This window comes from Nilaparvata lugens, chromosome 4, assembly GCF_014356525.2.
Source record: "Nilaparvata lugens isolate BPH chromosome 4, ASM1435652v1, whole genome shotgun sequence".
Lineage (NCBI taxonomy): Eukaryota > Metazoa > Arthropoda > Insecta > Hemiptera > Delphacidae > Nilaparvata > Nilaparvata lugens.
In genome coordinates, this window is record NC_052507.1 from 75,843,408 (window position 1) to 76,115,704 (window position 272,297).

At 34.5% G+C, this 272,297-nt stretch overlaps 9 protein-coding genes, 1 long non-coding RNA gene and 2 other non-coding genes across 15 annotated transcripts; 2 read left to right on the forward strand and 10 right to left on the reverse strand.

The window, feature by feature from the left end:
• Window positions 1-13,615: 13,615 nt before the first annotated feature.
• LOC111047607 (serine/threonine-protein phosphatase 2A 56 kDa regulatory subunit gamma isoform) lies at window positions 13,616-130,339 on the reverse strand. Its single transcript, XM_039426487.1, is given in 14 exon segments — window positions 13,616-14,158; window positions 17,576-17,795; window positions 18,623-18,724; window positions 19,449-19,697; window positions 20,594-20,597; window positions 21,885-22,102; window positions 23,609-23,668; window positions 27,193-27,323; window positions 31,920-31,994; window positions 34,534-34,671; window positions 59,082-59,281; window positions 101,306-101,501; window positions 107,145-107,526; window positions 129,794-130,339. Coding segments are annotated over 13 exon segments (1,818 nt in total). The 5' UTR covers window positions 107,235-107,526; window positions 129,794-130,339; the 3' UTR covers window positions 13,616-14,023.
• Window positions 130,340-130,955: 616 nt separating this feature from the next.
• Window positions 130,956-134,011, reverse strand: LOC111049771 (piggyBac transposable element-derived protein 4-like). 2 transcript variants are annotated; one of them, XM_039426485.1, is made up of 2 exons: window positions 133,638-134,011; window positions 130,956-133,484 (listed from the first exon to the last, which is right to left on the reverse strand). In XM_039426485.1, the coding sequence occupies exon 2, from the start codon at window positions 133,474-133,476 to the stop codon at window positions 131,752-131,754; it is 1,725 nt and encodes a 574-aa protein (XP_039282419.1). In that variant the 5' UTR covers window positions 133,477-133,484; window positions 133,638-134,011; the 3' UTR covers window positions 130,956-131,751. The 2 variants fall into 2 exon arrangements, with proteins under 2 accessions (XP_039282419.1, XP_039282418.1); XM_039426484.1 differs by having other exon boundaries at window positions 130,956-131,482; window positions 131,708-134,011.
• A 26,196-nt stretch (window positions 134,012-160,207) lies between these two features.
• LOC111056753 (dynein light chain 1, axonemal-like) lies at window positions 160,208-169,249 on the forward strand. Its single transcript, XM_039426488.1, has 5 exons — window positions 160,208-160,362; window positions 161,128-161,276; window positions 165,079-165,190; window positions 166,495-166,675; window positions 168,751-169,249. The coding sequence occupies exons 1-5, from the start codon at window positions 160,360-160,362 to the stop codon at window positions 168,864-168,866; spliced, it is 561 nt and encodes a 186-aa protein (XP_039282422.1). The 5' UTR covers window positions 160,208-160,359; the 3' UTR covers window positions 168,867-169,249.
• A 410-nt stretch (window positions 169,250-169,659) lies between these two features.
• Window positions 169,660-205,209, reverse strand: LOC111059609 (28S ribosomal protein S5, mitochondrial). Its single transcript, XM_039426489.1, has 10 exons — window positions 204,919-205,209; window positions 204,143-204,271; window positions 201,091-201,216; window positions 196,609-196,836; window positions 188,321-188,355; window positions 184,871-185,066; window positions 180,915-181,114; window positions 175,507-175,644; window positions 171,053-171,169; window positions 169,660-169,847 (listed from the first exon to the last, which is right to left on the reverse strand). The coding sequence occupies exons 1-10, from the start codon at window positions 204,983-204,985 to the stop codon at window positions 169,737-169,739; spliced, it is 1,347 nt and encodes a 448-aa protein (XP_039282423.1). The 5' UTR covers window positions 204,986-205,209; the 3' UTR covers window positions 169,660-169,736.
• A 271-nt stretch (window positions 205,210-205,480) lies between these two features.
• On the forward strand, window positions 205,481-209,718 carry LOC111059615. The gene is made up of 5 exons (XM_039426490.1): window positions 205,481-205,713; window positions 206,542-206,636; window positions 207,290-207,418; window positions 207,955-208,057; window positions 209,609-209,718. Coding segments are annotated over exons 1-5 (333 nt in total). The 5' UTR covers window positions 205,481-205,712; the 3' UTR covers window positions 209,614-209,718.
• A 719-nt stretch (window positions 209,719-210,437) lies between these two features.
• On the reverse strand, window positions 210,438-219,116 carry LOC111059611 (60S acidic ribosomal protein P2). The gene is made up of 3 exons (XM_022347254.2): window positions 218,889-219,116; window positions 212,698-212,901; window positions 210,438-210,671 (listed from the first exon to the last, which is right to left on the reverse strand). The coding sequence occupies exons 2-3, from the start codon at window positions 212,867-212,869 to the stop codon at window positions 210,499-210,501; spliced, it is 345 nt and encodes a 114-aa protein (XP_022202946.1). The 5' UTR covers window positions 212,870-212,901; window positions 218,889-219,116; the 3' UTR covers window positions 210,438-210,498.
• On the reverse strand, window positions 214,117-214,248 carry LOC120351221. The gene has a single exon (XR_005571247.1). It is a non-coding gene; the product is annotated as a small nucleolar RNA snoR639/H1 (small nucleolar RNA).
• LOC111059610 (DNA polymerase iota) lies at window positions 214,588-218,517 on the reverse strand. Its single transcript, XM_022347253.2, has one exon. The coding sequence runs from the start codon at window positions 217,623-217,625 to the stop codon at window positions 215,922-215,924; it is 1,704 nt and encodes a 567-aa protein (XP_022202945.2). The 5' UTR covers window positions 217,626-218,517; the 3' UTR covers window positions 214,588-215,921.
• Window positions 214,970-215,102, reverse strand: LOC120351220. The gene has a single exon (XR_005571246.1). It is a non-coding gene; the product is annotated as a small nucleolar RNA snoR639/H1 (small nucleolar RNA).
• Window positions 219,117-219,726: 610 nt separating the features above from the next.
• LOC111059613 lies at window positions 219,727-221,850 on the reverse strand. Its single transcript, XR_002606629.2, has 3 exons — window positions 221,561-221,850; window positions 220,813-220,918; window positions 219,727-220,027 (listed from the first exon to the last, which is right to left on the reverse strand). It is a non-coding gene; the product is annotated as an uncharacterized LOC111059613 (long non-coding RNA).
• Window positions 221,851-225,460: 3,610 nt separating this feature from the next.
• On the reverse strand, window positions 225,461-251,983 carry LOC111044039 (zinc finger and BTB domain-containing protein 14). Of its 3 annotated transcripts, none has more exons than XM_039426491.1 (8): window positions 251,882-251,983; window positions 249,966-250,093; window positions 248,442-248,679; window positions 244,965-245,290; window positions 243,483-243,645; window positions 237,628-237,996; window positions 234,818-235,022; window positions 225,461-231,763 (listed from the first exon to the last, which is right to left on the reverse strand). In XM_039426491.1, exons 1-8 carry the CDS (start codon window positions 251,925-251,927, stop codon window positions 231,367-231,369), a joined length of 1,872 nt encoding a protein of 623 aa, XP_039282425.1. In that variant the 5' UTR covers window positions 251,928-251,983; the 3' UTR covers window positions 225,461-231,366. The 3 variants fall into 3 exon arrangements, with proteins under 3 accessions (XP_039282425.1, XP_039282426.1, XP_039282427.1); XM_039426492.1 differs by lacking the exon at window positions 251,882-251,983 and adding an exon at window positions 251,616-251,747; XM_039426493.1 differs by lacking the exon at window positions 251,882-251,983 and adding an exon at window positions 251,514-251,595.
• An 841-nt stretch (window positions 251,984-252,824) lies between these two features.
• On the reverse strand, window positions 252,825-271,730 carry LOC111043918 (DDB1- and CUL4-associated factor 5). The gene is made up of 7 exons (XM_039427105.1): window positions 271,242-271,730; window positions 269,694-269,874; window positions 268,655-268,794; window positions 264,839-264,968; window positions 262,808-263,204; window positions 258,816-258,938; window positions 252,825-255,575 (listed from the first exon to the last, which is right to left on the reverse strand). Exons 1-7 carry the CDS (start codon window positions 271,438-271,440, stop codon window positions 254,661-254,663), a joined length of 2,085 nt encoding a protein of 694 aa, XP_039283039.1. The 5' UTR covers window positions 271,441-271,730; the 3' UTR covers window positions 252,825-254,660.
• Window positions 271,731-272,297: the final 567 nt, after the last annotated feature.

A 272,297-nucleotide genomic window follows, 5' to 3' on the forward strand; every position in this document is an offset into this window, starting at 1 on the left:
GTTTGAATTGTACGGAGCACAGCACCAACAGAATTTTGATGAATGAGAAAGCACGTCTGGATTCAATTTGACATTAGCTGGAAACTAAATAGACTGAGTTACATTTGGATAGCGCGGGTTTTGACTCAAAAAGTAAATAAAATAGCTGGCCTCCATCCAGAGAAACTGAAAGTGAAATGCCTCGAGTTGTCAGCAGGAAATACTGAATTAGTATCCGAGAAAGACATGAGACGTTTTTTCCATCAAAGTCAGAAACTAAGTTGCAATCTTTCTGGAACGCATAGAATGCGTTAGGCTGCGTTTACACCAAAGTTATCAACAAAATGTTAATAACTTAAGACTTATCGATTCTATTACATTGAACGGAAATTGACTAACATGTTCATCATGTGTCATTAACATTTTGTTAATAACTTTGTAGTAAACGAAGCTTTAAATGATGCATTGTGTCGTTCACGGTTTTTGTAAAACTGCAACCAAATATCAACTTACTGTAAATTGAATCAGATGAAGGATTCATGGAAAAATTGGTTCTTGAATACTTATCTTGATTAACAACTTCTATTTTTTTTTGCTGAGGATGATGACCACATGAACTCTAGGCTTGTGCGTGAGTAAGGCTAGCTTCACACGCATTCGGTTTCATTCGGTTCGGTTCGTTACCGAAAACGAATGAAGCTTTCATACGTCAGGTTTTAATTCGTACGGTTCTAATTAGGTATTTTCTTCTCAAACACAGCTGTGTTTGGATTTTCACAGTTCATGCTGGTATTATATATAACAGCTGGTGTTAAATTGTAAGATGTTATTTCTTGAACAACAACATTCTAAAGTTAATTAAAAATTGTGAATTATTTGAATAGTTTCTTTTTGATTATGTTAATTTTGGATGTTGAGAGATTATTTTTTTATATTGAAAATTTGTTCCTTGTTTTGACACATGGTATATAAACTTCATCTCTTCTCTCCATTGATGAAATCAAGTAATATTCGTGGAAAAAAAAAAAATTCTCCCTGAGTTTTAATTTATATCTTTCATATTTTTTTTAGCAAACTATTCATTGAGAAAAAAATGTTCCTATGAACTAACAGAAATGAATTGACCATATGATTTTGACTTGGAAAATTTTGAAACACAATCACGATATCAGGTTAAAATAAAAACAATAAAGGCAAGCGTATGTAAAAGACTTGTTTTTTCCTGTTTCCCTAGCAACGAATTCGAATATGATAAAACCTATTCGTGTCGAGGGGGCGTTCGGTGCTATGCGGTTGCTATTCGGTACCGAATTCAAACCGAATCATCGTTTCACACTTATCGGAATTTGCCGAAAACGAAACGAACCGAAAATGTGTGAAAGTAGCCTCTCGCTAGCAACGAATTGAAACCTGATGGAATTTATTAGAGTCAAGTGGGCGTTTGGTTCTATGCGGTTTCTATTCGGTACCGAATTCAAACCGAATTACCGTTTCACACTTATCGGAATTTGCCGAAAACGAAACGAACCGAATGAGTGTGAAACTAGCCTAATGAGGCGGATGATAATGAGAGATGATAGACCTACAGTTTTTGGTAGGTTCCGAACCACCGGGAAGCGATTTAACAACTCATTAACAATGAACTCAAGTCGAAGGTGTTAGGATAAAGTTCGAATCTAGTTAAAAAATATCATAGTAGAAAATTAATGATAAAATATCATTTACAGAATTGGGCAGATACATTTGCCAATTATTCCTAAGGAGTATTCTCGGACAAAAAACGTGAAGTGTGTGACATTACCTTGCACATATTTCTACTTCACAGTTGAAAATATATATAAAACTTTATAGTTGTGTTATATTATGTAATTACTTTCAACGATAATACTAAGAATAAAAGATTCAATAGATAGTAGTAGGTTATGCTCACCTAATAAAATTTAATAAAACTTCATTACCATTAAAATTTGAAAGAGGAATAGCACAAGCTAAGTTTAGTTTTCCTCTTCCAGATTATGATATCTATTATTATTATAGATCATTTTAATAATTATTGTATTGACAAATAAATGATAGATCGAATGATTTAAAAGCAATTATAAATATTACCACACAGTACAGTATACTAACAAACTAAAAACTGCGATGGATGTAATTTGTAAAACGTGTGGACAAATTTTACTTACAAGTAAAATTTATAAGACAAATTTTTTGAATATGACTGCAACTTTGACCTTCAATTATAATTATTGTTAATTTATTTATAGATTCAATGATACACAATTCAATTAAATAATAAGGGGAGGAACAACAGGCACAGCCCAAAACTGTTTGGTTTAATTAACTGAAAGTTGATGTTAACTGTTACTGTAATAAATAAGTAAAAAATGATAGACCAACAATATATTGTTATAAGTCTAAAGATGGACATTTTTGAATAGTAGCGCTCATCGAATTTTCTTCTAGCTGTTTACCCGGTTGTCAATATTTGCAGCAGCAGAAGTCTTCGGGGTGATTTACAGCATTCAATTTGGATTTTCATTTAATAATAGTTATTAATATTGTTTAAGAGTGATTATTTTTTCTACTTATAGAGGCTATCACTTAAAGTACTCTTATGTTTTGTGGTTCGCTTGCTGATACTTGAAAATCCTTTAGGTGATTTCTTCTAAGTCTATAGAGTATTTTTACTTTCCTTGCCCTATTACCATAGGTAAGGAAAGTATTGCTTTCCGAAAAAATTAAGGTACCCCAATTTCTACAAAAAGTCCGAAAAAGTGGTTTTTGGGTATTGGTCTGTATGTGTGTGTGTATGAGTGTATGTGCGTCTGTGTACACGATATCTCATCTCCCAATTAACGGAATGACTTGATATTTGGAACTTAAGGTCCTTACAATATAAGGATCCGACACGAACAATTTCGATCAAATGCAATTCAAGATGGCGGCTAAGATGGCGAAAATGTTGTCAAAAACAGGGTTTTTCGCAATTTTCTCGAAAACGGCTCCAACGATTTTGATTAAATTCATACCTGGAATAGTCATTAATAAGCTCCATCAATTGCCACAAGTCCCATATCTGTAAAAATTTCAGGAGCTCCGCCCCATCAATGCAAAGTTGGATTTCAGATTCCCAATTATCAGGCTTCAGATAAAATCTACACAAAAAAATTCGAGTGGAGAAGATTGAGCATAAAAATCTCTACAATTATGTTGAGTAACATTTTCACCTAAAATTGAAATTAAGCTCGAAATTCGAGAAAATGTGATTATCGAATTGCAAACTGTTGATTCTATTAAATCATTCACTATGAAGAGATATCAGACTTCGTATGTCTCCAGCGCTATTGTCCTGTCACCATCTGGCTTAGATCTTTGTTTATAAGTAGACTTGTGATGCGCGTGAACACTAGCGTCAAGTGATCAATTCTAATAACGGCAAGGAAAGTTGTGTGAGTGCGCCACACCAGATTTTTTTAATAAATAATACCTCCAGGTGATATGGTTTTCCCATTCAATCATACCTTTACCATAGAGAAACAATAGCGTAAGTAGATATCCCATGGTATAGGGAGTTAATGTCGTAACTTTTGCTGTTATCTCAAGCCGATTACTGTCGATTTTCACTGTTTTGTTGGGGTGAGAGTGTATGAACGGCACAATATGAGAGACTACCAGCGTCACACAGCTACAAGGGAAAGAACTACGTGGACTATCGGCTTGAGATAACAGTAAAAGTTACGACATAAACTCCCTATACCATGGGATATTTACTTACGCTATTGTTTCTCTATGCCTTTACCCCATCCTTGCATACCATACCTACAATTACTTCACGTTTCCTCCATTATAAATATTGTTGCCTCCATTATAAATAAATAAATACATTTGAATAAATAAACAATGAATGGAAGTATTTTATACAGTCTCAAGAATGTAAAGATTTCCTAAAGATCAAACATAATTTAAAATCCTAAAAATCCTCCCATATTTTAGCACACCCCACCACGAAGCCTGTTGCTTTATATTTTGATATTTGTAGCCTACTTTGTTTATATTTTGTTTAGTGTGTTTTTGAATAAATTTGAATTGATGAATTAAATAAGGATGACAAATAACAATCAGTTTGCTAACCTAAATTGGTTTATTCACTTGAATGCCACATAAATAACTGATTACATTACGAGAATAGAACTCTCATTACAGATAAATTATACACTTGTTTGGAGTTAAAATTAAAATTTGTTAATAGTGAACATAGTCAGAGACGACAAATTATATCTAATTCAGTAAGAGCAATGTTTTATTTAACAAGTATTAGAAGAAAACTTTGCATAGCAAATTTTTCTTGTAGAAATAACATAAAAGTAAGAAGTGCATAGACACTCTGTTCTAGTCTAATCGAACGATTATTTGGAACTTAACTTTCCAGCTCTAAAAATAAATGTATTAAGAATTATTAATCTTTTGGAAAATATATATCTGAGACTTGAATATAGAAAATAATTTCGCAACGGGATTTCTATAACATGACTCATCGAGAGGACATAGTGCTTCAACACAAATAAGAAACAAAATTATTATTATAAAGACCATGGCACAGATATTAAGATGAGCGGGGCATGGGAAAATATAGTAATCAACTGATTATCTCGTAAAAATTAATCAACTTTTGATGGAATGTTCTTCCAACAATAAAATTTATGCTCAACAATTTTCCAAAATGTAAAAAAACTTTATCTTTTCGACTACTACCAGCAGTCAACTCTGCAGCCTACATTAATTTCTGAATAATTATTAATATTAATCAACTAATAAATCAATCATACATTTTCCAAGTTAACAAACTAACAACCTGCGATGAATGTAATTTGGCATTACCAAATAACATGAAAACAAATGAAATATAAACACTATACAATAACATACAACATAATAATTAACATTTGAATTAATAATTAATAATAATTATGATATAAGCGGTAGATCTATGCTAGAATTCAGTGCAAAATAAGAGAAAGGAATGCTAAATAATTTAATTCAATATCAAATGAATGTAGATTTGCAATGTAAAAACTAATATTCAACATTTGAATCTGAAATAGTGTCAACTATCAGTGTTACATCATAACTTTCGCTATATTTATTTATGGAATCAATCTTTTTATGAGTTGATTTTGAAGTCAGCAATGACTGAGAATCCCCGTTGTATTTCAATACTCTAATGAATATTGTTCTATTAGAAAGGATAGGTACTTCAAAATACTTGCAATGTAATATACTCGACATTTTTTGTTATAGTGGAGCCTGTATACGGATAAGATCAAAAATAAGCTTTAAAAAATTAAAAAGTGGCTTTGGTTTTGTTATAGTTACCATATATCTTAATTTTCATCTTTTCAGGTCTGTTGGATTGTGAGCTTTTTCCACTTGTTTAAATGTTTTGTACTAAAAACCACGGAAACCTGAGCAAATTCATTTGAACAGTAGCCTATAACTTCAAGAAATGAAATGTAACTAAATTTTTTATGCATTCTAATGAAGATAAACATATTATACAGTCCAGTTATTCTTGTAGTGAAAAGATTTCTGGTCAATTTGATTTATTAGATTTGACAGTTCTGATTGGACGACGAAATCAATAGTTTTTCGAAGAAGCTAATCATATCAAGAAGTGTTTCTTCATAATTTTTGTTAATAAAATAATATTGAAAGAAGTATCACGTTTACTTAATGTTTCGGCCCAAAGAGTAAGCAAAAAACTATTAAAACACTTTACTAGATTTTCAAATCGGATGAAGAAATCCGAGCAAGGAAACGATTAGCTCTATAAATTGGAAACTAGTGGTCTAAATGACCCAACAAAACTATCATTTTGCGAAAGTAGTTCTTCAAATACGGTTATTGTATATTATTGGCTATCAACTCGTAGAATTGGAATGTTAGAGAAATTATATTGTGAACTAAATCAGCTAAGTTACTCTAACAACGTTTCCATCTTACAACCCATCTGTTGATAAGAAACATATATCTTGTAGTGAATTACATACTTATCATACAAACAACTACAGTACATTTTATATATAAAAATAATATCGACACTTTTAATTATGGTTATGTAGCTATTACAATATAATAATGATAATAATAAGTCCTGTTTAACTATCATCAAGTAGTTCACGCTTTGCCTAGGTATCTAATATCTGTTAAATGTATAACTCGTATTATTGTTAGTAACGCTTTTATCATTATCAACTATAAGAGGTTTCATTCATATTGACAGAGTTCTTAGTTAACAATAATATTCTTTAGTATCTGAATTGAGTATAGCAGCATCACATAATACCAGCTAAATAATAACAATGAATGGAGAGTGGAAATGCTTATCCCTGTATTTTTGCACGAAATAAAGCCGACAATAGCTGCACATATGTGTGAAAGACGCACAATTTCAACCCATCAAAACTGAGATTTGATCAACACTTTCAAATTTAATAAACTCTCACCGGTTGTATGAACGTCTGTTAACTTTTAACCAAGATTAAATGCTACAAGAACCAATCTGAGAAGCCTTCTTTTAAAAAAAACCTTCTCTGATTGGTTATCTTAGGATTTAATCATGTTTAAAATTCAGCAGGCTTTTCTACAACCGGAAACAGATTGCATTTTCAACAAACATTTTTAGACTCAATCTAGAATCATACATTTTTACTTCCTATCTTATTGTATACGTTGACAAGCCAAACGGTTACAAACCTCAATCACCTCCCTGAATCAGTGATCAAATGTCGCATTGACGCTGAATAAAAGAAGTTTGAAGAATTAATATTCAAGTTTGGAGAATATTGAAATTGAAATTTTGACAGAGGAAATAAAATGCAGGTTGTAAAGTATCCTGAAGAAAAACGTGCTACGGAATTAAAATTCAAGGAAAAATGATGTGTTTTTTGTATAAGTAAAGAATAGAGGAGCCAAAAAGCTTCAGCAAGGCGGAAGACAATATCGAGATTATCACTACAATTTTCACAACAAATTCCATACAAACATCAATTTATTAATTTCCTTATTCTACTCCAATTTCACTCCATATTCCCTTTCCAACAAAGTTTACTTGAGAGGATTCATTAATTACTTTTTCAAGACTTAAAAATGTGTATGGAACACAAATTTCAATAAGTTAAGAACATATTTTATTCTTCTTCTGGGTATCACATTCTCTAAATGAATGGAAAATATTTGGAATGAATTGCAATCTATATCTATCTAGATAAAATTTGATTTCATACGATGAATTATTCAAGATAACTGTAACTAATATTGCGGTCAAAATAATATAATAAAGCGAATTGATTTACATGTATTATATAAATGTATTATTGTAACATTCTTCAAGAAAAAAATATTATATATGAATTTTGTCCGTACTTTAGATGAGGCAGATTAATGAGATTTATTTATATATTTATTATTATTTTCACCATGCATGTGGTATAAATCACGGAAAACATTCTATTAAAGCTATTTTTGGATACCCTATTGCATATGTACCGTAAGTGTGGTCTCTTTAAATCCCATTGATTGCTTAGAGTGAAGTGCTGCTTTTTAAAAAGTTTAAATTATAAATTCAACAACTTGAGTTATTCTGAAAAAGTTGTAAAAATTAAAAATGTTCCATTTTTTCAAGACTTGTCGAGGTAAACATCCTTGATGAAATACAAAAATCAATAGAATATTACTTCATAGAACAACTTTAGTTATACTGAAAAAGTTGTAGAAATTGAAAAAAATAAATTTTTTCAAGGAAAACATCCCAGATGAAATACAATATTCCTTCATAAAACAACTTGCAATAATAGAGCATTTCTTACAATATTTTTACATCACTGCAATTAACCATAATAATCAATAGCAATAACCGACAATAATAATTTCACTCTTAATTTCTGATTTTTAAACGAAATAAACTCAATGCAGCAACAACATTATAAAAATATAATATTCAGAAATGTAAAAATAGTTATCCTTTGTACAGTTTTAAAAATATGTTCAGAACATTTTTCACTAATCCCAAATTTTATCGATATTTGTATTAGATTTTATATTACAGTCTCTTCAACCCCAACTTCATTATACAACCATCTTCAGAAGAGTGAGCTATATTGAAACACTCTTCTATACATGCTACCGTACTCCACAAAACTTAACATTGGTCAACTGCCTTTAAAAAAGCTGTAGTAGATTTCTTCAGAAAACATTCACGCAAGTAATTTACAATTAAAATTTATTGAGAAATTGCTGGTTTTGCTAAACAAATTTCAAGCAAATGTAATCATATTTCTTTTCTATCTTGTCTATTAAAAATTATACAGAACAGCCATTTCAATATTACATCTCCATTCAAGCAAATAGACTAGGAAACATAGCATTTCCAATCACTAATATTATATTTGATCTAGATTTGTTTCAATATTATTAATTTTCACTCGAGCGATATGAAAATGACTCAATCAAAGCATTTATGGTTAACAGATATAATCAGTACAGAGATTTCACATTAGTACATTTTTCTTTATGAATCAGAACTAAAAATTAATATTAGTTATATTTATGTACAGATTGATCAAAGATATAACTGAAAAAATAGCTCTATAACGTATCGTAAGAGTTATAGAATTTGTTCATCAAATATTAATATTACTAGTCCCATTGGAAGCGCTGCCAATATACAAATATATGTCAAAGTCCTGTCTTTCACTAGTTTTCAATAGTTACAGTACTCATATAAGTAGCAGGCTTCTAGCACAAGGATGGGATTGGAAAACACAATAATTATTGAATGAGCACAACATTCTGTAACCACCAAGCCTATCTGCCAACGCTGATGAAAATACAACTAATTTCAGCCGCACCAAAACATTTCAGCTGCTTTCATTCAAAAGTTTAAGCGTTCAACGAATCTTCAAATATTTTGGTAATACACTTAAAATATTGTATCAAATATTTGAAATCGAAGATATAGAAAATGATTTCTTCAAAACTCTTTCTCACTAGCGCATTAAATTAGCTAAAATCCCTATCAAAAGGTTATTTAATATATCATAAACGAACAAGTGTTACCCGTGCCCCGCACGGGTCTGTTAAAAGCACAAATGGATCGAATTTATTTTTCAGATTGAAAATAGTTCCTTGCTGATATCAAATGTATAACCACAGAATAGGTACAGAATGGAAACTGTCAATCAAACGCCTATCCAACCAATGCTTTTTACATGGCGCAAATACTAGACACGTCACGTGACCTTAGGAAGCTTCAATCCTGGTCTTCTGATTGGCTCGTGGCAGTGAACGAGATCAATTGATCCGGATCATTAAAGTGATCCGAACCTCCCATCAATACTATTACAATGCGGCGCTTCCTAACAAGATGGCGGATTTTTGCGCCAGGGTACTAGCCATACTGTATGTATACTGTGGTATAACAACTGTAATAATTTACAAAAGAAACCCAATTTGATTGGGCTTTTATCGTATGTAAACTTTGTATCAAAAATCGAATAAATTTGTTCCAATATTAATTAAATTATACAAATGAAAATAGGCCTATAACCATCCTCGGTAAATTAAGAATCTTTATGCGAAATTTCAAGTTAATCAGTTCAGTAGTTCAGAAGTGATGATGCGTCAAACACATATCCTGAAAATTTATAAGCCAATTCCTTCCTTCAAATATAGTAATATAGTAGAGATATAGTAGAGTTTGTAAAGCTTTCAAGTTTAGTCCTCTGTTGAAAAGGAAAATTTACCAAGCGGGCTATAAATTTTAACAAGAAAATATACCCATAGGGAGTTGATATATGGTGTTATTATATCCATGGGGTGTTATTAAGGTTGTGCAAAGGCTAAAAATAAACTTTCTACTCGTGATAGTTTTCAAAGTTTTTCAATTTGTATATAATCAAGCTATCAAAATGAAAAATTTTTCTCAGGAAAACATTTTTTCCGATCATTACTTTTTGATATATGAGCGCCTGAAGTTTGAATTTTTGGGAAAGAACATTTCAAATTCGGTAAGATATAAATCCATGAGATTTAGAGGATAGACTCTTCATGGTATTGTTGATCTAGTAAAACAAAAATTTTCTGAAAATATCAATTTTTGAAAAAGTTATTCAATTAACCAAAAATAACTCAACTAAAAGTTATTTTTGATTATTTTTAGTAAATTGAATAACTATTTTAATAATTGATATTGAAAATTTTTGTTTTACTAGATCAACAAAACCATGAAGAAACTATCCTCTAAATCTCATGGATTTATCTCTTACCGAATTTGAAATGTTCTGTCTCAAAAATTTAATCTTCAGGCGCTCATATCTCAAAAAGTAATGATTAGAAAAAACAACTTTTACCTGAGAAAACATTTTTATTTTGATAGATTGATGATATACAAATCGAAAAACTTTGAAAAATATCACGAGTAGAAAGTTTATTTTTAGCCTTTGCACAGCCTTAAATTATGTTGGCATTGTATAAGTTGCCATGAAATCCAAATTACAATTTAGAAAAAGAAAAACTTATAACCACTTGAATAAATAGTTCCAAATAATTATTGGGAGAGTTACCTTTACTTTATAAAACATTACAACCCATGGCATTATTGTTTTTAATGTGGTTACTGTGATTTTTTCAAGTATTTAACGATAAAAGATTTATGAAAAGTATGTATAGAAGCTTGCTTCCCAAGAAGTGTGCTTCTGCTCTAATTTATCAACAGTTATTCCCCTCAAACCATTCATAGTGATTAGACACTGTGTAAAGACTGCAGTGAGACAGACAGACATTAAGCAGACTACTGACAGACTGCAGTGAGACAGACAGACAGTAATCAGACTACTGACAGACTGCAGTGAGACAGACAGACAGTAAGCAGACTACTGACAGATTGCAGTGAGACAGACAGACAGTAATCAGACTACTGACAGACTGCAGTGAGACAGACAGACAGTAATCAGACTACTGACAGACTGCAGTGAGACAGACAGACAGTAAGCAGACTACTGACAGATTGCAGTAAGACAGACAGACAGTAAACAGACTACTGACAGACTGCAGTAAGACAGACAGACAGTAAACAGACTACTGACAGACTGCAGTAAGACAGACAGACAGTAAGCAGACTACTGACAGACTGCAGTGAGACAGACAGACAGTAATCAGACTACTGACAGACTGCAGTAAGACAGACATACAGTAAGCAGACTACTGACAGACTGCAGTGAGACAGACAGACAGACAGACAGTAAGCAGACTACTGACAGACTGCAGTAAGACAGACATACAGTAAGCAGACTACTGACAGACTGCAGTGAGACAGACAGACAGTAATCAGACTACTGACAAACTGCACTTTATTCAAGAGGAAAAGCCTCTTTCTTGATGTAAAAAATTTGAACAAGTTTGGTGTCAACATCATCATCATCATCATCATAATACGGATTAAATTACACTTTTTCATTATATGCATATTAAATATTTTTCTTAAAGAGTACGAGATTTAAAAATATTAATGAATGTTTTAGCAAAGAAGGAATCATTTCGAACCAAAATCGAGAACAATGAGACTTTTCGATGCTCAAATTTTGAAAATTTCAGCATCTCATTTCAAGTAATTGAAATTATATAAGGAAGGAAAATGGCTCTCCAACTGTTATCTCCATAAATAAAATTAGTATTGCGGGAATGAGACTTGGATATACTATAGGAAATTAGTATAACAGGAATGATGCCTGGACATACTATAGGAATCCAGGTCTCGAACTGAAAATACTGGCAACTCTGTCGCCCTATCATTTCAACTGAATTTATAACGTGAACTTTACAATAGTGCTAATGTAAGTATTACAGCATAGCCACCTCTAATACAAGGCCGCGGCCTGCGATATTGCAACGTCGCAGTGCGCAGTGTAGGCCTACAATCTAATACATTATTGGTGAAAAAGATCAGCTGGTATTATTTTAAATCTATTTCACCAATCATGTATTAGATTCTAGGCCTACACTGCGACGTTGCAATATCGTAGGCCGCGGCCTTGTATTAGAGGTGGCTATGATTATAGTCATTACAAACTCACGGGGCTTTATGTTCAATGCTATTTCTTATACGAGAATATGAGTACACTGTTGCCGTTTTTATGCTGCTGTTTCTACCAAAATGACCTAAGCTTTCTTTTTCGCTCTCTCACACAATTGGCTAACAAGCTTCTGTGAAGTTTGGCAGCCCTGTACTTCAATGCTGCAATGAGCAATGCTGCACTCCAAGGTTCGCACTATAGTACCTCTTGAGAAGAAAAATGCAGCTCTATTGTCAACCGCAAGCAAAAAGTCCGATGGAAATTGTAACAGATGAGTGCAACGTTGCCAAATAAGAGTTGATCAACGTTGTCCACAACTGATTACAAATAAGAATTGATTAATATTTTTACAACACACCTGACGAATTGGCAACATCTATGGGTGCGAGAAGTGAGGAGGTTCTCAGCCGTTCCAATTTCCATAGGACTATTTTCGTGCGGTTGACTCAATTAACATTCAGTGTATCGATTCTAAAAATTCAAAAACACGGGGGGAGGGGTGTCAAGGAGACATTGAACATTCAAAATTTACAAACATATAGCACCAAAAAAGTGAGAAAAAAGTTGCATGGTTATAGCGCTTAGCAGCCTAGAAGTAAGTACCCGGTTCAAATCCGGTTACTAACAAAAGGTTTTCCCAGGTAACTCCCCAGTGTTTTCAGGACGTGGGCACGTGAAACTGTCGTTCCCGGCTGAAGTATGCAGAGCTCATTGCCGGCTCAAATTATACAGGGTGACACAGAATAACGGGAACTTTTAAAAACGCCATAAAAAATTAGTGGGAAGGGCAAAGATGTTTATATTCAAACTAATGTAAAGTTCAAGACTTTCCATTTGAGAATTATTAATAACATCTATCACTTTTTTACAATTACTTCTTTAAGATAGCTTCCTTCTGCACGAATACACTCTTGAAATCTGTGTTGACGATACCTCATTGATAGCTGCAACATCTCATCTGGGATATTGCGGATTTCATTTTGAATTCTGTTTTAGTATTTAAAAAAAAAATCAAAATTATTGATGAAATTGTGAGCGAAATCCACGTGGTTTAATCATAACAGACAATTCAAGATTAAATTAACAATATCCCAGCTGAAATGTTGCAGCAATCGTTCAGGAATCTCAACACAGATTTCAAGAATTCGTGCAGGAGGAAGCCATCTTAAAATAGTAATTGTCAAACAGTGATAGATGTTATTGATAATTCTCAAATGTCAAGTCTTGAACTTTACATTAGTTTGAATAAAAACAATTTTTCCCTTCCCACTAATGTTTTATGACGTTTTTAAAAGTTCCCGTTATTCTGTGTCACCGAGTACATATTCAGGCCAGATGGGACCTTCCCGTAGGGAACTCCCCACCAACAAGCGAATTTACTTTTTATTCAAGGTGGGACCTTCCCTTAAGTGACTCCCCAACAACAAACAAATTTACTTTCAATTAAAGGTGGGACCTTCCCGTAGGGAAATCTCCACCAACAAGCGAATTTACTTTTTATTCAAGGTGGGACCTTCCCGTAAGGGACTCCCCAACAACAAACGAATTTACTTTTTATTCAAGGTGGGACCTTCCCGTAGGGAACTCCCCACCAACAAACGAATTTACTTTTTATTCAAGGTGGGACCTTCCCTTAAGTGACTCCCCAACAACAAACAAATTTACTTTTTATTCAAGGTGGGACCTTCCCTTAAGTGACTCCTCAACAACAAATTTACTTTTTATTCAAGGTGGGACCTTCCCGTAAGGGACTCCCCACCAACAAACCAATTGTTTACTTTTAATTATAGTGAGAAAGAGTTTTGCACCTTCTAGTAGCGATGACCGACGTTGGCATTGGCAAAGGCGAGAGTGGATAGAGAGGAGGAGGAGGAAGAGTGGGAGGAGGAATGGGAAGGGGGGTAGAAGGGGGGCTAGCACTTGTTGACATCGGGCGGCGTTGGCAGATACTCGTCGGCTCGCTTGTGGTCGTTGAGAGCCTTCACCGTGTACGTGTCGTAGAGCAACTCCGACTTCCGTCGCAAAAGCGGTTTCTGGATCTTCTTCATCTGCACAAAAAATTTCAAATTCACAAATACAATACTAAGTAATACAAAATAGAAATTATAAAGATAAAACACAAGCTACATTAACTAGATCATGATAATTATTCAAGTATCCAAGTGTGTTGTCCAGGGGCGAGGCGTGACTTTTTGGCTCAGTCATCTCCAGGAACAATTCAGTTGAAAGTTTGAATGAAAGCTGCACCCCCTCTCCTACTTTAAAGATTATGTTTCATTTTGGACGATTATTTATCGAGCAAGATGACATCTAGTATAAGATAAGCTTACTATTCAAAATCCCAGAGTTGAAAAGTCTAGAACTTGGCTAAATCTCAAGCTGGAAACTGGCCCTCAAATTAATTTAAAAAACTGAAATGAAATTCTTTATTCTTTATTGATTCATACAACAAGAGTACATCATCAAAAATGACAGGGAGAGAAATAAATAAGGTAACCTTGTGCTATTCCTCTCCCAAATTTAGATAAGGTTACACACAGTCCGAAATAGGTCAAGTATTGTAGTTGTTCACTTCACTAAATTTTCAGTTCTTGATTATTTTCACAAAGTAGATTTTTAAATTTAAATGCTTCAAAAACAAACATAGAAGAAATAATAATAATTATTATCAATCACAAAATGCAAACAAAATAATAACTATCGTACGGTTTGCAACACTGGCGCAGAACAGTGGAATCGCAGAAAATAGCGATGTCTTTGACCGTTTACTCCACCATCGTTTACGGGGAGAGTGAGAGTGATGATGCAGAAGAGTGGTGGTAACCAATGTTAAATAGCATTACTGAAATCGCATGTTTTTGAGAATTACATTGAACGGATGGATGTGATGATGTAGTAGTCTACTTTATTCAATCTTGGCGCGCTCGCAAAAAAAACGTTTCTCTTTTGGTTTCTTCACCTTTTTTCAATATTTATTTTTAATATTTTCAATTTAATAATATACACATTGCATATAAATTTCTGTCCAGTCATCGGCGAATCCAGAGATGACCGGACGCCTCGCCTCTGGTGTTGTCTAGGTCCCTACTTCCCAATGAACGTCTGCCCTCCTGGACAGAAAGCAAATACAATCGGTTCTTATCCGAGAGTTCGGTGACCGGAACTTTGGGACCATGTATTTTGCTACCAACTAGAAAAAATCGGTGTTTGCCAATAAATCTAGAGTCTCTACACGCGAGGTGATTAGCAAACAATGATCGGTCCTTTCGACAGGTTCACACCATGCTTCTGTCACTGAATAAGAACCATTCATAGATTCATTTTTATAATATATAGTTCTGAGTACTAAGTAGATAATCTATTTTTCCTCCACCTACTTTCTAAAGTACTTACTTTACTCCCTGAAACATAATACTAAAGTGTCACTTTTTCGCTCTCGGTAGTAAAAAACAGAAAAACTCCCTAGGGAGGAAAAGTGACTCCATTTAAATAACATGGGAAGCATCTGTTTTAAAAACTTACATTGTAATAGGTAAGAAGGTCTAAGCTCAAATGAGGAAGCATATAGAGTATAATATAGGAAGCATATAGAGCATATAGAGTCATTGAGCCAACTAAATTCAATACCTCAACCAGATTTGATCAACATATGAAATATATACATTGTAATACATTGTAACTTACATTGTAATAGGTAAGAAGGTCTAAGCTCAAATGAGGAAGCATATAGAGTAGTCATTGAGCCAACTAAATTCAATACCTCAACCAGATTTGATCAACATATGAAATATACGTTTGTATGCTAAAATTATTACAAACTTCATATCACTATACTAAAAAAATGTATAAATACTTTTTTATATTCCATGCTATTCAAAATACCAGCCAACGAATATTCCTTGTTTAACTAATCAAATTTGAAACGGGAACTTTATCATAGCTCTAGTTGTGTTGGACATTGTTGTTACAACTTTTGCCGACAGATAGCGCTGTCGGCAGAGAACTTTGATTGCAAGCCAGCTGTTTCTGTTTACTTCTTAGATTATGTTGTAACACATTGTTTGGTCACGTACGTTTTTAAAAATTTATTTGCAGTTTTTGTAAAAATGTAGGTGGAGGAAAAATGTTGTGTATATCACGAGTGAAAAATGTTTTTTCTCCCTCAGGAAAATTGTTGCCCTCGGCTTCCCCTCGGGCTTCAAACTTATCCCTCAGGGAGAAAAAACAGCACTTTTCACTCTAGATATACAAATAACTATTTATTACACTTGACTTCTCCAGATTTTTCTTGATTGAAGTTGAGGAAATAATAATTTATATTAATATTATTAGATACATTGAATTAATATTCAAAAGAGTAGGCCTGCAACTGAATTGCTTATAATGTGATCAACGCCTTAGTGTTGAAAGAACAATGTCCAATCACCTGTTGTAGACACCTGATTCTACCTGCGAAAACCCGGTCCAGACGATCAAGTTTACCATCAGTGTTTTGCTCAAGCAAAAGACTGATCGTTTGGTTCAAGCAAAAGACGGATGTAAAATTGCGTCCACACGCATCCGTCTTATGTCGTCCATTTTCCTATTTTTGTGCTCACAAGCTCAGTTCTTGATATGGTTCATTGAGTCTGCATTGTATACGGTTGACATATATACGGTAGATGAGTAATAATCATATCCTATTTTTTTCGCTGATTCAACTGGATAATGCTATATTATTAACAACATAATGACAAAATATTACTGTTAATCGCTAAATGGCTTTGTTTACATGTCATATCTCGAGACACAGAAATTGTAGATGAATTGAAATTTTGTAGATAGTATTCTTATCAACAATATATAGTACATCTTAATATATCAAGATAGTAAATCATAATATCAACATCCAATTCTGAGAGTATCATGAGAATCAAGAGAGAAAAAAAAGGGTTAAATGGCGTTATATACAATCGATAAAAAAAACTTGCTTATTTTCCAGTACTCGCGAGGCATTTTATTAATTTGAGGGCGCTGAATCAGAATCTGAAATCACAATTTCTCTATCTCCATTTTTACGCGATTTAGGTTTTGGTGGATAGGCGAAAGACGGACGGTTTGATGGAAAAAGATTCCCGGCCGATACATTTTAAGTTTGACGAATTAAGCTTGAAGACCCATCCGTTTTACCGTTCAGACGCAACGACTTACATGCTCCGACTTTGCTTGAGCAAAAGACTGAAGCTAAACTTGGGCGTCAGGACCGGGCTTTATGCCAGAAACCTTTAGTCCCAAAAAGTATTGGTCCCAAAGTTCCTTGCACCCCAAAAGTTGTTGGTCCCAAAGTTTCGAGTGCTCACATATATTTGCATCACTATGAATCATTATGCAGTGGACTTGGAAACGTATTTCGGGAATACAGCTATTTGGTATCGAATTTATCAACATATTGTTAGCCGAGCTGTAATTTGCAAGAAGTGAAATACCTCTCTGGCCTCAGCCTCGAGCTCCTCATAGTTGATGTCACCGGCGTCCTCATTGTCAGCTGCGGAGGCGGCAGAGGCGGAGGCAGCAGGTGATGCGGAGGCGGCGGAGAGGGGCGGCAGAGGCTGGTTGGCGGGAGGCGGCTGGTAGTTGGGACTTCGCATCGCCAGACCCTCCATGCGGCCCCACAGCTCCTCTCTCTGGCGTTGTCGCTCCTTCTCTCTGTCGTTACAAAACAAAGCAATAGTACAATCAAGTATTGACACTCAAAAACAAGCCACATCAATCGTTTTTGCACGGGAGGCGTATGAGACGGCAGGGAAGGAAGATCTCAAATTATCAGCTGACTAAGTTGGCTTTCGGGAATCAGCTGATAATCAACCAATCGGAGAGCTTTCTGACCTGCCGACTCGTCCGCCGCTAATGCGAAAACTCCTGAAAAAAACACTTCATGTGGATTGGCTCTAAAATAACATCACGTTCATTCATCTATTTGTTGGTAAAGGACAGGCTCAAATTATGAAATGATCGGGAGAAGACCAGATTGTACAAAAGCCTGTTAAATTAAAAATCTTTAAAGGCATTCAACCCTTGACTACAAATTAAACAGATTGTTGTAATGATTAAATTAAAATTGATTGCTTAAAAATTGATAAATTAAAATTGATTAATAAGAATGACAATAGGCCTATAGCCATCCTTGGTGGAGTCAGAATCTTAATGTAAAATTGCAAGTCAATCAGTTCATAGATGAAGCGTCAACCGTGTATATTCTACCCCGTACAAGACAATTAATTTTTCATTAATAAGATTGTTGAGTGAATAAAAATAGATGACAATTTGACTTTATCAGAAATTTGGAAATAAAATAAACAAACTTGAGCCGGGCTCCCTATTTCAATTATCATTTCTTTTTGTCCTAATTTATTCCTCGAGAGTAGAGTTATAGGTAATTTTATTTTCAACCTTATTAATTTTTCTGTGAGAGAAATATACTTTCAAAATACATTCTGGAGAAACAAAAAACAATTATAGAGAAAAGTACATACCTTTGCCTTTCTTGCCTGTAATGCTGCGTACACTCATCGAAAAGTTTCTGGTTCATTTCCATGAACAGTTTCAAAGCATTATAAATCAAACCGTGTATTGTCCTGGAAACACAACAAATATGCATAATTATACAAAGATTTTAATGAACTTAGAATTTCAATTTTCCATTTCAAAAACGTAGGTTTTTTTCAAAACACGTTACATTTGAAAACATTTAAAACAAGTTGAAAGCAAATTTGACCTTGGAGATCATGGATCACTCCACCAACTAAATTATAAAACAGGAAATCAAAGCACAAGGAAGAATTCGATCATTAAAAAGGACTTATTCCTAAACTATCTCTAAGATTATTATTTTATGTTGGTTCTCCTCGAGGACCAGTAGTACATAAGAAAAAAATGTCTTAGCTTTGTTTATCAATTCCTCTATTCATTACTAGAGTTGTCAGTGTTGGAGAATATTATGTATGAAAAAAATGAATTTGACACTGAACTTGAAAAATTAAATTTTGAACCGTATTTAAAGACGATTCTCAAGCTTGGTTGCTGTGCTAGTTGGTTATACTAGAAGAATTATTATACAAATTATTGGTTGCAACTTGCAAGTCAAACTCAGCCAAGATTTGAAATTGAAATTGTTCAACGAAACATTCATAAATAAATATTTCATTTATTTTCAAGTTCTATCACTTGGATTTATTTTCAACACTTAAAAGTTTTGATGGGAACGCGCCAACCAAGATCCCCGTCAGTTCCTTTTAAAACCACTTTCGAGGGGATTGGTTGACGGCGTCTAATTTTATAACGTCTGAAGATATGACTCACTTGTTCCAATGAGTTTTCGAGTTGCGATACAACGATGGGAACATAATTGGTAGAATGACTGGAGCATTATCACTCATCAGAGACATAATATACTCATTATTCCAATAGTACAATGCTCTTTCTGCAACCTGAAAATCGAAAAAAATTGATAAAATTTGAATTATAGCATAAGTAAAACTGCTTTCAACTTCATGACTGGGTTGAAAACCGTTTCAAATGAGTTACATTGCAATTTCGACAACAGATAAGCTTCGAATAATCGAACTACGATGATCCTTAGTACAAATTCAACATTTTTTGAACAATGAGAAAATTTTCCTATTTAAACGTCCAAAGAAAACTGTAGTGCGATAGTTGAAAGCAATCGAAGCGTTGCATAGCAATAGGTCATTCAATAGTTATTTGTGCAACTAGTGCGCAAAGTGACAGTTTGCTGCCCCGAAAGAAACTTACGCACGAGCCATAGGCGAGGGCGGAATGGTTTCTTGATTGCAGCAGAGGAACTTAGCGCACGTATTTCACATTAAATTTTTCCTACAGTTACCATTGAATATGAGAAGTGGTTGATTATGGATAAAATGATGGCTGAAATCCATCAAATGTTTTTCTGTATAATTTTGTTATTAATAACAACTTTACTATTTTACACTTGATAATCCAATTGAAAATTAATAATCGATAATTTATTCAAATTAAAAATTAAATTAATCTAATTAATTTGAAAATTTGAATAATTTTGAGTAAATCTTAATTTCTAAATAATTTTTCAACCAATCAATTTACGAATGAAAAAAATATTATTTCAAATAATGAATAATGATTAATAATCAAAATGTATAATTTAATGAGTTCTCATTTTTATTTATTTGAAAATCAGAAAAAATATAGATAGAACAAATTCGCATCCAAAATACACGCCAACAATGTCAACAGCTGATTGGGAAGGTTGCAAGATAATACGCAAAGTATTAAGAGTACGCAAGTAATACTTTGCGCACTAGAGCGGAAAAGTGATTCTTTGTGTGTTGTAATCAGTGCAGGAATAGTTACTTTTCAAGGTAACTGTAGGAAAATGTATTTTAATGAGAAAATTTCTTGTCGTAGTTTTACATCTTGAAAGTGTACAATTTGTATTTTACAGAGACAATACTAACTCATAAATTCATCTACTCAAGAATCATTTCCATTGATATCAGTCAAGAAGAATGTCTTGATATGAGTCAAGGAGGAAGAACGAAGGAGAATTTTATTTGCAATCAAGGTTTCAAACTCTACAATTTTTATTGAAAAAAAATTACATTACACAATCCATCAGTTCTACTAACAGAACTTGCTTCCAATATGCGAACGAGAAGAAATATATAAAATGTATGCACATCTTAATAAACTATTAATAATTATAAGTTGATTATATTGCCCTCATTATGGCGATCTTATTATTATTATTATGATATCCTCCTCCTCCTCCTGGGTATCAGTCAAAAGTACAAAACATTCTTAATACCATTTTAATGCTAAAAATGAAAAAATATCTGAAGAAAGTCTCTTTATATTATCTTTGAAATGCAAAATTTCCAAAAAACATTGCATATAAGACGACGCGAAATTAAAAAAGGAACATACCTTTCAAATGTCATTAAAATCTATTGCTGCGTTTCGACGTAAATGCGGAACATAAATATACACATTCGAACATTTAAACATTAAGAGAAATGCAAAACCGTCGACTTGAATCTTAGACCTCACTTCACTCGGTCAAAAACATAAAAATTTTAACATTCATTGACCTAGCGAAGTGAGATCTAAGATTCAAGTCGACGGTTTGGCATTTCTCTTAATGTTTAAATGTTTGAATGTTTGAATGTTTGAATGTTTGAATGTTTAAATGTTTGAATGTTTAAATGTTTATATGTTGCGCATTTACGGCGAAACGCGGTAATAGATTTTCATGAAATTTGACAGGTATGTTCCTTTTTTAATTGCGCGTCGACGTATATACGAGGTTTTTGGAAATTTTGCATTTCAAGGACAATATAAAAGGAAAAAGTAGCCTTCTTCATACGCCAATATTAGAGTAAAAATCAGACTATATAATTATTCATCATAAATCAGCTGACAAGTGATTACACAGATGTGTGGAGAAGCCAGTCTATTGCTGTATTACCATAAGGTCTATAGTTCCAATCAGGTACTTGTGGATGAGAATACTGCGTGAGGTCTACTGTTCACAGAACTACTAGTATATTGAATTGAATTAGTATGTGATCGGGAGAAGACAACAGACTGAACCCAGAACTGTCTCTCTCCAAATTTTGATGGATAAAAAGTTGCCAAATTCAATTTACTCTCGAACAAAAAACTATGTTTACTGATAGCACTGACTTCTTTCGGCGGATGCGTTTTGGGCCTTTGATATCAATAGTTGTGTGTGTTTACTGACCTCTTTGGGCGAATGCGTCTTGGGCCAGAACTTGAGCAGGCACTTGATGACGGGCTCGGTGAGCGAGGGGTCCTTCTCGAGGAATTGCACGACGCAATAGGCCAGCTGCGGGTGGTAGACCGACAGTGACTTGGCCTTGTGCAGTGGCAGCAGCACCTTCAGCAGAAACACCTTGTGCTCCTCCTTCAGCGGCAGTGCGAACCCGTTTATAATACTGCAAAACAACGTAAACATCAAAATCATTAGACAAATATCACACGCAAGGAGATATAGTCACATTATTATTATTAGCGTATGGCTTTCAATGATGGGGAGACCCAAGGGTAGTTCCACCTCGCCGTATATAGTCCAAAGTTCCCTAATGGGAAACCGGACACTAAGGTTATAGTCAGCACAATACATTAAATTCACACTTTTCACTTCGAAATAGAGTTCATTTTGATTTTGAGAAGTCCAAACATATTCAAAACCGAAACAAAACACAAAACCACTAAGCGAAATTTAGAAAATATTAAATTTAGAGCCGAAAATTTATAGCACGTTACAATTTTGCCATGGCAACCACTAATAATAAAAATATTAGTCACAATAATAATATTAGTTATAACAGGTTGTGCCAAGTGGTGGATATTGAAAAGATTTATATGTTATAAAAATACATCAGTTAATAATTGGGAATACACAACATATTATTATTATAGTGGTTATTAGTCACATAATACATACAATATCGGGGACCAAGCTTCGCTCTGGAGTACAAAAGCATAAAACATTTATTACGAAAGAAGAAATTATAATAACATTCATACAGAAATGTTCTATCTAATCACAGTAAATTGAGATTAATTCCCAGAGGAATACAAAAATTTCCCTCACGAAGGACCAGTTGCACAAAAGCCGGTTAAATTTTAATCCTGATTAACTTCACGTGAACCAAATCAAAAGACCACTTCAAAAAGATGGATCTACTGGAATTAATCAGGATTGAAAATAGCCCGGCTTTTTTGCAACCGGCACTAAGTACCTGATTGAATGATTACATTTCAACAGCTGAGTCATAATTTTGACACAGTCCCACACACATGAACTCGCTCACTCACTTCCATCACAAACAGACGACGAAATAATTATTATCAGCTGTTTTTCCAAGGATGAATAATAATTATCCTTCTAATGTCCTTCAGCAAGTTTTTCCAGGGATGAGACCTAGTGCAATCGAATCTTTATATTATGAACCTACTTACTATGTTCTGAATTTCTTAAGAAATCGTGACTGTACTTCGGTGCGATCAGCAACTATTTTGAAAAGTCCTGAAGTTAGGTTAGGTTATCAACTATCTTTATGTTTACCTCCTTACTACCCTAAACAGAACTGCGGTGTCAGAAATTGTCTTTCAAACTTTTCCTTCTATTGACTGGAAAATTTGGTTTGTCCCATTTCGTAAAATAGAAGGCAGTGGCTAAGCAGAGAATCGGCAACACTGTTCCCCTATCTTTCTCCACTACCATTATAACGTGAAGCTCACTGTAGTCTACCAGTTGGAAAGTACCACCTGCATATCATAAATAAACAGTAGTCCTATTCCCAAATAATTCCGGCTCAACAAATCACAAACAAAAAATTGGATTTCGAATGAAAACGGCTTGATATTGTCAAAACCACTAGTCTAGATAAACAACTTTAACAAACAATTACATATTCATAGAAAAACTGACTCACCTTCCTAATATTTCTAGAAGTTCAGCAATTCCATTGTGGTGTTCGGTTTCATAGATAAAGCTGAAACAATAAAAAAGTTTATTGACAGGCACATACAGTTTAATAATAAACTATTAAACTTCTGATACATATATACATTTCAATACAATACAGTTCAATCCTCTCATAACATACTGTACTAGAATTTTGTTTAAAGAATCTGAGCTCGTACCCTAGATGACCATGGATGTAAATTTAGTGTGATTAACTTCTCCCCAGCCTACCAAAAAAGTGGCTGTTCATACACTCTCTATAGTAATTGAAATACCTTTCTCATGCACTGTTTCAATTCCAGTACCGGTACATCAATTAAATTTATAGCATTGATGTGCGGGAATTTTTTATACATAATATACAACTTGTAGTGAATTACACACACAACTCAAGCTGGATTCACACACTACAGTGACAGTGAACAGTGAAAATTTAATACTCACGAGCTCTAATTGGACTTTTCCCACTCAGCCCGGCCGAGTAAGTATGAATAATACCATTAGAACTTATGGGAATCATATTTTCACTGTCACTGTTGTGTGCGAATTCAGCTCAAGTTGTGTGTGTAATTCACAAGTTGTATATTAAGTATTAAAATTTCCCGCACTTCAATACTAAAAATCGCACTCACAAAACTTTTCTTGCCGTTATGAAAATTGGATCACCTGACGCTAGTGTTCCCGCGCATCTACTATTCAAAGATCTGAGCCAGCTGGTGACAGGACAATAACGCTGGAGACACATTATGTCTGCTATCTCTTCATAGTGAATGATTTAATAAAATCAACAGTTTGCAATTGGATAATCATATTTTCTCGAATTTTGAGCTTATTTTCAGTTTTAGGTGAAAATGTTACTGAACATTAATTGTAGAGATTTTCATGCTCAATATTTTTTTTGTTTAAATTGTATCTGAAGCCTGATAATTGGGAATCTACAATCAAACTTTGCATAAATGGGGCGGAGCTCCTGAAATGTTAACAGATATGGGACTTGTGACAGTTGATAGAGCTTTTCAATTACTATTTTAGGTATAAATTTTATCAAAATCGTTGGAGCCGTTTTCGAGAAAATCGCGAAAAACCATGTTTTTGACAACATTTTCGCCATCTTGAATTGCATTTGATAGAAATTGTTCGTGTCGGATCCTCATAGTGTAAGGACCTTAAGTTCCAAATTTCAAGTCATTCCGTTAATTGGGAGATATCGTGTACACAGACGCACCTACACTCATACACACACACACACACACGCACACAGACCAATACCCAAAAACCACTTTTTTGGACTCAGGGGACCTTGAAACGTATAGAAATTTGGAAATTAGGGTACCTTATTTTTTTCGGAAAGCAATACTTTCCTTACCTATGTTAATAAGGGCAAGGAAAGTAAATGAAACAGTGCATGAGAAAGGTATTTCAAATATCAAGTGTATGAACAGGCGCTTTTTTGGTAGACTGGGAAGAAGTTAATCACACCAACTTTACACAAAGTGATGGATGAAGTTTTAAACTGATAAATAATTCTTATCTATCATAGAAAAAACGGTTTCGTGTATGTCTTCTGGTAGATGTACATGAAAATCAATCATTATTGACCCTGTTTTTGTGACAGATGACAATAAAAATTATCTTGAGAAAAATGAAATGGATCTATCCGCGAACCACACGTTAACGTCACACCTCCAAGTTTTTATTTTTATTTATTCGTATGGCTTTTATTGGCAGAGAGATCCTTTTGGATGTTCTGCCTTGCCGTATTACCTATCAGTGTCATTTCCTATCAACACTCAAGTTATAGGTTATATATTGGGTTATTCATGTTTTCTCACTAAAAATTTGCTCTTTGACTTCCTGCGTTTCTAATTTATAAAGTTTAAAATCAAAGAAGCTATTTTCAAACACAAAATCAAATTTAAAAAGCAAACAAATATACAAATTTTGATGATAATATTGGACTGAAAATTTCACATTATGTGATTTTTACATTTAAAATTTCACATTATTTCACACCTCCAAATTGGCACTTGCTATCCCGTGAGGTGTGATACGCGAACTACTACCCAATAATTAATTAATAAGTATATATAGAGTAGTGCAGAGGAAACGCATGTTTTTCGAACCGCTAGTACCCAGCGACAGGAGGGGGTATTTCCCTGGAACGAATGTTGGCAGACGGCCCCCCATACAATGCCATTTCAGTTGATATGAACGTTGGAACGTACAACATCGTGTGTTTGCTGTCGAACAGTTTTTTTAGAAACAATGAATCTGTAGTCACAGTGTAACGCTTTCCCGTCAATATTTTAGAGTTGGGCGTCGAGGTGTAATTCCCGATTGAAATGTTGTACTCCGATGGGTTGCAGTGTTTAGGAATACTAGTTCTGTGATGAAAAAGAAACCACCTGGTCTTCCCCGTTCAGTTCGTACGCCTAAAAATGTAGACCAAGTCAGTATCGTCTAGTCCTGAGACCATGTCGTCGAGTCGACCGTCTAGGACTAGTAACAACAGCTGTTCTGACTCGGTCTATATTTTCCGGAGTACGAACTGAATAGGGAAGACCAGGTGGTTTCTTTTTCATCACATAACTAGTACTCCTAAACGCTGCAACCCATCGGAGTACAGTATTTCAATTGGACATTGCACCTCGACGCCCAACTTCTAAAATATTGAAGGGAAAGCGTTGCACTGTGACTACAGATTCAATGTTTTTAAAACACTGCTCGACTGCGAACACACGATGTTGTACGTTCCAACTCTCATAGCAACTATATTCATTCATTCATTCATTTATTGTATAAAATACTATAATCAAAATACAATTATGACATTGGAGGAAAAACTAGGCTAAGCCTGTACTATTTCTCTCCAAAAACTTTGATAAAATGTTAATGTTGTCCAAAAGATAAGGTTATGTAATCACACACTGCTTCGTCACTTGATTTTCGGTCCAGGAATAATCATTTGAATATTTTGAATTTTGAAGGTTGAATTTATTCCTTAAATGAATCACAAAATACATCACAATAAATTAAAAACTCAAGAAATAGTGCACTTATTTGGAAAATTTGAATACAAAAACGTACTCACTATTAGTTAATTACTATCGAAATGGCATAAAATGGCTAATGGTTAATGGTTATCGAATTAACTGAAATGGCATAGTATGGGCCGTCTGCTAACATTGGTTTCAGGGCAATACCCCCTCCCATCGACGAGTACTAACGGTTCGAAAAACATGCGTTTCCTCTGCACCGTCCAGTATAAGTCAGTAAGCGAGAATCATAGAGGAGTTTAGCCTGTCTGCATTGAGTGGAACCACCACTATACAGTTCCGGCGGTACGTGGGCCTGGCAAAGCCCGAACATATCCTCTAACTCGTCTACGGACCAGGAAAATACTCGTGGCGCCCAATTGTATACGCCTCCACGGCGGGCGCTTGCACGTCCACCACACAGGCGCCCAAAAGGGAACGCGAGCGTCTCGGAAAGAAGGACCAGTGAGATGATTTATTTTTTATATGGTAGTATAAACAATTATAGATATCTTACCTATAAAAAATATTATTGATTTGTTTCCTTATATACGCCCGGAGTCCAAGAAACTTGCCATAAATCCTATGCAATGTAGTTTTCAACAGGTCTCGCTCCCTCGGGTCTTCGGAGTCGAATAACTCAAGCAGCTGAAAACATTTACAACATATTAATAACACGCAGACAATAATCCGTTACAGGATTATTCTACATTCCACTTCTACGTATAAACATATTCAATACTTTAATTGTAATTTTTTATTGCTAATTGTATTTTCATTGTTACAATACATCACTTTGGGGTGCTGTATTTGTAAAGGAGACACATGGGGGTAACCTGTTGTTTTTATAAATAAATTAATGAAACTACATTGTGCAGCATCAAGAACAGAAGTCAAAATAGAGTTAATGAATACGAGTGGTATTGGTTTTGCATAAATCCATAACGACACGTTAATTAATTAGTAATTAATTGATAAATAAATCCTGGAATTATTTAGAACCTACATTTAACACACTAAATTTTAATGCAAAGTTAAATACTTTATAATTTTTTTGTTCGCAACTGGAAGTTATTATTAGTTAACAAAAATATGCCTTTAATAATGATAACTATAATAATTTATGAAAAAATAATGAATTATTAAAAATTATTTGTTATAACTATCATAGACAATTAAAATAATAAAAACAACCCTTTATTAGAAGCTTTAAAATAATAAAAAAAAATTTACATTTTTTATATAGTTTTTATTAATTTGAACAAAAGTAACCCATATAAGTGAAGTGATTTTATTTATAGTTGAAATAGTATTTATAACATTTTTTATATAGTTTTTATTAATTTGAACAAAAGTAACCCATATAAGTGAAGTGATTTTATTTATAGTTGAAATAGTATCAAAAAGTTTTCTACAGAGAATAATGCGTCTGGGGAAACAGGATCCAGATAAAATTCTTCTAGATTCTATCAATATTCTTCATTGTTCTGGAAATCTAAGAATAATGATTATTCTTCTTAGAAGAAAGAATTGGGTCAAGACCATATTAAGCGTTTTCAGAGTCAGCAAGGCAGAAAGCTCTGGCTTGGCTGATTGGGTTGGCGCCTGTAAAAAAACGCCTAATATGGTCTCGCCCTTACATTGATCTACATGGAAGTTGAATTACTAGGAATGGAATATGGTAATTATTAATATTGAGAACATATCCCACTTATCAATATGTAATATAATTGAGTAAGCTATTTAAAAAAAATCATAACTATTAATTTACACTTATTCATTCATTTAAATAAATTCATACTTATTATTGATTTTTCAATTTCTTTATCTATTTACTACTACCATGGACGAATAATGTTTGAATAATCTTTTCAAGATTATTCCTTCTTATCTTTCTAATTTATAGTTTATAATTTTTAATAGTTTATAATCTGATTCATAGTTTCAGATTGAAGATTTGGTGTTGAAATTGAAGTGAACATAACCTACATAATATTTGGACGATTTGTGACAAAATCAGGAAATTGAAGAAGTTTTGGGCAATAGCCTGTTTTTTCTTTTCCGACTATTGTATTGTTCGCTCTATCTAATAAATAAATAAATAAATAATATTTTTAAGTTTATTCTTTCTTATCTTTTTAAGATTATCCTTTCTTATCTTTCTAATCTTTTTAAGATTATTCTTTCTAATCTTTTTAAGATTAACGGTATCTTTTTCCTCAATGCTACTACGTAGTAACGTAGAAAACAAATTGTTTTTATCTCAAATTTTAAAATATATCAACACATCTTGATCATGAAAGGAACAGACAATACGAGGTGAAGATAGGAATCTGGCAATGTTGCAATAGTTGGTACATGCACTAAATGAGCGATAATGCTGGCATTGACTTGCTAAGCTGGGTCGAATCTAGATGGCATGCAGCCAAAAGTTCCGGCATTGTTGGAAACTGCAATAGTGCATTTTTGGCATTGAAGTTGCTTTTGATAAATCGTTAATAAATTAATATTATCAACAGAGGGATCGTTATTTACTAGAATTTATCTCAATGTTAAGGCTAGTACCGCATTCTGAACGATGCACTACAAATATTATCTATATTGATTGATTGATTTGTTCATTTTTTAATATCGGGGCACCGAACTTCACTCGTTATTTTTATTTATTGATAAACAGAACACAATTCTCTAAAATGATCGTGTTTATATTTTACAGCTGACTATACGTCAGCTTATGAATTTCGGGGATGCAATATTTTGATTTTCCACAGAATCACTCGCTTACTTTTTAATATCCACAGACGACGAAAGTCTCAGCTGTTTCAGCCAAGGATGAATTATCCTTTTAATGTCATCCAGAGAGTTTTCCCAAGGATGACCTAGTACAATCGAATTTTTATATCATAAACCTACTATGTTTCAAATTTCGTGAAAATCGTTAGAGCAGTTTTCGATATCCGTTGAACATAAATAACCAGATATCCTATTATATTAAAGCGAGCAATTTCTGTATTATCTATATATCTGGTTATTTTTATATCTGGCTATTTTTATATCTGGTTATTTTTATATCTGGCTATTTATGTTTTACGGATCTCGAAAACGGCTCTAACGATTTTCACGAAATTTGGAACATAGTAGGGTTTTATGATATAAAGATTCGATTGCATTCTTTGGAAAACTCGCTGAACGACATCAAAAGGATAATTCATCCTTGGAAAACAAATGATAATTTCGTCGTCTCTCGATAACAGGAGATGCATGTGCCTGTGTGGGAGAGAGACAGAATTATTTCCAGTTGTGTAATCATAATCAATCAGCGAGAAATTTTATCTAGCTACAATTTAATCGATTTGATCAACATAATCTGATTTGTTGACATGACATGAAAATCCTCCTAAACTGGAGTATATCATAATTTTCAAAGTTGATCATTATTTGACAATTTCAAGTGATTAGTGAGTGTTATTTTGTTATTTTATTTGGTTTGTATATAATCTAAATTATAATTTTTTTGTTTTCAAATGTTTGAACCTACTTTCTGGACTATTTATAGTGTATAAATCAAAATTCGGGAAAGAAACAGTTTTGGGCTGTGCCTGTTAGTACTTCCCAAATTATTTTAAAGAATAGTGTTCGGTTTATCAATAAATAAAGTCAATAAATAATCAATAATAAATATAGTCAATCAAGTCAATAAATAAATAAAGAGCGAAGCTCGGTGCCCCGATATTAAAAATATAAACAGATATATAGAATTAATTGCTCGCTTAAAATGTTAGGATTATCTTTGATTCAAAGTTGGATCTGACACTTGGACTTTTTTTAAATCAGTTTAAAACGAATTCAATTACAATTCTACATTATTTTATATTATTTCATTCCACAATCACAATATCAAATTGATAATTATTATCCACACAGTAGTGTATTGAAATCCTTGAAATATTAAAAAGTGATTATTATAAAACGAAATTCCAATTAAATACTGCAAATCACCCTGAAGACTTGTGGTACTGCAAATTTTGACAACAGGGTTAACAACTAGGTGGAAATTTGATGAGCATTACTATACAAAAATTATTTGTCAGCCCGGGAATTATTTAGTAGCGCTTATCAAATTTCCACCTAGCTAAACCTGTTGTCAAAATTTGCAGTACCACAAGTCTTCAGGTTGATTCGCAGTATTTAATTGGAATTTCGTTTTATAATAATTATTTATCAATTAGCATTTGAACAAATGCAACTTCCAATTTATTTCCATCTATTAGAGAGGGTGTGCAATTCAGTGACTTTCCGGAACATCCCAATAATATGATTGTGAGATACTATATATACATATAAATATAAATATAAATATATATATATATATATAATATATATATATATATATATAATATATATATATATATGACTAGCCGTCAGGCTCGCTTCGCTCGCCATATCCGTCTAGCCAGGGGGCTCCGACCCCTGGTCCCCCGACTAGATCGTCCAAAAATGTGATAAGCAGGCTCACTTCGCTCGCCTGCATTTTTCATTTGAGCATTTTTATCATATGTTAGGACGATCCAGTCGGGGGTCCAGACTAAACGTCTGGCTAAACGGATATGGCGAGCGAAGCGAGCCTGACGGCTAGTAATATAATATTCCCAGGAATAGCTCTGATTGAAGTACGGTAGCAGTGCCCAATCAATTTTTCCGCGATAAATGCATTTCGATCTTCAACTTGGTGCCAACCTAACAAAGTCAACTCAACTTAATGCGAAACTGACAAAATTATTAATTTAGTTACCAGTTAACAACTGTTTCCAAGAGGTACTCTCTCTAGATTATAGTTCTATATTGACATATGGTATGGACATTTTTCAATTATAATTAAGAGAATCAGAAGAATATACATGCTAAAAGACGAATTTTAAACCCTTAAAAACCACCCTTAGAGTTAAAATATTGCCAAAAGATTTCTTAGTGCGCCTCTAAAGGGCCAACTGAACATACCTACCAAATTTGAACGTTTTTGGCCCGGTAGATTTTTAGTTATGCGAGTGAGTGAGTGAGTCAGTCAGTCAGTGAGTGAGTGCAATTTCGCTTTTATATAGATAGATATATGGACTGATGATGTAAAAAAGCATTCAACTTCAATACCTACACTGATATATTTCATCTATCTCAAATTACAAATAAAATGTAAATCATTCTATGATATTAGAAGAATATTTCAGAGACATTTTCAACTGCACTAACCTGTAACACAAACTTCTGATCAATAAATCGTTTAGCTATATTCGGCTGGAAATCAGGCGAGTTCGGAAACCGGCCCTAAATTGTCATTCATAAGAAGGTTATGAATATTTTATTATAATTTGTTGACATGTGATGTTTTTAATGCAGGATTGGCATATTATTATCAAGGTTTGGAATGCAGCATAAATTCAGCACAATAGCAAAAACCACAATTGATATGAAAATTGAATAACATACACATGGAAAAAAGGTTATCATTGAATCTAATGAACGTTTTTGCATTATTTCAAGTAAAATTCTAAAACTCTTTTATAACTAGTACTCTTCGATTATTATGAATAGTTAAGAATAAATGTCACAACTTACACAATACATTTGAACACCACCAAAACATACATTTTGATAGGATAAAATAATATTGCTATTTAGTTTTCAGACTGGTCAGTACATTTTTCTGAACTATAAATATTAACTGCTATTTTTTCACTGGAAACAAGAAACTTCGGCTAAAGTGTACGTCCAGTGCCAAAATACCGTTCATGAAATTTTTGGTTGGGATCGATTTAGTATGTTATTTTCAGCACAAAATCACTAAAATTAAACGGCGGTCACTATTGTTTTTAAAATAAACTAAGTTCAAAGTAGCACAATTTTACATACATACTTATAGGTTAATAAGTAGCAGCCATTTTGATTATCGACATCAACAAATTATGATATTCCTAATCTAAGTTTTCCTAACCTAACTAAGCTTTCCTAACCAAAACTTTTCTAACCTAAAGCTTTTCCAAACCTTAGCTACTATAGGTTAGATAACTAAAGGTTAAATGCATGTGAAATCGTGCTACTTTGAACTTAGTTTATTTTAAAAACAATACTAAATCGATCCCAACCAAAAATTTGATAACAGGTATTTTGGCACTGGACGTAGACTTTAGCCGAAACTTCTAATACCAATCACCAGTCTTCGGGTAATAATTCATACTTTTCATCATATAGTTTATAAAAACTATGATTATCTTGATCTAGTGACGGTGATGTTGCGATAGGTATTCATATCTGGATCAAAATTTTGCAAAATTACTCAAAAATTTCTAATTTATAGAGATTTTTTTGTTTTTAATTATTTTTTGAATATCAAAGTTTAAAATTTTTAGTTTGATCATTAGTTTTGAAGTGGAAATTGGACTTTTTGAGGTGAAAAGTGAAATCTTAACCACATTCTTTTTTGAAACTTTTATTTATAAAATTTGGGAGAAGACAGTTTTGGGCTGTGCCTGTTGGCTTCTCCAAATCATATTATATATTGTAATTATGATTTGTGATTGTCAATGAAATAAGTAAATAATAATGATAATAAATATAGGCTATAATATCGAATAAAAACTAAGCATTTATGAAGACTAAGCAACTCTTTTTAGATACTATGTTGTGTTGTTACATCAATATCATAGAGTTTACTCAATGTGACTTCAACATTAAAAATGGTGCAACTCTGACTAGTTTCCCAAAAATTAAAATATTTTTGAATTGGTGGTTGCGACAATTTCAAGTCAATTGTCCCTTATAATTGAATCATAAACAGACACGAGTACAAATCAGAGAAGGCTTCTCTGATTGGTTCTCGTGGCATTTATCCGTCAATCACCTTTAAAATTCAACAGATTCTTGTGCAAACCGGGCAATAATGTGTGCTGTGTTTGGTAATGCTGTAGAGAAAATATAGCATAAGAAGAAATACCATGGTATACGTCGTTTATGTTCCAAATTTCAAGCCGATTTTTGTTAACTCGAGCAGTTTAATATCGACAACTGACTGTTATTACTATTTTGGGCGGGTAAGAGTGTTGAGGTGCGTACAGATATACGCGCCGCGAACATGAGCTATTCACTTTTAATCAGCTGACTATATCTGTATTTTTACAGAAACGGTAAGATACAGATATAAAAAGCTTGGCATCAGCTGATTAAAAGTGAATTGCTCATGTTCGCGGCGCGTAAATCTGTACGCACCTTAAGAGCCTGTTCACATGACAGCGATTTACGTTCGGTTGTCGCGCGGTTGACAAACCGAGCGATTGCCAGGTATAGGGAAACACATGGTGCCGTACACATGCATCGCTCGGTTTTAGTAGTCGCCGGCGAATCGCGGCTCGGTTGCCGGGCGGCTCGATATACTAGAGCAGGCATGAGAGCGTACACATGTCTTCAGTCAACCGAGCGGTTTCGATAAGAGCAGTAAAGTTTTAAATATATGTTAAAGAGTAATATAGTGATTAAGTACATAGACTAAGATATTAAGATTGAGTACATAGATGTTGTACCTAGTAATTATTTATCATAACCGAGCGCAAACCGCTCATGAATCGCTGTCATGTGTACGAGGCTGGCAAACCGAGCGATTTGCCAATTAAATCGAGTGACAATCGAGCATAAATCGCTGTCATGTGAACAAGCTCTAAGAACGGCACAGTGTGAGAGACTACCAGCGTCACATAGCTTTACCAAGAACAACTACTTGGACTATCAGCTTGAGTTAACAGTGAAATATGGAACATAAACTCACTATATCATGGGATATCTTCTTATGCTACCTTTCTCTGTAGTAATATACTGACCTGAGAAAGAACTCGTAAACTAATTGCAAGTGGGGCCAGGCAGCTTCCAAAGTAGGCTCGTCCTCTTCCGGGTCGAACTCGGCCCCGTTCGGATTGCTCGACGGCGGAAGTGTTCGGAACAGGTTCACGGCGAACTGCAATCAAAATAAGCAATCATCAATTTTCAAATTTCCACAAAAACTTTCAATAATTTAGTATGCATTTAGGAAAATAATGTTGTTGAGAAGTTTCATACGAGGTGCAGTACACATTGTAGAATGTAAATTAAAAGCCATATTCATGAATGATTATCAAGAAGTCCTTAGCCAAGCACGTTTTGTGAACCATTCAGAATCGTTGAAATAGGTACTAGCATCCTTCTTTCCTGTTATTTTGCAAGATTTTTCTATTGATGACTAAAATAACTTTTTTGTCATAGTCATTCAATCTCAGCTGTTTTCCATGCATGAAATCAATCCGGTAAACAGCTGTTTTCAGAACAAATAACTCATAACAGCATACTCTACTGTAATGAAATCATATGTTTTCTTTACAGTCGAGTATGTTTAATAGTTCCGAAAAAGAACAGCAAAACTGTTGCAAAAACCCGCCATTTAGCGCTCCAGGTGGAAATTTTGTCAACTTCCACAAAATTCCTGATTCGGAATTTGTAAACCAGGTTATGTTTATAGAATACATGTAGTAACTTCAGCACAAGCAGGTAATGTTTTCTATTTTTCTATTATTCTTTTTTAGATTGTTATGACAAAAAATAGTGTACGTTACTTGGACGTGAATGTCTTTTGCAGTGCTTGAATGAGATTCTAGTCTCGGCTAACACCTCGACTAGAAACATCATTCTCGCCTGCAAAAGGCCCCTTCCCGTCCATGTGACTTGAGATACTATAATAACAGGAGGAAAGTAAACAATCATGCTTGGCTGAAGAACTTCTCGAAAATCATTTATAAATATAACTGATTGGCTGTGCAAAGGCTAAAAATAAACTTTCAACTCGTGATATTTTTCAAAGTTTTTCGATTTGTATATCATCAAGCTATCAAAATGAAAAAGTTTTCTCAGGAAAACATTTTTTTCCGATCATTACTTTTTGAGATATGATCGACTGAAGTTTGAATTTTTGGGACAGAACATTTCAAATTCGGTACGATATAAATCAATGAGATCTTCATGGTATTGTTGATCTAGCAAAACAAAAATTTTCTGAAAATATCGATTTTTGAAAAAGTTATTCAATTTATCAAAAATAACTCACTAAAGTTATTTTTAGTAAGTTGAATAACTATCTTAAAAATTGATATTTTCAGAATATTTTTGTTTTACTAGATCAACAATACCATGAAGGATCTATCCTCTAAATCTCATGGATTTATCTCTTACCGAATTTGAAATGTTCTGTCCCGAAAATTTAAACTTTAGGCGCTCATATCTCAAAAAGTAATGATCAGAAAAAATGTTTCCCCTGAGAAAACTTTTTAATTTTGATAGCTTGATGATATACAAATCAAAAACTTTGAAAAATATCACGAGTAAAAAGTTTTATTTTTAGCCTTTGCACAGCCTCAAGGTAGCCACTAACGACAGAACAAGTGTGTTGCATATGTGTGAACACACACATGTTCATCATACGCTACGTAGGGTACAGACTTATGCTAAGATTATGCTTGACTAATTACTAATTTAGGACTAATTACTACTTTTAGAATAATTTACAACATGACCTATGCCCTGAATAAACATTGAAATATGGATAATTCTAGTGATAACGCCAAAATCTATTTATCTTTACACCTGGCCAAACGCACATCCCACCCCAAGTTTGATAATTACATCTCATCACTCACCTACAAACAAAACTTCAAGTGGCATTATCTAGCGAAAAATATACACTTAAAATGATACAGAGAACTGCAACTATTTGCGAAAGGGAAACATTAAGGGTCGGTTTCCGAGCTCGGCATTTGGCTAAGTTCTAGACTTTGAACAGCTGGAGTCAGAAAATTGGCTTTCCAAAACGGGACGTAGTCGCAGTTATTGTCATAGTCATGTTTGAATTAAATATAAAAAAAACTAGAAAATTAAACACTAATTAAATTAAATAGTTTCAGCTACTTTGAATTATTTAGAAATGTTTTATTTCGTCAAGGAAAAACGTTTCCAATAATATTATAGAAATGAGAAAATAAAAAGTACGACTACTGTTATAAAAACTGCGACTACGCCCCGTTTTGGAAAGCGAATTTTCTGACTCCAGCTGTTTAAAGTCTAGAACTTAGCTGAATCCGGCTGAAGCTCGGAAACCGGCCCTAAATTACACCCTCGAGGAGAATAACTTTTTCCTCCACCTACTGTCTAAAGTACTTACTTTACTCCCTGAAACATAAATACTAAAGTGTCACTTTTTCGCTCTCGGTAGTAAAAAACAGAAAAACTCCCTAGGGAGGAAAAGTGACTCCATTTAAATAACATGGGAGGGATCTCTATTTTAAAACTTATATTGTAATAGGTTAGAAGGTCTAAGCTCAGATGAGAAAGCATAATAGAGGTGTCTGTCATTGAGTCAACTGAATTCAATACCACAACCAGAAATTTGATCAACTCATGAAATATATGTTTGTATGATAATTATTATATTCTTAATATTAGTAGACGATAAAAATTTATACAATTTTAAAAATATTTTATTCTATTCAAAATACCAGCCAACAAATATTTTTGATCTGCATTTCTAATCTGAACCGCGTGATCTGGAGTCAGCCATTTTTGGTAGCTGCTCAGCTGATATAATTGTTACATTTTTTGCCGATAGATAGCGCAATCGGCAGTGCCAATCAGACGACCGGTTTTTAGGTTTCAGATTTTAGGTTATGTTGTTAGGAAACATTGTCACCAATACGTAAGTTATTAAAATGATATTATTTGCAGTTTCTATAAAAAAATGTAGATGGAGGAAAAATGTTGTGTACATCACGAGCGGAAAATACGTTTTCTCCCTCGGGAAAATTGTTGCCCTCGGCTTCGCCTCGGGGCTTCATACTTTTTCCCACAGGGAGAAAAAGTCGCACTTTTCACTCTAGATATACAAATAACTATTTCATAACACTCCCACAAATCATCAATAATTGTCCCCCTATAAAATATGTCTGACTGAATAATTATACGTTTCACATTACTGATTAATTCTCATATCCGTTCCACATGAGGAACACGACCAAACAATAGAATGGATGCAACGAGATATAGGAGGAAATAATATCGAACACTATAATAAACACTGTTATTTCCATTATTGACAAGCAGCTCAATCAAACACTGCTGGGGTTGGTGGTTATTGAAAAATGAATACTCCCAGAGGTAAATAATATTATTATAGTATTTGAGGCACGCGGTGATTGACAGGTGTGCAAAACCAACACTACGAACAAAGGAGAAGGGAAGGGTTGAAAGAGCGGACAGAGGGATGGAGAGAGAGAGAGTGAGGGAGTGAGAGAGAACAGGTAGAGACACAGTATTACTAATGATTACGATTGTCAAACTGTCACGTGACACGTAACGGAATGGCGGGAATGTTGTAGGCGCCGGAAAATGGAATGAAAGCTTCGGTGGTGTTTGACATTTTTCATTACGTGTAATCGATAATCCGATAACGGGGGCAGAGGCAACATGAAATGCCAGAAAGGTGTGAGGAAGAGGAAGAGGGGAAAAGGAAAAAAACAAAAGGTTAAGTTGTGGAGTGAAGGGTGGTGTGGACTTACATACGGTGGACTTTGATCTGAACCCATTAAGGATGGACTTTACTACGAGGCAACATTCAATCGTGGACTTTACTACGAACACATTTAATACATTTATACTGTTACTAGCCGTCAGGCTCGCTTCGCTCGCCGTATCCGTCTAGCCAGGGGGCTCCGACCCCTGGACCCCCGACTGGATCGTCCAGAAATGAGAACAGCGGGCTCGCTTCGCTCGCCTGCATGTTTCATTTGAGCTTGCTTCATTCCATCACAAATTCAAAATACTGAGAAAACGCAGAAAAGCTGAGAAAAACGCTGATTTTGGGCCTATCTTTGATGAAATATTAAAGTCACCTCATCACAACATTTTTAGACCCTACCTAAACCTCTGTCCAAAATTTGGACATTTTCTGTTTATTACTTGATGAAAGAACTGAGAAAACGCAAAAAACGCTAATTTTGGGCGTATCTTTGGCGTTATTTCAAATTCCTTCTAACACAACTTTATTACACCCTAGCTTAGCTTCTGTACTAAATTTGAACAATTTCTGTTTATTTGTTCTCGATAAATCTGATAAAAAGCCGCTAATTTTGGGCGTATCTTTGACGTTATTGCAAATTCCTTCTAACACAACATTATTACACCCTAGCTGAGCTTCTGTACTAAATTTGAACATTTTCTGTTCATTTGTTCTCGATAAAGCTGAGAAAGCGCTAAAAAACGCTAGAAAATGCAGATTTTGGGCGTATCTTTCGAGATTTTTCCAAATCCGTTCTTAGTGCGCCTCTAAAGGGCCAACTGAACATACCTACCAAATTTGAACGTTTTCGGTCCCGTAGACAGTCAGTCAGTGAGTGCCATTTCACTTTTATATAATTATATAGATATCTGTCCAGTAAACGTTTACTGTTATTTGCATGGAGCAGATTAGTGGACTTTTGTGTAGTGACACTTCTTACAGGTAACTAAGGGGGCATAATTTTTACAAACAATACATCAAGTACTTTTCTGTTATCTTCATGTCCAGCAGTAGCCTGTAATAATTGAAAATTGAAGAATATTTTTCCAGCACTCTACAGTAGAGTGGACAGTCTTCACAGAATTCTTTGTACGGTTGTAAATTTTATTGAAAAATATTATTTTTGAAAAAACCCTATTGCAATATTGATAGTGCGTTGATGGGTCTACAAGTTTTCATCTCGACTGAATGTGTTTTTTGTCTCTAAAGCAAAACGCCTCAATTGAAATAGTTTTCATATAATGCAGATTGTCTATTTGACCAAGCGAAGTGAGGTCTAAGATTCAATTCGATGGTTTGGCATTTCTCTTAATGTTTAAATGTTTATATGTTGCGCATTTACGGTGAAACGCGGTAATAGACTACATTTTCATGAAATTTGACAGGTATGTTCCTTTTTTAATTGCACGTCGACGTACATACAAGGTTTTTGGAAATTTTGCATTTCAAGGATAATATAAAAGGAAAAAGGAGCCTCCTTCATACGCCAATATTAGAGTAAAAATCAGACTATAGAATTATTCATCAGAAATAAGCTGACAAGTGATTACACAGATGTGTGGAGAAGCCAGTCTATTGCTGTACTTCCATAAGGTCTATAGTTCCAATCAGGTAATTGTGGATGAGAATACTGCGTGAGGTCTACTGTTCACAGAGCTACTAGTTTTTGAAAAATACGTATTGCAATATTGACAGTGCGTTAATGGGTCTACAAGTTTTCATCTCGACTAAATGTGTTTTTTGTCTCTAAAACAAAACGCCTCAATTGAAATAGTTTTCATAAAATCATAGATAAACAATAGCATAAGTAGATATCCCATGGTATAGGGGCGTTTATGTCGCAACTTTTACTGTTATCTCAAGCCGATAGTCCACGTAGTTCTTTCCCGTGAAGGTTTATGACGCAGGTAGTCTCTCATATTTTTTGGTAGAGAGTTAGTGGGAAGAATACTTCGAATATTCTTTCCGAAGAATGGGCATTTATATGTCCAAAGCTCCGCTAATTTATGTAGATGCATAACAATATTATCTATTTTATCTATAGTTATTACAAATTGTTTTTTTTTTCATATTATATACAGCTCAATGATTAGTTTCTTAATTTATATTTTGTAAATTCATCCATGATTTTGCTGTAGCCTATTGTAAGCTATTGTATATAAGTGTATAAGCCAGTATATTTTGTAATCTACATAAATAAAGTACTCAATCAATCAGTATTGTGCCGTTCATACACTCTTACCCGGTCAAAACAGTAAAAATCGACAGTAATCGGCTTGGGATAACAGTAAAAGTTGCGACTTAACGCCCTATACCATGGGATATCTACTTACGCTATTGTTACTCTACTTACGCTATTGTTACTCTATGATATAATGCAGATTGTCTATTATTTTTCAAAGTATAGATGCAAAATTGAAGCAGAAAATAACATCTTTAAGCTAGGCACACACCAGTTAGTCAAGACAAAACAAGACAAGACATGATCAGTCACAATACTTCACATAGTTGCTTGTGATGACATGTCTAATTGCAATGACTAATCAGTGTGAGTTGCATCATAAGCAACAATGTGAAGTATTGTGACTAAACGTGTCTTGTCTTGACTATCTCGTATGCACCTAGCCTTTCAGATGCAATATTAGACAAAAACAGTAACATATATACAAGTTAGACAATACAGGTTGCAGTGTAGGAAAGTCCACGGTTGAATTTTGTTCCTAGGGGAGTCCAAGCTAAATGGGTTAGTATTAAAGTTCACAGTATGAAAGTCCACGGAGCCGAATGAAGAAGGGTTGTGGAGGATGGTGAAGACAGGAGAGAGAGAGAGAGAGAGAAAGAGTGAGAAAGAAAGAAGAGAGACTGGTCATGTCAGCGCATGGTCATCATTTCTCCCCGTTTACATTATGCATGTAGTAAGGAATATTTTATTAGTTCTAATAGTGCTGTGTTACTGCTAGTGATGGGGGAATTGGAGGGTTGAGGAAGACTCCTGACCTCTCACTTTCTCACCCTCACTCACTCACAACCTCTCAATCTCTCTCTCTCTCTCTTGCTGCTATTGAACAGTTGTCCAGCATTTAGCACACAGTTTAACGGGGGCATTCAGCAGGGCTAAAGCGCACTAAACCGTTGACATTGGGAGACTACAACAATAATTGATCAGCCCACTGAAGTGATCAGTCGAGGAAAGGGTTGATGGCTCTTCTATGTCTGCACTTACATTATTTGACATCAGCAATTTCAATACGAATACAACCATTCCAACCTATTATCCATTTCATCCTAATATCAGAGTCCCAATGTATGTATCCGTATCCTGATTGTATCGAGGAGAATCAAAAAGATAGAAAAATTTTAATATGAAAATAATGTGAGTTAAAATCAATAGGCCACAGTTCTACCACAGAGTAAAAATGAGTTGATATCCCTTAGTATAGGTTATTTATGTTCCAAATTTTAAGCCGATTTTTTGTTACGGTACCTTAAAGATGTCGACTACTGTTTTGTTGGAGTGAGAGAGTAAGAACTGCACATTATCAAGGTCTATAAATACAGGTCATGACACAATCCCGTGATGCATTGCAAAATCGCCATTTTATGGGGTCCTAGTTCACCAATTTTCAAATTTATCAGCTGCTATCATTATAGATTGAACAACATGATAATTATGTTATTTTGTAATATTGTTCAAGTGATATTGCTTGGCTTTGAATTGTAAAATAAATTGTTACGACAAATTAATAATATTTAGATTCCAACTAGGAACTGAATAATTGTTGATTTTTAGATTTAATTGATCGGGAACTTGAAACTCTTTTTGAAATTGGCCTCGCATATTTCTGTCTAGTACCAATGCCTTTTGAATCATAATCCTTGAGTTACAAGAATAAGAAAAATTTTTAATGATAAATAAATGGATAATTGAAGCATTTATTATTGAAAATTCATTATTAAAAAATTGAAAACCTGAATACATAATATATTATCTGAACTAGATATTGTTTTTAAAATGCATAATTTTGTTACGAGCAAATTGAATTAGATTTGATTTTCAAAAGTACCGCCATAAAGACCCCATAAAATGGCCGCTCCATAAGGAACATGAGTGTATCTTACCTGTATTTATAGACCTTGCACAGTATGAGAGACTACCAGCGTCACATAGATTTACAAAAATGAACTACTAGGAGTATAGGTTTGAGTTAACAGTGAAATTTGGAACATAAACGCCCTATAACATGGCATAATATCTTCTTATAATATCTTTCTCCTATGGTTCTAAGGGAGTTTATCTAGGTCAGTGTCGTGAGGCAGATAGTAGATTTTTCTCAACCTCAAGTTTTATGAGAGAGAACCTATCTGTTCGCCATCATCAATATTCAAAGATTTCTCTTTGTCAATGAAAGTCTTGTTTCAGAAAATCATGAAATCATTCTCTCAAAGTATCCCTCAGATTGGAGGAGTAAATTCCATTTCTACAACTTGATTGTGTAGTCTTTTCAGTTACAGTAATTGAATTTGGGGATTCTTTCCGTGAAAGAGATTATATTCATTTATCCATCATTTACAATCAACTCAAGGACAAAGAAACAGACTACAGTTCAAAACTTCTTTTCATCCCAATTTCATAAAATAAATTGTCCAAATAAAGGTTATGTGCGACTTTTCAATTCTTCACTAACTTCCACATTGAAACAAAACACAACACTTGAAACAATTAATTTTGAATTTAGAAAGATTAAGATCCGAATTGATAACAAATTTTTTTCTACTCAGCACTCAAAACTGTAAAATGTTTATAGTTCAAGAGTCCAGATTAATCCAATATTTCAGATTATAGTTCTATCGTATACTAGAAATACAAGTGTTATACATAGCAAGCCATACCATAGAGAACAGATACAATTGCATTATTCATCTCTGGTTATACTAGGGGGCATCTCCAAAGGGTTGACATCTTTTCCAGTATTCCAGCACTTCCAAAATCTTATAAAATAGATTCCAGAACCTAACAACCTTTCAGACGATTCATGCAGTAGATTACAGTAGATTACCAATCATTATTGGATTAGTTCAGATAATATACAAATTGATCTCATACTTATGATATTTTTATCACAACTTCATGGCCCAAATCAATATTATCAATATTTTTCCCGTTCTTTAAAACAGGGACAGTTCTAACACGATTTTCTGTATGGTAATCGAGAGCTTATGGTTTTCCTACTTCAAAAAAATCTTTTCAACCGTTTACCATTATACTTGAATGGGAGATTCAAGTAATCAATAAAAAATACAGAACACATTATTCAGCTGTAATTGATCGGCTGTCGGCAGAGCCATTTGTTTCAAATGAGAATTGAATGACTGGGGGTTGGTTTAGTGAGGGGGGGGGTTCAGACGTTGTCCCAAATCGACGCTCCATTCATTCTTCCCCCCCCAACTTGGCTAGCTTTTTAAGCTGTGTTTAGCGTCGTCGAAAGTTGGGGGAGTCACCCCAACTCAAACTCAATTCCCCCAAAGAATGCTGCAACGTTGTCGAGAATAGAGCAAAGCACACTGCACACTCCTCTTCGTTCTCCCTTAACGACGACAATCGTAATTAGTGAGTCGGTTCTTTTCTAGGCTACTAAGCCCTCCACGACAGAAAGCCTTCGAGGATAAGACCGTCTCCTTCTTTTAGGGAGCTTTGCAATTTTTAGACTCTTGAAGCCTGTGGACCGCTTCACTCCCCTTGGGTATCGTTTCAATGCGGGATCAAGTGCAGTCAACTCCACTTTCTCCTTCACTTTTTCCTTAGGTAAAGCCATACAAAGCGTTTTTTAAGGCGTTTTCAGACGAGTCGGCAGGCTAGGAGGCTCTCCGTTTGACTGATTCCCGAACCATACCGCTAGCTACAGACATATCGATTTTTGTTCGAACGATATTTTGCCGTTCTTTTAAATTCTATTGGATTAAACAGATGATGTTTGTCAAGTTTAGTTTTAACTGATAGAATTCATGAGGACGGCAAAATATCGTACGAACAAAAATCGATGTGTGTGTGCAGGGCTTAACAGTTATTCTATATTTATATCTAATTATAAATATCGGGGCACCGAGCTTCGCTCGTTATTTATTTATTGATAAACAGAACACAATTCTTCAAAATGATTGGGGAAGGACTAACAGACACAGCCCAAAACTGTTTCTTCCCCGAATTTTGATTTATACACTATAAATATTCCAAAAAGTAGGTTATGAATATATATTGAATTCAGGTCCAATTTTTCAGTCCAAATATTTGAAAACATAAAAGTTTTAATTTAAATTTTTTACAAACCAAATTGAATAACAAAATAACAATCACTAATCGCTTAGAACTGTAAAATAATTATTAACTTTGAATAATATTAGACCATGTCATGTTAACAAATTAGATTATTTTGATCGAGTCTATAAAAATGTTTAGATGTCTCGCAAGATACGGTAAGCTGATTGATTACACAGCTGATCTCCTACACAGGCACATGAATCTTCTGTTATCGACAGACGATGAAATAATCATCTGCTTTTCCAAGGATGAATTATCCTTTTCATGTCCTTCAGCGAGTTTTCCCAGGGATGAGACCTAGTGCAATCGGATTTTTATATCATAAACCTACTATGTTCCAAAAATACAGAAATTGCTCGCTTAATATAATAGGTTTCAATGACTTCAAATGTTTCTATCATTGAACAGCTGTTTAGTGGCATCAATCTTCACCTGCACCGCGACTTACTCGTTCTGTTCTTTTTAGGCTCAACTCACACTGACGCGACTCAAGTCGAGAAGAGACTGCGACTCTAGTCTCTTCTCGACGCAGCATGTGTTTCCAAATGGTGACACTCAGACCAGTCGATTCTTGTCTCCGCGACGTCACCATTTGAAAACACATGCTGCATCGAAAAGAGACTAGAGTCGCAGTCTTTAGCTCAAGATCAGGCTCAAGATCCAAGGCTCAACTCACATTTACGCGACTCAGGTCGAGAAGAGACTAGAGTCACAGTCTTTAGCTCAAGATCAGGCTCAACTCACATTTACGCGACTCAGGTCGAGAAGAGACTAGAGTCGCAGTCTCTTCTCGACCTGAGTGGCTTAAGTGTGAGTTGAGCCTTAGACAATTCTACTGCTTGTAGTCAAGTGTTCCAATATGTATTATTGTTAACAGTACCATAAAATTTTACTACAGTAAAAAATAGTTTTGGAAAAGGAATAGATCAGAGCCAATGAAAATCCACAATTCACTAACACTGATCACTCAAGTGAACGAGAGAGGAAGAATTGAGGGAAAAATAGTTGAGAATCAGGTTGCACCATTCTAAAGCTTGGCAATAGAATGAATAAAATAAAATAAAATAAAATGGTTTTGAACGACCATCGATACTCCGCAATAGCATTTGTGATGTATTTACTACTGGAAGTCACGCAAGAGGAAACAGATATTTTATTATAGGAACATCGCAGAACTGTTTTCAATTCAACGCCAACAACTGATACCATATCGATCTTGAGCTGAAGTGATGTCCACGTTATAATGGCAGCATTTGATAAACATTGATGTTGCTATCCTTGTTTATCATTCGACAAAGAAAATATCTCCAACTTTTGATTGATTTTTTTATATAAAACAAATGTTTGCTACGACTAGATACCCGTAAAATGACGTGACCTCTTCAACTGACTAAGAAGAACGACATAATAGAGTTGCTAATACAAACATTAGATTTATTAACAACCACATTACAGTGTTCAACATTTCATACTCAAAAAAAGAAAAAAAACATGGATTCAAAAGTAGAGTCCCACAGAAAAAATTGTAACAAAGTTTGAATGAGTCGCTCAAAATAGTTTCAAAAACGAGAAACCTATGAGAAGAAATATTATGGTAATACCAGCCAGAGGCATAAAGGAATAATATTTGTGAAAAGGCATAAGACGAAGAAAGTTCTGTTTAGCTAAAAAGATAGTACTACTTTGAGCTTTAAGGCTGTGCAAGGGCTAAAAATAAACTTTCTACTGGTGATATTTTTTCAAAGTTTTTCGATTTGTATATCATCAAGCTATCAAAATGAAAAAGGTTTCTCAGGAAAACATTTTTTTCCGATCATTGCTTTTTGATATATGAGCGCCTAAAGTTTAAATTTTTGGTTCAGAACATTTCAAATACCGGTACGGTAAGAGATAAATTCATAAGATTTACAGGATAAATTCTTCATGGTTGATTGAATAAAACAAAAATTATCTGAAAATATCAATTTCTGAGAAAGTTATTCAATTTACCAAAAATTACAAAAAATAACTCAACCAAAGCTATTTTTGGTCATTTTTACAGGTCATAAGATTTACAGGATAAATTCTTCATGGTATTGTTGATTGAATAAAACAAAAATTATCTGAAAATATCAATTTTTGAGAAAGTTATTCAATTTACTAAAAATGACCAAAAATAACTTTTGGTTGAGTTACTTTTGGTAAATTGAATAACTTTCTCAAAAATTGATATTTTCAGATCATTTTTGTTTTCTTCAATCAACAATACCATGAAGATATCCTGTAAATCTTATGAACTTACCGTATTTGAAATGTTCTGACCCAAAAATTTAAACTTTTGGCGCTCATAAATCAAAAAGTAATGATTAGAAAAATATGTTTTCCCGAGAAAACGTTTTCATTTTGATAGCTTGATGATATACAAATCGAAAAACTGAAAAAAATCACCAGTGGAAAGTTTATTTTCAGCCTTTGCACAGCCTTCAAGTATTTAGTACTTCAAAGTGAAAATATCCTCTTCCTTTAGAGAGAATAATACTATAAATAAAACCAGATTACAAATTGAGCGAGCAAAGTATCTAAGGGACTGGAAACTGCATGCTATAATGAAGGTGCAGCAAGACCAATGATAGAAGAAAGTTTCAAAAAAAGTTTAGATCCGTCAGCGTGGGAAAGGTTATTTTCAAGGGAAAGGGCGGTAGGGTATGGGGATGATACCATAATGAATCCTGATTATAATTTAAACACACAGTATTACAATAGAGAAACAATAGCGTAAGTAGATATCCCATGGTATAGGGAATTCATGTCGCAACTTTTACTGTTATCTCAAGCCGATTACTGTCGATTATTGTCAATTTTTACTATTTCTTGGGGTGAGAGTGTATGAACGGCACAATTTGAGAGACTACCAGCGTCACACTGCTGCATAGGAAAGAAGTACGTGAACTATCGGCTTGAGATAACAGTAAAAGTTGCGACATAAACGCCCAATACCATGGGATATCTACTTACGCTATTGTTTCTCTATGGTATTACATAGACTAGAAAACGGAATGGATGTAGTAGACTTTTGATCGAGATTGCATGAGAGTAGTACATACATGTATGTGTGAGGAGTATAGGGGTAGAAACAGCGTTTCCATTTCAGTACAGAGCTAGAGAAACCAATAAAGTTGATTGAAACATCATAGAGTGTGAGTCTAGGCCAAAAGTACAGAACAGAGTAGTGAGGTGCACGTTATAATGGCAGTGGAGAAAGATAGAAGAACCGCGTTGCTGACCCTCTGCCTTGCCACTGCCTTCTATAGAGGATAGCTGATACCGGTATATCTGATGTAATATTAACTGTTCATTCTTTCAAATAATCAATTAAATCTGATTCCTCTGAATCTAGAAAATCTATATTTTTCAATAATTGAATTATAAATTTTCATAATTGAGATTTTATATTTGTTGATCAATTATACTTCTACATTGTTAAACAAGATCCGGAAACGTCGCAGAGCTAGAAATGGAATGCGCTATCTGCTTTGTGGAATGTGAAGACAAGGATAGCAACACCAATGTCAATCAAACACTGCCATTATAACGTGGACCTCACTATAGAGCAGTAGCTAATATTTGTGGAGAATCGATGTGGGTTGTCGTAGGATAGGGGAGGGGATATAGGGGTTGGTAGGGGGAATGTAGAGGTTGTTAGAGGGGGATTTGCCGACCGGGTATATTTCAGCCACCTGTTGAGCATCTATGGCCGACAAAGAGACCTGCCCGATTAATATGATGCAGCGGTGGAAAAGGAATTGAGGGTGGTAGAGGGGGATTGAATGGTGGATGGAGAGGAGAATGAAGGAGGGGGAATTAAGAGTGGATGGAGGGGGAATTAAGAGTGGATGGAGGGGGAATGAAGGGTGGATGGAGGGGGAATGAAGGGTGGATGGAGGGGGAATGAAGAGTGGATGGAGGGGGAATGAAGGGTGGATGGAGGGGGAATGAAGTGTGGATGGAGGGGGAATGAAGGGTGGATGGAGGGGGAATGAAGTGTGGATGGAGGGGTGAATGAAGGATTGATGGAGAGGGAATGAAGGGAGAATGGAGGGGGAATGAAGTGTGGATGGAATGGAATGAAGAGTGGTTGGAGGGGGAATGAAGGGTGAATGGAGGGGGATTGAATAGTGTGTGGAGTGAAAAAAGTATGATGGAGGATGAAGGGGAATGGATGAAGGGGTGAAGTGGAAATAGATGAAGTGGGTTGTATGAGAGGAGAGGAGGGGTTTGTTGGTGGTGACTCACGACTGAAAGCTTTTCCAACAAAACCAGGTAAGCTCTGTGTGTGGACCTCACCGGCTCAGTGTGACAGCTGTTTTACCAGCATGAAGAGAGAGAGAGAGAGAGAGTTGCCTCTCTATCGCTGCAAATTCGAAACTCGCTTCCGAAAGTCGACGAAAAAATTGCTGCCGGGAACATGAGTGGGGGGTGAGGTTTGTGTATTTTTCAACCATTGATCGTTCATCCCCCTTCAACCCCTCTTTTACATCCTGAAATACACTTGACAGCTGCTCACTCCCACCTTTTTTTCTCTCTCACACACACACACGAACATGAACACACTCAATAAACTCCAGACCTCACGTTTTCAATCAAACAGCTCACAATTCGCCAAACAAAATTTGAAATTGCGCGCCAACAGAGGGCGAGTTCAATGTAGACATCGATCACTCCTCTCACCCACTCTCTCTCTCTCTCTCTCTCTCTCTCTCTCTCTAAAATCTAATAACTCTCTCTTCATTTCTCTTGAGGGTTGTATGGCAGAGAGGACCTAGAGTCCTAACTCCGCCCCTACTAAAGGCAATTATACAATTCAATCTCTATTTTTGTCTCTCTCTCTCTCTCTCTCTCTCTCTCTCTCTCTCTCTCTCTCTCTCTCTCTCTCTCGCTAACCCTTTCAACCAATACTCCCCATCTTTCAAACCAACTCATCTTCATCCTTTTACTTTCTCCTTTCATCTTGTTCAAACACTCATACCATTCTGCTTCAGAAAAATCTCATCCCAATCGAATACTCTAGTACATGGCTTTCGTTTTCTATATCCAACAGCCTGAAGATCCTTCAGCTGTCTTCTCCGTGTGAGCCTATCGTGAACTCAAGCAACGCTTTCGTGATGCAGTCAAGTGCAGAGAGAGAGAGAGAGCACGTGATTGTTCAACCAAAGTCCTTCATGAGTCGTTTGCAATTTTGTTCAAGTGTAGTATGCCAACACTAATTTCAAGGGTATTTCGAGTCTCTTCATTAGAACGATGTTTACTTCGTTATTTTCAAACTTTTCATTTCATGTAATAAACGATCGAATAACTTGAGTCACGATATCAACTTGTAAAACGAAATCCTCCTGTAATTATTTTGAGATTCAGAGCAGTTAAATAATCTGAAAACAATGACAAGCTAGGAATGAATACATGGGTTTGGAATACAGAGATTTTTGGTTGACAGTTTGCTATATTATTGAGAATCAGAGACATCGTAAACCAAAGCCAGATAGCCAAGTCTACTAAGGGGTTGCACTCTTCGTCTATCAGAAACTGAATGACACAAAGTTGAAAGGAGTTGCAGAAAAATATACCAGAGGTCAAGAAATATTTGCCTCTATTTTACTAGTAGTTCTGTGAACAGTAGACCTCACGCAGTATTCTCATCCTCAAGTACCTGATTGAAACTATAGACCTTATGGAAATACAGCAATAGACTGGCTTCTCCACACATTTGTGTAATCACTTGTCAGCTGATTTATGATGAATAATTCTATAGTCTGATTTTTACTCTAATATTGGCGTATGAAGGAGGCTCCTTTTTCCTTTTATATTATCCTTAAAATGCAAAATTTCCAAAAACCTTGTATACGCGAAGACGCGCAATTAAAAAAGGAGCATACCTGTCAAATTTCATGAAAATCTATTACCGCGTTTCACCGTTAATGCGCAACATATAAACATTTAAACATTAAGAGAAATGCCAAACCGTCGACTTGAATCTTAGACCTCACTTCGCTCGGTCAAAAAGTATCTTAGAAATCACGCAGCTATCAACGAATCATTCAAATTCCAAGAAATAACCACCATTGAAATTATAAGTAGGAAAATGAACAAGAGTTAATATATGATACTTAGTACTTTGTCAACTACATCTCTATGTGAAAACTTAAACTGAATTTATTCAGCTGTTGGCTTAAACTCAAAATGAATCACATTATAACAAATAATAATATCGAGTGACCTGGCTGGCTCAGGTCTGGTGTCAGAGTTTTCAGGTCGCAACTGATCAATTTCAGGGCCTCTGACATGACCTAACGACTGCTTTTTAGGCAGCCGGGACCGACGGTTTAACGTGTCCATCCGAAACACGGGGGTGGCCCGAGATAAATATCTTGCCCGGACCGGGATTTGAACCCGGGCCTCTGAATCATAAAGCCAGCATCTGATCCACTCGACTACGGCCACTCCTATCATAACAAATGATACTTGATATAGATTTAATCCAGTTCAAGATTAAATTTAGTTTCAATTAACACTGTGCAAACGGCAATTAATTGTCAATCAATTGACGTGAACGATTGAGATGATGTATAAACAAATGTATTATTGTATAAACAAATAAGAAGACAATGGTTTAACAATAGTGATGTCGTTACATGCATGTTACGCGAAAATATTCATCACAACTACTGGTACTCAGATTCTCATTATACATTCTATTCTCAATATCTGATAGAATCAATGAACTGAAGTGAATTAAAGGAAAAAATCTGGTGTGGTACACTCACACAACTTTCCTTGCTCATATTTGAAACTACGATCAGACTTTTGTATATGTGTATATATAATTGTTGTCAGAGTACTTTTTCCTTCGTGTAAATTGTGAAATTCGATGATTTTTTTAGTCGTCATTTTTTTAAAGTCGTCAAAACAGCTGTTCTACAGATGAAATACCTCGACTATGTGTTCTTTTTATTAACTGCTCTACCTACCTCATGCACGAGAAGGAGGTTATAAAGTCCATTTCTCAAGGATGGGGTGGACCCCCCATTAGTTTCCCAGAAAGGAGACTCATGCCAGTTAATAGAGCTGGTAAATAACTATACAGAGTATGAATTTGAAAATAATCGGTCAAGTTATTTTGAGAAAATCGTGAAAAACATGTTTTTTTTAGTAATTATCCGCCATTTTTCTCAAGTATATTACGAAGCTCCTGCAATTTTCTCAGAAATGAGACTCATGTCAATTGATAGGGCTTATAAATAGCTATCCATGTTATGAATTTCATGAAAATCTATTACCGTGTTTCGCCGTTAATGCGCAACATATAAACATATAAACATTTAAACATTAAGAGAAATGCCTTGAATCTTAGACCTCACTTAGCTCGGTCAAAAAGTATCTTAGAAATCACGAAGCTATCAACGAATCATTCAAATTCCAAGAAATAACCACCATTGAAATTATAAGTAGGAAAATGAACAAGAGTTAATATATGATACTTAGTACTTTGTCAACTACATCTCTATATATCTATTAGGGCCGTTTGCACATTGAAAGCTTAAACTGAATTTATTCAGCTGTTGGCTTAAACTCAAAATGAATCACATTATAACAAATGATAATAATAATAATATCGAGTGACCTGGCTGGCTCAGGTCTGGTGTCAGAGTTTTCAGGTCGCAACTGATCAATTTCAGGGCCTCTGACATGACCTAACGACTGCTTTTTAGGCAGCCGGGACCGACGGCTTAACGTGTCCATCCGAAACACGGGAGTGGCCCGAGATAAATATCTTGCCCGGGCCGGAATTTGAACCCGGGCCTCTGAATCATAAAGCCAGCATCTGATCCACTCGACTACGGCCACTCCTATTGTAACAAATGATACTTGATATAGATTTAACCCAGTTCAAGATTAAATTTAGTTTCAATTAACACTGTGAAAACGGCAATTAATTGTCAATCAATTGACGTGAACGATTGGGATGATGTATAAACAAATGTATTATTGTATAAGCAAATAAGAAGACAATGGTTTAACAATAGTGATGTCGTTACATGCATGTTACGGGAAAATATTCATCACAACTACTGGTCCTCAGATACTGATTATACGTTCTATTCTCAATATCTGATAGAATCAATGAACTGAAGTGAATTAAAGGAAACAACGCTATTACTTCATCTCTACTGCCATTTACAATAACTCTATCAAGTTTGCTATGTATACTAGAAAACTAGTTTTATCTGAAAATGTTTGAGTTTTGTAGAAAATCGTAGATGGACAGTTGGGGGACTACCTGACAATGCTCCTGAATTGAATCGATACTTTGTTAACTACTTGGAAAACTAGTTCATTGAGACTGTAAAGTTTGTAAATACTTGTTGATGGACAGTTGGGGGATTAACATAAGCCTGAGTTGAATCGATACCTTAGTACTTTGTCAAATTTATAATATATCACTATCTATTAGTCAATCGATCTCAGTAGTTTGTCAACTACATCTCTATTAATTGTCAATCAATTGACATGAACGATTGAGATTATCGATAGTCGAATGCACCATCAGAAACCAATCAATTCTAAACCAGGATTAGACTCAATCGTGACAAACTGAACAAAAACTGATGTCGGTGCTGCTGATGATGATGATTATGATGCTGATAATGATGATGACGAATAATTAATTTAATGATGATTGAATCGATACTTTTAGTACTTTGTCAAATAATTAATACATCACTATCTAGTAGTCGATCCATCTCAGTAGTTTGTCAACTACAGCTCTATGTATCTATTAATCGTCAATCAAATGACATGAACGATTGAGACTATCGATAGTCGAATGCACCATCAGAAACCAATCAATTCTAAACCAGAATTGGACTCAATCGTGACAAACTGAACAAAAACTGATGTCGGTGCTGCTGATGATGATGATGATGATGATGATGATTGATGAAGGATGATAATTATTATGATAATGATGCTGGATGATGATGATGATGATTATGATGCTGATAATGATAATGACGAATAATAAATTAATTGATGATTATAATAATAATAATATCGAGTGACCTGGCTGGCTCAGGTCTGGTGTCAGAGTTTTCAGGTCGCAACTGATCAATTTCAGGGCCTCTGACATGACCTAACGACTGCTTTTTAGGCAGCCGGGACCGACGGCTTAACGTGTCCATCCGAAACACGGGAGTGGCCCGAGATAAATATCTTGCCCGGGCCGGAATTTGAACCCGGGCCTCTGAATCATAAAGCCAGCATCTGATCCACTCGACTACGGCCACTCCTATTGTAACAAATGATACTTGATATAGATTTAACCCAGTTCAAGATTAAATTTAGTTTCAATTAACACTGTGCAAACGGCAATTAATTGTCAATCAATTGACGTGAACGATTGGGATGATGTATAAACAAATGCATTATTGTATAAACAAATAAGAAGACAATGGTTTAACAATAGTGATGTCGTTACATGCATGTTACGGGAAAATATTAATCACAACTACTGGTACTCAGATACTGATTATCCATTCTATTCTCAATATCTGATAGAATCAATGAACTGAAGTGAATTAAAGAAAACAACGCTATTACTTTATCTCTACTGCCATTTACAATAACTCTATCAAGTTTGCTATGTATACTAGAATACTAGTTTTATCTGAAATGTTTGAGTTTTGTAGATAATCGTAGATGGACAGTTGGGGGACTACCTGACAATGCTCCTGAATTGAATCGATACTTTGTTAACTACTTGGAAAACTAGTTCATTGAGACTGTAAAGTTTGTAAATACTTGTTGATGGACAGTTGGGGGATTAACATAAGCCTGAGTTGAATCGATACCTTAGTACTTTGTCAACTACATCTCTATTAATTGTCAATCAATTGACATGAACGATTGAGATTATCGATAGTCGAATGCACCATCAGAAACCAATCAATTCTAAACCAGGATTAGACTCAATCGTGACAAACTGAACAAAAACTGATGTCGGTGCTGCTGATGATGATGATTATGATGCTGATAATGATGATGACGAATAATTAATTTAATGATGATTGAATCGATACTTTAGAACTTTGTCAAATTAATAATACATCACTATCTATTAGTCAATCGATCTCAGTAGTTTGTCAACTTACATCTCTATCTATTAATCGTCGATCAAATGACATGAACGATTGAGATTATCGATAGTCGAATGCACCATCAGAAACCAATCAATTCTAAACCAGGATTAGACTCAATCGTGACAAACTGAACAAAAACTGATGTCGGTGCTGCTGATGATGATGATGGATGAAGGATGATGATTATTATGATAATGATGCTGGATGATGATGATTATGATGCTGATAATGATGATGACGAATAATTAATTTAATGATGATTGAATCGATACTTTAGTACTTTGTCAAATTAATAATACATCACTATCTATTAATCGTCGATCAAATGACATGAACGATTGAGATTATCGATAGTCGAATGCACCATCAGAAACCAATCAATTCTAAACCAGAATTAGACTCAATCGTGACAAACTGAACAAAAACTGATGTCGGTGCTGCTGATGAGGATGATGGATGAAGGATGATGATTATTATTATGATAATGATGATTACGAATAATGATAATGATGATGAATGATAATGGATGATGATGATGATGATTGTGTGTTATTAATGATGATGTGGAAAGTGAGCAGATCTCACGCTCAAGTGACACTCGAAAGCAGAGGCCTGTTCTCTTGCACAAGTGAGCACACACAAGCACTGGCTTAATCTAAATACAGTAGCAAACCAACACACTTCACGATCGATACAAGCGACACACGCTGGTCGAGTCTATTGTCTACGTCACCACAGTACAGAAATTACGAGAAAAGAAGGAAAAAGAATAATAATTGACAAGGACTGTCTACGTCACCATAGAACAGAAAAGTGATGTGATGAAAGTACAAAAGGAATAATTGGATTGGACTTGGGAAGGGTTGTTGGTTCACTTTTGAAGGTTGGAAGAGGAAAGGGTCGGACCAGAATGGAGAGAAAACCAAATTACTGCACTTTGGTTCTTTGTATTTCAAGCTCAGCTTGCAGGCTCTCTGTATCAGAGCATCGCTTTCGAAAAAGTTATTGATAACAATTATTAAAATATTATTATTATAGATTCAATAAACAAATTCAAACTAACAGTCAGAAAAATACTAGTAGAGAAAGCCCTATACTCTGCTGCCGAATTTTAATTTGTGAAAAGGGGCTGTTAAGTGTAACTTAACTTTTTGTGACTTTCATTTCCATGTGAATTTGATGAGATACATCATAGAGTGTATTTATTTATTTTACTTTCAAGAAGTCAGAACTAAGTCTTTTAAATATAATTTTGTTCTAGTATTGACATGTCACCAGTCAAATGAGTGTTACTTAAAAATTGATGTAATGTGACGATAAATAAATGAAATGAAATTATTGAAATGAGGGTTTTAAGAGCAGTAAAAGGGTGCACAAGGGAAGATAGGCTTCATAATGTTGATATAAGAAGCGAGCTCAACATAATCTCCATATGGCAGAAGATTGAAGAAAATCGGCAAAACTGGAAAGATCATGATTTTTGAAAGGATGGAGAGCGACAGGATTGCCAGGGCAGTCATGTTGTATAACCCGGTTGGGAGGAGAAGTGTGGGCAGACCCCGTAGAAGATCGATGTTATGGTAAGTTTGAAGTCGGAACAGGCAAATTGCCTAATCCTTGTAAGAATACGACGACGACTATTATTGAAATATTATTGAAACAATAATACTGAGTTACATGATTAATTTGACATTAGAGTGATGATGATACGTCAGCAATAAATTTAGAGCAAGACAAGTTTCAGTTTCAGATCGATTTGACATTTGACCAATGATGGAATATCAGGGTGAAGAGTGGGTAAATCTTCTCTAAATCTCATGAATTTATCTCTTACCGAATTTGAAATGTTCTGTCCCAAAAATTCAAACTTAAGGCGCTCATGTCTCAAAAAGTAGCCTAATGATCGGAAAAAATGTTTCCCTGAGAAAACTTTTTCATTTTGATAGCTTGATAATAAAGAAATTGAAAAACTTTGAAAAAATATCACCAGTAGAGTCTATTTTTAGCTTGATAGCTTGATAATAAAAAAAATGAAAAATATTGAATGAAAAAGACTAAGAAATTGTCAAAAAACCACAGATTTATTGATACTTAGAAAGACCGGTTTCGGTTATTACACCATTGTCAATCTCTGATAATCTCTGAGTTTACTCAGAGAATCTTAATCTCATAAACTCAGCGATTATCAGAGATTGACAATGGTGTAATAACCGAAACCGGTCTTTCCAAGTATCAATAAATCTGTGGTTTTTTGACAATTTCTTAGTCTTTTTCATTCAATATGAATAATTACCACAATATCAGCTTCTCAACTACACAAAAAATTGAAAAATATCACCAGTAGAAAGTTTATTTTCAACCTTTGGAGAGCCTTAAACACGTGAATGAATGCTGGTGTCTTACCATAACATGCATGAATGCTGGAAGAGAACTGATTGTAAATGATTGAAAAATGATTGGAAATTGATTGTTTTTGAAGTTGTGCGAATGACTGACCATATTGACAGCTTCCGGATAGATCTTCTCGGTGATGACACCCTTCTGGGAGTTGACATACTCGACCATCTCGTGGAGGGCGGATCGCTTCACCTCCTTCCATTTCAGATCGGAGAGCGGATCAGAGACAAAATCGAACAACACGCAGCACTGGCGAATCTTCTGCACGAACAATTCTTCTCTCTCGCCCGTCGGAGCCTCTGCAAACACACACAAAAAAACATGAACATTAAAATATCATTTATCAGGCGACGTTGGGACTTTTGTTTGTCATCAAAGCGAAAGGCTTCGAGCAAAATTTTTTGAGGTTAGGTTTTTGTATCACCGATTTTTTGATATTTATTTTTTCTTCACTGCTCTATTTGAGGTAAAATAATTTGTTTATCATCATAGTTTGTGATTTTCCATTTGTTTATTTATTTTGAGTAATAAGCTGCTTTCGTACAGCAGTTTTTAGTTCAAAGCATTCCGCTGATGACAAAACATGCATGATGAACATGTATGTTGTGTGTGCATGATGAAAATGTGTGTCTGTGTGTTCATGATGAAAATGTAAGTATGTGTGCATGAAGAACATGTATGTGTGTGTGCAAGATGAACATGCATGTACACACATGTTTATCATGCATGTCCTACCGTTAGTGGCAAGACTAGCGTGAATCTTACTATATTTATAATGTTTTCTTTCTATTTTCTCTCTTACACCATTACTTTCGGCTAATTATGCCATTCTCAAGTGTTTATATATTGTTATAATACAATGTATCATTGTTTTGATAATTTTTTCTTTCTATTTTCTCTCTTACACCATTACTTTCGGCTAATTATGCCATTCTCAAGTGTTTATATATTGTTATAATACAATGTATCATTGTTTTGATACAGTGTACCATTGTTTTGATACAATGTATCATTGTTTTGATACAATGTATCATTGTTTTGATACAATGTATCATTGTCTTGATACAGTGCACCATTGTTTTGATACAGTGTAACATTGTTTTGATACAATGTACAATTGTTTTGATACAGTGTACCATTGTTTTGATACAGTGTACCATTGTTTTGATACAGTGTACCATTACTTGATACAGTGCACCATTGTTTTGATACAATGTAGCATTGTTTTGATACAGTGTACCATTGTTTTGATACAGTGTACCATTGTTTTGATACAGTGTACCATTGTTTTGATACAGTGTACTATTGTTTTGATACAGTGTACCATTGTTTTGATACAGTGTATCATTGTTTTGATACAGTGTACCATTGTTTTGATACAGATAATTTATATCAGAAAACACAAAACAGATTAGTACCGATGAGCGCCGGCAACTGCAGCGGCAGAATACCGCAGTAGACTAGTTCGTCCTGCGTGGAGGCGGCGACCGGAGGCGGACACGGGGGGCGGTCGGAGGCGGCGGCGGCAGCCATGACGGAGGCGGTTGCAACCAAGTCGAGGCCGCTGTGGAAGCTGGGACTCTTCGGAATGCCCAGTGTCGAGCTCAGCATAGTAGCGCCGCGGCCCCCCGTGGACGACCCCAGGTACACCATTTCACACCCCGCCGCCCCCGCCCCACCACCTCATGCGGCCCCCCTATGTTGATGCGAACACGCACTGATACAGCCGCCACTTCACAAAACAATACTACACTCCTTAACAGTTATTTTCAACCTTTGGAGAGCCTTAAACACGTGAATGAATGCTGGTGTCTTACCATAACATGCATGAATGCTGGAAGAGAACTGATTGTAAATGATTGAAAAATGATTGGAAATTGATTGTTTTTGAAGTTGTGCGAATGACTGACCATATTGACAGCTTCCGGATAGATCTTCTCGGTGATGACACCCTTCTGGGAGTTGACATACTCGACCATCTCGTGGAGGGCGGATCGCTTCACCTCCTTCCATTTCAGATCGGAGAGCGGATCAGAGACAAAATCGAACAACACGCAGCACTGGCGAATCTTCTGCACGAACAATTCTTCTCTCTCGCCCGTCGGAGCCTCTGCAAACACACACAAAAAAACATGAACATTAAAATATCATTTATCAGGCGACGTTGGGACTTTTGTTTGTCATCAAAGCGAAAGGCTTCGAGCAAAATTTTTTGAGGTTAGGTTTTTGTATCACCGATTTTTTGATATTTATTTTTTCTTCACTGCTCTATTTGAGGTAAAATAATTTGTTTATCATCATAGTTTGTGATTTTCCATTTGTTTATTTATTTTGAGTAATAAGCTGCTTTCGTACAGCAGTTTTTAGTTCAAAGCATTCCGCTGATGACAAAACATGCATGATGAACATGTATGTTGTGTGTGCATGATGAAAATGTGTGTCTGTGTGTTCATGATGAAAATTGTAAGTATGTGTGCATGAAGAACATGTATGTGTGTGTGCAAGATGAACATGCATGTACACACATGTTTATCATGCATGTCCTACCGTTAGTGGCAAGACTAGCGTGAATCTTACTATATTTATAATGTTTTCTTTCTATTTTCTCTCTTACACCATTACTTTTCGGCTAATTATGCCATTCTCAAGTGTTTATATATTGTTATAATACAATGTATCATTGTTTTGATACAGTGCACCATTGTTTTGATACAATGTATCATTGTTTTGATACAGTGTACCATTGTTTTGATACAACGTATCATTGTCTTGATACAGTGCACCATTGTTTTGATACAGTGTACCATTGTTTTGATAAAGTGTACCATTGTTTTGATACAGTGTACCATTGTTTTGATACAGATAATTTATATCAGAGAACACAAAACAGATTAGTACCGATGAGCGCCGGCAACTGCAGCGGCAGAATACCGCAGTAGACTAGTTCGTCCTGCGTGGAGGCGGCGACCGGAGGCGGACACGGGGGGCGGTCGGAGGCGGCGGCGGCAGCCATGACGGAGGCGGTTGCAACCAAGTCGAGGCCGCTGTGGAAGCTGGGACTCTTCGGAATGCCCAGTGTCGAGCTCAGCATAGTAGCGCCGCGGCCCCCCGTGGACGACCCCAGGTACACCATTTCACACCCCGCCGCCCCCGCCCCACCACCTCATGCGGCCCCCCTATGTTGATGCGAACACGCACTGATACAGCCGCCACTTCACAAAACAATACTACACTCCTTAACACTTCAATCACTCAATCACTTGCACGTCGAATGAAACTTGTTATTTCTATAATTTGTTACTTGTTATTATTTGTCACAGATTAAATATTACTTTCTTATATGTTCGTATATACTTGTATTATATACGTTTTAAAATACTGTATTTATAACGTGTATAACCTGTTATATTATAATGAATTCGTAGATATGATACTTCCGACCGAAGAAGCTAATTTGATGGAGAAGCAGATATTATATTTCCGGAAAAGAAACAAACAGCTAACAATTGCTCGAGAATGGTAGTTTTTTATTCAAGTTATTCGATAGTTTCACAGATATGTAGCAACAATATCACCACAAATGAACCGGAATCAACTGTATAGATGATCCACTAGTTCGTGATCCTGGGTGTTAATTTTTGTGTATTTCTCTAAAAGAAGAAAGAAAACTCCAATAGCATGAAGGTGATTCAAATTCGTTCAAGTAACATCATAGATACTTATATTATATAACTCGTATTTATACTGGATTTATAACTTGTAAAAGTTATCTGATGGATTCGCAGATATTTCCGACCGAAGAAGCTAATTTGATGGAGAAGCAGATATTATATTTCCGGAAAAGAAACAAACAGCTAAAAATTGCTCGAGAATGGTAGTTTTTTATTCGATTTATTCGATAGTTTCACAGATATATAGCAACAATGTCATCACAAATGAACCGGAATCAACTGTATAGATGATCCACTAGTTTGTGATCCTGGTTGTTAATTTTAGTAAATTTCTCTAAAAGAGGAAAGAAAACTCTAATAGCATGAAGGTGATTCAAATTCGTTCAAGTAACATCATAGATACGTAGGTCACACAAAGGTACTACCACCATGTGCATTGTGCACACACCAGTTTGTTTACAGAATACTTTTCAATCAATTGAAACTAGAACCACCGCTAATTGAGGAGATTGAAGGGCATACGTACGTGCACATCACACACACACACACACACACACACACACGACAAATAAGCAGCGATGACACAAACAGTCAATTGGATCACTGTTTATGCGGTTGTGATGCGGGGGAAACAAACAGGGGGGTTAAAGGGGCAAACAGGGGGGATTAAGGGGACACAGGGAGAGAGAGTGTGTGTGAGAGAAAGAGAGAGAGGCGCGTAAATTGGCCTATATTCATTAGTGGATAGCGTTGCAGGGGAGCCTAGCAGCCACAACTGTTAAACGCGCATTAAATGAAGCAGAGCTAAATGACGGAGGCAACTGGAGACAACCACACATTGCAATGCACTTCCAACAGATTATCTCAAGTGTAATGCGGACAAAGTCATTATTAACACCTCACTTTAATTAGCATTGATATTTACTGTATTAAATGAACATTAGTTTATAAATATTTTGGACTCAAAATTGGACAAAAATCATGAAGTGTAAACATAACCTATTCTAGGAGAATTTCTATCTAAATTTGGGAAAGGAACAGTTTTGGGCTTTAAGTCTGTTGTTCCTCTCCCAATCATTCATAGTTGAGAATTATATTATCTATCAATGTATAAATAAATAAACAACGAAAAATATTGGGGGAAATACACGACTGTGGATATTTCACTCGAAAATATTCTTGATTTTTTTTCTTTAATCGGAAGATTGAAGGGACATTGATGATAAAAAACGTCATATAAGAGAAGCAAAGCCTATTTTCCTCAAATAGTCTCAAGTTACAAATTAGAAAAAGATTGAGCTGCATTTGGAGTATTGCACTCTATGGCAGGGTAACTTGTAATATTGGTAAGGCTAGTTTCACACTCTTTCGGTTCGTTTCGTTTTCGGCAAATTCCGATAAGTGTGAAACGGTAATTCGGTACCGAATAGAAACCGAAAAGAACCGAACGCCCACTTGACTCTAATAAATTCCATCAGGTTTAAATTCGTTGCTAGCGAGAGGCTTCTTTCACACACTTTCGGTTCGGTTCGGTTCGTTTCATTTTCGGCAAATTCCGATCAGTGTGAAACGATGATTCGGTTTGAATTCGTTACCGAATAGCAACCGCATAGCACCGAACGCCCCCTCGACACGAATAGGTTTCATTATGTTCGAATTCGTTGCTAGGGAAACAGGAAAAAACAAAGTCTTTTACACACGCTTGCCTTTTTTGTTTTTATTTTAACCTGATATCGTGATTATCTGTTTCAAAATTTCCAAGTCAAAATCATATGGTCAATTCATTTCTGTTAGTTCACAGAAACATTCTTTCTCAATGAATAGTTTGCTATAAAAATATGAAAGATATAAATTAAAACTTGGTGAGAATTTTTATTTTTTTTTTATATTTTTCCACGAATATTACATGATTTCATCAATGGAGAGAAGAGATGAAGTTTTGTATACCATGTGTCAAAACAAGGAACAAATTTTCAATTAAAAAAACATCTCTCTGAACTTCCAAAATTCTTCTTCTGCTTCAATCGTCCGATTGGTTGGCAGCTTTCCATCTTTGTCTGTCCAGAGCCAGCTGTTTTAGTTGGGTATAGCTCTGGACCCCAAGATCCCGGGTTATCTGCTTCAAATGCATTAATTGCCTTTTCTTCCGCCTTACCGATAGTCCATGTCTCTGAGCCATATAGTGCAATACTCCAGATACAACTCTTTATAAGTCTCTTTCTCAAATCCAAATTCAGACTTTTGGAGGAAAGCACATTCCGTTTATTGATGAAAATGGCCTTGGCTTCTCTTATACGGCGCTTTATGTCTTCTTTGTCTTTTCCATCCTCTGAAATAATGCTACCTAAGTATTTAAATTTTTTTACTTGTTTGAGGGCGTTATTCTCTATCTTTACTATTTCAAAATCAGGATTCTTGGAGCAGATCATCACTTCTGTCTTAGCCTTATTTATCTCCATATAAAATTCATTTTTGAGAATGTCATGCAAGGTATTCAGTGCTCTCTCTAGATTACCTTTATCTTGTGCCACTATTGCAATATCGTCTGCAAAGCGGAGCATTTGCACTCTTAATCCATTTACCTTGATTCCTGAACAATATTCCTTACATTTATTGACAGCCTGTTCTACATAGATATTGAACAATAGCGGTGACAAACTACAACCCTGCCTTACTCCTCTCTTGATGGCAGCTTCTCTTTGTTTCTCACCCACCTTTATAAATGCTGTTTGAGCAGTATACAGCTCTCTTATGATCCTTCTGTCTCTGTAATCTACTTTGATTGTTTTGAGTGTTTGCATGAGGACATTCCAATTTACCCTATCAAATGCCTTGAGTAAATCTACAAAAGCAATATACACCTTCTTATTTACTTCGAAACTCTTTTCCACAATGTTCCTTAAACACAATATAGCTTCTCTTGTTCCTCTATTCCTTCTGAAGCCAAATTGGTCATCTGCTAGGTTTGCATCTATTTTACCTTCAATCCTTTTCAAAATAACGCTAGTTAGTATTTTGGATGTATGCGACAGAATACTCAGTGTTCTATATTCCTCACATCTTGTTGCATTACTTTTTTTCGGTAACATCACCATCAAGCTTTTCTTAAAATCAAGTGGAACTTTTCCGGCTATATATATCTCATTCAAAAGGGTAAATAGAACGTTTCTCATCTCTTCATTGAGCGCTTGCAGAAGTTCAGCAGGAATATCATCTACTCCATAAGCTTTCTTTGACTTGAGATCATGTAACGCTTTTTCCATTTCTGGAAAAGCAATCGGTGGTCCCAACTCATCAAAAGGTACATCGTCCTCGTTTTCTATTCCCTCAAAGCATTCTGCATCACCATAGAGACTTTCTACATATTGTTTCCATCTATCTGCCACCTCATCATTGTCCATAAGAATTTTCATGTCACTCGATTTGAGAATGTCATGCAAGGTATTCAGTGCTCTCTCTAGATTACCTTTATCTTGTGCCACTATTGCAATATCGTCTGCAAAGCGGAGCATTTGCACTCTTAATCCATTTACCTTGATTCCTGAACAATATTCCTTACATTTATTGACAGCCTGTTCTACATAGATATTGAACAATAGCGGTGACAAACTACAACCCTGCCTTACTCCTCTCTTGATGGCAGCTTCTCTTTGTTCTCACCCACCTTTATAAATGCTGTTTGAGCAGTATACAGCTCTCTTATGATCCTTCTGTCTCTGTAATCTACTTTGATTGTTTTGAGTGTTTGCATGAGGACATTCCAATTTACCCTATCAAATGCCTTGAGTAAATCTACAAAAGCAATATACACCTTCTTATTTACTTCGAAACTCTTTTCCACAATGTTCCTTAAACACAATATAGCTTCTCTTGTTCCTCTATTCCTTCTGAAGCCAAATTGGTCATCTGCTAGGTTTGCATCTATTTTACCTTCAATCCTTTTCAAAATAACGCTAGTTAGTATTTTGGATGTATGCGACAGAATACTCAGTGTTCTATATTCCTCACATCTTGTTGCATTACTTTTTTTCGGTAACATCACCATCAAGCTTTTCTTAAAATCAAGTGGAACTTTTCCGGTTATATATATCTCATTCAAAAGGGTAAATAGAACGTTTCTCATCTCTTCATTGAGCGCTTGCAGAAGTTCAGCAGGAATATCATCTACTCCATAAGCTTTCTTTGACTTGAGATCATGTAACGCTTTTTCCATTTCTGGAAAAGCAATCGGTGGTCCCAACTCATCAAAAGGTACATCGTCCTCGTTTTCTATTCCCTCAAAGCATTCTGCATCACCATAGAGACTTTCTACATATTGTTTCCATCTATCTGCCACCTCATCATTGTCCATAAGAATTTTCATGTCACTCGATTTAATAATGTTGCTTCTTACTGTCCGCTTGCCAAACATCTTCCTAATTAGATTATTAGATTTTTCCACGTTTCCTCTTTCAAAGTTGTTATCTATTTCATTGCAGCATCGATCAAGCCATTCTACTTTATCTTTTTTAGCATGTCTATTTACAAGATTTCTTACTCTATTATACTCACTCCTATTTCCTTCTCTTTTGTGTTTCCGTCTCAATTCCATCAGAGCTATGGTATCTTCACTAATCCATGGGCTTCTTGGTTGCACCCTCTCACAGCCTAATGTTTCTTTGGCAGACGTCAAAATTGAATTTTTCAAATGTTCCCACTGATTATGTGTGTCTAGCACTGGCTGGTCTACTTGACTTAATCTTTGTTTGATCGTGCTATTGTATTTATCAGCATTTTCTTGTATCTTCAATTTTTCTACCGCCCATTTTCCTGTAGCTGGATTTTGTCTAAATGTCTTTTTTCCACCTTGTAACTTCAAGTCCATCACTACGGGATTGTGATCACTACAAATATCAGCACCGGGATAGGTTTTGCATTGTTGTATGTACCGTTTGTGTTTTATCTTAACAATGATGTAATCTATTTGATATCTTGCTATATCTCCTGGCTGAATCCACGTGTAACGACGTCGCATAGGCTGCTTAAAAAGTGTGTTGGCAATAACAAAATTTTTCTCCATGCAAAAATCTATAAACCTCTGTCCACGCTCATTCCTATTTCCCAATCCATATTTTCCAATCACCTCCTCATCACTTCCCTCACCCACAACTGCATTCCAATCACCAAGGATAACTAAGGTTTCACTATCTTTCACATGGCTCAATACTTCATCTATTTGCTCATATACTTCCTCTAATTCTTCGTTGCTGTATCCAGATGTTGGCATGTATATTTGCATAATGGCTATATGTTCTCCTTCATGCTCAAACTTGACCAACATTATTCTATCATTGAACAACATGTAGCTTTTCACACTTCTTCCCCATTTCTTGTCCAATACCATTCCGACTCCTGTTGTACTGGTTTTGTCACCTGAGAAGATAATTCTGTAGTCTCCACTCCAAAAGTCTCCCTCGTTCTTCCATTTAATCTCACTCATCCCAATGACATTGACATTCAGTCGTTTCATTTCAAGTTTCACATTCTCTAATTTTCCACAGACACCCAATGATCTTACATTCCAAGTAGCAACTCTAAAGATCTTCTTGTTTCTGGTGATTCCATTTGATGCTGTCCCCGCCCGGAGATCCGAATGGGGGACTATTTTAACTCCGGAATATTTAGTAACAGATGGACTCATCATGCTAATTTAGCTGCTATGAGAATATCCAAAATTAACATAATCAAAAAGAAACTATTCAAATAATTCAGAATTTTTAATTAACTTTAAAATTTTGTTGTTCAAGAAATAACATCTTACAATTTGACACCAACTGTTATATTTAAATATACCAGCATGAACTGAGAAAATCCAAACACAGCTGTGTTTGAGAAGAAAATACCTAATTAGAACCGTACGAATTAAAACCTGACATGTATGAAAGCCTCATTCGTTTTCGGTAACGAGCCGAACCGAACCGAAAACGAACCGAACCAAAAGAAACCGAAAGCGTGTGAAGCTAGCCTAAGGCAGAAGAAAGAGAACTAAAATGCCTTTGAAGTATGGTATTGGAGACTATAGAATAAGGAAGTATTTCAAGGGGTTGAGGAAAAGCGTAAAGTAAAGAGGGCATTCTTGGCTTGATCATGTAGACTCAGGTTAAAAATACTGGTATGTATAATAATTGGATAAAGGGCTCGTGGAAGACCCCGGCTACAATATCTGAAGCAAGTTACCAAAGATCTAGGGATCCAGAGCTACATCCAACTGAAAAGTACAGCTCTGGACAGAAAACTATGGAAAGCTGCCAACCAATCGAATGATTGGAGCTAAAGAAGATGAAAACTCCGATCATGTTCCAAATTTCTTTATTGTATTATGCAAATCATTTGAACAACTCAATTAAATCGCAAAACTGTAGCATTTACTTCTCCCTTCTTGAGGTGCGTACAGATATACGCGCCGCGAACATGAGCAATTCACTTTTAATCAGCTGACTATATCTGTATTTTTACAGAAACGGTAAGATACAGATATAAAAAGCTTGGCATCAGCTGATTAAAAGTGAATTGCTCATGTTGGCGGCGCGTATATCTGTACGCACCTTAATAATTACTGTCCAAACACCAACACGTCATCAAAAAAAGTCATTCTATTCTAATCACATACTAGAGAAAACAATTAGACAAAACCGCAACTGACCAAAAAATAGCAATCTTACATTTCAAATTTAATTTTTTCATTATCTATAAATAGGAAATTTCACTCTTGCACTTCTACGTCCTGAATAATAATCATCCATCAGCCAGCCACTCCAAAATGTTCCATGTGATTTGTGTTAAATTGAAACAGAGTGATACAATAATAATTGTTGAGAGCAGGAATGATAGATTGACCCAGTTGGAGTGCTACAATCAAGGTAAGTGTTGCCAGAGTACAGCCGACTGCAATGGTCAACTCAACCGACGTCTAAATTTGTAATAATTGGAAATGTCAGCCAAGGACTTGTCCAGCTGACAGACAGTGGAAAGCAACCACCGACGCTAAATCAAGAACGACTATAACTGAGAAAAATCGAAAATGACAAAAATAGTGCAAATTACTACGAAAAAGGGTTGGAGATCTGATCGATTGTATATGGTAAGGTCCAAGTTATAATGGCAGTATTTGATTAACATTATTGTTCATTCAACCTTGTCTATCATTCAACAAAGCGGATAGCAGTATCCTTTTCTAGCTCCGCAAGGTTGCCAGATCGGTTTTTACAATGTAGAAATAAAAATCAATTAACAAAATATTTCATATTAATTATGAAAATTCATTATGAAATTATTGAAAAATATAATTTCATGCTTAATAAAATATAATTGATTATTTTAAACGGGAATAAACAGTTAATATTACATCAATGAACCTGTATCAGCTACCGTCTATAGAAAGCATTGACAAAGGATACCAATCTAAAAATGCTGACAGGCAAAAGTGAATCTAACCACTTTTACGATCGGCAGCTTTTCTTCGGCTAAAAATATACAACCTGGTGATAAATTGTAGAAGAGGAGGAGGAAGTTGTGATCCGATAAAAGAAAAGGCCAATAACTCACTGACTTACTATTTGCAGGGGCTTATGGACGGGTCTAACCCAACCTAACCTTGGACAGTTTTTCCAGTTACTGATTGCCTATGTCTTTAGGGTAGGTACTATTTCCGTAACACTCTGTATCTAACATTCCAATCGAAACATGATATATACGTACAAATCGACTCTGTCTTTGGAGTGGCTACTATTTCCGGAAACACTCTATCTTTCATTTCAATCGAAACATGATATATAACGTACAAATCGACAGAGCATTACTGGAGGAAAACTTTCATTTGTCATGTACCCAAACCGACCACCAAACCTGGATCGATCACAGAAGAAAAGTCAGGACAGGATTTCATTTTCAATACCCTAATTTTGATTGAGTACTTGATTGATTGAGTACTTTATTTATGTAGATTACAATATATACTGGTCTGGCTTATACATTATTTATATACTATAGCTTACAATACAGCAAAATTATAGATGAATTTACATGTCTTATGTACTGTCTATGATTCAGAGTCTATAATATCTTTTAGTTCTATAAACTACTTTGGTAGAGAGTTAGATGTGAGGATATTTTGAATATTTTTTCCGAAGAATGGACATTGATAAGTCCAAAGCTCCGCATAACAAAATTACAGTATCATAGTTATTCCAAATTGCTTTTTTCATATCATATACAGTTCAATAATTATTTTCTTAGTCTATATAGAGATATATTATAGTCTATATATAGTGCATAGACAGTGACTGAGAAAATAATAATTATTGAACTGTATAAAAAAAGCAATTTGGAATAACTATAGATACTGTAATTTTGTTCTGCATCTACATAATTTGGCGGAGCTTTGGACATATCAATGACCATTCTTCGGAAAGAATATTTAAAATATCCTTCCCACTAACTCTACCACAGTAGTTTTACAGAGATTATAGTCTCTGGATTATAGACAGTGCATACAACTCAAAAAAAAATCTAATCATATTAATTTATTCACAAATAAATTGATTTGAATTGATTTTTTCTACTAAAATTTAAGAACAGAAGTTGAATTTGACTCAAAATGTACAACTGAAATTAGAAGAGAGGTTGAATCACGTCGGGGTCACCAATATAGGAATTTAATTTGATATGATGATTCCTATCTTTAAATTGAATAAATGGAACTAAATGAATGATGAATTGATTTTAATGTTGAATGACAAAATTGAACTTTTGGTAAATATGGAAAATAAAACTGTTACAAGTAATAAACAAACTATGCTAGTTGAAAACATCACAGGTGACAATCAAATGATTCGCCACAAATTTGACCCGATAATGAACTACTAAAAATTAAGAACAGAGGTTGAATTTGACCCAAAAATGTAAGATACTGCTGAAATGAAGATTAGAAGTTGAATTTGACCCAAAAATGTACTACTGGAATCAAGAACAGAGGTTGAAATTGACTCAATATGTACTAATGAAATTAGAACAGAGGTTGAATTCGACCCGAAAATGTACCACTAAAAATTAAGAACAGAAGTTGAATTTGACCCAAAAATGTAAGATACTACTGAAATTAGAACAGAGGTTGAATTCGACCCGAAAATGTACCACAAAAAATTAAGAACAGAGGTTGAATTTGACCCAAAAATGTAAGATACTACTTAAATGAAGATTAGAAGTTGAATTTGACTCAAAAATGTACTAATGGAATCAAGAACAAAGGTTGAATTTGACCCAAAAATGTAAGATACCACTGAAATGAAGATTAGAAGTTGAATTTGACTCAAAAATGTACTACTGGAATCAAGAACAGAGGTTGAATTTGACCCAAAAATGTAAGATACTACTGAAATGAAGATTAAAAGTTGAATTTGACTCAAAAATGTACTACTGGAATCAAGAACAGAGGTTGAATTCAACCCAAAAATGTACTACTAGAAATCAAGAACAGAGGTTGTATTTGATCAAAAAATGTAAGACTACTGAAATGAAGATTAGAAGTTGAATTTGACCCAAAAATGTAAGATACTACTGAAATGTGGATTAGAAGTTGAATTTGACCCAATAATGTACTACTGGAATCAAGAAGAGAGGTTGAATTTGACCCAAAGATTGGGTATGAAATCACCATACATCAAACAACCATGAGAACCAATAACAGAGATAAAGAGTTTTGATTAGATGACAAAGCTGACTATCAAATAATTGAGAGCAGTAGCACATTTTTGATGAAATACAAGCACCGAGAAAACCAACCTTCACACAATAATTATAGTGAATGAACTAGTTTTAAGGAGAACTTAAACGCTAATAACTGACACTCCCAATAGCCAATTAGATATGTATGGGATTTCTTCCATTTTTATAGTACTGACCTTCGAAAAATGATTGATCTACAAAACTTTTACGATCATCTGTCATTGTTTTGAATAAAGAACTGTCTAGATCAACAACCTGACTTTGAAAAAAAAAAAGACAATGAAAAATGGTTTTAATGGTCTCTCCTCTAAGGCTGTTAGTCAAGTTGAGACAAGACACGTTTAGTCACAATATTTCACAAAGTTGCTTGTGAAGACAAGTCTAATTGCAGTGACTAATCAGTGTGTGTTGCTTCATAAGCAACTATGTGAAGTCTTGTGACTAATCGTGACTAGTCTTGTCTTGACTAAATGGTGTGTGCCTACCCTAGGTCTGTGTAAAATACTGCAGGCGTTTCACTGAGGTTGATGTTCACAGAATTTCAACTCTGGATAATGAGTAAAAGTATGGTTAGGTAAGTTGAATTATCAAGTTTTGGTGAGTTCCGAACCACCGCAAGTGGTTATGAAACACCTAATTGGAAGTTAGCGGTCACCAACCGTGCATATAAAGGAAATTGTAGAGCATTCCAAGTTAGGCTTGAATTATGGCGTAAGGCCATGGGTACGACGCTCAAACCATCATTTATACAATTTATCAAAATTTGGAAAAAGAAAAATTTTGGAATCTGTAATTTCTTATGTATTGTATTGATTCCTTAAATGGATAAATTGGAAATTGAACAAGCTGGAGATTCAGGGTTCTGAAGACTGCAGGAAAGTTCATGTTACGGCTAGCATAGATTTAAGAGAAGAATTGATCAAGATATGAGCATATGCGAATTGTGATGTTAGAAGTCATTAAGATTTAATTATAGATTATGTTTTGTTTTGGTTTTGTATATGTTTGGAATTTTTAAAATCAAAAAGAACTTTATTTTGAAGTGAAAAGTGTAAATTTAAAGTATTGTGCTCACTATAACCTTAGTGTCTGGTTTCCAACTGTTACCCATTAGGGAACTTTGGACCATATACGGCGAGGTGGAACTACCCTTGGGTCTCCCCATCATTGAAAGCCATACGCTAATAATAATAATAATAATAATAATAATAATAATAATAGATTATGAATACAGGATACATCCAGAGTCTCAGAATACCGTTGCTGTACAATTTAACTTCCATCACTGAGAACTTGCATAATCAATAAAAATATTATGAAGCCTTCAAGTTTACAGAACTTAAAATCTAAAAAAAAGGCTTACTACCTAATCTATTCAATCTTGGTTATCAATTCTTGGTTAGGATTGTAACGCACTCCTATATATTTTTTATGATATGGTACAATAATTCAACGTTTCACTTGAATACAAACAAAACCTATTGCGGATCAGATAATAATATTCACGAATTCAACACTTTGAATAAAAATTTCGCATTTTATTCATTGATAATTTTCTGCTGATATCAGATTTTTGAAGAGGAATAAGAGTACATAATCAACATGAATTGAGAAAGTATAGAATAATTAAATTGACTTGAAATGGATATTTATAAACCGTATTCAGAAAGAGTGCAAGCCCAATAACATAAGATTATGATAAAGATTAATATTAGATTATGATTACTCTCAAAACCATAATCAGAAAGAGTGCAAGCCCAATAAGATTAGATTATGATTAGATCTTAATCATGATTATCAGATCTGAGAAGACCAGATATTCATTTAAAAAATATCTCTAAAAGAGATATTCATTTGAGATGAATACGAATATTTTAACTCTGACAATTCTAGAAGAATACTTCAACTGGATTTTCTTATGCCTGGTTCATTAATCTAACTATCTTCTCAAATTGAACGAATTGAATCACCAAATCAATGCTATAGATACCACCAAAGAGAACCTACTTCTGAATAAATCACATAATTCTAGATAACTTACTTTCCAAAATCAATTGAATCACGAAATCATCGCTTGTATGTACCATCAAAACTATACCTACTTCTGTATAAGCCACAGAAACCTAAATCATATTATTCCCAAAATCATTTATATAGGTACCATCAAACCAGTACCTACTTGTGTATGATTCACACAAACCTACAACACGTATTCCCAAAGACAGAGATGCCAAATGCGTTCACTCACTCACTCCCTAAACTTATCACTCCAACCTCAAACCGAAAACTCATTCATTAAAGCCTATTAATAATTCAAAAATTATCCACACCAGGAAAACGACGGCACAATACATTTATTTTCAGTATTTCTACGAAATTTACAGCTATATGATATGGTAGAAAAGGTGAAAACTACGGCGATATGATACGGTAAAAAATATGAGAATGTTGTACCAAGTCACAAAAATTCGAGTGTAATAAATAATTACAAAATCTTTAAAGCACACGAGATTCGGCACCGGTATTCGAAAAACGTACACAAATTTCACTGACAACACTAACCACTGCGACTACTCAGGGATTGAGGAAGTAGCAGTCAAACGCGGCGAAAATGTGCCACTAAAGACAGAACAAATTAGAGGGGCTCAGTGCGCCTTCACTCCAAACCGCCGCCCTTTCATCCCCAACTTTTCAAACTTTGCGTTCAAACAGAAAAATGATTCTGTCAGAAAAACAGAAGACGAAAATGAGAGCAGCACTTGAATGAAACAATTCTCTTCTTAACAAAATTATTCATTCTATTATTAAGCCAGAATAATTGGGAACTTCGTTCATCCCAAGTTCAGAGTTCAATGAACTTGAGTTGAAATTCAAACAAATCCGATACTTGAATTGAACTAGAAACCTTTACAATGACAATCAACACATGATAATTATTGTTCAAAACTGAAGTTGATTTTTCATAATTATGTATCATCAATGAACATTCATATTCTAGTAGGCATACCATAATTCATATTCTAATATGAATGTTTTTGTCACATTGAAAAATAATTAATCCAACATAAAGTACTGTAAGGAATACAATACAAACTATCCTATGTCTATAAAGTTTGATAAAGTTAAGTTTTACAAATTTGGTAGAATACAGAGTTTTATTGAACAGGTTTCAAGGGAATCGAGTTTAGAAATATTTATATGTTTATTTATTTATAGGTTATTGGAAATTTTATGGTTTTCTTACTTTAAAATACGTTCAAGATTCTGATTTTTGAGAGTTTCCTAGGGACGTTAAACAACATTGATGGGAACCATCCAAATTCAAATAAGAAAAATAGAAGATTTTGTTTGGAATTCCTCTATTACTAGTAGTTCTGTGAACAGTAGACCTCACGCAGTATTCTCATCCACAAGTACCTAATTGAAACTATAGACCTTATGGAAATACAGCAATAGACTGGCTTCTCCACACATCTGTGTGTAATCACTTGTCAGCTGATTTATGATGAATAATTATTCTATAGCCTGATTTTTATTCTAATATTGGCGTATGGAGGAGGCTCCTTTTTCCTTTTATATTATCCTTGAAATGCAAAATTTCCAAAAACCTTGTATATACGTCGACGCGCAATTAAAAAAGGAACATACCTGTCAAAATTTCATGGAAATCTATTACCGCGTTTCTCCGTAAATGCACAACATATAAACATTTAAACATTATGAGAAACGCCAAACCGTCGACTTGAATCTTAGACCTCACTTCGCTCGGTCAATGAACCGTTTTTTGCGGATGATGCCCACAAGAGCTTTTCGATTGTGTGTAAGTAATGGAAAGTGCGAAGGTGATTTGATGAGATGATTAAACGTCCATGCCTACCGGCGGGATTTGAACCCGCGACCAGGTAAAACGCTAGCAGACTGAAGACTGCAACGCCTTCTCTAGACTATCTAACCAGAATACTGATTTCTCAATATTCTCTAGTGACGCTAAACAACATTATGGAAAGCATTGAAATTCAAATAAGAAAATTGGAACATGTTTTGGAATTCCTGTGATTGAAAATAAAATATTTGTATGAAAATGAGCAAGATTTCATAGGAGATTGAAGAATATAGTCAAGGCCTACACATGTGGATATTGGCCTATAATTTAGGCTACGATATGTTTCCAATAGTCTGAAATAATATCCTATTCTATTAAGTGAGCAATTTCTGTATGCCTGTTTATATATTCATATCTGGTTATTTTTATATCTGGTTATTTATGTTTTATCTGTTATTTATGCTCTATCCTATACTATTAAACGAGCAACTTCTGTTTATATGTTCATAGGTTTAGATGTTTATAATATGTTTGTATTTCACCGGCTCTCGAAAACGGCTCTAACAATTATCACGAAATTTGAAACATAGTAGGTTTATGATATGAAAATTCGATTGCACTACGTCTCATCCTTTGGAAAACTCGCTGAACGACATTAAAAGGATAATTCATCCTTGGCTGAAACAGCTGAGACTTTCGTCGTCAGTGGATAGTAAAAAGTGAGCGAGTGATTCTGTGGAAAATCAAAATATCGCATCCCCGAAATTCATAAGCTAACATATAGCCAGCTGTAAAATATAAACACGATCGTTTTTAGAGAATTGTGTTCTATTTATCAATAAATAAAAATAACGAGCAAAGCTCGGTGCCCCGATTTTAGTGATGATGTGGACTGTATACTGCAAAACACATGCCTGGATTCCTTACTAGGTTACTGAGAGGGAACAGACGACACAAAGAAGAAATCAAACTCAAGAAATTAAATGTATTATGACTTGTGTGGCTTCTCTGAAGGCTCTACTTCCATCAGAGCTATGACGCAGAAACCGAACATCATAAAATTCAATTTCTGGCTTCAAGGATATAGCTTTTGTATTTCATCAAAGTACAGTGATTAGTTTTCATAATAATTAGAACTGAATCTCAGTTTAGTTTCCAATCTTTGTTGGATAGTAATTGAAATCGTTAATAAAATAAGAGATCAATATAATAAATATATAAAATAATCGTTAATTGAATATTTTTACATTGATTCAGAACACTGAAAGCAATGACACCTTAATGACAGAATTGTTTGAATTTACATTCTGATTTAATCATGGATGGTGAGTTGGTAGAAATCCTATTATATTAAGCGAGTAATTTCTGTTATCTGTTTATATTTTTATATCTGGTTATTTATGTTCAACGGATCTCGAAAACGGCTCTTACGATTTTCACGAAATTTTGGAACATAGTAGGTTTATGATATGAAGATTCGATTGCACTAGGTCTCATCCCTGGGAAAACTCGCTGAAGGACATGAAAAGGATAACAATTATTCATCCTTAGAAAAACATATGATAATTTCGTCGTCTGTCGAAACAGAAGATGCGTGTGTGGGAGAGTGACAGAATAATTTCCAGCTGTGTAATCAATCAGCGAGAAATATTATCTAGCTAGACAATTTTTAATCGACTTGATCAAAATAATCTGATTTTTTGACAATATTTTAAGTGATTAGTGAGTGTTATTTTGTTATTCAATTTGGTTTGTAAATAATCTAAATTGAAACTTTTTTGTTTTAAAATGTTTGGACTGAAAATTGGACCTGAATTCAAGTGTATGGAACATAGCTTAGGCTACTTTCAGGACTATTTATATTGTATAAATCAAAATTCGGGGGAGAAACCGTTTAGTCCCTCCCCAATCATTTCGAAGAATTGTGTTCTGTTCATCAATAGTTTATAAATAAATAACGAGCGAAGCTCGGTGCCCCGATATTTGTCCCTAATTAAACACGTATCTTTTTAATTTATTAGTAGTGGTAGCTTATCAATCATTTTTATGATCAACTGTTTGTACGAGTGATATGACACTGATCTTTCTCTCTTTCATGTTTTTCAACAGTTCGCATGACAATAGTTGAAATGGCCTACTCGGGCGAGTCTAGTCTCGGCCAATGACAGTCAAGCTCAATCTTCATTGGTCGACAGTTAATTCCCAATCGTGGTCTTCACCCACACTCCCATATTCTGCACCTCAATGTATAAACTTCCAGTTTACTGGGGTTTGAAAATGACTAGAACTGATAGCTGTTAACAATAGAATTGTTTTTATTGAATAAACAGACTAGATATATTGTCCTGTTCATCAGAGATTGATAATAGTATAACAACCAAAACCAAGACAATATACAATCTTTCAATTCAATATGGATAACTGCCACAATATTACCTTCACAACTACTCTGGAAATATTTCAATTAATAAGCAGTTGACAATATGAAGACGGTTTTTATTCAATACTGATCTTCTTCTTATTGGCTTTGAACAACAGCCCAATAGTTCATTATTAGCTATTTATTAATGAAAAACATATTTGAGGACATTAAGAAACTTAATCTCATTATTTGCCTCATATCCCACACTAAGCAGTTCAATGAGATGATTACTTGAAAATTTTGAATCAGCCAAGTAGAGCCTAAGGTTTCAATTAGTAGGAAATTAACTAAAATAGGAATTTCAACTGGATAATCGTAAACAGTAATTCATTACATTTGGGAATAATAAATGTTTACTAACGCAAGATGTTAGCACATACAGCAAATAAAAAAGTCTTTATTAACACATAAAATCCATTAATCTATTTGCTTTTCATGGATATGAAGAATCAAGTATCAAGAATTTTATCGGCCATAAAACAAATTACAAAAATGTAAGCAATAGGTTTTGTCAATTAATATATCACATGTACATCAATAGAAGAGTGCTAGGTAGTCTAAAACTGAATTATCACTTTGAATTCTTCCTATGAGTGATACGGGAGAAACGCCATACGCCAATGGGCCTAATATTAAAATTCATTTTAAATGAACATATTGAAATACGATTGTGGGAAATAGACAAAACTGAGATGAACACGATAAAAAACATGATGTTATCAACATGAGAACGCTGGGAATAAATCCACCTAACAAAGTTTGATTGACAGAGCCTTGAAATCGAAGGTTTTTGTCAGTGGTAACACAGACTAGGCTACTACTCAAATAGAGAACACTCACGAGAATATTAATTATGTGTAGGCAACAGAGTGAGTGGGCCAGCAATTCAATTAGTGAACGCGCTTCAAATATGAAACTATTTTCATCAATTTCCTGATCGAAAATAGATTTATTCATCAGTAAAACAGAGTAGTCATTGAACTGATGAGATTGTTTAAACCCCAAAACAACACCATGAACAAAAATCGGGTGTTGTACACTCACACAACTTTCCTTGCTCATTGAACTGTGAGCCTCATTCAAACGAGAATAATTTACGGAAATAACATAATGACGATTGGCGGCAACATATTATTTGCAACTACGATCAGACTACTGTATATGTGTATATATAATTGTTTTCAGAGTACTTTTTCCTTTGTGTAAATTGTGAAATTCGATTATTATTTAAAAGCCGTCAAAACAGCTGTTCTACAGATGAAATTTATTGACTATGATTGTGTTCTTTTTATAAACTGTTCTACCTACCTACCTCATGCACGAGAAGGAGGTTACAAAGTCCATTTCTCAAGGATGGGGTAGACCCCCCATTAGTTTCCCAGGAAAAAGACTCATGCCAGTTGATAGAGCTGATAAATAACTTGGGGTTATGGATTTTAGCTTCAATACAGGATATGAATTTGAAAAAAAATCTTTAGAGCGGTTTTTGAGAAAATCGTGAAAAACATGGTTTTTTAGTAACTGCCATTTTTCTCAGGAATATTACGGAGCTCCTGCAATTTTCCCGAGAATGAGACTCATGTCAGTTGATAGGGCTTATGAATAGCTATCCATGGTATAAATTTGAAGAAAATCGTTAGAGCCGCTTTCGAGAAAACCGTGAAAAACATGGTTTTTTAGTCTTTATCCGCCATTTTTCTCAAGAATATTACGGAGCTCCTGAAATTTTCCCAGAAATGAGACTCATGCCAGTTGATAGGGCTTATAAATAGCTATCCATGGTATAAATTTGAAGCAAATCGTTGAAGCCGTTTTCGAGAAAACCGTGAAAAACATGGTTTTTTTAGTCATCCGCCATTTTTCTCAAGAATATTACGGAGCTCGTGAAATTTTCCCAGAAATGAGACTCATGCCAGTTGATAGGGCTTATGAATAGCTAGCTATCCATGGTATGAATTTGAAGAAAATCGTTAGAGCCGTTTTCGAGAATACTGTGAGAAACATGGATTTTTAGTAATTATCCGCCATTTTTTCCGCCATCTTGAATTGAATTTTCTTGAATTGAATTTTATTGAATTCCTTATTGTCGGATCCTCATGCTATAAGGACCTTAAGTTTAAAATTTCAAGTCAATCTGTTAATTAGAAATGGAGTTATCGTGTTCACAGACATACATACACACACATACACACACAAACACACACACACACACACACACATACACACACACACAGACCAACACCCAAAAATCATGTTTTTGGACCCAGGGGGCCTTGAAACGTATAGAAAACTTGAAATTAGGGTACCTTAATTTTTTTGGAAAGCAATACTTTCCTTACCTATGGTAATAGGGCAATGAAAGTAAAAAAAAGTAATGTATCTAACTACAAGCTGAGTCATTGTACAATAATGAGACTGTACAATTATTAAAAAAAATTGTACAAAAATACTTCAATTTCCCTTGGTATTATTTTATTGTAACTTTGAGTATTTTTGTACGAGTATTTGTGAAATTATGTGGAAAATAAAATTGAATAGTATATGAAACTCACTAGAATCCGAGTTAAGCTGCGTTTACACCAAAGTTATTAACAAAATGTTAATAACTTAATATTTATAGATTCTAATAGATTGAACGGAACTTGAACACATATGTTCATCATGTGTATGATGAGTTATGTTCAATCTAATAGAATCTATGAAGATTTATTTATTAACATTTTGTTAATATCTTTGGTGAAACGCACCTTTATTGTACGATAATATCATCAATTTAGTTTCAATAAAAAAAATCTCGCGTTGGGAGTTTACAACTGATTGATAATTGGAAACATTTCATAACCTATAAACGACATACAAAGACTCCACCTAACCTCACTTTCTCAAAAAATTAATACATTTTTAAAGCAAAGTTCGACTCACCATACAATTGTGCAATGTTGAAAACCATTACCGTAGTTGAAACGAAGATTTCTCAAACCATAACAGCAGATTACTAATATTGATGATACCATAACAGATCTAACCACAATTTCACTTCACTTGTCAATTCTATGCTATAACTGGTACAATGGGGAGAGAGAGATAAGAGTTGAATGGCAACAGAATAAAGTAAGACAGACAGCCCCACTCTCCAGCTCTATCGCTTATCTGTCTAATCAAATAGAACTATTTTTGTGAAAGCCAACTTGAATAATCGTGCATTATATTTGGAGATATGAATATTAATTAAATAGAAACGACATGATATTATCAGAATTACTGGTTTACAATTTTGTATCAGGACAATATCAAGCCATTCAATACAGTTTTCATTCAATATGGACAATTTCTATCTAAATTTGGGAAAGGAACAGTTTTGGGCTTTAAGCCTGTTGAACCTTTCCCAATCATTCGTAGTTGGGAATGATATTGTAGACCAAGTATCAATGTACAGAGTGTTTCAAAGAAACGGGAAATTTTGAAAGTTGAATAATTTCAAGTAGATCAAATCTTCAAATAGAGTTTTACATATCATTTAATAGTGAAAATAATGCCATTTTAGAATAAGTAATACCGTAACATTTATTTTATGAAGATGACATCTTGCAGGTAGGTTCATTTTCTACGCAAACATTCATGTAGTTAGTCTCTTCATCACATTGTCCATGGTTTTGACGTAACATTACAATTGGAATTTGAAATCGCTTCTCGAATCTTGGCAACAACGAAAGAATTGAAAGCCAAGATACGAGAAGCGATTTCAAATTCCAGTTGTGATGTTACGTCAAACCATGCATGGACAATGTGATGAAGAGACTATAGGATTGTTTGCGTAGAAAAGGGATACACCTGCAAGATGTCAAGATGTTAATATTATATGAATGCTGCTTCTCAATGTTCAAACTATCAGTTTATTAGAAATTGATGATGGTGTAGAAAACGGAACTGATATTCACTTTCTCGGTAAGAAACATGTTAGTCCTATAGTTATACAATAATATTACACGTCGGAACATGTTGAGAGGGATAGAATTCAAATTTTTTTTTTTATTTTTTTTTCAAATTCAAATTTATTTTTTCCTCCACCTACTGTCAAAAGTACTTACTTTACTCCCTGAAACATGATACTGAAGTGTCACTTTTTCGCTCTCGGTACTAAAAAACAGAAAAACTCCCTAGGGAGTAAAAGTGACTCCATATAAATAACATGGGAAGCATCTCTATTTTAAAAACGTACATTTGGAATAGGTCAGAAGGTCTAAGCTCAGATGAGGAAGCATATAGAGTAGTCATTAAACCAACTTAATTCAATACCTCAACCAGACATTTGATCGATGTATAAAATTTATGTTTGTATGCTGAAATTATTATTACAAACTTCATATCACTATACTAGAAAAAATTTATATTTTTTTGTCTTTTAATCCATGTTATTCAAAATACCAGCCAACGAATATCACTTATTAACTAATCAAATTTGAAACGGGAACTTCATCATAGCTGTAGTTGTGGCTGTCATTGTTGTTACAACTTTAGATGACAGATAGTGCTGTTGGAGGAGAACGGTGATCACAAGCCAGCTGTTTCTGTTTACTTTTTAGATTATGTTGTAACACATTGTTTGGTCACATACGTTTTTAAAAATTATTTTATTTGCAGTTTTTATAAAAATGTAGGTGGAGGAAAAATGTTGTGTATATCACGAGTGAAAAATGTTTTTTTCTCCCTCAGGAAAATTGTTGCCCTCGGCTTCGCCTCGGGCTTCAAACTTTTCCCTCAGGGAGAAAAAACAGCACTTTTCACTCTAGATTTACAAATAACTATTATTTACCAATTCACTAGAAATTTACAAAATAACACTTATCAACTAATATACATTGGTGTGGCTGGAAAAAGAAGCCTTGAGCTCCAGCCACGAGTTCGAAAATATTCTTTAAATTATTGGTACATTTGCCGTGATAATATTCTAAAATACAAACCAAAAGATAGTAAACCAAAAACCAGAAATATGTTGTAATAGAACTACATAATTTTTATTATTTGCCATGAATTTTCACAATGAATAGATAAATTGCTGACGACGGTGAAAATTCATGACAAGTAAAATTATGGAAAAAATGAGAGGCTCAGTCAGTCGGTTACGAGGACGGGACCTGGAGCTATCTACTGCAGATAATCGGGCCCGGCTCTACCCTTCTTTTCCGAGACACCATTTTCCTGGTTCAGTGAGTTCAGTGAGCTAATATTATCAATTTTATTATTATATATTATTCATCTTTTATATTGAAGGCAAATCCTGTAATTATTCTATTGTTTGTTTAAAAAGTTTTCTCAATATTATTTTTATTTAAGTTTCCAGTTTCATTTTGAGTTACAATTTGATTAAATCGATTACTTAGTTCTCCAAAATATAACTGTTTTGTTATTATTTTAAAATATAGTTCCTTTCTCATGAGTTATAGAGTTAGATCAATTTAACCTCTCGCAAGCCAAGCGATTCCCCTATTATAAATTGTTACCATAATGTCTAGGGTTGTTCTCACAACCTTATAATACCATCACAATACCATACATAATATAACCCCAATATATTCCAAATTTAAATACCCCATTACATGGTGTTGGGCGTCGTTCTCATGAGAAAGAGTTTATTAATTGACAAGATTAGCCTTCAAATTATCTATTGACATTTTCATTTCAGGTCATTATCATAATTATTATATTCTGTGTTTGATCTCGTATAATTATGTCCTCTATTCTCTCAACGTACAGGGTAAATATGATAATTGTTATTATTGTTATATTGAGATGAGTAGCTCTAGTTTCCCAATTTTTAAACATGAGACTCTGCCTCAGTACTTAAACCTTTCGGAAATCTTAAATGAAAATTGGCACTTGAATTTTTCAAAATTTGAAGAGCACAACTCATTCTCAGAAGACATTTTCCATCATGTTGGAATGCCAAATAACTTTGATTTGTTAGGGGTGAACAATAAACTGATCATTTTATATTATTATTGTCTGGCAAACACTGATAACTGTTATATTCTTGTATTTTATGTCTTCAAAATTATATTAAGAAGAAAGCAAATCAACTGAGAGTCCCGAAACGTACTCCAATTGTGGACTACCCACAGGAGCTTTAAGAATATATTGTGTTTTAGTAAAGTAGTATGTAATGAAATCATTAAAATAATGGGTTAGGATATAGGAAACTATGCAAATAATAATTACTTATTCACTATTATTGTATCCATTTACTCTTTTATGCTATCGATTCAAATATTTTCCCAGATTAGAAGATAAACTATTTCAATTATTATTATTATTCTTATTTTCAAGGTCCACAATATTATTTTGCTTACTCGAATACTATTCGGACTTGATGTTTAATTTTTGCATTATGATTCAATTTTATTACTTCGTAGATTTTGTAGGTTTAATTTTATTCATCAATATAATTGAAATTTTTTCCATTCAATTCTTATTCAGATATGAATGTATTGAATTGTTGATTTAAAGTTGATTGATGTGTTAGGCTAAGTTTGATTTTTTATGAATTAGTTCACTATAATGTAATTTATATCACTTGCATTTAGCTTATGAATTGGCACTCACATAGATTTAAGGTATTCATTGAAAGTTATGTTACATATAAATATCCAATTAGAATAATATTGTGAATAATAATAATAATTTTAGCTTGCGGTAATTTTGACTTTAATTTTTGAAATATTATTGAAATGTGTAAATATTAACTTAGAGAGATGCCGTTTTTTCGATAACTTCGGGCCGAAGTTTAGGGGGACCCGGGGATGTAATAGAACTACATAATTTTTATTATTTGCCATGAATTTTCACAATGAATAGATAAATTGCTGACGACGGTGAAAATTCATGACAAGTAAAATTATGGAAAAAATGAGAGGCTCAGTCAGTCGGTTACGAGGACGGGACCTGGAGCTATCTACTGCAGATAATCGGGCCCGGCTCTACCCTTCTTTTCCGAGACACCATTTTCCTGGTTCAGTGAGTTCAGTGAGCTAATATTATCAATTTTATTATTATATATTATTCATCTTTTATATTGAAGGCAAATCCTGTAATTATTCTATTGTTTGTTTAAAAAGTTTTCTCAATATTATTTTTATTTAAGTTTCCAGTTTCATTTTGAGTTACAATTTGATTAAATCGATTACTTAGTTCTCCAAAATATAACTGTTTTGTTTATTATTTTAAAATATAGTTCCTTTCTCATGAGTTATAGAGTTAGATCAATTTAACCTCTCGCAAGCCAAGCGATTCCCCTATTATAAATTGTTACCATAATGTCTAGGGTTGTTCTCACAACCTTATAATACCATCACAATACCATACATAATATAACCCCAATATATTCCAAATTTAAATACCCCATTACAATGTATAAATAACACACAACATCAATTCTTGAATCAAAAATCAACAAACCAATAATAGAAATAGGTAATATAGAAATTATGATAATAATAATAATAAAAAAAATTCCTTTAGGTAATCAAAAAAAAAACAAAGTTTAAACTGAGCGTGTTGAAAACAAGTCATAATTATAATAGTCTAAGATAAATTTGATAAGAGGTACTTCGAGTTTCAATTTCAATTCATCGACTTCAACATATGAATTGAAATTGAAACTCGAAGTACCTCTTATCAAATTTATTCTTAGACTATTATAATTATGACTTGTTTTCAACACGCTCAGTTTAAACTTTGTTTTTTTTTTTGATTACCTAAAGGAATTTTTTTTTATTATTATTATTATCATAATTTCTATATTACCTATTTCTATTATTGGGTTTGTTGATTTTTGATTCAAGAATTGATGTTGTGTGTTTATTTATACATTGTAATGGGGTATTTAAATTTGGAATATATTGGGGTTATATTATGTATGGTATTGTGATGGTATTATAAGGTTGTGAGAACAACCCTAGACATTATGGTAACAATTTATAATAGGGGAATCGCTTGGCTTGCGAGAGGTTAAATTGATCTAACTCTATAACTCATGAGAAAGGAACTATATTTTAAAATAATAAACAAAACAGTTATATTTTGGAGAACTAAGTAATCGATTTAATCAATTGTAACTCAAAATGAAACTGGAAACTTAAATAAAAATAATATTGAGAAAACTTTTTAAACAAACAATAGAATAATTACAGGATTTGCCTTCAATATAAAAGATGAATAATATATAATAATAAAATTGATAATATTAGCTCACTGAACTCACTGAACCAGGAAAATGGTGTCTCGGAAAAGAAGGGTAGAGCCGGGCCCGATTATCTGCAGTAGATAGCTCCAGGTCCCGTCCTCGTAACCGACTGACTGAGCCTCTCATTTTTTCCATAATTTTACTTGTCATGAATTTTCACCGTCGTCAGCAATTTATCTATTCATTGTGAAAATTCATGGCAAATAATAAAAATTATGTAGTTCTATTACATCCCCGGGTCCCCCTAAACTTCGGCCCGAAGTTATCGAAAAAACGGCATCTCTCTAAGTTAATATTTACACATTTCAATAATATTTCAAAAATTAAAGTCAAAATTACCGCAAGCTAAAATTATTATTATTATTCACAATATTATTCTAATTGGATATTTATATGTAACATAACTTTCAATGAATACCTTAAATCTATGTGAGTGCCAATTCATAAGCTAAATGCAAGTGATATAAATTACATTATAGTGAACTAATTCATAAAAAATCAAACTTAGCCTAACACATCAATCAACTTTAAATCAACAATTCAATACATTCATATCTGAATAAGAATTGAATGGAAAAAATTTCAATTATATTGATGAATAAAATTAAACCTACAAAATCTACGAAAGTAATAAAATTGAATCATAATGCAAAAATTAAACATCAAGTCCGAATAGTATTCGAGTAAGCAAAATAATATTGTGGACCTTGAAAATAAGAATAATAATAATAATTGAAATAGTTTATCTTCTAATCTGGGAAAATATTTGAATCGATAGCATAAAAGAGTAAATGGATACAATAATAGTGAATAAGTAATTATTATTTGCATAGTTTCCTATATCCTAATTGATTATTTTAAACGAGAATGAACAGTTAATATTACATCAATAAACCTGTATCAGCTACCGTCTATGGAAGGCATTGGCAAGACAGAGGATCGGCAACGTTGTTCTCCTATCTTTCTCCACTGCCATTATAATGTTGACCTCACTACAGTGATTAATCAGTCAAATAAAACATGATTTATTCATATCAGAAAACATTATTATCAAAGGCTCTGAAATTGATCAGGTGCGACCTGAAAACTCTGTCACCAGACCTGATCCAGCCAGGTCACTAGAAGTTTATTAATCAGTCATAAACTGATGTTGTAGAGTGGCATATAGGTCGTGGATTGGAAAATATATGAAGAGAATTTGATTTGAAGATGATTAATGGCAAAGTAATCGAAATGTAAGTGAGATGATACTGATCAGAATGTGCTAGAGACAAGGAGTAAACTATTAATTGTGCTGATCGAGCACAAGAAAGTTCCTACTTTTGACTTGAAGCAAGGAATAAACAAAAAAATAGCAAATATATGAGGCTCGAGTCATTTGTAGATTCATGAGTTCTACGATAAATTTCGAATGGTTTTATTATCACCTTCAAATTGTCAACATATTTTCTTTGAACGAGTTCTTTGGACAATAAGATTGACCTATTCCATCATCCCTTACAAATGGCGAGAAAGGATACGTGTTCAATATCACTATTCATGTATATATGCATCATGAAAGCAATAGATAAAATGAATAATCAAGATAGGAGGAATTAACTAACAAGAAGTCACACTTCTAAGCATCATCACAGTTTACACGGCGATTGATCAGCTGTCTGTTTGAACCCGATATGTGACACATTATAATAAGTTTGACCATATCCTAATACAAAGCTTGTTTAGTGTTAAACGTAGATGGTGCATATGGAACTGAAAGCACGGTGGTACCAAATCTATTCGATTATAAGTATATATTTCTACTAAAATAAAACTGAGTCTACTGAAACAAAAACATTTACTATCCAAAATATTCAAAATAGTACTCTCCATTGGGATTTATTGCATCAAAGTTGCAAAACATTCAGTTGAAATGCATAATTTGTAGATTAGTTCAGGCTTTGCAGAAAACAGAAAAACAGTAAGTTTTCAATGTCTTCACTGAATTTTCAATAGCCGGCGAAGGAGTTAAGAAAAGTGTGGAAAAGCCCCATAAGACATGCATGCGACCGGGAAAAACGCGCATGCGTTGTGTGTTGCTCGTTTTCGTGCTGTCAGAAGACAGAGTATGGTGTGAGCCCACGCTGTGAAAATGGCGGACGCGGTGGATCAATGAGAGAGGACCTTCCCTCGTGTTGCCATGGCAACCGGACGAGCTTCCACCAACACACACACACACACACACACACACACACCAACACTCACACAAAGTGCAAACTGATTGCGGGGGAAGTAAGGGGTAAGAGGATTGAGGGTTCATAAATAGGGGGGGAAGTGTTTTAGGGAGCCTAAAGAGAGAGACAGAAGATTTAAAGTAAGAGAGAGAAAGAGTGATACTAAGAGAGTGTGTGAAGAGAGAGATGTAATGGGAGAAAGAATGGGGAAAAGCATGGAAGAGGAATAATTTAAGAGGATTGAGGGGTATATAACTAGTAGTTCTGTGAACAGTGGACCTCACGCAGTTTTCTCATCCACAAGCATCTGGTGTCACCTGTTCACCAGCTTCTCCAGACATCTGTGTAATGCATGCAATGAATAATCAATTCAACAATGAATAATAATAATTCAAAAAGCCTTATCCTTTACATAATAAAAAATAAACACAAATTTCATCCCCGTGTGACTCAATATAATTTAAGAACATCTAGTATAACCTACAACTTTGACCGTACTGTTCTCGATGTATGCTGTAGACAATTTGTATTTGTAGCAAATAAATTAGTCAATTTTCTTCCTGGTGAGGTACTAGGTATTGCAAATACTTACAATTTAAGCAAGATTATAGATAAAAACATATTAGACTACAAGCTTGATGAGAAACTATTCCAGTAACGTTACTTAATATAAATGTCCGTATTGTCTCCTTTTCATTTTACGTCGATATATTTATATTTCGACCTTTTAAAACTCGAGTGACCCATATCCTAAAATACTTAATCAGATTACGCTGTGATCTGTCTGATGTATTGAATAAAAATATCTAATTTATTAGATGCAATATTAAAAAAAAAAAGAAAAACATCAAAATTTCTTGATTAACCTGTCTCTCTCTTAGTATTTTCTTCTTTCCCTCTCAATTAATATTTTTAACCGCTAATTCTGAGTTTTTCCCAATTTCAATTTTAACTACTACCGTATTGAATTCTATATTTAGGACTCATATCTGCGCACAGGTTCAACGCCTATGCAGGTATTAATATTTTCCTTTTGAGTGTTCTGTACTTTTTGCATAGATTAACATTTATTATTATGTATTTTTTTTATATACACTGTTTATAAATCTCTTTAGTGTTTCTCTATGCTGTAAAGTGTTGTATTATTATGTTTTGTTTTTGTTTATTTTTGGGAAATAAATTTCATTTCATTTCATAATCCACTTTTCAGCTGATTGATTATGAATCCCATTATATTAAGCGAGCAATTTTTGTATATCTGTTTATATTTTCTATTTTTATATCTGGTTATCTGGCTATCTGGTTATATGGTGGTTATTTATGTTCAACGGATCTCGAAAACAGCTCTAACGATTTTCACGAAATTTGAATATAGTAGGTTTATGATATCAAAATTCGATTGCACTATGTCTCATCCCTGGTAAAACTCGCTGAAGGACATTAAAAGAATAATTCATCCTTGGAAAACAGATGATGATTTCGTCGTCTGTCGATAACAGAAGATGCGTGTGCCTGTGTGGGAGATCAGCTGTGTAGTCTATTAGCATACCGTATCTCGCGAGAAATCTAGAAATTTTAATTTACTCGATCAAAATACAGTAATCTGATTTGTTGACATGAAATGGTATAATTATATCATAATATTAAAAGTTAATCATTATTTTACAATTCTAAGTGATTAGTGAGTGTTAATTTGTTATTCAATTTGGTATGTAATCAAACTAAATTAATGAAACTTTTATGTTTTCAAATGTTTGGACTGAAAATTTCACCTGAATTCAAGTGTATGGAACATAACCTACTTTTTGGAATATTTATAGTGTATATAAATCAAAATTCGGGGAAGAAACAGTTTTGGGCTATGCCTGTTAGTCCTTCCCCAATCATTTTAAAGAATTGAGTTCTGTTCAACAACAAATAAATAACGAGCAAAGCTCGGTGCCCCGATATTAGTTTATAGTCTGAATAATCCCCATCTTCAGAGTAGATGATAGGCTATAGTGATATCAGAGTATGGAGGATATTCCTTTTCCTTTAAGAACATCCTTAAAATGCAAAAATTCGAAGATCCTTGTATATACATCGACGCGCAGTTGAAAAAGGAATATTCCTGCCAAATCTCATAGAATTCTATCAACGCGTTTGAAATTCGAGCTTAAACATAGATCTCACTGCGATCGGTCAAATAGGGGAGAGGTGTTGTAGGTAACTAAAAGAGAGAGAAGATTGAAGTGAGAGAGAAGTGATGTTGGAGAGAGAGAGGGGGGAGAGAGAGATGTAATAAGAGGAAGAACAGGGAAAAGCATAGAAAAGAAAAAAATAAGAGGATTGAGAGGTAGATAAATAGGAGGGAAGTGTTTTGAGAAACCATAAATTAGAGTGAGAAATAATAGGAAAGAGAGAAGTTCTAGATGAGAGAGAGGAAGCATGAGAAAAAAGCATGAAGAAGGAAAATATAAAAATGATAGTGTAATGGAAACTGGAAGGATTGAGAGATAACTGGGAGTGGATAAATAGGGGTGGAGTATTTTGTGGAGCCAAAAGAGAGAGAGAAAAAAGAAGTGAGAGAGATGTAATGAGAGGAAGAACAGGGAAAATCATAGAAAAGGAGCAAATAAGGGTTGAATGAAAACGAGGTGAAAATAATGTAGAATCAAGTAGGAGCATTGAGAGATGACTGGGGAAATGATAAAGGTGTGTTTCGAGAAGAAATTGGAAAAAATAATGATTTGGGAGTAATGAGTATGGGAGTTATAAAAGAATATCTCGACTCATTATTATTTTACAGGTCTTATAGTTCAGTATGTTTCAAAAATGTACTACTAAAATTTAAGAACAGAGGTTGAATTCGACACGAAAATGTTCTACTAAAATTTAAGAAGAGGCGTGTTTCAAGGAGAAATTTGAAAAATAATAATTTGGGAGAAATGAGTAAGGAAGAAAAATTTGAGAATATGATATGAAGAATCAGGTAGGGGTGTTGAGGTAAAACTTTTGAATACTTACTTTACTTATCCTGGCGCTACAGCCCGATGTGGGCTTTGGCCTCCTCCACAATCATCCTCCAACTATCTCTGTCTTCCGCCTTCCTTCTCCAGCCCCTGACACCCAACGCTCTCAGGTCCCTCTCTACATCCTGCTATCGCACTCTTGGCCTTCCTCTTCTTCTGACTGCATCTAAATTTTCATTTAACATGACTTTTTGCATCCTATTCTCAGTCGTTCTTGCCACGTGTCCCAGCCAGCTTATCCTTCTAGCCTTGATGAAACGAAGAATATTCTTGCCTTGCAGAATTATTTCTATTTCTCGGTTCCTCCTCAGTCTCCACGCACCATTCTCATACACTGGGCCATATATCCTCCTCACTATCTTCCTCTCAAAGACCATCAGAGCTTTGCTTTCTTCTTGAAGAATTGTCCATGCTGACTTTGAAACTTTTAAATTTTTTGAATGTAATAGAATAAAGAAGAGAAAGTCTAAGAAAATGAATGAGTTGAATCAGAGAAATTTACTGCTAGGAGAAATGGCAAAAAGAGGGATAGATGAAGAGATGAGGAGGAAATAAGTGTGGAAGGAAAACTGAAAAAGGATGAAAATAGAAATGAGGCAGGAGTGGACTAGAAGGAGAGGTTGTTTTGGGAAAGCTGGTGGAAGAATGTGGAAGAGATATCTAGTAAGTGATCTTATAATTATTATTTAACGAAAATCCTAAACAAATGCTAATGGATTTTCGTTAAATAATAATTATATATTAATTAGCATTTGAATAAATGCATTCTCTATTTAATTCCATCTGTAACAGGTTGGCCGCTATAAAATGAGCGCTGCTATCCGGAGATTGTCAGTTTGGTGTAAGGGTAAGCATTCCTGACTAGCAATTGGGAGGTACCGGGTTCGATACCCGGGCTGGCAACTAATTTTTGGATAGTAGTTCTCAATTTTTGGATAGTAAGTGATATTACATCAAATATACCGGTATCAACTACACTCTATAGAAGGCCGTGGCAAGATCGAGAATAGACAACTCTATTCTCCTATCTTTTTCCACGTTGACCTCACTATAGGATAAAATGAAATGGAGAAGATAGAGATCTAAGTGGGAGAGTGAGGACAGAGAAGAGAAGTGTAGAGAGAGAGAGAGATCCAATGGGAGGAAGAATGATAAACACAGATAGAGAGAGAAAATGAGTGAGGAAGGGAAACGTAGGAAGGATATTGAGTGCTTTATAGGGATGCCTATTATTATAAAGACAGCAGGGTTGCGAAGGGAGTGCAGAGTGGGTGGGTATTCAAATCCATCAGGTTGCCACAATACAATGGGGATCTGCTTCATAACCTGATGAGGCGGCTGAATTTAATTACATCATGCCTCGTAATGGATACATTGTATCATTCTACATTCTAACAAAAAGCTCTATTGAGAAAAAAAATGCTAGGATTATCAAGAGTTTATGTAATAATAGAAAAAAATATAAGGATTAAAAAAATTGCTAGGATTATCAAGAGTTTATGTAATCTATCTTCTATATATATAAAATCTGGTGTGGCGCACTCACACAACTTCAATCAGAGCTATTCCTGGGAATATTATATTACTAGCCGTCAGGCTCGCTTCGCTCGCCATATCCGTTTAGCCAGACGTTCTGGACCGTGAGGACATGAGTCTGGACCCCCGACTGGATCGTCCTAACATATGATAAAAATGCTCAAATGAAAAATGCAGGCGAGCGAAGCGAGCCTGCTGATCTCATCCTTGGACGATCCAGTCGGGGGTCCAGGGGCGGAGCCCGAGCGAAGCGAGCCTGACGGCTAGTAATATAATATTCCCAGGAATAGCTCTGATTGAAGTAGCAGTGATAAGAAATCACGGGATAAGAAATTCACGAATGACGCATCATCACGTCTGAATTACTGGACTGATTAACTTGAAATTTTGCGTATCAATTTTTAATTTACCGCGGATGGTTACAGGCATATTTTCAATTCTTCGAAATTTCTTTACGTCAAGTTTTCAGTTTGTCAAGTTTTAAAATAGACCTATGCGGAACAAGGGTTACCTGCCAGTTCTAAATAAATTATGCTAGAGATAAGGGAAGTACAAACTCTGATTATGCTCTTCGGTAAATTCTTTATTACGTAGTTTGAGTAGAGTTAATTCATCATGTAATCATTCATTTTTCAAGTAAATTTTAATAATCTGTATCTTCACATTCTAATATAAAACCATAGAGTAAAGATACCTTTTCAAACTATCCCTAGATTATTTTGTAGCCCAAAAATCATGTTTTTTTGGACCTCGAAACGTATAGAAAAATTAGGTTACCTTAATTTTTTTTGGACAGCAATACTTCCCTTACCTATGTTAATAGGGCAAGGAAAGTAAAAATGCACAGTAATATAATATCATTTACTGAAAAAATTATAAAACCCAATCTATTTAAATATTTGCTACCTCTACTTCATCCGAATGACAATTGCATACCGATTTGAATGAAGCACTACGGAGCTGGGAAAAGGTGGGATAAGATAAGAAAAATGAGATGAGATGACGTGATGATAAGACGATCGAAAGCATCCTACCTCAACTAAGGGGGATGGATATGAATGGGAACCAATAAGGATGGGGGAAATTACACATTACTACTTGATCGATAGCTTTTGCAGACCGGTCAGTGGGAGGGTGGTTGTGGGTTGAAAAGGGATGGAAGGGGACTGTCATCACACAGATTCCATCTTCTAATCAGAGAAATACGATGACTGTCATTGGCCAAGGGAGGAAGAAGCTATTCAGTGAGGACGAGTGATTGAGTGAGTGCAAGTCAAACAAGAAATATAGAGCATCGATCTTCCTCCACTCACACACTAATTTACCCCCGGTAAATTAGTGTGTGAGTGGAGGAAGATCGATGCTCTATATTTCTTGTTTGACTTGCACTCACTCAATCACTCGTCCTCACTGAATAGCTTCCTTGGCCAATGACAGTCATCGTATTTCTCTGATTAGAAGATGGAATCTGTGTGATGACAGTCCCCTTCCATCCCTTTTCAACCCACAACCACCCTCCCACTGACCGGTCTGCAAAAGCTATCGATCAAGTAGTAATGTGTAATTTCCCCCATCCTTATTGGTTCCCATTCATATCCATCCCCCTTAGTTGAGGTAGGATGCTTTCGATCGTCTTATCATCACGTCATCTCATCTCATTTTTCTTATCTTATCCCACCTTTTCCCAGCTCCGTAGTGCTTCATTCAAATCGGTATGCAATTGTCATTCGGATGAAGTAGAGGTAGCAAATATTTAAATAGATTGGGTTTTATAATTTTTTCAGTAAATGATATTATATTACTGTGCATTTTTACTTTCCTTGCCCTATTAACATAGGTAAGGGAAGTATTGCTGTCCAAAAAAAATTAAGGTAACCTAATTTTTCTATACGTTTCGAGGTCCAAAAAAACATGATTTTTGGGCTACAAAATAATCTAGGGATAGTTTGAAAAGGTATCTTTACTCTATGGTTTTATATTAGAATGTGAAGATACAGATTATTAAAATTTACTTGAAAAATGAATGATTACATGATCAATTAACTCTACTCAAACTATAAATAAAGAATTTACCGAAGAGCATAATCAGAGTTTGTACTTCCCTTATCTCTAGCATAATTTATTTAGAACTGGCAGGTAACCATTGTTCCGCATGGGTCTATTATAAAACTTGACAAACTGAAAACTTGACGTAAAGAAATATCGAAGAATTGAAAATATGTTTGTAACAATCCGCGATAAATTAAAAATTGATACACTATATTTCAAGTTTCAATGCACTGTCATCACCAGGGCCGAATTGAGTGGCACCTAGACCCAATAAATTTTCCATTCCAACTCTATTTTAGAGTTACTAATTTTTTCTTCAATCTACAGCAGGCTTGCTTGAATAGAACATCACGATACACGACTTTATAATAATTATTGTAATATTTTAAAAATATGAAGGTTTGTACATTTCAAAAATTTTGGACAAAAATATTTCTAGCGGAGAAAAGCCCAACTAACTCAAGACACGAAAAATATGAGAGTGGCTAAGCCACGCCCTAATTCAACGAGCAGTCTCATTGGCCAATGACTAGCAAGTGAGCTGCTTGCTTCCTATTGGCAGTGAGCAGAAGAGGTAAAATGGCGACTACCCAACCCATATCCTTGTCTATCATTCTACAAATCAGATAGCTCTATCCTTTTCTACCTCTGCAACGTTGCCAGATTTATATAGTACAATGTAGAAATAATAATTAAATATAATTAACTAAATAGTTGACGTCTGTAAATTCATTATTGGATCATTAAAGAAACCTGATTAATAAAATAGAATAAGTTTACTTGATAAATAAAATATTCTTAACAAGAATGGACGGTTGATATTTCATCAAATATACCGGAATTAACTATATTCTATAGAAGGCAGTGGCAAGGCTGAGATTAGGCAACGCTGTTCTCCTATCTTTCTCCACAGTCATTATAACGTGGGCCTCACTCTAGCTAAGTATATTATTACTTTATCATCGATAGATCATTTATTTTGCTTAGAGGGTCAATGGGACACTTATAGTGAGGTCCACGTTGTAATGGCAGTGGAGAAAGATAGGAGAACAACGTTGTCGAACCTCTGTCTTGTCAATGCCTTCTATAGACGGTAGCTGATACAGGTTTATTGATGTAATATCAAAGGTCCATTCTCGTTTAAAATAATAAATTATATTTCATTAAGCAATAAATTATATTTTTTAATTATTTCATAATGAATTTACGTAATTAAGGTGAAATATTTTGTGAATTATTTTTTAATTCTACATTGTTAAAAGATGATTTGGCAAAAGAACAAAGCGAGGAAGAGATAGCGCTATCCGCTTTGTTGAATGATAGACAAGGATAGCATTACCATTGCTAATCAAACAATGCCATTATAACGTGAACCTCACTATAGAATAATTCAAAGTTGTAGAATTTACACTTCAAAGCTCTAAAACTAAATGAAAAAAGCAATTGGGTTAACTTATTGTACAACCCACACCCTGACTTATATGGGATATATTGACCATTACAGGTACCTATTGAACTGTGAGACAAAAAATGCTGACCTAAGCTTGTAATAAAATGCTTTCAAGCTCTTGCACCGTATTTTGACAAAGGGGGCGAGGGTGTGGAGAGGCGTTCAAAAGGTGGTAGGTCGGTTGGCTCTTTGTCAGTGACAGGAGGATCGACAAAAGCTTTTACTTTTTGCAAACTTTCAAATTACATCATGTCACTTTGGTGAAGCAGCTTTTCTCTCAAACTTTTATTGCGGCGATGTTGGCCTAGAGTAGGGTTCGCACTTTGCTTCCAATCTCATTGTCTACTAACTTTTCTTAACTTTTTCTAGTTTCTCGACAGAGAACACGATTTATTAATGTCACAAATCATGGAGAAGACATACTAACTTACTACTGCAAATAGAATTATTCTTTACAGTACAGGGTTATCATAAAAGAATGGTGCGGTTTCGAACATTGTTTAAAGAAAAACCAAATTACTTACAGTTAATGTTTTTTATTCACCTAATTTGTCGTCTGAAACAGTTTTTTACATGATTAATAACTTTCAATAAGTGCGCCCTTAGTCGCTCGACAAATGTCCAAACGATAATAATTTTTTCTCTTAACATTCGATAACATTTCTTTGATTATGGTTGTCATTGGTTCTTTAATCCTGTTTTAAAGTGGTTCAGTTCGCGATTTCTTGTGAATAAACAATGTTTTTGATGTAAATTTACAAGAAAAAATCTACCTGAACCACTTAAAAACAGGATTAATGAAGCAATGACAACCATAACCAATGAAATGTTTGGAGAGAAATTGATTATCGTTTGGATATTTTGTCGAACGACTAAAGGCGCACATATTTAAATTTATCAATTATGTAAAAAAATGCCTGAGACGACAAATTAGATGAATAAACAACATCAACTGTAAGTAATTTGGATTTTCTTTAAACCATGTTCGAAACCGCATCATTCTTTTATGATAACCCTGTATTAATACTTCAAGACCTGACAATACATTGTCATTTGTTATAAAGAATCAATACAATTAAAATGAGTTATGGAATAAAAGAATTACAACTTGACCTCTAATTGAATTTTATTAGTTTAATCATCAATGCAGTCAATAATATTAGTTATTTAAATTCAAGGCTGCCGATACTCTAAATTCGAAATTGTTATCTCTTTGCCAATGAGTATTCTTGGACCAGAAACGTGAAGTGCGCGAAATACACATAACCTTTTGGTCTTTACCAGTATTATTTGGAAGAGGAATAGTTTTTGATAAAGATTTTGATATCTATTATTATAGATCATTATGATCATGATAATTAAATTGATTAATTGAATCTCTATGATTTAAATGCTCGAAAAAGAGTTGATGTGTTCATGACAATCATAATTCGAAAATTGTGAAAAGATCAAGAGGCTTACATTTGCTTAGTGATAACAATCCACAATCTCTTTCACAACAATGATGAGCCTAATTCTGCTATACACATTGCCTATAATGAGATCCACGTTATAACGAGGAATCAATAATCACTCAAGTAGATATGTTATGTTCTACTATACATCTATTTATCTACATTTATATAAAAGTGAAATGGCACTCACTCACTCACTCACTCACTGACTCACTCACTCACTGACTGACTCACTCACTCGCAGAACTAAAAATCTACCGGACCAAAAACGTTCAAATTTGGTAGGTATGTTCAGTTGGCCCTTCAGAGGCGCACTAAGAACGGATTTGAAAAAATTTCCAAAGATACGCCCAAGATCTGCGTTTTTCAAGCGTTTTCTCAGCTTTATCGAGAACAAATGAACAGAAAATGTTCAAATTTAGTACAGAGGCTCAGCTAGGGTGTAATAATGATGAGTTAGAAGGAATTTGCAATAACGTCAAAGATACGCCCAAAATTTGCGTTTTTTTTCTCAGATTTATCGAGAAAAAATTAACAGAAATTGTTCAAATTTAGTACAGAAGATCAGCTAGGGTGTAATAATGTTGTGTTAGAAGGAATTTGAAATAACGTCAAAGATACGCCCAAAATTAGCGTTTTTTTCTCAGATTTATCGAGAACAAATGAACAGAAATTGTTCAAATTTAGAACAGAAGCTAAGCTAGGGTGTAGTAATGTTGTGTTAGAAGGAATTTGAATAACACCAAAGATACACCCAAAATTAGCGTTTTTTGCATTTTCTCAGTTCTTCCATCAATAGACAGAAAATTTTCAAATTTGGTACAGAGGTTTAGCTAGGGTCTAAAAATTTTGTGATGAGGTGACTTTAATATCTCATCAAAGATACGCCCAAAATCAGCGTTTTTCTCAGATTTTCTGCGTTTTCTCAGTACTTTGACTATCTGATGGAAAGAAGCATGCTCAAATGAAAAATGCAGGCGAGCGAAGCAAGCCCGCTGATCTCATTTTTGGACGATCCAGTTGGGCGGAGCCCCCTGGCTAGACGGATATGGCGAGCGAAGCGAGCCTGACGGCTAGTATCTATAATATTTTCAATATGTTATTGATACAGTCGATTGCAACTTGGTTATCGAAACGAGAAATCGATAACCAATCAAGTAGATCTGAGTAGTGTTCAATAGTGTTATTGATAAAGTCTATAGCAACTTGGTTCAGGTGTTGATAATATTGGTGGAATGAGAAGCGATTGTCAGCATTTAATTTATGCACCCTCAGTTCAAATAAAGCACTCACACTTTATGGCCTCTCTTGTCGCACTACTCACTATCATGCCTTATCCTACTTCCAACTCCAACACAACAACAGTGCATACAATGTTATGATACGAGTTTGGAGTGATGCAATAGTTCAATTTCTAACAAGGTTTGAGTTTGAACAAGTGTCTCGCAACTCTACAATGAATGACAAATGCCTTTAGTGAGGTGCAAGTTATAATGGCAGTATTTTATTAACATTGGTGTTGCTATCCCTGTCTATTATCTTAGTATCATCGTTGTATTATCTTTGTTTCATCTCTGTATCATCTTCTTATCATCTTTGTATCATCTATGCATCATCTTTGTATCATCTACGTATCATCTATGTATCATCTATATAATTATCATCTTTGTTTCATCTTCGTATCATCTATGCATCATCTTCATATCATCTTTGTATTGTCTTTGTTTCATCTACCTATAATCTTCAAAAAGTGAGGTCCACGTCATAATGGCATTTGATTAAAATTAGCGTTGCTATCCTTGTCTATCATCCTTATAATCATCTTCGTATCATATTTTCATCATCTTCCTATAGTGATGTCCATGTTATAATGGAATTATTTGATTAGCATTGGTGTTGCTATCCTTTTTTATCATTCGATAAAGCAAATAGTGCTATCCTTTTCCACCTCTGCAAAGTTGCCAAATCATTTTCCATCAATATTTAGAAATATAATTATTTGACAAAATATTCAATCTCAATTATAAAAATTCATTATTTAATCACTAAAAAATATAAATACTTGACAAATAAAACAAAATTATTAATGATTGATAAACAAGAATATATATTCAACATTGAAGTGTCCCCGCACAGGGTATATAAGGAACCCTTAGTTGTGAAGTTGGTCACAGGCCTATAAGGAACACAAGTTAGAAATTAGAAAACAATATTTTATTTGCTTTTTGGGATGTATTCTGTTTGAATAAAGAATAATGAAAATAATGAAGAGTTGATATCACATCGAATATACCGCCATCAGCTATATTCTATGGAAGGCAGTAACAAAGCAGAGAAACAGCAACACTGCCTCCTATCTTTCTTCACTGCCATTATAATGTGGACCTCACTAGGCTATAGCAAGGTTGAGTTGATTGAATTGTCTCACAACTCTGTGATGAAGTGACAAATGCCTAGTAATTGGGTTACACATGACAGACTACACAACAAGGCATACTTCGTCAAGTCATGTACACGAGAAGTCAATGACACGACTCACTTCGAATTCAGTTGGTAGCATTGTTTTTGAGTGGTTGATACTTCGTCAAAACAATTTCACAGCACTATTATTAGGTTATTTGAAAAAATGATGCTGTGAAACTCGACGCACTGACCAGCTCAACTTTCCAATTGTTTCAGTTTTTCACGAAGTAGGCATGTGATGAACTGAAATCGTGAGGAACTGACACACTCCTCATTGTACAGTACGAAAAATTACCAGCCACCCTAAGAGCAAACACAGGACGTGAATTTAGAGCTTTTATGGAAAAGAAACTTTTAAACATTTGTGAGTACTTAATCGAGGAATTTGGAACACATTAGGAAGTGAGCTAGGTTGTTAAATTGTGTGATGATTATGTGAATATGTATTTTCAACTATTGACTACATCAGGGGTTCCCAACCTTTTTTTAACAGGCCCCCCTCTGTTTATTTGGAGACCCGCCACGCCCCCCTACACATATCAGTTTTCCATTTTACAATACCCCATTTCCACAGTGCCGTACATACCAACTCCTACTTGTTACGGTGAGTAGGTAGATTTTTTATTCACTTTTTAATGCAGTAACGCAGATTGGGAATTAAAACAAGTATTTCATAAAAAAACTAATATAATTACTGATACAATAACTTGTGTTTTGTAGTTTAAAAATCTGGTGTGGTACACTCACACAACTTTCCTTGCTCATTGATCTATAAGCCTCATTCTTAAGAGAGGATAATTTCGGGGAATAAAATTATGCCGATTGGCGGCTAAATAATTAAAACTATGATTATACTATTGTTATTGTTTTCAGAGTACATTTTCCTTTGTTTGAATTTTGAAATTTGAGGATTTTTTTAAAGTTGTCAAAACAGCTGTTATACAAATGAAATATCGACATGTGTTCTTTTGAATAAAATGCTCTACCTACCTACCTCACGCACGAGAAGGAGGTTACAAAGTAAATTTCTCAGGGATGGAGTGGACCCCCTGTTAGTTTCCCAGGGAGGAGACTCATGCCAGTTAATAGAGCTGATAAATAGCTATTCAGGGTATGAATTTGAAAAAATCGGTCAAATCATTTTTGAGAAAATCGTGATAGAAATTTAACAAAATTCATTCTTCTCAGGAATATTAAGGAGCTCCTGCAATTTTTCCAGAAATGAGACTCATGTCAGTTGATAGAGCTTATAAATAGCTATCTAGGGTATAAATTTGAAGAAAATCGTTAGAGCCGTTTTCGAGAAAACCGTGAAAAATATGGTTTTTTAGCGATTATCCGCAATTTTTTCCGCCATTTTGAATTGAATTTTATTGAATTTCTTATTGTCGGATCCTAATAGTATAAGGACCTTAAGTTAAAAATTTCAAGTCAATTGGTTAATTAGGAATGGAGTTATCGTGTTCACAGACACACACACACACACACCACACACACACACACAGACCAACACCCAAAAATCATGTTTTTGGACTCAGGGGACCTTGAAACTTATAGAAAACATGAAATTAGGGTACCTTAAATTTTTTTGGAAAGCAATACTTTCTTTACCTATGGTAATAGGGCAAGGAAAGTAATGAAACGTATAGAAAACATGAAATTAGGGTACCTTCGATTTTTTTGGAAAGCAATACTTTCCTTACCTATGGTAATAGGGCAAGGAAAGTAAAAACTCTAGCCTTCATCGATAAAGTTTATAAAAGTTTAAAAAATTCTGAGGAAATTATGTTTGTAATTTTTTCAATTATTTGATTTGGGTGTCACGCCCCCCCCCCCTGGTTATTCCCCACGCCCCCTACCAGGAGGGGGCGCCCCCAGGTTGGGAAACACTGGACTAGATAATCAACAAACCACTTTCATGGGTGCTAAATTGAACAGATAATAACACAATCTGAAAAATAAGTGAATTATGCATCACACAATATATACAATTTTAAACAAATCTACAACTTGCGATTAATAAAAAAGTGAATGAACTGACCGTTGAGCGCGGCGAGGTTCTCTAATTCGATGTTGTTGGTGACGTTGAACCTTGATGAGTTCTGTCGCTTCTCCTTCTTGATGTTCGGCGAATACTTGATCTTGTTGACAACAACTGTGGGGGGCGGAGCCGCAGGCGACAGCTGTTGTGGCTGCTGCAGCTGCTGCTGCTGCTGACCCCCGCTTTTAGCTGCTCCCTGTTCAACACAAATATTACAAATCAGTAACTAATTGTGAAACTAGAACAGTTAGCATTAGGGACAGACAACTGAAAACTTATGAAATTAATTTAAAATTGAAATTTATTTGTTTTTTCTACAAATTCATACTATCACATAATGTCAACAAAGCTAAAATTAGCAGTGGATACAGAAGAAGGGTGTCGTAAGTGCCACATAACTTCAGGTTTTCATATCTCACAACAGTAAAATTTTATCTGTACAAGAAACCATTAAATAAAGAGTACAGTATCGATATTTCAATAGTTGAAGTATTTTAACCCATCGTTATTAGTGTTTATCACATCAAATTATCAACACAGTTCAAATAATATCAACATATTGCCATTTAAAACCCAAAATATAACCTCCCAAAACCTTTTCCTTTACTTCTAAAGGTAGGCGCACACAGATAGTCATCGGACGGACGGCACGCATCGGACGATTAGATTTGATGTATTGTTTTCAATTGGAGTGCGCATACCTATACGATGCGGATAGGTATGCGCACTCCAATTGAAAACAATGCATCAAATCTAATCGTCCGATGCGTGACGTCCGTCCGATGACCATCTGTGTGAGCCTACCTTAGAGATACGTTTCCGTTTGTGCGTAAATGCCGTCGTCGATCACGACAAGGTGAGCATCTCAGATTGGGTAGATTTCAATTTGTCTGAATAACATGAAATATTATGTTAAATTATGTTTTAATGAGGGAGGTTGAGTTTATACTTTAAAATGGCAATATCCTATATCCTGTTTATATGTTTGGATGTTTATATGTTTGTATTTCACCGGATCTCGAAAACGGCTCTAACGATTCTCACGAAATTCAGAACATAGTAGGTTCATAATATAAAGATTTGATTACACTAGTTCTCATCCCTGGGAAAACTCTCTGAAGGACATTAAAAGGTTAATTATTATTTATCCTTGGAAAAACAGCTGATAATTATTTCGTCGTCTGTTAGTGATGGAAGTGAGTGAGCGAGTTCATGTGTGTGGGACTGTGTCAAAATTATGAGTCAACTGTTGAACTTTTGTAATCATTCAATCAGGTACTTAGTGCCGGTTGCAAAAAAGCCGGGTTATTTTCAATCTTGATTAATTCCAGTAGATCCATATTTTTGAAATGGTCTTCTCTGATTTGGTTCACATGAAGTTAATCAGGATTACAATTTAACCGGCTTTTGTGAGGGAAATTTTTGCATTCCTCTGTGAATTAATCTCAATTTACTGTTATTAGATAGAACATTTCTGTATGAATGTTATTATAACTTCTTCTTTTCTAATGAATTTTTTATGCTTCTGTACTCCAGAGCGAAGCTCGGTCCCCGATATTGTTGATATTATTAGAATGTTCTGATTCTTGAATAATAAACACAAATGATGAAAAGTTATTTGATCAGCTGTTTGATTAGCACACTTGAAATTTGGACAATATGAATGTCAACAATGCTTGTCGTTATCGACTGCAGAAACGAAAATTCACCTTAAAACCTAATTGAACAGAACCTTGCAGGTTATAATTCATGCACTAGACAAATTGAAATCTCGCAGCATTGAGGCATCCCCAGGAGAACTTAAATCTCACAATAATAATAATAATAATATTTGTATGGCTTTTATTCCGGCCCTGACGGAAGTTCCATCTTGCCTGAATATGTCATTTGAGCCGTCAGTAGGTCTTACGACTGCCATACTTCAGCCGGGACCGACAGTTTAGCTCACAAGACTAAAGTATGATTGTGAGTTTGTGAGATTCAAGTTATAAAAACAGTGGAACAGATAGGAACGCAATGTTGCCACATTTTCGTTTGTACCACCTTGGCAAAAACTGATTGGCTTAATGAACGATTTGGTAACGATGCAGAGGTAGAGAAGGATTGAGCTATATTATGCTTTGTCGAATGACGGACAAGGAAAGGGATATTGTGACTGATAAACTAAAAACCTACCCTTGACCATTTAACAATGAATTATGAAATGAAATAATGAAGATTAAAATGTTATAAATTGAAGGGTATTGGCTACGGAAGTACGATTCTTAGATAGAAGCGATATCAGTAATAATTTACAATGTTGTTGATCCTACTTGAGAAGAGATCCAATAAACGATTTTTAGGCCAAGTAGCGAATGAAAATTACGCCAGGCATTAAACTTCTATTCAATTCTAATATCACAAAAATGACAGATTCATTTGTTGTTATTGAATATCGGGGACCTAGCTTCGCTCTGGAGTACAAAAGCATAACAAATTTATTACGAAAGAAGAAATTATAATAACATTCATACAGAAATGATCTATCTTATCACAGTAAATTGAGATTAATTCCCAGAGGAATGCAAAAATTACCCTCACAAAGGCCCAGTTGCACAAAAGCCGGTTTGTATTTCACCGGATCTCGAAAACGGCTCTAACGATTCTCACAAAATTCATATCATAGTAGGTTTATAATATAAAGATTCGATTGCACTAGGTCTCATACCTGGGAAAACTCGCTGAAGGACATTAAAAGGATAATTATTATTCATCCTTGGAAAAACAGCTGATAATAATAATTATTTCGTCGTCTGTTCGTGATGAAGTGAGTGAGCGAGTTCATGTGTGTGGAACTGTGTCAAAATTATGACTCAACTGTTGAACCTTTGTAATTCAATCAGGTACTTAATGCCGGTTGCGAAAAAGCCGGGTTATTTTCATTCCTGATAAATTCCAGTAGATCCATCTTTCTGAAATCGTCGTCTCTGATTTGGTTCTCGTGAAGTTAAACAGGATTAAAATTTAACCGGCAACTGGGCCTTTTGTGAGGGAAAATTTTGCATTCCTCTGGGAATTAATCTCAATTTACTGTTATTGGATAGAACATCTCTGTATAAATGTTATTAAAATTTCTTCTTTCGTAATAAATGTTTTATGCTTTTGTACTCCAGAGCGAAGCTCGGTCCCCGATATTAACTAATAAATACCAACTAACCAATTATATCAAGGTATAATGAATCTTTCCCAGTACGGAAATAAGATTGTCTTGTTATTCGAAGTACTTACATTTTTCACATGGCTTTGTCTTGTCTATTCAACAAGGTCTTTACTATTCAATCTCTGTTTACCATTAAGTAATGTTCAAAGCATATTTAGAAATAACATTGAAACAGAGATAAAAATTTTGAATACGAAAATAGTCTAAATGTTACAATAAATTATGGGTAAATACCGTGTCATGGCAAGTTACAACTCTAGTTTAGTAATCCAAAATGACATAAGGAGCATCATAACTCTTATAAACATTTTTAAAATCTACTCCCAAGGTAATTACCCAAAATTAGGAGTTGATTGTCAAGTCAATTGGACAATTACCAACCAAGAAAACTTTCAAGCTGTATAATTTTAAACCATCAGGTATACTGATCAATAACCAAACTCATCACTATAGCAAAGTATTTCGTTTCAGTTAAATTTCCTAACGATGAGATAATCGTGGTTTTATAATGTAAACATAAAATAGAACAGTTTGCATTTCCAGAGTCGTTAAGTCATGTCAGAGGCCCTGAATTGATCAGTTGCGACCTGAAAACTCTGACACCAGACCGGAGATATTATTATTTCCTGAGTGTTGAGTTCGAAAAATAAGTGAGAGCACTACCAAATGAGAGCGATGAGAATTTCCTTGAAACTAGATTTAAATATAAAGTATAAAAGTAAAGTATAAATATAAAGTATTAAATATAAATATAACCAGTTACTTGTATCTATAGCTATGATATTATATTCACTGAGTGGATGTCACAGGAATCGATTGTCTTTTAAGAGATTCACGTTATAAAATCTGTGGGAATGATAGTACGGCATGGTTGCCAATTCTCTTTTCTCACAGCCTCCTATAAATAATAGAATATCTGTGAAGCAAGACATCCCGGTATATATTATATTTATTCATTTATTGTACAAAATACTACAATCATAATATAAACTAGGCTAAGCCGGTAGACTACTATTTCTCTCCAAAAAAGTTAATTTTGTCCAAAGGTTGAGGTATGATATCACACACTTCTTCGTCACTTGATTTTTGGTCCAAGAATAATGATTTGAAGATTTTGAAAAAAAATATAAAAGTAATAAATGAATTTAAAAAGTATAAAGTAAGAGTATATTAACTGAACTAAAAATATATAAAAGTATATTATATAATAATTGTTGATCCTTCTTAATAATGATCAATTCTATCTCAAAATATATTTCATTCCAAAAAATATATATTTTCATGAAATAATGATAAATTTTCATAATTGAGATGAGATATTTTGGTAGTTCATTATATTTCTTTATAGCATACAAACAAACGATTTGGTAACCGAGCTCAGCTAGAGAAGGATGGAGTCATCTGCTTTGTGTAATGATAAACCAATCTGCTTTGTCTAAGGCTGGGCATACACAGGTTAGTCAAGACAAGACTAGTCACGTTCAGTCACAATACTTCACATAGTTGCTTATGACGCAACACACACTGATTAGTCATTGCAATTAGACATAACTCCATAAGCAACTATGACCTGACCTAACCCAACCAAACCTAACCAAACCAAACCTTACCTAACCTAACCTAATGACCAGCCTTACATTCAACTACAACGTTACAAGAATCATTCATTCCAGCGTCATATTCACAACCACACACACTAAATCAGTGAACCTACTAAAGATATGGGTCTATGTCAAACGAGGCAAACGACAGAAGAGTCCTGCGACATTCGAGACCAGCGACGGTAGAGACCTGCGACATTCGAGGCCAGCGACGGTAGAGGACTCCTGAAAAAGAGGCCTCAAATGTCGCCTGCGTTAGGCGACAGTTGAGGCCTCTCTAATTTTTGTACAGCCCCGACAGTCGAGACCTGCGACCGTAGAGGACTCCTGAAAAAGAGGCCTCAACTGTCGCCTGCGCTAGGCTCTCCAGAATGGCAGACAGCACCAAAAGAATTATCATTTAATTAGTATGGATTTACCAGCAATTGAATAATATATTATATCCCATTATTCCTTCCATATTATGAATAAGTATTGTAACTTTACTGTAAATATACCTTAGTTGCTTCTTCATAAAAAACGAAATTTTCAAACTCGTAAATACCTTTTTGATTCTTGGATGTCAAATTCTCAGTACATTATAGATGTAGGATATTATTCTACAAATCAATATCCTGTTACACTATTGACCCATTCGTACAGGTACAGTCTGGTATCGCAGAAGGATGTCGCCTGCTGCAAGCGACTCTCTAATTTTTGTACAGGCCCGACAGTCGAGACCTGCGACATTCGAGGCCAGCGACGGTAGAGGACTCCTGAAAAAGAGGCCTCAACTGTCGCCTGCGCTAGGCTCTCCAGAATGGCAGACAGCACCTAAAGTCGAGACCTGCGACGGTAGAGGACTCCTGAAAAAGAGGCCTCAAATGTCGCCTGCGTTAGGCGACAGTAGAGGACTCTTCAATTTTCGTACACTCCCGACTGGAAAACAGTCCTCTACTGTCGCGACCCCAAAGATATACACGGTTATTGATTTGTTTGACTTATACGAGAGACAAATAATCTCTATGAATTTGTATCTTTACTCTAAGCTTATACTCACATGTGATCCCAGGTCACCCCAACTTTTTTTCCTTTTGAAGAAAGATAGTGCACTCAACGACATTCCAACGACAGTGAACGGATGAGGCATTCGTAGATCTCACTTGACAACACTTTTCAGACTAGTAGTAGTATATTTCACATAACACACTTGCTAGCATAATTTTCAACACATTGCACTTTCAACAGATAGATCTTCAGTGAAACATTCCGTGTTGAAGAGTCAACGCATTTCACGCTAGACTATACACTTTCAATAGATCGTCAGCGAAATATTCATAGGAGAAGAATCAAGTTATATCACTGTCACTACTGCTACATTTCGCCTTCAATTTTCCAATGTCTTCATCACACTCAACAAGATGAAATAAAATCCTAGATGACTAAAATAATTTCTCATTTATAAATGCAAAGATATATTGGATTTCTTCATTAACGAATTTAATTTATTTGAAAATAATTTTCTTTCTATTAAATTCGTATGGCTTTTGTTGGTGGGGAGTCCCTTGCGGGAAGGTCCCACCGCCTGAATATATAATTTAAGCCGTCAATGGGCCTTACGACTGTCATACTTCATCCGGGACCGACAGTTTAACGTGTGCATCCGATAACACGGGAGTGATCTGGTTAAAAAACTTTTGGTTGTGAAAGGGTTTGAACCCGGGATCTCTGTGCTGCTACGCAAGCACTCTATCCACTATACCACGGATTCTTTCTATTAAAGAGCAGGCTTGAAACTAGTGAGGTCCACGTTATTATGGCAGTGGAGAAAGATAGGAGAACAGCGTTGCCTATGTGCTGTCTTGCCACTGCCTTCTATGGAGAATAGCTGATATTGGTATATCTGTATATCTGATTATTTAATATCAACTGTTCATTCTTGTTTAAAATAATCAATTATATTTTATTCGCCAAGAAAAAATATTTTTCAGTGGTTAAATAATAAATGTTCATTATTCAGATTGAATATTCTATTAATTAGTTATCTTTCTACACATTAACAAACCATAGTAACCTCAAGAACAAAACTAGACAAGAAACGAGAATAAAGTTCTATGATACTATTGCAGTTCCGACTCTCCTTTATGGAAGTGAGAATTGGATTCACATACGGAAAATGGACAGACGAATTCAAACTGCAGAAATGAGGTTTCTATGGAGTGTATTTGGCTGCACTAGAATTGATAGAATCAGAAATACAGATATAAGACAGGTTTTATCGATTGCTCCTCTGCATGAAAGAATTATACAAAATAGACGCAACTGGTGCAGTCATTTGAATAGAATGCCCCTTGAAGTCAAAAACTATAGACCTACTGGAAAAAGAGATGTAGGGAGGCCAAGAAAGAGATGGGTACCGGAACAGGTTGATTAATAAACCCTGAAGTGGAGATGATGATGACATTGAAAAACGATTTGGAAACGTTGAGGAGCTAGAGAAGGATAGCGCTATCTGCTTTGTCGAATGATAAGCAAGGATAGCAACACCTATGTTAATCAAATACTGTCATTATAACGTGGACCCCACTATAAATTTCATACTGAAACACCCTTTCATTGATGCAATCAATGTATGATCGTTTCCAATTCATGATTTGATTACCAAGTTAATTGCACAATAGAGAAACGTCAATTTCAAGAAATGGGATTGTTTACACAACTGACAAGTTTCAAGGATATTCAAAAGCTTTAGTTGAAGTGACTGATTATCAAATCAGGAAGGCGTTGTTATAATAATAATTCCCTACAACATGAGTGGTTCGGTTTTCAAATTTAGTCTGGCTAATCAATGTGCTTGAAGATAAGTGACGATGTACTGAAAAAAGGGAGCTGCTAGAGATATGGAAACTCATTTCCTAATAATTGAAGTCAATTACTTGTTTGAAAACTGCCTAATACTGTACCGATAACCAATGATAGGTGAAGAAGTCTAGATTTTACATTGTTCAATATTATAATCCAACCACTCTAAACTAGAATAAGTTTCGAAATTTGATGAATTTCAAACCATCATTCAATTAAAAATCATTCAGAAAGTTTATCATGAGATGAATTTAGTTTCAGTTTCTATAGCATTTCTATAGATGACTAGTTTGAATATTTGAGCTGACAAAAAGTTGAAAAAGTTGAGCTGACAAAATATATGAGCTACAATAAACTTATTGGGCTTCAAGCCTGTTGTTCCTTATAATGGTTAAATAACTCTAAAATTATTTGTATTCTATCACCAGAGGCTGCGCCAAAAACGATGTATAACATATCCACCACAGACAATCAATTTGAATATCTGGTACTGCCATAAGATGTACAATCTGATTGAGCTCCTTCGTTCTAGTAGGGGATTAGATGTCGGGGAGACTAGTTGACGGTAATGGTATATTTTGCCAGGAGATTTACTGACGCCTATGATCAAAATTGCGAGGAGCTTAGTTGTCAAAGAGACAGGTTGCCGGCGACCGGTTAATTCTATTCTATGAGTATTCTGTTCTACTTGGACAATGGAAAATAATGAAGCTGGAGGAATTTGACTAACCTGGAGGAATTCTATCAAATACAAGCATGTTTGTTGACAATCAAACAAACAATATTCTGTATTGTTTGTTTAATATTTCTCATATGCGGACAAGCTTTTTGAGCTTTGCATTATGTGTATTATTATTTTCAGTCTGAATTCACTCTGTCGTGTATCTATAAGTTATTATGTAGCCTAATTTGTATGACTGACAAATCAACATTTTTTCATTTTCATTTTTCGTCCCACTGACCACCTATGAAAGGGGTATACGGATTTGTCAATTATAATCTAAGTCGTCAATCTTTGCATTTCATAATGAAAAGGAATTCCTCACTGGAATAAGGACAAACCTGCAAAAACCCTCCCTCACCTTAATTCTATTCTTTTCAACATTTTTTCATTTTCATTTTTCGTCCCACTGACCACCTATGAAAGGGGTATACCGATTTGTCAATTATAATCTAAGTTGTCAATCTTTGCATTTCATAATGCAAAAAGAATTCCTCACTGGAATAAGGACAAACCTGCAACAACTCCTCCCTCACCTTAATTCTAAACTTTTCACCTGTAAGAGCCTTAACGCGTGTTGGTAATGGATTATAAAGCCGAATCCCTGCACTCCTCACCCCCTCTCATTCATACTAGTTCGATGAATGTCGTCTCTTGTCTATATCTGGTATTGTATGAGTGGAACAACAGTTCTCCTGTATTTAACCTATCTTTATTCTTATCAACAAAACAAAGAGCCTCCAAAATACACCTGATAGTGTGAGAATCTTCAACTTTTTGAAATCATCTCTACAACTTGCTCAAATAGATTCACCCACCATCACTTTTGAATCCTAAATATATGTATTGCATAGTTGAATTTCCACAAAAATATAACACCGTATGAAAGAAGAGAATGGAACACAGCAAAATAAACGGAAAATGTTATCAATAAAACTTTATCAAACTGTATTAAAACTCATTATTATTATTTTTGTTTTTACTTCAGTAGGTCATTTGACTGGCTACCCATCAATCAATCAATAGAAAATGTGATCAATGAAACTCCACCAAACTCTGAACTCAGAAACTGAGCTAAAAAGCAAACTTCGTGTTTATAAAATGCAGCAATAAGAAGCAGAGATAGAGATGTCTTGTTTTTGAAGATGGGAGAAGAGCCTTTCCGTAACTGCTCTGCAACCTTCACCGAATTTAAATCTTTTGACGCGTTGCTTTCCATTGGTTTCCTATGTAAACGGATGCGATTCGCATTGTAATGAACTTCTGAGTAACTTCCGAGGTCGCAATGCACAGCACTAAACTTCCATGGCCTCTGTCCAAACACTCACTGACTATTTCAAAGGAGTAGGTCAGCGTGAAATAAACAATATTTATAAGCTAGTTGAAACATTGGACACAATGATCATTGAAATCTTCATGTCCGAAATAAAACTGAGGGAAGGTTTGTGTAAGGTTAGTGTTTTATTGTGACATCCGCATCTCATTTTATAATAAAAAATCATCAAGGTATCGTATCGATCACAGGTTAGCCTTGGTGTCATCAAAACAAAATCGTTAAAAATATTCTGCAATTGATTCTGTGAAGAGGAGCTATTTGAAACTTTTATTGCAAATTCTATGCCAAGTGAAATGAAATGCACTGTTAATGTGTATGCTAAACTTGACAAAAAGATGCTAAACTTGACCAGGCTCGAACCCGGAACCGAACAATCATTAGGACAGATTTAATTGGAATACCATTATCAAGATTAGACTGTGTCATACGTGTAAGATGACACTAGACTTCACTAGGTCATCAAGTTCATAATCGAAGTTTGTGAAATTCTAGAGCTCATTTTCACAAAAGCATGTTAAATTTCAACCGTGATGAATGTCATAAAAGTCTTCTATCCAAAACAGTTGTCCCTGATTGGTTCTCGTTATATTTTATTCATCATTTACAATCACTTAAGGACAAAGAAACAGACTACAGTCCAAAACTTCTTTTCATCCCAATTTCATAAAATAAATTGTCCTAATAAAGGTTATGTGCGACTTTTCAATTCTTCTCTAATTTCCACATTGAAATAGAACACAAACACTTAAAACAATTAATTTTGAAATTAGAAAGATTAAGATCCGAATTGATAACAAAATTCCTTCTACTTAGCGGTTCGCACTCAAAACAGTAAAAAACAATATGTCATAATTTGGTTCTCATTCCATTATATCATTGGTTATCATTATCAAAGAGGAGTCGGTGATAAATTTATTATGGTAAACAAAAATGAAACAAGAATGCATATTTTAAGAAGAACTGTCATCTTTGCTCCTTTTAATGCTTTGTTGACATCACTCCCTTAATCTACATAACCGTGGCAATTACAACTAGAAATGTCATCTCGCAACATTGTTCAATAAAACAGGCTATGAAACCAGGCTACACTCGTAACATTAATGCAAGATAAAAATTATAGAATTCATTTCGTTGTTCCAAAATTGGACCAGAGTGCAACTCAAGGCTGTTGAGAGTTTAGTAAATGAAGTGACAACACTTTATCCCCGTTGATGATAGTTGAGATAAAACTAGACAAGAGTGGAGGTGGTGGAGGAGGAAGAGGAGGAGGAGGAGGAGGAGGAGGAGGAGGAGGAGGAGGAGAAGGACGACGACGAGGAGGAGGAGGAGAGGATGAAAGCTGACAACAAGCACGTTCCTTCTTTTTCAACCTCAGAGCAGGTTGAAGTTTAGTCTCTAGTTTTGAGGGTGAGTAGAAATGTCAAGTTCACTCAGTCTAGAATGTGTCCTAGATTTATCTACCTGGTGAAGACTAGAAAACCATGTTGAAAAACAATATTTAATACTAGTCATTGTTATTATTGACCGAGCGAAGTGAGGTCTACGATTCAAGTCGACGGTTTGGCATTTCTCTTAATTTTTATATGTTGCGCATTTACGGCGAAACGCGGTAATAGATTTTCATGAAATTCGACAGGTATGTTCCTTTTTAAATTGCGCGTCGACATTTTTGGATATTTTGCATTTCAAGGATAATATAAAAGGAAAAAGGAGCCTCCTTCATACGCCAATATTAGAGTAAAAATCAGACTATAGAATACTATTCATCAAAAATCAGCTGTCTAGTGGACTATAATATTACCCGTTCAAAAACATCGAACATCTTGAAAATGTAGACTATCTTTCCATCAACGTTAGTAGACAGTTGACTATAATACTACCCGTTTAAAAACATCGAACATCTTGAAAATGTATCTTTCCATCAACGTTGTAGACAGTTGCAGCCAGACCTGATAACAGCGCTCACACCCACATTCCGGAACGACACGTCACGGTACGATAGGACAGAAAGCTCTATGTGTATTTAGGATTTTTTCTAACAATTTAAATTGATAAAACTATTTATTAATTTTTGAGAAAATATAACAACAGGTCAATGTAACTTACTGAGCGCGAGTAACTTACAGAACTACTAGTTTTTATAGATTGCTGCAATATATTCATTTAATCTTTAATCGATTGTTATTATATTCAGAGTGTGTGATATACACTCAATCTCAATTAATTTTATCAATTTAGGTACTTTAAGCATTCAAGAAGCCTCTGATTAATGCCTTATTTTCCGCTCCATCTCATCAACTCGAAAATGCAATGATAATGTAAATGTCTTGCTCTCATTTTCTCACTCACTCCCTAGTTTTCATACAGTGACTCAGTATAAAAAAAATCTAAGAACTTCAATAACAAATCTTACATTCAAACTGTGTGCCATCTCAGTCAATCTACCTAAAAAAATAAATTTTAAAAGAACAGGTTTTGTTGTAGAGCAAGATATGAAGGTACAATAAAGCCGGGAATGAAAGAGCTTCCTTCTTATTATTCAGTGTTAATAACATCCCTTTTATTATTCATCCTTTAATAATGTCTTTGTTGAACTTGGCGTTTGATTCAAAACAGTCAGAAGTGAAAAATTGAAGTTTCAATGAATGCTGTAGCATTTTTCTTCAGAAATTCCTCAATTCAATTCTGTTTCATCATGGAAGCTACATTTATTATTAACTTGGATAAATGAAGGTTCGCATTCAGGGAACAAAGAAAATTACATCACAATCAACATAATTTCAAGAGACTTCTAAAATGTATAACTAATTCTGTAATCAAGAATTCAACTTTCTGTGCTGTTATGAAGGTGATGCTTAATAGATATTCATAGTGTATGTAAACGAGTTGATATTGTCAAAAGCACTCCGATTTATTGAAGCAATTCGACACACTAGTTTCGGTTGTTAAACCATTATCAATCTCTAGAAAGCTTAAAGCTTAAACATTGAACATCAGGATAAATTGTATGAGTGCCCTACGATTCCAATGAGCTGTTGACCAATGACAGTTGAACTCGACTGTCATTGGCCAAGACTAGACACGCCCAAATATTCCAAATTTTGTCATACACGAAAAGATTCAGCAGAAAAATTGCCTACACACAAGCTTCGAGTATATATATAATATATATATATATATATATATATATATATATATATATTATATATATATATTGATTAATTTGATTGAATAAAGCAATGCTAAATATTTGAAAATTATTGATTCGATGTAGCTGTAGAATCATTGTTAGTTCTAACCAAAGATCAAACCGTAAAACCGTTCAACTTTTCGATGAAAAGACTGGAATAAATCTTGTTTTATAACTCTTTATCCTATTAACACTCATCCAATAATCTTGATTCAATTATATCATGTAATCTAATAACTTGGCACAATTAACTGAATGCGAACATATTTTTCAATATTTTTTTGTAGTAATTTATGCCTCTAAAATGATTACAGTTTTCTTGTGAATTCTTTCTCTAAAATACACTCTTCTTCTGCCTTTATTCCAAATACTCTGTACATTTTTATCAAAATTCGTACATACTAATACGTTAAATAGGAATCTTTAATTGAAAGGACATCAATATTTATTTATTGAAAGGACATCAACATTACATCACTATCTTCTAAACAGAAGATGATGCTTGTAAAGAATATCCTTCAACATTTCCTTTCCAGGAATAGTAATCTCCAAAGGAAACAGGACAGTGAAAAACTTGTGCGACAGAGAGATGAATAGATAGGGAGCGAATGAGTGTGTATGTGTGTGAGAAAGAGAGATAGTAAGAGAGAGAGAGATATATAGAGAAACGATCCATTGACAGGGTCTGGCAGTTTGACGCGAAAAGTCATTCAGACTTGACACTAATTGCATTTGGACGATGACCATGCTCTAACACCTATTATAAGACATAACCATGGCAAGGCACTCTCGGCCACTCTGGCAAGACACGAGGCTACCTACCATTTATATAATATATAGTATATAATATGTGTAATAATATTGATTGAAGCATACGAACGACCTTTAAGACACAGACAAACACACAGACAAACATACAATAAACCTGGACATGCAATTTAGTCAAAAAAATGACGTTGCATTTGGCTGAATTTCGCTCAATTTTTGCTACACTTGGAATATCTTAAACTGTACCTCAAAACGGAAATAGTTATTTGTGCAACTAGTGCGCAAAGTGACAGTTTGCTGCACCGAAAGAAACGTTTATGCACGAGCCGTAGGCGAGTGCGGAATGATGGTTTCTTGAGTGCAGCAAACAAACTTTGCGCACGTATTTCACATCAAATTTTTCCTACAGTTACCATTGAATATGAAAAGTGGGTAATTATGGGTAAAATTCCCTGAAATCCATCAAATATTTTTCTGTGTAATTTTATTATTAATAAAAACCTTAATTTATTTAAAATTGAATAATAATAATTGAATTATAATGATTAGTAATTCAATTGAAAATATGTGACTGCTTGAAGGGGGTTTATCTTATGTAAGCATTGAAATGACTATAATCAAGGCACATAATAAATAGGTAGGCAACGCTGTTCTCCACTGCCATTATAACGTGGGCCTCACTATGAGTATTACCAACTTAATTCTGATTTTGCTGCACTGGTGCTCCATATAACCTACCAACTATTTTGCGTTGTCATGCTGCAAATCTGGAGTACGCAAAGTACTCACTTTGCGCACTAGTGCGGAAAAGTGATTCTTTGCGACCTGCAATTAGTGCAGGAAATGGTCACTTTTCAAGGTATCTGTAGGAAAAATTTATATTCTATTACGATGCTCTGGAAAACTGATATATATGTAAGATGATACACATATAATATGTGTTATATCATTGATTGAAGCATACGAACGACCTTTAAGGCTGTGCAAAGGCTAAAAATAAACTTTCTACTGGTGATATTTTTCAAAGTTTCTCGATTTGCATATAATCAAGCTATCAAAATAAAATAGTTTTCTCAGGAAAACATTTTTTTCCGATCATTACTTTTCGAGATATGAGCACCTAAAGTTTATATTTTTGGGACAGAACATTTCAAATTCGGTAAGAGTTAAATCCATGAGATTTAGAGGATAAATTCTTCATGGTATTGTTGATCAAGTAGAACAAAAATTTTCTTAGAGGTTTGAATTTTTGGGACAGAACATTTCAAGTTCGGTGAAAGATAAAACCATGAGATTTAAGGATAAATTCTTCATGGTATTGTTGATCAAGTAAAACAAAAATTTTCTTGGAGGTTTGAATTTTTGGGACAGAACATTATTTCAAGTTCGGTGAAAGATAAAACCATGAGATTTTAAGGATAAATTCTTCATGGTATTGTTGATCAAGTAGAACAAAAATTTTCTTAAAATATAAATTTTTGAGAAAGTTATTCAATTTACCAAAAATAACTCAACTAAAATTTATTTTTGGTTATTTTTAGTAAATTGAATATCTTAGTTATTTTAGTAAATTGGTTATCTTAAAAATTGATACTTTTAGAAAATTTAAGTCTTATTAGATCAACAATACCATGAAGAATGTATCCACTAATTCTCATGGATTTAACTCTTATCGAATTTGAAATGTTCTGTCCCAAAAATTTAAACTTCAGGCGCTCATATCTCAAAAAGTAATGATTGAAAAAAAAGTGTTTTAATGAGAAAACTTTTTCATTTTGATAGCTTGATGATAATTATACAAATCGAAAAACTTTGAAAAATCTCACCAGTAGAAAGTTTATTTTTAGCCTTTACACAGCCTCTCAACGACACTCAACGACAAACAACTCAAACAGACACTCAACGACAGACAAACATACAATAAACCTGGACAGACACCAACTTCAATTTAGTCAAAACAAATGACGTTTCATTTGACTGAATTTCGCTCAATTTTTTCTACACTTGGAATATCTAAAACTGCACCACAAAACGGAAAAAAATATTATTACGATGCTCTAGAAAACAGATCTACCCCAATTTGCCAAACAGTTGACGAGAAAAGTAGAAGTAAATAGATAAAGGTTTTTGGAATAGAAAAAAGATGCAAGAATTGTTTGAAAACAGTTTGAAACAATCACTATTCTAGACAGCCTTCATGAATGAGCACACGTAGACTACAAATAGACCAGATAAGACTCCAAAGGCAGAAGCATTCGACAAACGAATCAACGACCACAAAAATATACACTGCATTCAACTGAACAATTCACAAACTGCAAGGATGGCACGAGCCAAATGTGATTCCAACAGAAATCCTGACGAAATATTCCCAACAACTGAATAATACACATTGATTATTTCCTTCCAACACTCAAGTTCAATCTCCGTCTCTTGACACTCTGTCTCTCTTTCTCTCTCGGTCTCCCTCTCTCTCACTCAATTTTGTTAGAGTTAGTAGGAAGGATACTTTGAATATTCTTTCCGAAGAATGGACATTGATATGTCCAAAGCTCCGCGAATTTATGTAGATGCATAACAATATTATCTATTTATCTATAGTTATTACAAATTGCTTTTTTCATATCATATAAAGTTCAATAATTATAATTTTCTTAGTCTATATTATGTAAATTAATCTATAATTTTGCTGTATTGTAAGCTATTGTATGTAAGGGTATAAGCCAGTATTATATTGTAATCTACATAAATAAAGTACTCAATCAATCAATCTCTTTCTCTTTCTGAGAATGGACTTCTTAAGGACCAAACTTCACAGTTTCATGTGAAAACATTACAGTAGTACCTTAACTTTTGCATATTTTATCATTTTTCTTGCTCAATATTATTGTAGAACTCATTAGTTTAATATGATTCACCATGTTATTTTACTGCTACTGGTATTTATTTTTAACGCTAGAACGTAAGTTGAATTATGTTTTGTTAAACACATGAATAAAGGAATCTGAATCTGAATCTCTCTCTCTCTCTCTTTATGTGTGTAGCATACATGAAAAAAGAGCTCTAATCTCGGACCAGTGCATCCAAATACTTGAAACTTCCCACATAAACGTTCCTATCGGTTATCAGTTCTAAAAGCGTTACTCCTATCCTTTGTATGTGTCTACTATTTTTACTCTCCTCACTGCATTCCATTGCTGGGTTTGACTCTTGTTTACTCGAACTGTGCATCAGCTTGTATTAAATCTTTTCTATTGCTGGAGAAACGCATTGAATAACATCTGAAAAATTTCTTACTATCGTTAGATCCACGTTAAAATGGCAGTGGAGAAAGATAGGAGAACAACGTTGTCGATCCTCTATCTTGTCAAAGCCTTCTATAGACGGTAGCTGATACAGGTTTATTGATGAAATATTAACTGTTCATTCTCGTTTAAAATAATCAATTATATTTTTGACAAACAAGAAATGATATTTTTCAATGATTTCATAATGAATTTACATAATTCACAGGCTGTGCAAAGGCTAAAAATAAACTTTCTACTGGTGATGTTTTTCTATTTGTAAACTATCAAGCTATCAAAATGGAAAAGTTTTCTCGGGAAAACATTTTTTTCCTCATCATTACTTTTTGAGATATGAGCGCCTAAAGTTTAAATTTTTGGGACAGATCTAGAGGATGGATTCTTCATGGTATTGTTAATCTAGTAAAAAAAATTCTGAAAATATGGATTTTTGAGAAAGTTATTAAATTTACTAAAAATTACCAAAAATAATTTTTAGTTGAGTTATTTTTGTTAATTTTTGGTAAATTGAATAACTTTCTCAAAAATCCATATTTTCAGAAAATTTTTATTTTACTACATCAACAATATCATGAAGAATTCAGCCTCTAGATCTCATGAATTTATCTCTTACCGAATTTGAAAAGTTCTGTCCCAAAAATTTAAACTTCGGGTGCTCATATCTCAAAAAGAAATGATTAGGAAAAAATATTTTCCTGAGAAAACTTTTTCATTTTGATAGCTCGATGATATACAAATCGAAAAACTTTGAAAAATATCACCAGTAGAAAGTTTATTTTAAGCCTTTGCACAGCCTCAAGATTAAATATTTTGTTAATCAATTATTAATTCAAAATTCTACATTGCTGAAAGACGAACTGACAACAGAGCAAAGCGAGAAAGAGATATCATCTTTGTTGAATGATAGACAAGGATAGTAATACAATTGCTAATCAAACACCTCACCATAGACCTCACTATAGATACAGTATATATTCTAATTAGATGATTCTCATAATTTTCTATTCTAAATTAACGTTTTTAAAGCATCAACATTCTATTACGATTAATAATGCTAATGGGCTGGAGATAGATCAGCCCATAGATGAGATTAGAATAGATAGCATAGACAGAATATAACAGTGTCTATTCTGATTAGATGAGTCTCATCTACAAGTCAAAGTTCATATGAGTCGAACAAAAACTGTAGCTTTGTGAGGAAAGAAGTTTAAGGCCCGGTTGCACAGAAGCTTGTTAAACTTTAACCGTGATTAAATGCCACGAGAACCAATCAGAGACAGCTGCTTTGAAAAGAATACCTTTCTGATTAGTTCTTGTGGCATTTAATCACGGTTAAAATTTAACAGGCTTTTGTGCAACTGGATCTTGGAAATGAATAGATTAATGTCTCAATAAAATCGAAATGTTTTCCTTATTTTGACATCAGAACCAAGCAATGTGTGACGTAATAAGCTCCGATTCTGAATTCTCAAGGATGAAAAGAATAAGCGCCTAGAAATACAGCAACAAAATGTAAACAGTGCGCAGTCGTCCCGGAATGTTGTTTATCAACTTAGTACCAAATACAGTCAATGCATATATAGTGAGGTCCACGTTATAACGGCAGTGTTTGATTCACATTGGTGTTACTATCCTCGTATATCATTCAACTATGCAGATAGCCCTATCCTTTTCTACCTCTCAATGTTGCTAGATCGAGTTTTAACAATGTAGATATTCAATTAATTTACAAAATATTTAAAATATAATCTCAATTATAAAAATTTATAATCTAATCATTGAATAATATACCTTCTTGACGAATAGATATGATTGATTATTTTAAACAAGAATGAACAGTTGATATTGCATAAGATAGACTGGTATCAGCTATCCTCTATTAAAGGCAGAAGCAAGGCAGAAAGAGAGAGTCGCCAACGATATTCCCTTATCTTTCTCGATTGTAATTATAACGAGGATCTTACTATAATCAATCATACAAAAATGTAATAATGAAATAAATGAGTACATTGAATACCTAAACTATTTAGTTCTACTTTTTCAAGTGTTAACACTCAAAAGAAGTGGCAAGGCAGAGAATCGGCAACCCTGTTTACTATATTTATCCACTGCTATTATAACATGAACCTCACTATAGCCTAATTTATCCTCTATACAAGGCAGTGACAAGGCACAGAATCGACAACCCTGTTCACCTATCTTTCTCCACTGCCATTATAACGTGAACCTCACTGTAACCTCACTTATCCTCTATAGAAGGAAGTGCAATAATAAATCTTACAAAAATGTAATAATGAAATGAATGAATTATTAATAAAACGAAAATGACCTAAGTTAGGGTCGAAACTAGTCGAACTATTTTAAAATTTTTAAAAAATAAATGGTACTACAACATTTTTATATTGTTTTTATTAATTTATTCAAAATGTAAGTGAATTGTTTTTATGAAATGAATGAATACATTGAAAATCGACACTATCTGATTTTACTTTTTCAAGTGTGAGTAAACAGTCTTTAGAAGCAGAGACAAATAATGTAATCTTTAAATGGCATCTTTACTCTATGATAGAGGGCACAGTATACATAAAGTATGGAAACTCGCTAGTACCCTGGCGCAAAAATCCGCCATCTTGTTAGGAAGTTCCGCATTGTAATAGTATTATTGATGGGAGGTTCGGATCACTTCACTGATCCGGATCAATTGATCTCGTTCACTGCCGCGAACCAATCAGAAGACCAGGATTGGAACTTCCTAAGGTCACGTGACGTGCCTATAGTGAGGTCCACGTTATAATGGCAGTATTTTATTAGCTTTCGAGTTGCTATCCTTGTCTATCATTCGACAAAAAACATACCACTATAGTTTTCTAGCTTCACAACGTTGCAAAATCCGTTTTTAAAAATGTGAAAATATATTAAATCAACGCAGATAAATGGCAACGCTGTTCTCCTATCTTTATCTACTGCCATTATAACGTGGACCTCACTATAGTATTTGTGCCATGTAAAAAGCATTGGTTGGATAGGCGTTTGATTGACAGTTTCCATTCTGTATCTATTCTATGTAGAAGGTGGTGAAAAGGCAGAGAATCGGCATCCCTATTCCCCTATCTTTCTCCACCGCCATTATAACATGAACCTCACTATATATATACGTACTGTTCGCGCGCCAGCTCCGGACCCCTGGGTGGAATGCGATTAGTCATCACAGAGAATGCAATAATTATTGTATTTGCGAACGTGCTGCTCGATTAGATGATCTCTATCGACAGCACATTTGAGAGTAACCCACTACTTTAAAGTACGCTGTCTTCATTTCGCTGTCTTCAAGTAGACAAAAACGTATTATTATTAGTAGCTGCGATTCTATTTCAGAATAATTTTTCTTCTTCATCACACTTTCGAATAATATTGCCTATTAATGTTCTCGCCTCACTATGTACAACAAAACTTTTTTTTCGGCTATTCTCAGACATTCTGAAGTGTATCGACTCTAAAAATTATTTGAACAATTGGATAAAACGACTAGATATTGTCAACCTACATAAATATTATTTTATAAAATATTATTAATTTGATAAATATTATTTATTAAACAGCTGCGCTCATCTGTTAATCAACAAATGGTTAAAAATCTGCATATATTGTCTAAAGATAAATTGCTGTAAAAATTCCGATGAATTTGCGGTTCAACAATATCTAGAATTTTTAATCAATTTGAATTCCTACCACATCAATTTCACAGGTTTCATTCACTATCACATCACAACTTCACAGGTGTCGAAAGAAAAGATATTTCACCGATAAAAAGACTAAGAACACCGTTTTCGAAAACCGTATTCGATGACATAACGCGATCACCGTTCATTGAACACTGGAAATGGAAATTTCAACACATTCAGTTTCCCATAGCCCAACAACTATATTACTCTTATTCGTGCTGTTATTAAGAGAGAGAGAACCCAGCGAGTGTTGATGTGTTTACTTTGAGTAGTCATTCATGGAATTTTTCCTCTCTCCTCTTCAGACCTCAGGGGTCTAGAGCTCGCGCGCGACCAGTAGATAGACCTCACCATAGACAAACAATAGCGTAAGTCGATATCCCATGGTATAGGGAATTTATGTCGCAACTTTTACTGTTATCTCAAGCCGATTACTGTCGATTATTGTTAATTTTTACTGTTTTGTTGGGATGTTAGTGTATGAACGGCACAATTTGAGAGACTACCAGAGTCACACAGCTGCATAGGAAAGAACTACGTGAACTATCGGCTTGGAATAACAGTAAAAGTTGCGACATAAACGCCCAATAGCATGGGATATCCACTTATGCTATCGTTTCTCTATGCTATAGCATAGCAGTACACAAGAATGGAAAGACATTACAGCATCGCAATGGACAAGGAATGAGTTGTCTTTCATCTGTCGATTCGGAGGATATCAGCTGAAAATAGAAACATTCAGAGCTGTCTCGAGAATGCGTAGGAACGACACACGACAGACCACATAAAACGAAATGCATTGCAATGCGCAGTACCACAGGTTGTTGAACTGCGTCGACGCATAAAAATAAATTGCACGCTAAAGAAGAGGAATCTGAAACGGCGGAAGTGGGTCAAGGCTGTGTGGACCTAAAGGCAAAGTGAGTCACACAGTGGCGACAAAGCGACACTTTTTATCTCCGACAAAGCGACACGTTTTATCTCCAACTAGAAAACATCGGAATCTCCTCAAGTTCCAAATGAAGTATTTACAGGTTGTGATCCCACGCTTCAATGCTTTCATAAACCGTTCAACTGAGACTCAACCGTCAGTTCAGTTGAGAATTAATATTTATCTCCAGCTAGAAAAACTAGGATTCTCCTCAAGTTCCAAATGAAGTATTTACAGGTTGTGATCCCTCGCTTCAATGCGTTCATATACGTTCAACTGAGACAACCGTCAGTTTAGTTTAGAATGGAAAGGAGACTTCCTATCTCCAGCTAGAAAACCTCGGATTCTTCAAGTTCCAAATAAAGTATTTGAAGATTGCCTCGTTTCAATACTTTCATAAAACGTTCTACTAAAACTCTACCGTCAGCTCAGAATGGATATTTGTCTCCTGCTAGAAAACCTCGGATTCTTCAAGTTCCAAATGAAGTATTTGAAGATTGCCTCGCTTCAATACTTTCATAAAGTGTTCAGCAAAGACTCATGAATGACTGTCATGAAAAACTCTAGAATGGAACTAATTCCTAGTGAGTATTCAAGCGCTCATGTTAAACTTACTAAGTTTCCTCTCTGGAAGCATTCAGTCGACTGAGTCCAATCGACAAATTGGCAACTGTGCTACTACTCATGACTATCATCACTGTAATTGGCTGAGATCTCCCTCCATTTCTCTGCTCCCCGCCTATTTCTCCAAGTCAAAAGTAATTTTGTACGGAATATAGCTTTCATTTGTCTCAATACATGAAATATTTGGCTTACTCAATATTATAATCATGACACTTTAAGTGTAGCTTCATCGACATAAAGAGTGATTTTACTACTTCCAAAGTTGAAAACTAATTGAACTTTATTGCTTCTGACATGAATCTTAACTGATTCGTTAGTAAGAAACTATCAAGTGATGATGATAATGATAATGATGATAAATAGTGCATCAAGTGCAATTATTGTCATTATTGTGCCTAATAAAGAATTTTTAAATGTTTTTTATTGTAATATGTAATCAATCAATAGTAAGAGAAAGGAGTCAAGGGAAGTAGTTTCTGTCTTTACTACATGAAACCACATACTCAAGCCTATGAAAGTAACAATCTACTTAGCAAATAAAATCACTAGATTTGAGAAACATGAGTAGTAAAATATGGGAAAGATTCTTTAAGGCTCTGCAAAGACTAAAAATAAAGTTTCTAACCTACTGCTGATATTTTTCAAAGTTTTTCTATTTGTATATCATCAAGCTATCAAAATGAAAAATTTTTTCCGATTATTACTTTTTGAGATATGAGCGCCCAAAGTTTAAATTTTTGGGACAGAACATTTCAAATTCGAGATAAATCCATGAGATTTAGAGGATGGATTTCTTCATGGTATTGTTGATCTAGTAAAACAAATTTTCTGAAAATATCAATTTTTGGAAAAGTTATATTCAATTTACCAAAAAAAACTCAACAAAAAGTTATTTTTGGTTATTTTTAGTAAATTGAATAACTATCTTAAAAATTGATATTTTCAGAAAATTTTTATTTTACTAGATAAACAATACCATGAAGAATTTATCTTCTTAAATTCATGGATTTATCTCTTACCGCATTTGAAATGTTCTGTCCCAAAAATTTAAACTTTAGGCACTCATATCTCAAAAATTAATGATCAGAAAAAATGTTATCCTGAGAAAACTTTTTCATTTTGATAGCTTGATGATATACAAATCAAAAAACTTTGAAAAATATCACGAGTAAAAAGTTTATTTTTAGTCTTTGCACAGACTTAATCGTTGAGGAACAAGAAATAATCAACACACTACCCAAACAACAAACATAAATACATAAAACGTTTTGAAGCCAAGAAGTTCAGAATATATTAGTGCAGTACGTTTATAGTTTGGTGAGCAAATTACTTATAAGACAGACAAGCCAGGGTAATTTACTAATTGACGAAGAGCATGTGACTCTTGACTGGTCTCAAAAGGCGAGTTCATAATTTACTGAGTAATTTCAAGCAAGCTAAAAGATCATAACAAGCGGAAATATTTATTCTACTTCAAGGATAAACAAATCTCTAATTGCGTTGAAAAATAATGTTGAAAGCTAGGAAAATATTTATCCATTACAGGACAGAAAAATACAACACATTGATTGATGTTTACAAAAACTTGAATGTGTGTGTTTTTTATTTGTAATCATAACTTATAAGATAACATACAGCAATTCAAGCTACCTTGTTATCAAATAAGAGTTTACAGTATACACTAACAGTAATTAAAGTCGTAATTTTAATAATAATAATGAATTAACCTAGTTCAAATTTTTGATATATATTTTTTGTTGAGGTTGATGACCACATGAACTCTAGGCTTGTGCGTGGTTAAGAGACGAATGATGATGATGATATATGAGTGGACCTACAGCATTAAATGGGTTCCGAACCACCGGGAAGTAAGTTTGAAAGTACAGTAATTCATTATTATTAAATGTATTTATAATACCGTGAGTACGATTTATTTTGTACTGCACATTGTAAACCGGTGTTTAATGATGAAGTGGGAGAAGAGAAGTAAAGTAGGTGAGTTATAGAAAAAAATGATAACCCCAAGAGAACAGAGAACGAGAAATATAATACTAACTTATGGAGATGGAGAAAAGTTGTAAAACCAGGAAGAGAGATGAAGAAAACCAGGAAATATGGAGGAAAATTTATGGAATTTCCACGACAATAGTTTGATAATCGGATTGGTTTTGGACGAGGGCCAACAACTGGTTGCGGTGATATTCAACACATTACTGGTGGTAACTAGTTAACGGTGGTAAACGGTTAACGGTTAACTAGTTACCACCAGACTAGTTAATCCACGCACGGATTGTAAACAAGATATCCAATTTAATACAGCGACTGTCAGCTAACCACAAAAAGCCTTCACGATAGGGCATAGTACACTAAATCAAATACAATATTATTAATATCTGACTAGATAGAAACCAAACCACTAAAAGTAGTATCTGAATTCGAATAGATAGCCTATGATTCCTCCAAACTTGTAAGACTCTGAGGAAAATTCTAGGCTGACCACTAACGACAGGACATGCATGATGAGCATGTATCTATATATAAAAAGCGAAATGGCACTCACTCACTGACTGACTGACTGACTGACTGACTGACTGACTGACTGACTGACTCACTCACTCACTCACTCGCATAACTAAAGATCTACCGGACCAAAAACGTTCAAATTTGGTAGGTATGTTCAGTTGGCCCTTTAGAGGCGCACTAAGAAATCTTTTGGCAATATTTTAACTCTAAGGGTTGTTTTTAAGGGTTTAAAGTTCGTCTTTTAGCATGCATATTCTTCTTCTCCCAATCTCTCAATTATAATTGAAATTTCCATATCATATGTTACTATAGAACTATAATCTAGATAGAGTAACTCTTCGAAACAGTTGTTAACTGGTAACTAAATTAATACTTTTGTCAGGTTGGCATTAAATTGAGTTGACTTTGTTAGGTTGGCACCAAGTAGAAGATTGAAATGCATTAATCGCGGAAAAATTGATTGGGCACTGCTACTTCAATCAGAGCTATTCCTGGGAATATTATATTACTAGCCGTCAGGCTCGCTTCGCTCGCCATATCCGTTTAGCCAGACATTTAGTCTGGACCCCCGACTGGATCGTCCTAACATATAATCGTCCTACAAATGAAAAAATGCAGGCGAGCGAAGCGAGTCTGCTGATCTCATTCTTGGACAATCCAGTCGGGGGTCCAGGGGGCGGAGCCCCCTGGCTAGTCGGATATGGCGAGCGAAGCGAGCCTGACGGCTAGTGTACACATATGCACGTACTAGTGTACACACATATTCATCATGCATGTTATGTCATCAACGAGAGGTTTTTAAAAAGAGAAATAACAGCTGTTTGGCAGTAGCTTCTATCATAAAATAAACCACTGGAAAATTACACATTATAATGATACAAAAATAATTTAACCTAAGAGTAGTGAGGAAAAAATAAAAAGATACAAAAACCTAACCTCAAAACATTTTGTTCGAAGCCTTTCGCTGTGATGACACAACAATGTATAACGACATGTGTGTGTACACACATATTCATCATGCATGTCCTGCCGTTAGTGGCCAGCCTTAAGACGCAGAGAAAAGGAATAAACAAGAAAATTCAAAAAGTCAGTCAAAAAACGTTGGAGATTGGATAGATCGCAACATGTGGCGTTCTGAGACAATCCTAAAATTGACTTTACTGGCAGCCTATAATATTTTAAACATCCTTCAGCCAAGATTTCATGCCAACTTGTCATTGTTCTAAATATATTCCAACCGTCACAAGTACTTTTCAAGACGAAAAAACAATCACTGTATTCTTGTAAAGATAGAAAATTGACAAATCAATATCAGTAATATATAGATGACATCCCAACCAGCTTAACGGATTCAAAAAAACAAAGATCACAATCTTTAGAGCCTATTAGCAGTCAATGTGTTTTCAACCATGGCTATCTTGATTGGCACCTCGATTGTTGAGGGAAAATTGTTTCAAACCTGAATAATTCACCAGAAAATATGATCACTTCCATTCAAGAAAAGTGTTTTGATGCACTGAGAAAAAATTGTTTCAAACCTGAATAATTGCCAGAAAATATGAGCGCTTCGATTCAAGAAAAGTGTTTTGATGCACTGAATTAAGAACACAGACTGGTATGAAAACTGCGCCTTGATTATATCAGAGGTGAAATAAGACAAATTTAATGACATATTGGAAACTGCATCGACAAGAAAAATCAATTTTCTCAGACTTTTCCTTCAAAGCTATCTGAACTGAATAGTAACGTTTTTTAATGATTAAGTTTGTTTACTGTTCGGGTATATCTTTTATGACCGGGAAAGCTGTTAGGTGTTCAAGGTTATAATGCGTAGTAACTGAAGCAAAACTTCAATTGGTTAATTTTCAGGCGGTTAGATAATTATACTCTGATAGAAAGTTGATTTTTAAACTTTTCACACATTGGAATTGATTGATTGATTGAGTACTTTATGTAGATTACAATACAGTAGATTACAATTGGAATGTGCGTCTACCTAAAGTTGCTATCTAAGAAGAATACATTTTTTTACGCACAAAATACAATATCAACACAACTTCATAGTCATTCAACACCTGCCAACTATAAATTCATCATACTTCTAATGGTAACGTTTAAATTAAGGTTTATATCATAGTTTACCAACATAATGGCTCTTCAGAGTGAAGTGGCATTGATGATTTAATGTGTGATAATGAGGCATTGAATATAAGATGACGTATAATACATTTTCAGTAAAACTGTGCATGTATTTCAATTGAGAACGACAATCCTTTCAAAGATTCCTCAATCCTAACTTATCAAACCATATTTTCAATCTTTTGATTCCAAATAACGAGAGAATAAGTCAAAATTTGATGAAAATCAATAATCAAGGAAGTAATAGTATATATAAAGATACTGTGGTGCAGTTTCATCCAACAACACCGCCAGGTATAAAATCAAAAAGATAAGCAACTAAGAATCAGTCACTTTTGAAAAACCAAAATATCCTAGACATCTTCAAGTAAGGGTAATAAGTTTTAAATTTGTGTTGAACCTTTTCCAATCGTTAATATGATTTGTGAATATTGTCAATGAAAAATAAATATTCTATATAATGAAACTTTATAATTGAGAATAAGAGTATATACAGTTTATCAGAGATTGACAATGGTGTAACAGCCGAAACCGGTCTTTCTAACTATCAATAAATCTGTGGTTTTTGACAATTTCTTAGTATCCTATTATATTAAGCAAGCAATTTCTGAATTTATATATCTGGTTATTGTTATATCTGGCTATTTTTATATCTGGTTATTTATGTTTAACGGATTTCGAAAGCGGCTCTAACGATTTTCACGAAATTTGAAACATAGTAGGTTTATGATATAAAGATTCGATTGAACTAGGTCTCATCCTTGGGAAAACTCGCTGAACGACATTAAAAGGATAATTCATCCTAGGATAAACAGCTGTGGATAGTGAAAAAGAAAGTATGTGAAAAATCAAAATATCGCATCCCCGAAATTCATAGGATGACGTATGGCCAGCTATGAAATATAAACACGATCATTTTAGAGAATTGTGTTCTGTTTATCAATAAATAAAAAAACGAGCTAAGCTCGGTGCCCCGATATTTTTTATTTAATTTGATTGAAAATAAGATTGATTGTAACAGAAAATAATAATAATACTGAAGAAACAGTATTTCTTCTTAATACTGAAGAATCACTCATATGATTTGTGAATATTGTCAATGTAAAAATAAATATTCTATACTAGTAGTTCTGTGAACAGTAGACCTTACGCAGTATTCTCATCCACAAGTACCTGAATGAAACTATAGACCTTATGGAAATACAGCAATAGACTGGCTTCTCCACACATCTGTGTAATGATTAATTCTATAGTCTGATTTTTACTCTAATATTGGCATATGAAGGAGGCTCCTTTTTCCTTTTATATTATCCTTGAAATGCAAAATTTCCAAAAACCTTGTATATACGTCGACGCGCAATTAAAAAAGGAACATACCTGTCAAATTTCATGAAAATCTATTACCGCGTTTCGCCGTAAATGCGCAACATATAAACATTTAAACATTAAGAGAAATGCCAAACCGCCGACTTGAATCTTACACCTCACTTCGCTCGGTCAGTAATTAAACTTTACATGTTGAGAATAAAATTGATTGTAACAAAAAAAGATAATGAAGAAACCCAAAGTATCAGTATGCAATCTTTACCTGGGAAGAACCAAATTACTCAAAACAATTGAAAAACTAATAAACTGAAGACCTCAAATAACACAAGAATTTTCTACCACACTATTTAGATGTTGATTAATTTGAAAACCAATCAACTTTATCCCTCAATACACATCAAAGAACTTTGGTCACTTTATATTTTAAAGAGTCTGGATTCACACATAGAATTTAGAAAGAAAACACATATAATTATAATGAAGAGTCTAGATCTACACATAGAATTTAAAACACACACACAACTGACTTCTATATAATTATCATGAAGAGTCTAGATGCACAGAATAGAATTTGAAACACGCACAAAACAGACTTGACAGAACAGTCTGCACTAGACTAGATACTGCGTAAGATGCGTGAACTGTTTTCGTTGAGACGCGTTAATTTTAGCACGACACAGAAGCTACTAGGCTTCTAACTACGATCAACAATGATAAATAGTCGAAGACTGAACACTACACTCTTCACTAGTCAAGGCAAGGCGAGGCGAGACAAGCTCACACACTGACACACTACCGAACAAAACTGAAACTGACTGACAGCCCAAGTGCCGATAGCCGATCACTACCACCGCCACGCTACTCCCACTAATGCAAACACTACACAAACAGACGAAGAGCGCGATAATGAGAGTGGGAATCGACCGAGAGAGAGAGAGAGAGAGAGAGACAGAGAGAGAGAGAGAGAGAGAAAGAGACAACAAATGAATAGAGGTGGCGAGTAGGCTACAACTGATAAAAACTACATTTTACATACTAACCAAAACTAAACGAGCAATCTCTGTTTATATGTTTATAAGTTTGTACTTCACCGGATCTCGAAAACGGCTCTAACGATTCTCACGAAATTCAGAACATAATAGGTTTATAATATAAAAATCTGGTGTGGCGCACTCACACAACTTTCCTTGCAGTTATGAAAATTGATCACCTGACACTAGTGTACTCGCGCATCTCAAGTCTATTCGAAGATATGAGACAGCTGGTGAAGGGTCAATAACGCTGGAAACACACAAGGTCTGCTATCTCTTCGTAGTGAATGATTTAATAGAACCAACAGTTGCCAGCAATTTAATAATCACATTTTTTCGGATTTCAAGCTTATTTTCAATTCTAGGTGGAAATGTTATTGGACATTAACATTGCGTGCCACAGCATAATTGGCCCAGATGACCCCCATGCCAATTTTTTTTTTTTAAGAATCTGTCTTCTAGTACAGTATGTAACATGTTTTAGGTCCAAAAAAATATGTCCATTGTAAAAAAACACTTTTTTTTAGAAAGTTAGTTTGAGGTCACCAGTGCCCTCATGGCACCTGGAAGACACAATTGTCATCAGAGGCCAAGAGGTCACCGGTGACCTCACTAAAAATCTTCGGGAATGAAACAAACAAACATATAGCAAGTTAATTTAGAAGCATTTTAGTTTATTTATAACAAGAAAGAATATTCATAAGCAAGTATAATTTTATTCAAAAGCAAGCAAATTCATTAGTGAGACTCAAATAAACATTTATTCAAACATATAGTAAATTTATTTATAAAAAGAAAGTATACTCATAACTCATAAGCAAGAATAATCTCATTCAAAAGCAAGTAAATACATTAGTAAGACTCAAACAAACATATTATACAAACATATAGTAAGTTTATTTATAAGAAAGTAATTTTATTTATACAAGAAAGTATAATTTCATTCAAAAGCAAGCAAATTCATTAGTGAGACTCAAATAAACATTTATTCAAACATATAGTAAATTTATTTATAAAAAGAAAGTATACTCATAACTCATAAGCAAGAATAATCTCATTCAAAAGCAAGTAAATACATTAGTAAGACTCAAACAAACATATTATACAAACATATAGTAAGTTTATTTATAAGAAAGTAATTTTATTTATAACAGGAAAGTATAATTTCATTCAAAAGCAAGTAACTTCATTAGTGAGACTCTTGAAAACATGTCAAACAATAGAATTTTTTGCACTCTTCACACAAGGTTGATATTTTCTTCACATTTTTTTGTGCAAATTCTCTCCCCTGTCCATTAGATGCTTTTTGATAACAAGAAGAACACCTCTGTCTTATTTTCCTATTGCTCCTATCTCTTTTTGGGTTCTCAATGAGATGATGATTTGTTCTTTTTGTTCGACTCGACTCACTTGAAGGTCTGTTACGACAGGGTGGGTCCAGCTCCAGCAAACTCATAATAACGTTTTCTCTAAAATTCTTGATATTCATCCTTTTATGTGAAAGTTTGTTGTACAAGAAGCTGGCATTCACTATCGAAGTATTGAACATGAATTCAAAGGCCACCTTGTGGTACCACCTAATTGTTTTTCTTAGTGGCGAGAAATAGCTGGCCATTTGGTCAGAGACATCAATACCCTGTTTGCCCTTGTTGTACTCCAAGATAGCAGCTGGTTTGGTTATTTCTTGTCTGGTCTTTCGGTTTATTCTCCCAGTTAGTTCCATATCAATGCCATGCTTTGTGGACAAATACATGACATCTCTTTTGTCCTGCCATTTTGCCACGACAATGCCATTGCACTCTTTTCCAACTACATCACCTTTATTAAGTTTTGATTTCACCACAGAATGGGGCAAGTACTTTCGGTTTTTTCTCAGTGTGCCTATCAAATGAGTCTTTTGTTTTATTAATTCACGTGCTAAAGGGACACTTGTATAATAATTATCTGTCACTACAGTATGCCCTTCATTCAGGTAGTCTCCCAATAGTTGAAGAACAACTTGCTCTCCAAGATTTTGTCCTACATTGAATAGTTTCCCAGTATACACTATCATTTTGAGTGTATATCCTTGCTGATTACATAGTTTGAAAATTTTCACCCCATATCTATGTGTTTTATTAGGGATGTATTGACGAAAAAAAAGTCGCCCTCTGAAGGGTACCATGGACTCGTCCACAGCAACTGTTTCCCCTGGTTTGTACTCAGCACAGAATTTTGCTTGTAGCATGTCAAGAAGTTTTCGAACCTTGTAAATTCTATCAGTCTTGTCAGCTGTTTCATTGTTCTCAAAATGAATGAATCTCAATAAGAGCTGGAATCGATTCCGTGACATAGTTTTGGAAACTGGGTTATCTTTATAGAGTGGATTAGAGCTCCAGTAGTCTGGGATATAGGGGTAAGGGACTAGCCCCATGTACAGCACTATCCCAAAGAATTTTAAAACTTCTTCATTTGTTGTCTCCTTCCATGCTTTAGCTCTAGCAGAGTGACTAAGTAGGGTTTTTTCTAAAAATGTCTTTGCATTCCTATTGGTTTCACAAACAACCAATTCCACCACTTCATCATCTATGAAAGACCTAAATACATGAATTGGCTTGAGATCCAGATGATTTTCAGGATAGTTAAGACTATAATTGTGAATTTCCATACCTGTAAATACAATATTTTGTAATGTACTGCAGTCCACTTCATTCCAATTATCTGCATTATCTGCGTGATCATCGGGTATTTGTGCTTGTGGAGGCTGTGGTAGGTTAGGGTCATCTTCTGTGTCACTATCATTGTCAGATGATGACTCTGAATCTTGCTCCCAAGGCCCATCTTCATCAGCACTGGATGGATCAGAGTCCTCTGATCCTTCTAAAATGCGTAGAAGTTCCTCATCACTAAGAACATCCTGGTCCTTTGTAGCCATAACTAGTCCTAAAAATAAAAAAAAACATGCTAGTATAGAAAAACAAATAATATACATAACCTATAATAATGTAGTCAATGAGAAAAAATTAGCATTATCAAAAATCAACTATTGGCTATCTGAAAACCAAAATTATATGGTTAGAAATATAATATTATTACCTGTCAAGTCATGAATCTCTATTCTCCAATAATAAGCAAATATAATAAAAATATAAACTCAATTATTATAATCAAATATAAACTCAATATTGCAGCAGAAACAATGAGATTAATGCAAATAAACAGCTGTAATATGTACTCACCACTTTACCAGCTGGTAGGAGCTATGAAACTGCTGCGATCTGTTGGCCATTCCGAAAATAATTCATTTGTTTCCTTCTGAGGCCAATACAAAACATAGAATTGATGTCACTGATAGGCCACAATGAAAAACAACCATTTAAAGTATATGCTACATGAGGTCACCGGAGACCTCATGGCCCATTGGGAACCCAGTTATGAGGGCACCGGTGCCCTCACGGCACGCAATGTGTTAATTGCAGAGATTTTCATGCTCAATCTTTTGCAATTTTTTGATTAAATTGTATATGAAGACTGATAATTGAGAATCTAAAATCAAACTTTGCATATATGGGGCAAAGCACCTGAAATTTTTACAGATATAGGACTTGTTGCAGTTGATAGAGCTTATCAATGATTACACATACAGACCAATACCCAAAAACCACTTATTCGCACTCAGGGGACCTTGAAACGTATAGAAATTAAGAAATTGGGGTACCTTAATTTTTTTCGGAAAGCAAAACTTTCCTTACCTATGGTAATAGGGCAAGGAAAGTAAAAATTCGATTCTACTAGGTCTCATCCCTGGGAAAACTCGCTGAAGGACATTAAAAGGATAATTGTTATTCATCCTTGGAAAAACAGCTGATAACAATTATTTCGTCCTCTGTTGATGATGGAAGTGAGTGAGCAAGTTCATGTGTGTGGGACTGTGTCAAAATTATAACTCAGCTCTTGAACTTTTCTAATCATTCAATCAGGTTAATATTTCAGTCAGGTTACTTATTGCCGGTTGCAAAACAGCCGGGTTATTTTCAATCCTGATTAATTCCAGTAGATCCATCTGTTTGAAATGGTCTTATCTGATTTGGTTCACGTGAAATTAATCAGGATTGAAATTTAACTAGCTTTTGTGCAACCGGGCCTTTGAGAGGGAAATGTTTGCATTCCTCTGGGAATTAATCTTAATTTACTGTGATTAGATAGAATGAACTATGAATGTTATAATAATTTCTTCTTTCGTAGTAAATTTTTTATGCTTTTGTACTCCAGAGCGAGTCTCGGTCCCCGATTTTTTTACACTAACTCTGAGACTGTTGTGTTGATTGATTGATTGATTGATTGATTGAGTACTTTATTTATGTAGATTACAATATATACTGGCTTATACACTTATATACAATAGCTTACAATACAGCAAAATTATAGATGAATTTACATAATATAGACTAAGAAAATAATTATTGAACTGTATATGATATGAAAAAGCAGTTTGTAATATAATAACTATAGATAATAATCATATTGTTATGCATCTACATAAATTGGCGGAGCTTTGGACATATCAATGTCCATTCTTCGGAAAGAATATTAAAAATATCCTCCCCACTAACTCTCTACCAAAAAAAAAATTGTGTTGAGAGAGAACACAGCAGAACTAGACTGAGAGAGAGAGAACACAGTGGTACACGACAGAGATAGAGTAAAACAAACGAATAGAGTTGACGAGTAGGCTATTGATAACAGCTACATTTTACACTAAAATTGTTGAGAGAGAACATACTAGAACTCGACTAAAAGAAAGAGAGAGACAATCAACGAGGAGTGGAAAGGAAATGAACAGGCTACTGATAAAAACTACATTTCAATACTATTATACACTACAACTGTTGGAAGAGAACACACTAGACGTCGACTGAGAAAGAGAGAGAGAGAGAGATTCAGATTCCTTGATTCATGTATATAACAAAACATAATTCAACTTACGTTCTAGCATTAAAAATAAATACCATTAGCGGTAAAATAACATGGTGAATCATATTAAACTAATGAGTTCTACAATAATATTGAGCAAGAAAAGTGATGAAATATGCAAAAGATGAAACGGTGAAGTTTGGACCTTAAGAAGTCCATTCTCAGAGAGGGTATCAAGGATACCCTCCCCTTCAGCACTTGACCGTAAATTGAGAGAGAGAGTGAGAGAGAAAGAGAAGAAAGAGAGAGAGAAATATTGAGTGAGTGAGGTGAGAGAGAGAAAGAGATAGAGAGAGAGAGAGAGAGAGAGAGAACCAACTAGTATTGGAGAGCAGAGGAGTCTACTGATAAAAACTACATTTTCATACTATTGAAACTATAACTGTAGAGAATATAATAGAATAGAATCTATTATAGAGAGATTGATTGATTGAGTACTTTATTTATGTAGATTACAATATATACTGGATTATACACTTATACAATAGCTTACAATACAGCACAGTTTTAGATGAATTTACATAACATAAACCAAGAAAATAATTATTGAACTGTACAATGATATGAAAAAATATCAATTTGGAATAACTATACAAGATAATACTGTAAATAAAAATTCCTGACTGATTTACTCACTCGCAGAACTAAAAATCTACCGGACCAAAAAAGTTCAAAATTGGTAGGTATGTTCAGTTGGCCCTTTAGATGCGCACTAAGAACGGAAAAATTTCCAAAGATACGCTCAAAATTAGCGCTTTTCCAGGTTTTTTTTTTGCTTTTTCTCAGATTTATCAAGAACAAAAGAACATAAATTGTTCAAATTTAGTACAGAAGCTAAGCTAGGGTGTAATAATGTTGTGTTAGAAGGAAATTGCAATAACGTCGAAGATACGGCCAAAATTGGCTTTTTTCCAGCGGTTTTTGCTTTTTCTCAGATTTATCGAGAAGAAATGAACAGAAATTGTTCAAATTTAGTACAGAAGCTCAGCTAGGGTGTAATAATGTTGTGTTAGAAGGAACTTGAAATAACGCCAAAGATACGCCCAAAATTAGCGTTTTTCTCAGCTTTTCTGCGTTTTCTCAGTACTTTGAATTTCTGATGGAATGAAGCATGCTCAAATGAAAAATTCAGGTGAGCGAAGCGAGTCCGCTGATCTCAATTTTGGACGTCCCAGTCGGGGGTCCAGGGGGCCAGACGGATATGGCGAGATATGGCCAGACGGATATGGCGAGCGAAGCGAGCCTGACGGCTGGTTGAAATATAAAAGACAAAACAGAATTGAACAACTCCCACCCTCACATATTGAACCTAGATTTTAGATAATACTAGTACTAGCTTTCCGAGAACTACTAGAGTCAAGGAAGAAAATCAAACAATCAAATAATTATCTAAAATGTCGAGTTAGCCTACTTAACAACTCAACGATCACGTGCTACTGAACCAACAAATAATATTGCTACCTACATTTTTATGAGAAACCATCAAAAGCAATCTTGAGCACCTTTAAAATATTTATTTGTTCAGGGATTAATGAACAACATATTGTGTGATAAGTTATTCATAATTTAAAATAAATATTTGAAAAAAACATTGGGCCTCATTAGAAAATTTGAAATATTTGATGTGATAAAACACTTATCAATCCCATTAGGAAAGATGTTCGATTAGTATGATATTGGAACACTATATAAGCTTATTATCTTTCTTATCATAAAATTATTGTTGATCCACTCTAAATCATTGGCTTGAAAATATATTCTCCCACTTCCTTACCCTATCATTGTGAAATTAATTGAAATGTGCGATATAATGTTATGGCTAGTAAAATTCGTGAATATAAAAAGAATTTTAAAGAAATAAACAAACAAATATAAAAAAATATACAATATTATTAGGAGATTCCAATTCACAAGACCAATCATATTTCATATTATTTATTTTCGTTGGACGTTTTTTTAATTCCCGAGCGAAGTGACAAGTTGTTACAATAAAATATTGTTACAAAAGATTACAAAATACAAATACAAATACAAATTGTTTTTATTCTGATTCAAAAATCAAATACATACAAAATTTCAAATACATCAAACATCAAAAATGGAAATAAAATACAAAGTGCACTGAAGAAATTGTATAAAATATAATTTATGTAATAAGGCTTTCTACGTGTATGATGTATTATGAAAAAAAACAAAGCTTTTTTGAAACAGAATATTTCTAGCTTGCTGTAAGCATGAAATGCTTAACGCGTGCAAGCAGGAGTGCTTATACTATAATTGAATAAAATCAGAAAGAAGAAAAAAAAATTTTTTTTGGGCAAGAAAAAAATGAAAACACACACTCACACATTCACTCACCTCTCATACATTTCCAGTTTGGGCTTAATTACTTTTTGATATGATTTTCAACAACTATAATAATTATTATGTCGAAAACTAAGAAAGAATAAAAAACATGTGTTCTAAACAATCAGGCAAGATATTTCTAAGCCATTTAAGAATGTAATATTTGAACATTTTCCTATTATCAATTCTCTTTGCCTCAAAAGGTAAATTATTGAAAAATTTCGGACCTAGAAATACAAACGATTTCTGGAAACAAGTGGTATATGACCTGGGAAGCCTTAGCAGATCAGAAGTGACTCTCCTAGTTTGATAATTTGTTCTCTCCCTGAAAAGTGCCTGACCACTGTTTCCAGACATTACAAAGAATAGGTATAAAACTTTGAAAACATATATGTATCTTAGAGGCAAGCATTTTATATCTTGAAAAAGGGGAAAGGCATGTTCATATCTTCCTGATTTTTTAACAGCTCTGACAATAGATTTTTGTAAGGTTATAAGTGGTCTCAAGTGGGTAATGTAAGTAGAGCCCCAACAACTTATTCCATAATTCAGTTTAGAGTCAACAAGAGCAAAGTATAACTGTCTAAGAATGGTGGTTGGAAGAATCTTATTAAGAAAATAGAATTTTCTCAGGATATGTAAAAGATAATTTTTAACATAACGTATGTGTAGAGACCAGGTAAGCTTCTCATCTACTGTAACACCTAAATATTTGATGGAGTCAATTTGCGTGACAACTTGACAGTTACAATTATTCCGCAAACAATCAACGTGGAACTTCAAACCAGATGGTAAATTCCAGCTTGACGACAGTGTGAACAGAATATACTTGGTCTTTGACAGGTTAAGAGACAGATTATTGTGTTTGAACCACAACAACAACCTATCAACATCAGTCTGCATCACACTCTCCAAGTCCAAACCATCCAACCCACAATATGCAAAAGCAGTGTCATCTGCGAATGACACTGGCACACCATTGTAGTTACATGAGAAAAGGTCATTTATGAATACAAGAAAAAGGATTGGCCCAAGGACCGATCCTTGTGGTACACCACAATCTACTACCTGGACCTCACTCTTCACACCTCCTATGACAACATATTGCACCCTTTCTTTCAAATAGGATGAAAACCACATATGTGCAACACCTCTGATACCAGCATTATATAGTTTGTCCAGCAGAATTGTGTGGCTTACTGTGTCGAATGCCTTTTTTATATCCAGGAATAATCCTGCAACACAGTTCGCTGGTCTGGAGTTAATGCCAGAATATATAGCTGTCATGAAAGTATGAAGAGCCATCTCCGTATTCATCAACTCACGAAAACCAAATTGGTTTTTATAAAAAAGTTACATGAGTTGAGAAAATCAAGAATCCTTTTTCTCATTACCTTTTCTAACAGCTTAGAAAAAATTGAAAGTAAGGATATAGGTCGATAGTTAGTTAATTCTGATCTAGAGCCAGATTTGAATATGGGTACTACCTTGGCCAATTTCATCCTGGAAGGAAATATACCTGTAGAAAGACTGCAATTGAATATATCTACCAGATTAGATAAGTTAATTTCAAATTCCATTCTAAAATAGGATATCAAAGACCAACATTCTATCTCAAAGATTTACAAATGAATTTACTTTTTAAGGTTGATATTGAAGCAAATATATTTGATATTAGAATATTTTCAATATTGAAATATTGCTCTAGGTAGGCGAATGTCATTTTCATGCAACAGATACAAGAAGGTTGATGTAATAGTAATATTGATGAGGTGATAAAAACCCATGACAAGCGCAGGCGCATTAAGTGATGGCCTTGGCAAGAACGCGATTTCATTGATATGATCTAGACAGACAACAACATTACAAGTAAACAATTTGAATCCAGGCGACAACAATTTATTGACTAAATGTGAAAACATTTATAAATTTATGTAAATTTCAAGTGTAATCACAAATATTTTTCAAGAATCTAAAAGTCAACGTTCAACGAATATCAACACAAAATTCCTGCCTTAACTACTTATTGCCAGTTATTGAAATTTTAACTCGAAAATTGAATTTCAAGAGGTAAAAAAATGGAAAATAATAGATAAATTTCAGGACGTACAGTACTCTAAGGCTCAACTCACACTATCTCGACTCAAATCGTCCGACTCCAGTCGAGGACACTCCAGTCTCTCAACCTTACGACTTTCTTGCTCATTGTCGCTACTTCAGTTCCATGCTACTCCATTTTCTAACCTTACTTTATTAAAAATATAAGATCCAATTCATCACTAATTAGCATGTAAAAAAATGTATAATAATAATTATTATGAATATATTGTCTTATCTAATTCTTATTATTTTCTTATCTAAAATGATAAAACATCACTTTCATAAAAAATAACCTCACTTTCATTAAAAATGCACGGTACTACGCAACTCAAGTCGAGGCTCGACCAACATGTCGAGTCGACGCTCGACTCAGTCTCACAGTCGTGAGGTCGCGGAGACTAGAATCGACTGGTCTGAGTGTCGCCATTTGAAAACACATGCTGCGTCGAGAAGAGACTAGAGTCGCAGTCTCTTCTCGACTTGAGTCACGTAAGTGTGAATTGAGTCTTAGGCTCAACTCACACTAACGCGACTCAGGTCGAGAAGAGACTCGACTCTAGTCGAGAGCATGTGTTTCACATAAAGCCAGCATCTAATCCACTCTGATTTAATGAAAATATGACGAAATTCAAGCTATTAGAAGTTCAAGCTTTTAGATCAACTAGCCAATTCATGAATGAGGTGTTATTGGCCTCATTTTCTTTCCTTTCATATTTATGTTGACCAGATGAAACTATTTTTATTGTAAAATAGTAAACTGGACACTGATAAGGAGAGGCCTCTTTATTTTATTCTATTCAGTTCAATTTTTTCAATAAACATTTTAATTGTATTTGATTTTAGGAACGTAAATTAATCACATATAGGCCTAATCCATTATCAACACTGCTATATTCTAAAGATACTACTAAAGATTATTTTTAGTAGTTAAGGGGAGAATCCAAGAATATTATATCTAATCCCTAGTCCACATGTTGGCCCAGCCTGCAATGTAACCAGTGCCAATGAAGGCCAGCGGTAGCCAGCGCTGGTAAACCACCCATCCACACACTGGTGCTGGTCGACATTGGCCTTCATTGGGCCAACATGTGGATGCGGCATGTGGCTGGTCACTAACGAGTGCGTCGAGCATGTGTGAAAGGGCATGTCTTCGAACAAAAAAGACATTCACGCGAAAGACTTCAAACGAAAAACAGCTGTTTGACAGCAGATTCTAACATAAAATAAACAACCAATAACAATAAATAAACCACTGGAAAATAAAAAAATTAATTATATTGATACAAACATAATTGACCGAGCGAAGTGAGGTCTAAGATTCAAGTCGACGGTTTGGCATTTCTCTTAATGTTTAAATGTTTATATGTTGCGCATTTACGGCGAAAAGCGGTAATAGATTTTCATTAAATTTAACAGGTATGTTCCTTTTTTAATTGCGCGTCGACGTATATACAAGGTTTTTTGGAAATTTTGCATTTCAAGGATAATATAAAAGGAAGAAGGAGCCTCCTTCATACGCCAATATTTATTTATTCATTTATTTATTTATTCGTGGAAAGAATTAGAGTAAAAATCAGACTATAGAATTATTCATCATAAATCAGCTGCCAAGTTATTACACAGATGTATGGAGAAACCAGTCTATTGCTGTATTTCCATAAGGTCTATAGTTTCAATCAAGTACTTGTGGATGAGAATACTGCGTGAGGTCTACTGTTCACAGAACTACTAGTTTAGCCTCAAATAGAGCAGCGAAGAAGTGAACAACAAAAATACATAACCTCGAAATGTTTGCTCAAAGCCTTTCGCTAATGACACAACATGTATGACGAATATGTGTGTACACACAATCATGTTCATCACACTTTCTTGTCCTGTGATTAGAGGCCACCCTTAGTAATAGCATCAATTTAAATTATCTTCGAAACTAGAGGTAATTGAAAAAGCATATCAATTTTAGTAGAAGACCCTACAGGGATAGTGCTTTCAAACATCAAAGCATGTTATTTCAACAAAAAATAATGAAACTTGTATGCCTACTAGAAAACAAACTATGTCTAGGCCTGATAAAAACAACCAATTGTTTTATAATATTATAATATAGTTTCATAGTTTTATCTTGTTTATAATATAGTTTCAAGATAGATTTTGAATGGCAATATGATGGTATTATTCAAAATATATTATAAATGCTATTCGAATATATGATAGTGTATCCACTGGACTTTCTGAAAGAAACAGAAACTTGACGAACTGATATTTCGATAAACTGAGATCCTCCCAAACAACCGGTTCTTGATCAACTGTAATCCGTGATGAAGTGAATGTCATCCGCATTGAGAACAAAGCATTAATCAGCATATTATCAATTCGAAACCAATAAATTAGAATTGAACAATATTAACTCACAGTATTTTTAAAATTGAGGCTAGGTGATAAGGAGTGTGGCGCCTTTAATATAGTATTTTCAATTTATTTAATCACGACAAACAAATGACATTTGCTTATCTTTTATCAAAAATTTAATTCAACTACGAGGTCCTATCACTGGAACACTTGTAGTCTACTATTAAGCATTGTGTGAATGAACTATGTATAATATAGAAAGCTACAATCGAGTAGCTTTTATATTTGGAAATTATATTTGAATGTTTAACCTGTATTACATTTATTGTGCGATTAGTTCATCTATTTATTAATTAAGACAGCTAGTCTAGTCGAATATCATATCATAGAATATCCCCAACCACAAAGCCCATGGTTTTTTTTTAAATTTGTAACATTTTATTGTATTTTATTTGTTTTGCAATTCTTTGTTATTTTTTGTCTTGTTTTGTGTGTTTTAATAAATTGAAATTGAAATAAGGTCGGCAACTAACGACAGGTGACAGGACAAGTCTGTCGAACATGTCTGAACGGACATGTCTGATCAGACAAGTTGTAACATCGGCGAAAATCTTCGAACAAACTTTTTTGATGTTAGGTTTTTGTGTCTTTGATTCTTTGTCCTGAATTCTTTTTTAAACTGAACTGGAATGAACATATTGACCTCTGGTGTAAGAAACTAGCTTCAGCATATGTACTTCGTAAAATAAGATGTACCACTGATGTCAGTACCACATTTATCGCGTATCATGCTCTATTTGCCTCACAGCTGCGCAGGTGCACATGGACAGAGTTCTACCATAGAGAAACAATAGCGTAAGTAGATATCCCATGGTATAGGGTGTTTATGTCGCAACTTTTACTGTTATCTCAAGCCGATTACTGTCGATTTTTACTGTTTTGACCGGGTAAGAGTGTATGAACGGCACAATATGAGAGACTACCAGCGTCACACAGCTTCACGGGAAAGAACTAAGTGGACTACCGGCTTGAAATAACAGTAAAAGTTGCGACATAAACGCCCTATACCATGGGATATCTACTCATGCTATTGTTTCTCTATGGTTCTACGAAGTCAGAAAAAACCTTGAGAACCATCTTAAGAAGAGATGCGCACTGGAGCACTGTAGACCATTATTTTGTTGAAAACAAACTGCTTGAAGTGGTCTCAATCTTGAAACCATAATCCTTGCAATAGACTCAGGACAATCTCAGAAATAGTCAACACACACACACAACACAAGAAGCAAACTGAAAATTGCCCTTCCGCAGCACAGGCTCGGCAAAGAATATACCAACCTATGCAGTCTCACATTTCTTCAACTATTTACCAGATAGCCTAAAGACTTTAAGGGATTCACAGACAAAATTCCAAAGACAACTAAAAAATACCCCATTGCAACACCGTACTATGCAGTGACCAAATTCATTGAGGAGCATAGATTTTTGTTTATTTTTTCTTAGCTGCACTATTTGACGTGAATTTTTTTTTTTTTTGTAATTTACCAGCGGTATAGGCGTTCGAGTACGTTTATGAGGTTTTCTCGTTTATGACGTTTATGAGCGGTTTATTTATTGTCATTGGTTGTTTATTTTATGTTAGAAGGTGCGGTCAAACAGCTGTTTTCCGTTGAAAGCCTTTTGCCTGAATGTCTTTTTCGTTAGAAGACGTCTGTTCAGACATGTTCGATAGACCTGTCCTGTCTCAAGTGACCGGCCTATGAATAGAAAAAGATAGAGAGTTTGTTAGTTTGTTGCCAAAGAGTGATCGCCAGAGTTTTTGTGAGTGTTCCTATTGCTCTTTCCCGATTTTGTATCTCAACTGCGCGTCATGCATGACCACGCATGCACTTGAACATATACGCATCCGGATCATACCCTTAGCTTGAAGTAACAGTAATATTTAGGCAGGACGTTCCCTATCCCATGAGAAATGTAATGACCCGTTTTCGGGAATGCGCCAACCTAGCTCCCTGTCAGCTGAGCTCCTTTTGAAACCACTTTCAAGGGGATTAGTTGACGGCGTCAACAGAGCTCCTGAGAGAGATGCTTGGCTGACGGGGAGCTTGGTTGTCGTCTACGGTGCCGACAACCAGTCCCCTCCTAACTAGTAGGGGATTGGTTGTCGGAGACTCTTTGACGCCAACGTGACGTCACCAAGCTCCCCGCACGCTCACGTTTGAGTGCCGCAGTTTTCGCGAGTAAACTGACATATATTTCACTCAATTTAATTCTATAACTAATTCAAGGAGTGGCCGTAGTCGAGTGGATCAGATACTGGCTTTATGATTCAGAGGCTCGAGTTCAAATCCCGGCCCGGGTAAGATATTTATCTCGGGCCACTCCCGTGTTTCGGATGGACACGTTAATCCCCGTCGGTCCCGGATGCCTAAAAAGCAGTCGTTAACCTAGCGCCGCAGTGCAGGATGGTTTCTCACAGCTTGGCGTTGTTGTCATTTGAGATGGGTGTCTGGCTTGGAAGTGTTTAGGCCGCATTGCAGGATGACTGTTAACGGTTGCCGGAAGATCAACAGCTGGGTTTTTTTCGTTATTTTTCGTGATAGAGAAATTCTGATTGCAGATTCGTTCTCAGCGACCCCAAGTTTAGCCTAAAGGCTCAGAATGTCAACAATGTTTTTAAATAATTAAAAATCATCATGAAAATTCATTCATATGGTAGTACACCAAGTTTCTGGAAACTTTTTACTGGTGACTGGAGTTTATAGGCAACACAAAAATAAAAATAATCGTGAGAAAGAAAACTGCTGATGACGCGAATAAGACCGTCACTCCATTGTTCTTTTGTCTCGGCTGCTTGGCTGAGCCTGGCTGGAGGGATCAAATAACCGACTGGATTGATCTTTCGTCTGTCCGCTAGGCGGAACTACGCCGACCATTGCTGGGTGGAAGATGCTACTACGGCCGCTCGCATTCCCACCAACGCTGCTATTATTTGCTGTCTCAGCGCCTAGTCCGAGTCAGTCAAGCATCCAGCCTGCACTGCGGAGCTAGGTTTAGGTCATGTCAGAGGCCCTGAAATTGATCAGTTGCGACCTGAAAACTCTGTCACCAGACCTGAGCCAGCCAGGTCACTCGATATTATTATCTAATTCAATAAGATAAACATTTCCAAGTCAGTTGGATTCGGAAAGAGAAATAGTTTATTTCATTTAATGTTTGCAGTGATAGAAGTGACAACATTAACAAACATTTATTCTAATAATCAAATTCATAGAATGTGTGAATAGTGTCTGTGATTGTACTACTTCCCCGCCCGCTTCAAGCTGGTTTCAATGCCCAATAGGGGATCGGCTGTCGGGGATCACGACAACCAGACCCCTCATATCCAGCAGGGGATCGGCTGGCGGGGAGGCTGGTTGTCCTGAGCGTGTAAGGAGCTTGGTTGTCGCCGACAACCAAGCTCCTTCGTTCTAGTAGGGGATCAACTGTCTGGGAGAATAATTGACGGCAATGGTATATTTTGCTAGGGGATCGGCTGACGCCTATGGTCAAAATTGCGAGGAGCTTAGTTGTCGGGGAGACGGGTTGGCGGCGACCCGAGTTTTCTTTTATAGTATTTATTAATATGCAAATACAATTCAGGTAAAAACACAGTCTACAGGTTATGAAGAGATGATTAGTTTTAGTTTTAATTGGTATCTATTAGTTATCTCTATGATCATAAATGTATCCTGCAGAGCAACGTGCAGTAGATTTTACCTTTTTCAACCTGGCGTTAAGGTGCAAACAGAACGAGTAAGTCGCGGTGAAGATCTGTCCACTAAACAGCTTTGCAATGATGAAAACTTTCGGGTCCAGCTACTAAAATTTAATCATGACCAATCAGAGAAGACTTTTTCAAAAAGAAGGCTTCTCTAATTGGCTCTCGTGGAATTTAATCACGGTTGAAATTCAACAGGCTTTTGTGCAACCGGGACTTTGAGTCTTTGAAATAGATATAGAAAGTTGATAGCGAGCTGGAATCTACATTATAGACCTACCTGACCGTTCTGTTCGTCCCCTCGGAAATCGAAATTGGAAGCACACTCAGCAAAGTGGAAAGTATACATACTTTTTGGCGAGTGAACTTATTTAGTAATTTTGGTACTTATTTTAATTATTTATTGCGGATATTGCCCACATGAACTATTTGATTTACGTGGGTAATGGAAAGTACGTTGGTGGATTGATGAGATAATCAAACATCCATGACATCGGCAGGATTCGAACCCACGAACCAGGCGGTGCTAGCAGACCGAAATTGGTAACGCTCCTTACCACTAGACCAACCTACCCGGCCTTTTTTCAGTTTCCAAAAATTTCCCAACAAATGCCTTTCTTTCAATAACTGAGTGGTGGAAATATTGGGACAGTAACTGAATTTAAAGACTACTGCATCAAAATCTCAGACAAGGCATTTTGTACCTGATCTTCAATCATAATTATTTTTGTATTGAAAAAGAAAAAGTAAAATAAATATATCATTTAAATTATTGAAGCACTGACCTCATCCGTGGCCCATGGTTCCATCTCTTCTTTTCCTGTTTTAGCATCCACTTTTTTGTTTTTTGAACTGGTCTGCAAAGTTATAAAAACAAAATTATTAAAAACCAATAATTATTACATTTCAATGGAGTAAGTATCACCTTAAATTACTATGCTGGATCATATAGAATATGATTCAACTGAAATGACTGTTAGACGTCCGATTAAACCAGTGACCATTGAAAATAATCAATGAAAATGAGTATATAATGAGTCAGATAATGATAGATACTATATTATATATTGTATATTATATGAATTGGATTTACGAAAGTGCAACAAATGAGTTCATGTCATCTTAAACAAGTCATTCTAAGCAGCTCAATTTTCTAATAAATCTAGAAACTATCTAAATTGAAATGGTTCTCAATTCTGGGTTGAATTCTAAATTCTAGATATTGGTTAATTATATCAATTCAATTCTCATTCTAGATAGATGGTTCTTAATTGATTTATTTACGATCATTTTCAACTATCTTTTCTTCAAAGTTACAGATAAGAAATGATCTTTTCAACACATTTCCATTAGGTATAATAGAAGACTTCTGAAAGTTATAAAATTTTATATTTTCAGAATTCATTTGACAGAGTAAAATCAATTTTCTTCCATTTCAATCACGGTAAAGGGGTGAAATAGTATAGCACTTTTAAAGCACTATTCAAAGTATAATACAGTAAATTCTAAAAATGTCATTCATTTGAGATGATGATTCTTCAAAGTAATTCATAATCACAAATATAAAAAATGTTTCATATAATTTTACATCTCACAAATTTCAACCGGAATTTTTTCAATCATCAATTTTCAATGCATTGTTTACATTTTTTTCTCTCAACAGAATGGTACTCTATCAATAAACAGGCAACCTTCACCCAGGAGGTCAGAGGTCGCGTCTCAAAATATAGAGACTTTTGCAATATAACAAATGAGTAATAGTTTTATGAAATGGACAAAATGATAATAAACTGATGATTTCAATGAATTTTGAAAACTATAACAAATGTTTTCCAAGTGAAAGGTGAAACTTACAATAGGAAGCTAATCGCATCAAATTTATTAACTATGTAATAATTTACAAAGATTATAAGATTCTAAACTCTTTTACCAATTTACTAAGTAAGCAGAGCTCAATATTATCGATCATTATAGTGTATCATAGAAAATTGAAAACATCTGAATTACTTTCAATATTGTGGACAGTTGTACAAAAATAGAACAACATTTTCTGAATTGATACAAGATTAATGTTTCTATATAGATGGAAACAGAGAATACATGGTGAAGAACTGTTGGAAAAACAGAATGGGAACAAAATTACAAAAAATTTGAAGATTCGCAATGCTAATTTACACAAATATGAAGTTGAAAACCAACAACTTACAAGAAGTGAGAGCAAATGCTACTACACAAGAATATAATAACCAGAAACATAGTATGAAACAACGATAGCAATTTAATAAAAAATTGATACGATTGAAATATGACAACAAAAAACACAGTAAAAATTGATGATATTCAATTATTTCTATAAGAGTATTCCATAATCTAAGGTCGATATTTACATGTTTGTATCAACTGTTATCATATGCTTGAAAATGTGAATTCCATATGTAATTTTGTGTAATTATTGTGTCATAGCACCTTTAATTTACATGGCTTTTTCTGTTAACTGAATAATACTAATGATCACTAAGAATGTGCTGCCCGCACAAAATCCTGTTCAATTGCTTTATGATTTTATATTTTTTATGTTCAATACTTTTTCTCTGGTATTTTTTTTCAAAATTTTAGTTTTTAAATTTATGTGTAATATCCAAGTATGACCATATTTTCATTTGATTTTTTACTCATTTCATTTCATTTTTTTTCTATTGTGAATAAAAGTATGAAGAAGGGCCCCACACAGGATTACCTTGGGGGTTTCATTAAGACTTTGATATACAATGTATATTGTGCATGCAACGGTGTTTGCTACACCAGTTAAGAGTTAAGAGTGTTTTTTTTCTGAAATATTTTGTACAATGTATGTTGATTGGTCGAATAAATATTATTATTATTATTATTATTATTATTAAATCTTGTATTTGTAATTCTGACATGCTATGCAGGCATACCATGAAAATTCGAAAATAGTGTTGTTGCATCTTGCATTTCATGGTTTCAAACTAGTTAAATTTGATTTGATTCAATAGAAATCTACGGAGTATATTATTTATGGAAAGGTGGTTTCGATAGGTACATTACATTTCTTAATCACAACATCAAATTAATGATTGGGAGAGAATCAACAGGATAAACCCAAAACTGTTCCTCTCCCTAATTTTGATAAAAATAGTTCAAATGAGGTTATGAAAACACTTTTATAAAGATCACAAAAATTTACAGTCAAAATATACATTATAATAAAAAATTTGTATCTCGGTTGATCAGAAAGATGAAACAAATTATTATTACACTTGAAAATGCATTAATAAATTGAAAAATATTAAAAAACTTGATAAATTTGAAGCCAGAAAAATCACAAAAACATTCACTATCAGCATTAAATTGAAAAAAATACAACAACAATTTAATAAATAGATTTTCCCTACCCCGAACTAAGACAGGACTATAAGAGAGAAACTTCATCCAAAACAAGGGTAGGATCAGTTCATTTGACAAAAATAATAGACAAAAGTGGAGCTTCATCACAATAATAGTCAATTTCTATGTTAAAAGAATTTTACAATTTCTGTCTGCTGTCTCATACAAGCAGTAGTTTGTCATCTAATAGTAGGATAAAATATCCTTTTTCTATTTCTAAAAATAATATATTCTGATCCAAACAAGATCACTTTCTAAAATTCACTTCAAACAGTCAACTTTCCCTATAAATACGAAAAAATGCTACAAATTCTACCAATACTGTCGGTTTGAGGTAAATTACACAATAGCATAGCATTCCAAATGAATGCACACTTACAGCACACATGAAAAAGCAATTCAATCTAGAAATTTATGACTAGCGGTAATTGGATTCTGATAGGCCTAACGCTTCCACAATTTTCAGACAGAGAATTTACTATCATCAACAAACCAAGTTCATATCAAAATAGTTTCACAGATACATAACACTTTATTGTATTTGTTATTCAAAAATAATAAATTAATAAAAAAACGTAAATTGAATACGGTATCTGTTGAATCTGATTGAAAGATTTATGTTTCATGAACTCTATAATATTCAATACTTCAAATCAAATCAAATTTTACTCTCTTCAAGAAAAGATTTATGAATTTATGTCAAGTGACTTTTGTCTATGCAATTTTGTTTGTGACAATAAAAAATTCTTAATTCTCAATTCTAATTCTTAAAAAGTTTACAAAATAAAACACAAAAATAAACAATTTTGAATAATAGACAACTTGATAGATTATACAAAAACAGTAGAAATTATGGAGTTCTAAATACAGTTTACTATTTCTTATTGAATAAAGACATAGATAAACGATAGCATAAGTAGATTTCCCGTGATATAGGTCGTTCTATACCATGGGATATCCTTTTATTCTATATTTTCTCTGTGATAAAGATAATAATTTATTGTTTTACCTCTACAAACACGGAGGAGGCTACACGTTTAATCTTCGCACACACTCAAAACTGGATTACTAGGGTGGTAGTGAATGAATTACGTTATATACAGGATCGGCTTGGTAGTTCAAATATCACTTGAAAACCTACAAAAAAACAACAACGAAATCATTAGATACATGATGCAAATTCTATTAATGATGAACTAAGAGGATGGAGAATAAACGAATTATCAAATGAATCAGGTTGTTCAAAAATAAAAAATGAAAGGACGAGTCAATTTAAACTATTAAGTCACACAGTAACTAATCAACATAAATAGTAAAATAAAATACATTTCGAATTCAAACATTGGATACATGATAAAAATTATATTAGGTTGAACTAAGAGTATACAGAATAAATGAATAATTATCAAATGAAACAGGTTGTTCACAAAAAATTCAAGTAAAATGAGAGGACAAGTCAATTTAAACTAGTCACACAGTAACTAACATAAATAGTAAAATAAAATTAATTTCGAACATTGGATACATGATAAAAATTATATAAGGTTGAACTAAGAGTATGCAGAATAAATGAATAATTATCAAATAAATCAGGTTGTTCACAAAAAAGTAAAAGGAAAGGACGAACCAATTCAAAGTAGTAAGTCACATAGTAATTAACCAACATCAATAATAAATTCGGTTGAAAATAGTAAGACTATAATTTGTATTCATTCATAACTCTACCGTCATTGTATTATCATTCATCCCATCATCATCACCTAGGCTTAAAATACTTCTAGAAAGTCGCCTTTGTAAAATAATAGAATAGACTACTAAACTCCTAAAGATTTGAGAGATGTTTTAATTGCAAATACAGTTATAATGAGTTGTCCTCATAATATTAAATATTATATAATAAATTTTATTTACATCAATTGTCAATATTTAATCAATACTAACATTGATTTGTATAAAATCAACAATAATTATGCCGTTCAACTACGTAAATATCCTAGATCCCCAATATTTCATATTGAAATAGGTGGATTCACATTTATCAGTAAACGTTTAGGTGACGCCGGTACAGTGAAAATATTATTCTCTTGAGTTCTAATTGGAATATTCACACTCAGTCCGGTCTAGCGAGTATGAATGCTCCATTAGAACTAAAGGAAATTTTATTTTCACTGTACCGGACATGTACACTGATACTGGTATGTGGGCATCCACCTAAAGAGTGCAGTACAATAATTATTAGTGATCGAAATTAGAACGTATTGGGTTCGATTCCCGGGCTGACAAATAATTGTTTAATAGTAGCGCTCATCGAATTTCCATCTAGCTGTTTACCCTGTTGTCAATATTATTTGCAGTAGCAGAAGTCTTCGGGGTGAATTACAGCATCTAATTTGGATTTTCATTTAATAGTAATTATTACTAGTAGTTCTGTGAACAGTAGACCTCACGCAGTATTCTCATCCACAAGTACCTAATTGAAACTATAGGCCTTATGGAAAAGCAGCAACAGACTGGCTTCTCCACACATCTGTGTAATCACTTGTCAGCTGATTTATGATAATTCTAAAGTCTGATTTTTACTTTCCTTGCCCTATTACCATAGGTAAGGAAAGTATTGCTTTCCGAAAAAAATTAAGGTACCCCAATTTGTAAATTTCTATACGTTTCGAGGTCCCCTGAGCCCAAAAAAGTGGTTTTTGGGTATTGGTATGTGTGTGTGTGTGTCCGACACGAACAATTTCGATGAAATGCAATTCAAGATGGCGGCTAAAATGGCAAAAATGTTGTCAAAAACAGGGTTTTTCGCAATTTTCTCGAAAATGGCTCCAACGATTTTAATCAAATTCATACCTAAAATAGTCATTGTTGAGCTATATCAACTGCCACAAGTCCCATATCTGTAGAAATTTCAGGAGTTCCGCCCCATCTATGCAAAGTTTGATTTTAGATTCCCAATTATCAGGCTTCAGATACAATTTAAACAAAAAATTTCGAGTGGAAAAGATCGAGCATGAGAATCTCTACAATTAATGTTCAGTAACATTTTCACCTAAAATTAAAAATAAGCTCGAAATTCGAGAAAATGTTATTATTTCAATTGCAAACTGTTGATTCTATTAAATCATTCACTATGAAGAGATAGTAATGTAATTACTATCTCTTCATAGTGAGTCGATGTAATTTACTTAGATTATAAAAAAGCATTTGATACAGTAAGTTTCACAGTACTTTTAAATAAGATGAAAGGTTTCGGACTGTCTGAGAGTCTAATTACATTTTTTAAAAGTTATCTCGTTGATAGGAAATCTTATGTATTATTTAATAATCAGAGGTCTCTTGATTTCACCAACACATCAGGTGTCCCTCAGGGATCAAATCTTGGCCCATTATTGTTTTTATTGTTAATAAATGATCTTCCTGATTACATTGAAAAGTCCCGTATTCTGCTGTTTGCTGATGATGTTAAGCTCTTCAGGCCTATAGCTAGTATTCATGATTGTGTCTTCTTGCAGCGGGAGTTGGACGGTGTTCAGAGGTGGTGTGAATTGAATAAATTAGAAATCAATATTTCAAAAACCAAGTTCATGATCTTTACCCGCCAAAAGAATCCCAGACAATATAGTTATAAAATAAATGATACTTTTCTGGACAGGGTAACGAGTATGAGAGACCTGGGAGTCTTGATGGACCCAGCACTTGAATACAGGGATCATTTGGCTCATGTCATGATTTCGGCTAATAGATCACTAGGGTTTCTCTTTCGAAATTGTAAGCCCTTCACTAGATGTGAGGTCATATTGAATATTTATAATGCAACAGTGAGGAGCAAGCTAGAGTATGCAGCACTTGTTTGGGAGCCATCACAGAGCACTGCCATAAATGATTTAGAGATTATTCAAAATAAGTTATTGAGGTATCTTTATTTCAAAACGTATAATACATTTTGTCCAATAGCTTTTTCCACCGAAACCTTAAGGTCAACATTTAAAGTCCAAAAATTAAAAACCAGAAGATCCATTAGAGCATTAATGTTATTATATGACATTCTGAATAATAATATATTCATGCCAGATTTCATCAATTTGTTAAATTTCCATGTTCCATGCAATAGACCAAGACTTAATATGCTATTTCAGATACCGTTTGTCAGAACCGTTCACCATTTCAATTCCTACCTGAATAGAACAATGAGATTATACAATAAACTAAACCCATTCCTTGACCCCTTCTATGACCGCTTCAATACATTCAAAAAATCTTGTGAAAAATTATGCTGCTCAATTGATGAATAAATTATTATTTTTGAGCTCTACTAACTCTCCTTTTTTTCAACTGTTTCTTCTTTCTTTTTATTTAAATATTTTTCATCCTATACCCTTTTACTAACTTTCTGAATCTGACCAATATATCGTTCTCTTCTAATCTTATTAGTTATAGCCTACTGAATTGTGAATATTTAATGAATTGCGATATTTTTTTCTTTTCTATTATTTTTTTTTTTTAATTGTAACGTTACACTATCAAATGTGTCATTAAGGCTCGTACTGGAGTTTGTCTGTGAGCCTTTCTATGTTTTTATGGAATAAATAAATAGCAGACCTCGTGTGTCTCCAGGCTTATAGTCCTGTCACCAGCTGGCTTAGATCTTTGAATATTTGAATAGTAGACTTGAGATGCGCGGGAGCACTAGCGTCAGGTGATAAATTTTCATAACGGCAAGGAAAGTTGTGTGAGTGCGCCACACCAGATTTTTACTCTAATATTGACGTATGAAGGAGGTTCCTTTTTCCTTTTATATTATCCTTGAAATGCAAAATTTCCAAAAACTTTGTATATACGTCGACGCGCAATTAAAAAAGGAACATACCTATAAAATTTCATGAAAATCTATTACCGCGTTTCGCCGTAAATGCGCAACATATAAACATTTAAACATCAAGAGAAATGCCAAACCGTCGACTTGAATCTTAGACCTCACTTCGCTCGGTCAATTAGTTAGGTTTACATTATGTTATAATGGCAGTAGAGAAAGATAGGAGAACAGTGTTGCCGATTCTCTGCCTTGTCACTGCCTTCTATAAAGGATAGCTGATACCGGTATATCTGATGTAATATTAACTGTTCATTATTGTTAAAAATAATCAATTATATTTTACTCATCAAGGAAATCTATTTTTCAATGATTTAATGATAAATTTTCATAATTGAAATTAAAGATTTTGTTAATTATATTTCTACATTGTTGAAGTACGATCTTGGAACTAGAAAAGGAAAGAGCTATCTGTGGAATGATAGACAAGGATAGCAACACCAACGTTAATTAAATACTGCTATTATAACGTGTACCTCACTATAGGGGCATCGTTCATATGGTAAGTCTTATAATAAGTTCTTACTACAGTCGAACTGTAATAAATCAGTGCAGTAGCCTACTATGATAAATTATGTCCTGATATTCTAACTTAACACACTTTTCTGAGCAATTTAATACTGAAAACACATTCAAGTCAAGGATCGTGATACAACTACAAACGGAAAGTTATCAGTAAACTAAAATGTTGTGGGCAAGCTGATAGTAGCACACTGTATTTCCTTGTCCTCAACATCATATCTAACGAATTTCAGTTTCTAATTTATTGACTTCAAAAATAAGTTTACGAAGCGGGAGGTATACAAAGCAAATTAAAAAAATTAGCTGCTTTTATTCTGCCAAAAAATTACCAATAGGTACAAAATTATTTTATATCAATTACAACATTTAGAGCCGGTTTCCGAGCTCGGGATTCAGCTAAGTCCTAGGCTTTAAACATCTGGAGAAAATAAGCTTTCCAAAACGGGGCGTAGTTGCAGCAGCTTTTATAACAGTAGTCGTAGTTTTTATTTTCTCATTTCTATAATTGGAAACGTTTTTCCTTGACGAAATTAGACATCCCTAAATAATTCAAAATAGCTGAAACTTTACACTATTTTATTTTGTGTTCAATTTTTTCGAAATTTAATTCAAACGTGACTATGACAATGACTGCGACTACGCCCCGTTTTGGAAAACCAATTTTCTGACTCCAGCTGTTTAAAGTCTAGGACTTGGCTAAATCCCGAGCTCGGAAACCGGCCCTTATTGATATTATACATGGTCTTTCGAAAACAGAAATCAATAGTTGAATTTTTGCGGGAATTAAAGAGACATTGTTAAAATGAATTCATTTTTTTAATTCGCGAAAGATACAAATAAAAAGTTTAATGTAAAGCTTGAACCTCTCTCTTGAAAAGTTGAATTAAAATAGAGACTTGAAGATCATGACTTCAACACTTGAAAATGAAATAATCAATAAGAATATCAATATTGTTATATTATAAATACGTGAATAAATTAATTCACAATCATTGAGATAAACAAATAATATGTCTAAAATATAGATTATTTAAATATTATTATATTGGAGATATTATTTAATATTTGATTATTAGATGTGATATGTAATATGTGCAAAAATGTGAAATCAGAATTGAATGTTGACATTTTTTTTAGTTGGTTATACAGTAACAAGAAAAATATCTTATCATTCTTCTTTACATTTACAATTACAATGCAAATGACACTAATGTAAATAACATTGGTACATAAATAATACGGTAGTCGTGGTGCTATTTTCCTTACAAATTTATAGGTGAGAAAGTCCAAGATAAGCTTAGAATTTCATGTGTACAATTTTAACATAATTATCATTCATTTGAATTGCCTTATTCATCTGTTTGATCTATACTTTTATAAATATATTTTGGTCAAAATTTTTTATGACAATTTATAACTTATCAATGAGATAAGAATTAAAATTCAATACTGAATAATACAGGAAATATGTAGAATAATATAATTCAAATCATTACATCCTAATAACCGAATTTTAAAAGTGAAGTAAGCTACGACAATCGTAGAGGAATGTGAGAAAAAACATTCGAATATTGAAGAGTTCACGAAAATCTAGAGGCCTTTCAACTTTCAGCTCTCTCTAAAATGCAAAGAAAGGCCTTGAAATTCTATCGCAAACAAACAGCCTTAAGAAATGTAAATTGAAGGCGTCTACTGCAGCTCAGGAATCAATACTTTACAAACTGAATGTGGAGGAGTGAACAAAAGGTAAAGAACTGATAGAAGAAAGACTAGGGATCACTAACACAATTATAGGGTTACAGTACTCAGACAAGTAACAATTAATTGCTGGTATCAAATTACCTGTTTCATATGCAATAGAGACAGAGCTTTGAATATCCCCTGCAAAGTAATACTATGGTATCAATTTAAATTATTTGACAGCAACCCTTAATTACGACACAGAATAAGATGTGTCTAAAATTTAAATTGCTAAAGATATGATTGTTGACATATTTTTAATAACAAAATTACTAAAAATATAGGCCTGTCCAAAAGGATTATTTGATCAATGGACTGGAACGTAAAGGTAAAATAAAAAAGGTAACATGAACGTAAAGAATAAATTAAATTTAAATAAATTGATAAAAAAATAAAATAAATTAACTTTAGTTAAAATTACTATTTCAACAATAAAATCCCTTGAAAAAAAAAACTGAATAAAAAGGTAAACCACATAGTCTAAATAAAGACTTTTAAAAACTTGATCTAATTAAAGGACTTTAAAACCCTAAATTACCCATATAACGAATGCATCTATATATTCTAGTAATCAAAGACGATACTGTCCTCATATCTATAAAAATATATTGCTATAAAAAGGAATAATCAACATTAAAATTTCTTAATTTGAGGTATTTGTAGAAATCACCAGTTAACACTAAAATGTTGAAATTTAAATGTATTGATACTATTCAAATATTTTTGAACACTACTAGAATACAATGGCTTGACGTTCTACTTTGTAAATTCATAAATATGCCCAATGAGAGGTTTTAAAAAATATTAGCCTACTATAATTATTAAGATTTTAGAATTAGGTCAAATAGAACATGCTACAAACTTCTCAAGTTATTTTTTAAACTCGACACGCTATTTTTTCAATTTTATACTAGATTGTTGAAATGAATGAACTTCAATAGTTTAAACTAATGATAGAAATTTATTTTTATTCCAATTACTTTAAAATTAAAATCCTAGGATACGATAAAACCTGATTTATATCAGCTTACACTTTTTTAAATTTAGGGGTACATTTGATTTTATTCCGTTTTAAAGGCGTGCAATATTTTAGATTGTAGAATGAACTTAGCACCCATTTCATTGACATAAAGACATAATCCATCAATTTCAAACATTTATTCAGTATTAACTTTGTTGAAAATTTTTCTGAATCACTGGACTAATTCAGTATTAGACATTGTTCACTATTTAATGAACTAACCAGATTGAGTTAATGACTAAGCATTCAGAGTTTGGGGTTGTGGTTGAAGTAAGACTCAAGTTAGTATAAAAAAATTAGTAGTATAATAATACCTACAAGTATCTGAGATTTAAAGGTATCTTTACTCCATGGCATAAAACTTCAAATTACAAAGCTGCATTAGCAGCTTGAGAAATTTGCATAACATGATAGGATTTATTATGTTCTCGTACAAGTCAAATAAATTAGCAGCTCACAAAATAAGTATAAGCCTAAAGAAGAATTCCTACATATCTATCCTATTGAAGAAAGTATATGTTGATTATGTTTCAAATTTAAAGACGATTTTTTGCTAAATCAATTATTATTGTTTACCATCAATTATTACAGTTTTTTTGAAGTGAGAGTGTAAGAAAGGCACAGTATGAGAGACTACCTGCATCCAATAGCTTCACGGAAAAATATACAGCCTACAATTATCAACTTAGACATTGAAATTTGCGAAAAACGTCCTGGTATATCTCCTTATTCTTTATTTTCTCTAGACTATGCTTGTATACAGTGCTAAAAATGTTTGTAATTGGTGTTCCTTTTGAATTTATTCCATCGTTTTGATGAGTTGAATTAAGTAGGCTTACCTAGCTTAACTTACCACTAGGACAATTATCTGTAATTCTATTGAATAAGAATGCTTACTGAAACTGAAGAAACCAATGTTATGATATTCAGTTTGAAAAGCAATGTTTGGCTAACTTTACCGAAATGATAATCCCAAGGCTTGAAGCCTAAATACCTTCCTAATTTACGTCAAGAAATTAAAATTTCCAAAACTTTAGTTTGTTCACGCATATATTGAAAAGTTTTCATAGTCAAATTCAATAAGACAGTTATCAATGTTTCAAGGTCAATAAAAATTGAAGTCTAAAGTATTGTTCATTTTTCATCTTCAACTAAACTATCTGCATCATTATAAAGTGAAAGAATAAGAGATTTTATTGGAGAATATTTGTGAAATTATTCAATTGAATTCAATGAACTCAGTTTTACTAATAGGTTAATTAGTTGGAACTAGTGAAGTAATATTCATTGGTATTTGGAAAGATAACCTACTTTTCAGATAATGTATTTAGTGATAGATAAGAATTATCCGTCAACAAAAATAAAAATGTATAATTGTTTACATCAAATGAATAAATTTTATTGACAGGGTGTAGGCTATGTTTGGTTGCCGAAACTTAACCTTAGTAGATCGAACATTGGATTACTAGGTTAAACTATATTCAATTATCCAGGAACTTTAATTGACTTGTTTCTAGCAAAAGTACAAATTCTAAAGTTTATGAAATAAATAGAGCTATATGAATATATTGAATATAATTATGTCAAAACAAAACAGAATCATAAAACTGGGTAAAGTAAATTAATTTTTCAAGAGCCGTACATGACACGGCACGAAGATACAATACAGTTATTTTCTATGAGATGAGAAACGTATTGAATACCTTAATAATAAACTAATTCTATACATTTTAAAAGATAGATTTAAGTTTATTAATTAATTTACCTTAGTCTTTTTCTGTTTATTTAGCATTTCAAAAACATTAACCACCCATTAAAAACACTTTACGCGAGTACATACACGGAGCACCGACCACTACGAATCTAGTTTGATATGATTGGCTGAAATAATCACGTGGTCATTTTAACTTCAACATTTATTTTCATCTGTAAATAATAGAGAAATTACATAAATTAATGAATCAATATTATAAATTTATTATTTGAAGACGTCAAATACATATTGTAATGAATTTTCATCATGCAGATCAAATTTGAATTCTAAATAGTGAATATATTCTTGGATAAATATGATTTTTATAAAAATTATAGTTGAATGAATCTTTAATCACTCCTCATTTTAATAAAACAATCATATTACAATGAATATCAGAATAACTATTCACAATTTTTATTGAAACATCTTGTTGGCTCTCTACGTGTCAACCATCTATGGACTACGCCATTCAAAATAGGAGGGAATTTTAAACCTTCAAAATCCAAGTAGAACTAGAAGTAAAGCATCATTTCACAAACTATATTTACAATAAATTAGTAAGCCGTAACTTTTAAAACAAACTAAAAAGATGGTATCCAACTCATTATGATTTAGAATATGATAGCTATGCAATTAATATTTTATCAGTCAAGTACTCTGTCTACCAACAATAAATAACTTTAATAACTAAACAATTTAACAAATATTCTAATACCTAGTGATTTCAAAATATAAAATCTATATTTTTCAGATTTTTATAAAGTTAAAAATCATGGATTTCAATTATTTATATATAGATTCAATCCCAACAGATTCAAAAATATCAAGAGCCAATGTATCTATGACAACCAAATAAATAAAGATTGCAAGATTACTGTACACTTTGTAAAAACTTAAAAAAATAAAATAAATGGATAAAGGTTTCTCCAAGTGAAGTGAAAGCTCGAATGACACATCAAGGCATGTGAATTAATAATGGTAATATATATCATTTTACAATATATATAGGCTATGTTGTTATTTAATAATGCAAACCTTGCCCACTTTCCTACTGAAAGGTTCCTATTTCAAGTTTTTCTGTACGTTACGGTATAGTAAACTATGAACACTTTATTTGCAAACAAGTTTAAAGTTATAATTTATAAAATTAAATACCATTAATAGAAAGTTAAATATGTCACCTGGTCATATTTAAATGAATTATATACTGTATTTATCTCATATTGATCAGGTTGACAAATATTAAAGTTGGAACATTGGATAAAATAATTTTACTCAAGTTACTGTAACTCAAGTCTAAAGTACGTGCAATACGATATTATAATACTGTATATTAACCCAAAAAATTACTAATAATATTTACAATTATATAGATAACAGGCATTCTGATCGTAACTGGAATTATTAATATAGTAGGCAATAATAATAATTCTTATAATTTATAGAGTGACAATTAACCCAATGACTGTATATTAACCCAAAAAATTACTAATAATATTTACAATTATATAGATAACAGGCATTCTGATCGTAACTGGAATTATTAATATAGTAGGCAATAATAATAATTCTTATAATTTATAGAGTGACAATGACATAGGCTACCAAAGTGCTCCTCTAAGAAAGTAGCTCAAATTTAATTTAAAAATATTTGTGATTTACCTAGTACCTATTTTTGGGATTCTGTAAATTTGAGAAGGAAAGAAAGTAAATGTTAACAATAACAAATTGCTGTATTTGAAGGCGAAAGCTTCTACTATTAAAGATGCAATCAAAAGATGGGAAGATAAGACGGGACAAAACTCAGCCGAGGCAAAAGATATCGGTTTGCAATTTCAATGGATGCCCATCGAAAAAATGGACAACTCCCTTGGACAATTAGTCAAGTGCGAGTAAGTAAATAGTATTACAAAAAACCTATAAAATTCAAAACATATACCGTAAATTATAAATTTATTCCATTATTTCTCCTTCTACATTCATGACCAGTTTACAGGATAGATGGCGTCAGAGAAACAAAATGACAGATCAAACTATTCTGTCCTTGTGCGCATTAAAATATTCCTTCACTGAGTAAAATGGATTTCTCTTCAGCCAAGTCTCAACTCTGTTTCTAAAAGCAATACACTGCATGTTCTTTACACTAAGAGACAGGACGTTGTAAGGACAAAATGCAAAAGGAGGAGTCCTTTTTACTTTCCTTGCCTTATTACCATAGGTAAGGAAAGTATTGCTTTCCAAAAAAATTCAAGGTACCCAAATTTCATGTTTTCTGTACGTTTCAAGATCCCCTGAGTCCAAAAACATGATTTTTGGGTGTTGGTCTGTGTGTGTGTATGTGTATGTGTATGTGTATGTGTACTAAAAATGACTAAAAAAAAAGATGTTTTTCACGTTTTTCTCGAAAACGGCTCTGACGATTTTCTTCAAATTTATACCCTAGATAGCTATTTATAAGCCCTATCAACTGACATGAGTCTCATTTCTGGGAAAATTGCAGGAGCTCTGTAATATTCCTGTGAAGAATGAATTTTGTTAAATTTCTATTACGATTTTCTCAAAAATGACATGACCGATTTTTTTCAAATTCAGACCCTGTATATATCAGCTCTATTAACTAGCATGAGTCTCCTCCCTGAGAAACTAACAGGGGGTCCACCCCATCCGTGAGAAATTTACTTTTCCTACAGTTACGTTGAAAAGTGGCCATTGCTGCACTGATTACAGAACGCAAAGAATCACTTTTCTGCTCTAGTGCGGGAAAAATTTTTTTGCACTCCAGATTTGCAACATGGCAACGCAAAATACTTAGTAGGTTATATGGAGCAACAGTGCAGCAAAATCAAAATGAAGTTGGTAACAGTGACTGGGCTGCTATAGTGAGCAGAGGTGCAACGAAGCACAACGCGCAAATTATTAGTATTAGATATTATATCCAAGGACAACGAGGACTTTAGGATTTTAGGATTAAGGTTTTTATCAATAATAAAATTACACAGAAAAACATTTGATGCATTTCAGACAATTTTACCCATAATTACCCACTTTTCATATTCAATGGTAACTGTAGGAAAAACTTAATGTGAAATACGTGCGCAAAGTTCCTCTGCTGCACTCAAGAAACCATTCCGCCCTCGCCTACGGCTCGGGCGTAAACGTTTCTTTTGGTGCAGAAAACTGTCACTTTGCGCACTAGTTGCACAAATAACTATTGTAACCTCCTTCTCGTGCTTGAGGTAGGTGGGTAGAGCAGTTTATTCAAAAGAACAGCTGTTTTGACAACTTTTAAAAAATCCTCAAATTTCATAATTCGAACAAAGGAAAATGTACTCTAAAAACAATAACAAAAGTATATAATCATAGTTTTAATAAAATTATTTAGCCGAATGTTATTCCCCTAAATTATTCTCCCCTTTAAGAATGGTGCTTACAGTTCAATGAGCAAGGAAAGTTGTGTGAGTGTACCACACTAGATTTTTCTTTTTGATTCTTCATCGTGGTTTGTCAATGTCAAGTTTCCTCCTTGTAACATGTATAGGAAGATCTCGACTATCCTCAGAGTCCTTGACCCATGCAGCAGACCTAACAGTATAAACTTCTAGAAGACCATAAGGATGCACAAAGTCCTATACTATTAAACGAGCAACTTCTGTTTACAGGTTTATATGTTTGTATTTCACCGGATCTCGAAAACGGCTCTAACGATTCTCACGAAATTCAGAACATAGTAGGTTTATAATATAAAGATTCGATTGCACTAAGTCTCATCCCTGGGAAAACTCGCTGAAGGACATTAAAAGGATAATTATTATTCATCCTTGGAAAAACAGATGATAATAATTACTTTCGTCTGTTGGAGATGGAATTGAGTGAGCGAGTTCATGTGTGTGGGACTGTGTCAAAAATTATTACTCAGCTGTTGAACCTTTATAATCATTCAATCAGGTACTTAGTGCCGGTTGCAAAAAAGCCGGGTTATTTTCAATCCTGATTAATTCCAGTAGATCCATCTTTCTGAAATGGTCTTCTCTGATTTGGTTCACGAGAAGTTAATCAGGATTAGAATTTAACCGGCTTTTGTGCAACTGGGCTTTCGTGAGGGGAAATTTTTGCATTATTCTGGGAATTTACTGTGATTAGATAGAACATTTCTGTATGAATGTTATTATAATTTCTTCTTTCGTAATAGATTTTTTATGCTTTTGTACCCCAGAGCGAAGCTCGGTCCCCGATATTTGGTCTTAAGTGCTCACGATGCCATGCTGATATGATCACTCGAAGTGCTTTCTTCTGGAGCATCAGCACACTCTTGCAACTCGAATTATGATAATTTATCAGCCTCCCAAAATAAAATTCGGATTTATAATTTATGTAAGCACTACCGAAATATTGAAGATTTGTTGAAATATGACTATGCTGACTTTATGTTTATTGTTCAGAGGTCCAGATATTTATTGTTTGATCCAGATGTTCAAAGAACCTCAAACGTCAACCGAAGCTTATTGTGTTCCCAAGTAGTATGTTGGTTAGGCAAACCAATACCTGTGTTCTTTACAAGAACCAGGAGTTTTTCCCTTTATACCTAAATCTGCATCCTTTGTCCATAACATGGGATCGATGGCGTCAAAAACATAAAATACAATACATAAAAACATAGATAAGGCATGTTTAGCAAGACAGCATTTCCGACAAATCATCACTGATATATTCACCAATACTGTAGTACGCCTTGCTTTTCAAGTGCTTGGATACAACTCTCTCGAACGCTCTCCCTATACTAACATCCCATTCATCACCCGGTTCCTTGTTGCAATCCAGTGTGATATGCTTTGTCAGTCTCTTCAGACTGATAAGTCCTCATGACCTGCGTGAGTTCCACTCCTGGCCTACTTTGAAGGTCCTACCGCTGAGGAAGGGGTGGCCAAGTTGCCTCTAGGGAGCCTGGCCACCCTTGACTCACATTTGTGCCTGGAGTTTCACCCATCTCTGGTCTCTTGAGGTTTTCTTTTGGCCTCTCCTGACTTAGGCTCAACTCACATTTACGCGACTCAGGTCGAGAAGAGACTCGACTCTAGTCGAGAGCATGTGTTTTCAAATGGTGACGTTGCGGAGACTAGAATCGACTGGTCTAAGGGTCACCATTTGAAAACACATGCTCTCGACTAGAGTCGAGTCTCTTCTCGACCTGAGTCGCGTAAGTGTGAGTTGAGCCTTACTTTCACATTCCTAGATCACAACTGAAAATCAAGGTAGGAAGTTGATAAAAATTATCCATAATATATTACAGTTGGGTACAATAAGGATTATTTTAAACTTACTGTACCGTATCTTGAAGTTAATTTAAATTTTGCATCACATTCACAATAGACCTGATAACATGATAAGACAATCATAGAACAATTTATGATAAAATTTAAACTTTTTGTGTAGTTGAGAAGTTGATATTGTGGTAATTATTCATATTAAATAAAAAGACTAAGAAATTGTCAAAAACCACAGATTTATTGATAGTTAGAAAGACCGGTTTCGGTTGTTACACCATTGTCAATCTCTGATAAACTGACAATGGTGTAACAACCGAAACCGGTCTTTCTAACTATCAATAAATCTGTGGTTTTTGACAATTTCTTAGTCTTTTTATTCAATAAAATTTAAATTTTGCGACAGTAACACAAGATTTTCTTGATATTCTAGGAAACTATCCCTCTCTACAAACATGATTGAAAAAATTGCTGGTCTCGGTGGAATGAAAAACCTCAAGATCCTTTCTCTTGGAAGAAACTACATAAAAGCTTTCTCTGGATTGGTAAGATCAATTTGAATCTTACCTCCCTTTTTATTTTTAGGATGTAGGAGTGAACTTAATTACATAATAGCTATTGATAGATAGGATTCGAGCATCATGATCCTACATGAAGAATGGGAGGAAATCTCACAGAAATTATTCTTCATAAATCCTGGTGTAAATCTTGTTGATTTACTGATAAACAGTTACTGTTTGAAATATACCTTCTTAATAAACTGTTTTCTTTATACAGTTCAATGAATTTTCTCTTGCACAGTCAAAGCTTAAACTGAATTTAGTCAGCTGGTGGCTTAAACTAAAAATGTGGTGTGGCGCACTCACACAACTTTCCTTGCCGTTATGAAAAAAAAATCACCTGACGCTAGTGTTCACGCGCATCTCAAGTCTACTATTCAAAGATCTGAGCCAGCTGGTGACAGGACAATAACGCTGGATACACACGAGATCTGCTATCTCTTAATAGTGAATGATTTAATAGAATCAACAGTTGCCAATTAAATTTCAATTTTCACATTTTCTCAAATTTCATGCTTATTTTCAATTTTAGGTGAAAATGTTACTGGACATTAATTGTAGAGATTTTCATGCTCAATCTTTTCCACTTGAATTTTTTTGTTTAAATTGTATCTGAAGCCTGATCTAAAATCAAACTTTGAATAGATGGGGCGGAGCTCCTGAAATTTTTACAGATAATATGGGACTTGTGGCAGTTGATAGAGCTTATCAATGACTATTTTAGGTATAAATTAGATCAAAATCGTTGAAGTCATTTTCGAGAAAATCGCGAAAACCCCTGTTTTTGACAACATTTTCGCCATTTTAGCCGCCATCTTGAATTGCATTTGATCTAAATTGTTCTTGTCGGATCCTTATACTGTAAGGGCCTTGAGTTCCAAATTTCAAGTCATTCCGTTAATTGGGAGATGATAATTATATATATCGTGTAAACAGACACACACACACACACACACACACACACACCACACACACACACACACACACAGACCCAAAAACTACTTTTGGACTCAGGGGACCTTGAAACGTATAGAAATTTGGAAATTGGGGTACTTTATTTTTTTCGGAAAGCAATACTTTCTTTACCTATGGTAATAGGACAAGGAAAGTAAAAATCAAACATATTTTAACAAACGAGACTTGATACGGATTTAATCTAGTTCAAATTGTCACTGTGCAGACGGCCCTTAGTAGTAGTATGCATAGGAAGTAGTATAATATTTATCCTGTTTTTGAGAGGAATAATTTTTGGATACTATTATGCTTCTAAAATATATTATTGTTTTCAGGAGCCTGTTGCAGACACTTTGGAGGAGTTATGGATTTCTTATAATTTAATAGAAAAAATGAAAGGCATTGGCGTTTTGAGAAAATTGAAAGTGCTGTACATGTCAAATAATCTCGTGAAAGACTGGAGTGAATTTAATAAACTGCAGGAATGTCCGGAGCTTGTTGATCTACTATTTGTTGGTACAGTATAATCAAATCAATTTATATTTGATAAAAAAATTATTAGCTAATAAGTAAAAATAATAATCTTTTGTAATCAATTAAAATTGTGGGAAAATTACAGCATGAAAGTGAAAGTTAGGCAAAACTAACCCTACAATTGAAAATATTATCAGAATTAATCTTTAGTGATGTACAAGTTATACAATTAAAATGGCAGTATTTAATTAACATTGGTGTTGCTACCCTTGTCTATCATACGACAAAGCAGATAACTCTATCCTTTTCCAGCTCCGCTGAGTTGCCAGATCGTTTTTAAAAATGTAGAAACATAATTAATTGACAAAATATTAAATCTCAATTATAACAATCTATCACTAGACTAAGGGCCAGTTTCCGAGATCAGGATTTAGCTAAGTTCAGCATGAAAGTGAAAGTTGGTTAATACCAACCCTACAATTAAAACTATTCTCAGAATTCATCTATAGTGAGGTACACTTTACAAATTATAATGCAGTATTTGATTAACATTGGTGTTGCTACCCTAGTCTATCATTAGACAAAACAGATAGCGCTATTCTTTTCCGGCTCCGCTATGTTGCCTGATGGTTTTTAAAATGTAGAAACATAATTAATTGACAAAATATCTAATCTCAATTATAAAAATCACTAGACTCATGCCCGGTTGCAGAGTAGTTACATAAAATCAAACATAGCTATGTGAGGCACAGTTTAAAATCACTGACATAATTAGGTGGTCATTGCACAGTTGTTTGCTGAAGCTCATTTAGCTATACCTCGAATTAGCATCACACATAAGTCACACTGCAGCTCTATTCACTTTTTTCCGTTCATGCTTCTATCCAACCAATGTCTTGGAATCGGGGAAAGTTTCAATCGACATCACTGTGAACAGACCTAAGAGACCTCACATAACATTGATAAACAATATGGCGACTCTTGGCTTTTAGCGAGATTTCTCACCATATGATTTTCGTAAACATCTTTCAAACAAAAAAAGCTATCACAACCAAAAATGCATTTGGCGCGAGTAGATGAGGGATTTAACAGCACGAATTCGGGCTCATAACTTAATTGACCGTTTTTAGCTATTGAAGACATACGACTGTGAAACAGAAACATGTGTCTAATCGGGCGTTTTTAGTTTTATGTGAGCTATAGTTTACTTTGACTTCTGTGCAACGAAAAGTGGAGTTATGGCTTCATCCTATACTATTAAACGAGCAACTTCTGTTTATATATTTGGATGTTTATATGTTTGTATTTCACCGGATCTCGAAAACGGCTCTAACGATTCTCACGAATTTCAGAACATAGTAGGTTTATAATATAAAGATTCAATTGCACTAGGTCTCATCCCTGGGAAAACTCGCTGAAGGACATTAAAAGGATAATTATTATTCATCCTTGGAAAAACAGTTGATAATCATTATTTCGTCGTCTGTTGGTGATGGAAGTGAGTGAGCGAGTTCATGTGTGTGGGACTGTGTCAAAATTATGACTCAACTGTTTAACTTTTGTAATAATTCAATCAGGTATTTAGTGCCGGTTGCAAAAAAGCCGGGTTATTTTTAATCCTGATTAATTCCAGTAGATCCATCTTTTTGAAATGGTCTTCTCTGATTTGGTTCACGCGAAGTTAATCAGGATTAAAATTTAACCGGCTTTTGTGCAACCGGGCCTTTGTAAGGGAAATTTTTGCATTCCTCTGGGAATTAATCTCAATTTACTGTGATTAGATAGAACATTTCTGTAAGAATGTTATTATAATTTCTTCCTTCGTAATAAATTGTTTATGCTTTTGTACTCCAGAGCGAAGCTCGGTCCCCGATATTAAATATGTTAAATGCCTGTTTTTAACTTTAATTGACGACTCTGCAACCGGGCTCAGTGAATTGATGGATTAGTGGATCGGACTCAGTGAAGTCAGTGAATGGATTGGTCAGAAAATTAGTTTCGTGAAGTTGGCTCCCTTGCTGAAGACCATCCTTTTCCAGTGTTTGAATGTATTGACTTCTGTATTATAACTTCATTGGGAGGAGGCATCATTCATTTGTAATTTTTCTGTTTCACAGGTAATCCAATTTGCGAATCAATGGAAGAAGCCCAGTGGAGAATGGAAGCAATAAAGCGTTTGCCCAACCTCAAGAAACTAGATGGAGATCCAGTCATTACTGAAGTGATAGCCTAAATACTACAAATAAAATTCAAGATTCTAAAAACTTTGCATTTTACTGTATATACACTAGAGGTGATCTCAACCACAGAGAAGATATCCCATTGTATAGGTTCTTACGTTCCAAATTTGAAGCCGATATTTTGTCAACTGAAGCCGATCACTGTCAACTACTTACTGTATATTATTACTGTTTTGTTGGGTTGAGAGTGTAAGAACGGTACAGTATATGAAATTGAATTGTTGAAAGTAGAAATTGAATAGTATCTTGGAAATTTTACTGATCACGTTTCCAGTGAAGAGACTACCAGCGTCACATTGCTCCATGAAAAAGAACTACTAGGACTGTAGGCTTGAGTTAACAGTGACAATTGGAATAAAGACGCTCTATACCATGAGATATCTTGTCATGCTATCTTTTCTCTGTGATGGTTCCAATAGTACAGCGGAGTAAGTACTACAGTTACTATATAAACAGTAACTGTTTATACATTTCACCTCTTTATAGAGTAACTGTAGTTACAACCGGTAGAAGATTATCTGTTACTTGCATCACTATTGTGAGGCTCAATAATTGACATGGTCAACATACTATTGGATCGTTTTATTCATTTATTCCTTCATCCACTCATTTATTGACAATGATCAATTCTACAGCTACTTAGAAACTATAGTGAGGTCCACGTTATAATGGCAGTGGAGAAAGATAGGAAAACAGCACCAATGTTAATTAAATACTGCCATTGCAACGAGGACCTCACTATAATGTTGTCAAGGATTAGTTTCTACTGAAACTTAGACAGTGAAATGCAGGATGAAATATTGATATTTTAATAGTTATTTTAATATTATTATTATTTTCAGTTAACAAAACAACATACTAAGTTAGGATTCAGTCTCCTCTTCTTTCCTGACGGGTCCCGCTCTGCATTCCGGATATTTATCATACAAGAAACTTCTCAGGAAACCATATTCGAAGCGAAGCTGTTTGCGGACCTGCAACATTACATTAATTAGTGAATAAGTAGTTAGAACATAAACATATCATTTTCATAATATAAAATAAAAATAAAGTAATTGTTAAAAAATAAATTATCATACAGATTAGCCTTACAATAAAAATAGGACTTGTTTTTTTCAATGGTTCAGCTAAAATCAAAAATTAACCAAAGAATCAAAATCAAAGAGAGTGAGTAAGTGTGAGTTTAATTACATCCCAAACACGATAAAAAAGTTTGCATGTTGTAATGAAGGCCAAGTGGCAAAATATCAATATTAAATAAACTAATTGAAATTGCCACGATCACATATTTACTAAAAAATTTAAATGTATACTAGTTTGACGAGTTGATAAAAGTGTACTATGAATGCCATACAGATTAATAGATTATTATAGATTTCTGTCATAAAACACTTATACATTTTTGAGAATCACCACCTTCCAAAAATAATTGACCAAAGCAAAGCTGAGGTCTTAGTTTTGACTCGATTGGCTTTTGTCTGTTTGTTTGTACCGCAATTGTCCGATTTGGGTAAAATTTGGTATACAAGTACTTTGAAACAAGGCGCGTCGACGTATAATATCAAGGTGTGTACAGATATACGCGCCGCGAACATGAGCAATTCACTTTTAATCAGCTGATGCCAAACTTTCTATATCTGTATCTTAGCGTTTCTGTAAAAATACAGATATAGTCAGCTGATTAAAAGTGAATTGCTCATGTTCGCGGCGCGTATATCTGTACACACCTTAAGGTTTTTTGGAATTTTGCATTTTAAGGATAGTACAATGTACAATTGACGCATGCAATTAATATCTCAATGTAACTTACTAAAAAATCAGTGGTTGTGTGGACCATTAGTTGCATGCAATTAATAACTGAAAGCAACAAAGTATTTTCTCTCGACTTTCTCAGCTTCCAACTCGGGCTGACCTGTTGCCAGTATGTCTTGAAGGAGATTAGCTTTTGATGTTGGAATTTTTGATACACCAACCACAACAGCCATTAGTCCTTTTCACACCGATATTTCGCCGACACGACAGGACAGGAAAGAATTTACTCTGATGGACAGTATGGACAGAGGAGGCTGTGGTTTATAACTGCACGAGGGCTACTGTTCACAGAACTACTAGTTTCCTGTATTGAATATGATATTCTTCAGCGTTATAGTGATTATTATGTCATTGTGACCTATATTACCTTATCGTGATTCCTTGCGTTTTCAACTTTGACTAAATGATATTCCCATCCAGGTTCCTTGGTATAAAATGGCGGAGGTTTCTTCTTTTTCAGAACAAGTTTGTTATCGAAGCAGTACTGGAAATAAAATAATAGTATATCAGGAAAAATTCAAGACCGGGAATCATGACACAATTATATAATTCCTAATTCGTCATTACTTTCTATGGAAAGTATTCCCTACTTTCCAATCAACTATGAAATTACAAAGATACATTGATTTATGATAATATCGCTGCTATAATAATCTAATTTTAAGATAAGATAATATATATATATTTATTCAACACAGTATATCGTACAGTACAATATAATAAACAGTTGAACATCGCCAAAGAAATATAAACTAGACTAAGTTGTTGAGAGAACCCTCACATCAATAAAGTATAAAATTATAGAACAAAATTAAACCGAGATAATTAAAACAATGTGTCTATACCTGTATTTATACAACTTGTAAGAACCAATATGTACTAAGGTTTACAAGAAATCGTTTACTCTATAGTAAGCCTTTGCAGAAATAAATATGTATAACTCTTTTTGAATAAACTTAAGCTCATAGACTTGGACTACAAATCGGCAGGCAATTTATTGTATAACTTAGCACCAATGGAAGAAGGAATTTTCTCATATAGTTTTAACCTGTGTTCGTCAATATCATTGAGTGCTGTTTGCACAGTGAACGCTTCAACTGAAATGAATCAGCTGATGGTTCAGTGATATGGTTGGGAAAGAGGAAGGAATTTCCAATAAGATTCATATAATTTGTTCCTTTGTTTCACGTTTTTACTTTCCTTGCCCTATTACCATAGGTAAGGAAAGTATTGCTTTCCGAAAAAAATTAAGGTACCCCAATTTCTAAATTTCTATACGTTTCAAGGTCACCTGAGTCCAAAAAACTGGTTTTTGGGTATTGGTCTGTATGTGTGTTTGTGTGTGTGTGTGTGTGTGTGTGTGTGTGTGTGTGTGTGTGTGTGTGTGTATATATGAGTGTATGTGCGTCTGTGTACACGATATCTCATCTCCCAATTAACGGAATGACTTGAAATTTGGAACTTAAGGTCCTTTCACTATAAGGATCCGACACGAACAATTTCGATCAAATGCAATTCAAGATGGCGGCTAAAATGGCGAGAATGTTGTCAAAAACAGGGTTTTTCGTGATTTTCTCGGAAACGGCTCCAACGATTTTGATCAAATTCATACCTAAAATAGACATCGATAAGCTCTATCAACTGCCACAAGTCCCATATCTGTAAAAAATTCAGGAGCTTTGCCCCATCAGAGCAGATAGATTCCCAATTATCAGGCTTCAGATACAATTGAAACCCAAAAAATCAAGTGGAGTAGATTGAGCATGAAAATCTCTACAATCAATGTCCAGTAACATTTCACCTAAAATTGAAAATAAGCTTTAAATTCGAGAAAATTTTATTATTCAATTGCAAATGATTGTTGATTCTATTAAACCATTCACTATGAAGAGATATCAGACCTCATGTGTGTCTCCAGCGTTATTGCCCTGTCACCAGCTGGCTCAAATCTTTGAATAGTGGACTTAAGATGCGCGGGAACACTAGCGTCAGGTGATCAATTTTCATAACGGCAAGGAAAGTTGTGTGAGTGCGCCACACCAGATTTTTGAACTTTTTATGAGCGTCTGAACTGTTTGAAATTTGGCTTTGAACTCGGCGAATGTACTTTTTCAACTTGAACGATCATAAAATGTTCAAAAACGTTGAACAAGGGAACAAATTATATAAATCATATTGGAAAATTTCTTCCATTTTAAATCCACATCCTTAGAATTGAATTTTGACTGATAGTTTTATAGTTATTGACGTTTCTAAAAAAAATCTATACATCTCGAAAATTAAAATTTATATAAAAAAGTTTACATCTTTTGTTGCCAATTCCATGCAGAATCTATGGGGTTCGCCTGTTACATATTTAGCGGGACACCCTGTTTCTTCTTCTTTGGATTCAATCATTTGATTGGCAGGCAGCTTTCAATCGTTTTCTGTCCAGAGCTGCACTTTCCAGTTGGATGTAGCTCTGGATCCCTAGATCTTTGGTAACTTGCTCCAGCCGAGGTGCTCCACGAGCCCTTTGTCCAATTATTATACCTTCCAGTATTCTAAACGTGAATCCGTTGTTTCTAAATACATGGCCAAGCCAAGAATGTCACCTGCCCTTGCAAAAGAGATTTTCGCTTTTCCTCAACACTTTGAAATACTTCATCATTAGAAATTGTATCAGTCCATTTCAACTTGAGCATCCGTCTCCAACACCATACTTCAAAGGCATTTAGTGTGCCTTCTTCTGCCTTAAGCTGCGTACACATATTCGCGCTTCCAACCAGCACCGAGCACGCTCCTCCCTCGTACCGCCCTCGTACCGCCCTCGAACCACAGTCGCACCGCCCACGCACCCATCATGAACGTTATGGAAGATGTTAGATCTTCTCGCGTTCCCTGGTCGAACGACTCTTGCTCGCCGGTCGATCATCAATCGCTCTGCTGGAGTGACGTTCGGTTGCGGAGCGAAAGTCTGTACGCACCTTTACCAATAGTCCAAGTTTCTGAGCCATATAGTGCAATACTCCAAATGCAGCTTCTTATTAATCTTTTCCTAATTTGTAACTTGAGACTATAAAATTTGAGGAAAGGACATGTAGCTTACTGATGAAAATAGCCTTTGCTTCTCTTATACGACGTTTTAAAATTATTATCTCTGTATGTTTTTGTGATGGAATGGTTTTATTTAAGAAGAATTTCAAGCTCCTCTGCCGTTTACAATCATTTTGAGCTTTTGAATAGTTTGCGATTACTAGCCTTGTCTGACGTCACAACAATATTTTGTTATTTACTGGTCCAGCTGAAGGCCAACTGTACAACTAACCTAAACTTTGAGGTTTGTTGAAGAAACAAACGATCATGAAAATAAAAACAAATTAGAAATAATAATGTAAGTAAAATCGAAAACCATTTGTATTATTCATTGAAAGTACCTGAATTCAATTAAATTTAGCCATAATATTGCTCTCTATCCTATAACATTGTCTTCATTGTTACTTAGGTTAGCTTATCAGATATGTGAATTTTTGACGCTTGCATCACATAATGCTATCTAGTCTACATACTTGTAGCTCATTACTGATAAGGACAATTCAAACAAAATTGGTTTTAGGTGATTTCAAGGCTTTGATTAAATATTTCTACATTTTTTGTCATTTCTATTTCTTTTTATATTTTTATGTCAACGTGGTTGGGTGTTTGTGTATTTTTCTCCCGCCAAACAACAGTCAGTCAAGCTGTCGAATTAATTTGAAATTTATTATTTCTAAAAATTATATTATATTAAAAACATTGTTCATTCCTCTCCCTTCTTGCATGTGCAGTTTTACAGCCTATTTTTATGTTTTGTGGCTACAATACTATGTTATACATTGCCAAAGTTGGCATAATTTGGCTATTTAGCCAATTATCAATTTATTATTTAGGCTGTGGAAATTCTTCTTCCTAAAGAAGAACTTCCTCACCAGACAGAACAAAGACTTGCTACTGATAATCTCAAGAAGAAAGGAGACCTGCAGCCAATTTTCCCTATTAAATTAAATATAATTTATGTAGCACAAAGTAAAGTTCCTAATTATTATTATTTGAATCTTAAAGTAATTTTCCTATTGTTTTGAACGTTTTATTGAGTTTGTATTGCCTACAATTCCATATTATGATGTCCACCAGCAGCCTTACAGGACGATCACCATACGTACGCGTGAGTGAATAATATATTATTAAGTCCTGATCAGGCACAAGTGGCATAATAGTGCGCGAAAACGTCAAAATCAATAGTGCATTTTCAAATATCTCGACGATTCATCAAAAACCTATTAAAAATTGTAAAGATCGTTCAAAATCATCATATGAACTCAAATACTTTTCATGCATAAATTGCTAAAAGTATTAATAAGAAGGACTTTATTTCATTATACCAAATAAATGATCAATAGTATCATAAATTTGATTCTGTTTGTTTGCATAATCTTTTAAAGTGTTAATTTATTAATAAAATTCCAATTATTGTTTAAAATCAGTCGTTCTAAATTTTAATTCCTTGCTTGGAACTTTTATATTATAAGTTATCTTTCAGGTTCTTCAGCTTGCAAATCAAGCTTAATTTATTATAATATAAATCACATACAGAAGAACCTGAGCTCCCCTATCGTTCTCATAGATGACAGAAAATTCTGGGTTTATGTGAGCGAAGATGGATGTGCTTCTCCTGTTGTGATCCTCTCAAGTCAACAAAAGCCTACATATTCCGGAGCAAAAAAGGGATGGATCAAGACAGTTTTATAACATCTTGTTTAGCTGTTCGTAATGGTTGAAAAAATGCGCGGCTATTAGGCCTACCTGTTTGTAGTCGGGTATTTCTTTGATGTCGTCTCGACAGACTGTGGGCGCAGCCACCACTTCTGGGTAAAACTCTGTCTCCTGGCGGAACTCGACCACGTGCAGACCTGTCTCTTCCGCCAGCTGTTCGTGCGATTTCTGCAACGCACATCAGTCACATCAAAACATATAATCGGTTCAAAATATATATAGCTCGGTTCCATATGCCAAACATTAACATTATTTAACATTGTCAAACCGGGAACGCTTAACATGAGTGCCCTGGAATTATTGATATAGTAAGGTCCATATATAATCTATTGACAATGGTGGTTTTATCCTTGTCTATCATTTGACAAAACAAATAGCGCTATCCTTTTCTAGCTCTGCAACGTTGTCAGATCTTGTTTTAACAATGTAGAAATGTAATTAACAAAATATTCAATCTCAATTATGGAAATTTATTATTTAATAATTGAAAAATAATTTTTCTTGACGCATAAAATGTAATTTATTAATTTAAACAAGAATGAAAAGTTAACAGTAGGTATCAGCTATTCTCTATAGAAGGCAGTGGCAAGGCAGAGAATCGGCAACGCTGTTCTCCTATCTTTCTCCACTGTCATTATAACGTGGACCTCACTATAGTAGGTAACTGTCGTCATAGAAATTATGTTCAGTGCACTTGTTGTAAAGCGTATGCAATTCAACCATGTTCAAAAATATCTTGACCGAGATGTAGAACCTGAGTCTTTTCAGACTTTTCAGAGAAGTTATCACACTTTACTCAACAAGTATCATGTAAACGCAAGGGTCTCAATTCATAATGAGCCTATTTTGACCATTTCATGAGATGGAAAGTTGAGCGTTTCAGATCGTCAAGTCTCTCAGCATCAAATTTTTGCTGCAGGCTCTCAGACCAGTTATAGAATAGACACGGTCCATTGTATATTCATACTGAAAGTCGATGAAGCCAATATCTACTGCCAAATCCACCAATCTTGACGTCACAGTAGTGACGTCACGCATCGTATAGAAATAATTACATTGTTGTTGAACAATGCATTGTTGTTAAACATAGCTTGTTTTCCATAGCGGATTGTTATTTATTTATGTAATTATTATTTATGAAAATGGTAATCTCCTGCGCAGCATATAATTGCACTGAAGTTTTTAGAAAAAAAGTGGAATATCTTTTCATGCTTACGTTGAAATTTATACACATAAATATTGTAAGTTGTAACTGTAATATTATCCTTGGTTATGATGTAAATGAACTCATTGCAGCATGACAATAAATTAGTTTTGTAGGCTACCGTAGGCTACCTTATTATTTTCAAAACACATTATAACTTTGAAGCCGATATCACATAGCACAATATAACTTAACCGATATCGTTTTTGCCCGTAGCTAGAAATAACCTAAAAACACCATGAATCTCAAAGTTTTCCATACGATGCGTGACGTCAAGATGGGTGGATTTGGCAGTAGATATTGGCTTCAGAGGCTAGACTTCCCAGCGTGTCTATTCTATAACTGGTCTAAGTGCAGGCTGATACACAGGGAGTTGATCAGTTAGTAAAGTTGACTAGTTGACAGTGGTAAAGAATTGGCTGAAAAAGAATCCATTTTATAACTTAAGAGAATTTCTAGACTGTGATATTAGTAGTATTGCTAGACTGTGAGCTATAATTAGTTTTCATGTTATATATTATATTGTAATATGTATTTCAAATTTATATTTTGTTGACGAAGCCTATTGCATTGATGTTTATATGTTTAATGGCAAATAAAATTCTTATTCTTATTCTACACCGTTGGAAGGGTCTAAGTTCGACAAGTTCTCAGTTCATCAAGTACCTAGTTTTACCATTTCTTGAGATACTGAAACAAAACCTGAAACTAAAACCTTCTTTTTTGGTAAAAGGGACATTTTATAGTGTTGACGAGTTTTTTGATAATGAAACCTTACAATAATATAAGAAATTACTCATACTATACATGATTGATGTAGTGGCCTTCTGTATGGCATATATGTTTTTATTTCATTTATTTCATTCATTTATTGTATAAAATACTATAATCATAATACAATTATGACATTGGAGGAAAAACTAGGCTGAGCCTGTACTATTTCTCTCCAAAAATTTTGATAAAATGTCAATGTTGTCCAAAAGATAAGGATATGTAATCTCACACTGCTTCGTCACTTGATTTTCGGTCCAGGAATGATGATTAAAAATTTTGAAGGTTGATTTTATACTCTAAATAAATCACAGAATGTATCACAATAAATTAAAAACTTAAGAAATATTGCACTTATTTAAAAAATAAGTTTTATTGAATGAAAAAAGACTAAGAAATTGTCAAAAAACCACTGATTTATTGATAATTAGAAAGACCGGTTTCGGTTATTACACCATTGTCAATCTCTGATAAACTAAAACTAAATACAAGAGCAGCAGAATTTATACTAGTAGGCGAGTACTGCTATTGGTCGAGGGCATGAACGCCTGCCATTGGCCTAGCTAGACAGTCTCCTCCCCCTCAACGGTGTGACAAAATGGCGGCTTAAGCAACAGAATCGCCATGATAATAAAATTGACTTTGAGTACAAAATAAGAACCAAGAAAAGAAGTGTGAAAGATAAAAAGCCTATTTAAAATCGGTTTGGTCTTGAAAGTAACATGAAATCCATTCCTCCTCAATTCCCTACCTATTTTATCAGATACAAGGCCTAAATATGGGATTGTTATCCAAGTCTTCTCCTCACAGTTTGAGCCTACAAAGCTAGAATTGATTGAAATTTTTCTATTAATTTTACTCAATAATCTGTCCACCATACTTTCTTCATACCCATTTGTGACAGCTATCTGTTTAATTTTAGTGATCTCAATATCAAAATCATGATGGCTCATAGGTATTGTTAGTGCTCTATAGACCATACTATTGAAATCAGCAAGTTTGTGAGAAATAGGATGACAAGAATGAAGAGGAATGATAACATCAGTATGGGTTGGTTTTCTGAAAATAGAAAACTTGTGAAAACCAGTGCTATGATCTATTCTTAAATCTAGAAAATTCAATACACAATCCTGTTCTACCTCTACAGTGAATTTTATACTCTGATGTAATCCATTCAGATAGGAAAGAAAATTGTCTAGTTGTCTGTTACTTCCTTTCCATAAGCAAATAATATCATCAACATATCGAAACCAGTAAACAATTTTATCTTTGAAATGACTATTCTCAAATGATTCTACTTTCTAACTTATCCATAAATAATTCAGCTAGGAGTGGTGAGAGGGGTGACCCCATTGACAACCCCTCTCTTTGTTCAAAAAATCTATTGTTAAATTTGAAATAATTATGCTGAGTGCATAACTTCATCAATCCTAGTTACTAGGACGAGGTAACAAAATACAGTAGTCATAACTATTTGGATAACCAACAACTTGAACGACTAGCATGCAGCATTGATAGCAATTGGGAAGCCTCAAAGAACAAAATACTAACTAACAGATGTGCTGACATAATTCTTCAAGAAAAGACAAGGGAACTTCGACCAGAGATCACAAAAACGGCGGACATCATGAAGAATTTAAAGAAGAAGATGAAAACCAATGACGTGATGATTTTGAAAGCTGACAAAGCATGCACTACAGTAATAATGGATAAGGACGAATATCTAAGTAAGGTAAACCATTTCATTGCAGATAACAATTTTATTGAGATTAACTCCAATCCTAGTAACTAGGATTGATGAAGTTATGCATTCAGCATAATTATTTCAAATTTAACAATAGATTTTTTGAACAAAGAGAGGGGTTGGCAATGGGGTCACCCCTCTCACCACTCCTAGCTGAATTATTTATGGATAAGTTAGAAAGTAGAATCATTGAGAATAGTCATTTCAAAGATAAAATTGTTTACTGGTTTCGATATGTTGATGATATTATTTGCTTATGGAAAGGAAGTAACAGACAACTAGACAATTTTCTTTCCTATCTGAATGGATTACATCAGAGTATAAAATTCACTGTAGAGGTAGAACAGGATTGTGTATTGAATTTTCTAGATTTAAGAATAGATCATAGCACTGGTTTTCACAAGTTTTCTATTTTCAGAAAACCAACCCATACTGATGTTATCATTCCTCTTCATTCTTGTCATCCTATTTCTCACAAACTTGCTGATTTCAATAGTATGGTCTATAGAGCACTAACAATACCTATGAGCCATCATGATTTTGATATTGAGATCACTAAAATTAAACAGATAGCTGTCACAAATGGGTATGAAGAAAGTATGGTGGACAGATTATTGAGTAAAATTAATAGAAAAATTTCAATCAATTCTAGCTTTGTAGGCTCAAACTGTGAGGAGAAGACTTGGATAACAATCCAATATTTAGGCCTTGTATCTGATAAAATAGGTAGGGAATTGAGGAGGAATGGATTTCATGTTACTTTCAAGACCAAACCGATTTTAAATAGTCTTTTTAGCTGGAGTAAAGACAAAATTGATATTTGGGATAAAAGCGGGGTGTACAAACTTGAATGTGATGATTGTAATGCTTGTTACGTGGGTCAGACTGGTAGAAGTTTCAAAAGTAGAATTAAAGAACACATCAGAGATTGGAATAAACAAAATGGGGAATCTAACTTTGCAGAACATTTGATAACAAATAATCACAAGTTCACAGTTAAGGAGAATGTTGAGTTTCTGCATGTTAATAACAAAGGCAGATCTTTGAATATTCTAGAGGCTTTAGAAATAACAAGAGTAATTAAGGAAAATTCCCAGTATAGTTTAAATGACCAGATTCATTTCAACCAGTACAACACTACGAATTTAGTTTTATCATAAAATTGTAAGCATACATTAGTCAATAGTTTTTCCATTTACATATTTGTTTTATTATCTTTCACACTTCTTTTCTTGGTTCTTATTTTGTATTCAAAGTCAATTTTATTATCATGGCGATTCTGTTGCTTAAGCCGCCATTTTGTCACACCGTTGAGGGGGAGGAGACTGTCTAGCTAGGCCAATGGCAGGCGTTCATGCCCTCGACCAATAGCAGTACTCGCCTACTAGTATAAATTCTGCTGCTCTTGTATTTAGTTTTAGTTTATCAGAGATTGACAATGGTGTAATAACCGAAACCGGTCTTTCTAATTATCAATAAATCAGTGGTTTTTTGACAATTTCTTAGTCTTTTTTCATTCAATATGAATAATTACCACAATATCAACTTCTCAACTACACAAAAAAAAAAAGTTTTTTGTTCTATGTTTTGTTTTAATTTTTGACGATACACTATTTGATACAGTTAACTTTTTGTACAACAATGTGTAAATAAAGAATTTGATTTGAATAGATAAAGCTGACTAATACCTGTATCATGATAGATAAAAGTGACCAATACCTGTTTCATGAGGCCAATGAGGAATGCCTTGACAACATTCTTGACGTTGGTGGAGCCTTCGACCTTGGCATACAGGTCTGTGATGCCGAGCACCTGGCAGACGGTTCTGATGGCGCGATGACACACCAGGCCGTAGCCTTCCGGCATCTTAGTCACGTAGATCTTTGTGTTGCCAAACTGCGTGAAAAAGTCGTGGATAACTGAAACAATGTTATTAAGATACAGAGTTGCGTTCCTAATTCAATGATATGTTTCTAAATTAAACAGCTTCCTTCCTTGGGAGTGAAGAAAGCACTCTCAAGGTCCAAGTCCTAAGCGACGACTGAACGAATCTAACCGCGTGACAAGTGTATTAGCATAGAGAAACGATAGCATAAGTAGATATCCCATGGTATAGGGCGTTTATGTCACAACTTTTACTGTTATCCCAAGCCGGTAGTTCTTTCCTATGCTGCTGTGTGACGCTGGTAGTCTCTCAAATTGTGCCGTCCATACACTATCACCCCAACAAACAGTAAAAATTGACAATAATCGACAGTAATCGGCTTGAGATAACAGTAAAAGTTGCGACATAAATTTCCTATACCATGGGATATCTACTTACACTATTGTTTCTCTATGGTATTAGTCTATTGGTGTGTTAGTGTTTAATAGTCTATTATTGACTGTGCATTTTGAAGACTATCTATGTCTTTCTGAGTAGCTGTGAAGGTGATATTGGGTAGTTTTGGAGAGTTTTATACATACTGAATGCCGATTATAGCAGTTAAAACAGCGCGGCTACAGTCGTCGATAAAGAATTGGACCTCAAGTACAGGGTTCAACAAAGGGTCCCATCTCATAACTTCAGCCTAAAGGCCAAGCCACACTAGACGTCTTTTCAGTCGGCACAACAGATTGGCTGGACAGAAGCTCATTCGATACGCCAGCCCAACAGCCAATCAGAGAGGTTTTTGCTGCCTTGCCGACTGAAAAAAAACGACTCGTGTGGCTTGGCCCTCAAGGTCTAATTCCTAAGCAACGATTGTATGACTCCGCTGCTATCTTCTTCTTACAGCTCAATCATTTGATTGGTTGGCAGCCTTCCATCTAAATCTGTCCATTGCTACTCTCTTCCATTGTATATAGTTTATAGCACCCAGATCCTTCGTCATTTGTCCTAGATACTGTAGCCGGGGTCTGCCACGACCCCTTTGTCCATCAACTGTACCTTCTAGAATACTTGACGTGAATGCGTCGTGTCTTATTATGAGTCCAATCCAAGAATGTCGTCTGTCCCTGAGAAAATTCAGAAGAGATCTCTTTTCCACCGCCCTCTGGAATACCTCCTCATTCGTAACTCTGTCAGTCCATTTTATTTTGAGCATACGCCTCCAACACCACACTTCAAAAGAATTTAGTCTTTTCCTCAGCCTTACCAATAGTCCACGTTTCAGACCCATAGAGAGCTATACTCCAAATACAACTCTTTATTAGTCTCTTTCTTATTTCCAACGATAGACTATTTGAAGAAAGAAGCTGCCTTTTACTGATGAACATACCCTTAGCTTCTCTGATTCAGCGCTTTATATCTAGTCTATCTTTTCCATCCTCTGATATAATGCTTCCAAGATATTTGAACATTTTAACCTGCTTCAGGGCGTGATTATCTAATTTAATGGACACAATATCTGGGACTTTTGAGCAGACAATTACTTCTGTCTTTATCCTATTTATCTCCATATCATATTTATTTCGTAGAATCTCATGCAAGGTGGTTAGAGCTCTTTCTAAACTTATTTTATTCTGCTATAGCTGCGTTGTATTAACGTCTGTAGTCGACATGTATAGACTACAATAATATACAGTAAATAGAGCGCGACTGTAGCCGTGTATATAATCTAAACAAACGACTATAACCTAGAGTCAACAACTTGGGAATTTGACGTTCATTTTTCTATGTGACATCCCGCTTTTCACCCAAGTGTAAAGCTATAAACGTTTTTGCAGTAGAATAACTGGTCACAGCATAAGGGTACATAAAGGTGCGTACAGATTTACGCGCCGCGAACATGAGCAATTCACTTTTAATCAGCTGATGCCAAGCTTCTTATATCTGTATCTTACCGTTTCTGTAAAAATACAGATATACTCAGTTGACTAAAAGTGAATTGCTCATGTTCGCGGCGCGTAAATCTGTACGCACCTTAATACATACAGAATGAAAAGTATTAATCAAACGCCTATCCAACCAATGCTTTTTACATGTCGCGAATACTAGACACGTCACGTGACTGCGCCATGTTGTTAGAAATTAAAATCCTGGTCTTTTGATTGGCTCGCGGCAGTGAACGAGACCGATTGATCCGGATCAGTAAAGTGATCCGAACCTCCCATCTATACTATTACAATGCTGAACTTTCTTACAAGATGGCGGATTTATGTGACAGGATACTAGCCAAGTTTCCATTCTGTATGTATTCTGTGATAAGGGTATGATCACAATTGATGTACGTATGTACAGGTGCACGTGAAATCATGCATGACCAAGCGCGAAAATGAGAAACTAAATTTAGAAAGAGCCATAGGAACACTCACGCTGAACGTGAGCACTTGCCGGTGGCGTTCAGTGTGAGCAGCTACAGACAAGTCACAACGTGTTTCAATGGCTCTTTCCAGATTTTGTTTCTCATCTTCGCGCTTGGTCATGCATAATCTCACGTGCACCTGTACATACGTGCATCCAATGTGATCATACCCTTATGTTGTGACCAGTAATTCTAGTGCAAAAATCTGGTGTGGCACACTCACACAACTTTCCTTGCCGTTATGAAAATTTATCACCTGACGCTAGTGTTCACGCGCATCTCCAAGTCTACCATTCAAAGATCCAAGCCAGCTGGTGACAGGACAATAATACTGGAGACACACGAAGTCTCCTATCTCTTCATAGTGAATGATTTAATAGAATCAACAGTTGCCAAAAGTTTGCAATTGAAATAATAACATTTTCTCGAATTTCGAGCTTATTTTAAAATTTAGATGAAAATGTTACTGAACATTAATTGTAGAGATTTTCATGCTCATTCTTTTCCACTTGAAATCTTTTGTTTAAATTATATCTGAAGCCTGATAATTGGAAATCTAAAATCAAACTTTGCATAGATGGGGCGGAGCTCCTGGAATTTTCACAGATATGGGACTTGTGGCAGTTGATGGAGCTCATCAATGACTATTTTAGGTATAAATATGATCAAGATCGTTGGAGCCGTTTTCGAGAAAAACGCGAAAAACCCTGTTTTTGACAACATTTTTGCTATTTTATCCGTCATCTTGAATTGCATTAGATCGAAAGGACCTTAATTTTCAAATTTCAAGTCATTCCGTTAATTGGGAGATAACATATCGTGTACACAGACGCACATACACTCATACACACGCGCACACACACACATACAGACCAATACCCAAAAACCACTTTTTTGTCTCAGGGGACCTTGAAACGTATAGAAATTTAGAAATTGGGGTACCTTAATTTTTTCGGAAAGCAATACTTTTCTTACCTATGGTAATAGGGCAAGGAAAGTAGAAACGGTGATAGCTGCATAAATGAGTAAAAAGCAGGATTTCACATTGCAAGATAAAGGTACAATATTCCTAAGCGACGAATCTAGGTTATAGTCATAAAAATGTAATCATACTTTAAGGCTGAGTCATTCTTGATCCCACCTTGGCCAACCAGGATTATTTTCATCATCGTGAGGATTGAAAAAAGTATATTTAAACTGTACCTTTTGATTCTTAGAATGATATACCATGGATTACTAAAGAAATAGAGTAAGCTACTTGTGTGTCCCTCATATCTTTCGATGAAGGACAGATTATTTTCATCACCGTGAAGATTACAAAAATAAATTTAAACTGTCCCTACGGATCTTTAAAATGATATACCATAGATAACTGAACAGATAGAGTACCTGTGTGTCCCTCATATCGCTCAATGAAGAGTAGATTCTTGGCGGCCTTGTTTTTGGCTGTTTTGAGGGCCGCCTTGGGGTCCACGGCCTTGGCGAGGCCGATGCCACACAGGCCTTGCTTGTTGCCCGTCACCACGAACGCACTCTGACGTCGCGTTCTGCCTAGGTTGCCCGTCATACATGTCACCGTTTTCAACTGCAGCATCACATTAAACATGTCAACGTATCAAATGCAACAACATATGAAATATGTCACAGTTTTCAACTACAACACCAAGTCAGCGTTTTCAACTGCAATACCATGTCACGTTTCAAATGCAACAAAATATTAAATATGTCATCGTTTTCAACTACAACACCATGTCAGCGTTTTCAACTGCAATACCATGTCACCGTTTTCAACAGCAAAACCATTATAAACATGTCAACTACCTGCTTTTCTCATGTGATTAGACGAAAGTGGACCGACGACAAACTGGCGAATAACATACCACATTGTAATCGACCCAGTTTCAGGTTTGACGATAATATTATCTTAGAATTTCAAATCAGGAATTTTGTCATTGTAGTTGAAATTCCAAATGATTACAAACTTCACTTGAACTCAACTGTTGGCATTAGTTGAATAGCAGTGGCGGCGCTTGACCTGAACAGTTGAGTGGGCCAGTGGTCTATGTCATTATCCTCTAAACTAAATTAAAACAACATAATATGTTACTCACCAAAAGACTTGTCGAAGTAGACCTAACCTCATTTAAATCATGATCACCACACACTAATACAGCACTTCAAAATAGAAACATGTCTTTAAATTTACAATCAGCAATTACTATAATTGGATTATTTCTAAACTAATATTAATCTATGCAAATATTAGCACAAAAGTAGCTGAAAGTATCAACTTATTACTTTAAAAAATGATGAAAAACAACCTGTTTGCCAATTCGGATTCACATGATGAGATGTAAACAAAAACAAAGCTATACTAGCGCTCATCAGTCCGAGCGAGCATAGTGTGAATCAAAGTGCAATGAGCCAGCTCAAACGGGTCCACTTGCTCCGTATACCGATGCATTGCTCCCAGCCAGTCCTGCGCCACTGGCTTGCGTTGCCTGGCCAATACGTTCTTATGAGAGCTAGTAGGGCCTGAATTATGGGGCCCTTCAATGTGCTATGTAATGATTCGTGGCCATCGTTGAGCTCGTACGTATTCTACGATGGCCACGGATGATTTGCATGGTATTGCAACAAGAGTTTCCACCAGTTTACTGTTCAAAATTAATTTATATTGTATTTTATTAAATAATAACTATTAACTACATAACCTAAGCATTTTATAATGCACTTTACTGTTTCATTTGGGTAGGCCCGGCCCACTTGGCCCTTATAGAAGCGCCGTCACTGTTCAATAGGAAGAATTTTATGAGGAATACTGACAATGAATATTTGAAATAAACCTCACTATGGTTAATTGAGGCAGGATACCGAAAGCATGTAACTGGGTGGAAACATTATTGAGAAGGTTATGCAGCACCTACTTATTTGCCTAACGAAGGCCAACGTCGGCTAGCTCCAATGTAGTCAACCAATGCCTGATGTTTAGTCGTTCGCTCGCATGCTCTGTGTACTTTGTAATTGAGTTGTGATTTTTGAGTTGGTTTTCTGTGAATTGCTATTGTGTTACTTTTTAATTGTTTTTATAGTTCTAATTGAGTTCATTCTAGTTAATATTTTCAAACACCTACTTCATTTTCAATTCACCATTTTGAATGCGGCGCTCCGTGTAGCGAGCGCTTGCCAACGCTGGCCTTGATTGGGCACTGGTCACATTGCAGTGTGGATGGCAAGACTGACGCAGCCAAGCTTATAAGCCTGGACCAGCGACTGTGACAAGTGTGGACTGGCATTACAGATTTAGTATCCTCTCTTTTGACTAGATTCCATACATACTTCACACGAACTCCTGCCAGTTCTCGTTGACCGATCGCAGTGAACTCGGATTTTCTTTTGTCTGTCTGTATGTAACACATTTTTGGCCAAACGCGTTGACAGAATTCTATGAGATTTGGCAGGAATATTGATTTTTCAACAGCGCGTCGATGTATACACAAAGTGTTTTGAAATTTTGCATTTTAAAGATAATATGAAAGGAAAAGGAACTTCTTCCATACTCCGATATCATATCATCTACTCTGAAGAAAGAATGTGAGTGTTTTTTCACACAAAAGTTCTATGAAATACGATAGTAATATAGAATCATTCATAATCAATCAGCTGACAAGTGGATTATTCATTGCATGCATTACACAAATGTCTGGAGAAGCCGGTGAACAGGCGACACCTGATACTTGTGGATGACAAAACTGCTTGAGGTCTACTATTCACAGAACTACTAGTTAATGAAGGATTTATTTATGCATTTTCATTTTGTAATACACAAAATTTATTAGGTCACGTTGAACTGCACAAGCAGTTGGCGACTCTATTGAGCTTTTTGGACTCACGCTTGGAAAATGCATTCGTTTAAACTGTGAGACTCTAGCGCCACATTGCTTCAAATATAAGAACTACGTGAACGATTGGCTTAAAGTAACAGTTAAATCTGGCAGGGCGTACTCTTTCCTATGAAAAATCTCTAAGAATTAAAGTTTTCTCTACGGTACAACACAGCGTTATAATATCCAAGAAATTTTATTAAAATGCATGGAACATAATATTCATTTGGATATATTGATTGATTTTGAAACCGATATGTCAATACTTATTGTTATTATATTAATATTGTAATGTAGCCGATTATTTGACATGAATTTTTACAATCCGAGAGCTTCCATTGAAAAATTAAAATTGTCGAAGACGGTGAAAATTCATGACAAGTAAAATTGGACTGAAAAATGTATGTCTCTTGGCAGTCGGTTACGAGGACGGGACCTGGAACTATCTACAGCAGATAATCGGGCCCGGCTCTACCCCTTTGTTCCGAGACAACATTTTCCTGGTTCAGTAAGTTACTTATATTATCAATTTTATTAATATATATTATTCATACATTTTTTATTGAAGAAAAATCCTGTAATTATTATTCTATTGTTTATTTAAAAGGTATTCTTTATATTTTATTTTGGTTTCCACTGCAACTTTGAGTTTTCAATTAAATTTGATCGATTATTTAGTTCTAGAATGTATTATCTATTTTGTTCATTCTTTTAAATTAAAGTTCCTTTTCTCATGAGTTATAGAGTTCAATTTAACCTCAATTAGAGATCAATTTAACCTCTCGCAAGCCAAGCGATTCCCCCATTATAAATTGTTACTATAATACCAGCTCATTACCTTAATGTCCAGGGTTGTTCTCACAACCCTATAATACCAGCTCAATACCATACCTAATATAACCAAAATTACCAATAATAATTACCCTATTACAATATATAATACGAAAATGCTTACCTCAAGTACTTTAGTATCGAATCCTTCCCACATTTCTGCAATAAAAAAAGATAGATCTTGAGAAAACTCAATAGTAAAAGTGAAAATAGTAGTAAGTATTTTAAAATAAAAAATCAGAAACTGAGAAGCAACACATGATTAACATTAGTTTATTATCCTTGTCTGTCATTAGACAAAGCAAATAGCTCTATCCTTTCCGCACTGTTGCCAAGTTAATAATAATGTATTTATTTCCACAAAACAAGAAAAGAACAAAATAAACAAACAGCTTGTGCAAGTGTAAGAAAATGATAATGGTAATGAAGTATAATACATAAAGGAAATTCATCACTTAAATATAAAAATAGAAATAATAATACTGATAAATCTCCTTTTTTCACCTACACTAGAGCTATAAATAAGAAAAATGTGGAAATAGTCAACCATGCAAGTGATAAAAATCACGTCTGCATGATGGAGTACTGTTAGAGAACAATGCAGTTACAGATAATGAACAAAACAGAGACAAAGAAAGCTGGCTGATACAAATTCAAAAAAAATATATATGACAAATCAATCTAATATTAATAATCACAGCAGTCTATTATTCATCATGCAGTACAAAAGAAAAACAGAAATGCACTACTCACAAAAATGATAACGAATAAGAATAATGAGCCAGTCAATATGAAACAATGAATTCAACTCAGACACTTTTTCAGACATTATTCTACACTCAAACATTATTTAAACAGTTTTTCGAAATATGTAATCTATATAATATGAGAGAGTAGGGTTGTGTATGTTCGTGTGTTCGTTTGTTCGCATCAAAACATGTCAACTTGTGGATTGCATACCGGAAAAACGGGAATGATTTAGATCTCCAAATTTTGCACATAGATTCTAAAAATATCAATCTCGTGCACCTGGAAGCCCAAATTTTAATTTTTCTTCTAGATTTTTCAGAATTAATGTTTATATTTCATTAATGGTACATTCGATTTCATTAAAAAATCACCAAATCGAAATAAAAAAGGAACAGGTAACCCGTGCTTTGCAAGGGTCTTTCTTTAAACTTGACGTTATGAAATCTAGAAGAATTCAAAATAGGCCTATAAAAATCCTCGGTTGATTAAGAATTTATATGCTGCATTTCAAGTAAATCAGTATGACCACCTTTCAATTAAAAAAGAAGTTGGATTCAAAATGGAGAAAAAAATTTGGGTGTGACGGAAAACCTGTTTTTATCATTCGAAAAGGATCCCCAATCATACCTATCTTCTGATTTCCCTTTTAAGAGAAATCTTCTGCTGCTTCCATACAAACTGGAAGCATGACAAATAATTGAAAACTTGGCAAACTGAAAACTTGATGTAATCAAATCTTGAAGAATTTAAAATTGGTCTATAACCACCCTCGGTTAAGCAAGAATCTATATGCAAAATTTCAAGTTAATCAGTCCAGTAGTTCTGACGTGATAATGCGTCAAACATAATTTCCCTATACTTTACACCTGTATAGGCTACGTTTATAATCCAGTTCTTTCCTTCATTATAGTATAGAAGATGATACATGGATGGACGATCATTGTTATTTTACTAAAAGATAGAATAAGTAGAATAGTTTCCCTTTCAGAGGGAGTTTTGACAACCCACAAAACTCATTTTTCATTTGAAGATATGAAGAAAAGGTGCATATGACATTATTTTTTTGCTCAGCTTGCCAAAATACCCCTCATTTCAATATTAAAATTTTTGACTGACTGTACAGTGAGCCAGTCATTCTATCAGGGCTCGAATAATTTTGAAATTTTAATTAAATAAAAATGGAAGAATATAATTTCTTTATGTAAATAACAACACCTTCATTCAAAGACATATTGACTGCATGCGTTTTCATATTGCCGATACAGTATTGATGAAACTGTAGACGTTTATTTAGCACTCTGTCTCAAAAATTGTTCTAGCTGAAAACTTAATAATCCATGCCACGTGTAGGCCTAAACATTGCATCAGGGAAACGAAGTTTCAAAACTATGTTTTTCAGGTAGAAAGCAATATAGAAACAGACATTATTCTACACTCAAACATTATTTAAACAGAATTTTGAAATATGTAATAGAATATGAATGAAAAAGGAAAAAAAACATCAGTTTTGGCAACAATAGACCATTCATCATTCGAAAATTAAATCGTAGGGTTGTATATGGTTTCAAGATCCTCTCGGGTAGACATTTCTTGATAATAGGGTGACTGTATTCTATTACGAGACCTAAAAACTATTTTTATATCATTGGGTTGTGAATTGTAAAATTTAGGTGTAAAATAAATGACTTCCTTAAAAGTCTAACGTCGTGCGCTAAAATGTCTGTAAAGTGATGAACTGAACTCAAAAAAAAAATTAATCTATGTCTTAACAATTTAGTAATTACAATTAAATACATTACTAACAATGACCACACAACTTGGTCATATAATTTCCAAAACTTAAAATGAATGTCAAGTGAATTTTATGATGGAAATAAAATTATTTATTTATTAAAAAAAAAGAGTGCAGTTCGGCCTGACTCCTCGTAGGTTGTGATTTACCACTCGTCTTGTTAAATGGGTACCCTCAACCAAATCACAATAGTCCACTGTTACACCATCATTTCCACTTATCAGATAAAACATGGCCAATATCTTGTGGACATACATTATGTCTCAGCGGCAGAATCCCAGATTGGAGAAATAGTGGAAAAGAGTGGTCTCTATAACCCACTCCAGCAACTACTCTAATAGTTGAGTTGCGACCAGTAGAGCTCAGTGAGATTCAGGGTTGAATGATTAAATTGAAATTAAATTTTCTATGAAACTGGAAACATAGCGAAAATAGTAGGCCTATTTTCTTTTTAATATCACTTCTCTCAGAAATATGGGGTGTCGTGATAAGTAAAGCTGGGCTTTCGTTTGTGCGTAAATGCCGTCGTCGACCACGACATGGTGAGGATCTCAGATTGGGTAGTTTTCAATTTGTCTAAATAGCCTAAAAGATTATGTTCAATTATGTTTTGGGGGAGGTTGAGTTTATACTTTTAAATGGCAATATGTTGATATTATTGGAAATTTTTTGATTCTTGAATAATAAACACAAATAATGAAAAGTTATTTGTTCAACTGTTTTAGCACACTTGAAATTTGGACAATATGAATGTCAACAATGCTTGTCGTCGTAGACTGTGGAAGTTTACGCTCAAACGAAAATGCATCTTAAGAGTTTCATATCAAAATAGCGGGGAGAATGTCTCATTTCTATTGGTGTCTGGATCATTGTTATCCAACCAACAGGCATTTTTTAATTGATGTTCGTCAATTGAATTGTAATTGAATTGTTTATGTTCGTCAATGTCGAGACATTTCTAGTAGAAAACCTGAAGAAACGTCTACTCTAAGTTCAAGCAATTTCGATGTTTGACGCACCTTCATTGAGCGGATCGGGCGGTCCGATACTGCGACCGGGCATCTTGGAGCCGGACCAGCCTCTCTCGATAGGCGACAACCTCAGCGGTCGGAAGCGACCCATCTCGTTTCGGATCTTGATGAGGCGCGCCTCCCGGTCCGGGTCCTCAGGCAGTTTCTGTCGTTCGACCAGTTCCTTGCCGCGAAGCACGGGCGTCGTCAATCCGGGCCAGATTATGTTCGCCTTTCCTGAAAACACCAATGTCGATTATCATTGACATTCCTGAAAACACCGATGCAGTAGTAGTAGTAAAATGTCTTTATTTATAAACAAAATATCATTCATACAAAAAATGTAATTCATAATAAGAAATAAGAAAAAATAAAAATTCCAAAAATTTACATAATTTATAAATAATAAAAAAAACACAAGACACTATTATGGCATAGCCATGAAGGTTGTCTGCCAGGAGTCGGTATCTACTAATAATTAAATTCTATTATTAAATCATTTCTTAGTTTTAGTGCTGTTTCCAAAAAATGCCGCCATTTTTCTCCAGTCTTTTCCATTTAGCCATTCAATCACTTCTAGTTCGGTAAGTTTAAATTTTCCTAACCATTTTTTACGAGCACCCCCCAATATCGGACACCCACCCATAAAGTGAAACATATTCTCTACGTCGCCCAGGTTACATAGTGAGCATCGCCACTGTATTTCGTCTCTGTCGTGAGAAAAATTGAGGCGGAAAAGGGATCCCCTTGTTTTTCCTCCTATCGGAAAGACACAAGATAAGATATGTTATCGTTTTGCCACTCTAACTGTCTATACAACCCATGAAACTGTGCTTCGTTCGCTTTTTGTATCCACTCATCTCTCATCTGGAATTATTTAGATTCATTTACAGAAACATGATAATTGAATTCAAATTGAGAAGAAAAGAGAAAAGCCAAATAAATGCGATCCAAATGAAATGTCTCCGAAGAATAGTTGGGAAAACAAGACGAGACAGTGAGAAATGACCGCATAAGGAAAAAATTAAACATTAAAGCGGTTGAGATTTTTCATTAAGAAAGTGTTCTCGCTTCCTATAAACACCCCAAACTACATGTTGTTTATTGAGACAGAACTGTCACCTCTTTTTGAGTACTGTCTCAGGTTGCATTACAACTATATTACAAAAGTTATGGAAATGAAAGAAGGTCGACTTCCAAGATTTCTAGTGGAAGAAGTAATAAAAAAGAGAGTCTTCTGGTTTAAAGATTGGAGAAAATTGTGTAATGATATAGGGATAAGTTATAATGACAATATTAATTGGAGTAATAAATTTAAGAAAATTCTCTCAGGCTTGGGCATAATTCACAGGGACAAATTCTTACAGGACGCACAAGCAGGCCATTTCCATTCATTGTATAGATCATTGAACCTACAACTGGGTGAGAACATTACATAAAGAGGAATAATTGTGATTTGTGGGTGATGAGATGGGTGTTTAAAGCGAGAGGCGAGCTGATCGATTTGAACTATAACCATGGGTGTCAGATAGGAACTATACTTGTTCAATGTGTAATTTAAAAGAAATTGAGAACGTTTTCCACTTTGTTGGGCGATGCCCATGTTTGAAGGAATGGAGAATTAATGGTTAGGGGCGGCGGTACTCTCTAGAGAAGTATTTATGTCTTATATGAATGGCCTAGATTGGAAGAGATTAGCTTCTTATTGTAGGGACGCTTGGAGATATAGGCGAGAACTAGTCCAGGATTTCAACTGGTAGGGTATTTTGTCATGCTCTGGGGAAAAATATTTATCTACAATAGGTCAAATTCATGAGTCCTCCACCTTCCAGAGGTTTATTTGAGCGCAAACAACTGTTGAATTTAGTTTAACAAAGTAAGAAAAAGTTAGATTTTATTTGTTAGAATAAGTTCAGTGCTAGCATTATTTGAAATTTATTATTTTTCTTATTGTTTTATTTCTCCAGGTATTTTATGCTTTTTTTCTCAGATTTTTGTTGTGTTTTCGATTATTACAAGTTATAGTCATCTCTATTGCTTGATATTGATTTATTTTCATTGTTATTGTCACTAGTTTCAACATTTTACCGACTTTCCGGCTGACGATCAAAAGTATCAAGCCGTAAATGTGTGTTACAAATTTCATTGCATTGTATGAAAATACTGTTCAATAAAGCATTTTTTTCTTCTTTCTTCTTCTTCTTCTTATGTTCAATTATGTTTTAATGGGGGAGGTTGAGTTTATACTTTTGAATGGCAATATGTTGATATTATTGGAATTTTCTTGATTCTTGAATAATAAACACAAATAATGAGCAGTTATTTGATCAACTGTTTTAGCACACTTGAAATTTGGACTGGAAGTGAAAGTTGGACAGTCAAAAAAAAAGAGAAAAGCCAAATAAATGCGATCGAATAATAGTAGGGAAGAATAGTTGGGAAAACAAGACGAGACAGTGAGAAATGACCGCATAAGGGAAAAATTAAACATTAAAGCGGTTGAAACAACAATCGATGAACGGATACTCTCCTGGTATGGACATCTCCTGAGAATGGACGAAAACAGAAAGCCTCGCCACTACATGGAGGCCAGGGCACAAGGCAGACGACCGATAGGAAGACCACGGGTGACATGGAAGGCAACTGTTTCACGGATAGCAGCAGAAAGAGGCAAGACCGTGAATCAGTTGAAGAGTATGGCTGCGGACAGAGAGCAGTGGAGAAGATGGATTCGAGGCGACCACCCAACGCTGTGAAAACGGCACATTGGGATAGATGAAGATGAAGATGAAGATCAAGATGAAGAAGAAGAAGAAGAAGAAGAAGAAGAAGAAGAAGACGAAGAAGAAGAAGAAAGAAGAAGAAGAAGAAGAAGAAGAAGAAGAAGAAGAAGAAAAGAAGAAGAAGACCTGTATAGGCTACGTTTATAATCCAGTTCTTTCCTTCATTATAGTATAGAAGATGATACATGGATGGACGATCATTGTTATTTTACTAAAAGATAGAATAAGTAGAATAGTTTCCCTTTCAGAGGGAGTTTTGACAACCCACAAAACTCATTTTTCATTTGAAGATATGAAGAAAAGGTGCATATGACATTATTTTTTGCTCAGCTTGCCAAAATACCCCTCATTTCAATATTAAAATTTTTGACTGACTGTACAGTGAGCCAGTCATTCTATCAGGGCTCGAATAATTTTGAAATTTTAATTAAATAAAAATGGAAGAATATAATTCTTTATGTAAATAACAACACCTTCATTCAAAGACATATTGACTGCATGCGTTTTCATATTGCCGATACAGTATTGATGAAACTGTAGACGTTTATTTAGCACTCTGTCTCAAAAATTGTTCTAGCTGAAAACTTAATAATCAATGCCACGTGTAGGCCTAAACATTGCATCAGGGAAACGAAGTTTCAAAACTATGTTTTTCAGGTAGAAAGCAATATAGAAACAGACATTATTCTACACTCAAACATTATTTAAACAGAATTTTGAAATATGTAATAGAATATGAATGAAAAAGGAAAAAAAAACATCAGTTTTGGCAACAATAGACCATTCATCATTCGAAAATTAAATCGTAGGGTTGTATATGGTTTCAAGATCCTCTCGGGTAGACATTTCTTGATAATAGGGTGACTGTATTCTATTACGAGACCTGAAAACTATTTTTTATATCATTGGGTTGTGAATTGTAAAATTTAGGTGTAAAATAAATGACTTCCTTAAAAGTCTAACGTCGTGCGCTAAAATGTCTGTAAAGTGATGAACTGAGCTCAAAAAAAAAATTAATCTATGTCTTAACAATTTAGTAATTACAATTAAATACATTACTAACAATGACCACACAACTTGTCAAAGTGGTCATATAATTTCCAAAACTTAAAATGAATGTCAAGTGAATTTTATGATGGAAATAAAATTATTTATTTATTAAAAAAAAGAGTGCAGTTCGGCCTGACTCCTCGTAGGTTGTGATTTACCACTCGTCTTGTTAAATGGGTACCCTCAACCAAATCACAATAGTCCACTGTTACACCATCATTTCCACTTATCAGATAAAACATGGCCAATATCTTGTGGACATACATTATGTCTCAGCGGCAGAATCCCAGATTGGAGAAATAGTGGAAAAGAGTGGTCTCTATAACCCACTCCAGCAACTACTCTAATAGTTGAGTTGCGACCAGTAGAGCTCAGTGAGATTCAGGGTTGAATGATTAAATTGAAATTAAATTTTCTATGAAACTGGAAACATAGCGAAAATAGTAGGCCTATTTTCTTTTAATATCACTTCTCTCAGAAATATGGGGTGTCGTGATAAGTAAAGCTGGGCTTTCGTTTGTGCGTAAATGCCGTCGTCGACCACGACATGGTGAGGATCTCAGATTGGGTAGTTTTCAATTTGTCTAAATAGCCTAAAAGATTATGTTCAATTATGTTTTGGGGGAGGTTGAGTTTATACTTTTAAATGGCAATATGTTGATATTATTGGAAATTTTTTGATTCTTGAATAATAAACACAAATAATGAAAAGTTATTTGTTCAACTGTTTTAGCACACTTGAAATTTGGACAATATGAATGTCAACAATGCTTGTCGTCGTAGACTGTGGAAGTTTACGCTCAAACGAAAATGCATCTTAAGAGTTTCATATCAAAATAGCGGGGAGAATGTCTCATTTCTATTGGTGTCTGGATCATTGTTATCCAACCAACAGGCATTTTTTAATTGATGTTCGTCAATTGAATTGTAATTGAATTGTTTATGTTCGTCAATGTCGAGACATTTCTAGTAGAAAACCTGAAGAAACGTCTACTCTAAGTTCAAGCAATTTCGATGTTTGACGCACCTTCATTGAGCGGATCGGGCGGTCCGATACTGCGACCGGGCATCTTGGAGCCGGACCAGCCTCTCTCGATAGGCGACAACCTCAGCGGTCGGAAGCGACCCATCTCGTTTCGGATCTTGATGAGGCGCGCCTCCCGGTCCGGGTCCTCAGGCAGTTTCTGTCGTTCGACCAGTTCCTTGCCGCGAAGCACGGGCGTCGTCAATCCGGGCCAGATTATGTTCGCCTTTCCTGAAAACACCAATGTCGATTATCATTGACATTCCTGAAAACACCGATGCAGTAGTAGTAGTAAAATGTCTTTATTTATAAACAAAATATCATTCATACAAAAAATGTAATTCATAATAAGAAATAACAAAAAATAAAAATAAAATCCAAAAATATAAATAATTTATTAATAAAAAAAACACAAGACACTATTATGACATAACCATGAAGGTTGTCTGCCAGGAGTCGGTATCTACTAATAATTAATTCTATTATTAAATCATTTCTTAGTTTTAGTGCTGTTTCCAAAAAATGCCGCCATTTTTCTCCAGTCTTTTCCATTTAGCCATTCAATCACTTCTAGTTCGGTAAGTTTAAATTTTCCTAACCATTTTTTACGAGCACCCCCAATATCGGACACCCACCCATAAAGTGAAACATATTCTCTACGTCGCCCAGGTTACATAGTGAGCATCGCCACTGTATTTCGTCTCTGTCGTGAGAAAAATTGAGGCGGAAAAGGGATCCCCTTGTTTTTCCTCCTATCGGAAAGACACAAGATAAGATATGTTATCGTTTTGCCACTCTAACTGTCTATACAACCCATGAAACTGTGCTTCGTTCGCTTTTTGTATCCACTCATCTCTCATCTGGAATTATTTAGATTCATTTACAGAAACATGATAATTGAATTCAAATTGAGAAGAAAAGGTAGAGTGGTTAAAGTAAATAGAGGCTTAAGGCAGGGAGATTGCCATCAGCGAAAATATTTAATGCAGTTCTGGAAAAATCTCTAGATGAATTACAATGGCAGGAAAAAGGAATCAACATCAATGGGGTGAAATTGAATACATTGAAATTCGCCAATGATATTGTTATTATAGGAAATAGCACCGAAGAAGTATGTAGAATGATGAAGGAAATGATTGAAGTAACAAAAAAGGTTGGACTGAAAGTAAATTTTGATAAATCAAAAGTAATGATTTATAACAGTGAAAGTAACGAGAGAGTATTAAGAGACCGAAGACGAAAGGATAGAAGCAGTTGAACACTTCATCTACTTAGGACAGAGAATAGGAAGAGATGGACAATGGGGAGAGATTACTAGAAGAGTGGCAATAGGTTGGTCAATGTTCAAGAAATACAGCTATCTCTTCAGATCTAATATTCCCATGGAAAGCAAGAGACGCCTACTTCAAACATGTATTCTACCAGCAATTCTATACGGCTGCGAAACGTGGACTCTCAATGAGAAAATAATCAAGAAACTCAGAACAAGTGTGAGATCGATGGAAAGAATAATGATAGGAGTGAAAAGAATAGATAGGAAAACAAAAATATGGATCAGAAATGAAACAAGAATTGAAGATTTAGGTAGAATGATAATGGAGAGAAAATGAAATTGGGCAGGCCATATCGCAAGGACAACGGATGGAAGATGGACCAAAACAATACTCGACTGGCACCAACGCACGCTGAGCAGAAGCCGAGGAAGGCCTCCGTACAGATGGGACGAAGAATTCAGGAGAGTATGCGGCGGAGCGACGTGGCAGAGAGTAGCAAGAGAAAGGACGGAATGGGAGAGAATGAAAAACGTATTCAAACAAGTCTGGCTCTACAAGGATTGAAATGAAGAAGATGAAAGAAATCTTTACTAAACGCACTCGTACAACACTTTATCCTTCTATGGAAAAAGGATAATTATATCCCAGCATCTGCTGATTATTGCCTTTTGAATTGTATATAGCTTTTGATTTTGAAATTTTTTGTAATTGTTTAAGAAAGCAATAAACGGGTTATTTATTTTATTTATTTATTTATTCATCTCTCATCTTCTGTTTCATTCTTTCGCACAAGCAGCTCAATTCCACCTTCCAATCACTCTTTTCATTTAAACATATTATCAAATTGCACCCGAATTCCTCATCCCAGCTCCTCCATTCTTTGTATCATGAAATCTTACTTCTTAATATCTTCTCTGCTAATACTCGAGGTAGCCTTCCTCGGGGCAATTTCATTATTATTCTGAAAATAAATTCAACATGCAACTTTACAATAAATATGAAAATTGGTTCTAAATCTAGTTCCAAATGCATTATGTAATTGGGAGTCGACTGGTGTAGCATGAAAAGTTTCTTAGCAAAAACACCCAAGTCTACAACAAAGACAGCTTTCGAGTAACTATAATGTTTGGTACATGATAACCCCAATTTCGATCATCATTGACCTTCCTGAAAACCACGATTTAGATTAGTATTGACATTCCTGAAACCCCAATTTAGATTAGCATTGACAATATAATAAACACAACGTTTGTGACAACTTATTCATTGCGAATGATGTTCACATGAGCTTTTTGCTTGTACGTTGGTAATGGGAATTTCGAGGGTGATCAAACGTCTACATTGGCGGTGGGGGATTCGAACCCACAACCAGGTAACTCTAGCAGACTGGAGGGTGTGAAGCTACCCTGGTCCAATTGTGCATATTTATACAATGATAAACAATTATAAAATTTATACAATTATAATTAAATAATTATTTATACATTTTTTAATAAATAAGATTAATCCCCCGAATTCTGGTTCATATACTAGTCCAGTAAGTCGGTTCAGCACATATATTATGTCTAGCATATATTAATGATTTTGAAATGTGGATGATGGGTATTTTGAAGATACGAATTTTAATTACACTAATGCCCGGTTGCAGAGTCGTTACGGTATTACGGTATACGGTATTATGTCTAACATATATTAATGACTAGCCGTCAGGCTCGCTTCGCTCGCCATATCCGTCTAGCCAAGGGGCTCCGCCCCCAGGACCCCCGACTGGATCGTCCAAGAATGAGATCAGCAGGCTCGCTTCGCTCGCCTGCATTTTTCATTTGAGCAGTTTTATCATATGTTAAGACGATCCAGTCGGGGATCCAGACTAAACGTCTGGCTAAACGGATATGGCGAGCGAAGCGAGCCTGAAAGAAAGAAAGAAAAATGACGGCTAGTAATATTATATAATATCAGGAATAGCTCTGATTGAAGTAGCAGTGCCCAATCAATTTTTCCGCGATAAATGCATTTAAATCTTCAACTTGGTGCCAACCTAACAAAGTCAATTCAACTTAATGCCAACCTGACAAAATTATTAATTTAGTTACCAGTTAACAACTGTTTCGAAGAGGTACTCTTTCTAGATTATAGTTCTATATTAACATATGGTATGGACATTTTTCAATTATAATTAAGAGAATAAGAAGAAGAATATACATGCTAACAGACGAACTTTAAACCCTTAAAAACCACCCTTAGAGTTAAAATATTGTCAAAAGATTTCTTAGTGCGTCTCTAAAGGGCCAACTGAACATACCTACCAAATTTGAACGTTTTTGGTCCGGAAGATTTTTAGTTCTGCGAGTGAGTCAGTCAGTCAGTCAGTAAGTGCCATTTCGCTTTTATATATACAGATACATTATTTATACAATGTTTAATTAAAATAAATTAATCCCCCGAATTCTGGTTCATATACTAGTCCAGTAAGTCGGTTCAGCACATATATTATGTCTAGCATATATTAATGATTTTGAAATGTGGATGATGGGTATTTTGAAGATACGAATTTTAATTACACTAATGCCCGGTTGCAGAGTCGTTACATAAAATCAAACATAGCTATGTGAGACATAGTTTAAAATCATCCACATAAATGGTTGGTCGTTCCACAGTCGTTTGTCGAAGCCCATTTAGCTCTATCTCAAATTAGCATCACACATAAGTCACACTGCAGCTCTATTCACTTTTTTCCGTAGATGCTTCTATCCAACCAATGTCTTGGCATCGGGCAAAGTTGCAATCAACATCACTGTGAACAGACCTAAAAGACCTCACATAAAATTGATAAACCATATGGCGACTCTTGGCTTTTGGCGAGATTTCTCACCATATTTAGCGATAATATTACAGATGGTTTTTAATAAACATCTTTCAAAAAAAAGCTATCACAACCTCTAAAATGCATTTGGCGAGTGTAGATATTGGATTTAACAGCACGACTTCGGGCCCATAACTTGAATGACAGTTTTTAGCTATTGGAAATAAGCTCTTTTTGACGACTCTGCAACGAAATCATGTGTTTAATTGGGCGTTTTTAGTTTTATGGGAGCTATAGTTTACTTTGACATCTGTGCAACGAAAAGTGGAGTAATGGCTCCATAAATAAGTGCCTGATTTCAACTTTATGTGACGACTCTGCAACCGGGCACTAGCCTATCAGACTTACCGACTCCAATAAACTGTCCTCTATTGAGATTTTTGGCAATCTTTTTTCGATTGCCCTTTCCACGACCTCTTTTCTTGCCCGCATTACTGACACTCGTCACTCCTTTCCAAAGCTGCTCGCCAGTTACTGAAAAGAAGCACAACATTCTTTTACTAAACCCGCTAAATTCAAACCAGTCAAAAACCACAGGCTAGCTAGAATTTGCATTCCTGTCAATCCAAGAGGCTTATTATACAAAGCCACAGATGTGGCGGCAATTAGCAATTTTCGGAGAAATCACACAGATTTGTTTGTTATTTCTGATGTGATTTTCCAAAAATTGCTAATTGCGGATACAGCTGTGGCTCTGTATAATAAGTCTCTTAGAAAACTTAAACTAGTAGTTCTGTGAACAGTAGACCTCACGCAGTATTCTCATCCACAAGTACCTGATTGAAACTATAGACCTTATGGAAATACAGCAATAGACTGGCTTCTCCACACATCTGTGTAATCACTTGTCAGCTGATTTATGATGAATAATTCTATAGTCTGATTTTTACTCTAATATTGGCGTATGAAGGAGGCTCCTTTTTCCTTTTATATTATCCTTGAAATGCAAAATTTGCAAAAACCTTGTATAAACGTCGACGCGCAATTAAAAAAGGAACATACCTGTCAAATTTCATGGAAATCTATTACCGCGTTTTGCCGTAAATGCGCAACATATAAACATTCAAACATTTAAACATTAAGAGAAATGCCAAACCGTCGACTTGAATCTTAGACCTCACTTCGCTCGGTCAATAAACATTTAAATATTAAGAGAAACGCCAAACCATCGACTTGAATCTTAGACCTCACTTCGCTCGGTCAATAAAAAGACAATGAAGTTGTCAAAAGAAGTAGTCTTTTTATTTAATATGAATAATTACCACAATATCAACTTCTCAACTACACAAAAAGTGTCTCTTAGGAAAACCATAAAACATTCATAAATAATTCAATCAGAAATTATTAACTTTTGTTTGATACCAGTTACATAAAAAATAAGTAGATGATATAGGCTAAAATAAGTAAGAAGAAACGCGAATACTGTTTCATGAAATGATGTTCTAAAGCCAGTAAGCTTCACCCGGGATTAACAATCAAAACATATTTTTGTCAGATCATTCGAATTGAATTTGTAAATCTGATTGTTAAAACCAAGCAATGACATCAATTTTAACAAAAGTTGAGAGTTTTTGAGATATTCAAGAATATAATTTGAGATTGGACCAAATAAGCGTGCACCATCTAATATTGCTAACATGCATCTAACATCTCAAACTTACTAACAAACATCTCAAACATCTAATAGTCACTGAGAGATGATGAAACCAGTGGACTTGTGAAACAGTTTGAGACTGTTTCATAATTTATTTAGCATTGCAGTCCATCTACAGAGCCACATGAAACGACCTATCTGCAGCCATCTCAAATTATTTGTGTTTTAATTGTTTTAAACTTTGACGAAGTCTGTATGGTGACTGCCGGTCATGGACTGAATTAGCTTTAATACCTCTGCTTCATCCGTTACCTAAACTTATGGGATCGATCGCATCAATATAATACACATGATTCAAAACATCAATACACGTGATTCAAAACATCAATACACGTGATTCAAAACATCAATACACTTGATTCAAAACATCAATACACTTGATTCAAAACAGAACTATTCAGAAGACAGAGATCCAGAGACCACTTTTAGTAAAAATTCACTCATAAATTAATTTATAATATAATATGCCTTGTCACACAGCAGATTCCTGATGGTTCTCTTGAAGGCGGCCTCATCCAACTGTTTCACAACAGGAGGCAGCTTGTTAAAGAATTTCAGGGTAGATATCCTATAACTGGCCTGTGATTGGTGGAGGCATCCAATTACGGGCAGTCAGAGTATGCTGTACCCTCTTTGCATACACCAAGCACAGGAGGATGTAATGGCTGAAGACCTTTACTTTTTACTTTACTTTTACTCTTCTTTTTACCACCTATATCATTGAGATCAGGGGCACTTCAGGTAAGGTAGGAGGGTGAGATCAGGGTATCAGCGGAAGATCCGTTGAGCGCTTAGCTCCATGAATTCTTGCATTGAAGACCGTAAGCACACCAAGCAAGCAAAGATGGCACTGCCTGTTATGATTCCCACAGTCCTCTTGTGCAGCCTCAGGACATCAGAAGCCCCCGCCGAATGACCCCACAGGAGCAATCCATAGATGATGTGGCAATGGAAGGGCGCGTGATACATCATTAGGCCTATAAGGTACATCTCAGTCACCAGGCCCCTCATCTTGAGCAGCAGAAAGCAAATGCGGGAGAGTCGGCTGGTTACCTGCTGATATAACTGCTCCAGCTGAGTTTGCAGTCCAAGACAAAACCCAGCAGCTTCACTGGATTATGAGGGTCACGCAGTTCTCTTGACAAGCTGAAGATGATAATTTGGTTCTTCTTCTCACTCAATGAGTTGTCTATTAGCTCTTAATGATGAATCCACTATTATTTATGAAGCAGCTTGAAAAAAATTTCTTTGGAAGTGGATCAAGTAATTTTTTGAAGAAGAACAACAATGATATAGATTAAGTGATCTGCATTTCATCAATAACAAAGAAGCACACAAAAGATTCAATGAAATTTCGTCAAGGCTCTCCTAGAGGCTATCCCGCCCGACCAGTCCACTAATTAGAGAACACGCTCCTTGTTTCCTTGCCCCACCCACATCACGACTGAACGAGGATGATCGGGAGAAACACCCAAACATCAATCCGGTCACTCAGACGACATTTAGAGTGTTCGTTATAATAGGAATTTATATATTATTTTACATTTCAACATTTTCAACGGTTCAACGAACGGTTTAGGTTGTCTGATTAGTGGCTTAAAAAACAACGATAGGCTAAATTAAGTTAATTAGTCCTAGTGATGTTCAACTCCCATGCCATAAGATCACTTGCCTTCACTATGATTCCTTAAAAAATACAAAATGATAAAAAATAATGAGTCGATTAATTTAGTAACAAATACTCACATTTATTGAAAAAACTTGTGAATCTGATTTGTTGATGAACAGTATTGGAGCTTGCTGGAAATGATTTGTGCCTCTGGTTCATTTCCGGAGTTATGGTGGCCAAGCATCTTGAACCAATTTTTAATGTGGCTGGAAGAAAAGAAGTATAAATTGAAAAATGCTATACAAAATGTATTTGCTTATCGAGATACAGTAGCTTAAGATTAGGCTATATTCATATACCGTAGTCTGGTAGACATTTGACAAAATGATATCGAAAATATTATTCCGTTTAAAATTCAAATACCTATAATCTGATGCGTTTTACGATCATGCTTATACATAATGTTTGGCTGGTGAGAATGACAAAATTTGGAATCTGTAGCCTATTATAAATAGGGCTAAAAATTAAGATTTGCTTTGTAGAATAGAATTTAAAATTACTTTATGTATGTATTACGATCATACTCATACATAATGTTTGCCTGGTGATAGGCCTAATGACAAAATTTGGAACCTGTGGCCTATTACAAATAGGGCTAAAAATTAAGATCTGCTTTGTAGAATAGAATTCAAAATTGGTGTAATTAGCTGCTTAGCTGAAAGTACATATAAATTTTTTTTTAATCATTTACAAATAATAAAGGTAGGAGAGACCGTACTGTATTCTTTATTTTACACTTGGTGAGACCATCTCTAGGACTACAAAAGAATTAACATCAAGGTTATGCCATTGTTGATTTCAATTTTTATTCAAGATATTTATCTTTGAATAACTAATTAATTGAAATTATTACCGGCTTGAGAAGTGAAGCAATGAGAAAAGATTTTCTGAGCCACTGGAAAACATCGAAGAGACAACATTTTCTTGTCGCCGAAATCCTAGTTTTCAAAGTCACTTGGAAAATGTATAAATAGAATGCACATTAGAGAAGGAATTGAAAAATCAAAATGAATTAATCAAATAGTTATTGTACAACAGTTGTACAATAGAACAGTTACTGTTCTATCTCAGAAAAATATGAATCAAGTGAAACATTGTCAGAGTTTCAGATAACCTACAAAACTAAAAAATGAATAAAATTTTTATCTTGCAGCCACTGCCACCATGATCACATAGTAAGATATTGACTGGGTCTTTACAGGCAACTTTCTAATAAATCAACAATCAGTTCCTAGTTGGAATCTAAATACTGTTATTCTGTCGGAAGAATAAAAAATATAAGTATTATTACTATTAATATCATTAAAAGAAATCAAATTGTAAAATAAATTATATAAATTTTATAGGTCTTGCTCGAGAACTATAGATGGCCATGGATCAATCCATTCCAGGCAACAGCGGGAAATAGTAAAAGATCTATTTTAGAAAGCTATTCTATTATTCTTTTACTAAATAATTTATGTAATGGATTGGTAACTTCCAAGTGTTCCAAGCTTTTTAAAATAAATTGTAAGCAAGTTTTTCTCTTCTTATTCAAGTTGAACCACAGTGACTGTACTCAGTAGCCAAAGCAACAGGTTGAGAAAACGGTACCAAACTTTACTGATAATTCATTCACAGTGATTTGTATTGTGGTTTAATATCACAAGTAAGTTGAGAACTCATGATTATTATCTAAACTTCAATTAAAAAAGTTTAGTATAGGCTACTCTTCTAGCATTTAGTTTGCGCATGGATGATTTGATGTGATGATCAAACGACCAAGTCTACCTGTCTGATTCAAATGGGCTACATTTTCCTACGAAAAAGGACAGTATGTAATCTTGAAATAACAATGATCAGGATTGTATAGGTACCAGTCTTGATCTATCAGATTGTATATGTATAGTATCCGCATCACTGAAAAATCTTATATTACGCCACATCATAATAGATAATATCAGGTGCGGATCCAGACGACAATCAATCACCCCTGACCCACTTTAGAAGTGGTGTTTGAAAAAATTATGAGGCTGCATAAATAATATTATTATGACCATATAGCATTAGAATGAACAGATCCAAAAATCTAATACCTAAATATTAAAAAATAAAGCTCTGAAATGCTGTATTTAACAATAATTTACCGGATGGGCGAGTCGAACAGGGGTGTCCCTCGGGACGACCACCCTGATCACCCCAGGACAGAGTCATGGATCCGCGCCTGGCTGATATCCGTGTTATCGGATATCGGTTCTTTTTCCAGTAGGCAACTTCAACAACGCAATAATATAATATATGTGGTTTTCCGTGTCTTAAGACACTATATAATAACTTTGTTGTGGACACTGTGTATCTTTATCTTACAAAATGTCTATATTTTATCTATACACAATGTCGCAACTACAACCGTTTTAAAATAATTATCAGAATAGGTTTACGATAGCTTATATATTTCATCATAACAATACTTAATATGCTATTATTCATTTTTCAGTGTTGAGAGTAAAATTGGATGCTTATCATGTTTTTTACCCTCTAAATGATGTTTGGGGTGGAGGGAATTGTCAAAAATTATTCGCAACTGTACAGGTACAGTGAATTTTAAATAATATTTTTATCTTTTAGCTGTTACTAATCTTCAAATCAATTAAACATTTAAAAAATTTTCCTCTGTAATCAATTTACAGCATAAAGGATGCACTCAAGTGTTATGGCTTTAATTCAAACTAATAGGCCTAACACAGAAAAATGAAGAAGAATTTTTGTTGGCCTTTCAATTTTCTGTGGGCCAATAATATGAATTTTAGTGCAAAACAATAAGTATATCATTACTCTAAAATCAATAGCATTTTCAAACTTTCAAGTTTGAAAAAGTGAATGAGTTTTGGAGGATGATCACATTGGATGCGCATAGTGCAAGTGCACGTCAGATCATGCAAAAGCCGAAAAAACAAAAAAAGAGCCATTATGAAACACGTGTGACTACAGTAACTATATAACTGATTATATATTTACTGTATTTGTGACTTGTCCTTAGCTGCTCACGCTGACCGCAACCAAGTGCACGCGTTCAGAGTGTGTTCCCTGTTCCTACTGTATTTTTCTCTTTCCAGATTTTGTTTCTCATCTGCGCGCTTTGCCATGCATTACCAAGGTTACACTTCTACATACATGATCATACCCTTATATTGAGCATGATAAATAAGACTCACGTAACAATACTAACTTATTGAATTTTACAGGATGGGTACTTGCACGTGGTAGGTAATGACACTATACTCCTCGAATCTGTGTTTCTTATTCGCAGACCTTCAATCAAAATCGGAGTCAAGATGGAAGACAAACTAGTAATCGTGTGCGTTAAAAATGAAGTGAGTCTTGGCCTGAGTAATTTTCTCAAGATTTTTATAGACTATTTTTTTCAAATTTAATTCCATTTCTAGACAGACTGTCAATAATTGCACCATAGGAAAAAAAGAAACAATACTCGTTCAGTATTCCGTGGTTGCAGAAAGCTCGGAATATGCTAGCTCTTGAAACATCAAGAACAATTTTACCACTGATGTATACCATAGAGAAACAATACCATAAGTAGTAGATATCCCATTTTATAGGGCGTTTATGTCGCAACTTTTACTGTTATCTCAAGCTGATAGTCCAAGTAATTCTTTCCTGTGAAGCTTTATGACGATACTGGTAGTCTCTCATATTGTGCCGTTCATACACTCTCACCGGTCAAAACAGTAAAAATCGACTTGAGAAAACAGTAAAAGTTGCGACATAAACACCCTATATACCATGGGATATCTACTTACGCTATCGTTTTCTCTATGTGTATATTTAATAACAGCTCAAGACCTTTTAGCATTACTATCAATGTTAATTTATTGATCATTTTATTTCACAGGATAAAATGTGCCAGTTCAGTCTCAAGCTACCAGCAATCAAACAATTGGTCATGCTTTTGAAAGCTATTAAAGTATTCTATGAAAAGGAGTTTTTTCTAACAGGTTAGTACACTTGACATTATTCTTGACTGAAATACCTAATAGCTTTTCAGTATAAGAATAGCCCAAGGTTGAAATCAAGACATCTTCAAAATGTAAATTCATAATACATTTATATAAACTTTAGAATTAGAAGAAGGAGTTTTTCTAACAGGTTAGTAGTCTACACTTTACATTATTCTTTACTGATATATCAAATAGCTTTTCAGTATAAAAATAAGGTTGAAATTAAGACATCTTCAAAATGTAATTAATAATACATTTATATAAACTTTAGAATATATTAGAAGTCAGTAACTAGTCTGACAGCTGCGCTCACATTGAATAAATTATGTATTATTTGTAGGCCTACTAGATATCTTACACAAAATTCAACATTCTGGGATGAATTGTATGTGTGCAATTCAACATTGATTCAACATCCCAGTATGTTGGAATTGAATGAAGTTGGAAGTATGTGCGTTTACAGCCCCAACTATACAAGCATCATAAGGTGCGTACAGACTTTCGCACTGCTCCGCAACCGAACGTCACTCGAGCAGAGCGATTGATGATCGACTGGGGAGCAAGAGTGGAACGCGAGAAGAGCTAACATCTCCCGTAACGTTCATGATCGGTGCAATTGCAGAGCGGGGGCGGAACGAGGGCGGAGCGGGTTGGAGGCGCGTATATCTGTACGCAGCTATAGACGCGCTGGATTTATTCCGAACGTCTTCAGAATGAAGACTTCTACTGTAAGCTTGAATTGACGTTATGACATTTCCATGTTTTTGAGACTTAATTATTTATTTAATTTATAGCTTCATAGGGGCGCAATTATTCCCTCATAAGAGAAGATGCATCCATTAAAATAAACTAACTGAAAAAATATGCGCGTCTATGACGCTCATATAGTTGGGACCTGACACCTGAGGGTCAAGTGGTATGCCTTTCATTTTAATTCTGCATCTGACGTGCGTATATTTGTACTTGAACACACGTGAGTGCATCCTAATTGATTGTGCAAGAGCCAGCAAAATGCTCTATTAGTTGAATGGTGAATAACACCAAGAGCCCACAAATAATTCAAATCCAGTCCCTATTCTCTGAATAAAACAAGTTCAGATTAACAAAATATTTTTGTTGACAAATGTCAACCATTCCATGTAAAATGCAGGCCCATATTACTGGATGTATTCAAATTGACAACTCTGCATCGTCAATTTTAATTAATCTAGTAGCTTACATGAAGACTGAATTTTCAAACAATTTGGCAACACGGATATTTTGCCAGTCTCATCTAGTTTTATTCAGTGATATTGATAAAATATGTTGAAAATAGTTGTTAAATAGAATGTATGCTATATTATTCAGTTCTAAAGGTATGTACAGATATACGCGCCGCGAACAAGAGCAATTCACTTTTAATCAGCTGATTATATCTGTATCTTTACAGAAACAGTAAGATACAGATATAAAAAAGCTTGGCATCAGCTGATTAAAAGTGAATTGCTCATGTTCGCGGCGCGTAAATCTCTACGCACCTCAAGAAATAAATGCTTTGTTCTTTTTCAGAATGAGAGCGGCGATTTGGAAATGCGGTGTCCTAGAATGAGTGTAAATTCTCAAACCGTTCTGTACTTCAATCAGTCTCAATAAAGCTCATGAATATTTGAAGTAATACAGCACAGTGCCCGTTTTTTGAACTCTAGTTTTAGTTGTATCTACAGTACTAGCACAGAAAAACGAAGATATGCTATGATATACGGCGTTCCAAATTTCACGTCAAACAGATAAAATTCTTATTCGTGAGTCTATGTGACGCTGGTATTCTTTCATACACTCTCACCCGGTCAAGACAGTGATTGACAATAATTATCTCCTTGACATGCTGAGTGAAATTTGTAACATGAACGGCCTATACCATGAGATATATTCTTATGCTATCTTTTCTCTATGCTACTAGTTTCAACTACATGAACTCAAGATATTTGAGCGAGCATTCACAATAATCATTAACTATGATACTACATTCATAATAGGATATCATGTATGGACAGTTTAGGCTCAACATACACTCACGCGACTCAGGTCGAGAAGAGACTCGACTCTAGTCGAGAGCATGTATTTTCAAATGGTGACACTCAGACCAGTCGATTCTAGTCTCCGCGACTGTCACCATTTGGAAATACATGCTCTCGACTAGAGTCGAGTCTCTTCTCAAGACTAAATACACTAAGGACACAAATACTGACTCACCAAGTTGGGAGGCTGTAAACTATCAGTATTATCAGAGATTTATCTACCTACATAAGACTCCTGATAGCTTATACCCTATAACATGGGTACGTTTAACCAATCCCTCACGTAAGATATCCACGGCTTTGAAATAACTAGACGAGCGTTTCTTTTCAATTTTTATAAAACATTTTCCAAATTATAAAATAGTGGTAAATATTTTATGCTTAGTCAAAGAGACCGAAGCCCATGTCGTCGTCAGACTGGTCAGACTCCTCCTTCTCGGCCTTCTTCTCCTCCTTCTTCTCAGGAGCTGCGGCCGCCGCAGCTGGGGCACCACCTGCAGCCACAGCTACAGCTGCACCGCCGCCGGCCGGCATTGATGCCAACTTCTCCTTGCCTAAATACATACAACAGATGTTACAAACAACCAGAATCAACCTTACTTAAAATCTATCAAATAATCATAGCTACAGTGTAAAGGTGCAAACAGATATACGCGCCGCGAACATGAGCAATTCTAGAATAACCAATCATATACAATATTTTGTTGGAAGGTCTACTATCAAACTCCAACTATTGGCTTGCGCCCAATTGGTGTTAGCGAATCCCTCCTTTTGCTGTTAGCACTTGTTTTCAACACTCCATCATAATCAATAGAATGTCTTCTTAAGTGCTCAATTAATCAATAACTATAATACTCTAAAAAAGTGCTAGAATCTAAAGTAGAGGAGAGTACAATTCATTCAATTTTGAACAAAGAAACACTAAATTCAATATCAAGAAACTACGAGTTCATAGGACGGAAAATCCTAGTTGGATAAGTTCTCATAGCTTTGTCATAATCCCAACAACTTTCGTCCATTATCAATAGTGAATAATCAGCGTCAAGTTGCTGAAAGACGCAAATCGAATTACAGAGCACCTGTCTGTGTGACAGAACAGATCCTGCTACAAACAAATACACTTGTCAATCCGATCAAGGGCTCTTGACAGATTTAAAAACTAGAATATAATATTACTTTAGAAAATAAATTATGGTTACTATGCAAGTAAAACCACAATTATGTTGATAAAGAAAAATAGCAAAACTAGTAAATTTAAAATAAAACATTATTCCAAGTCACTAATATTCTCAGAGGGAAGAAAGGAACCATTATTTATAGATAAAAATCTAACCATACGACCAAAATTGGAATAGTCATGTTGGACGGTCTACTATCAAACTCCAACTAATGGCTTGCGCCCAATATATTGGTGTTAGCGAATCCTTCCATTTCATTTCAGCACTTGTCTTCAACATTCTCCAATAAAGATCAAGAGAATGTCTTCTTTAGTGCTAGGTGCTAGTTAGTATCATAACAAAAATCAAAACGGAGTAAGAGCTAGATTTCAAATCAATAGACTTTTTCAAAGTTCCGAAAATTGATGCAATGTTATACATAGCCGTGAAACTTTGTGGACAAGATAACAACAGTTCTCGATTCAAGAATGGTCAATTCCAATTCCAAATTTTATGAAAATATTGCTGAAGGATCATAAACATTGATAAACCCTGTGGAATACATGGAAAAATTGTGTACAAAAGTGAGAACATATCAATTTCTGGCATAGTCTACGAACAAATAGTCAATTCCATGTTTGTTCTATGAAAAGATTCTTCCAGGATTGCATGACTTATGATGCGGTCAAAAGACACTTCAGTGAATAGAGAAACTATCTCAGTCTTAGTAAATGAAATTTCAATGCTTTGATTCATTAATTTCGTTAAGAACTGGTGTTGAGACATATTGGTGAAGAGTTGTCTTCTAATGGCCCAACCACACACAGAAATCTGCGATCCAATAGGTTTCTACAAGTAAGATATGAGATCTATAAAGAAGTATTTATATGAAAACCCACGGGGTCACAGATCGCTCTGTAGGTGGACGGGTCCTGAGATATGGACAATTCAACCACCGTAATGCCGCATCCACACTCTCGCCCGATGCGTACAAATGACGACGAGCGCCGAGAGTGTGAATGGTTGCTTTGCACACACTCGCCTTCACTTGCCATCGCTTCTATTTTTGTGGAGTCAGACGGGCATCCGATGGATGGTCGCATGCAGTGTGGATGGCTAGACCAACGTGGCCAAGCTTGGCCAGCCACTTGGCTATAGTATGGACTCGGCATGAAATAATGTCATCCAACGGAAGCAATATCTGGAGAACAAAGGAACATCTGCAATTCGATTACGTCATTCAATAAGATGAACCTGCAACCGGGGTTAGTATTTCCTCGAAGGCATTTGGCCCTGATTATAGGACATTTATTGAATCTATTGAACCACCAAATCTGTAGTTCAAATTTCTAATCCATTAGATTTAATCAGTGTCCTAGAAATCGGAGCTTGAAGTATTATAATTACAAGTATTAGAACTGACCTTGTTCAATGAGTTCATCGACCGACTTTCCCTTGAGCTGCCCGACGACAAAGTTGAGCTTCTCGCTGTCGGCTTCAATTCCCACAGAGCTGAGGATCTTCTCAATGTCGCCTGAGGAGGGGTTCTCCTTGCCTCCCAGGACAGCGAGCAGGTAAGCGGCCACGTAACGCATTTTTAAGTCTTATTAGACACGAAACTGGTACACTGCAACCAAATTTACACAATTACTTATATCCAATCATCACAACACTAAACAACAAACACGTTCATGAACTTCCCTATAAATAAATTAGACAATCATTGATTGAATCTCCACAACACAAAACTACTTCATGAATGTCTCCATAATGAGATTCACGCTAATTTCATTATTTGATACAAGTTTCAATTACAGGTGAAAAGTGTATATAGAATAAAGAGAGTCCTACAAAATGTGTAACAGCCGAAGACCATAGATTCTACATAAAATTTGTAACAAAAAAATGTCCAGTAAAGCTGGGGTTTCGTTTGTGCGTAAATGCCGTCGTCGACCACGACAGGGAGAGAATCTCAGATTGGGTGGATTTCAATTTGTCAACACAACCTGAAATATTATATGTTCAATTATGTTTTTAATGGGGCAGGTTGAGCTTATACTTTTAAATGACAATATGTTGATATTACGTTAAATTCTTTAATAATAAAGACAAATAATGAAAAGTTATTTGATCAGCACACTTGAAATTTGGACAATATGAATGTCAACAATGCTTGTCGTCGTCGACTGCGAAAATTTACGCACAAACGAAAGAAAATGCACCTCAACATTTTCTTATATTGACATCAGTTTTCGAGATACAGAAAATCCATTTTTCGATATTTTGAGAAAACGTAAATTACTAGAAAACTATCAGTCAAAATCTAACTCCAAGGATATGGTTGGAAAGAGGAAGAAATATTCGATAAAATTCGTACAACTTGTTCCTTTGTTTGACGTTTTTGAAGTATTTATGAGCGTTCAATTTGTTTGAAATTTGGCTTTGAACTCGACAATGAACTTTTTAAACTTTGAGCGCATCTTAACAACTTGAAGAACGTGAAACATAGGAACACACATAATAAGAATCTTTTTGTAAATTTCTTTATCTTTCCAACTGTATCCTTAGAATTCGATTTTGACTGATAAGTTTTCTAGTTTTTGGCGTTTTTAAAAATGTTGAAAAAACGATAATCTCAATAACTAAGATTGACAAAAAATTTACTGAACATTTTTGTTGCAAATTTTATCTACACTAAAATCTATGATTTTCGATTGTTACAACTTTCATGGGTTACTCTGTATATCATAAAGTAAATGATGATATCATATAAGTAAGTAAATGATGATAACCCCCACATGAGAGTTTTAGTTCAACACATTTTAAAATAATATTGAATTATTGTACGAGATAACCCTTTGGATAACAAACAAAGGTTTGAAACCATACACACACTCGTATAATTAATGTTCCCACCGCTAGCACACCATTACAACTCTCACATGTTGAAATGGCCGGCTTAATAGAGTGGGGTAGGACTATTGTATAGTGAGGTACACGTTATAATGGAAGTTGTCAATTCTCTGTCTTGTCACTGTTTTCTATAGATAGCTGATGCTGTTCATTCATGTTAAATGATCAATTATATTTTATTCGTGAAAAAAAAACAATAATTTTTTATGGTTGAGATGAAAATATGTTAATTATTTATATTTCTACATTGTCAAAAAACGATGCGACAACGTTGCTAAGCTGGAAAAGGATAGCGCTATCTGCTTTGTTGGTTGATAGACAAGGATAGCAGCACTAATACTAATCAAATACTGCCATTATAACGTGGACCTCACTATAGAAGCAATGTATTGTTGAAAAATTACGTTCAATTGAATTCTATTTTCCCCTTTTTATAGAAAATTCGGTAGAGTTCAATCACAAAAGATTCAAGGTATCAATTACCAATCCAGGAAAATATAACATTTATCGGACATGATAAAAAAATGAACTTCAATCTCTTATTGTGCATTTTTGTATGCAACTTTCAAGTTATCAATCCTTATCAATAGCACTATCATAAGTAAATGAGGTTTGTTTTGGCGTTGAGTTGAAAAACTCTTTGAGATGTATAATTTTTCTTTCATATAATGTACCGTATTTTAAATTGAATAAATATCCTCAAAGAAGTATGCTATTTATTAAAAAATTCAGACAATAAAACTACTCATATCATTTCAAAAAAATAAAAAATAATCGACGATTGTACGAGATAACCCTTTGGATGACAAACATAAAGTTTGAAACCATACACACACTCGTATAATTAATGTTCCCATCCTTAGCACACCATGACAACACTCAGACATTGACCTGGCCGGCTTAATTAAATGGGGTAAAATATTATTGTTTCAAGCAAATCTAACAAACAGTCTGTTATTAATTGATCAATTAACATTCATGAAAATTCAGCTTACCACAGATCTTAATAAATGAAATAGCGATGTAGTCAGTCAAGTTCATATGTGTTCGATTGATTGCCGTGAGTTATTATAAAGGTGCGTACAGATTTACGCGCCGCGAACACGAGCAATTCATTTTTAATCTGCTGATGCCAAGCTTTTTCTATCTGTATCTTATCGTTTCTGTACAATTACAGATATAATCAGCTGATGGAAAGTGAATTGGTCGTGTTCGCGGCGCGTAAATTTGTACGCACCTTTAAATGGAGCAATTTTTAATAAATGAAATTTTTGATTAAAAATAATAAAACTATGAAGAAACATTGTACAAGATAAACCCTTTGGCTTACAAACACGAGAGTTGAAAGCCATACACACACTTGTATGATTAATGTTCCCACCTTTAGCACACCATGACAACACTCACACGTTGACATAGCCGGCTTAATTGAGTGGGGTAAAGTATAATTTTCAAATGTTCAAATTAAAAAAATAACAAATTTAACAACATTGTACTTCAACTGTTGGTATTAGAATGTTTAAATGTAGAAATTGAAGGGTTTTGGAAAAATAAATTGTCACTAGATTAAAAAAGGTGAATATTGAGAACAATAGATTGTTTCAGGGGAAATGTGTAAAAATATCAAACAGATCACACTACAGACTAAATAAACAGGATAATAATAGGCTAGGCTAATCTGGGCTTAAATCTATGATCATACCTTATTATGTTCCAGTCTCAAAAATATCACTATCACTTGGAAAAATATTTTTTTATAGAATTCTGTTTGACAGATTTGGAATCTTTCTTAGACTTTTTGAATGGCACAGGTACTTTCGGAGTTTCAGAATTTTTGAATGATACAGGTATTTTAGGAGTATCAGTGAGTTTAAAATTGAAACGATTGCATTGTTCATGTGAAGCACAAGATGAAACTATCTCTCTTCGAATGTCCAGAGGCAATTCACACCAGACTGATAAATCAACAGCGGGGCATCTAGGTATCACATCACTGTCAGTAGGTTCATTTACTCCTACATTTGATTGCAAGAAGTTTTCAACATTCGATTCGGATATGGAACTACTACACGAAGGATCTGAATCTTTTGTTTCCGGGAAAGAGCGTTTACGAGATTGGCTGTCACTGGAAATTGTATCAACAGAAGTCGAACATTCACTTATTTCAGATTCGACACTACTTGAAGTCTGATTGTGGAAAAATGTCAATACTGATTTATTAGAATCGCCGAAATTTGTAAAACCTACACCCACCAACGTTAATAAAAAGTTTTCCATGGGCACCATTTTTGAAAATAGCTTCATTACAGTTTCCAATATCTTATCCACTCGATCCGGTTTATTTTTCAAACTAGTAAACCAGGATTTATCAGACGGTTGTTGCCGCGACTCCCGGCTATTATTAGTTTTTAATTCATTATTATAAGTTCTGACCGTTACTTTAATTGTTTTCGGTATTCTTCCATCCTCATCTACTTGAATCAACAATTTTTTAATCAAGTTTGTATACTTCTGGCGTACAACACCCATATTGGTGACCGACTTTATAAACGCATCCTCAACACTGATACTTTGAGGCTTACCGCTGACTTTCACCTCGGAATTATCAACTCCAAAACTAGAATCCTTCAACCAAGAAGCTGTATGTTTGGGGAAATGTTTCTCTAACAACCCTGACTCACAACTTTGCAGGTCTTCTATAGAGGAAACACCAATACTGTTCAACGTTTCCACAAGTTTATGACCTATTCCTGGGATCGATTTCAATTCTTTCTGAGTGAGCATCAACTGTAATGATCTCGAAGGGAAAACGGTGGTCTGCTGATTGGGTTTGTGAACACGACACGCCAACTTGGCAAGCAATTTGTTGTGAGCGACTCCAGCGCAACATGTGAGGCCCAAATCATTCTTCACTTTATCCCTCATCTCTTTTGCAATAACTGAACCCATCTTCAACCTATCGATACAACCACAATTGCAGTTTTGAACAACACCTTCTCCGAAACAATTGCCAACCAGTTCAACTGTTTTTCCATTCAAAGATTCCAAACGTTGCAAACACAACTTGGTGACATCGACATGCGCCTCATCTATTCCAGACCTTTCAACAACGGGGCTAAACGTTTTCAAAATACCAGAAATCAAGGAAGAAATATGTTTGTATGGGGTCAAGTCTTCACCATTAACTAGAATCAATTCTGGACACACTTTCTTAGCTTCGGTTATAGTCATACACTTTTTCACACCAAACTCCCTAGCAATGTAGTTACTTGTGATGACGTAATTCTTTTGTTTAATGCCCAGAGGTTTGGTCGTGAGGAGGGGGTTTTTGAGCATTTCAACCTGCGCATAGAAGCAATCAACATCCAGATGTACTACCACTCTAGAGTGCTCCGAATCCAAATTGGACGCATCAAATGATTCGAAATCTTCCTCCATCCTGCAATAGGAAACTGCTATCACTAACTAAAGTAACTGTTGCACAATTGACAACATTTTAAAATGTTTTTGCCTTTGTTATCATAAAGCCAACCACCAATTCCCACTTCAAGGACAGGTAACTAGCCAAATTTGAGGGAAAACCTTCAATTTGAAAAATATGAAAGAAACCTTCAATTAAATTTTGAAAAATATGACAAGAGTATGAATATTTCTTTCTTTGTTGTACTCTTGCCAGTTAACTACCGTGGGACATCTCTAATCAGTTTACAAGCTAATACCGGCAATCCGCACATTCACCTGTCGGTATGGATTCACCCGTCATGTCGGATTAAGCAACCAACTAACTTTGTTCGTGCCACTGTTTTTATCTGGATCTGGAATCCCCAGTCTTCGACAACGATAACAAGTATGAAATATTAGCGCGGTTCTACTAAAATTAGGTGATTATCTTGAAAAAAAAATAAGATTAGACCCAACCTTTAGGGCGCACAAACACAACACCAAATTCAAATTTAGCGCGGACAACTATAATCCTTAACCTTTCCGGGCAAACTTCAACATCCAAAACCAAATATACCCTAAAAATTCCATGTGCTGAAAGTCATTTCAACTTATCACGCCCCTGAGACAATTTACCATTAAAATAAATAGTTTTTAAAATGCAGAAAAATGAATAGGATCAAGTGTACAAATCTTTAAATATATTTTGTAGTTATAACGTGTTGGATGAACAATGCTAACATAACCTACAGCTACACAAGTTTACATTCATGTGTGAATCTTGATGTTTTGTAAATTATATAAATCAATACAAGAAATATAGATAAAAATAGATCTGAAAGCAATATCTTTAAAATTACAAAAAAGGAAAAAACACTACAGATAGGTAATTATTTAGGGCAATACAAGTAGGTAATGCATGCAGTATGCATAAACTGCAAAGTAACATTCAAAGGCCGATTAATTTCATATTAATTCATAGTAAACAAGAAAATTAATTGAATTCACAATATTTTAATAAATTTAGAGTATTATTCAACCATAGTTTAGAATGTAATAACACACGCAGAATAACACATAAGATACGTTATGGAAGCTTGGCCACGCTGACTACATAACCAGTCTTATAAAGATTAATTTTTGTAATAAATGGAATGTTGATGAAAATAGCTGGATGGAAATTACATGTTGAGGAATTAGAAGTTATTCAAGAAATGCAATATGGAAATTACAGGAATAAGAAAATATTCTTGTTCTTACCTTACAAAAGCTGTTCCTACTCGGTTACAACTTCACACGTGAAGGATTTTGTGAATAGAATTCGCAGAGGAAGAGCTTGCATCAAAGCGGATGTTGAGAACGGAAAGTATTGCCAACAGTTGCATTCGAAAATTTATCCGTCTATGATAAGACTTTTCAGCGCCTTCTATCTGAACACAACTGAATTTGAAAGATTGAAATTGCTCAATATGAAGTAGACGTATATTCAGTTATTTGAAGAATCTATCTTAATATTGTAAATTATCATTATTTTTTTATCATTATTTATTATCAATATTGTAAATTATCATTATTTTTGTTTGAATCCGTATTATTCACTAATGATGTAACTTTTGATCAATAAACTTTTAGTAATTATCTCTTATCTCTATTTCAAATAATAATTATCAATTTCAATAAGCATGAGCTACAAACGGAAGCGACAAATTTAATAATTCCACAAAGTATGAGGTGGAAATTTAATAATTTTCTTACTTTGTATAGGAATAACTCCCTAATCAATAGATGAAATAGGACATAAACTGTAGATCTGTTCATCCTTAAAATGATGAAATCAAATATAGCTTGATATCTTGATTTGGAGGCAATATATACTTGTTTTACAAAACCCTTTTAAAAACAACCAAGATCTTAAAATAAAAATCTTTCTTAGTCCTTCAAGTTATCCTTCCATTGAAGTGGCACAATAATATTGCTATTCATGTTATTCATTTTAAAGTCACCTTGTTTGGTGACATCCATAGTTTTTTATTCATTTCTTTTACAACGGTTTTAAAAATAGCAATGTAAGTTAGATACTAAAATAAAAACAGACGAATTTATGAATTAATTAATTTATGAATCAATCATATTATTTTATAGTTTACAATAGTTGGTCAGTGCATTAAAATATAATTCATTTACATTACAAAAGATGTTGAACCTCCATTATTAATATTGAGATTTATAAAAAGCAGAATTTAGATGTGTATCAAATTATTTGATTTCAGACGCGGCCTGTATTCCATCTCTTAGAATCTGGTCCCGTCTTGGCGGTCGTAGGGGGGTCTCATGTCGCAAGGCGGCTGCCTACACAGAACGTGGTGTCCTGTTCCTCCTACGCCCAGATCCCTGGGGGCCTGAATAATATGAGAAGTAACAAGTTATTTGCAAGACATAGAAAAATATATGTAATTTACAGTTCAGTTAATTTTAAATTTTATTTTTGAAACGAATAATAATAGACCTTGTCTTAGTGGTGTGTGCTTTGTTATGAAAGCAAATCATGTATAAGCTAATAAATAGAGCATTGATGAAAACTAACTGGCAGTTTACTTGAAATCCTATTCTTGAATTAATAATAAGTCCTTGCTATAAAAGCAGAGTAAATCAATAGTGCAGCAGTGAATGAACCTATTTTACTATTATTCTTATAACAGCAAATCAGAGATTGATAGGTAATGGTGTAACAACCGAAAACGGTATCTCGTTTTTCAATAAATATGTTGTTAGACAACTTCTAGTCTTTTTATTTATTTTGAATGAATATGAATTATAATAAAAGAACAAATAAATAGAATTTTTAATAAATTATTTCACAAATAATATATTAATCAAACATACAGTGATTTTGCATGATTATCATATTACAATACATTGACAATAAATCCTTAGAACGTCTCTCAATGGAGAGGAGTTAAGAAAATTTATGGTGAAGATAGGCGTACACACTAGAAGATTTGAAGCTTGTCTCATTTATTTCTATCTCTATTTTTCTCATGGATATTTTGTATGCTTCAACAATATTGTAAGAATAAAATTGATAAAACTCATTAAAGCTCAATTCTTCAGGTACCGTAGGTACTGTACATACACAATCAAACTAAAATGGTGAAAATATTTCAATTCAACAGTTTTCACTCACCCCAGAAACAAAATGATTGAATGCCATCATGCAGAATAAAAGAACTGCAAATATTAAGTAGCTGAACTTCATATTTCTTTCCTTCCTGTAGGTATACTGGAGAGATCTAAAGAAGGAAAAAACAAAATAAAACATTAGCTTACAGTACCTATATATGTACCGTAATTATATTAGAAATATGTAATTATTACAAAAAATTGCTATGCCAAATAGTTAGGCTAAAGGGGTACCGTATAACAAATTTATTCTCCAAAAAAATGGAAAAAATTCTATTCAATAACTACCGTATCTATAAGTTATCTATATATTCTATATGAATTGAAGGATCATACAAATGGACTACTCCAAAGGAACCGTTCACTATAATTGAAGTCTAGCTTAGTTTTTCATTTTCTTCAAATACTGTTACATAGAAAAATTCCTATCAAAAGTATCGTGCCACTGTCTGTGGCTTCTATAGGGAGCAGTTCGATAACGCACTTTCTCAAAAAAGCAAAATCTTGCATAAAACACACGATGAATTTTGAAATAATTTATTCTGAACAAATTACTGTACAAAAAAGAATGTGATGCTTTCATTCTTCTCAAATTTATTATTTATTAGTTATTTATGTATGACTCAAAGACTCAGTAATGACGATTATTAAGGTGTTTCATAATCCTCAATACTTCTGAATTGCTAATAAGTTTTTCTTTATTATTCATACAATAAGTACATCATTACTACATTATTCAGTTTACTACTTACATTATTTCTGTACAGAAGATGATGTCGAAGTCAAATGACTGATGATGTTACGATGGTCTGTTATAAACTAAATAATTGAGATAGCCTCTACGTGCTGCCTACCATACAATAACATCAGTATGCACCACCAGATCTCTGTTGTAAATAAGACATAATTTATCAGAGCAATAAAATTGTTTCATGACCCTGGCTATCATCAATCCATCAACAATACGTACAGCTTAAATGAAAACAATTACAGAATTTTTATTTCCTATATCAATAGTCTGGCGATAATCATTGAACTCTCAACATTATTACTTTAACGCCTTGATTATTTTGGGTTTTATCAATTATTTTCCGCTCTAGAAATTGATTCAGAGAATCCATGATATTATATGAGTAATATATTATCAGGAATAATTCACACTTATCATTGGAGATGATTCATGAGAAAGATAGATAAATGACTTTTATTTACACTTTACAATAAAAGTGATATGGGCGAATTGAGGCAATATGAGCCCCCTCTTCCATTAGATAAAGATAAATAGTGTGCCAGGGAAACTTACGGTAGCCTACTTATTTTGAAAGGTCAATAAAACAAAATTACTTCAAATATCTTTCGTATTCTTCATTAGAATAAGTTTATTTGGTAGTGAGGGTTATTACAAATTTTGAATAACAATACTAGAAGTTGTCTAACCACAGATCTATTAAAAAAGAGATACCGGTTTCTGTTGTTACACCATTATCAATCTGGTAAACTCTTTACAAGAGATTCAACAACCGAAACCAGTATCTCGTTTTTTAATACATATGTGGTTAGAGAACTTGAATGCTTTTCAGTATGGATAACTACCACAATAATCACCTTCACCACAGCTCATAAAGTATTGAAAATGTTATCAAATCAAATCAAATCAAATCGTTTATTGCACAAAAATATATACAGAATACAACTGAAAGGAAAATTGACAACTTTGTGCTACACGTCGGCAAAAGAAAACTTGTACGCCAACGTGGAGTCTTAATATAACTTATTCACTTATACATTAATATTAATATATAAAATGATCCTACAATATTATAATATAGGCTAACAGTAATTAACATTCAACCAACTAAATATTCCATTCTAAGAAATAACAATAAATTAAAGATATACATAAAGCTGAATTTAAGATTCATACAACATCAATCAATATTAAACCAAATCATTAATTGAATAAAAATAATTTTCTTTCACCCAGGTATGGAAATCTTTTATTTTAGGCTTCTTTATCAACCATCCTCTTGGAACTTTATTATAGAGTTTATTTCTCAAATATGAAATACTTCTACGGGATAGGGTGCTACCAACTCTTTCAATTGTGATTAAGTTTTGAGCGACTTGTCTAGTTACTCTTTGAAAATTTTGAATATTTTTTAATTTGAGCACATGTTTCTTAATAGTCTTTAAAATGAACAATTGTCTTATAGTGAACAGATCGGAATTTTGAAACAATGTGACACTTGGGAAATCTCTCGGATACCTCATTATTGTTTTGATAACTAACTTTTGTAAAACAAATAGAGGTTTTAAAGTTGAATCAAAAGTTCCTCCCCATATAGAATTACCATACTGAACTAAGGATTGGAATAGAGCAAAATAAACAGATTTTAGTAATTTTAGACTCAAAATACTTCTAAGCATGTACATTTTAAATTGACCACCCTTAATTTTCTACAAAGGTAGCTAATCTGAGGTGACCAGCGTAGATGCTTATCAACAAAAATACCAAGATACTTGTAATTGTTTACACTCTCAATAACCTCATTGCAAGAATCACATGGATACCTGTTACAAGCATTATTCAAACAAAGCCTGTTCATATCTAGATCTCCTCTTGTTGTTGGACTGAAGGTCATACATTTCGTTTTACCAAGATTTAGTCTCAAATAATTACATTTTAGCCACTGAGAAACCTTATAGTAACCCACTTTTGTTTGCTTGATAACATCTTCCCAGGAACCTTCTTGGAAGATAAGTGCTGTGTCATCAGCAAAACAAATTGTCTTAGACCCAACTGAGTCCAGTACACTAGGCAGGTTATTAACATAGATCAAAAATAAAACTGGTCCCAATACAGTCCCTTGAGGTAGACCCCATGTCACATCTCTAATCTCACTATTACTACCACCACAGCTAACGATTTGGCTTCTACCCCTTAGATAACTTTCAAAGAAATCTAACTCTATTCTTGAATACCAATATTAGATAGTTTCTGGATCATTTTATCATGTGGTACTGTGTCAAAAGCCTTGGCCAGGTCCAGAAACATTACCAAGGTTTTTTTATTTGTTTTGAAACCATTGTATATTGTCTCAGTTAAGGACTCCAATGCATCCTCTGTGCTTCTACCCTGTTGGAAACCAAACTGCCTCTTATCAAGGATTTTATTAACATCTAGATATTCAACTAATCTTTTCTTTACCAATTTTTCGAAAATTTTAGAAATAGAACTTAGCAAGCTAATGGTCTATAATTTTGAGGTATTTCTTTACTCCCCCCCTTGTGTAAAGGAATAACTTTTGCATGCTTGAAATGCAAGGGAAAGTATCCAGATGAAAAACAACAATTGAAAATTTCTGAAAGAGGTTTAGAGATTGTGTCATTTAATAGTTTTAGCACTATACTATTTAATAGTTTTAGTTTTATACTATTTGTGTATTTTTTGGCAACTACATTCAAATTTTATTCAATCCAATTCACAATATTTACAAATTATGAGAAAAAATAATACATCTTAACAATATTAGAGTAATAAGTTAATATTTTATAAAGTACATAAAAGTCTAATTTAATAAACAATAACATCAGACAAGAATTCGAACATGCTAAACCAGGACTAATTTGTGAATTTGGATAGAATAATACTGCTTGCTGAGAGTACAAAACTCTACGTCTGCGAGCAGGAATATCTGATAATTTATGACTTTATAGAGAAGTAGAAAAATATAAAAAGAAGAAAGAAAGAAAAATTAGCAACCAATCACTCACACTAACCATGCTCACTCTCCAATTCCAGCTCATTTAGCCAATGCATAGCCACCATTATCAGAGTATTTTAACTAAGAAACCACATTGAATAAGGTCTCTAGATAGTCAGGCATAAGACCTCTAAGCCATCCAAGAACTTTTGTTTTAAAAACAAGTCGATTTTGTGTTCTCTTAATTTCAAGAGGAATATTGTTGAAAAACTTAGGGCCGAGAAATACAAACGATTTCTGGAAACAAGTGGTATACGATTTAGGAAGTCTTAGTAAATCATTCTTGAATCCATTTATGCTGTGCTGTCTTTTCTCCTTCAATCGCACAAATGGAAGCTAACATAGAACTTTTATTACCGTAATTTTCTCAGTTTTTGTTCACAATTTATAATTTGAAGAAATTATCGATAGTAAGGTTTCAGACAGGCCATTCACTAACCGATTCTGGTTCAATATTGAATTTTGGACCCGACATCGGACCGTGAATGGGATTGTCATAAGTCTAGTCGGACGAGTTGGATCGATTAGAGGTCCAACACGAAGGTCCGACATTCGACTAGCCTTTATTTTCCATCGACTAGACTGAAGTTTGAGAATAGGTCGGAGCGTGAGTGGCGAAAACCATCCGACTAGTAGTCCAACAAATCGGATAGTGAATGGACTGCTTAATATTCATACCTATCAACTTCATACTGATCATTAAATATACTGGCAACTAAATAGTTGGGACTACAGTTACTGTATATATTAAGTAACTGAAGTTGAGACAATAGTTTAGCATTGACCAGGAGATGAAATTCCTCTATTTATTGCTTTAAGAATGAATGCACAAGACTACAATTTTTTTGTAAATCATAGCATTCGGGTGGATGAAAAATTAATGCTCAGTTTATATTCAAATATATATATTTTACAAAATAATACATTTACATTATTCAAATTTAGAATCAACCTTGCATAAAATGGAAGACCTTAAAATTTTAATTCTTACAAAATACTGAAATATACGTACTATCCTAGTTAATAAAATATTTTTTTTCCAAACGATTAAGAATAATGAGAAATTTATATCTTCCATTCTATTTCGGGTACCTATAAAGCTTGCCAGTGAAAATACAGTAAACTCTTAATCCATGCATTAAAAGTGAAAATGATGGTATTGATTTCAGTCTTTATCATGTTATTATGAATATTATAATATTATTCGAATTGAATTTTCATCTTATACTCTAATAACGGATAAACTGAATGCTAACAAAATAAGCTTATAAAAGTCCGAGGACATAACCTGCCTTTTTGTATTTAACTAGCTTCGTTAAAGCGACAATTTCCAATTAGTGCATGCTATATCTCAATTCTTAAACAACAATAATGATTGATGATGTTAGATATGTGATGGTATTTTGCCAGATTTGAAGCAGTATATTGCTTTTCCTAATACACTTGAAAATAATATAAATTCTATTCATGGAATGCCTTATTCAAGCAATTACAAGGAAAGTTTATTCATTTATAGAGACAATTATATTTGTCTCATGAATGAAGCAAAAAATAATAGTGTTTTAAAAATAAAATACAATACAAAACCTTACAACTTACAAAACTAAAATGCTACTTTTATAAATATTTTCGCAGTACAGTAGTTAACTGAGGCACAAGAATTTTTATGTAAAATATGTTGCTGGGTTAAAATTATTCAAAACATGTAATTTGAATGAGTAAGGAATATTATTGTTCGTCCTGTGAATCGTTAATAATTAATTATTGCTTTATAGAGTAGTACATTAAAAATACTAAATATAGATTTATAATTATTATAAATAAAACATTATAGCTCTTGTAACAAAATGTCCTTATTTATTTTAATAGTTAATAAAAATATTTATTAATCCGTACTAATTTTGTCATTGAAGGCCTTTATTCAGTCGTTAGTTCAGTATTAAAAAATGAAAACATTGGTCGATCTCAACTATAAGCCATAGCGGATACATGTCTATAAAAAGATCTCTGTATTCTATGTCAATTAGGATCTATAACAGGGTAGATCTGTCTTTCATATCTGCAAAATAAAAATCATTCAAATCTATTCTACAAACCAGAGATACGGCTTAAAAGAAAGGTGATAAGCCTATTGTTATCGGAATCCAAACTTTTCAAAATATTATTACAGTACACTGATTGAAAGGACTGTTCTACTTCAATTACTCCAGATGAAATATTGAATGGCAATTATGGCATCTATTTTTTATGAATTACTTCACATAAGATGGAATGAATGAAATATAAGTCGGTCACCCCAGCTAAACGAAAAATCTTGAGTATTCAGAGCAATAATTTCCACCTTATTATGTTATGTAATAGCAATTAAGTATTTCTCTAATTTAATTGAATTTCAACTAAAAGACTAAACTAAAAATCAAATACATACATGTCAAATCAAATCAAATAATAATGAAAAACTTCAATTGATACAAATAATAATTCTGTTCAAGTACCAAGTAACTAAATAATTAATATTAGGGCTCAAAAATGGTTAGAAATTGTAACCAAATAAGATTAGCAAAACAATTTCATAATATATATTATAGATATCAGTCTTTTCTCAGGCCCTGGAATGTAGTATTACATCAGTATTATTGATTTTACCTGATAAGTGCTATATTAATTTATTTTCACAAAACATTGATCGGAATTGATCAATTTTTGAAAAGAATATCTCTTAAAACTATTAATATTACACAAAATTCTAAAATTCACTCAAATATAATTGAGAAAAAAGCTAACATGCAGCTCCCTATGATTACTGAATATTGAAGGTGAACAAAACTAAAATAAAACTGTTGATTTGATTACATGAAAAACATAAATAAGCTATTATGATCATAAAAAATAAAATTAAATTGATCTGTTCACTAAGAATGTTTCAAAAATATTTGTAATCCTATTCACACCTCAAAAATGAATTTGACATAATACTTCGATTTATGCAAACGAGGGTTCTACATAATTATTCAAGTACTTGAATTTATTGAAAAGAAGAACACCCAAAACAATAATTTTAAAACATTATGAAAATTTTAGATTAAAAGAGAAAAACAGCAATTTAAAAGTTGTTCAATCAAAATGATTGGAATTGAAAATCGTTGATTCTAATATTATAGTTTGGTTGTCATTAAGTAGAGAATCTAGAGTAGCAAGGTCTCCTGTAAGAAAAACTATATTAAGCAAAAAAATTAAGTGAAGTATAAAGAGTAATTTAATTTTAAAAAGCCAGACAATCGATTTCATGGAGAAAATTGAAAAAAAGAAACTTTTAAGCTGAAAATTGCTAGTTATGAAATGACTGAATGAATTAATATATTTCTCTGATTAGAATCATATTATGAATTTTTCTGATGAGGGTTGAGACTACAAGAATCTGATTTGTGTAACGTGTGATTTACTTACAAACATATTATTTACAATGAGAGCTCTTACTATTGTATTTGGAGGATATGCTTTGGTAAAGTATTTGACAAAAACATATAAAAGGAGACTGTATTCTGCTAAAATATGAAATTGGTTTTATTCAGGAGTAAAATTTAGGAAAAGTGGATTCATACAAAAATTTATATTATTGCTGAAAATAGTTACCTAATAACTACAGCTCAATCCCATTGAGAGATATATGTCACTCAAATCTCAAATATATGGTAGAAGTTTAATTGTTTATTCCAATCAATTTCTTTATCAGAAAAGATGTATCAACAACAATAACAGTTAAAAAACCGATGTATGTCAATTAGGGCTGTAATTTATTTATCTTGAGCTGTTTTCATTTTTAAATGTGAGCCATTATGTTCAATACCGTATGATAAGAATCATAGAGAAGATTATTAAAATGCAAAGATAAGTTTATTATGAGACTATCTTTATCAAAAGGCAAAGCTATGAGAAACAAGTTTTTATTCGAAAATAAATGTACAAAATAAATACATCAAATTTACATGAGCCTAACTAATGTAATATAGTTATCGAAAAAATACGAGTTTGTGATTCTCAGTTTTGGAGCAAACATTATTACTGTAAATAAGGCACTTGATTTAAACAATCAAGAAATCCACAATACTCCTTGATTGTAGACCGTTGGAAATGTATGGAGCAAAGGATTTTACAATATGCATTAAAAATCACGAAAGATTAGTATCACAATACTTATAAGATAGAATATGTTATCAGTATCAAAATTCTCCCGTATAGTAATCGTAGTATATTTAAACTATTATTACAAAAATGCAATATATATGAACTAATATTGATCATTAAGAAAAAATACTATGAATTTTTTCTTGTATAAGTCACAGTATAAAACTTTCAATTTATTGCTGTATAATGTACTATATAATGTAATAATATTGATATGTTCGAAAACTTTTTATAAAAATACTAGGCAAAATATCAATGACCGGATAAAAATCACCAAGATTTAGAATATTCTCATTTGTGTCAAAGTATAAAATTTTTGGGCAATTACTACACTTATTGGTCTAATCCAAATAACTCGGATTTAGAATGTTCTCATTGAGTTTCTTTACTTCTCATTCAATAAGATTGAGGTATATTCTCATAAATTGTTTACAAAAATACTAACTTAGTTGTCATATCACCGAATCACTGGAATTTTAGAATATTATCATTGCGTAGTATTAAAAATGTATAGTCCTTGATTTTCATTATCAGAATCATAGTATTAATAGTTAATATCAATAAATATGATAACAATTCAGTACCAATCAACCTATCACCATCACAAAACTGTTATGATACAAATTCATATTTTATCAAAACACATCAAATCTACAGCGAGAAACTCCTTTGAGGAATTTCGTAGGTGGGAGTGTTAAGCCACTACCTCCATAAACAAAGCCATAGTGCATTCGTGTGACGTCAGCACAGGTAGGGCTCCTACACCAATAAAAACACTAGCTGATATAGATCAGCTGATATCAACGAATTTTTATTTGTGTAGAATCCCTACCTTTGCTGACGTCATACGAATGCACTACGGCATTGTTTACGGAGGTAGTGGTTAAGCCCTGTCAATTTACCACATTTATGATACAATCAATTTCTGTTCTGCTATGAAGAAATACATTAGTTCTTAGGGGAGAGTTCACACATTGACTGTACTATTCCGATAATCGATATCATTATATCGATAATCGAAATCGCCAAGCAGAAATACATTAGATCTCAGGGGAGAGTTCACACATTGCCTGTGCTATTCCGATAATCGATATCATTATATCGATAATCGAAATCGCTAAGCAGAAACACATTAGTTCTTAGGGGAGTGTTGTTCACACGTTGGCAGACTATTGACTGTGCTACTCCGATAATCGATATCAATTGAATGTATAAATCAATCATAACGATATAATATAATTGATACCAACTTCATATTCAATCAATCTGATTTTTTATATCAATTTGAATTTATTATATTCCATTTATTAGGGTCAACTCACACTTAGCCACTCAGGTTGAGAAGAGACTCGACTCTAGTCGAGAGCATGTGTTTCCAAATGGTGACGTCGCGGAGACAAGAATCGACTGGTCTGAGTGTCACCACTTGGAAACACATGCTCTCGACTAGAGTCGAGTCTCTTCTCGACCTGAGTCGCGAAAGTGTGAGTTGGGCCTAATACTCTCTGTTTTCTAATACTACTAGATTATAGTTTGGCCTTTGAATCTCTATAACTATTCTTCGGTTGTCTGTGAAAAATACATGATAAAATTTTCAATTATATTAAAATAAATTTAATTTAAATAATAAATTATCTAATATATTATTTAATTTAATATAATTATATTAAATTTCATATATTCGAATGACATTTCGCGACTCATTGCCAAACTCAAGGTTCTCTTTTGTTTGTAGTGCATATGAAGATTCCACTTGCAGTACAGTTTGATTGAATTGTGAAATTCAATCCTTTTGAATAATAGAAAAGTTCCAAAATATCATTTTATTTATGATTTCTTGGTGTATTTAATTTATGATAACTTATCTGATGCATTATTTATATAATTTATTATTCATACTGTTTGAAAATGTTTGTATTAAAAAAAATCAGTTCATTCATATCCATACGTATTGATTATCATAAAATTGATACCAATTTAATACCACAATCAATTTATCTGACCATCATAAAATCAACTAGTGCAAGGCAGCGGTTTCTAGTACACTTACTTGAATCTATAGGTTTAATGGTCCATTAGATTTTAAGTGTCCTAGAAACTGGGCCCTAGTCTGCCGAGTTTATTAATATTTCTTCAACAACCAATAGGGTTCACAACGAGAGCGATCTTAAGCTGCGTACAGACTTGAGCGCCACGAACACGCGCATTTCACTTTTCAACAGCTGGTTATATCTGCATTTGTACAGAAACAGTAAGATTCAAACCCGCAGCACAAAAGCCTGTTAAATCTTAATAATCATGATTAAAATCCAAGAGAAACCATCTTTTCAAAATAGCCATCTTTGATTGGGTGTCGTGGAATAAATCACTGTTAAATTTCAACAGGCTCTTGTGCAACCGGCAAACATATATAAAAGCGTACCATCAGTTGATGAAAAGTGAAATGCGATTGTTCGTGGGGCTCACGTCTGTACGCATCTTTGGATACAGATTTAGGAATCCATGAGATCACAGATCGCTCTCTGTGAGGGGGGCTCTCTCAAGAACCAACAGTGGCTTCCTTCTCTCGGAACAGAAACCGATTGTAGCATCCTTACAGCATGCTGCCTCTAGGAGACACTGGCCTTGGGCGGAAAGTAGTTGATATTATTGGGCGTGAGTAGTGTGATGGTGGGGGTTGGTGGAGGGGACTGATCGCTTATTGGCAGACTGACTGTGATGACGTCATCGTGATGATGACCGGCTGCAGCGTCCATGATGACGAGGCGCGCTTTGGTCGTTGGTTGCGCGTTCGTGTTCGCGTTGGCGTTCGCGAACACTTGCGGCGGCCGGCGACTGTTCTCCTTGTCGAGGTCGCGCGCGGTCGCGTGCGGCTGTCGTTGGCGTGGACATGTGCGCACGCGCCTGAATTCCTCCTCGCTGAGCATCGTGATGTCGCCTGTCTGTGTCAACACTTTGCCGTGACGTGTTTTCAGGTGCCGTTTGTACGTGTTGCGTGTTTTGAATCTGTAAACAACAACAAGATTAAATAAAATTTTTCATTATTTATTTTATTTTTTACAGAGAAGCACTGATTGGGAGAGAAAAACTAAGGATACTCATTGTACTATTAAATTTCTTTCCCAAATTTAGATAACACTTTAAAAATCCAAAATAGGGTTATGATTTCACTTTACTAAATTTTAGTTAAATCAATTTGGTTTTGTGAAAGCTGTGGGCACAAGGGAGGCTTTGTTTGGTTTGCAGGTTTTGTTTCAGAGATGTAGGTTGTAATGTCTTTGCATGTCTAATTGATTATAAAAAAGCGTTTGACCGTGTTAGACATGAGCAAATGATGGATATACTGAAGAAAACTGGCATTGATGGAAAAGACCTGAGAATAATAGCTAGCTTGTACTGGAATCAGTCTGCGGTCCTCAGAGTGGATGGAGAGCATACAGATCCGGTGGAGATCCTGCGTGGTGTGAGGCAGGGTTGCATCTTATCACCAATTATTTTCAATCTGTACTCAGAACACATTTTTGGGGAAGCGCTTGGAGACATAGATGAAGGTATCTCAATAAATGGAGTCAAACTTAACAACTTACGTTATGCAGATGATACCATAGTGTTCTCTGATCCAATGGATGGCCTGCAGAATTTAGTGAATAGGATCACAGAAACAAGTGAAGTCTATGGCCTTGATATAAATACTAACAAGACAAAGCTCATGATCATTAGCAAAGAAAATATCGGAGGGGTCAACCTGTTTATCAACCAGACAAGAATTGAACGAGTCTCACAATACACCTACCTGGGGACTATGATCAATGAGTCATGGGACAATTCTCAGGAGATCAGATGTCGGATTGGAAAAGCCAAGAGTGCTTTTTTAACAATGGGTTCAGTTTTCAGGAGCCATGACCTCACCCTAGGTACAAAGCTAAGGCTCCTTAAATGTTATGTGTATTCAGTGCTTCTGTATGGTGTAGAATCATGGACCCTGAAGGAGGACACAGTATCCACGCTCAATGCATTTGAATTATGGGTGTTCAGAAGAATCTTGAGGATTCCATGGACAGATAGAATTACCAATCATGAGGTGCTAAGGAGGATGAATACAGCCCCAGAACTGGTCAACCACATTAAATGTCGAAAACTTGAATATTTGGGTCATATAATGCGCAATAAAGGGAGATACGAAATATTGCAAAGTATCTTGCAAGGGAAAATAGAAGACAGGAGAGCCCCAGGAAGGAGAAGAATTTCCTGGTTGGCCAACCTCAGAGCATGGTTCGAAAAGACCCCTATTCAATTGTTCCGGAGCGCGCAACCAATAAAGTAATAATAGCCAGAATGATCGCCAACGTTCGTAACGGACAGGCACACTAAGAAGAAGAAGAAGAAGAAGAAAATTTAGTCCATTTTCACTCAAAAACAACGAAAACTAAGATTTTAAATTTTGACGGTTGAAAAGAGAATAAAAAAACAAAAATATTTATTTGTGGATAAAATTAATAATCAGATATGATTGGGTATGAACAACAGGCTTGGCCTTGAATGAACAACATAGTTAAACTGTCGGTCCTGGCTCAAATATGACTGTTAGTCGTTATGCTAGTCACAAACACAACATTTCACACGTACGATACGACTGTACAGCCAAAAAATTGAACGTTAGTGACAATCGTAAAGGGGCGTTTACATTGGTCAAGTTTACTTGAATTCAAGTTTTTTAACGATGGAGTTAGGCTTGCCACTAACGGTAGAACATGCATGATAAACATGTATGATACACATGTTTATCATACATTGTTGTGTATCACAGCGAAAGGCTTCGAGAAAAAAATTTGATGTTAGGTTTTTTATCTTCGATTTTTTGTAGTTTATTTTTTCTTCGCTGCTCTATTTGAGGTTAAATAATTTTTCTATCATTATAATTTGTAATCTTCTAGTGGTTTATTTACTGTTATTGGTTGTCTTTTTATTTGAGAGTCTCTCGCTGAGGACAAAACATGCATGATGTGTGTGTGTGTGTGTGTGTGTGTGTGTGTGTGTGTGTGTGTGTGTGTGTGTGTGTGTGTGTGTGTGTGTGTGTGTGTGTGTGTGTGTGTGTGTGTGTGTGTGTATATGCATGTCCTACTGTTAGTGACCAGCCTTAAGAGTTTATTATAAGTGTAAAATTCTGTTGTAATCCATTATAGAAATGAAACAGGAGATGAAGTAAGAATAACCTTGTTTTGATGGCGAACAAGTTGTTTACAACGTGGAACAAGTGGTTTAGTTTCCAGTGATTTATTTATTGTTATTGGTTGTCTATTTTATGTTAGAAGTCTCACGCTAATGACAAAGCATGCTTGATGTGTGTGTGCATGATAAAAATGCATGTCCTACCGTTAGTGACCAGCCTTATGAAAGCTAATAACGAAACGTTTCATCGGATATTTGCGACTGAGAGGCGAACTTAATCTGCTTTACTTGAGCGAACAGTCAACGCATTCGACAAATTTATAGTCTCAAAATTTTATAGTTTTTCCAAAGTTTGGAAATTTTCTAATCAATTGTGATTGATTTAATTTAGTTATTAGTTATAGGAATATTTTCTTAATTTAAAAATGATTTGTGTGTGTGTTTTTAATTGTAAATTGAGTGTAATTGTAATTGTGAGTTTAATTGCAATATGAGTTTGTAATTGAAGAATGTTGAGTGACACATAATCTAGCTACATTTGGACTGTTGTATAAATTGGAATCGGAACCGTTTTGGGCTTATAAGCCTGTGGTACTTTTCTGTAAGTTGTGTAATTCTAAAAGATTAAATGAATAAATGATGAATGACAATAGCTTTCATGAATGAAAGCATGAATGAATGAATGAATGAACGAAGAACGAACGAATGAATAAATGAACGAACGACGAATGAATAAACGAACGAACGACGAATGAATGAAAGAACCAATGGACGGACGAACGAATGAATGAACGAGTGGACGGACGGACGGACGAACGAATGAATGAACGAACTAATGAATGAACGAATGACGAATGAATGAACGAATGACGAATGAATTTGCTGCGTTACCTGAGCGAGCAGTCATCGCACTCAAAGGGCGACTCGCCAGTATGGCGGCGCTGGTGCTCCTTAAAGTGAGAGGGATGCCGGAACTTTCTGTCGCACACCTCGCACGTGAAACGAGTCTGATTCATGTGGATGAGGATGTGGTAGTTGAGGCTGTGCTGCCGTGTGAACACCGACTTACACAGCGGGCACTCGTACGGCTTTATACCTGCAACACATGTCAATTCAAATTAATTTATTTGCCATAAAATTAATTACAAGATCGTCAACTATGATACTATAGTGAGGTCTATGACAGTTAGGTTATGACAGTAAAGAAAGAAACGAGAACATCGTTGCCGATTATCTGCCCTGCCTTCTGTAGAGGATAGTGCAATCTGGCAAATTTTTGGAGATAGGGTTTAAAGCAGACTGAACAATAACTTGACTTATGATACATGATTTTGAGTTGAGAAGAATGAGCTGTATGTAGTACGAGAAGATCTTATTAATGTGTCAAAAGTTATGAGTATTTGAAATTTTGATCCTTGCAGTGTTCTTATGCGCGCCTCTCCACTAGGAAATACTGAAATTAATTGCATCTAAAGGTGCATAGAGATTTACGCGCCGCGAACATGAGCAATTCACTTTTAATCAGCTGATGCCAAGCTTTTTATATCTGTATCTTACTGTTTCTGTAAAGATACAGATATAATCAGCTGATTAAAAGTGAATTGCTCATGTTCGCGGCGCGTAAATCTGTACGCACATTAACGGATAATTCTCATAGAACATGATCTTATAAACTTAAATCATTGTGCGAAATCTCAATTTGAGGATAATGAAGAAGCTAAAAATTAGGTGTATTTCAAAATACAAGAAGCATTTTCATCTGGTGTACCTGTTAATCTATTAGAGCGCTTTTACAGGTTGTAGAGCACAGACTCAGCTGATCTCACGAGAATAATAATCCAGCAAGAAAAATTTATTTTTGTTGATTTCTCTTTTTATAGAAAAGATGTTTACTTCACAAAGTCCAAAATAGTAACTAGATGATGTTAGTGAATAGTACATAGTATATTAACAAATATTGTAGCAAACATAGTATATCATTCTACATAGGATTCATAGTATATCTATTTGTAATCGATAATGTGTTTGGTTTTTGAAGTGTGAATAAATTGTTATTTTGATGAGTGATAATAGTTTAACATAGATTTTGATTTGGACTGTAGTATAAATTTGAAAAGAGACAGTTTTGGGTATAAGCCTGTTGTGCCTCCTCATATAACTGTAAAAATAATTGTACGACTGAAAAAATGAATAAATAAATTATAAATTCAATCTTTCGTTACAAATTTTCTTCAGAGCGAAGCTCGGTCCCCCGATATTATGGAACATAAACGACGTAATATCGGGGGACCGAGCTTTGCTCTGGAGTGTAAAAGCATATAAAATTTGGAATGAAAGATTGAATTTATAGTTTATATTCATTTATTCATTTTCTCAGTCGTACAATTATTTTTCAGTAATATGAGGAGGCACAACAGGCTTATGCCTAAAACTGTCCCTTTAAATTTATACTACAGTCCAAATTAAAATCTACGTTAAGCTACTATCACTCATCAAAATAACAATCTATTCACACATCAAAAAACAAACACATCATCAATTACAAATAGATATACTATGAATTCGATTTAGAAAGATATACTATGTTTGCTACAATATTTGTTAATATACTATTCTACACTAACAGCATCTAGTTACTATTTTGGACTTTCTGAAGTAGACATGTTTTCTAAAAAAAAGAGAAATGAACGAAAATAAGTTTCTCTTGCTGAATTTTTCTTCCCGTGAGATCAGCTGAATGATCCCACACATGCACTCGGTCACAAACTTCCGTCATGGTATCGACAGACGACAAAATTTCCAGCAGTTTTTCCAAGGACTTATTTATCCTTTTAATGACCTTCAGCGAGTTATCCCAGAGTTGAGACCTAGTGCAATCGAATTCTCATATCATAAACATACTTTGTTCCAAATTTCGTGAGAATCGTTAGAGCCGTTTCCGAGATCCGGTCACATACAGATATATATAAACATAAAAACATATAAATAGAAATTGCTGGTTTAATAGTATAGGACACCATGGGATATCTTCTTATGCTCTTTTCTCCATGACTTAGAAGCTTTAATCACTTTACATATATACAGGGTCTGTATAATAAGTAACCGGACTAGCCTCAGGACATTTTTATTGGCAAAATATGTACAAATTTTCATTAGATATCTTCAAAGTAGTCCCTATTGGAGTCGATAACACGGTGATACCGGATTTTCCAATCCCTGAACGCTCCCTGGAAGTCGTCAACCTCTATGATGTCTAGAGCCCTCGTCGTAGCACGTTGAACGTTTTCCAGAGTCCTGAACCGCGTCCCCTTAAGTTGTCTCTTGATCTTGGGGAACAAAAAGAAGTCCGGTGGTGCCATATCCGGGCTGTGAGGAGGATGTGGCAACGTTACCCTGGACTATTTGGCCAACAGCTCGGTGACGAGGAGGCAGGTGTGCGACGGAGCATTGGAGGATCGACGAATCGGCAATCACCGGACGGACTCGATGAACCCGGGCGGTTAGTCGACGGAGCACCTCTCTGTAGTACTGGCCGTTCACAGAGAGTTAGTGCCACCCAGACAAACTGTAAACGACCAGTACTACAGTACTACGGAAAAAATTTCCTGAGGTCAGTCCGGTTACTTATTATACAGACCCTGTACTTTCTGTTACTTAGACGCTACAGATCACTTTACGGATTTGTGGTGACATGAACTGACCTGCATGACTGCGATAATGGCTGATGAGCGTTGTGGGTGCCGTGAAGAGGCGTGGCGGTTTGCATATCTTGCACTCGAGCCGATCGGTGTCCACCTGCTTGCGGCGCACCGCCTTGATCATCTGCATCGCCATCTGCTTCTCGGCATCTGATTGGCCGATGAACTTGGCCTTGCCCTTCGGCTTGCGCTCCTTCTCCAATCGCATGTTGTTGTACATCTCCTCTCCTTCTTCCGCCTTTAACACGACCACTTGTTCCTCGTTGAAGACGACTTGTTCCTCGGTGTAGTTCACTTGCTCCTCGTTGTACATCTCCTCTCCTTCTTCACCATCGAAACGCGGTTCTTCTGTCTTTATCTCATGTTTGATATCTGAAATTAATTACAACCGAATATTATTATCATTCCAAATCGTAATTGAGTAAAATATTTCTAATACATTTATTATTTAAGCCATCTAATGGCCGGTTTTTGAGCTCGGGATTTAGTTAAGTTCTAGACTTTAAAACAGGTGAAGTCAGAAAATTGGCTTAGCACTACCTCCGTAAACAAAGCCGTAGTACATTCGTGTGAAGTCAGCACAGGTTGGGCTCCTACACCAATTAAAATTCGTTGATATCTGCTGACCTATAGCAGCTAGTGTTTTTATTGGTGTAGGAGCCCTACCTGTGCTGACGTCACCAGAATGCACTACGGCTTTGTTTACGGAGGTAGTAGGCTTAGTCGCAGTCCATATTTAAATTAAATTTCGAAAAACTATAAAATTGAACACAAAATAAAATAAAGAGAAAATAGTGTAAAGTTTAAGCTATTTTCAATTATTTAGGAATGTTTCATTTCGTCAAGGAAAAACGTTTTCTATTATAGAAATGAGAAAATAAAGATTATCATAAAAACTGCGACCACGCCCCATTTCGGAAAGCCAATTTTCTGACTCTAGCTGTTTAAAGAATAGAACTTGGCTAAATCACGAGCTTGGAAACCGGTCCTAAATTCAAAATGAATAGTTTCCAAAACTATAACTATATAAAACTATACTTATCTTGGACTGTTATTTCACCTAAACTTTGAAGAAAAATAGCACAAGGATTTCCTTATTATTTTATCTACCAATGTTATTACATCAGTGTCATTTGTATCGTAGATAATTCTTAATAAAAATAAATAGAATTTTATTGTCATTCAACATTAGTGAGTTATAGACAAACGTCTAAAGAGATGTAGTGATGTCCACGTTATAATGGCAGTGGAGAAAGATAAGAGAACAGCGTTGTCGATTCTTTGCCTTGTCACTGCCTTCTATAGAGGATAGCTGATACCGGTATATCTGATGTAATATCAACTGTTCATTCTTGTTTCAAATAATATATGCTTGAAACATAATGAAACTATTTGCTTGAATATATTATCGACAAAAACTCATAAGCCGCCTAATACAGATAGAGTCATTATTAAAACAGACTGGAAAAAGGTGAGGAACACACTTTCTAGTCACAATTGGAATAGAGTCATTGAACAAAACAACGTTGACAATGCAACAGATATTTTCATTGAATCGGTACAAAACATAATTGCCGAAAAATCACATGAAGTAAAAGTTTCATCTAGAAATACTCAACTCAAACCATGGATAACTGCTGGACTAGTTAATTCTATTCGACATCGTGATAAACTCAGAAAAAAACTCAATAGACAACCATTTAACTATCTCCTTAGAAATGAGTTTACTCAATATAGAAATATGCTACATTCAGCAATCAAGCGAGCCAAGTATAACTATTACAAAAACAAGGTTGAAGAAGCGACTGGTAACCCTAGAAAATTTTGGTCGGTTATAAACGAAATCTCAGGTCGTATAGATAATAGTAAATCATTTCCCGTTAGTGCATTCTCCCGCCCTGGTGAAGTCATCGACTCTCAAAAAACTAAAGAAATTGCCAACCAATTTAATCAATATTTTGCCAAAGTTTGGACAAACCTAGCAAATTCTATAATAACCCAGGATGCACCAGTAGTGAGAGATGATGAACATGCTGTGGACTCTGAATTTCAGCTGCAACCGGTCTCAAGGCAGGAATTGGAGGAGGTAGTGAAGAGTTTGAAAGGGCGATCAGCTCCAGGTTGTGATGGAATCCCTACTAGAGTGATTAAAAATAATATTGACATATTAATACATCCTATCCTACATATAGTCAATCTAAGCATTCTGGTTGGACACTTTCCTTGCGCTCTCAAAACAGCCACAGTAATACGTATTTATAAATCAGGCCCCAAAGGCATATTCTCCAATTACAGACCTATTTCTTTGTTGGCAACATTATCTAAAATAATAGAAAAGTGTATAAAAATACAACTGACGAAGTATTTAAACGAGTACAATCTCATCTCCAACTCACAGTATGGTTTTCAAAAGTCCAAAAATACATCTGATACTCTTTTCAATATGTCTAGGGCTATCTCAAGTAGTATTAAATCAAGAAGAAAAGTACTGATAACCTTTTTGGACTTGGCAAAAGCCTTTGATACAGTTGACAGGAGAATTTTAATAAAAAAACTCTCATCTCTCTCCGATGGTTTAAGAGTTACTTTCACAATCGACAGCAATCAGAAAATAGTGATAAAGAGAATGTTGAGTATGTGGTAGTCCAGGGAAGCACCCTTGGGCCACTGCTATTCCTAATCTATATCAACAATCTGTCAAAATTAGTAGTTGAAGGTGAGTTGTATCTGTTTGCTGATGACACAGCACTAGTGTCTACTGGGAGCACTTGGTATGAGGCCTACATGAGTGCTTCAATTGATTTGTCAAAAATAAAGAACTGGTTTGATCACAATAGCCTTACAGTAAATGTGGAAAAACGAAGTTTATGCCAATAGTTACAAGAAATCAAGCTGATCCAGGCTCTCTAATACTAACGATGCATTCTTGTAATAATCCCAGGTCTGCTGGATGTAATTGTAGTATGATTGAGCGCGTTGATCATTACAAATACCTGGGCGTTGTCTTGGATTCCAAGATGAGTTGGGTACAACATGTCCAGGGTGCTAAGAATAGGCTCAGAAAGCTGCTTCACGCATTTTCAGAGCTTAGTAATGTTCTGAGTGTGGATCAGTGCAAAGTAGTTTACTTTGCCTATGTCCAATCTATAATACTATATGGAATTCTAGCTTGGGGAGGGGCTTCCTCCTCAGTCATTGAGCCTCTCGCAGTCACCCAAAGATCAATTATAAAAACAATTTTAAAGAGAGACTTTAGATACCCAACAATACAGTTGTTTATCGAATTCCCGTACTGAATGTTAGACAACTTTTTATTAAATCCTTGTTGATCCACATCAAAAAATACAAAACTGAACTTCTGGGAGAAACAGTTAACCATAGCTACTCAACTCGCCACAGATCCAATTACAGCTTTGAGATACCTCAGCTGACTCACGGCTCTGAATTGACAAATCCTTCATACCTGGCCCATATATTGTACAGAAATGTGCCAGGGGTGATTAGGGAAGCAGAGGCATTTAGTCTGGTAGTGTTTAGGAAGAGGGTGGACAGGTGGCTGTACCAGATTGGTTGGGAAGCTTCAGGAGAACTACTCCAATCTCGTTATGCTTGGTGACCAGCACGACTTCAAGGTTTCCAGACAATTGATTGGTATTTATTTTATCATTGATATAACCGATTTGACTGTTTTGCCTTTCTGGTTTATGCTTTTTTTTCATTCTCTCTTCTGAGAATTTCTGGAATCCCTGCCACTGCGGTCTTCAAAAAAATATTGTTTTTCTTCTTTATTCTTTTAATCAATCAAGGTATTAAGTATACTTATTCCTACATACTCATTCTTAAATATACATCAGCACAATATATTATCTATTTTATAATCAGAATATTAATAATACATCCATAATATAAGTGTATTCTCTATTATTCACTTCTATGAGCAGATTAAGCTTATTATGTATAAAGTGGAATTCCCCCCCCCCCCTACACACAGATGGATAGTCTAGTAGGGGGATTCCAAAATATGTTGTATATTGTATTTCATATTCGTGTATTATGTTTTTTGGAAATAAACTGAATTGAATTGAAAAAAAATGCATACTATAATAAAGAAAGAACTGGCTTATACACGTACAGGATAGGAAAATTGTGTTTGACGCATCATCACGTCTGAAATATACTCAACTGATTAACCTGAAATTTCGAATATAGATTCTTAATTTACCTACGATGGTTATTGGCTTATTTTCAATTCTTCAAGATTTCAGAAGGTCAAGTTCTCAGTTTGTCAAGTTTTTAATTAATCCCTTGCGGAGCACGGGTTACCTGCGAGTCAATCATATTTTATTCGTCAAGAGCTAGAAATGGATACCTTTTTTTGAGGGTGATGCCCAAATGAGCTCTAGACTTGTGTTTGGGCAATGAGGCGGATGAATCGACCTACAGTTTTCGGTGGGTTGCGAACCACTGGGAAGCGATTTTACAACTCATGAATCAAAATTCAAAGAAGTTGACACAATCGGTCACCCTTCCAACGGGAGTAGCAGGCGTATGATTCTTAACTTATCTAAGAATATCCATCTGCTTTATTGATGGACAAGGATAGCAACATCAATGTAAATCAGATACTGTCATTATAGCGTGGACCTCTCTAGAGAGGGCTAGCATATAGTGAATAAAACCAAGTTATTTGTATGAAATTATAGTACATAGTTTCACGAAACGTTAAACAGTTCAAACTATTTTGAAGATAGATAAAAATAGAAATCTAAGTACCCTTTTTACTTTCCTTGCCCTATTACCATAGGTAAGGAAAGTATTGCTTTCCAAAAAAAATTAAGGTACCCTAATTTCAAGTTTTCTATGCGTTTCAAGGTCCCCTGAGTCCAAAAACATGATTTTTGGGTGTTGGTTTCTGTGTGTGTATGTCTGTAAACACGATAGCTCCACTCCTAATTACAAAAATTAATGACAAGACCGATTTTTTCAAATTCATACCCTTTATAGTTATTCATTAGCTCTATCAACTGGCATGAGTCTCCTTCCTGAGAAAAAACTAATGGAGGGGCCACCCCATCCTTGAGAAATGGACTTTGTAACCTCCTTCTCGTGCATGAGGTAGGAAGAGCAGTTTATAAAAAGAACACATAACTTAGTCGAGATATTTCATCTGCAGCTGTTTTGACGACGTTTAGAAAAATCATAGAATTTCAAAATTATTTACACAAAGGAAAAAGTACTCTGAAAAAAAATTATACGAGTAGTCTGATAGTAGTTTCAAATATGTTGCCGCCAATCGTCATTATGTTATTCCCCTGAATTACTCTCGTTTAAGAATGAGGCTTTCAGTTCAATGAGCAAGGAAAGTTGTGTGAGTGTACCACACCAGATTTTTAAAATGATTTAGTCACGACATGTTTCGGCTATTGATAATGACATTATCATTTTAATAATAACTTAATAAATAATTTTAAAAAGGGGAACTTGGATTTCTATTTTTATTTATATTCAAAAGTAGCCCTAAAGAAAAAAAACTATTTTGTACATTTCTATACTGAGGGTATTGTTTATTGTTTTTGAAGGGACGGATTCAAGGATCCAAAGTTTCAAAGAACCCCACACGTCAACCGAAGCTTATTGTGTTCCCAATACTGAGAGTAACTAAAGGTACTGTTATGGTACACAAAACAAATTTGGCTGATAATTGCTTGGTTTCATAGTTCATTCTCATAGTCAAAATATTACAGAGATCTTCATAGTTCTCCAAAATATCTATTATAGGTTTCTGGTAATTGTTTAAATTATCGAGAAAAAGTTATCAGAGTTTCAAATGAAGGAAGAGCAAAATAATGTCAACCTACCTATATAAGCCACGTTGCACCCTTCAGGAGTTGTGTTGACTATTTGTTCCGTGTCGACAACAAAGGGCGTTTCATCAGTGCTGACAACTACTTCTTCCTGGCAGACTGACAGCCAATCATCGATCACCTCTTGATCACACACATTGTTGGCGGCTTCGTTCATCTGCAAAGCGAATAAATGGAAACTGTTAATCAACATCAAAAATTAGTATAAGTCCATTAGCATCAAACAAAATTGAAATCAATTTATTTTTAAAATAATACAATAATAATCTATGCTGTTGTGGAGGTGATGTGATATAGTGAGGTCCACGTTATAATGGCAGTGTTTGATTGGCAATGGTATTGCTATCTTTGTCTATCATTCAACAAAGCAGATAGCGCTATCTCTTTCTCGCTTTGCTCTGTTGCCATATCGTCTTTTAACAATGTAGAATAAATAACCAATTAACAAAATATTTCATCCTAATTATGTAAATTCATTATAAAATTATTGGCAAATACTATTTCTTGCTTAATAAAATATAATTGATTATTTTAAATGAGAATGAACAGTTGATATTACATCAATAAACCTGTATCAGCTACCGTCTATAGATGTAGTGTCAAGACAGAGGTTCGGCAATGTTGTTCTCCTATCTTTCTCCACTGCCATTGTAACGTGGACCTCACTAGAGATATTCATATTTAATGAAAACGATGTATTGTTATTATTATTATTATTGTCAAAACCATTAATTTATTTAAAAGTCTTAAATTGTAAAAAATAGTGTTTTTGACAATATCAAATCGATTTCATTCAAATAATACAGAGACAAGTAAATAAATGAGACAGTCAAATCTGTCCTTATCCTGAATTTTGATAAATAATTAACGTCTTCAAAATTGCGGTTATGTCTACATTTCTAGCAATACGAGTATTAAAAAAAGTCAAATTATCAGGCTTTTTCAATACGAAAACCAGTTATTTTGAATTTGGTGGGATCATTTACTAGCTATTGGAATAGAATACTGGACTCAATATTCACGGTAAACATGAAAAATATTGAGTTTTTAGTGAGAAAATGTAAAGAAAAGCAACATTGATTTTCTTATAATATGCATTCTAACAATCATTTGTTGGGAATCTGTATTCGAATTTAACAAACTATTGAATAACTGGAATTTATTTACTAAGGTTCAAATACTTGAATAGATACTCAAATTACTTAAGCTGGCCATTAACGTAATGTTTCACATGTCCGTTAACCTGAAACCCGAAAACCTTAACGTTAGTGGCAGTCACTTGAGACTTGGATGTGCAGTAGTTAGTGTGCTCTTGCAGGTCACCTGCTACAGAACACTTTTCACCTGTCAGTCGAAAATGTCCGAAGAAAAGTCACGACAGTGGCTGGCCTTACTTTTTCGTTTGAATAATAAAATACTGAATAAATTGAATAACCGTACAATAATATCTACTTTACTGAATAACTGTCAACTTACACGAGTATCAGCAGCAGGCTCGCGCAGTATGACAGTCTTCTGGTCGGCCTTGAAATCGATGATGACGGTTTCGCTGGGCGAAGAGTCGGGGAGGTAGTAGGGCATAGTGAGTCGGCCACAGTTGTAGGTGTCCTCCCGCTCGCAGTCGCGGCATGGCGGCGGGGAGTCGGGGCGGGGCGCGGCGTAACAGTGGGCACTGCTCACCGACTGTTCAGCGGCAGATGTCGCCATCTTCACTTTGTCCACTTTCTTCAGCACACGGACTATCTGCTTTTTCGGCGAAACAGTTTTCGGTTGCTTCTTTGGCGGGGTGTCCACCTGGATATCTGTGAACGGGACGATGTCACCATAATAATATAATGTGTTTCATAAAGAAATTTGATGATTCATCAATCTCTAAGGATCTCTGCCAATAAAACTCACACTAAGTAGTTCAACCTAGTTTAGGATTGAAAGGAATTCTTGTACACTATAAAAAGCTCTATCAACTAAATATTTTTTCATTTGTTTTTTGAAAATCTTCAAATCATCATTACTTTTCAAGATATGAGGTAGCTTGTTATAAAATTTCCTACCAATATAATCTGGTTTTTGTTCAAATAACCTACTATTGTGACCCATTATATGATAATCTGCTCTGTTTCGCGTATTATACTCATGAACATCTGAATTCTGGATCACACCACTCTTTTTCACATGCATTACAACTTCATATACATACAAAGATGGCACAGTTAATAGACCAAGCTTTTTAAATAAAGGCCTACAAGAGTCTAACCTATTCACTTTCTCTATACATCTGAGTGCCTTCTTTTGAATCTTAAACACTCTGTCCATATTTTGTTGAGATGAATTACCCCATACTAAAATAGCATACCTAATATGAGATAGTATAAGTCCATGGTAAGCAGTTAACAGTAGTTTTTTATCATTCAGCCTAGCAAGCTGCCGCAGGACAAATACCCCAGTTGATATCTTATTACATATCCTCTCAATGTAAGGATGCCATGTTAATTTCCTGTCCAATAAAATTCCCAAGAATGCTACTTTCTCTTCTTGGTCTAATTCATTTTCCTCTACAAACACATTTATTTCTCTATCCTCTACTGAATTATATTTACTTTTGAATTGTAGGAATTGACATTTCTTACTATTTATTGTTAATTGCCTTTGCTTCAAGAATTGGACAATTGACTGTACTCCAGTAAAAGCATTTATTTCTAGACTATCTAATAAATAATTGTTAAAGATAAGCGATGTGTCATCAGCAAACAACAGAGCTCTGTGATCTTTTAACTCTTTTGGTAATTGGTTCACATACAACAGAAACAGTAAGGGACCCAGAATTGAGCCTTGAGGTACTCCAGCCTGGACCTCCAGTTTTTGAGATTTAATTTTTACTATTTCATTCCCATCCACCTTGGTAAGCTCAACACACTGGTTTCTACCTATGAGATATGATTCAAACCATTTTAGTTCTATACCATTCACACCTACAGTTTTTAGTATTTCCAATAATATTCTATGGTTCACACAATCAAAAGCTTTGGATAAATCAAGAAATATTGCGGCTGCCTTCTCACCTGAATCTATTATATCTATTAGTCTTTCAACAAGGGATACTATTGCAGTCTTAGTAGATTTCCCTTTCTGGAACCCATGCTGTTCATCACATATGAAATTAATTTCTTCCAGGTGCATCAATAACCTATTTAAAACTACTCTTTCAAAAATTTTACTTATTACATTTAGAATACTAATGGGTCTATAATTTTCAACTCTTTCAGAATCACCGCTCTTGAAAATTGGCAAAATTTTTCCTTGTTTCAGATCATCAGGGAAAATACCCTGCTCTAGTGAAGTATTAAGGAGATGCAATAAAGGGTCCAGTAATTCATTTTCACATTCTTTTAAAATTTTGCTTGAGACCCCATCCAAACCTACTGTTTTTTTGTTATTCAAATTTTTTATTATTCTTGACAACTCATCTCTTGATAATGGATGAAATTTAAATACCTTTTCAATTGGCTCAGCATTTAATGTAGTTGTATTATAAGTATTAGTGTTCAGTGACTTTTGGAGATTATATGCAACCTGTTGATAATATTTATTGAAAAAGTTACAAATGTCTATACTATCATCCATATAATTTCCATGTTCATCGATTATCCTAGGGACATTAGTAACTGTATCCTTTTGAGCTGCTCTCCTATTTCTATTAATTACCTCCCAAACAGCAGAGTTTAATGTTTTGCAAGGCAATAAAGTTTTATTGTATTGTCAAGGTAAGATAATTCCGAATAAACTCTTGAGAGAAGTTGTTGGTGAATTGATTGTAAACAAGATATTATCTGCTGAAAAGCTGCCACTTTTTTACTACTTTATTGGGTTTATAGGCTAATTCACTCAGTGCTATTTTCAAACTTGCTCACCAGTACATGGCAGGAGTGCCAACTCCATTGTATTTAATATATAGGGAATAGAGGTGGTGGATTCCCACTATCAGTATCAGTGACGTGTTGGTTCAGTGAAAATAAAATCCCATAAGTTATAATGAGACTATTCACACTCGCTCGGCCGGGCTGAGTGGAAATCGTCATATTAGAACTCATGGTAATTTTATTTTTACTGTAACGAACACGTCACTAATTCTGGTATGAGGGAATCCAGCTCAAGTCTCATATGTGAAAATATCGGTATCGGCTGCCTAAAACCAGTTGTCAAGTCACGTCAGAGGCCCTGACATCAATTAGGCGAAACCTGAGAACTCTGACACCAGACTTACGGCAGCCAAGTCACTTGATATTTTTCTATTTATACAGAGTGTTCCAAGAAAAGCCGAATACCATAAATTCTACATGAAATTTGCAACAAAAATATCCAGTAAGATTTTCTTATAACGACCTTAGTTTCCGAGAAACATTTATCGATATTTTTGAAAAACGTCAATATCTAAAAAACTATCAGTCGAAATCTAATTCTAAGAATGTAGTTGGAAAGCGGAAGAAATTTCCAATAAGTTCCTCATATAATTTGCTCCTTTGTATGACGTTTTTAAACTTTTTATGAGCGCTCAAACTGTTTGGCTTTGAATTCGAATCAATCTAACTATGGTCTTCTGCTTCAATTATTGTATTGTATGTGTGACATTTGCTGTACATTGTGACTGAGGTAATGCTTCTGAAGACCTCAGAAGCGGTTACATTAAAACTTATTCTATTCTATTCTGCTGTTACGTTACACCTGTCGTGGGACACCGTGTATATAGACAAAAGATATTAATTAATTAAAAAATAATCATTTTACAAAGTAAAAATCTTATGTACTCATTTTCAATATAAACAACAACAAAGAATAAAAACAACCTCATGAATACACTAAGCCAAATAAATCTTTAGAAAATGGTCTGCATGGGCAAAATATACCTGTGCGCAAACCAGAAACCATATGAAGTGTCAGAGTGATTTCTGAGCTCACCTGGTTTGAGATTCTGTACATGCTTGAGCAGATGGTCCTTGATGAGCAGGCGAGCTCTGTCCTCACTGCCAAAGCTGTGGAATCGTTTCGAGCAGACCGGCGAGAATCGGCATTGGTAGTAGAACGTCTTCTTCATTTCGTCGCCTCCCAAAAATGCAAAAAGGTTGATCAGCTGATTGGCTGACAATGACTGCAGTTGACTCACCGACATTGTTCTCAATCTCGTTCGATGTTTTTGCTGCAAAATTGACAGAAAAAATAATTAGAAACTTGCTGTCAATAATTTTTTGATGAAACACCATAGAATATATATATATATATATAAAGTGCCGTTTAATTTTATCACACAAAACTAGTTTCAACTTCTCAAGAGCCATTTTCAAGTGTAAATAAAATAAATAAACATTTGTTTGTTATATTCTAGATGTTTCAATATTTTCACTAGCCCTACAAATTAAGTGAGTATTCTTGATGGCTATATATTTTTTTTAAATAGACAATAGTCACATCGTATGTAGAATGAAATTTGGAGTCCAATGCAATCAGACTTGAGTTAATATCTTCATTGGATATTGAGATACTTAAAAAATGTTCTCAATTCAGTACATTCCATGGAATATCCCAGGATTCATTTTAATATCTCAATAATCATTGACTGAATAATAATTCGGTGACACCGATATGTTCTAAAATTGTCAAGTATTATGTAACATTCAATTTTGAGGCCATTGCAAACGGAACCAAGTTCGTATATTAATGGTTATTGAGATATTAGAAAAAATGCGCACAATCCAGTACGTTTCATGGAATATCAAGAAGTTTGATTTGAGTATTATTTGAATAAAAAAGCAACAGTTGATGTTTTGAAGGAGACAAAATTCACTTTTTGTGTAGTCGAGGAGTTGATATTGTGGTAATTATTCATACTGAATGAAAAAGATTAAGAAATTGTCAAAAATCACAGATTCATTGATACTTAGAAAGACCGGTTTCGGTTCTGTGGTTTTTTGACAATTTCTTAGTTTTTTTCGTTCAAGACAAAATTCATTAACCTATAACACAAAACAATGAGGGTGTTTTGTTTTATTATATTAATTTGAATTTTGCAATATGTTTGTAAAAATTGTAAACTTGTAGTGAAAAAAATGAATTTTTATTCACAGATTGTACAAGATTTTTCAAGTGTGAAAAGGTCATGATAATCTGCTGATTCAGTGTTAGGGTATGACTAATAACGTTTATTGTTATATTTTAGAATTTTTTTATTGGATTGTTGACTTTGTCTTGCATTTTTGTTAAAGTGTTCTCACAATAAATGAATCTTGAATCTTGATCACATTGGATGCGTGTATGTGCACGTCGGATCATGCATGAGACGAGAAACAAAATCTGGAAAGAGCCATTGACTTGTCTGTAGCTTGGCTCAAACTGAACGTATCCAGCAAGTTCACGTGATCAGTGTTCCTTTTGGTTTTTCCCAGATTTAGTATCTAGATTAGATAGTTTCAGACATAAATTAGGTACCTTCTTGGAATTAGGTGTGGATTTTTGATTGGCAGCAGCTTCGATTCTGGGAGAGGGCTTCTCACTGGATAACCCCACCACTGCCGCAGCGGCAGCCAGTAAATCAAGCATTGCTCCTTTATTATCCACTGAAATCAAAAATCAAGCAAGCTTCATCATACAATATACTCAATTTGCTACTGATCAAATATCAACAAAATAAACTATAGAGTCCTACAAAAGACGGTTTGGAACATGATGGGGAAATATCAACAAAATAAGGTAGGCTATAGAGTCCAATGAAAGACAGTTTGCAACATGATGAGAAAAATGTATTTTTCCTACAGATACCTTGAAAAGTGAGCATTTGTGCACTGATTGCAGGCCGAAAAGAATCACTTTTCCGCTCTAGTGCGCAAAGTATTACTTTGCGTACTCGAGATTTGCAGCATGACAACGCAAAATAGTTAGTAGGTTATATGCTGTGAGCACCAGTGCAGGTAACAGTGACTGTGGTATAGTGTTGTGGTGCACAGTGGTTATAATATGGCTGCGATGACAGCGGCTGCCACCACATTATCACTGCCCCTTCATTCATTTACATTAGGATTTCAGGGAATTTTACCCATAATTACCCTCTTTTCTTATTCAATGGTAAATGTAGGAAAAATTTAATGTGAAATACGTGCGCAAAGTTCGTTTGCTGCACTCAAGAAACCATTATTCCGCACTCGCCTACGGCTCGTGCGTAAACGTTTCTTTCGGTGCAGCAAACTATCACTTTGCGCACTAGTTGCACAAATAACTATTTCGTTCTCCTGAAACTATAGAGTTCTATAAAAGACAGTTTGAAACATGATGAGAAAATATGAATTTTTATTCCTGCACCTTCTGTTCTTGTGAGGTTGACTTTCCTGGTTATTTGTTACCACAAATGTATTGTTTTACGTACTTTACATTTATAGTGATGTTGAGGATTGCCGGTAACATCATCTTAATTCTTAAATGTAAAGAATCATTTCAAAGATGAATTATTATAATTTTCTAGTTTAAGGGACTCAGTAAGAATATGACTTACAGTAAGAATAACTTATAAACAATCAGGCGACATGTAGGAAAATTGAAGACATCTCTAGCCAAATGAAGACTCTAAATCTAGCCTAATGATTGTGCCTAAATACAGAGATGTTGTATTGCTAAAGTAAATGTTTCCAATAAGAATATTAACCTAATCTAAACATTATAAACAATGGAAAAGTTAGGTTATTATGTCTTCCTAACGTAACTTGAACTGATTAATAATTAAAATTGTATAACTATCAAGTTTGGAAACGCATTTGAAAGTTGAGCATGAATATATTTAGATTTTGGATTAAAAGTTTTGAAAAAAAACAAAAGCTTCATCGTCAATAAATAAAGCTAATAGTACAGTATACCGATCAAAATAGTTTTAGGTAAATAATGAAACTAATTGTATTCAATAGTTGATAGATTTTGCACGGAATATCTTGATGTCAATTATCAAATTAAATGAGTTGAGTAAATATTATTTAGTAGAAGAATAAATACTTGTTATGACTTGATATTCCAGGAACTCCCTTTGTCAAACTGCTTATTCTTGAGGATGCATTAATTGAATTAAATCAATTCAACAACTCATTGGTAACTCACTTTTACTAAAACCTTGCAGGTAAAACAATTTTCAGATCACAACAAAAAATTAATGGAAGAATAATATTTGAATTTAACATAAATAATTACTGAATCCAACAGTTGGTCCTGCGTCTTGGCGCGAGCTAGCAGACGCCATCAACATCACGTAGCAGCCGACAAAGAAAATAATCTTTGTTTCAGTGACAAATCAACAACAAATCTCAAAAAAGAAATTGTAACTTCTATGTGGGCTGTTAGGTAAGAAAATATAAGTGTAATATTACCTGGTTTGAAGACTTTTTCAACATTTTTTGAGGATGAAAACTCCATAATCAAATTAATAAAATATTCCTTCTGCCTACAACGCGGTTTTCATGGCTGACAAGAAACACAAAACTATTTTTGCAAAAGAGGGGGAAAGATGTTTACATTTTTAAACTTCGAACTATGATATTTAAATGTGAATTCTTTGTTACAACAAATAATTAATCTGCCATAAAAAATAAATAGTGGATATTTTATTCAATTTTTAAATTCCTTCAAAAACAAGAGACATAAAGCTTTTCTCAGAGCTTCTTATCAGGACGCAACAAAAGTGAATCAAAAATTTCTCCGTCGTAAAATTTGACCGATGTTAGATGTACAGGTATGCATGAATGGGATGCTCTTGTATCACAAAAAGATTACGTATCATGATACGTAAGTTTTGTATCAGAAAAGTTGGCCATACCGTATCGAATCTGCTAAACGTTGAGAGACCAGTGGGTTTAGGTTGATTTAGAGAAATGAAAACTATCATTTTTTATATTCATCACTTTTTATAATATATTCATTTTATTTCTTATTGTATAGACTAGAAATTAAAAATACAGAACTACTATACAATGGAAGTAATAGATTATATTTTTTGTAAATACAGAAAACACTAAATAATAGATAAAATTGAGATAATCAACTTGATGTTTCAACTGGATATTTGCTCAAACAAGTAATCATCATTAATTTGTGAAACGAATAATTAAAAAAACGACTCACAGATTTCTGAACAATATATTTGGGAAACATAAAAATATTTGAGGACAAATAGAGATGATAACAAAAGGAAAAATATGTGAGAACTAAATTTTTGCTATTTCTAATAATTTGGAACCATTTCTTCCAAAAAGTGAATTTATTAAGGTATGATAGTAATACTGAATTTTAATTGTAAAGATATAAGGTCCAATTCACACTAATGTGACGTGGCGCTGGCTTTTTGCCACTTCCACGCCACTCCTATATAAACATAATGGTACAATGCAAACTGGAGTGGCGCATTACCACTTTTTTTTTGCATTGAATGTTTATATGCAATTTATAGAAAGTCAGCGTCATGCCACCGCCACGCCACTTCAATGTCAATTGGCCATAACGGCATGTCTGATATTGGGTATCAGAATAGGACTGATCATGTTAAGAGCCCTCAAACGTTTCATGTAAAAAAATTACTTTTCAGACTATCATAGACAACAATATCTAATCGAAGAATCCAATTATATAAAATTTAAGTGTCATTGAAATAATCACTACAAAATAAATTAAAAATTAGATCATGGTTCATGATATTTGAAAGTCCAATATTTATGTACATTACGGTCAGTTTCTACCATCAATATTCACATCGAAATGCTTAGCTGTCAAAGTAAAAACCTTCAATAGAGCAAATAATGGTTCTTAATAAAATGGTAATCATTGATCTCTATTCACCAAGCTTTCTATGATTTATAAGATAGCCTAGTACACTAGGCTTGAAACATTGAAGGAAAAAATAGGTATAAAAACATAATATACTAATTAACATAATATACAAAAACATAATAATAACCAGCAAAACCACAGTTTGAGTGCCGGTGAAGAGTACTAAAACAGAAAACGATAATATTATTTCCAATAGAAAAACTTTGATTCAACAAGGTAAGCTAAACTATAATATTATAACTATACAATTCAATCATGGTGAAGTGGGGAAACACATATTTATACTGTATGTAAGTTTGATGGCAATACTAGAGAAAAAAAATCAAATTGTGTTGTGAATTAGGTGACAAACATTATTGTTGATTTAATCCAATCAATTATTTTTTTTAGTACTTGATTTCTGATGCTATCTAACATTAAATTTTCGGGTAACAGGTTAATCAATTTATTTACTGTCTACGGCATACTATTAGGTCTGTCCTGGAAACACGGTAATTTGATGGCGATCTGAAATTGTAAGCTGGAATGTATGGAGTGAAAGTATTTTTGGATCTATTGATATAGAGTATTAAATGTTTTATATAATTCTTCATAAAGTAAGTGACTGGGATATCGTCTCGGCCTTTGGAGAGCAGCTTTTAGTATGTGCATCTGAATCACACCTATTTTATTGAAATGAGTGTATAAGGCACCCCCCCCAAACCCTTATACCATACTGGAATATGGATTGGGCATAAGCTGAATAGACCATCATCAATAACTTTAAATCTCCAACACTGCTCAATCTGCAGAATTTATGAACAATATATTTCATTTTTTACACATAGAAGGAAAGTATACCCGCTGAAAATTGATTAAGAATTATAAATCAACCGCACAAAATACTCCAATCACTAAAGATGTAAACCTGTGGAGCAGCGAAGGTAGCTTCAAGCTTGAGAGAGCTCCATTTATTCCAATACATTATTTATAACATTCAACTCTCTCAATCTTGAAGCTACCGTCGCTGCTCCACTATGATTGCACCCATAAGTATGATACAGTTGAATTATCTAGTAGGCTACACTGAAGAAGATTGTCACATTTTGTGATCAATAAAAATCTATGAATGACATTCTTTGAGCAAATATCCACGCTATCAGGTAGTAATAACCTGAATTAATTCAGATCGAGGATAGGGGAATGGAATCAATCACTATCACCCTTCACTCACTTCTGCACATTGGCTATTGATAGAAAGTTAAACTTAAAAAAACGATAATAAGTGAAATCATAATCACGCTTCTCTCAGTTCAGTATATTGTGAGAAAGTTCAACTGAATAAAACTACTCGGACTCGTCGGAGCTTAAAATTCGTCGGCGGTAATTTCGATTGGAAGTGGATCGCTTTTTGAAGGAGCCGTCAGTCTGCTCGTCGGAGAGCACATAGATGCCGCTGTCGGGCGTTTCGCCCGCCCGGGATGATGACGGGACAGGGGGTGTCGGTAGGCTGGCGGAAGTGGTGGCGGGACTATCGCTGTCCTCGTCACTTTGTCGCAGTCTCACTTTGGCTGCGGCCAATCCGTTCTCGGCACTCAGTCGTAGTCTCACCTTGGCTGGGGCCGGTCCGTCCTCGACACTCTGTCGTCGTCTCACTTTGGAAGGGCCCGGTGTGTCCTCAGCACTCTGTCGTCGTCTCACTTTGGCAGGGGTCGGTCCGTCCTCCTCTTCGTCATCGTCGGACGAATTGCTGTAGGTGTTGAGCAAGCGACTCAGCAACTGCTTCTTTTCGAAAAGCACAAGACTGTAATCTTTAGTGTCGCTGTTTGACGAGGAACTGTTGTCGTTGTCGTCGTTGACGTCGCTAGCTGTGTTGTTATTATTACTACTCGGACAGGAACTATCTACCGCGTCGTTTCTTCTCCTGGCCACCCGACACAGTTGTGCACGTTTCCTGGCTATCAACCGGACGATAGGATTCGGCGAATGTACGTCTTCCCTCGAATCCTGCTGCAAGTCTTGCGCTCTTCGTTTCCGTCTCTCTCCTGATTCATCATCCTCTTCCTCTTCGGTTGCTTCGGATTCCTCGTCGCCACTGGAGGCGGTACGATCCAGCAGGACGACCGTTTCACTGTGGCTTTTGTCCGAGTCGTCAGAGGTCGAAGTCCAGCACTCAATCTCACGCTGCACCAGCGAGTCGAAGAATGCCATCATTCGCGGATCCTCGGCCGTCGACTCGTTGCTGTAGTCGTGGTCGATTATCTGCAAACACAAATTGTCGAGTTTTCAAAAATACTGAAGCTTCGTGTGTTTTATTGCAAAAATACATTGAACTGCTTCAAGGAGTTTGGTATAAGAGCTTATAATAAGCTTCCTGCACATTTGAAGGAGCTAGAAGTGGGTAATTTTAAGGCTGTTCAGTACACTTTTTATTTTTATTTAAATTGGATAATCATTTTCAATATAATTGTTGAGATCATTATAAGAGTGAGAAAAAGTGGCAACTGAAGCTTTTAAGTGGTCTAATAAGCGAGTTATGGGTTGTTGAAGTGCTAACTTTCTAGATTCCGTTTTCTTTCCAGATCATAAACAGTTTCGACTATATTATTAGAACTTCTCTTATAAATTCAAAAAATGTATCTTTCCAAACTAAAAAATTTTATTCACCATATCGTTCATAAATAAAAAAGTAACATTTTTTTGTAAATTCGATAACTTGTTTATTTTGGCATTAATCGCGAAAAACGCATATTAGAACAAAGCCAATGATATACTGAATGTATTAAAAAAAAAATCGAAACCGTTTATGATCTGGAAAGAAAACAGAGTTTATCACTCCAACAACCCATAACTCGCTTATTAGACCACTTAAAAATTTCAGTTGCCACTTTTTCTCACTCTTATAATGATCTCAACAATTATATTGAAAAGGATTATCCAATTTAAATAAAAATAAAAAGGTATACTGAACAGCCTTAAGAGACCCATAAAAAAGGTTTTAATAGAAACATGTCCATATAGGAAAGAGAAGTTTATAATTTGAGGATATTTTGTTTACTGTTTGTATGCTTTTGTTTGAATTTTATTTCTTTTGTACAAATGTTTTCTGTAATGAAGAAATCTGGAATCTTGAATCAAAGCTTTGTAAAAGCAACGAGATATAACATGATCCTGAACCCCTCAAACGATGAAAGAGTGGCTGGTGTGGTAGGGGTGAGAGGTAATAATGACTCTCTTACACACATCTTCCCCTCTCACTCTGCATGCATACGGCCAGTATAGAGAATGTTCAAAGTGAGGGAACCGGCTGCAGAGAACAATCTGACCAAACTCTAAATCCCTCACTAAAATATCACAGTTGAGTCTTCTATGTTGGGAGCAAAAGGTACATGTTATAGCTGCCTCTATGATTAGAGCATAATCGATTTGCAATGGTTGACATGTAAACACCAAAACAGCTAGTAACTTGAAACTTTTGTGTGCCGAAATTATTATAGTGTTATTATCTATTTATTCAATGACACACAAAACACAATTCAATAAAATGATAGGGGAAGGACCATCATGCACAGCCCAAAACTGTTTCTCTCCCGAATACACTAAGTCCAAAAAGTAGGTTATGTTTCATTCACTTTTGAATTTGAGTTCAATTTCATTAAAAACAAACGATTACACAGAATACTTATTACAGTGTAGCCAAATTCATCAAGGAGCATACGTTCACACACCTCAGATAGAGGTGCCTCTCAAAGGGTGCAAACAGTGGAGGGGCTTGAGAGTGTTTAATGTACTGCATGTCAAGGTCTATAGATAGAGGTCACGACACCAATGTTATATCAAAATATTCTACACTGAATATAAATCTGAGTACCCTTTTAAACTAGTAGTTCTGTGAACAGTAGACCTCACGCAGTATTCTCATCCACAAGTACCTGAATGAAACTATAGACCTTATGGAAATACAGCAATAGACTGGCTTCTCCACACATCTGTGTAATCACTTGTCAGCTGATTTATGATGAATAATTCTATAGTCTGAGTTTTACTCTTATATTGGCGTATGAAGGAGGCTCCTTTTTCCTTTTATATTATCCTTGAAATGCAAAATTTCCAAAAACTTTGTATATACGTCGACGCGCAATTAAAAAATGAACATACCTGTCAAATTTTATGAAAATCTAATACCGCGTTTCGCCGTAAATGTGCAACATATAAACATTCAAACATTAAGAGAAATGCCAAACCGTCTACTTGAATCTTAGACCTCACTTCGCTCGGTCAATTATTTAAACACGAAATGTTTCAGATACTAATGCCATTTTCAAGTAGCCGAAACATGTCGTGAGAAAATAATTTAAAAATGGTATTCAGATTTATATTAAAGGTAGAGAAAAAAGACAAAACACTAAAGAAAAAAGACAAAACACTAAATATACTACTGTTATGTTAAACACTCAAGTTTGAAGCTACTTTCACCGTTCCACTGTATTTGCACGCAAAGTGAAACAGCGAAAAAGTGTATAGGAACGGAGCGGCGAGGGTTCTTCAATATTGAGAGTGTTGAATGTAATGCATGTATTTAAATGGTGGCAAATAAAGGAACAGTATGTTTTGACCCATTTCCATACATGCATCACTTTAACACTCTCAAGCTTGGAGATACCTTCGCCGCTCCACTATGTAAGCAGACTTAACATACAGCTAAAGGTGCGTACAGATATACGCGCCTCCAACACGCTCCGCACTCGCTCCGATCATGAACGTTACGGGAGATGATAGCTCTTCTCGCGTTCCACTCTTGCTCCCATAATAAAAATCAATCACGTCATAATAAAAATCAATCAATCCCCGGTCGATCATCAATCGATCTGCTCGAGTGACGTTCGATTGCGGAACAGAGCAAAAGTCTGTACGCACCTTTAGAGCTTCAACATCAAAACTGAATGGTTTGAAACTTACTGAGACTACAGATATATATACTACATGAGACTACAAGGGCTCATGTGAGCTTAATCATTATAAAGAAAAATGTATCTAATGATGACTTTTTCATCAACTGGTAACGTTATAAGAACAGCAGTTTTGCTAAAAGAAAATTTTCTTCAATTTAATTTGATAAATCATAATGGTGCTCTGATGATACTCGTTTCTGAACGAGTATATTATAGAGCAGGCAGAATTTCAATAGTACTGGCTTTTGTACCATTATGACTTTAGTTTCACTGATCAGAACATGATTTGTGTATAATGCAATGTAAAATAAATAACTGATTCGAGTTCCTTAAACTGTAGTTATTGATCTATTATTCCAGAAAAGATCACAGATTAAAGTGTTGACTAACTTGGAAATTGAGATCAATTTATTTATTTGATTTATATCAATAACTAAAGATTTAAAGAAAATTTTGTTGTATGCCTAACCAACTTTGCTTATAGGTTACAATAATAAACTTGTGATAATTCTAATAGAACTAAAATGGATCGATAATAATTATAACACACCTGTCCGCCTCGGTAGACCAGACTCAAATATTCGGCATGTGAGAAGACTTTTCTCTTCTTTTTTACAACTGATTCTTTCGTCAGTCCTCCGGAGCAGTAAGGTAGTGGAAACGGACTCCATATCTAAGTAATAGGACACATCGATTATTACAAATATTTTGTTGACACAAAAATACATTTCTAACTGAATAACATTTCAACTTGAAACTGAAACGGACACAATACCTAAGTAATAAAACTAGAATTTCCACATCAATTATAAATATTTTGGAGAGTTATTTTCGACAATAATTTAACCAACTTGAAACGAAAAACATGCAAGGGGAAGATGGTGTAAAATTAGAGAGAATAAGTAACAACGTTTATCCACACAGGCTTAAAATGATGAGTAATGCTTTTGAATGTTATCTGTATTTTTACATTTGAGTAGATACGGTATTGGATTAATTACCTACACCGACAGCATTCAAAACGAGATCAAAGGAAAAGCATTTAAAAGTTATGCGGTGAAAAATAATTATGTAATAGTAATAAAAGATCCTCAAATATTAAATAATACAAAGTAAAAGACAAATTGAACTCATGCTACGCATATTTTTCGATCCGAATTGAATGGGATTTTCCGGCTCTATCCGGCCGAACTATAATTAGTCGAGCTGAGACAACACAGTGTTCCTACCCTAAAATTGTTTCATTGTCTTGTTTTTGCTCTTTGAAGTTGTTCTGTTTTATAAAGTTTTAAAGATGGACAATGAAAAGTTGATAAGTTTGGTTCAAGAGCATGTTCCATTGTGAGATATGCGAGACAAAAGATAAATCATCGTCATGATGTTCAAAGGAATCTGTGGACAAAGATTGCTGAACAAATCGGATCGGAAGGTAAGATTATTGTAATGAATAATTTATTTAGTGGATATTAGTTTATTCAATTTTCAAAATCTCAATATAACCATTGTTTATGAGAAATTTGATAAAAATTTAAACAATTTTAAAAATATTTTATTCTATTCAAAATACCAGCCAACAAATATTTTTGATCTGCAATTCAAATCTGAAACGCGTGATCTGGAGTCAGCCATTTTTGATAGCCGCTCAGCTGATATAATTGTTACAACTTTAGCCGATAGATAGCGCAATCGGCAGTGCCAATCAGCCGACCGGTTTTTAGGTTTTAGATTTTAGGTTATGTTGTTAGGAAACATTTTCACCAATACGTAAGTTTTTAAAATGATTTTATTTGCAGTTTCTATAAAAAAATGTAGATGGAGGAAAAATGTTGTGTACATCACGAGCGAAAATACTTTTTCTCCCTCAGGAAAATTGTTGCCCTCGGCTTTGCCTCGGGCTTCAAACTTTTTCCCACAGGGAGAAAAAGTCGTACTTTTCACTCTTGATATACAAATAACTATCAATGGTAACTGCTCAACATTATCTGGTAGTAAATTAAACATTCGAATTTGTAGGTACTTATGACTTTTCAGAGTTTTAGTCAATCTAACTGTAGGCCTAGTTATATCATCCCTATGTCTAGTGTAATGTCACAATAAAACTGCAATATAGACGAGACATTTATTTTTCCCCTACCAGAAGTTGGATGATGTTACAAAATACAAATATTATACAGCCCATCATAGCTGATAAAACAATCGAAACACATTGGAGCTAGGCTCTGCAATGTCTTGTCTCTAGACTCAATTGACGTCCACACTATGAAAATATCGTGCAACATGTCTACTTCGCATAAAGTCTGTCAGGAAACCATTAGGGTCAAGCCATGCGAAGCGTTTTCATACAAATCGGCAGGGCAGAAAGCTCTCCGATTGGCTGATTATCATGTGATTCCCGAACGCCAACCCAATCAGTCAATCGGAGAGTTTCCTGCCTAGCCGAATCGTCTGAAAACCCGCTTCGAATGGCTCAGCCCTTATAGACCGGCGGTTTTGTCACACATCCGGCCCATAGACGAGGATTGGTCTACAATCTGAGACACGTCTCTGAGACCAAAATCGCGCAACAACTCTCAAGGTTTTCAAACACGTGTAACTAGGAGTACGTCTTCGAAAAACGCAGCCGTCCAATCTTGCCATTGAAGACATATTTCTAGCTACACGTAGATGGGTGTGTGACGACCTTAAGGGTCGTATTTCTACTAGGGATGGGTATCGATACATCGATGTTTCAACATCAAACATCGATGTTTACTGTTCGATGTTTTTCACTTATCGATGGTTTTACCTAGACATCGGTCATCCGATGTTTTTCCCAACTAAAATGAATTTTTCATTTAGGCTCTCTGTATTTTTATGTGAGACTGTTTGATACTCTTGAAGATTTACATAACTTCTGTAGCTCTTGTCAAGGTTAGATACTTATTTAGAATTAAATAAGAGGTCGGATTCTTCGTTTTTTAGGAAGAAAAAGTTTTTTCTTATTACAAGTGCTTTCCTCAACATACGTTTAACACCAATTAATCTAGCTCTGGAATAGAGGTCCTCGTATTGTATGGAGTGTAGATATCCATCTAAAAAAACGTTAATCATTTCCATTACCTAAATAAAACTATCAGGTATTGAATGAATACGATATGAGTAACAATGATTGCTAAAATTAGCTTAGGATGAAATTCCAGACAGAATCTTCAAGGATATCCCGAGAGGTTTCTGACTTGACTGTGAAGATGACAAATCTTGTAAACTACCTATAATAGAGTTGATGTATCTTTCTAGTCACAACCTGACTTCAATTATTCGAAAAACTGTTACTTGAATACCACAAGTCAAAATTGCTGTAATTCCAGTTAGTAACTGTTAAAATATTGGAACAATAGCTCCAGATAAAATTGTAGTCACTTTAGAAGTTGTTTTGTACTATTAAGTATTTCGAGATTATGAAAAAATATACCAATGAATCAATCAACTTCCAAAATAATTGAGTTATATCTATACAAAATAATAAACTAATACTCTGTAAGCTTATTAACAGAAGTGTTGTGGGTTCAATCAAATTGATTTCGCCCCGTTTTATCATTTTTATCAAGAATAAGTGTAAAGTATCATATACTGTACATTGTATCATTTTCACTTTATTAATACTAATAAAAATCTATTCATTCATCGTTTCTGATGCTTTTGAGTATTTATTTATTCAAAATTATTTAATTTTGAGATAAAAATTCCTAAGTGAAAAAAGAAAATGGTAGCTATAAGGATAACCGCTGAGTTTTGGACACTTCAAATACGACATTTGTAGTCTCCTATCATCCAGGAACAATACCCTAGAATGTTCGACACTACTTCTGAAATACTCTGTATAATAGTCTCCGTAGTATCATCCGTAAATGTACGGCGATGCGTCGATGTTTAAAACATCGATGTTTACTGTTCGATGTTTTTCACTTATCGATGTTAAGATGAAAAAAACATCGATGTTTTGTCTTTCGATACCCATCCCTAATTTCTACCCTACACTGAAATAGATTTTCAAAAAACGTAGCCCTCCTATCTCCCAATATAGAAAGCTACGCTACGCTCATGTGAACGGGACATAGCTTGGATTTAACATTCAGAGATAGGACCTATTTCAGTGTAGACATAGAGAAACAATAGCATAAGTAGATATCCTATGGTATAGGGCGATTATGTCGCAACTTTTACTGTTATCTCAAGCCGGTAGCCCACGTAGTTCTTTCCCGTGAAACTGCGTGACGCTAGTAGTCACTCTTATTGTGCTGTTCATAAGGTGCGTACAGATATACGCGCCGCAAACATGAGCAATTCACTTTTAATCAGCTGATGCCAAGCTTTTTATATCTGTATCTTACCTTTTCTATAAAAATACAGATAAAGTCAGCTTATTAAAAGTGAATTGCTCATGTTTGCGGCGCTTATATCTGTATGCACCTTTACACTCTCATCCTGACAAATAGTAAAAATCGACAGTAATCGGCTTGGGTTAACAGTAAAAGTTGCAACATAAACGCCCTATACCATATGATATCTACTTACGCTATTGTTTCTATTTGGTGTATCGTAGCTAAGTGAGAAAAGACCCTCAAGAAAAGTGGAATGAATTGAATACGTGCCTTTGTTTCGTTTGTCGTTGTCCGTCTCCGGCACCTTCCACATGTAAAGATTGAAGTCGTCCGACCCTGACAGCACATACTCGTCGTCACGACCGGCGAAGCAACAGCTCTTCATGGTGCACGAGTTGAAGTAGCCCGGGTGGTCGAACTGAGCGATCGGCGAGGGAGAGTGCACCGGAAACAAGATGGCGGGCAACCGGCGTCGCAGTGCCAGCAGCCGGCTTCCGTTTCCGCTCCAGCGCACCGCCATGCAGCCGCGTTTGTCGCTGCCACTTCCGCTGACGCCTCCGCCCCATTTCAGCAGTGCCCTGGACATGCAAACACAAACCATGAAGATATCATTCAATTTCAATTAACTATTAGGGCCAGACCATATTAAAGCCTAGGTTTCTCTGAACCACGCAGCGTCATTGCGTGATGCGGGATGCGCGATGACGTAATCACGCAAAAGTCTGCTGCAGCTATTGCTAGGGAACAAATAGAATGGAATGAAATTTCACTAGTAATTCAATTGTTTCAAAAATAACAATGTTTTTGTAACCCGAATAAGCCAACTCATTAATAGATAGCAAACTATAATTTCAGCACAAATTTATATACATACTTCAACACCATAGTATTAGGCTTAGTTTCAACTTGATTCATTCACTATTTTTTTCAATTTTTCATAATTTTGTCAAATTTCACAATACATCCCCATATCCCCACTGGATACGACACTGGTTATTATTTAATACAACTGTAACTATGGAATCCAATGTTGCATTGAATCCAAATGAATCCAATAGCATTGTCAATACACCAAACCAAACAGCCAAATCAGCCATTAGCCGTTTTCACACCGATATCTCGCCGACACAACAAGACAGGACAGAATTTACTCTGATGGACAGTATTAGTTTTCATTTACAAAATTCATTAGTAGTTTTTCTTTATTATCCTCTTCGTCCAGCATCAAAACTACAGAAACGTGTCATACATCTATGTTTTCCATGACTGAAAATATGATCGCGCGCTGCGAGGTTGGTGCCAGAGAAAACACCCGCTTTTCTATCACGCACGCGTGATTTCCGCGTATCACTGATGACGCATCACGCAATAACGCTGCGTGGTTTAGAGAAACCTAAGCTTAATCGTTTTTAAGACAGTGTTTTTTGAGTCGGCAGGGTAGAAACTCTCTAATTGGCTGATTGGTTTGGCGTCTGCAAAATCTCTTGATAATAATCAAGAAATGTGGTCTGTGTGTGTGCTTAATATGGTCTGGTCCTTAAATATATACAAACATTACAATCAATACTTCTAAATAAATAATCAAGTTGTAAATAGTCTGTTATTCTTTTCGGTCTCAAAATGTTATAGCTTTTCAAAGTTTGAAATTTTCTGAATATTTGTAATTGATTTAATTCAATTTAGAAGTATTTTCTTTAATTTTGGCAAATTTAAAAATTATTTTTGTGTGTTTTGAATTGTAAATTAAGTGTTTAACTGAAGAATGTTGAAGTGACACATAGCCTAGCTACACTTTTGTATAAATTCGAATTGAAACCATTTTGGATGAGCCCGTGGTACTTTTCTGTAAGTTGTGTAATTCTGAATAATTAAATAAATAAATACTATAGTGAATCAAACATCACATATTATTATTCGTTGTATTATACAACGAATATTGTATTATTTAGAAGAAAAATAATAAGTGAAAAAACAAAATGGCCGATGTGTGAGTAACTTCTGGACAATTTAAATATAATATTTAGATACGTTTTTTACTCAGGAACAATGCCCTAGAGTATTGGTTGGGAGTTCGTAAACACCCTATATAAATATTGGATTCCGACTGGTTATGACACTTTAAAATGTTGATATAAGGAAAAAGAAGCAGATCTAATTTTGTCGCCTAGAACCAATACTATCCTATCGCAAAATGAGTTGATCTGGTGCGTACTTATTAGGAATCCTACTGTCCCACAGGCAGGCTCCCTCCTTTGCATTAGCAGTTGCTAGTAGCCTGGGCTCGACCGGATTGTGCATAACTCCATGGTAAGCTGAGGTCGACTTGTTCAGTAGAAATGGCCCTGAAAAATCAAATTCAATATGCAGAAACACATTAAAAAATCACTGATTAAAAAGACTCTTTATGTCAAACCACAAATTTATTGAAAATTGAGATACCGGTTTTGGTTGTTATACCATTATCAATCTCTGGTAAACTTCATGTCAAACCACAAATTTATTATTATTATTATTATTATTATTATTATTATGTTTGTTTCTGTCCATAATGTGAACCACATTGGATGGTCACAGATAGACAAGTCATTAAAAATGAAAGAAAAAGCATGCACTCAAGGCAAGAGCAGGCATCAAGTAAAATACCGCTCCAAAGCAGCACTCTCACAACTGAAAAACTCATTCAGCGCATAAAACGGGAGATCCTCAAGGAACAGCCTCAACTTTCTCCTCAGGCTTGCCAGTGGCAGAGTCCCCGCTGTAATGGGTAGCTTGTTGATGATCTTTCCCACCATGTAAGCCGAACTAACCTGCGTTCTCCCAAGCCTGCAATACGGGAGGTCGAGCCTATTCCTATTACGGGTATTATGCCCATGGACATCACCCCTTGTAGGCAGGACACCCACCTCCCCAACTGCCCCAATCACAGACCTGAAAATGAAGAGGCCAACCACAGTCAAAATACGCTGCTTAACAAAGAGTGGCCTACAAGGGGCTATGTATCCAGCACCACACAGAATTCTCACAGCCTTTTTTTGTAGCAGCAAGACAGCCCCCACCTCAGCAGCTCCACCCCAGAGTGTAATGCCATATGACATCACACTGTGGAAGAACGCATGGTAGCTCATACGGAGATATGCCTCGGGAACACAGCTCTTCAGGCTCCTCAGCAGAAACAGGACTCTGTTCAACCTGCAGCAGACACTCTGTATATGCTCCCTCCAAGAAAGTTTCCTATCAAGATGGAAGCCCAAGAGCTCTACAGGAGGGAACTCATACTGCATCCCATTCCTAAGGCTGAAGACAATGGTTTGTGTCTTTTCAATGTGTATTAACCCAACCCGGTATCTCGATTTTTAATAAATTAGTGGTTTGAATTTGATTGTTTGATATCTTGTCTATTTCTCAGAATGAATAACTACCACAATATCACCCTCACAAATACTCAAATAGTTATTCATATTTATATTTTTACGAACTTGATTCAATAAATCTGGTTCAACTACCGTCTATAAAAATCAAATTTGCCTTACGAAATATGTTTACAATTGAATACAGATTACAAAATTTAAAATTTTATAATAACAAGTATAATTCATAATTGCGAATGATATTGTATGTATAGGAATTTAATTTGTTGGTTTCCTATGTTGAAATTGATTAAACGAAACTAGATGAATGATGAAATATTTTTAATGTTGGAATGACAAAATTGAACTCTGGATGAAATTTGAAATAAACTGTTACAAGTGATCAACAAACTATGCTCGTTGAAAACATCACAGGTGGCAATCATATGATTCGCCACATATGTATCTATATAAATAAAAGCGAAATGGCACTCACTCACTGACTGACTGACTAACTCACTCACTCGCAGAACTAAAAATCTACCGGACCAAAAACGTTCAAATTTGGTAGGTATATCAGTTGGCCCTTTAGAGGCGCACTAAGAAATCTTTTAACTCTAAGGGTGGTTTTTAAGGGTTTAAAGTTCGTCTTTTAGCATGTATATTCTTCTTATTCTCTTAATTATAATTGAAAAATGTCCATACATGTTAATATATAGAACTATAATCTAGAGAGAGTACCTCTTCGAAACAGTTGTTAACTGGTAACTAAATTAATAATTTTGTCAGGTTGGCATTAAGTTGAGTTGACTTTGTTAGGTTGGCACCAAGTTGAAGATTGAAATGCATTTATCGCGGAAAAATTGATTGGGCACTGCTACTTCAATCAGAGCTATCCCTGGGAATATTATATTACTAGCCGTCCGGCTCGCTTCGCTCGCCATATCAGTTTAGCCAGACGTTTAGTCTGGATCCCCGACTGGATCGTCCTAACATATGATAAAAATGCTCAAACGAAAAATGCAGGCGAGCGAAGCGAGCCTGCTGATCTTATTCTTGGACGATCCAGTCGGGAGTCCAGGGGGCGGAGCCCCTTGGCTAGACGGATATGGCGAGCGAAGCGAGCCTGACGTCCAATCAATGTATAAATAAATGAATAAATAATTTTTTAACATAATAATATACTAATTAGGCGAAACCAGCAAAACCACAGTTTGAGTGCCGGTGACGAGTACCAAAACAGAAAACAATAAAGCTGCTTTTACACCAAAGTTATTAACAAAATGTTAATAACTTAATTTTTATAGATTCTATTAGATTGAACATAACTCATCATACACATGATGAACATATGGGTTTGTCAAGTTCCGTTCAATCTAATAGAATCCATAAGGATTAAGTTATTAACATTTCTTTGCTGTAAAACCATCTTAATATTATTTCCAATAGATGATTGATCAATAAGATAAGATTCACATATCATATTAATGGATTTAAACAATTTCAATAATATTAAGACATACACGTGATAAAATGTCTCTAAAAACTTTAGTAAAAAATAACTTCAATAATATAAATGAAAATCTCTAGGATCACTCAATTCTAAAAAAGTTATACCCAGTCATTTGAATCATTCAAAATCAGGTCAAGAGCATAACTTTATCGTACTTAATACACAGAGACCTGTAGTCTAGTAGGGGGTTTCCTCTATATCTTATTGTACTGTACTCAAACTATAATTTTTTAGACTTCACAAGTCGGTTCCATCAAAGGTGCCAGACATTTTCAACATAAATGTAGGCGTCACGGTGCTTCAGCCTACTCCATTTTATTAATCAATGATTTTCTCTTATCTACCTATATAATTATTTTACTTTATTAATTTTCTGTTTTTTTTTTCTCTTAAATTTTCATATTAATTAAAACTTTTACAATATTTTCATTTATAAATAAACCCTTAGTTTAATTAATGAAATTAACGTTTTGGTAGAGAGTAAGTGGGAAGGATATTTTTAATATTCTTTCCGTAGAATGGACATTGATATGTCCAAAGCTCCGCCAATTTATGTAGATGCATAACAATATAATTATCTATAGTTATTATATTACAAATTGCTTTTTCATAATCATATACAGTTTAATTAATGAAATTAACGTTTTGGTAGAGAGTTAGTGGGAAGGATATTTTTAATATTCTTTCCATAGAATGGACATTGATATCTCCAAAGCTTCGCCAATCAATTTATGTAGATGCATAACAATATAATTATCTATAGTTATTATATTACAAATTGCTTTTTCATATCATATACAGTTCAATAATTATTTTCTTAGTCTATATTATGTAAATTCATCTATAATTTTGCTGTATTGTAAGCTATTGTATATATAAGTGTTTAAGCCAGTATATATTGTAATCTACATAAATAAAGTACTCAATCAATCAATCAATCAATCATAGTGGAGGTAAACCTTCAGTCAGGAACAAAATGTAGTCGAGCGGCGAAGCTCAAGAGTGTTGAATGTAATTTATGTATTCAAATGATTCTATACATGCGTCTCCATCATTGAACCACCAATTAAATACTTGCGTTGCATGCAACACTCTTAGGCTACCTTTGCCGCTCCACTTTGTTTTCACCCTAAGATACTGTAATTATACCATGAAAAACGATAATTACCAGAGCTCGCGGGTTCCCTGATGTCGTAGATAGAGATGCTGCCATCATCACACGCACTGGCAAAAACAAAATCGTTGGTGGGGTCCACAGATAAGCCATAGACAGGATTCAGGTGGCGAAACACATCGACTGGTTCTCCACTGGAACAACACCCACCCACATGAAGAGTTTACATAATTGAAAATAAAATATTAACTATTTTGAAGTTTGAGGAAAAGGAATTCAAGAAGATTAATATTTATAAATGCCACTGTTTAGGAGGTTTGAATTTTGAAAAAGATGGAGGTCCGAAAACAAAAACAATGTATTACAAATGGCGGTATGCGTTACATGTTGAGCCGAGAAATCGCAACTGAAACTGCTCCCTCTTGAAGCTGAGCTTCTCCCACCACAGAAGACAGGTAGAGGGGGACTACATAGTACAATATACTTTACTCTGTCTAAGAATGAGAAAGAAATGGGGTAATGTCTATTTTTTTCAACAGCCACAATTATGCTAGTTTTAGTTTCACTTTCAGCTAGTGACTAGTTTTTTGTGGTCGAAAGGTGCAACTTAATACTGTATGCAATTTTACAGGAAAATTAGGAGCAAATAGGCCCGGACGAATAAATTGAAGTAAATTCGTATGGCTTTTTGTCGGTGGGGGAGTCCCAAGCGGAAAGATTCCACATTCAGTATATTCAGTCTATGACCGGCAGTCGCCAGACAGACTTCGTCATAATATGAAACAATTACTACACAAATAACTAGAGATGGCTGCAAATAGGTTGTTTCGTGTGGCTCTGTAGATAGACTGCAATACCAAATTATGAAACAATCCCAAACTGGTCTACAAGTCCACTGGTCTCATCATTTCTCAGTTGGTTGATGAGTTTTCCATCTACCAGCCTACGAAACTTCCTATACTCCAGCTCACGAAGACGAATCGGCAGTCTGCTGACTTGACCTGAATATATAATCTAAACCTTCGATGGGCATTACGACTGTCATACTCCAGCCAGGACCGACATTTTAAACTTAAGTTAAAAATATTCTTACGTTTGTATGTCGTGAATGATGACTTGTTCATCATTGCCAGCTGAGAAAAGTCGTGTGTTTTTACTGTCGTATCCCAAGCAGAAGATGTTGCTCACATGTTGCGCGCGCATTTCTTTTGGCTTTGAAATGCCCTGTAGAGCTTCCTGTACATTCCATAATAGCACCCTTTGATCGTCTCCCCCTGAAAAATATAATTAATCAACTTAGTTTAAAACACCTTGAGAGTCCTGCTTCACCAACATTTATTCCAGCTTTTGATAAACAATGTTTTAAAACATTAGTAAAAGCAGGCCTGAAAGTAATTGTTCACTATGTAGGCTAATCAATGACAACAATCAACAGACCAAATTCAACAATAAAGTTGAGAGATTGATAAGATACGCTACCATACTTAGGTACTTGAAAAAGAATTCAACACATCCAAATCCGTATATCTAGCCTTCTAGTCGTGACCCTATTTTTTTCTGACGTTAGTCGTGATCATGGGTCCCAGGGACCCGCTTCTTCCATATTGAATATCTCAATATATTTCAAGATATAATGTTATTCTATGATTCTATTATATGAAGCAGAAGTCGATCTTCATTATAATTATAAAAATAAATGTATAAAACCTTACATTTTTAAGGTAGTGGAAGGTAACGTTTGGTTATTATTTCATATAAAGTGAACAAAAAATAATAATGATGAATACTATGATGGATCTTACATGCAACACTAATAGAAAGATGGGAAAAAATTTGGAAGGTCAAAGTTCACTTTTAGGGTAGTTTTTACCCTACCCTCAAGTTCATGTTGCACAATCTTTGCAAAACTTATGAAATTATAGTGCTGAATATTATTAGAAATCCTAAAAACTACATGAAACACTACTAAAAACATGAAAAAATGGAAAAAGCTACGTTAGCGTGACCCTTGGGTCCCAGGGATCCAAAAGCGTCATTTCACGAAAAAAACAATTCACAGAGCACTAACACTCTACATCAAGTTTAAATGTCTACTGACATGAATTTACATGGGCCACAAATCACAATAGACAAAGCAAACAGAAGCAAAATTATAACTAAAACAAAAATTGGCCGGGTCCCTGGGACCCGCGGGGTCACGACTAGAAGGCTAGCTAACACATATAGATTAATTTATACACAAGTTACCTAACAAATTGAGTGGTTATTAAAAATTTATATGATAGAAAATTTTTTACAAGAAACTAATTTACCTACTTATAGCAGCTTTGTTGTACCTAACACAATAATGTCCAATATTATTTATAAACAAAAATTAAAGTTTTATATTATTTGATAATAACCTCTATAACTAGCATCAAATTAATGAAAAACATTCAACCATGAAGGTTTATCACGTTATGGAAGTCAGCAAACTATAGGCTAAAATATTTCATTGGTTATTCTAAATAATTTACCAACATGACATCACACATGCAATTAAAAATGTTATAATTAAATCTTTTTCAATTTTATTGATAAAAAGATAATCTAGATTAACAACTTAATATTGAGGAAAGAAGATTGAAAAAGACACCCTTACCCGAGACAAGAAATTGTCCACCATTCAAAAATTCTACAGCATTAACACAGCCATAATGTGATATCAAATCTTTATTGAAGAAATTTTTAGCATTTCTAAATCTATCGTTCACTATTTTGGCATTAAGTTTATAATAATCATCTCTATATTCTCTTTTTAATAGATTATCGATAAAAGTGGACGGCATTAACTTGTGCATAATGTAGAGCTAAAAATGAAAATATTTCAATATCGCATTACAGAGATTTGATATGTAATTTAGCATAGAACTCTCGGTCATTTGTCACTGAATGTATTTAATACCCAAAAACACAGTATTTGATAATGAATTTTAATAAAAACTGAAAACACAAATAGCAATTGCAGGTAGCGTTCAACAGATCACGAAAAGTACTACACAGTACCGTGTTGAGTACAGAGAAGAAACAGAAAGCAGAAACAGCTCAGACGTTCCTCCTGTCTGACTTGTCCAAATCATATGGCGATGCCGCACTAGAGCATACTGGGAAATTACTTTTTGACAGATACAGTGATACGCAACGTTTTGAAAAAAATGATACGCAACGGCAATTTATGGCGTTGCAAATTATATTATCAAGTCGTTGTCCGTCTGTGTGTATGTTCGACAATAGCTTTTGAAAGATTCTATCAATTAGCTTAAAATTTTGAACGCATATTCTTTGATCCTTTTTACAGATAGAGTTTGTTGGACAACAAAATTTACCATTTCCTTTGTCCTGTTACAAAAAATAACATTGAAAGTGAATAAGAAAACAACATGTTGTGATTCATCATTCAAGGCCGTTTGCATGCACAGTCAAAGTTTAAACTGAATTCAATCAGCTGGTGGCTTGGACTCAAAATAAATCACATTATAACGAATGAACGGGACTTGATATGGATTTAATCCAGTTTAAGATGGAATTTAGTTTAAACTGACACTGCAATTGAAGTCAGCTGAAGAATTCATTGAATGCAATTGCAATAGTTTTTCCATTCATTCACTCATAACATCATCTGAGGATATTTGGGAGCTATCACAAAGACAGTCCTTAA

Bases quoted from the DNA above. Each gene is read 5' to 3' on its own strand.
- LOC111049771 (XM_039426484.1), bottom strand. From the start codon at position 133,533: ATGTATATTATTTGTTTTTCTATACTAGCATGTTTTTTTTTATTTTTA.
- LOC111056753 (XM_039426488.1), top strand. The intron at 161,277-165,078 runs GTAAGTAAATAG...TTGATATTCTAG, and splicing joins GGACAATTAGTCAAGTGCGA to GAAACTATCCCTCTCTACAA. The intron at 166,676-168,750 runs GTACAGTATAAT...TCTGTTTCACAG, and splicing joins TGTTGATCTACTATTTGTTG to GTAATCCAATTTGCGAATCA.
- LOC111059609 (XM_039426489.1), bottom strand. From the start codon at position 204,985: ATGTTGTCTCTTCGATGTTTTCCAGTGGCTCAGAAAATCTTTTCTCAT. The intron at 204,272-204,918 runs GTAATAATTTCA...CTTTTCTTCCAG, and splicing joins TTGCTTCACTTCTCAAGCCG to CCACATTAAAAATTGGTTCA. The intron at 175,645-180,914 runs GTATTGGTCACT...TGTGCGTTGCAG, and splicing joins TCATTGGCCTCATGAAACAG to AAATCGCACGAACAGCTGGC.
- LOC111059615 (XM_039426490.1), top strand. The intron at 206,637-207,289 runs GTACAGTGAATT...TGAATTTTACAG, and splicing joins AATTATTCGCAACTGTACAG to GATGGGTACTTGCACGTGGT. The intron at 207,419-207,954 runs GTGAGTCTTGGC...TTTATTTCACAG, and splicing joins TCGTGTGCGTTAAAAATGAA to GATAAAATGTGCCAGTTCAG.
- LOC111059611 (XM_022347254.2), bottom strand. From the start codon at position 212,869: ATGCGTTACGTGGCCGCTTACCTGCTCGCTGTCCTGGGAGGCAAGGAG. The intron at 210,672-212,697 runs GTCAGTTCTAAT...GTATGTATTTAG, and splicing joins CGATGAACTCATTGAACAAG to GCAAGGAGAAGTTGGCATCA.
- LOC111059610 (XM_022347253.2), bottom strand. From the start codon at position 217,625: ATGGAGGAAGATTTCGAATCATTTGATGCGTCCAATTTGGATTCGGAG.
- LOC111044039 (XM_039426491.1), bottom strand. From the start codon at position 251,927: ATGGAGTTTTCATCCTCAAAAAATGTTGAAAAAGTCTTCAAACCAG. The intron at 250,094-251,881 runs GTAATATTACAC...TTTTGATTTCAG, and splicing joins TGAAAAAGTCTTCAAACCAG to TGGATAATAAAGGAGCAATG. The intron at 248,680-249,965 runs GTACCTAATTTA...TCAATTTTGCAG, and splicing joins CCACACCTAATTCCAAGAAG to CAAAAACATCGAACGAGATT.
- LOC111043918 (XM_039427105.1), bottom strand. From the start codon at position 271,440: ATGCACAAGTTAATGCCGTCCACTTTTATCGATAATCTATTAAAAAGA. The intron at 269,875-271,241 runs GTAAGGGTGTCT...TATATTTTTCAG, and splicing joins TGGACAATTTCTTGTCTCGG to GGGGAGACGATCAAAGGGTG. The intron at 255,576-258,815 runs GTGTGTTATAAT...TTGTGTTTGCAG, and splicing joins TGGTCTACCGAGGCGGACAG to ATAATCGACCACGACTACAG.